The following is a 281,875-nucleotide window of genomic DNA, read 5'->3' as shown; positions in this document are numbered from 1 at the left end:
TTTCCAAAGAGTTTTAAGAGGAAATGAGAAGTTAGCTGGGCTCACCCATGTCTGTGGGAGACTTTGCAAACCTGAACAGTGGTGCTGGAGAAAGCAGGAATGTACATACTTCAAAAGTGTGTGAAAAATTCTGAGATCATGGCAGAACCAAAAGCACTGTTTGTCCTTTTGACCAGAGATAGGAGGGACCATAACTGTCATTTAAGATTAGCAAAGGTGAGGACTTGAGGGAGATTGGGGAGGTGGAACTGGGGGGGACAAAAGGTTTAGAGAAAAGGACAAAGTAGAAGACAGACTGCAGAGGGAAGAAAGGAAAGACTTGATGAGAGGAGGGCAGTGGGATGTTATATTGCACTTAGTTCAGTTTTGACAGAATTCTGTGTGGAAAATGCAAGTAAGCAATATTTTGGCTGATGTACTGAAAATCCAGTGTTCTTTCAGGGTTGTCTGGTAGGTGAATCGTCTCATTTTGGTTGGTTGTTTTTGCATGAAATGGTAAATGTAAGCAAGAGAGAAAACAGTGTAATTCTAGCAACTCAGCAGTGAAACAAACCCTGGAGTCACCACAGCATGTGACAAAGAAGATGTTTCTGGTTCTCAAAGCACAGTTAGTCCTGCCAGCCTGACCCTTCTCCTGCCACCCCATCCCAACTGCAGAGAGACCTGCTCCAGAAGGGACACGGCTCCTTGCAGGTCCCACTGCTTTTCCCACCTGAGATTATTTATAAACCCCATGCCATGAGAACACACAACCTTCCTGGTGAGGCTAGTGTCCCAAATAAAGGAGGTGCATCAAGAGCTTGTGCTTGTCCCTCATGGGTTTCAAGGGCTTGCTTTGCTTGGAGGGGGCAGAGACACATGCACCTCTGAGGAGAAAACAGTTGCCCAAATCACCTGGCCCAAACAATCACACCAGGGCTTGTTAATTTGCAGTGAGAAGCTTTTATTTTGAGTCAATACGTGCGTTTTTACATGACAATGGTTTACTGGCTTACAAAGATTGATGTCGTAAGGTGCGATAGCTTCAATTCTGGACAATTTAAAGCACAGACTGAAAGAGGTGTGTTGTACAACACACGAAGTTTACCAAAGGGTGATGTGTAACCACAACCAGGAGCTGTCGTCCCCCAGTGCTCTCCTGGAAATTTGTGCTCGGAGGCGAAATCCTGAAGCTGGGAACCATGACTTAAGGATGTTGGAGCTCTATGTGCTTATTTACTGTCAAGATACAGCATGTCAGACACAGCTCCTATCTACTTCCAGCACTCCGTCTAATTGCATGCGCTAATCACCCTTTTTCAGGAGAAAACGAGGATATTTGGCTTGTTGCAGGAGACGCGTGGAGGGGGAGCACCAGCTCCTTTTTTTTTTTTTTTTTTAATATTTTTGGTTTGAGATTCGTGGGCGTGTTATTAACCCCGACTAAAGGTTGCAGCTCTCCCTCTTTCGGCGGGAAGCGGCGTTGCTCTCCACAGAGCCGCGTTCCCCTCGGCCGCGGGTATCCCTCCGCCCATGGCGGCGGGCAGGGGGAGCTCCTGAGGCGTTTTCTGCCTTTGGGGGTGCCGAGGGCGGCCGTGGTTTGTCAGAGGGTTCGCCCCGGGTGTCCCTTCGGCCCCAGCTGGCCCCAAAGCGGTGTCAGTGCAGAGGAGGGGAGTTGGATCCCTCCTGCGTGCTTCCGTTTTGCAGCACTACACGCAACTATTCACTGTTGTCCTTCTCCAAAAGGTGTCACTGAGGACGGTAAGTAGGGATACCTTTATTAATAAAATACTTTGGAGACAAACAGAGCCCAATAAAGGACAAACAAGGCTGTGTTTATACTACGCCTCTTGCTGAGGCTTTGTCACAGATACGCCTTTGCCTTAGCCGTGGCTCCAGCCTAGCAAAACACCTCAATGCCTTGGTCTTGAGAAGAAGGGGTGGCCGCTGCTGCAGACCTGTGCTCTGATGTTCATGTGGGGGGCTCGTTGAGATCAACATCTATGTACCACTGCTCTCCTGGCAGCCCCTGCCACAGTCATACGGGAATTTGAGTTAGAAAGATGAGAGAGCCGAGCTCTCCTTAGCATGAGTAGGTGATGTTAGGGATGGTGGCCACCAGCTGTGGATGGGGAGCTTCAGACTGGACAGTGGGGAAAACATTTCCATCCGGAGGGGGATGCAGCACAGGAACCACTACTTCAGCGAGGGGAGCCTCATTGCCTGAGGTTTCCAAGACATGGCAAACATAACATGGTGCCAGCCATGCTCCTGCTTTAGCTGTTGGATGAGGTGATGTTGAGAGGTCCCGTGCAGCCAACGCTTCTTTGACAAGTTAACAGGGCAGCATAGCTCTATGGCAACTACCAACCCAGACAGGCTCCTTTAGGGTGTTCAGACCATTTATATCCTTATTTTGTTCCATACCAGCTCTTCCTTGCCCATTGCAATAGGCTCTCTGCAGGCTAGCAGTGAGGTTAGACCTGCTTTGAGGGGGGCTCAGATAGCCTTCTGAAAGGAGCTACTAGAGTCCTTTTCCCACCTGAATTATTTTAGGCATCCTTCTTAGTCAGCCTTCAGGATGCTACAGTTGCCCGTACCATTAAGTAAAACCATCTAAAACCATCATCATCCAAAAGCTCATTCGTGCGCATTTAAAAAATAAAGGGCTGCGCATGACTATTATTAACTTTCTAGCCACAAAGAAATGTTATTACCTTAAAGAATGATTTGCATTAATCAAAAGCATCCATTAATGAAACATCTTCAGGTTTACATTTCAGCAAAACAAAGCTGCTTTTTTTCCCCTCTTTCTGCACGTGTCTCTGTCCCTGCCAACCTCAAATAGGAGACCAGCTGTCCCAGGACCTGTGAAATCCCACTTGTGGTTTGTGGGGTTTTTTTATTGTAGTCCAGCAACTTCAGAAAAAAGCCGAGGAGGTCCTTTCTCCCCACGCCTTTGTCCTTGTCACACAGGCTCGGATGTCGACGGGGACCGATGTCTCAAGGCTCCTCCTCCCATTCTGGCAATAGTCACACATAACTCCTCAGGGCGTCAGGTTCAAGCAGAGGTCGGTCAGGGTCACATAGGGCCACCCCCAGACCTCATCCGCTTGTCTCCTTCGCTCCCTTCAGGTCACGGAGTGGTGGGAAGGTTTCCCCAGTGAGCACCCACGGGGCAGGTTTGCAGCCTTACAGCCAAGCCGGGAGCCAGGCCAGCCTCAGCATCCCCTTCCTGGCAGCGGGTCCTGGGGTGACCACAGCACGTGAGCTGCGAGGAAGGGCACCCTGAGGAAGGAGCAGCCGCCCAAGCGACAGACGAGGGCGGCAGCACTCCTGGAAGCTCTGCACATTCACAGCCTCGCCCCTCTCCTTTGAAGAAGGGTTTTTCCGGCAGCTCCCATGCACATCGTACTTACTGCTCGCCCCGTGCAACGCTGTGGTGCAAGAGTGGGATGCTGGGTGGGGAGAGAGCAGAGCTGCTGTTTGTCCATGCGGGGAAGGAGCTGTCAGAGACTTTCGGCATGGAAATAACATCCCAGCCTTTTCCTGAAATGCCCTGAGTTTGTGTGCTCTATGCCGGCTGCCCTGAACCTTGTGGGGAAGCTGCCCCAGCGCTCCAGGGGCAGTGCAGGGGAAGCGAGCGGAGAGGCAGGGACAGCCGTGGTAGTTACCAGCACCCTCCAGCCCCACAGGGGATGCAGGGCAGGCATGGGAGGGCAGCATGGTGTGGTGCTGGGAAACCTCCAACTGTGTTTGCCAGGCAGAAGGGTTGCACGAGCTGCCTCCACTGGGGTTGGGATGAAAGTGGGCATCTCTGTGCTCCAGGATGGCGAGTCCAGCAGTGCTGAGCACAGAGCCAGGTGTGTGGAGCCAGGCAGGGGTGTGTCCCAGCAGGGCTGGCTTTGTGGGAGCCCCCAGCTCCAGGCGGGGGAGTGATGAAGCCTGTCAGGGGCTGGTCCTGCTCTCCTGCTCTGCTGCCCGGCTCCAGCTCCTGCCAGCAGGGATGGTCCATAAGCTGCAGGCCAGAGCAAAAGGGAGAGGGTTTCACCACTAGACAGAGACAGAGCCGGGTGGCTGGCTGTTGCTGTTGCTCTCGGAGTGGGTCTTGGCAGTGGAGGAGGTGCCCATTGAGCCGCTGTTCCTGAAGATGCGGAGCAGCCTCCGCTTGTAGCCCCGGAAGGCAAAGAAGTAGATGATGGGGTCGATGCAGCAGTTGAGGTTCATGAATGCCACAGTGACTTGCAGGGACATCTTGAAGGCTTGCTGTTCGCGGCAGGATGGGTGGTAGAGGATCTTCCTGACCATGAACTGGACGATGTTGAGGTGGTAGGGACTGAAACAGAGCAGGACGGCCAGCAGCACCACCAGGATGACAGTGAAGGCTCGGCGGTGGTGCCCATTCTTCACTGTCAGCGGATTCTCCTTGGCCGTCTGGCAGAGCTTGAGGTTGATCCTCACATAGCACACCAAGATGATGCCCACAGGCAGGAAGAAGCCAAGCACGCAGGCCCCCAGGAGCAGGTAGGGCAGCTTGGGAATCTCCTCAAAGTTGAAATACTCCATGCAAGTCAGCTTGTCCCCCATCCTCCGAGTCATGGGCCGCAGAAGCAGCGGTGCCGTCTGCAGGAAAACCAAGGACCAGATGAGGACGCAGACGCCCCTGGCACGGCTCATCTTGCGGATCCTGCCAGGGTGCCTGGTGCGCACCACGGCGATGTAGCGGTCCACGCTCACGCAGGTCATGAAGTAGATGCCCACATAGGTGTTCATGTAGAAGATGAAGGCTGTGGCCCGGCAGAACCAGTCCCCGAAGGGCCAGTCGAACTCCAGGATGTAGTAGGCGATCCTGCCTGGCAGTGCCAGGGTGAAGAGGGCGTCAGAGAGGGCCAGGTTCACCAGGTAGAGGTCAGTGGAGTTGAGTTTCTTCTTCCTGCGCTGGAAGGTGATGCAGAGGGCCAGGGTGTTCCCACAGGCACCAAACACCAGCAGGACAGTGTAGAAAAGGGAGAAGATGACTTTGGTGGAGAAGTGGTGGTTGTGCACGTTGCAGCTGCTCTGGTTGCCAGAGGTGAGGTTGGCGGGTGGGAAGACAGCCTCTGCAACAGCCATTTCCGTGGTGCCTCGCGATCTCTCACTGTCTCCCTTGGAAGAAGAACAGACATGAAACTTGCAGCTTATCAATACTCGGAGCAGCACCAGTAGGGCCCTTGTCATGAAGCCAAAAGCCTGTCCCCTGCTCCCTGCCACCCCCCTGGCAGCACACAGCTCGAGTCATTTGGAAAAATGCATCTCTTGTGATTTCGGTACAAACATCTCAACAAAGGCTGTGACTCATTGTTGTCTTCTTGTCACCAGCTCCTCTTATTTTTCGTCTTTTTTGCAAGATCAATCAATACCAGGAAGGACAAGTGGCTGGGAGGAGGAATCACCTGTCACACAAACAAGGTCCCACACTCATCCGGTGGCAGTAATTTCATTTATTCATCACTGTAGAGGGACTGGGGAGCTTCATTGAGAAAATGCCCCGGGTCGGGGGGGTGGGCAGAGAGGTGACAAGGAGCACCTGTGCAACCCTCGGGCTGGGACCAGAGCAGAAACAAAACTGAAGAAATACAGAGAGGAAAACTCCCAGCCTTCCCCCAAAATCCCACTCCCCTCTGAAGCGGGGAGTACCCCGGCACTAAACCCCCACGTCTCGGACGCCCTCCCGCCGCTCACCCCGCTTTGGGCTACAGATCTGCGCCCCACGCCTGCCCGGGGACAGCGGGATCCCCCGCTTCCCCGGGGCTGCAGCAGCTCTCGGGTGTGCGTCCCGTCCCGCCCGTACCGCCCCGCTCCTCCCGTCCGGCCGGGGCTCCAGCCCGGGCGGCCGCTGCGCCCCCCAGCCCCGCCGCTCACCGCTCGCTGCCGCCCTCGGGGCCGCCTCCCGCCGCCGGGCTCCGCGCTGCGGGTCGACAGGACGGGACGTCCCGGCCACCGGCGCTGCCTCCCGCCTGATCGGCGGGGAGCTCCGAGGGGGTGAGATGCTCACACGCACACTGACACGCACGAAAGAGAAATCAGGGGCTCCTACCTGGGAGCGGCGGTGCCGCCTCCTCCTCTTCTTCCTCCTCCTCTCGCCCGATGCTGGGGGGGCGGCGGGCGCGGAGCCTCCCTGCCCGTCTCTCGGGCTTCTCGGCCGTGTGAGTGCCTCTCGGGATTTGCTCACGTTATAAAAGCACCGTGAGGTCTGGGTTTTTTTTTTTTTTTTCTCTTAGGGTTAGTAAAAATGCGTGTTCTTTCTTTTTTTTTTTTCTTTTTTTTTCGATGTGTGAGAGGCATTTGGTGCAGTGGGGGTTAATCTCAGTAGTGGCTGTGCTGGAGAAGATAAATGACTGTACCTGCGCAACAATCGCTCCTGACATCTGAGCCAACTTTGGGTTTTACTCTGAAAATTTCTAAAAGGATGCAAAATGCAACTGAACGATTAAAACAGCCTTAGCTCAGGTTCATGTGCGGTTTTGCCCCTGGGCACATATGTATGGCCATGGCAGCACTATCTGACCATGGCACCTTTTCTGATGAAGTCGGGATGAATCTCCCAGGAACTTAAGTGTGCCCATGGCCAGCAGAAGCTACACTTGTCCATGGCTTCCCAGGCTGTGTTGAAGCCCAAATTTGCACTTTGTATGCCTACGGGGAAACCATCAGGCACAGCTCCTTGAGGCAGAGTGGAATGAAACAATCTGCCCTGAGTGGAAAAAAATATTTTCATTATTGGGATGCTATATTGTGTGGTGAATGTAGGACAAAGCCCCTTGTCTCAGCTGGAGCTCTCAGGGCAGTGGAGGGCTCTGATTTACCCCACAGCCCCATGTGCGGGTGACTGGCAGGACCGTGGCATGACCAAGGTGCCACCACAAACACAGCAGCCCTGACCATGGCACGGTGCTGCCAGAGATGGGGCAAGGAGTGTGGGCAACCAGCATGTCTTGCAGCAAGGAGAGAGTACTTTCCCCCCCAGCACTTCCCAAAATGTTTGCAGAAGCACAAACTGCCCTGTGGCCAGTGGGATGGCCTTCCCCTCGACAGCTATTTACTGGAGACCACTGGGGCTTTCAAATCCCAAGAGGATTTTATGCTCTTTTTAGTGGTTTTAGGGTTTTTTTTTGTTGGTAGTGGTGACCATCTTGCTTGTTTTCCTTTTTTTTTCCCCTCCAAAAAACTCCTGATAAACTAGGAAATTCCCATCATGGGACATTCAGAGTGCTGCTGAAAAATACTGAGATCAAGAATTCTCCAGGTTAAGATTACAGTTAAGCTAAACTTAAATTTCTCTCCAAGCTAGTAAAGCTCAACCAATTCTTTAATTGCATAATTCTTTTAATGTTGTTACAATACAGTGGCATTAAACTCAGTACTAATCTGTGTACTCATGTACGATGAGTCACTTGTATAGAAATTACACACTGAGTGATATTGCCACGAATTACTACAAGTTGAAGGTATCTAGCAAGAATAATAGTGAAAATTTGCAAGGAACCATCTGTTAATGAAGGTACTTTTGTCACTTGGGGGTTTATATCACATGAAGGGGAAGGTCTGCTAATGAGAGAATGACTGCTGAGTAAATTATTAAAGATATCCCGTAGTAAGATGGGGGTTTTCTACATACACATTTGTCAAGAGTTAAGCTAATCAAACTTGCATGGGGCTCAAATGTTGCTGAACTGTTTCATTACAACAGTGAAAACACCCAATGGATATAACATTGTGTTATCCCAACAGAAATCCTGAGCCCACACCAGGGAGTGGATCCAGGACTATCCTTTCATCTATCTGATGGATTGCATGAAATACAGTGGTGGCTGGAATAAGTAGCAGTCACTCTGAAGTCAGGGGGTCACTGTAGCACTGATGCTGGAAAAGCTGATGCCTTGCCCTCATTATGCTCCCTTGCATGAGAGTTCTATCTCCACAAACTACACCATCAAGGAAATAAATCTCAGCTGAAGCCAAGCAAAATGCTATCGCCTCCCAGCTGTGCTGCAATGCCTTGGGCTGGTCATCATCACCAGCAGTTGGCAATGACGGATGGGGCATTTTGCGATGCAAATTCAAGCCTGGGACTTTCTCCGTGCAGTCAAACATCCCCCGGACAATCCCCCCCATCCCTCGTGCTCTGTGCTCACACAGGCACTAAAAATGGAGCTGCGGAGCCCAGAAAGGGAATTTCATGAGGATAGTTCAGCATTGTCAGACCCACCTCTAATACTAACCCCGGGGACAGGGGGCTTCTTGACGCAGCCCATGGGAGCAGCAAGGCATCGCTGTGCCAAAGGGGGGGCTGGATAAAGGGGAGTCTGGGGGCGCTCAGCCCCTGAGCGGACAGTGAGTTCCTTCCCAGGGAGCAGGCAGAGTGGGTGCTGGGGAGCTGGAGGAGGGAGGTGACCCAAATAGCATCACCAGCCTCAGAAACAGGCAGAGGAGCCCCAAGTTCCAAGTGACAAGTGCGTCCAGGGACTTGGGAAGAAGGAGGCGGGAAAACAGTGTGCTCTGTCTGATTTTATTTTTCTTTTTGCAATGCAGAAGAAAGGAAGTGGGTTCTTCTTTTCTGCAAAACATGCTCCTGCCCTGCGTGCAGCAGGTGCTGTGCTACAGGAGTGCAACCCAGCTCCACCCGCTTGCATGGACCCAGCGGCCCCACCAAGCCCAGCAGTGCTGCACCGCACCACACTGCAGGCAACGGCCTCTTTTGGATGGGGGCGTGGGGCTGGGGAGACTCCCTTCCCAACCAGTGGGAACCTTATCCCTGCCTCTGCAATGCAGGGTTAGGCAAAAAGGGACAGTGTGGAGAAGCCCTGTCCACCCCAGTTTGCAGCCATCTCATTTAAGAGCTATTGTCCTCTGTTGAACCCAGGGGTTGGATGAAAGATGGTGTGGGATTTGCATTGTGAGGTTCAAATTCAAAGCTGGGTCCAGGTTTTCTTCTGCTCTGTACCTCGTTTGCACAAAGCCCCTTTTCCTTGAGCCTGGCAGGGAGAAAGCAAAGGGTCCTGCAGCCCAGGTACCTGTCGAGCTGCTGTCCTGGGGTGTACCTTCTGCTGTGGACCTGGCCAGGGTGCAGTGGACACCTCCTGGGGGAGTCCTGTGCAAACACTCAGCGAGGAGGGGCTCCTTCCTGACATGTGCATCATGGCTGTTAACAGTAACACAGCCCCAGCCTGGTCCCTACTGCTTCTCCGAGGGTCCATGCAGCCCTTCCCCAAGGTTGGGTATTTTGGAGCAGACATCCCTTTGAGACACCATGGCGCTCTCTCACATCATCCTTACAGAGGACATCGCTCTCTGCCATTCCATGAAGGCTCCCTGCAGCTCCCTCTCCCTCCTAGAGGCCTTTGTATGGATGCTTCATCCCAACCAAGCCGAAGAGCCAGCCCATAGCTCCTCCAGTGTCAGGTCCTTCAGGCCCTCAGCCATGAGCCTGACCATGGCAGTGAGAGTGACAAGCGAGGAAAGCTTGCCAAGAGCTATCAGAGCTGCACAAGACAGGCATTTGGCCTCAAACGTGCTGGGGGAGTTGGTACCAGGCTTGCTCCAGAGCTTTGTCTTCGGACGAAAGCCACACTCAGGCTTGCTGAGGCTGTTGTTTACACCTGGTGGGGTTTCCCAGAGTTGAGAGATGATTTGGAGCTGGACTTTCTCCAGGCAGGGCAACATAACAAGTGAGGTAACAGCCCCTTCACGGAGAGACGGCAGGAAGTTTGAGCCTCCTCTTTCCATTGTATCATCACCTCTCCCTCTTTCCTTTCCCCGTCAACTTCAGTTGTCTTTCTTTTCTCTGTTCTAGTGCAAAACATTTTCAGGAAGCGTAGTGTTTAGATATAAAAATCTAAAATCCAAGTGCTTTCAGTTTCAATGTAAGAAGCAGGGGTTTTCCACAGCTCTGCCCCTTGATCTCAGGTCACCACTGGTCATCTGGTAGTGGAGCAGAACTTAAAGGAACACCTGATTTTAACATCCACCTCTCCATTCAATAATAGCAGCTGTGTGGGCAGGACAATGTTTGAGAGGCTTTAACTCAAGATGATGGGAATTGTAGAGCAAGCAAAATCTGTACTGAGATTCCTGCCTACTTGTGACAAAAATCTCAAGAAAATAGTTACTGGGGTTTTGGTACGCTTGAAACCTAATCTGGCCCTAAATCTGAAGTGGGAAAACGTGAATAACGAAGCAATTGAAATCTGCTTCTGCATGACATGACCTGATTTATTCTACATGTGCAGCACCAGCTCTGGAGATGATGTTGTAAAACCAAGTCATGACACGGTCAGAGGAGCAGCACAGCTCACTCCAGCGTCCTGAGCAGTGGGACACAACGTGGCCACTCCAGAGCTGCTTCCTTCAATGTCTCCTCACCTTCAGTCCCCAAATGTGGGCACAAAACCTCACGTGTCAGCCACCTAACTACCATGGTTTCCACGTGCCTCTGGTTTCACTGAGCCTGGCTGCAGAAAGAGGGTAAGTGTGCTAACAGGGGCAACTCTTAGTCATGTAGATCCAGACATCTTGGTAGGAGAAATAACAATGAAATTCACATTATGAAATAACTTCCTCCAGCAAGCATGAAAGGCACTTGTTCCCACGCTGCACTATGACTTAGAAGCTCCATTTTGATTTTGCAGGAATAAGATGAAAGTTTTCTTGGTATCTGATTTCTGTGGTTAAAAACACTGTTTAAACACTCGTTAAAAAAACCCAAAAAACAACAATCATAAGGCAGTTTGGAGAACTGAGGTCCTATTTTTATCTGTTTTTTTCTTATGCCAGAGCCACATAACACTGTACCTGCACACACATTTACAATGTGCAGCTACAATATGAACAAAAGCAGTTGGTGTAGAAGAGTGTTCTCAGAGTGCAGAAATGAGTGTTCGTGACAGAGAAAGTACCAATAACATATCTTGATTCAGTCTGGATCTTTATGATTCTATAAAACAAATTTTCTTGACAGGTCATCTTCTTATCTTGTGACTCGTTAGTCTTCAGGGTTTTTTCAAATTGGCATTTATTCTTCCCATCCAGAGTTTAGGCCATGATATGACCACGTTTGGACCATGTTTAATGCAGTGCAGGTGAATCCTATGATGAGTGGAAAAATTAGCATCCTCATGAGCATTCCTGTGGGGCACTCAGCACAGTGCACCGATGCCTCACAGATACACAGAATGGATGGGATCCAATGCCCCTGCTCAAGCAGGGCCACCCAGAGCCAGTCATCCAGTGTTGTGTCCAGACAGATTTTGAATATTTCTAAGGATGGAAACTCCACAACCTCCCTGAGCAACCTGTGCTGGTGCTGGTCAGCTCACAGTGAAAAAGTTTCCTGATGTTGAGAGGGAACCTCCTGTGTTTCAGTTTGTGTCCATTGCCTCTGGTCCTGTCACTGGGCACTACTGAGCAGAGCCTGGGTCCTTCCTCTTTGCACCCTCCCTTCAGGTATTTATATACATTGATGAGATCCCCATGAGCCTTCTCTGCTCCAGGTTGAACAGTCTGAGCTCTCTCAGCCTCTGCTCATAGGAGAGTTACTCCAGTTCCTTCATTATCTTTGTGGCATTTCACTGGACTTTCTCTGCTATGTCCATGCCTCTCTTGTACTTGGGGAGCCCAGAACTGGACACAGTACTCCAGGTGTAGCCTCACCAGTGCAGAGTAGGGGAGAAGGATCACGCCCCTTGATCTGCTGGCAATACTTTGTCTATTGCAGCCCAGGACACCTTTACAGCAAAGCTACCTTTGCTGTAAAGGCACATAGCTGGCTCATGTTCAACTTGGTGTCCACCAGGACCCCCAGGTCCTTTTCTGCCAAGCTGCTTTCCAGCTGGGCAGCCCTCAGCATGTACTGGTGCCTGGGGTTGTTCCTGCCCAGGTGCAGGATTTTTGCCTTTCACTTCATTGAACTGCACGAGATTCCTGTCATCCTATTTCTCTGGCTGTTTGAGGTCCCTCTGGACGGCAGCATGGCTGGCGTATAAGCTGCTTCTCCCAATTTGGTGTCATCTATGAACCTGCTGACGGTGCACTCTGCCCCATCATCCAGATCATTAATGGAGATGTTGAGCAGGATTTGACCCAGTATTGATCCCTGGCTACACTGGTGGTTACTGGTCTCTAGCTGAGCTTCGTGCTGGTGATCACCACTCTCTGGGCCCGGCCATTCATCCAGTTTTCAATTCACCTTAGCGCCTCAGCAGCCTCTGCTGATTTATTTACCCAGCACTTGCGTGCAAGTAAGTGGGGTGCTCTTTGCTTTATTGTGGGAAAGGAAACCTCAGAGAAGTCACGGTGAATAGCTGGAGACCTCGGCACCTGATTTTTTTCAGAGCATTTCATTGTTTCTTTCTCAAAGTGTGGCTGTAACCGGCTGTTAACACCAGCCCCAAGCGCTCAACAATTCACATTTCTACATCCCCAGCCCCAGATCCTGCAGAGTCCTGTGGCTTTTGGGAGAAGGTGGGTCCAGCTTGTGGAATAAAAACCTTCCTTAAAGAAAACCTTCCTTAATAGAAGTCTCCCATACCAGCGGTGGTCAGAGCGAGCTCTAGTTTTTGCGGCTGTCACCGCCTAGACTTGGTGTGGGCAGAGCAAAGAGAGCATCCCGTTCACACCACGACAGTGATTCATTCGCAGAGCATTGCCCACGCGGCGCTGAGCATGGCACGGTCTCAGGGTGAAAGCAGTCAGTGATCACCCAGCGAAAAGCTGTCGCGCACCCCTGCATGCGGTACGTGTCTGCACAGGACCTGGGCTGACTTCACATAGTTTTAATGTTGGCATCTCCTAATTTGTGAGACTAGGAATGCAAATTTAACCTGGCTTTTTGGTGTTGCTTCTGTTACTCTCCTTTTTACGCTGCTTAGGAGAACAGGCAGGAGAGGGATGACGTGACACCTCAGAGAGCCAGGATGCTCTCCAGTGCCAGCCACCAGCACGGCCATAGTGTAGATTTCTGTGCCCTGCTGTGACACTCTGTGGGGAGATGAGGAGCACCATGGGCCTGTTCCTTCACAACTGCTCCCAAGAGAACAAGTGAAAGCAGAGGTGTGGGTGCACATCAGGTCCTGCTGGGATACATGTTGGACTGATTGTAGGCTGCCCTCCTGGAGCTGCCAGCATCTCACTCCCTCCTCAGGTTGTGCCAGTGCCAGGTCCTTCCAGGGACCCCACTGGTCCTGCTTGCAAGAGCTGTGCAGAAAAATGAGACCCTCAGGGAACTGGGGACAAATGTTAATGTTTCTATGAAAGGCCACAAAGCTGGTGAAGGGTTTGGAGGGGAAGCTGTATGAGGAGCAGCTAAAGTCACTGGGTCTGTTCAGCCCAGAGGAGACTGAAGGGAAACCTCATAGTGGCTACAGCTTCCTCACAAGGGGAGGAAGAGGGACAGGTGCAAATCTTTCCTCTCTGGCAATCAATGATAGGACCTGAGGGAATGGCAGGAACATGTGCCAGGGGAGGTTTAGGTAGGACATTAGAAAAAGGTTCTTCCCCCAGTGGGTGGTGGAGCACTGGAACAGGCTCCCCAGGGAGGTGTCACGGCCCCAAGCCTGACGGTGTTCAAGAAGAGACTGGACAAGCCCTCAGACACATGGTGTGAACTGTGGGGTTGCCCTGTGCAGGGACAGGAGTTGGACTTAATGATCCTTGTGGGTCCCTTCCAACTCAGGACATTCTATGATTCTGTGATACTGAGCTGATATTTTGGGGGGACCTGCAGCTTGGCCAGAGGTTGAGGGAACTTCATGCAGTGAGCGAAAAACTAATGGCCATATTCTTGTAAGCACATCCATCTGTAGTGGTTGGCTCCCTTGGGAGGCTAGCACCTCTCTGCAAAACCACAGCATTATTTTTTCACATGTGAAATGGGATGCCTTCCTTGAATTTTACTTTCAGAAATCATTAATCCATTTTTAGGTGGAATTTTCCAACAGAGATTATCCCAAGGCAGTCAGCAAAACCAGCCCCAAACCAGAACCATACCTGTCTGGCCAAAGCCATACAGACCCAAAAGTTGTTGCACAATAGGAAGCACTGGGGATGTGTAACCACGGTGAGTGCTGCCCGCCCATCCTTCCACACTGCTCCCAAACGGTGCCTGCTCCCACCCCACAGCAGCCCAGTTGCAGTGTCTGCTTGTGGCACCCGGGGGATTCTCCCAGAGATCATGGAATCATAGAATAGTTTGGGTTGGAATGGACCTGCAAAGGTCATCTAGTCCAACCACCTGCAATGAGCAGGGATATCTGCAACTAGATCAGGTTGCTTGGAGCCCCATCCAGCCTGGATCTGAATGTCTCCAGGGATGGGGCATCTACCCCCTCTCTGGGCAACCTGTGCCAGTGTTTCACCACCCTCATTGTAAAAAATTTCTTCCTCCTGTCTAGCCTGAATCTCCCCTCCTTTAGTTTAAAGCCATTACCCCTTGTCCTATTACAACAGGCCCTGCTAAAAAGTCTGTCCCCATCTTTCTTACAGGCCCCTTTTAAGTACTGAAAGGCTGCAATAAGGTCTCCCTGGAACCTTCTCTGGGCTGAACAACCCCAACTCTCTCAGCCTGTCCTCACAGCAGAGTTGTTCCAGCCCTCTGGTCATTTCTGTGGCCTCTTCTGGCCCCTCTCCAACAGGTCCATGTCTCTCCTGTACTGAGGGCTCCAGAGCTGGACACAGGACTCCAGATGACGTCACAGCAGAGCAAAGAAGAGGGGCAGGGCATCCCACAGGATGGATGTAGGACATTCCTGTGTGTTTGAGACAAAAGGGACTTTGCTATTTTAAAACAGAATTGAGAGTCTGGGACACAAATACGAATGTATGACTCTGTGCAGCTATACATATCTCCACACACCAGAGGATTTCACCAGGAGCTGGGAAACTGGACATAGAAACCAGGCACTTCTGGGGCTGAACAATGAGCAGAGAGCAACATGTGGGGGTGAATCCTCCATTTTGCTTTGTGATTTTATCATGAAGGGACGTGTTCATGCGAGTAAGATTTTGTTCAAGGCTGCAAGAAAAATTGGCTGTTAGATAATACCCTTGAAAAGGTTGGAAATCAGTGGGGACAGGGAAGGGAGAGTTTCTTAGAATCATAGAATCATTTAAGTTGGAAAAGACCTTTAAGATCGAGTCCAACCGTAAACGTAACTTTGCCAAGTCCATCATCTTCCATCGTTCAGTCAAATGGTACAATTCCGGTGAGGGTCTCAGCATCCTCCCTCAGCAAAATGGGACCAAAAGCCTGTGCAGGTCCTGCATAGGGCCCAGCCCTGCATTTCTCTCTAACTCCCTTCCCTGATGGAGTTTCCCCTGAAGCCCACTTGCAGCAGGCAACGATTGCTTCGCCAAACTCTCTCCACGACTTCTGCCCCTTCCCTCAGGGAGGGCTGTGTTGCAGGTCTGTGTGTCTACATAAGAAAATGTGCTTCTTGAACCAGATTGACTTAAACTCCAAACATTTAATTGATTGCATTTTGGTGATGCTTTAAAAGTCCAGATTATATTGAAAGATTTATTTGGCAGTCAGCAAATTTTGCCTTTTAGGACTTACTTGGAAGACCAGATGGATGCGTCTCAAACCTCACCACCTTAAATGTCCATAGTTTTCAGGGTTTGTTGGCTAAATATTGTTCTAATGTGTTTTTTACATGCCTTTGCTTCTCCACTCTTGTCCCTTGAATCCAAGTCGCGGTTGGTCTCCTCCCTTACACGCCCGGGAATATAGTTACCAAATTATTTCCTCATAGCGGAAATTTTGCTTCCTGGGGTTTCACTCACTTTTAATGTGTTCATGGAGACTGCAACATTTTAGTTGTTAATGCTTATTGAAAACACTTGAGTCTTGGAGCTCTAATGTAGCTACATTTGGTGCTTAACGTTTTGCATGATTTGTGAGCATGAAGAGTTTGGTCTGACAGCATAATTGCAAGTGGAGGGACTTCTGAGCACTCCATAAAAACTAGGGGGAAAAAAATGGTACAAGCTTTTGCGTCTTCAGGGAAATGTTCTATGCACATGGCAGATACAGAAAATGGATCTCAAAAAGATGCTTATTTTTGAAAAAGCAAAATTGGATGTTAGCATAAGGGAAGGCCCTACCACAAAAAAACAAAACCCTTCCATATACATAAAAATAGCACATGCTCAGCATCATTGAGTCACTCCAAAAAGCCAGGAGCCACAGCTTGACCGGGCCAACAGATGCCCCTGCCTGACTTCAGCATGAGGGGGAAGAAAATCGACTTTTAGCACCCCAAATAAGAGCACTGGCCGTGACTTGTTCCGCACCTCTTCTTGCTGGGAAGGCTTTGCACAAGTGGGAGGCGCCAACACTTCCAAGGCGCTGGCTTGAGGGGGCAGGGATAATTCCCCTCCATCTGCCATGGAACCTGCCCACCACCTTGGCACCTGCACAGGTTTTACCTCTGAGACACAGAGGAATGATTTGCATCTCACAGGTAGGGACCAGAGGCAGGGAGTGGGGTGGTCTCGTTTACTTTCTTTACACATCGCAGTTGTGCAGTTTAGCATCACAGAGTCAGAAATCTTAAAGCAGGATGTTGCCTGTGATCCATGCTGGAAACTTTTAGAGGCTGTTAAAATAATGAATTTGTTATTCAGTGAGTATTTTGCGACAAAATACCACACAGCTTAGTGTGTTGTGGAAGCAAGTTTCTGATCTTTTTTTTTTTTTTCTTTGGTTTGACTCTCTGCCAGCGTTGATTGTCTGCAGCAAGCCGTACAGCTGGGTGCTGTTAAAATGTGTAATCTCGAAACACACAGATGGAGAGAAGCATTTTGTTCTTCACGCCCCCTAATCAAAGTCAAACCTCGAAGTTGTCTAAAATCCCGATTACTTTGAAATCATTTTCAAACGCAGGACCAGGTCCCCATCCTTACACAGCTGTGAACGCATGCTGCTGGTTCTTTAGTACCATCAATATAGTGCATGTGGGTACCACATCACCTGCCATGGACGTCCCTGAAGTGAGCAGGAATTTAGCTCTCTTGCTAAAAGTGTCTTTAATCCCTGGCTCCCTATAACCGTGTGAATGTCCCTGCTTAGGAAGGGATGTGACCACACCGGTTGCAAATGTCAGAATGAGTCAAAGCTTGGCTGATAGAAAATGGGAAAAATGAAGAATATTTCTAAAAGGACAAGAAACAGAGGGTGGTTTTTTTTCAAGAGCTGAGGGAAATTTGAGGGAAGCCAGTAATTTCCCGCCTCTGCAGTGTTGTAGTCATCTGATGATTTCAGTTTGCCTTGACCATTAGCTACTAAACACACAATTTCACATGAGATGACCTGTTTGCCATGGCCTTATTAGTGTTTTCCTAAAAAACAATGCATTCAAGTAGCCTGGGACAACAGTCATTGTCCTAATCTGATTTAAATGCCAGCTTCTAAGAAGGGTAGAATTAGTATTTACTAGAAATGAAGACAGGGCTGTTTTAATAGCTAGACTTTGATAACCCTCAGAAGGTGTAGATAAGAATATGCACCGTCTACCCACCCACACTTGGTTCATAAATTAATAGCCTGGCTAGAGCTGGCAGAACCAAAGCCTCTCACCATGAAAAAGCAATTTCTGCCTTCAGCTCTTTCTGGTAACAGGGAACAAAAGGCCCAGCCACTGCCACACCATCCCGGCCACCACAGCCAGCGAGATGCCCATGGGCAGCCAGTCCCATCACCCTCCCAAAAGCACCCGGGGCTCACAGCAGGAGGCTCCTGCCACTTCCCACCACCCAGCTTCAGCTGCATCGCTACGTGTCGCTGGTCAGAGCTGTGTTTTACTTCCAGGCTGCATGCACACGAGTGGCCAGACCCAAAGTCAGACCCACTGATGGGGTGGGCATTCACGTGCTGGATTCATGCTGCTGGGTCAGGCTCCAGCACCAAAATAATTATTCATTTAAATGATTGCATGGTTCTCATTTCACAGGCAGTTGTTCCAAATATTTGTTTGGTGCAACTGATCTGTCAGTTAAAAAATATAAATGCTTTTTCCGGTGTAGTGTGTTGATGGTGGGATTAATGTTTGTAATTGGGTGCAGACTAGGGTGAGGACAGGGATGCAGGTGGTTTCATACTCAGAAGCACGTTTTCTTCTTGAGATGCAAAATTCTTCATCCTGCTCCCTGAGGCAGTGGGTGGACTCCCCATGGCTGCCTGGCTCCAAGGGCTTGTGCACCCTCACACAGGGCTCATGTGAAGGGAGAAGGTCTTGTAAAATGTCCCAGGCTCAACAGGGAAAAGGTACTTACTGCTTGGATGACCCAGTTTTTCATCAGAAACCAGTCTGAGGTAAAATAAAGGTATCGCATTGGGACTCTTTGGTAAGGTCCATTGAGCAAATGCTAATTAGATTCAAATTCATGCATGGGGTGTGGGCTTTTGTGGGAAGAAATATCCCTGAGTGGAGAGACCACACTCTCCACAGGGCAAGCGGCAAGCAGGTCCACAGGGGAGGGGTTAAATGGCCAACCCCTGAGCCACCCAGCTCAGGAGGAGGCAAATGACATCCTTAGACCAGCCTGAAAGTTTGCTTAAAGATCAGTTCCTCCAAGGAACCATTTGTGAACGTGCCACCACTGTGCTGCCAGGTGTGATGTGATGCTGGTGAGGAGCAGGGCAACGCAGGGCAACGCTGCAGCAAGGTGGGACAGCCCCACAAGAGGAAGGGAGCATGGCAAGGTGCAAACCCACCCCTCACCAGCAGCATTGAACTTCTTCTGCCCTTCTGAGCACGCAGAGTGCCTGCGGGGCCTTGGCACTCAGCCCCAAGCAGGGCGATGCTGCAGACAAGCCCTGGCACAGTGGGAGCAGTGTGTTAACATCTCCAGGGCTTTTGAGAAGAGCAGGAAGAGGCTGTGGACCCACCAAAGCCACAGTGATGCTGGTACCATTATAAGATGCTCCAGTGTCTATGGGGGGAAAGCCACCTTGCTGTCACTCCTGTGTGTGCATCGTGCAGCAGGGAAGAAGCATTGAGTGACTTTTGCGTTTCCGATGGCAGGTATTTCTCCAGGCTTGAGCTGAGGAGGGTGGCACAGAGCTTTCAACAGGTCCTGGTGCAGATTCACAGAGGTGCTGAAGGGAGGAAGTGGTTGCTTTCATCTCCGGATGATCTGCTGCACACCAATTGCAAAGCCTTGTAGGAGGCCCGCGACAAGGCTTACCTTGCATAGGCAAGGAGGGATGAGAAGTTAGTGGAAAAAAACAAAACAAAACAAGAAAAACAAAACAAAACAACCCCCCCAAAAAAACCAAACCAAACAAAACAAACAAAAAACCCCAAAAACAAACAAACAAAAAAATTTAAGGGAAGAAAAGCGAATTTTGTAAGGGAGGAAAAAACCCATCCCACGTCACCCATGGGTTTAAGACAAGTTGGCATGGCCCTGCTCAGTATAGATCGAGCATGGTGAAGGCCAGCTCAGGCACTTCTCCGTGCAGCAGCCATTGGCCCTGGGACCACAGGGGCTGCCAAGGTGACAGGGAGCTGGCCTGGGTGGTGGGAGGCCTCTTTGCCGTGTGGGGAAAATGTTGATGGAACGGGGGCTCATGGGCTTGGTGCACACCAGGGCTGGCTCCACACACCAGGATGCCCAGGTGGGAGATGAGCTGATGAAACCAAGCACATCAGCCCGTGTTGGTCAAGGGACTTAGAATCATAGAATGTCCTGAGTTGGAAGGCACCCAGTGGGATCATCAAGTCCAGCTCCTGTCCCTGTATGTGACAACCCCACAGTTCACCCCATGTGTCTGAGGGCATTGCCTGGTCACTTCTTGAAGACTTGGCTTTTCCCAGGGGTCTGGTCTTGTGTGAGAGGGCCAGCAGGGTGGTAGAAGGAAGTAGGTAAGAAGTGCAGGAGAAGATGACCTCCTTCACTTTCTGAACCCATCCAGAGCAGGGAGGGGGCACAGAGGGGGACAGGGGTGCTGGGCCCCAACCCACATCCTCTCTGTAGTCAGTGATGCCAAAGGAATGTTGATTTACAGCAAGGAATTAGGAGAAGGGAGAGATAGCAAAAATAGATTTTAATCCTCAGATGCTATTTAAGGATACCTACAGGTGAAATCTTCTGCTCCCCACCATCCTGTCTTCCCATACACAAGAGATGTCATCTTGGGATTACACAATGGCACTGATTAAGTACTGTGTTAATTGCCACTTCCCGAAAGAATTTTTTTTAATAGGAAAGGTAGGGAAAAATGCCTGCACAAAATGCCTACCACAAATTACAGGTAACTTGCGTCTGCGCACCTGGATGCGAAAAGTCGAGACCCAGAGTCTATCTCACTCAAACACTCATTTTCATAGAATCACAGAACAGTTTGGGTTGGAACGGACCTTCAAAGGTCATCTAGTCCAACCCCTCTGCAATGAGCAGGGACATCTGCAACTAGATCAGGTTGCTCAGAGCCCCATCCAGCCTGGCCTGGAATGTCTCCGGGGATGGGGCATCTACCACCCCTCTGGGCAACCTGGGCCAGTGTTTCACTTTCACCACCCTCATAATAAAAAAGAATTCTCAACTCACAGAGGTGAAGGGCAGGTGCCTTCAGCAGCTTTTGGGGCTGGTGCCTGGAAACGGAGCGGACTGGCGGGGTTCGCCGCCTACCCGGTGCCACTAGAGGTCACCGTCTCAACGAGGTACCGGCCCCGAGGAAGCGGCACCGGCAGCGGGGACACGGGCGGGGGCTCCGGCAGCGGGGGGTCCTGCCAGGGCGGAGGTAAAGACAGCCCCTCAGGAACACGGGCTTGCTCTCTGGTTCGCACGCAGGCGGTTCGACGAGCAAGCACCGATGTCCAGCCTGTGCAAACGCGGCGGGAAAGGTTTGTCGCAGCAGGCAGAGTTAAAATAGGTTATTCATATAAAGGAGAGGGGGGGGCGCGGAAATCAAAGGTTTGTGCTTTGAGAGCGAGGGCTTCTTGAGTCACTTTGCTATACCTGATATACTACTATTAGTCATTAGTATAATAATTAAATATTCTAACAAAATATTTTTCTACTTATTTGGTTAGGGAATTTAAAAGCATTCAGATGGAAAATGTGGTGGGTTTGGGGTTTTTTTTGAGCTTCTGAAACTCAAGTCCTTTGAAGGACACCTTCCACAGCGTCCTTTGCAAAACCTTCCTTACCACAGCTGTTGGAAGGGGATTTTTTTTCAGGAAGCTTCAGTGCCAAGTATCTCCCACACTGACACTTCCATTAAATGCATCTTCATGTTTCCTTCCACCCAACAGCAAGAGTGAGGCAGAAATGAGGTCTGGCCACAGTGGGGCTTCACAGGAGCTGCCACATCTGTCTTTGCTTTTAAATCTTTGCTCCTTACTGTGTACAAATTAAAGATGCGTAAGTAGGAGAGTTGTTAAACTTGCCCAATGGAAATACCTACAATGAGGCCGGCTTTTATCTTTCTCCCAGAGCTTCCTCCATCTCCTTTGTTGGATGGTTTCATCATCCCTGAAGTTCAGGCCGCAGCCTCTTTGGGGTGGAGGACTCTCATTGACATGCCTCAAACATTTCTGGGTAGGGGAAAACTTAAAAGTAAGTAACCATCATGGTTTTAGCCAGGTTTCGTTTTGAATAGCTGGCTTACCTCAAAGCAAAACTGAGAAAAAGCCTTAGGCTAACTCTCATGATCTTAAACCTCGGACTATTGCACATATTCACTTCTTGTTAGAGGGAAATTATTCAGAGCCGATGTCGGCAGCTCTTGCTCCCGTTAGAAACCAGATGAAACACCCTCGATTTCAGCAATGAAACTGAGAGCAGGATTTGTTTTTGGTGGCTACCCCCATATTTAGCTGGCGGAAATGCCGGCAGCAATCACCACCAACATCGAGCAAACCCACTCTCACTTTCCATGCCAGCACCCTCTGTTGAACTGCTGCTCTCATGATGTCACTTTTTGGGGAAGACCTGGTCCTAAATCCCCATGTCAGACTGGGAAATGCCACAGAGTGAGGAGCAAAACCCAGTCAGCGTGGCATGGCACCCAAAATGCCTTTCCCCATGAAAGCTGCTGTGGGGCTGTGAGGGGGCTCGCTCTCAGGAGTCCTTCCCATGAAATTTCCTATAGAAAAACACATTTTTCTCATGCTGTAAATGCTTGGCAGCGCTGTTCCGCCTCCATGCTGTCACCCCATGTGGATACTGTAACGCTGGTGAGCAGGTTTGGGACAGGTAAATCCTTCCCCTTTGCTGCTCATAAAACAGCACCACTTCTTTTATCACACCTCAAAGGCCATGACTGTTTTATTTTACAGATGAATCTCACTTTCATTAGCGAACATTTAATTCACCTGCAGGACCAGGTAGTCATCAAGCTCCTGGTTTCCAGCCTCTCTCTCAGGAGGAGATGCAGGAGGAGGACCAGGGCCCTACAATGCAGGAAACTCATCCGGGAGGATGCTGCTGTACAGAGTATTTCTGGACCTTTATGTCCCCCCATTCTCCCAGGTTGAACCCCAGGGGACAGCAGGCGTTTCCATGTCCCCAAAGCATTATTTGTGTGTCCACGACTTTGGCAGGCATGTCGTAACAACCCATGTTTGTACAGGCAGCTCCCAGCACGTTCTGCAGCCATCCAGCTGCCTGGCACCTCCTGGGTCATGGCGGGACATGAGGGAGTGAATATTTCTTCCTGGTAAACAAAAAGGCACTGGTGTATGTGCTCCATTTTAATTTATTGCCAGAGATAGTCCTCATTACGCAAGGCCAGGTGTGGGGGCTGATAGAAGGAGGGAGAAAAGATGGCAATAGGAGGAAGCACAACACCCTGAGGGCAGCAGGACCCTGATTTCTGGAGGACATTTAAAAGTGTCATCTGGCATTATGGCCTGTGTGGTGTGGGAGAGCCCCAGACCTTTCAACCAAGATCGATGATGACGCCTTTCCCAAGAGCTGGAGGAGATCTTCTTGGAGATGGGGAACATCAAGCCAAGGGAGGTGAAGGTCCCACTAGTCTCAGCTGGAGTGGGCACTACGTCGTGTGCGGGACTGCTCTTCCTTCTCCTTGTAGGGAAATCTCCTACAGAGGCTGCAGAGAATCAATAAGAAAACCTCAATAATAATCACTGCGGTTCATCGGACTGGAATTATCCAAAGCCACAGCAGCTTTACTGTGGTTTATGTCCATTTAATAAAATCTGCTTTTCATCTCCCTCTGAAGGCACGTGACCCCAGTGATTGAAAGCAGGCCAGGAGAAGCCTGAATGAAAAACCCACTGTAGGTATGGGACAGACTCCAGTACAGGCAAGTTAGGTGCTGATTAGAGACCATAAACACTTGAATAGAAATAACAGGGCAAGCCAAGGTGCTGGAAAAGGCGTTGCTTGTAGGAGCCAGAGGAGAAGGTGAAATGCAAACTGATAGAAGGCTTCATCCAGCACCAAATGGCCATAGCAGGCTCCTTCACGTAGGAGCTCTGGGGACTAGTTCTTAAGGAATAAGCAAGGATCTTGATGTATTTCAGCTCCATATCATTCTGACTGCTCTGTTGACAACCGGGGTGGCAAAACCAAGGCAAGAAGAGAAGATGGCCCAGATCCTAAGTTTCGTTATTCAGGTGTTGAATGGAAATCTGGATGACTCATTCGTAGCCAGGAAGCAGGTACTTTTGAGAAACACAAATGAAAGCTAGTTAAAGTGTAGTAAGATGATTTTGAACATCCAAGGAAAAAATTGATTCTCACTAGTTTTGTCTTTATAGATTACGTACCAAATCCAAGAAATAAAAGCAATAGATCCATATGCTTTTTTAATTTGATGATCAAATGGCCAGACTTTACTAATATTATCAATGGATGCTTGGGAAAGGGCTGCTGGTAAGGTCTATTCCAGCCTTGTCTAACTTTTGATAAGAGTTAGCAAACAATGTTGATTGATAGAATTCAATTCACTAGAGACAAGCTTTCATCACAGATTTGCCTTTAGCAGGGAAGTTAATCTTAGTTAACGCTTTAATCGATTGCAAAAACAAACAGACAGAAAGAAACAAATGCCCTTCCCAGAAAGCTCCAAAACACCTACATTCTTCTCCTTGCAGTGATGTAAGCATCTAGGGGTTTTGAATATACCCAGGAAAATTAAATTTATTACATTTGGACAGATTTTGGGTATTCTGAAATACAAAAGTACAACACAAGTGTTTCTTGAATAAAACCACCGTATTTGTGGGAGCGAGATTCAGGATCTCTGGATTCACCCACCTACACTGAGTCGTTTGCAAAGCAGGTGTCTTCACATGAGAAAATAATTTCAACTCTAATATTGAGACCCAGCCAGTGGAGCTGAGGAAAGACAAACCTCTGGAATTTCAGGCGGAGAAAAGAGTAGGGAAAAGTTACAATCTGGTAGCCAGGACAGTGAATTTTAAAAGCACGCAGCTCCATTTTCTGCTGTTTCTCGGATTTGGGACATAATCCTGCTCTGATTTAAGTCAACAGGAGTTTTGGTATTGACTTCAGAGGGATCAGATTCAGGCACTTTGTCTGCTCCAGACCTGACTGTTTTATTTGGAAATATAACTTTTTAAAACACACACTTTTCTCTTAAAATGCTACAAAGTAGAGCAAGTAATTACATTAGGCTCTACTTGAAGCTCCAGAGAATTAATACAAAGGCTGCTTGGCTCTTGCCAACTTTCACTATTACAATTTTACTAGCACCATATGCAGCACTACCTTACCTGCTTGTTTCACTTAGTCAACTTATTGGGGGTTTTGGTCTTGTTTTTGTTTGTGTTTTTTTGCCTTAAAAAGAAAAAAAAAGGGGGGGAGGGGGGCGGGAAGCATGCAATATACATAAACAAAAGCTCCAGGGAGCGGGGACCAGCTCACTGGCCCATATGGTCTTAGTATCAAAGAAATCAGAGGTGGAGCAGGTCTGTTTGCTCAGCAACCGCATCCTTTTTGCAAACATGCAATAGTTGGCTCAGGAACATAATGTTCTTTTGAGTGTTTTTGTTGTTTACTGTCATGCAAGAAACTGTGAGGTGAGATATCCAGTGTTATTTTGAGCACCTCTGTGGCCAAAAAGGAAAGGAGTTGCGAGGCAGGGAGAGGACTGGCTGTATGAGCTTTGAGACCATGGAAGGGCTGGGGATGGTTTTCTGAGGACAACTGGGAAAGGGTTTCTGCAGAGGAGTGTTTTCACCAGAAACCCCAAATCCTGTGATTCTTCCGTGACTAATTCCAATGCAGTGGAAGAACCAAATGCAAATTATACATACAAGCCACATCATGCAGCCGCATGTAAACTGTCATGCTCATGACAGTCCTCTTTTTGTTTCATCCTAGTAAAAATGCCCTGCAGACAAGCCAATGAGGCATTTGGCTCTGCCAGTGTCCTTCAAGACTGTTGTACTTCACTGCACTGGATCTGCCTGATAGACCTTCTGTTGAGTTGGGTCCTTTTCTACATAGTAAATGGACAAGGACCTGGCATGTCACACTTGAGGGCAAATTGTGGAGGTTGTGCCAAGGGCAGTCTGTGATTTCTTTTTTTAATTATAGCCCTGAGGATTGTTAGGTATGAGGTAGGCAATGCGAGGGTCTGGGAGTCTAACAGGTGTCAGGAAGAAGCAGTGTCAGATAGAACAGGCAGGTGAAGAACAGAAAAGGGAAAAAGGGGCTGGTAAAGAAAGGGAAAAGTGGCAAACTCAAGGAAAGTTAAAGTTGTTTCTCAGACATGGGTTTGGTGATTGAGTACAGTGTATAGATAACTTCATTAAACAGAATATTTACCATGTCAGAGCTCCATCATTTAGCTCCAGCTTAGTTCAGGCTGTCACAAAACAAGGTTTTGCCTTCAGCAGACAGCTTGTATTGTCTGCCCCTGGAGTCAGAGAGAAAAACCAAAAGATTTGCATGGAAATGTTCAAAGGTTTAAATTGGAGATGCAGCTTTCAGCCTCATTTGAAGTCTCCTACAGCTTATTCCACAATGAGTATACAGTTGGGGTGGGATTATTGTCAGTACACCACCTTGCGATGCTGAAGTACATTGAGCCATGATTACCAAAAAGCACAGCCACGTGGAAGTCAGACATAGGTGGCTTTAAGATGTTGGCTAGCTAAGGCTGACAGGTTTTGTTGCAGGTTTGTTTCTGAACCCCAGCATCGCCTAATGCACACCTGTGAGCAAAAGCTAGACTGGGACCAGCCCTCAGGAGCCAGGACCCGGCAGAGCTGCCCTCTCTCTCTGACCGGGTGAACTGACTGGTGGTCTGGGACATGCTTCTCCCTTGCTCTGGGAAAAGGAACACAGAGTCACAGACATGTTGGTTGCATGGGACTGCTGGAGGTCACCTAGACCAATCCTCCATCGAAGCAGGATTATGACTGACATACTGTTAAGTCAGCGTTTATTTAGCCAAGTCATAAAAAGCATTCAAGGAAGGAGCCTCCACCCTCTCTCCGGGCCACCTGGTGGAGAAGGTTTTCCTAATGGCCAGCCTGAACCTTCCCATCTGCCGTGTGTTGCCCCTTTTTACATCCTCTGGCATCACCAAGAAGAGTTTGGCTCTCTCATCTTTGTACCTGCTCTTCAGGTAGCCACAGGCTGCTGTTCAATCACCCTTTGGATTCTTTTTCACTGGGTAAAACAACCCCAGCTCCCTCCACCTCCCTCACACCACACCTGTGCTCCAGACCCCTGACCGTGGTGGCAGCCCTCAGCTGGACCCGTCCCATTGCTCCATTGCCCCCCTGAAGCAGGGGTCCCAAAAGAGGGACTCCAGGTGCAGACCTACGAGTGCTGGGAAAGGGAAATTCCTGGTGCCAGATCTTTCAGCCACAGCCTCGTTTTGTGGGCCAATGCATGGGGTGGGCACCACCACGTCTCCGTCCGCATCCCCACCACTGGCTGTCAAAGGGGATCCAAAAAGGTTGATATAAACTGGGAGAAATGGGGCAGTTTCAGTTACAGCCAAAGCTTTGGTGTCAAAGCACCAGAGAGCCCTCTCCTCGGGACCTGCATGTAATTAGCCATGCTTATTCAGTAAATCAGAGCAGCACCCAACTTACATCCTCTTGCTCCTCAAGCTTGTGTTGCAGTCTAAGACTTACCAAAACATAGTTTTATATGCTAATTTCCTTATAGTAAACCCCTTACTGTATGTCATTCGCTGATACCAAGTGGTGTACATGTAAAAATAGGCTAATATTATGTATATACTACCAACTTTATGAGCTCAAGAATTACAATGTGCTTGCTTTATTTAGGTGATAAACTTTTTTAATGAGTCTGGAGAGTCCTTTACATAAAAGTAGTGACTCTAGCTTGGAATCTCTTTCCATGTTTATTAGAAATGTGTTTTACTTTACCGTGAAAAAAGCCAAGGAAACATGCAGCCTTAAAGTCTAATGAAGTAGTTACTCATGCAGTCAAAGTTCATAAATTTTAAATACATTTCATTTATAAATTGAAAACATAGCTTGCACTGGCTTTTTCAAGATTATTGCTTGCCACAGGGGTTTCAGGATAGTTGCTGGGCCATGCTTGTTACCTCTTTCCTTTCAAGGCCGAGATTGAATCTTTACGATTTGCTCACACGCATTCTGATGTTCTTAGGGGGAAAAAAAAAAAGTATTTTAAAAAAGGGGTGCTCTTTAAAATATTAAAAATTGAAACCCAGCCTGCAGCCTCTTTGTTCTCAATGCAGGTAAGATTAGCTTTCAAGCTGATACTTAATAGAGAGCTCTTTCTAGTGGTGAGAAACACTGTGTCCCTCCAGAGACCTCTTTTCCAAGCTAATTGCGGAGTGCAGCCCCTGTCAAGGCAGCCTGAGCTGGATTCCAGTCTCACACCAATAAAACCTCAGTGCCAGCCTGGGTTAGGAGCCTGGGAAAAGGGAGTTTAGGGAAGGGGGGAAATGAAGATGCCAGCTCCCCACTTTTGCCTTCTGCAGCCCTCAGGTTGCTCATCCATCTCTCATGAGCAACTCTGACTGCACAGGCTCTGCCGTAATTTGTCCTACGTGCAAAGCGGTCTCGGGTACCAGACGTGCCGCAGGGATGCCGGGCACTCGGCGGTGCTCTGCCTGCCTCAGGAGGAGGCGGGAGGAGGCACCAGCCTTGTGCCAGCTGGGATTTCCACCAGACAGCCTGCTGTGCACCCTGCCTCATGCTGGTGCCGCCATGAAGCGAGCCGGCAGGGAGCTGACGACAGCAGGATCGCTGCTTGTTGGTTCACAGCCACAAGAGCTTCAGTTAATTTTAGGTGGATGTTATAGAAATGGGAGTGTGCCTATGACAAGGGAAAGCTTCAAGCCCACAAGACCTACAGTAGTGGTGTTGGTATTCAACTGCTGCAGCTATAGATTTTATATGGACAATCCCCACAAGCTTCTTCTAGCAATGAATCAATACAGCTGAAGAAAAAAGGGTAGCAGGGCTCATCCTCCCAGTTGCCATGCCTCCAAACTGGTCAATTATACCTAGGCCAATCCAGAAAGATATTTTCCTCACTTGGCCTCCTGTGACAGACTTGCCACAGCATCCCTTGCCCAGTGAGTCCCTATCTTAACACTTAAAAATATTTTTTCTACATGTAACTCACATAAGAACCATTTCTGTGTGGCTCATCTGGACGACTCCATTCTTGGACATGCAGGGACCTCCAAGGACTTCTGCAAAAGGCAGTTGTGAGATGATGCCCCACAACTGACTGATGCATGCTCTGTCCCACAGCTTCTCCCCTCTTCTCCCTCCCTGAGCCCCACAGCCCCCGCGTTGCTGCTGAGTCGCTGGCACACGCCAGGCCCAACCAGCGCGGGAAGCAGGGCCGGTAATTGGAACAGGGAATTGCAAAGCACCAAAGCTTATCAACAGGCAGCAGGGGAGATTCAGGCTAGACATGAGGAAGAAATTTTTTACAATGAGGGTGAAACACTGTCCCAGGTTGCCCAGAGAGGTGGTAGATGCCCCATCCCTGGAGACATTCCAGGCCAGGCTGGACGGGGCTCTGAGCAACCTGATCTAGTTGAAGATGTCCCTGCTCATTGCAGGGGGTTGGACTAGATGACCTTTGAAGGTCCCTTCCAACCCAAACTATTCTATGATTCTGTGATTCCATGAAGAGCTCAGCTGCCATCCTTGGCGACCTGGCTTGAGGTCCAGAGCAGGCTGGCAGCCTTTTGTTGGGCAGCGCAGGGTGGACACACATGGCTGCTCCACTTGGAGCGGGCGCAACCATGGTTGGATTTGGGGGACAGCTCCTCAGCTGGTGCAGCCTCCTCCTTCTGCCAGGGTTGCCGAGGCCATGGAGAGCAGCACGGGAGCAGGCAACCGGCACAGAGCTGGGGTGCCCACACTCACCAGGGGTTTTTTGGGGTAGCCTTGGCCACCAAGCATCATCACTATGCACACAGACGTAGCACCTATTTTCTCATACGTCTTTTACTCATTAACCAAACAGTCTAAATATAGCCCTAATAGCACTAGCAAGAGATGGTGGGTGCCCTCTGCCTATCTGCAGCACTGGCTTTCCATACTGGATCCTTCACTTTGCCAGTGCCACGTCAGGTGCCCTCTGCTCTCAGCCCTGGAGCAAACAGGTAATTTACATGACGTGTTGTTATCACACCTGCAGGAAAGCCAGGCAGCCTCAGGAACAGAGCCAGCTCCATCCTCCTTGCTCCTGCCAGCCCACCGTGCCCTGTGCGATCCTTCCCTCCATCCCTGACCAGATGATGTTGCTCCTGTCCTGACGTGCAGATAAACCAGGCTCTTGGTGCAGCCGACATGGGTAAAATTCAGGAGTTCACAGCCTGGCTCCTTTTACGGGAGTTGTTCTCACTCATTACCCAGGATGGGTCTGTCGGGAGCTCTCCGGTCCCAGCAGGGGAAGATTTAATCTTAGCAGGGAGGTAAAATGGAAACTATTCTCTTTGCTGGGGACTGGGAAACATTCGGGACATATCAGGAATATCTGATATGTTCATAGTCTGTGTCCCTGAGTTCAGCCTCAGCTTGATGCCAGGTAGCAGTATCTCCACACCTACCAGCCACTGGCTGCCAGCCATCACTTTCCCCTTTGCTCAGCAATTTATTCAAAACAGCGGATAAGTGGAGAAGAGGGAAGGCACCTGGTTTCCATGTGTGGATTTTAGGCTACCTCTCAGACGTAGCTTATGCAGGAGTTACGTTTGTTCATCCCTTTTCTCAGTTCTGTAATAATTAAAAAAGATGGTCAGGGGAGAAAATTAAATGCATGTTTGCCCTTTGTCTGACAAAGAAAAAGGTTATGGATTTTTAAAGGTTTGTTGGTACATTCTGGGTAAAGGAATATGGTTGTGACCTCCTGCATGTTGAAATATTATTTCACTTGTCAGCTTATTATTGATTTAATTTTTTTTGTCCATTCCTAACAAAACAGGCTTTCCAATGCAGTAAAAATTCTAGGTAGTCTCCAAAACTCGTCGGAGGAGCAGCCCACCATGAGACTTCGTAATCTCTCTACAGGAATTTCTCAGCACATCTGACTCAGCGCAATTTCCTTGGAGTAAATGGAAGACCACACTTCCCTGTGCCTTGAATTCCTTCTATTACAATACTTGAGCCAGCATAGCATTTTATAGAGAAATAAAAGCTTGTAAGTGGCATGATATCCTCATCAGAAGTAATCTGCCTTTTAGTGAATGGTCTCACATTCATCCTCCCTTGCCCAGGGATGATTTTTCTTGGTAGCTGGAAATCTAAATCTCCCTTTCTTCTCTTGGGACAACAATATGAGAAAAAAATATGTCAGTGAGCAAATATTAGGTGGTGAAGCCAAAGGAATCATGTTCTTTTGAGACAAAACTCTCTTTACTTACAGCTGAGTAGACAGAGATTAAGTTATAAGGCACCCGGGCTCCTTGCCAGTTCATTCCCATCTGCTTGTCAGGAACAAACGCTTTGTTCCACCCAGATGAGCTGCCCTTGCCTGGGACCCCCAGCACTAATGCTCCATGTCAGTGACAGAGGGAGGGCCAGGGCTGGTTGGCCAGCAGAGGTGGGCACTGTTGAGAAAAAAACACCTGGATAGAAGAGAAACGGATGAAGGTGGCTCTGAGAGAGCTGGGTCTGCTCAGCCTGGACAAGAGAAGGCTGAGAGGGGATCTTATTTATGCTTATAAGTATCTCAAGGATGGGTGCCAAGAAGATGGGACCAGACTCCTTTCAGTGGTGCCCAGCAATAGGATGAGGGGAAATGGCACAGACTGAAGCACAGGAGGTTCCATCTAAACAGGAGAAACTTCTTTACTGTGAGGGTGCCAGAGCACTGGAACAGGCTGCCCAGAGAGGTTGTGGAGTCTCCTTCTCTGGAGACATTCACAACCCACCTGGACACATTCCTGTGCGATCTGCTCTGGGTGAACCTGCTTTAGCAGAGGGGTTGGACTGGATGATCTCCAGAGGTCCCTTCCAACCCCAACCATTCTGTGCATGGATATGTGAGGCTTATGAAAAATAAAGGCAGATGTGAGAAATCAAGAAAGTCAAGGAGAGATTTTTAGTGTACCTGTGAGATCAAGTCACTTCAGATTGCTTGTTTTTTAATTTGTTTGTTTGGCTTGCAAAACTCCTGGAGCACACAGCGTGCTCCAGTCATGAAGATAGCACTGGGAGGAACTACAGTCTATAGGAATGCATGGACTGCACTACTGTATGCATTGTCAGCCCACCAGACTGCCATCCTGCACCCACTCATCTATATGAAGGGAGAACAGTATATGAGCTAATCCATACTGAAAAAGTCTTTTCAAACATCCACATACCATAACCAGCCAGCGCATCCCATTTGAGTATCTGTGAATACAGCTGCAACACTGTGTAACATCAGAATAGTAATCACCCTTTCCACACTTAAATTTTCTATTATTTTAATTTAGGACTACAAGTGTTCTGCATGTTACAGAGTCATACTATTTAGGAGATCACCTAATTTGAAAAAAAAGCCAAACCAAAACCAGTAAAAACCAAAACCAAACAAAAAAACACCTGACCTGCAAAAGTCTTGGCCCTGTCAGGTTGTGGTTGGTGTTACCTTTCCTTTTCTCAGTGGCCCCGCACTGTATTCCTACTCATCCGAATCCAAGAGCAGCAAACAAACGCCTCTTTCTGAGCAGTAACCTTCTGCAACGTAACCTTCGCAGACCTACCCACCATGTAGGAGTGTTTGTAGATTATTTTCAGTGTAAATATCCTGAGATTTGCCTTGTTAACAAACTCACACGTCAGGTGAGATTCTTTTCACCACAGCCTCTCTTTCCTGCTCCTGCCTGTCTGCGCAGTGATCATGTACGGCACAGCGAGTGTCCCTCCCAGGGAGTGTACTGTAATTTCCAGAGAGAAAAGGTCACCGAGGGAGCCATCATCATTTCGACAGAACTTCCCAAGCTTTTCTGTCTCTTGTCTATGTAAATGACATGCATAATCTTTTTCATATCTGATCAACCTTCCTACCACCAATCATAAATCAAAGAGGAAATCTTGTGTTTCTCTGTAATCTGCATGATGTTTTTATCTTTGGTGGGATATGAAAGACATAAGTCAGAACATAATTTGAAATTTCCAGACTTCCTCTAGTTTGCAATGAATTTATAATACAGAATAACAGAGATAATAATTTGCATAGCTGATGTTTTATATGAATTTTTGACATCCTAACCCCATTGATTGTTATTCTAATCAAGTTTTAGAGCAACCTCTCTCCTGCTACTGATTGGGACATATGGACAAAAATTTTTAGAGCATGGGAAGTAATGGCTGGGACAGGTTGTCAAAGGAGATCTTACACAAAAAATCAATAGGAGGACCCCTCGCTCCTTCTGCACTCCTTCCCCTGAATTATCTAAGCACTCCTAGGAAATCACTTTGCAAAGGGCAACCTAAGAATGAAGTTTAGTTGGAAATTAGGGCAAATAATATTATTAAACAAGTTTGTGGGTGGCACCTATTGTAGTCTACCCATTAGAAAAAGGTATCTCTTGATTTTTTGTTACTCATTCAAATTTGGGTACTTAGAGACCCACCTTCTAGAATATAAAAAGGAGCTTAATTATGGGAGGAGCTGCTGTGGGTTTTCTCGCTTTTCTCCCTCATTTGAGAAAGCAAAGAACTTAATGCAAAGGATCGTAATATTTTTGTTGCCACAGGTCAGGTTTGTATTTACTGATCTGGCAAATCAGGTTCCATTTACAATCACACACCATTACTATGTCACACACAAAGGCATTTATGTGAAACTGCAGCAATAGGAAAAACATCACCCCATTTTGTGCCTTCTTCCCTCTCAACACCTCTTTCTTCTTCTTCCATCTTCCACATTCTTGCCCAACCCCTTGCCTCCATTTTACCCCACTTTAAAGTAGTTTAATGAAGATGTGTCCCTAGTTTGCCCATGAAAGTGTCATATGGGACAGCGTTAGGAGGTTTCCTTCTACTGCCTGCCTGCAAGCCACCTCCTTCCACCACCTTTTTGACTGTCAGGTCGTCCTCCTAGGTGGCCACCCCGGCCTCTCCCCATTCTCGCTGTGAGCGTCACGGCGGTTTTTCATCACATCTTCGGCACCTTTTTTAGGAGCTGACAGTCCTCCCAGGCTCCCTTTCCCATTAAAATTCCTTTCCACAAGACTGCATTTACTGATTCTTTGAGCGGGTTGAAGTCCTCTGATTTAAGTTCATTAGTCCATTGCTTTCACTCCCTCCTCTCCTGAAATCCAAAAGCGCTGCTGATTTGTGATCTTTTCCACCCAGATCGCCTTCGTCCAGCAGCAGTCTCTCAACAAGTTTTCCCATGTTAACCAGCAGAAAATTGCAAGCCACTGAGCACAGCTGCATACGCCTCACACCACTGAAACAAAAAGCCGCTTTTTATCCCCAAAACTTCAGGGATGGGTTACACAGTGCAATTGCCTCCCAAACACAACCCTAGGACAGAGTTTCTGCTGCTGTTGGAGGTATAAGCATCACTTTCCTGTGTCCCCTGCTGATGCAGGGACCTAATTCAAGGTACCAGCTCTGCAATGAGCCTCCTGGTCTCCAGGCAAGCAGTTCCCCCAGGAGCCAGGAACCAGCTCAAACATTTCGGCTCCGCGCTGTCCCCCACTCCTATAAACCCTAGGATGGGTCTTTGAACTTTAAAGCTGTGTCGATACCCCTGTCCCTGGATCAAGGGTCTTCTTCCCTTGGTAACAGGCAGTCAGGCGTTCAGATGCCATTACCAGTTTTGCAGGGTTCTCATCTTGGATGTTGAATTTCTCTCTGAAGGGAAGCAGCATCAGGCAGGCACCTGTCAACACTGAAAGTCACGTGCAAGTTGTCTTAAGAAAGGGCAACAACAACAACAATAAAATCAAGGCAAACAAATTCTGAACTGCAGACTTCAGAAAAACAGGAAAAATCATTTTTTGCCTGAATTTCTCCTAGAAACAGCCACTATAATTCTCTGTAAGACCGAAGATCGGGAAAATTATCTTTTACCTTTACCCACATCATCTTACGTGGCATTTTAAACATAAAATTATAAAAAATCACCATGATTTTAAACTTCTAATTGTAAAGTTCTTGGACTTCTAAGTGTAAAGCTGAAAGCAGCTAAGTAAAGCTCTTTTCAGTATTAAATTCCCCCAGAATTAGGGGGCTGGGTGCGCTGAATTACCATTACTGTTCGACACACATCCTGCTTCTCACTGCTCTCTGCCCTGCTTTTGCTTTTCTCCAGCCATTTATTACCTTCTTTCTTTTCCCCACTTCGTATTTCAGGCTGTCGAGGGGAAAGCAAAGTCCGACTCCCGCAATGAGAGATGCTTCACCTGCGGAGCCTGCTGGGAGCGAAATTGAGAAAGGACAGCGCCAGCCCAGGCAATTTCACTCACAGCGGGCACTTGCAGGTGAAGCATGGCCGTAAAATGCAGCAAGGTTACTTGCCTGATGCCTCCCAGCACAAGCCACCAGCTGATTGCTGCTTCTTTCACATCTTTCCACCCACCTCCTGCCAGAAACCACTTGCTCTGACCCCGGTGAGGAGGCAGGAACCAGCCACATAGAATCATAGAATCATAGAATGTCCTGAGTTGGAAGGGACCCACAAGGATCATCAAGTCCAACTCCTGTCCCTGCACAGGACAACCCCACAGTTCACACCATGTGTCTGAGGGCTTGTCCAGTCTCTTCTTGAACACTGTCAGGCTTGGGGCCATGACACCTCCCTGGGGAAGAACCTTTTCCTAATGTCCAACCTAAACATTCCCTGGCACATCTTCCTGCCATTCCCTCGGGTTCTGTCACTGGTCACCAGAGAGGAGAGATTGACGCCCCCTGCTTTCCCTCCCCTGTAAAGAAGCTGTGGCCGCCATAAGGTCTCCCCTCAGTCTCCTCAAGGCTGAAGACTAGGGCTTGCTAATGGGGGCTGAGCCCAGATCAGTGCTCCAAAGGTTGAAGGCTCAGCTTAAGTGTGGCCTGGCCGTAGCACCACTGGAGGCCAGGCCCACCCTTGCTTGGGCCACCTTCCCACCAGTGGCATCCTGGGGAGGATGCCCCATGGTCCCACCTGCCTCACCGGGTGCGACAACAGTCCTGTAGAGCTGTCACCTCTGCCACCGCCTGACAGGGCAAAGGTGACTTGCAGCTGTGGCCTCTGATAATGGTACCAGCCTGATGCTCAATGTAATTTAGGACAATCTAAGGCCAGGCTGGATGGGTCTCTGAGCATCCTGTTCTAGTAAAAGATGTCTCTGCTCATTGCAGGGGGGTTGGAATAGATGACTGTTGCAGGCCCCTTCCAACCCAAACCATTCTATGATTTTATGATCATTTTGGCTGGTGGCTCTCACGGACCAAATTTCAGCACAGGTTAGGTCCCAAGGGGTAGGGACACTATCGCTCCAGTTTCACGCTGCCCCAATCCTGCTTTCTCGGCAATTTGAAAGTCCTGTGTATTAGAGGACACCTCTTCAACAGCTCAGGATTTTTAAATGTTGATAGGAATATTCCTCAGAGCTTGATTGACACCGGGGTTAAGATGTTTCCCTCAGATGGATTAGAGTAAGGAGCAGTCGAGAAGCCCGCTGATGCAGTGTAGGGAAACTGGGCTCTGCCATCTACCCCTTTCTTCAGTACAGGGAGTAGGGGATGAAATTCAAAGCTCCAAATTTGAAACGAACAAGGAGACTTTTCTTACGTCATTTGTCAAGTGAAGATATACCATGTCATACCTGAGACCAAAATATTTTGCAATCTAAAAAGGCTTAAGCCTTTAAGGGGAACAGTCATAGTTGCAGTTAGATCATATTGATAAGGCAGGATATAAAGTTACGACATATAACCTTTCTCATACTTCAGGGCATAAAATTCCGGGAACTGAAGGGATTATTGAGAAACTCCGGTTCTAAACTGTGCTTCTTACGGAGTGCTCCGTAGTCCTTGTTAGAGACTTGAACACCAGGCAGTGCCAGAGCAATTCCTGCAGCACTGGTGCGTAGGGGAAATCATTACAATGAATACTCCTTCTCTGAGTCCAAAAATACCCATCAGACCATTCACAAAATTCAAGGACTGAAATTAAGACCTAAGAAGCACAGTGCAATGTACCTGAACACTCAGCTCCTAATTTGGCACATAATTCCCAATTGAAATTAGTGGAAAAATAGGAGTCTCAAAAGGATTTAACTGCCTCAATAGCTTCTTAGTTTTTGTCCAGATTTCCAGCAGCTGCATCCCAAATCAGCTCTGCAGCCTTTACTGCATTGCTCATGAAGGCTTCTCATAATCTGAATTTCAAAAACACTACTTGCTATATAATGGCGCAAAATTCACCACCAGGAAGTGGACTTGGGTAAAGATCTTTGTCAATGAACATGGCTGATTGCATGTGTTAATATGTCATACCACAGAAGGGTACAGGGCAAGGATAGAATATCTGAGAAATGTGATCACGGATTAAGTGCTCGTAAGCAGATGGGGTGTGTGTGTGCGCTCCCACTTACAAACTAGAATCAATTTATATAGATTATTATGCACATTTTTTGCCCCAAAATCTAGTTTAACTCTTGTCAAAGATCCTGAACAGTCTATGCTTGAAAGAAAAAAAAAAAAAAATAGGCGTTCTTCTTTTCCCATTTGAGACAAACTAGTGATAACCAAGAGTGGTATTTAAGTTTGGCAATTTGGATAAACTTGGATATTTAAGCCCCCAGTGAAGCTATTATTACTGACTGCACTGACTCCTGAAGAGGTAACCAGCTCAATTGATTTGCGGCCCATAGAGCTACAAAAAACATTCCCCTTTTACTTTATCCAGAAACATAGTCCTGTATAAAGGTTTGTTTCTTCCCAATGCCTAATTGGTACTAACGTGAAGAACAATTATATTACTACACACTGAGGACTGAACAAATTAGCGTAGCCCGAACCAGACCTGCTCCAAACACAGGAGACATGGGCCAGGCAGGCAGCGATCTTCCTGCACTTGCTTTTGTGCTGGTTTAAAGCTCACCAGGGACCTCACAGAACCCTTACCTATAGCAACTGCTGGAGAGAGACATAAATGCAGCTGCTCCCAGACCACACTGGCTGGTGCCGTGTGTCCCCTTCCCTCCTGGAGGAGCCTGGTTTGTGTCTGCTGCAAAGCATCGCTGTGTCCCTCTTGGCACACTCATTTCTCCAAAAGCTCTGCCCCACTGCCTAGATAAAGGAGTCAGCTGGGTTGAATTTAGCCTCAAATATAGACTAAAAGCTGCATAATCATCTCAGCATTTTCCTTTTAGAAGTAATTCAGCAGCAGTTTTTACCTGACAGAGCTTCTTGCCTATTTTACTCAGCGCTTTCTCTTTTTTAATTTGGTGAGTCAGGTACTGGACTGATTGCACATTTCCAGCCCCATATAAAATAGTGGGGAAAAGGACGTAGGCCTCTACAGTATACCAAAAGCCTAAAAAGACTTGTGTTAAATATTAATTTGAAGCTTGTCATAAAGTTACAGGAGGTGCTGGATCTAATGCCTGAAAAGAGATTAAAAAACCAAAAAGCCCCCAAACCAAACAGACTTGCAAGTTGCAAACCCAAATAAAGACAGCAAAGGCACAACCAGATGAGTTTCTATAACACATGCTGTGCAACTTGTTTGAATGCTGCACTGTTTAATCAGGTAGGGAACTGGCTGCTGCTCAAGCGAATATGCTTTTCCTGTAATGCTGCAGCTCTTCTTTGACCTGAAGGAGAAGCACACCTCATATGTCACCAAGCCCCGCAGAGTATTCCCAGATCGCAGCACCGCTGCTTCAATGGCCCTGAGCTGCAGGGGGCCGACACCTGCCCGAAGAAGGATTATGCCTTGGGGAAGGGGGATGAAAAACCAGCAGGATCTCTGGCCCGGTGCCTTGCAGACGATGCTGCGATCCATCTGCCTGGGCTGGGCGTGCTCCTGCCAGGCGCCCACTGCTGCCACTCCCACAGGTTATGTGGTAGATGGCAGGTTCCTCTTGCCAAGGCAGCTTTGGATCCACAAAAGGACTAAGGCACTCGATGTGCCTAACTTACAATGGAGGCACAGAGCTGTAACCATGCTCTGCTGCCACCTCACTGAGGACGCACACAGCCTCCCCCATTTTCAGGCTCAAACCCTAAATGTTGGCCTCTGATCACTCATAGAAGCACCTTATCCTTAGCAGGACTGCGCTGCTTAAATCTCCTCAGGCCAAAGTAGCATCAAGCTTCACAAACCGTAATCCTTCAGTTGTTTCATCTGCGAGTTCTCAGACTGCTGGAAGGGGCAGGTGTTACCAGTTATCATCATTAGTACAGCCATCTGGGACTTTAACTCAACCTTCACCTGATGAGGTCCTCGCACATACTTCTTGCTTCCTAGAAAAATGACCAAACTACCAGTCTAGGCCTCCTTGACAGCAGGGGATTTCTCCCAAATATTTAATTTGTCATTAAGTTATTAGTGCTGGTTGTCTCAGGAGAGAAATAGAGTGTGCTCATTTACAAAGCTCTCCATTTTCAGTGTTAGGGAAACTCATTTGCAAGAAGGGAGATTTGGGTTCCAGGTTGCAAACATATAGTTTATATTTTATGTATTATTTATATTTTTTAAAAATAATGTTGAAATAGCTATTAACAGTAAAGTGGATGTCAGTTGTATCCAATTAGCACCCTAAACATTATGCAGCAGAGTATTATTCTGCTCTTCTGGTACTAAAAACACACAGGCTGAATTGTAACCTGTGGCCGTAAAGCTTGTAGTGGGGCAAACTTAACTGTGTCCTTGCCCCCTCCACAGCAAGAAGTATTTATCTGTTCCACACAGCAAGTCGAACAGCCTGGCAACTTGGCTGCTAAGGCACTATAGTGAGAAAAGCGAGTTTCAGTGCCCCTGGGCAAAGGAGAGAATGTGCTGCAAGAAGGCACTAAGACACTGGCCACTGATGTGTAGGATATAAGAGACTTTGAGGAGTTTGTTTCTGAAATGAAGAACTACATTCTGAGAGCTGTGGATCCCCCAAAGAAGGAGGCACACCTCACAGCCCAGAAATTGGCAGCAAAAGCTGAGAACCACCACAATAATAGCAAGTCATTCACAACAGTTTCTGATAAAAAAAGAGCAGTAACATTTTTCAAGAAATGGCACTTATTCTCCCAGCAGTTTCTGAACACCCTATGGTCTTACATTTGTATTTTCTTATCACAAGAATTTCTTAGGGAAAACCCAGGCTATTCTTCTGCTTTGGCTTCTGTTGGTTCACTAATCTCTAAAACGGTAATTTTTCCTGTGTTTTATTTCCTAGTCTTGCATGACCTTGGAACTTCTCATGATAGAACCTGTGATACTTGTTCTTCTTGTACTAAAACCACACCCCCTGAATTGTAACCTATGATTGTAAAACCCGTAGCAGGGGAATCTGAGATGAGAAATTATCAAGTAAATTCCCACTGAAGTTCTCACTAAATTAGAATAGATGGGTTTTGCCCAGGCTGAAATGAGATCTCAAGGACCATGGCTATTCCTAGGGTTATAACCCATGGTTATAGCTACTCCAAAAGAGTTGCTATATTGAATTAATAGCACAGCCTACAAACTGTTTTTCCACATCACCTTTGTAGAGCAGAGAGCATAATAGCGTACGGCATCACTTCCACTGAAATGCTCTTTGGACCCACTGGCAGAGCACCCCTCAAAATTGCTCTGAGTCAGCAGGTTTTGCAGATTATGACAAGGGATTTAAACAAAAGCACACAAAGCACACCGCAGCTCATTCTCACTGCGCGGCTTTTGAAGCGTTCTCAAGGAAGACATGGATTAAATGGGCAAAGGCTTTTAAATATTCTCTCTTGCAAAGGAATGGAATTAGGCCCACAAAAGTAATTTGCTTGGAATATTAACCTGGGAAATGGGAGAGATGTTTGAAGTCCCCTGTGGCAGAAGAAAAACTCAGCTTGGGTCATTTACAACCTGATTACCCTAACAATGAGTAATTTTAAATAAAGAGAGGGAACTGGGATTTCTTCTCCAGCTGCGCTTGTCACAGGGCTTGATCTTATAATTGCGCTCTTAGGATATCTACAGGATGAGACAAGCAGGAATTAGACCTAGAAGTGAGAAAGGTAGATGAACAATTAAATATAGAGAGTTCAGAAATATCTAATGTATATAATATGTTATAAATCAACATATATTTATATAAAACTAAGAAAGGCTTATGTAATGTAGAAAATAAATTTAAAATATATTAAAATAACCTTACCTAAGGAGTACATTTTGTGGCCTAGGTGCTTAAATGCTCACCACTGTATCTGGCCAGGCGCTGTGTGAAGTAATCCACCCGCAGCTCCACCCTGCCACTGTGGCCGGGTGCCTCATGTATCGCTTGCTCAGGCACCTGTACGCTGCGTTATAGGACACAGACCCGACACCCCTTTGGACAGCCCTGCTCGTTCCCTGCTGGCTTCACCAGCTGCCTTAAGACCTTGGCGATATATAACATTGTGTGAGCAATGGGTCTATTCCCCGAACCCTGTGATAAACAGAAGGAAATCAAAGATTCTGTGAGACTGAGGGAATTGGTGGAAACGCTGCAACTTTTATAAATGCAGTTTTTCATTAAAGGCTGTTGTTTGGAGTTTCTAAAGCTGCACAAGCCCAAACGATGGAATAGGAAAAGTAAGGAGAAATTCCTTACATTATCAAAACAATAGACTCCTTATGCCTGCCCCTTCCATATGCTTTTTTCTTGGTGTTTTTTTTTTTTTGGTAGATCGTGCCACATGACAGCAGCCATCACTGACGTGGAGGAAACGCGGACACAGGTTGTTCTGGATGTTGAGCTGGAACAGACATCCACCACTGCCAACACCTGTCTGTCTGTCATTCCTTAACTCCACTTATCCACTGGCGGGACTAGTCCCCAGTTCAGTTCGTCCATAGTGGAACCCTTGAAAATGGAAAGGAAGAATAAAATAAAAAATAGCAAGGACCGCTCCTCAGTTCCAGAAGGACGGGGAACTGCTGAAGAGAGTCCAGCGCAGGGCAACAAAGATGATGGAGTGGAGCATCTCCCTTATGAGGAAAGGCTGAGGGAGCTGGGGCTCTTTAGCTTGGAGAAGAGGAGACTGAGGGGTGACCTCATTAATGTTTACAGATATATAAAGGGTGAGTGTCACGAGGATGGAGCCAGGCTCTTCTCGGTGACAACCAATGATAGGACAAGGGGCAATGGGTGCAAACTGGAACACAGGAGGTTCCACTTAAAAATGAGGAGAAACTTCTTCTCAGTGAGGATGCCAGGGCACTGGAACAGGCTGCCCAGGGAGGTTGTGGAGTCTCCTTCTCTGGAGACATTCAAAACCTGCCTGGACACATTCCTGTGTAACCTCATCTAGGTGTTCCTGCTCCGGCAGGGGGATTGGACTGGATGATCTTTCGAGGTCCCTTCCAATCCCTGACACTCTGTGATTCTGTGAGCAGCCGCGAAGGCAGCGCAGCCCCACCGGGACCAGGCCACGCTGGGAGCCCCGGGCGGGTGTCCCAAAGGGCCGCTGGGCGCCGCTCGCACTGCCCGCGGGCGTTCCCCGCGCCGCTCCCGGGCGGCCTGGTGGGGCCCGGGCCGGTGGGAGGGCGGGGCCGGTCCCGCCCCGCCGCGGGCGGAGAGCGCCGCGTTGCCATGACAACAGTAGCCAAGCGGGGGCGCTACCCCGGAAGGGAACGCGTGGAAGCCCGGCCCGGCTCGTCGCGTGCACCGGCCCCGCCCCCCCACACTCCCCCCGCGCTCGTCAGGAGGTCCGCGCGGGGTGACGTGTCGCGCGCGCGAGAAGCCGGAAGTGGCGGCCGTCGGGGCGGGGGGGGGAGGAAGAAGAAGAAGAAGCAGCCGGAGCCCCGATTGTTGCCGCTGCGGGCGCGAGGGGCGCTCAGGGACCCTCTACCCGCTCCCCGCAGGCCGCCGCGCGCCGCCGCCGTTCCTCCGCGCGCTCCCGCTGCCCCCCACCCCCGCCGTCCCGCCATGGCCCTGCGGCGGCTCCTCATCGCCGCTGCTCTGGCGGCAGCCGCGCCCCCCGCCGCCGCCTTCTACCTGCCGGGCCTGGCGCCCGTCAACTTCTGCGACAAGGACAAGGAGACGCCCGAGTGCAAGGTGAGCCCGTGGGGGACCGGGGCCGCCGCGCTGAGGGGAGGCCTGGGCGCCGCCCCCGCCCCGGGGGCTCGCGTTGCTGCGCGGCCTGACTTGTGTCTCCCTGCCGTGGGGGTTGTGTGAGGGCCCTTTATTTTGTTATTTTGTTTTATTTTATGGAGGATTTGTAGCTGCTTGGTTGTGACGTACCGAATGTCCCCGGGGGCTGCCGGGGACTTGGGGCGAGTTTCGGTTCCCCCAGTGATCGCCAGTGGTGAGGTGTCCGCGGTGCCTCGCCGGGAAGGGCCGGGCTGTCAGTTCACCCCGTGAGCGGCGGTCACGGTGCGCAAATGGGAAGCGCCGGCCGCTTATCTGTCGGGCGCTTTGAAATATTCGGTGGAAAGCTGGAAAAAAGTAAAGAATCGCAGTGGCAGGTCGTGCCGGGTTGTGTGCGATCCTCGTCAGGAGCGAACAGCTGGTGGCTGCGAGCAGATACAAAGCCAAGGCAAACACGCAGTGACACTTTCTTTGCTGTGTTCTCCTGGCTGCAGGAACCTGAAGCGTTGGGGCTTCCAGGCCCCAGGGTCTCAAGTGAAGTTTAAAGTTATTTTTATGCCTACAGAAGTGACAAACGAAGTTCATGTAACCAAATTACTTATTCGTAATGATGTTGGCTGGTAGGGGGTCTGTACTTGAAATAGTCTTTGAACCTTTGGGTGAGCTTTAGAAGTTGCTTGCTTCTGCTGTGATGGAGATTACGCTGGACCATGCTTTAGTACTTGAATGACCAATCACTTTTACAATCAAATTGCTCTTGGAAGTGACTGTCTCACACTCTCTGATCTCAGCTTCTGTATTACATGAAATACTAGTCTACGATTCTTCAGAATAAAAGTATTTAAACAGCGTGCTTTTGGTAAACATCTTGCACTGACTTTATTTGCTGTCATGAATCAGTAGAGCAGGTAATAAGACAAATGTGTAATGAAGGTGTAGTTGCTATAAATGTTTTTCTTCCCCTTCTTTAAGTGTATTGTTCCATTCAGACCAGGCAAATCTTGCACCTAACACATAGCTGTGGATTTTTTCACTCTTGTTTCCATGCCGCTTCTGTTGTAGTAGTAAAACATTCTATGGACGTTCTTTTATAGGTTGTCAGAAATGGTGTTCGGAAGTGGCCTTGGGAGGTCCCATAGTCCAACCTCCTGCTTGAAGCACAGCTGTTGCCAGCACTAGATCAGCTCAGCTCTACCTTTGTTTAAGCAAGCCTTGAAAACATCCAAGTAGTGTGCTGAAGTACCCACTTAAAACATTTTTCAGGCAATCGTGAAGAAACTTGAGTTACTTTTCTTCTACCTCAGTATCCAAGCAGACAGCTGCACTACCTTCTTAAGGCTTTTTTTTTTCTTCAAATACAGGCTAAGACTTTCAAGCTGCAGTTTGTAGTTTTACACATATCTGAAAAAAAACAATATGTTTGAATCATTCCTACTTTAAGCTAGGATTGTGGCAGAAAGATTATTTTTTTTTCAAGTCAGGTGAGCCAGGTTGCCTTCTGTCTTTTGTAACCAACCTGAGACACTTACGGACTGGGCTTTATCAGATGTCTCTGTATTTTTTTCCCTCATATAATGTATATGAAATGTTTGTCTCCTTATCCTGAGAATTTATCATTTTGTAAATGTGAAGCGAGTTGCGTAAACCTACCACCAGTGGCTAGCTGAACATTTTAGTATAACCTCAATGGGTGTATTATTGCAAAAATCTCTTTCTGAAATTGGCCATCCCTTATATTCCTTTACCTCGTGCTAGCCAATTCACGTACTGAGACACAGGCACATGGAGAAGTAGAAATCGCTCTTCCTGTATATTTCTCTCAATGTAGTCTGCAACTGAATGTAGCCTGGTCCCTGGTGAGACAAAACGATAATTGTTATAATTGCTATATCATCATATTTACGTAAGTGGGTAAAACTAAGCTTCACTGGACTACCTTATTTTTTTACGTGTTCTTGCTGAGTTCTTACAATCTTTACTATTGATTATGATATTAGTAATAATAGTGAGTGTTCCCCTGACTTGCAGATTTAGGTCCACAGACTGGATCTCTAAATGGTGCTACTTATCTGTTATAATCTCTGTGGATCTCCTGTCTTCTCTGTTGGTGAGATGGGATATGAACTTGTTAGTGGGACACGTAGCTACCAGCACAAGAATGGTGAGACTCATTTCTTTCTCCCTTCCTCCAAGCTGTCTACTGGTCCGCTTGGGCAAACTCAGTTTGCCTACTTTTCCTGTTCCTGGTTGGAATATCGTCAGAAACAGAATGTGATCTGCAGACTGAAATAGTAACTCCTGCTTGAATATTAAGAATCCTTACTCAGTTTTTAAAAAAAATACAATGGCAAATACCTTTTGGATTCATACATATGGGAAATTGTTTATCAAATATGCCGATCTGCAGTAATGTGTATACTTCTTATAGAAATCAAAGCATTCAAGTAAATCTTCTGCTTCAATGAAAAACAGCTAATCTAAGGCTGTGATTCTGTGACCAGCTAAGGCAGTCTAATTCCTTGCTGCTGAAAGTGAGAGATTTCATTCCTGTCTTCCTCGAGGCAATATGTTCCTGTCCTCTGTATTGTTCTGCCTGTGTTATTTGTTAAATCCTTTTTTTCAGCTTATTAATGGCAGAAAACGATCCAGCTTTTTCTTTTGTTTTTGTTTTTTTTTTTTTGTTTTTGTTTGTTTGTTTTTGTTTTTGTTTTTTTTGGGTTTTTTTGTCAGGGTAGTTTTCTGCAATGTTAGTGAGTTGAAATGGCTTACAGAATTATGACAAGCATATACTACCCAGAGGTAAGCAGCAGGTCTGCATGGTTTAGGGCAGAGGAGAGAAGCGCAGTTAGGTGTCTTCACTTAATAAGTCAGTTTAACAGCTCACAGCTGCCCGTGTCTCATGGAACTGCATCCTAACTTGCACGTGGACAAGTACAGTGTATCGATAAAGCATAGCACCAGGCTGAAGTATCTGAGCTACAGGTATATGTGAACAATTCCATCTTTTTTAATTTTTTTTCTCCCCTCTCCAGAATTTCTTTCTTTGGCTAAACTTGAGTGACTTTTCATAGGGAGGAAAAGCTCTCCTGTTGATTTCATGGTGAGAAAATAGATGGCTTGCTGTTGAAAGGGGGGGGTCTTGTTCTTGAAAGCAATCATGTTCCTTTTGCTGCTTGGTTGCACAGTAAGGCAGTTCAGTTGCTCTACTGCTAAAAACTCCTCGTATCAATTTTTTTGGGTCTTTTGCTATTTTAGCCAGATTAATTGGTTTACTGTGCAAGCAGATAACTGCAAAAACTGGCATAAGGTAAACAGTTGAAATGTATTGGGACTGTGGGACTAAAATAAGGGATTTTGAGACTAAAAGGGAAAACTGTGAGACCTCTCCCTTTCCCTAGCAGCAGACTATTCCAACTGTAATTAATATGTATAGGCCAAACTAGTCTGAAACCACAGCAGATTGAATTTCAGGTTCTTGCTCAAGAGTTGCTAGAGTTATTGATAAACTTTTATAAGAAAGTAAATGTGGATATCCTTGCCTTCTCCTTGGAAAGAGCTTCTGTTCAAACTTAAAATAGTGTATCAGTTTGAATACATTGTTTAAATCCTCATAGTTCAGTTTTCAGTTGCTACATAGATAAAATTGTGGAAGCAGCTTAATTATAGGGAGTAGTACTGATCTCATCCGTAGTTTTATTCATGTTCTTTTAAGACTTTTATTACACAAAAGTTGTGGTGATGACTAACATGGCTCTAACTTGGGACATTAAACTAAAACACAGGCAACCGTGATAATTATATTATTCTTGTGTGTGATTCCTTGCTATCTTGTAGTTTAAGTGGTTATGTTAGCCTTAAAGTGGCTTTGTGATGTAGTCGCTGCTTTTGTGATGGTTATATAGTATTTTACTTATGTTCTCAGCAGATACAGTTCATTATACAAGACGTATAATTACACAGATACTACATTTTCAGCATTCCTTTATCTTATTCACAGAAATCTTTTTATATATCTGTCAGAATTGAAGAAGTGCTTTAAAGTAACTGCTGATTATCTCCACTCTTTCAGTCTGGAATCGAGCTGTTTGTGAACAGACTTGACTCTGTAGAGTCTGTCCTTCCCTACGAATATACTGCGTAAGTATATTATACTGTTTTTGTCATTTTAGTTGATGTTTCTTCCAAAAAGATTAATTTATCTTAAAGTATCATCTACGTCTTGCTACAGCAGTTGCCCAGTGAGGAGTGCCTATTTGTTTTGATAACAAAAGATTATAAATATAGAATTTTTACTGGATGATTGCTTCTTTCTTCTTGGTTGTCTTGGCACATACTTTAGCAGGAGTGCGTGGATTCATAGGCCCTCATGTAGGTTGAAGCACTGCTTTAGAGTAACTAAAGGTTAAAAAAAGTGTGTGTGTGTGTATATATATGTATATTTACTCTTCTATGTTAGTTGTCATTTTATAGATCGAAGAATTACTGCTGTCTTAAGTAGCTTATAGGCAGATGAGTTAAAGTGGCAATGAGGTGTGAACTTCACATCAATTATCTTAATGAGGTGTTGAATGTTTTCTTGGTACACATCATAGGAGTGCACAAAACATATCAGTGCCTGGTACAACTCTGTAAAGTTGTTGCTTAAAAAAATATTTTGACTGTTAGTATTCAAGAGCTTAAGCACTAGTTATATCTGCATGTAAATGGACATAAATGTGATGTACTTGAAATTTGATTGCAAACACTTGGAAGATGTGTTTTTAAACATGTTCGTGAATAAAACTGCAGTAAGCTGTTTGTTTAATAGTGCTTGTTGTAAAGGAGCTGTGTGGATGTGTGTGTAGATACTTTTTTTTTCTTTTATTATATTATCCCCCCCACCCCGCAAAGGATCTGGTGTGTATGTTTTTTCTCTCAGAGCTGTCATAGAACTCTAGGAGTAGATTTAGTTTCTGGCTAAAATTCCTATGCAAATAGGAAACTTCTAATTACCTAAGGAAACTTTTATGTTACCATGTTTAATACAAACTGAGTTCTGAAATGCCCGATGAAGAGATTTAATTGTTGGGGATTCTTTTTGTGGCATTTGTTTTGTTTTTATTCCAAAGCGAGACTGTGACTTTCACACTTTGCAGGTTCAAGGAAGAAACTGTTGTCTAGAAGGAAAGCTGTATAGTTGCTTTTCTTGTGATGAAGGTGTTGGTTTGGGAGCACTGTTTGAGGTCTAATATTTGCAGCTGAGAATATTCTGTTAACTTATGTCTTTTCTCTAATTCAGGTTTGATTTTTGTCAAGCAGAAGGAAAGAAGCGTCCATCTGAAAACCTTGGCCAGGTTTTGTTTGGAGAGAGGATAGAACCGTCTCCTTACAGGGTTAGTTCTCTGACAAGGGGGTGTTCGGTAATATGTGCATTCAGATGTAATCAAAGGAGAACAGAATCTTGAAGATCATTTTCACAAGGGCTTTATCTCAAAAGGCTTCAAAATCTGAAATTCTACACAATATAAATCTGTGAATTTAACCTAGTAGTAACTATGGACTTTGCATCATGAAGCTGTAGAGGTTGTCTTCTCTCCTTGAAACCTGCCAAAACAAGCGTCTTGCACCTCAGCTGTCCTATTTTTAGAGGGAATTGAGTATCTTATTTCTTGGAACCAGATCTGAAAATATTACAGTTGTAAATAGAAGAATTAGAAATGGTCTTAGCCAGTTTGTCTTTTCTGATGTCTGAAGCTCTCGCCTTCTCCATCACGTATAGTAGGAGAGAAAGTTAGCAATAGAATCTACCTGGGACAGCATTGCTGCTATGAGGTCAAATGACTCATCTGGTAAATCATTGCAGAAAACAGGTTTCAGTTGGTAACAAGAAGCTATTAGTGTAGGGCTCCTACAGTGATCACAGGCAGATTTTATAGCACACACCTATATAAAAATCTTCTCTGGAGGGTTAATATACATAGTCTTGGTAATTTGTTAGGTGTTTTTATTGTATCGGTGTAGGCATTTATAAATGTATAGGGGAAAGTTGTTAAATATTGAAATTACACAATGTTTGTAACAACCTTTTTGCTCATGTCTTTCATTTTCCTTAGTTCACATTTAACAACAGGGAGACATGTACATCTGTTTGTACAAAAACGTATGATACCACAAAGCCAGAAGATAAACAGAAATTAGACTTTTTGAAAAAAAGTATGCTACTGAATTATCAACATCATTGGTAAGTTGATATCAAAATTCATAGATTGGCTAGTCTAGTGTGTTGCTGATAATTTAGTTTATCATTTTGTATTTGCAACTTAATACAGATTGAACACTAAGTATTTCCACTGAATCTATTCCCCTTCTGTTCTTGGAAAGATGTTATATTGTTTGACTTCATAAAACATTTCATTCACTTGAAGATAAGCACCAGGTATAATGGAAACAAGTCTGTTTCCAAACATAAAGCTTTGTGCAGTTTTTGTGCTGTCTCTGTGCTTACTGTAAACTATTGCTATTTCTTTGCACCTGTAAGTGTATAAGTTAGTCCTGCCCTAGTTTGAGAAAATTCTTAAAGGACCTTCATTCTATTGCTGCGTTGTCTTTGTTTTCCTCGGGAGGCTTTGCACTCCCCTTCAAGTGTTGTGTCAAGGAGAGACGGTTCTGAGAGAGTTTGTTTCTCTGACAGAATATGCAAGTGAAAGGTGGCCAGTGAAAATTAATTACTAAAGTAATTTTGGGGAACATCTAAACGCTTGGTCTTTTTATCTTCTGTCAGTCCCTCTGTAACCATCTGAGTCACCTTGGAGCATTCTGGGGCTCTGTTTCTACTTGGACATTGAGGTTTTCTTCTGATGGGCATTAAGGGTGGGGCAAGGCCGAACGCATATGAATCTCATGCTGACTTTCAGTTAGGATGTAGCCATGCTCTGCACCAACCTTCAAGAGCTGGGAAATGTTTAACAGGCTCCGCATTGACACTTGGGAATACCCAGCCATGCTATCTGTATTTGTATAGCAGTTCACATATTGGTGTGCTGTGCTAACAGCAGCCATTGGGTTCAAGTGTAGAGAAGAAACAACTTGGGCGTGAAGTTGTCAGAGCTCCTATGGCATGTTTTTGCACGTAATATGTGAGTATAATTAACCAATGTTGCCCATATGATTTGAAATATGTGCTTCCTGCTTCACAGAAACAAAGTTTTCAGTCTTCATCTAATTAGATTAAACTTTCTGGATATATGTGTAAAAATGCAGGTGAAATGTTGAATGTTGCCTCTGCCATTAAATGTTTTTCTTTAATGTCACATTCTGTTTCTTCAGTTTTCAAACAGCCACTGGTGCTGGAAGGGCACTGAGTGAGTTTTCTACTGCTCTTGGGAACTGATATGGGCTATCCCTTCTCAGGGATAAACTGTGGCTCACTGATGTAAATCTTCCTGGGAACCTCTTTAAAATTAGTATAGTTTAAAGTTGATGGGTTAGGTCAGAAGGATTCTCAGGCAATAGCCATATGTTTATGTAGGTGAACCAGGAAGTAATAAAGAAACCATTAAAGGCCCCGCTACTTTTGGAGGGATTTGAAGTGTATATGTCTAATACTGAAATAAGTAGAGCTTCAGACATGCTGGATTTGGCTTTATACCTATTAGATACTGCAAATATTTATAATATTTGCACCACTTTGAATTTCACTGATGCATGTTGGTGTGTCATAAAGCTTCAGCTTCCAAAGTTTGTGTATGCTTTGGTGTGTAAATGAAAAATAGTTTCCCAAGATTATGATCCTGTCATTCTTTTAAAAAGATGAAGTTTTGGGCTTTCCTAAAAAAAATTAAGCTGACTATTGAAACAGAAACTGGAACAGAAGTGTGTAAAACTAATCACACAGAAAAGTACTTTACACTGTTTTTTTTTTTACCCCACTTAGATTAAATTATATTACAAATATACTTTGTGTATTTAAGTATATTTTTTTAGCCTATCCAACTAACTTGATAGGACTGTTCAGATTTTAGCAAGATGTAGTTCTAGTTTTCAATGTGAACATTTCCCTTTAAATTTATGATACTCTGTACATTTTCTTTACATATTATTCTTACATTCTTAGTTCTTTAAATAATACTTCTACGTGTTTTGTTGGTGTTTTTTTGTTGTTTTGTTTTGTTTTTTTGGGGGGGTTTGCTTGTGTTTGTTTTGGGTTTTTGGTTGGTTGGTTGGGTTTTGTTTTTGTTTGTTTGTTTTTGTTTTTCTGTTTGTGTTTGGTTTTTTTGCTAGGTCCACTGCTCAAACACTTTAGAATTCCTCTTTATGCCTGTTACGGTAATGACTGTTCTCAGCCACAGCTTCACGAAGTGCAAGTGGCTGGATTTTGTTATGAGTGATGCATAGCCCAAGAATATGATACAGGGGTATGTTGTACAGGGATCAGCAAGGTAGCATAAGTGAGGATTTAATAAGGGTTTATTATCCAGCTTCAATTTATCATAAAATTCCTGGGGAACACAGATAGTGCAAAGTACTTTCAACATTTTAAAAGCCACTTAATAAGCTTAGGAATTGACATACTCAATTGGACTCGACTGCTATACTGTTATCTTGGTTGACAGTGTTCATCACCAGATGTTCTTGAAAGGCATGTAAGAAGACTGTTGTATAGCTTATTTACCCCACATGTGTAATAACTTCAAGTCATTTTAAATTTGAAGATTAAATGTGAAAAATGGTTTATGCTTAAACTATCAATTAGTTCCAGCATTGCTGCTTGAGGGCAGCTCAGTATGTCTTTACTGTAAAAGATGCAAGGCAAGCCCTTTATCCCACCCAAACTTGTAAGCAATAGGTTAGTTCTTTACCTGCTTTTGTTTATGAAATTAAAATACTAACAAAAGTGAGAGCATATATTATGGAGGTAAAATTCCAAATATGGCCCAAGTGTAATGAATCTGCACCTGGAATAGCTACATATCAGCAACTAAATTGTGCCACATAGTAGCGTGGTGAAATGGGTAGGATTTGGCTGGTGCTTGTGCTGTTTGCAAATCTGTGGTAGTCTTTGGAATCTCCCAAAAACCTGGAAACTGTTTTTGGATGGTCTGTCTTTCACCTTTTCCACTGTGTCAGTGTGAGCCATGAACATGGCTATTATTTCTGTCTAGGAGTGGATGGTAGGGGTGATGCTAATCTCCTTATATTTTGTGTACAAAGGCACCATGTACTGCCCTTTTTACCCCCATCTATTGATGTGCTTTAAAAAAGAGTGCTACATCAGAGATTGTTACAATACACAACAAACAGAATAATGCTTTGTTGTTGTCTGAAGTCGTAATTCCCATGTTTTATTAGGTATTTAAAAGTACCTAATGAGGTATTATCAGGTATCTGTTCACATTAATGAGATAGTGGTTATAATGATTAGACGGATATTCAGTAGCTTGGTGTTACAAAAAATGTGTTAACTTTCAGTGAGATGTCCTTTTCTGGTCTAGTGATGCACAAAAAGTGGCAGTTGTGTCATATTGTGCGTGAAGTTTATTAATAGACTGTTAAAAACATTCCCTGGAACAATTAAGGTTGCTCTAAGGACAGCTACTGAATTTTTAGTCTTCTTTGAATGATTTTCTTTTGGGATTTATCTTTCAGCTAGTTAAAACGTGAAGATATAGGTTTATTTCTTTTACAAAGGGATAGGTGGCTGTGTTGGGTATCTTTCTCCATGTTTAAATGTAATTTTTGTTTTGTCATTTGTACTGTTTGTAGCATGTTGGATACTGTTTCTAACCTAACCGTCTTATAACTTTCTGTAACGTCTCATGGAGGTGTGGAATTACTTGACAAATTTTTCATTGAAATTTAACCATAAACCTACTAGGCTCGGGACTTTTAGGTAATATGAATATAAACCTTGTGAGGTGGTGATATAAAGGCAGAAGATAGACAATGGAGGGAGGTTTGAAAGTGATTACTTTCCCAAATGTGTGGTGGCTTACAATTTTTTGCTCATGTAAACCATCTAATTAAAGTATTCCATGCTCTCAGGGAACTGCAACTGAGATTAGTGGTCAGGAATTCACTTCAATAGAAAAAATAAAAAATAATATTGTACCTTAGCTTTAATGCAAAGTAAAAGTTTAAAGACTGTCATGAAAAATGTATTTTTAAGTGGAAGACCAAGGAGAAAGCTGGAGAATTAATAATACCTATATGTGTGTAGGCACATTTCTTTATTTTGTGTTTTGTCTTAAACTTCTAATTATCAAGTTAATTTTAGTTGGTTTAGTGGATTATTTTGGCCATTTTTAAAGACAAAATAATTAAATGTTAATTTTTTAGGACTTTGGAGTGAGAGAGTTTTATGTAAGGGGACTTCAGAAACCAGTCCAGTGAACAAAATGTTTTAGTGGTCACAGAGCAAGCCTCCTATTTCCAAGCAATCTTCTGAATAAATTTATTTATTTCAAAAAAGATAAAGTTTCACTTGAAGAGCTACATGCTTTTATCTGGGGTTGGCAATCAGTGTAATTCCATAGGTTAAGATCTGAAAGAAGTTAATCATTCCAATAATGAATATAGCAAAGTTAGAGGAATATTAATCTGGTTTTCTTTCCATTACACTGTTTATTTTGAAAGATTGTGAAATGTCACTGTGCCATTTACAGGATTGTAGACAACATGCCTGTGACCTGGTGTTATGATGTTGAAGATGGCCAGAGGTTCTGCAATCCTGGTTTTCCTATTGGCTGTTATATTACAGAAGATGGCCATCCAAAAGATGCCTGCGTTATTAATGTATGTTTATGCAGTTATGTTTTTTTAAATGTCCCCTCTTTACTGATTTAAAGACTGGCATTTCTCCTGTGTCCTGTTTCTATGATGAGTCCTTGATATCTTAAGAAGCCTTGCTGCCTACAACTAGGTAAATGTTTTGATATCTCTGCAAGTACCACAATTTGTACGCATCATCTAAGTGCAAAAACTTTGTCACTTCTGTTGCATAATACAAAGGGCTCTAAAAGATAAGGGCAAGAGATGAACGTGAATAGCATTTAGTGCATGTAAAGAGTAAAGGAGAATAAGAACATGTCATCCCTCATTGCCTAAGAAGTCTAAACAGGTGAAGGCTTGGTCTTTACATTTTTGTGGGATAGAAGTGCTTTCATGGACGTGGGTTTGTGTAGATGTGTTTGTACATTTGCATGGAAATTAATACTTACTGAAGGATTGCTTTCCCTGAAACTGTGTGGGTTAATGAAGGAAGGCAGAATATAAGATTTCTGAGTGAACAAATCTCCTCCTGTGAGAGACAGATCTATTGGATTAACTGGTGGAGGTCCAGATAAATGCACTGTGAGCATTATGGAGATAAGAATGCAATAGAAAATCCCGGTTGCCTTTAGATTACTGCAGAGCTCTTCCATGGAGAGGTCCCCTGGAATAGGTTGTTGGTTTTACCAGAATGGTTGGTTTTACTTAATAAGTCTTACCAAAGACAACTGTTTCTGCAGTTTTGAATTTTGTTTCCTTTCCTCTGTAATGCTTCAGATACTCAGTATGAATGGATGCTGGAAACAAGTTTATGATCAAATATGTCACCTGGCAGTATTTTTTTCATCTTGCTTAAATACTTGTTTTTAGTAAAAGGAAAATAGCCTTTGAAAGAATAACTGAAAGACTGCAGATGAACACATTGTTTATATAACCATTCTTACAATGAGGGTGCTTTGTAGAAAGGGGTAGGAATAGGACACTGAGGAAGTACTATAATAATAGACCTTCAGTAGACATAATGCTTGTGGTTTAACAGCCTCTTTAACTGACTGAATTCCAAGCTGATCTTTCCCTTCACCTGAGATTTGTATTCAGCATTCTTGGCTGCTGCTTGCAGTTCATCCTTGTGCATCTTTGGTTTCAAATGTCAAGGTGGTTCTGTCACAGACAGCAATTACTTGCATTGTTTATCTTGGAAGGTTCTGTTTAATCTATGAAAAATATACATGTTGTTTTAAAGTAGCTGATGCTTATGAAATGTTTCTGATATAAAAGTTGTCACATAGTTATCTATCCAGTTTCGTACTTAAATAAAATGAGACATCTTCACTTATTTAATTTTTTAATTAATATATTTATAAAAATATTTTAAATTTAAATACATTTTTCTACACTTCAACTGTAGTAGACTGTTGTTAGCATTAACTTTTCTAGTTTGTCTTTTTAATGCAAGGCTTTAATTCAAGGCTTTACTGTCTTTGTATTCGCTGAATCCCACCTTAATCTAGTAGGATAACTTCTTGATAGAAAAACTACACAGTCTAAAAACATCATACATAAGCTTCTGCCTAAAGCTTTTGGATGTCTTTATCTTTTTGATTGTTTAACACATATTTTTATCATTGCAGTCAGAATTTCATGAAAAAGATACTTTTTATATCTTCAACCATGTTGACATAAAAATATTTTACCATGTTGTGGAAAACGAAGCTCGGACAGCAAGACTAGTTGCTGCTAAACTTGAACCAAAAAGGTTAGTACTTGGAAATAACTTGTCACCAAACAGCGGACTATCCCAAGGTACTTGCTTTGATTTGGGGACCTGTTGCTAGTCAAAAACATTTTCAGATATGTGACCTGTAGATTAGCTTTCCTGTTGATTTATGTAGTGTTATGTAGGACAGTCTAACATGAGTTCGTTCCGAATTTGATAGATCTTCATGCACTATTTTCTATCTGAGAAAAACAAACAAACAAACTACAAACAACCCCACAAACAAAAAACAACCAAACAAAAAAACAATTTGGTGAAATAACCATCATTTCCCTACTGGAGAACGTTTTGTCTTGTGACGGAGTAGGCCACCAGTGCCTGGGGCAGGGGTAATGAGAGTGCAACACTTGATGTCTTGAGCAATCAAAATTTGGATGAAATTATTTCAAAAATATACTTGTCAGTTGTTCTGGTGTCTATATGCCTTATGCATGACTGATGTCTAGTTTATTATTTCTTAGAATGTTGTCTTTCTATTGTATTCTTGGTATAACTGAGCTTATTGCATTGTTAGTCCACCATCATGATTAAAGTATTTTTTTCTGACAGAAGTTAGTAATTCTGTTGTAACTATGTGAGTGTTTTGGAGGTTCTTAGCAGTACTCGGGCTTCTTTAATTTTTGGTGTTCTGCTTTAGATACTGTGTTCTCTCTAGTTCTGTCTTTAGAAGAGACAACTTTTGTTTCGAAAGTTCAGTTATCAAAAAGTCTTGTGCTTATGATACATTCCTTATGAGTTCTGAAATTTATGAGGCATTAAGAACAACTTTCATATCTAAGGGAAGAATCCTAGGTGAAACTGGTGGTTGTGTAAGGTGAATGAATTATTTCTTAAGAGTGTTGTAAGTGAAGTAACTTTCATTCTGTGGTCTTTCTTCCCGCAGTTACAAGCATACTCATCCAGACAAGCCTGACTGCTCAGGAGTACCTATGGATATAAGTAATAAGGCCAATGGCGAAGTCAAAATTGCTTACACGTATTCAGTTTCTTTTCACGTGAGTACTAAGCTTTCAGTGGTAATTGCCTCTTAAAATCATGCGTTAGTACTCTGAATTACAAAGATGGACAACTAAAATTATCACAGAATACTTAATTTGCGATTTAAAAACTTTATTCGAACTGAAAGATCAGAGGTGGCTTGGGATTTAACATCATGGTTTAAAATTTTGCATACACTCCCCCACACACACACTGCACGTGAAATGCATATGTGTTTTTTAAAAGGATCACACTTTCCATGTTTACCTATGTTGTCTGGTAGATTACTTTTCAATCCAAGCTCCAAGTCTGAGAAATAACCTGATGAAATTTAACAAGGACAAGTGTAGAGTCCTGCATCTGGGCAGGAACAACCCCAGGTTCCAGTATAGGTTGGGAGATTACATATTAGAGAGCAGTGTAGGGGAAAGGGACCTGGGGGTCCTGGTGGACAACAGGATGACCATGAGCCAGCACTGTGCCCTTGTGGCCAGGAAGGCCAATGGCATCCTGGGGTGTATTAGAAGGGGGGTGGTTAGTAGATCGAGAGAGGTCCTCCTTCCCCTCTACTCTGCCCTGGTGAGACCACATCTGGAATATTGTGTCCAGTTCTGGGCCCCTCAGTTCAAGAAGGACAGGGAACTGCTGGAGAGGGTCCAGCGCAGGGCAACCAAGATGATTAAGGGAGTGGAGCACCTCCCTTATGAAGAAAGGCTGAGGGAGCTGGGTCTCTTTAGTTTGGAGAAGAGGAGACTAAGGGGGGACCTTATTAATGTTTATAAATATATAAAGGGTGAGTGCCATGAGGATGGAGCCAGACTCTTCTCAGTGGCAAACAATGATAGGACAAGGGGTAATGGGATCAAGCTGGAACACAAGAGGTTCCACTTAAATTTGAGAAGAAACTTCTTCTCAGTGAGGGTGACAGAGCACTGGAACAGGCTGCCCAGGGAAGTTGTGGAGTCTCCTTCTCTGGAGACATTCAAAACCCGCCTGGACATGTTCCTGTGCGACCTCACCTAGGTGTTCCTGCTCCAGCAGGGGGATTGGACTAGATGATCTTTTGAGGTCCCTTCCAATCCCAAACATACTGTGATACTGTGATACTGTGATAAATTGCGCGTTCCAGCAAATTAGTGGTTTTGGTAGATTGAAGCTGAGGGAAATTTCCCATGGAAATTTGCAGAAGAGTAGGAAGCTGGTATTCTTTTTCTGATACTCTCTATTTAAAGGCAGAGGAGCAGTAACTGTAGGGAGCAGTGATACTTGAATTCATGTGTCATTCTGGTGACAACCAAGCTTTTTTTTTTTTTTTTAATGGAGTTTGCTAGACAATTTTTTTTGAGTTTCCCACTGTTTCCCTATTATTCTGAGACCTCAAAATGCAAGTGACTCACTAAAGAGTACAGATTATAACTGACTGGACTTCTTGACTCCCTGCATGTGTATTGAAGGGATACTGCACACACAACAGTTCAAATTGTTAACCTCAATAATTCTGTGATTCTTCTGAATATAAAGTTTATACCTTCCTTTTTTTTTTGTCATGGATTTTAATCACAATCTTAGCCATTAATAGATTAAAAATAGCAATAGGAGAACTTTTAATTTTGTTTAACTTTTTTTGTTCTGATGGCAAGATCAGCGATGTCTTCAAAATGATAGGCCATTGTCATATCAAAGCTATTCAGATGCGGAAGGCAGTTATGATGCTGAAATTTGTATACTGAAAAGCAAGTACTTCTGGAAACCTGTCAGAAGTTAGTATTTAAGAATGACCTCAGCTTCATGCTATTACATTTGCCCAGTTCTATGTGTGTTACTGTCTTGTGCACAATGTTACATCGCTTGGAGGTCATCTTCTGAAATTCTACTGGGTTAGCACATCAGGCCATCTCTGGAAAACAGAAAAAAGGCAGTGTACGTATGGAGAAAAATGCACTTCTGTCCTAGAATCTTTGATGCTAGTTTAGAAACTTGTTGCTTGCACTGCAACCTAGTTTTATTACTTCAGTGAGCTCGATATTTAATCTTGGCTAAACTTTTTAACCTTCTGGGTTTTATATTTTCAAAAACTGGCTTCACTGGAAAGTGCTCTTGCTCTTGTACGTTATAAATTACTGAAATAACATCCTCTCAGAAAAGTGTCGATTTTTATTAATTGATACTAGTGTTTATGGCTTGTTTATTAGCAATCTTCAGGTAGATCAGCACTGTTTATTCCTTTTTTCATGTTTACTCTGCAAAATAAAACGAAATGCTCTTTTCGAAGTGTTTCTGATCAATGAATGTTCAGTCTGAATAAGTATAATCAGTTTAAATGCATGAAGGAATAATTTGTTTTGCTCTGCTAACAATGTAAATTTTGTAGTATTGTCTCCTTACCTGTCTTTCAGTATAAGCTTAATGTAACTGGATTGGTAGTTGGTACTGAAACAAAGTTGTATCCAAGCAAAGGATAATTTGGAAAAAGCAGTGTCTAAAAAGTGGAACGTGATGCTGGAGACTATGTAGCAGAGCTTAGTGTCTCAATGTCTGTTATGTTGGCTCATATATGCTAAAAGATGCTTATTTTTTGTTATTCTGCTTGTCATTTGTATTTCAGATGAGTTAATGTAACTCTTGAAGGGAGGAAGCACAATTAAATGAATTTTATATACCTTTGTGTCCTAAGAAGAAATAGGTGCTCAATACTGTTCAGAAAATATTTTGAGTTAGATTCTGTGGTCAAATATTAGGTTTGCTTTAGGTAGTTATTAAACTATTCCCTATTTACCTATTCAGTTTGTCATGACATTCAAGATTGCTTTGCATGAGCATCAGCTTGTAAATTTAATTTGGATACTGACTGTATCTGAAACTAACGTGATTACTCTTTCAGGAAGAAAAAGATATAAGGTGGGCATCAAGATGGGATTATATTTTGGAATCCATGCCACACACTCACATCCAATGGTTTAGGTGAGAAGAAAGTTTGTCTTCAAGTGTACTTGCACTGAAATGTTCACATTGCAATTTAAACGATTTTTTTTTTTTTTTTTTTTAATTTAGTATTATGAATTCCTTGGTGATTGTCCTCTTTCTGTCTGGAATGGTAGCTATGATTATGTTGAGGACACTGCATAAAGACATTGCAAGATACAATCAGATGGATTCCACTGTAAGTCTGAAATATAGCTCCTAAAATGTATTAGGAACATATATTTTTTTCAGCTTGATGTATTTCCGTAACGGGCTATGTAAATGACAATCTACTGTATTAAAATAGGTGTCTTTTCCGTTACAGGAAGATGCTCAAGAAGAATTTGGCTGGAAACTGGTTCATGGTGATATTTTCAGGCCCCCAAGAAAAGGAATGCTGTTGTCTGTTTTTCTAGGCTCTGGCACACAGATCTTAATAATGACTTTCGTTACCCTGTGTAAGTAATAAAGTGGGGAGGAGTTAGTTGAGTACAAATGATCTTTCACTGCTAATCTCATGGCACCAGTAAAAATATCAGTGTAGTTTTTGTCTGGAAGTCTCTTTGAAGTCTAATATTAGAAACAACTGAGCTGATATAGTAGGTATGCAACTTAGTAGACACAGATTTTAAGGTAACTGATGTATTGGCTTTAAGTCAAATGTGTAATTACTTTCTAAAATTGTGCATCTCTGCTTCATAGTTTTTGCTTGCCTGGGATTTTTGTCACCTGCTAACCGGGGAGCTCTAATGACCTGTGCTGTAGTTTTGTGGGTACTGCTTGGAACTCCAGCTGGTTATGTTGCTGCCAGATTCTACAAATGTGAGTAAAAGTTATTTAAAATGACAGGGCTTAAGTTCATTAAAGTAAATTATTATCACAGAACCGAATTTTATTTTCCAGGACTGTTTGTTGTTTGCCTTAGGGCAAGATGGGAGAAATGTACATACCTCAATAACAGAAAAGATGAATAAAATACTGACATGGTTACATTGTTTTTGATGCAATCACGCCTAAAGACCCTGATTTGCTCTTGCTATTATGTGTTTATGTAATTGGGAAGCAATTTCCATTTTACTAGTACTAAGCTTATTACGTCAGACAGTTTTGTACTTCTGTTTCCTACAGTGTGTGTGGAGGTGTTAACTTGCATTTAGTTTTAGCCATCAATTTTGCTTGGTAACTCCCCCCCCCACCCCCCCACCCTGCATCATGAACTTCTACTCTTGCATGCCTGAGATTTGTCACCTCTTCTTAGCTAGTTCCTAGGTTTTTGGGAGAATGGTGATTATCAGACTGTGGCAGGGGCATAGGGGGGAAGGATTATTAGGTGTTCTGTAATTGTAGAAATCAAGCTAGTGGTGTTTGGGCACCTGACAGTAGTTAGTTGAAACTGTTTTCCTTAACTGATCCCAACTAGCTGTTCTTTCAAGGCCTGTCTACCAACCGTAAATGATTTGGCCCTGTATCTTCTGGTTTATTTTAAGGTGAAGCGTGCCATTCTGCACACAGCTTATTTTAACTACCTTACTCAAGGTACAAGTCTGTTTATGACCGAGCTGGGTCTTTTGGACTATTGTAGTTCTGAACATACAGGGCTAAATGGGTTTATTCCTGAACTTCAACCTGGCAGTAGGCATTGGTGTTCTTTCTTCTGACAGTTCTGTCCTTTGCATGTGAGGAAAACCTCTGAGGTTGTATTTTGTAGGGAGTTTTTCCACAATGGTAGTGATGTGATATTCCTTGTCCTTCTCTTCAAGCCAGTTAGATTTAAAAGGAAGGAGACTTTAGGACTAAGACCATAATTGAGGACAGAATTAGTGTTTCTATCATGCTGTATAATATAAGTTTTGAAGGATATTTTGAAGTGTATTGAAAGTAAATTGAATCCAGTATCTTTGGTGAAGATATAACTAGTAATAATTACATTTCATATTATACTTATTGGGAATATAGCTGATACTTGAATGTTGTGTTTAAGTACTGAGACAGTGAGTGACTGATCCAGAGATATTGTTTTAACATGAAGTGGTACATAGCCTGTATACAGCATGTAAACATGAATGTTTTTCCTTATATTGTACAAGTAATGTGAGACATAAACCAAAATGCAACTGAAATGGATATCCAGTTCTAAAAGTGGGGTTTTTTCAACATTGCATTTAAAGAGTGAAACCTGAGTTGAATTAAATGGTTAAACTTAAGCAGTGTCACTTTCTACCAAGACTTTATGAAAAAATAGAAATTTAATTAAAATCAGTCTAGCCATAGTCACTTCTGATTCTTGAAGTAAAGAAGCATGTCATTATGGCAGTGCTCAGATGAAATTGTCAGCTTCGCTGAATTCCAGCAGGATATTTTCATTTGAAAGTGTGCTGACTAGAATTTTTATCAGTGTAGTGCAAATTCATAGAGATTTTCTTAATAAAGCTATATTTGGTCTTTTGGTATCACCACTGCTTAATGCTGCTAAGATTCAAGAGAACATCACTGCTTCCTGTAAGCGTCTTAGTCCTGACTTTCTTGTAGGATTCTTAGCCAAGAATTATTTCAAGAAAACTGTTAAGCTTGCTTTTCACATATTTAGATTTGTTTTTTCTACTAAAACCTGCAGACAAATGCTAGAAAGCTTAAACTTCTTAATCACTCCAGGTTTAAACTGTTTTTTAAAGACTTGAATATGCTGCAAATCTACTTCCTTCTTTTAACAGATAATCCAGGTCTCTGACCACTTTATTTAGTTGAATACTTTCCCTGACCTTGGTCTGAGACTTTTCTTTGAAGCTCCATGATTAAGCAATATGTTGAGGGAATTCAGTTTTATTACTGAAGATTTAGTTTACTGGTTTAAACTTGAGCATGGTAGGACATTATTTGAGTATTTAGGAGCTAAGTATAACAGGTAAATGGAGTGGAAAATTAATAGTTGTAAGCTTAATGCATGTTTTGATGACTGTCAAATGTTTTAATGCAGCATTCGGAGGTGAGAAGTGGAAAACAAATGTCCTGCTGACATCGTTCCTTTGTCCCGGGTAAGTTGAGAATATAGCTATGATTAAAGAATTAAATTGCTTCTCTGACATGCATAGCTAATTTTTAAGTTTCAGCTATCTGAGTAAATTTTATTACATCATACCTTTATTCCAGAAGCTACAAGAATATCATGGCATTTTTGACAAAGATGAATGTGTTGTTGGCATATCATCCTTAGATTTCCTTTTTACTAAACGTTTTTTTTACTCTCACCACGATGAAAGGTTGATTAAGAGCATTATGATAGTAGTAAGTTTTAGACAGACACACTTTTTCCTTGCTTTCTTTTACTCTCTAGGCTGTTTCCCTGACCACACTGTAGTTGGTCCTATATAGTGTCATATACTGTATAAACACTAGGATAAATTCTTCTACTTAATCACAGCAAGCAGTCTTACCCTGAAGTGTAGTTAAGACAAGCATATATTTGAAATTGTTTCATTGAAACGTCAGCCCCTGCTGGAGTTCAATCCCACTAGATTAACAAAGAATTGCTTGTTTGACCTCTTCATTTTGATATTTTGTGTGTGTCATTTGGTTTTAACAGAGATTTACGCTAAAATCTTCATACAGTGCTACTGTTACGTTAACATTATTAAACGTTAAGGAGTATTTCTATGCTTTAAGTGTGTTATGTATTTTTCAGAATTGTATTTGCAGATTTTTTTATCATGAACCTCATTCTCTGGGGCGAAGGCTCTTCAGCAGCTATTCCGTTTGGTACTTTGGTTGCTATTTTGGCACTCTGGTTTTGCATATCTGTACCGCTGACGTTTATTGGTGCCTATTTTGGTTTTAAGAAAAACGTAAGTGTTCGAGAAATTGTTTTGTGAGTATGTGCATACACATGTATACCCACATATATATTTTTCACTATATAGCCTATGACAGAGGTAGCGCCTAAGCCAGTTGCATTGTCAGCTCCAGTTCTGCTCAGTTACTTTAGCACTGCATTGATATCCAATCTTGATATTCCAAGACTTTGATATTGAGGGGTTGGTGGTGGTGATATGTCTCTGCAACAATTAGGGTTATCATTTAATTTCCTATATAGGTAGCCGGAGTTCCAGCTCTCTGTAGGTCTTATGGAATAACCTTCAGAGAACATTTAAATATCTTAGAAGGCACTTTTGAAGTTGATTGTAGTTATCCTGTTGTTCTTAACTACAATTCAGTGGGGTTTTTTCTGATAAACAGGTTGAAATTCCAGTAAACGCTCCTGCACTATACAGAGGCATTTCCTTTAAGAAAGGAGAATTTGATAAACTATAAGGCAAAGTGACAGGTGTCATAAATACGTTCAAAACAGAAAGCAAGTACCTACCAAGTATCTGTTGATGCTTTTGATGTGATCTTTACAGAAGGGGAAAGATGGCAAAGTATGCACTTATCTGCCTTAATTTTTTTTCTCTCACCATGCTGATCTGTGCATGCATCTAAATTAGGATTTAATTGCCAGATTGAATCCCCTTAGTTTGTACATTTAGCCTCATGTGATTCCTGGGCAAATCCTGAAAAGAAAAACATAGAGAGACTTTTAGAAGGAGAAAGCAAGTGTCTGCACCACCTCTATCCCCCAGCTGAAAAGTGAGAGATCAGCTCAGGCTCTGTTACAGGGTAATCATAAAAAGGGAAGTCCAAAATACCTGTGGCTATGTTTTTAGTAAGAGCTGTCTTTTAGCTTGTTTGCCTAGCAAATTTTGGTAGCTGGGTTGGTAGCAAAATCAGATGTAGGGGTGGCTGGGTATGTACATGGTCAAAACCAATACTAGACATTTGCAACCACTCGTTTCAAAAGCAAAGCAAAAAGGTGGTGCCATATATTGACATGTTATTTATTTAGAAATTTCTTTCTTTCATTTAAAGGCTATTGAACATCCTGTTCGCACAAATCAAATTCCTCGTCAGATTCCTGAGCAATCATTCTATACAAAACCATTACCTGGCATTGTTATGGGCGGGATTCTGCCTTTTGGATGTATCTTTATACAGTTGTTCTTTATTCTCAATAGTATTTGGTAAGTTAACTACTATCTATTTTAATATTCCCTGTGTAAAAGGTGGTAATTTCTTTGTGTAAGTGTTTCTTCAAGATGGTTTGACTGATTTTTGGTTGTGCAGGGTTACCAGAATACTGATTCAATAAAAAATTAAATGTTACTATCTTTTTAGCACTTTGTGGTTTAGAAGATATTCAGTGCCTGTTTTGCATGCTGAGGTGTGTAGAGAAGTGGCTGTGATATGCTTAGCGATTTATAGCTGAACTACAATATTCAAATAGCTACTTTTCTCATGCAACTTCTCTCACTTCACACGTAAGTGGCTCTGAAGCTGACATATGGTATATAACTTGAGAGCAATAAGTGTATTTAAATTGATTTGAGTTTTTTTTATAGTTGTTGTTGAGCTAGAAAAGTATTACTATTATACTCTTGGGAGAAAAAATAAGAAGAAAGTTTGTGAAATCTTTGTAAAGGCACCAGAGAGTAATTATTTTAAAAGATAAAGCACCAAAGACTAGTCCAGTGTGAGTGAATTCTGATGTGAGCTCATAGCACACTGACAAACTAATCTACTGTGAGGGATTTGTCTTCCTTCTGGCACAATTTAGTTATTGGATCTTGTTAAACTGTTTCTGAACCTTGAATAGGTGCCTCTACTCTATGTAGACAGCTACAGCATTTGACATTTCTTGTTATTTTACAGCTCTGCCCCTTTGATTGAAATGTGAGGTGAAATCCAAGTTCTGCTGAAGTCAGTGGAAGAGGTCACGCTGACTTCACTGGAACTATAACTTCACTCATTATGTCTAGGCAGTTCTTTCCCTAAATGCCCAATCAGGAGCATACTTTGGCCTTGCTTTCTCATGGTTTTCAGACTGAGCTGCCAAGGCTCCTGTTCTTCAGTTAGAAAACAAATTAGCCAATTGTATGGCCACACAACTGATAGTACTTCAGTAGGAAGGAGAGTACTTCAGGTGAAGGTGATATTACTGCATCTGAAGAAATAGTATTGGCACAGTGTCCATTTTAATTACTTTTTTAACTCCTTTTTCTAGGTCTCACCAGATGTATTACATGTTTGGCTTCCTGTTTCTGGTATTCATTATTTTGGTTATTACATGTTCTGAGGCCACAATATTGCTCTGCTACTTCCATCTATGTGCAGAGGTAAGAGCGATTCTTCAGTATTCACACTTGATACGGTTTTAAGAACGTTTCTAAAATTTTTAAGGCTTTTGTAACTGGAAATAAGTATTCCAGAATTCAACATAAACACCAATACTGGATGTCCTTAAACCATGTCTTTAAAAAGTGAAGCAGAAGTGAAGCAGGCTGCTTCTGGCAAAACTTGTAACAAATATTAAAACCATACACTGAGTACTGCTTAGTCAGATATTGTGTCTTTAGTCTAACTCTAAAGAGTCTAACTCTAACTTGTGCATTTTTGCACATGGCCAACCTTGGCAGAAAAAAATCTCTCTAGCTGGTAATAGTAGGTCTGGTTTATTTGGGGGTTTAGATTTTTGCCTAATTGATACTGATCTTTAGATTTCTTATCTCTTATTGGGAATGGTGTAGTTAACGCAGTATTGATTATATGTAGGTTGTTTCCTGGAGATAAAAATTGTAAAAACTCACTTTTGGATAAAGCCATAATAGAAAGTGACTCTGCATTCAGCGATAGGGTCAGTGCATTAGAGATGTATGCAATGTTACTCATATGTTGTATTTTTTTTTCCCCACGCCTTCTAGGACTATCACTGGCAGTGGCGCTCATTCCTGACTAGTGGTTTCACTGCAGTTTATTTCCTAATATATGCAATACATTATTTCTTTTCTAAACTGCAAATCACAGGAACAGCTAGCACCATTTTATATTTTGGTTATACCATGATTATGGTTTTGATCTTCTTCCTTTTCACAGGTAAGCATATTGAACCTTAATTTCAAATTTTGAGTCTAGCTTTCACAGTAGAGTACTTGACAAAACTTATCTGCATACAGGATCATAAATGTATATATAAATCTTTGATTATTTTTTTTTTTCCAGGTAGTTGTGTAGCATTTTTTAACTCTGTGATCCCAAATTTTAGTGAGAGAGATTAAGTGAAGATGGGGCAAAACTACTAGTAATGTGAGATGTGACCTGTAGTTAGATCTTCAAATATGATGCCATCAGATGTGATAAATATTTCTCTAGATTTCATTCCTATGCTAGTCATGAGACAAACTCTTCTTTTCATTAGCTGCCTTTGGAGAAATACATTTCAAATCGCACACAATTAAGTCTGAAGTTACAGTGTCAATTAAGGAGAAGAAATGCAGCTTTTGTGGAATAGGAGAAAGGAAGAAATAGGAGTAAAAGTTGAAAGAGAATACTTTTTTCCTTTGCATTGATGTCTTCCAGAATTTCTTTACCTTCTTTCCCAATTGCACTGAAATAGCAGAGGCAGGGGACAGAACTTCTTAACTCTTTTTTGATGTGGTCTTGTCACAACCTTGTCATCTTTATTGTGAGCTTTTGGAAAACCACCTGACTTAAGTGCCTGCACTTCAATCTCCTCTTCAGTAACCGAAGATGACAAAAGATTTTGTCACCTCATTTCAGTACTACGAAGGAATCTTCAGTCAGACACACACATCTCTTGTTTGGGGTGGAGGAATAGCTGTGAAAGATGCAAGAAGGCAGCAACCACCAGCTCCCCAAAAATCTTAAAGACTAAGCAGAATGTAATCAGTCTTTGTGGACTTTCACCCTACAGAGCAATATGTTGTGAAAGCACTTTGGACTCATCAATGGTTTAAATTATTTCAAGCTTCATCTTTATGATGAAGTTTAATGATTCCTAAGGCTTTGAGATGGATTTATGTACACAGCTATAGAGGTTATATTTTGAGACCTTCTAGAACACAAATGACTTGTCATCAGAGCTTTTAATACAGGTCTCACTATAACCAGAAGTTTCATTTCCACTTAATGTAGGAGAAGAAAAAAATCTAGCGGGAAAAGAACTGACATTTGAGAATGGTGTTCATTTTAAGCGTAACCGAATTAGTAATTTCAAAGACCACCACTTCAGCTTAGGAAATACTGAAGCTGTTTGTGCACCATGACTGAATGCAGATGATGATGAACAGGAGCAAGAGCCTGCAAGGAGTTTCTTGGGTCATTGCCTGTTAAAAGGAGGGAATGAGACTTCAGCATGTTATATAATCTCTTTGAAAAGCAGTCAAGCTGTGTTCTAAAAGTGGTTAGTTTTATCTTCCATCCTTTTTAAGTCAGTCTAATGTGTTTTGGCATTGCTTGCGGATGTTTTGTAAGTTACACATCATCTCTACTTTTATGTATCTTTTGTTTACCAGTTAGCAAGTTGTTCTGAATATGTAGATCAGAGGTTTTGCCTCCCTTTCTTTCTCCGTCTTATTTGTCACCCTGCCTTTCTCGTAACCTTTATTTCTGATCTGGATTTACTAATAGTTTCATTGAACCGAAGACTTTAAGGATGCATGGTTGTTCAACTACAAACAGATGTGTACTGCTCTATGTAGATCAATTTTAAATGCAGTACAAACTTACAAAGTAGCATGAAAAAATAATTAGGCCTTACATAAGTGTAAAGTCAATTAATTTAGTTTCATTAGTTCTTCCAATAGATATTCAGCATGTCTGCCTTCAATACTAAACAGTTTAGGCCAAAACCAGAATTGGCTTTACCCGGACTCTTTGTTCAGTGTGTTTACTTTGGATGCATACAGTAATTTTGGAGGGCACATATTCAAGGCAAAGGGGATTGACAGTACTCTTTCTATGCTGAGACTTGGCTTAGCTGCCTTTCTGCACCTAAGGTACCCATATATTATTAATTTCCCTCTTTTGCCTTTGTTGTCTAGAGGCATTAAGCTGTGTCCAGTGCATCTCCCTTTTCCTTTGCTTACACTTTCAATTGATGAGTTGGCTGTCTGGTGCCTGCCAGCAAATTTGGGGAGCCCTTTTTAGGGCAGGTTCAAAAGCCAGCAGAGAAGAGGTAGTTTTACTCTCAGTCCCCTTCAGATGCTTTCTGTGGTAGCCATTGCGTAATTGGGACAATGGAGGAGCGAGTTATGCTGTGCAACTTGAACTAAGCTTTCAGAGTTTGCATACTTTTTTTTTTTTCAAATTTAATTTTCATTTTCTGTATTGAAATTAGAGGAGAATACATGTGAAGTTAACCAAATGGTTAGAACTTCAAAGCATCATATGCTTAATGATTGTGTTAATCTACTTCCCACAAGGTTAAGTGTAAATTATGCTTTACTCTTGAATCTTAAGAAATAGGACTACTCCCTCAAATGTTGTCCATTTAGGTTGGTACACATTCAAAGGCAGATATGTTCAGTTCTCTGAGATTTACTGAAGTGCTTTGAGAGAAGGTTTTACAGAAAAAGTTAGAAGCTGGGTAAAGGGACAGGAATTTCTCCAGTATCTTAAATGAAAAAGCATATTAGCAATTTAGCAAAAACTAATTCTAAGGGCATCTGACTTCCTATGTCAGGATGATAAAGAAGCTAAAAGGAGAAAATGATAATTGTTGTATCAAAACTATTCTGCTGCTGCTTACTCATCTGTTAAAAATTGTCAGGATCAGGAACGGTTTTGACAGTGCCCTGCTGCTCTGTCAGGGTAACACATGCTTCAGGCGCTTGCATCCGTGCTGCATTCCAGGTCATTGATCAGACTCAGCAGGCAAAATACCAGGAGCTACATGACAAATCTTTGATTCACAGCTGGGACCACAACTACGTATCATAGTAAATGAGTCAGTTAAACATCAGTAGTTTAGCAAGCGTGAAGGAAAAAAAAAGAAGTTATATCATTCATGGTTCCTTCTATGTTTGTAGGGTGAATGAGTTAGCACACAACTTCTGTTGTGCCTCTTATTAGATCTAAAATAAAGGTGAGGGGTTTTTTTCCCTTTAAAGAACTTACTTGGCTCTTGCATAAGCTAAGGCTATGGTTTTAGAAGAGGTACTCAGGCAAAAATCAGATAATCCTCAGGGCTTTTTTCTTGTCCTAGTTTTTGTGGGAAATGAAGGTTCCCATAACAGGTGTTCTGAGTTGCTGTTGAGTCCATTATCGTTCTCATTGATGCTGCATTTTGAAGTAATGCAGTTAGATCAACAAAGCCCAGCTCTATTGACTACTTTGCATTCAAAATAATATTTTTGTTAAAAACTTCTGTTGGAGTTTCACAAACAGAAGGGGTGGAGCTATTTTTCTTCAGCTAAAAGACTTATAAACTATCAGTGAAATGGTCTTTGTCCTTGAATTTCAGTTCATGTTTGTTTATACTTTTTGACTGCCTTAAGTATTTCAGAAGCATTTATTTTTAACATATGTAACACGTTTGTAACAGGAAGTGCAAGTTGCATAGTAACTATACTGTGGTTTGAAATTTTTATTTACTTGAGTTATGCAGACATAAAGATAGTGCTTTAATTTTCCAAGACCTTAAAGTATAACTAAGAAATGTGAATGCTTTTTGATGCTGTCAGTTTAATTAGTTTAATAAATATAATAACGATATTCTGACCAGCTGAGCAGATCGGGTAAAGTATACGTGGCCAGTCACTGAAGAAGGGTGAAATAGAGCGATGTGAAGGAGTTGAACTGGGTATAATGAATCAACAAAGAACAAATATGTACACAGAGAAATAACACAGGTCTTAAGAGTCTTCCATGTGATCAGCTTGATGATGGTGAAAATGAGATACTTTACATAGTAGTTGGTGCCTAGATAGACCAAGTACTTTGTGTCACTTACCATTATCTGATGGATGTAGTGAAGACTAAAGACAGCAGATTGCATAAATGTATGTCCTGATTTATGAACAACAGATAGAAATGGATGTCTCCTGTGTCAGTTTTCCTAATGTGCAACTTTTTTTTTTTTTTAGGGACAATTGGATTCTTTGCATGCTTTTGGTTTGTAACCAAAATATACAGTGTGGTGAAAGTTGACTGAAGAAACCAATGTAAAGAATTAACACAGAAGAGGTTTAATCTTCATTAACGTAATTAAAGACCTGGTCTAGTTGATGAACTTGAGCTTTATCAGAAGTATTGGCTTCCTATTCTTTGAGAATGATACTGAATATGCAGCTGCCCCAAACACTTTTTCCACTAACACGTTTGTATTGTGACTTAACAACCTGTATTCAGATCTTAATGAAGATCAGAGTTATCATATTTATGCATTTGTAAATACAACTGTACTTTAAAAGAAATGTTACATTCTAATGGCAGAATAGAAGTGGCTGTACTACACAACTTAATGATACTTCTGATCAAAGTACAACTGTAAATAGGTTTTTCTAGCTTGGTAGGTGGGATGAATTATTTTTCTTTGAGGGAAATGAGAACTTTTTATTATGCTAACTTTGAAGGATGACTCTTAAGAAGTCTTGCTTTTAGTTTGGATGTGATTTTTATTTTTTACTGGTGTTACGTCCATAAATATTCTGATTTGTGACTTCATTAGTTTCGGTGTCTTGGCCTTTTAAACTATGTGCCTCTGAGTCCTTGAATTTATAAATTCATAATCTAATAAATATTGTAAAAATGTCTTCAGTGGCTTATTACATAAGTTCATAAAAATATGTAAATACAATTATATTGAAGATGGATGCTTAAAGATTGCATAGAGTATTTTATGGCATTTTTCTATGGTTTCATGTATATTGACCCACCCTTAGATCTGCAAGAAATGTCATTTGTGCTACATGGCTATAACACTGAAATGTGATTGTGGCGCATGAGAATTAAATTATACACACATTTAACAAAACCACTCTGCAGCATTAATCCAGTCCTTAACCCGGATGTGTTTTCAGAGGTTTCTATGGAATTGTCAGTATGTTGAGAAGATCTTATAATGCATGAGTCGGCATTCTCTGCTGACCTTGCTTTTAAAAGATCTCGATGATACATGTTCGATAAGGCAACTGTTGCTGATTGTACTTAATGTAGGTTAAAAATTAAAAGAAAATTACTATTTTTGCCTTATATTAAGAGACTACTGTCAATTTTGGATGACTAGCATTAAAGCTATATTTGCTTTTTTTCGAAAACGGAGTATTTTGTTCCTATCTTGTTCAGTGATTTTAGACTCGTAACACAATTTGTCTTTCAGCATGTTTTCACAGGCCTGATAACATTTTATTTAAATTAAACTTCATGTACCAACTGCCATTCATAAGGTTGGGGTTTTGGTTTTTTTCATTCTTACCAGTTTCCTTTTCTAAAAGACCTTAACCTAGTGATGCTTGAATGTTGAACCCAATAAAAAAATCTTTGGTTAAGGTCACTAGTCATTACTAACCTCCTAAAAGCTGGCATGTAAAAAGGCTTCAGGTGATGTTTCCTCGCCGGCCGTGCTCCACCACCCGTCCCTGATGAACCACACCGTTGTTGTGCTCCTCTGCCTGTCCCCAACCGCAGCTCTCTTCACATGTCGTGGACAGGTTTGTTCTCCTGCCCTTCCCCACACGCAGTCACTAGGAAGTGCTGATTTCAGATAAATCTTCCATCTTTTATGCTCGAAATGGGGAAAAGGGTGAGTGTGGTAAGCATTTGTTCTTTACTCATGCAGTGAGCTGTAGTGTAACTCTTGGTTTAGATTTTAAAAAGTATAAAATTGACTGTTCTTAATGTCTCTGGTTTTGTGATTGCCTACCGCGTGGATAGTCTCTGCTCAAAGTCATCAGGAGTTATTACACAAATGGGAATGCTTACTTTGAGAAACATGAAGCAGTTGTCTGTTACTGAAATATAAATGTAATAGGTGCTCAAGAATTTCAGTGTAGTGATATGAAAACAGATTTTTGTGCGGTATTTACAACTGCTGTTTAAAAATCAGATTAATAGAAGTGAGAGGTAGCCACTGTGGTATATATGTGGGTTTGAAACCGATGGGTATATTTCCCTCATTTTTTTCTGCAGACTAGTTGACAAGTCATGGCAGCTTCTTAAGTATCTTATTTTCACCTTTAAAAGCAGTTTGTGAAGCGTGTCATTATCTTCTGGAATCTAAACCTGCTGCATACATGATTTTTCAAGCAGCCTTGCCTTGTATTAACTGGAGCTGGTTTGGACTTGAGAATGATTTGGTTTCAGTGTGCATTTCTTGAGACAAACAGACAGTTTAATACGTCACAGGTTTTACAGAAGAACTATTCTAAAGTTACTCCCTCCCATTATTGCCTCAGATAATTTTAAAAGTTTTTCTAGCATTTAAGCTTCTGGTGTGTGTTAGGGCATGGAAATGACCTACTGCGTAACGTATCTGTTTCTCAGATCTCTTGAAGCCCTGGGTTTTTGTCTAAACTTTCAAAATACTGGCCTCTTCCAAAATTGATCTATGCTACCAGGTATTTTCTTAAAATGCACTAATTACACAGTTATCTGAGAAAATGTAAATTACTAGGAAGGTTAAGAGGTATGAGTAAATTGCTGAGTTGCATGAAGACAGAGCAAATTTAACAAAATGCAACACTTCAGACCAGTGTTGGTTTTTTTGGTGGCGGGTAAGTAACTTAAAAACTGGTTCTTCAGAGTCTGAAAGAAGTGACGATGATTGTTAAATTTAGTCTGAAAGTAATCCTCAGTCCAAATTGTGTTTTGAAAACATGATGTGGGAGTTAGTGGTTTGGTTTGGTTTTCTTTATGAAAGAAGAAATTTAAAAGCAGCTTTACAGTGACCTGTATCTCATAGTGAGCTACCTGCTCCATCCTTAGCCTGGTCACTTCCTCTTCTTACTGAAATGCTTTGTGTTTGAACAGCCCTAAGAGATCTTGCATTTTTTTTTCCATCATACAGAGAGCGTGTGTCCTCAGCTGCTTTGCTGGAGTTTCGGAACCGTATCACAAATACTAGTTGACTGTGAGCTAGTCATGAGCGTTATCTTCATGGGATTTGCGCCATTTTCAGGTAAAAGGCAGTGAGGGATGACTGGGAAAGGCTGAGGTCATTAGTGCAATCTCCTGCTCGCTGCTTACCTTTCTCCTGTTTGGCTGTTCTGCCTTAGGATTGCTTGAAAACAGATTTCCTCACAGAATCATAGAATAGTTTGAGTTGGAAGGGACCTTCAAAGCTCATCATGTCCAACCCCCTGCAATGAGCAGGGACATCTGCAACTAGATCAGGTTGCTCAGAGCCACATCCAGCCTGGCCTTGAAAAATCATCTCCAGGGATGGGGCATCTACCAGCTCTCTGGGCAACCTGGGACAGTGTTTCACGACCCACATTGTAAAAAATTTCTTCCTCATGTCTAGCCTGAATCTTCCCTCCTTTAGTTTAAAACCATTAGCACTTGTCCTGTCACAACAGGCCCTGCTAAAAAGTCTGTCCCCATCTTTCTCACAGGCCCCTTTTAAGCACTGAAAGGCCGCAATAAGGTCTCCCTGGAGCCTTCTCTTCTCCAGCCTGAACAACCCCAACTCTCTCAGCCTGTCCTAACAGCAGAGCTGTTCCACCCTCTGATCATCTTGGTGGCATCATGTTTAAACCCTCTGTCTTTTCCATGAGCGCGAAGAGCAGTGATGACCCTGCCCACCTCTTGCAAATAGCACAATCCTTTGGTATTTGAAAACTCAGCTACCCAGAACTCATGTGGTTATGGGTATGATGCAGATGTAGCACTGAACACAAAGGTGTAAGCAGCATTGTGGAAGCTGTAGGTGTATTCCTATGTTTCCTAATGCCACATAACATCCTTTGGGGCTAAAGAACAATGGGAGCGATGGTACCACACAGAGCTCCATCAATATTTGTAGATGGAGAAGAAAACCTGTCGTGTGTGGGTTGGTGAGAAGAGGTAGGTGAGCTGTCTGGTGGTTGGATACTGAGGTGGAAGAAAAGTAACTCAAGTTTCTTTACAATTGCCTGAAAATTGCTTTAAGTGGGTACTTTAGTCCTGTCATGGGCAGTACCTGTATTTTCTTCAGAAGAAGTAAGTCTGGAAGAGAAGTGAGGAAGAGAGGGCAGAACAGGGTGGAATTCCGGCAGGCATGAGAGGCGCTCATTGTTAAACTGATCTGAATAACTGGTTTGAAGGGACAGGAAACACAAATCAAGTCCTGTTTAAACTGATGGACGAATCAAAAATATGAAATGCTGTGGGTGAGAAACATGGTTTTACCAATACTAGTAAAGGCAAAAATACCAATCTCTATAAATGAAGAAAAGTAGGCTGGACAACATCTGTACTTCAGGCCAGGTAAGGGAAGAGTGAGGGACCTTGAAAGGGAATAGCAGGGGTTTGGTGCGTCTGACTTTGTTCAGTAGAGTGTGACACTGTGGCCAAGGATTTCTGCCAGGTTTTGTGGGATTGCCGGGGACGGGCTGCTGCAGCCAGTCCTGACTGCATTAGCAATGGACAATACATAAAAACTGAGGTTGCTTGGTGAATTATTGTCTCTCAGCTGACAAATCTTGACTAAGATCATGACCAAGGAATAAGTCACATGAAAGTATGATAAATCCTTAACAGCTGGTAGAAGTTTTTGTATTTGATTGTTGATAAATGCTATCTGTTGTTGTTGTTATAATTGAATATTACTGCAGTGTTGGATTTAGTTTTCATGATCAAGCTGTCCCAAATGTCAGATTGTATGATCTAGAACTTTGGTAAGTTTAGCTGACGTGGGATATACATAACTATGCCATGAAGTTACATGCCAGTGTCCTTCCGTGTCTTAACAGTTTGGGCAACACCTTCATTTCTGGGGGAGCTGTATTTCCTTTTCATAATTTCTCTTAGAAGTTCTTGCTTCTGTAATGATCTGTTCATCCAAGTTGGTTCTCTCTCAAACCACTGCTCGCTCCCTTGGGGTAATTACTAATCATAGTTTAGAGAATTATGCATATTCTGAAAGAACAATTTCATCTCTGCGTTTACGTCCCCTTTTCCTTTCAGTTACTCCTCCTCCAAAAGCTCCTCTCACTTCTGATGGTACTCCCAATTCCTGCTCTTGGCGCTCATCACAGCTAAGTATTTTCTTAGAGGAAAGAAGATTACTTGTGAAGAGACGGTCTAGTTTTCTCCCAGATATCGTTTTCTACGGTTCATCTCTAATTTCACTGGTTTTTATTCTCAGTATTCCACTGTTTCTCCTTACGCCAGACAGTTAATAGCGATCTACTTATTCATCTATCTCCATAGAGCTGACTCCTGAAATATTTCTGCTATTGCCTCATATATTGACTTTAAGTCCACAAGTCCACACTTCAGACTAAAGCATAAATCTTCAGGGACTACTGAGAAACTTAATTTATCAGTTGGTTATTGTATAGCTGTCGTCATGCATTTTCTTTCTTCTTATTTGAAACATCTGGAACTCACTGTTGATGAGAGTAGCTTGTAAATCAGGTGTGCCAGAAGATAACAAATCAAACCTGGCATGTTTGGGTAATGGCACCTTCTCATTGCTTCTCAGGGTTCCAGCACTTTCAGTGAGAATGCAGTTTGGCTTCTTGCTTCCCTGGGAGTTATTTTAGCATCGCCTGCTGGCTGCGGCACGTTGGAACTTCTGAAGTGCAGGAGCAGAGTTAAGGGTATAGCAGGAATTTACCAAGATACACTACAGGGTAGGGCTGAACACCGGATCTTAAAATATATATGGTAATTGCAAAGTTTCTAGAAGCAGGCAGCCAAAAATCAAGGTGAAGGGCAATAACAGTAATCATGCAAATAATTGATAATTAAAAATGTGTCTCTTGCCATCTAGTATTGGCACATGGCACGCACTCTGATACCTTCAAACCGTTTTTCTAAGCTCACTGAAAAGGAATGTTTGAGTGTCCTGACAGGTGGGCCAGCCCTGCTGGTGAGACGAGCCATGTGCTTCCCAGCTTCACACTTTCAATAGTGTCAAGTTCTCATTTTTGAACAGCTCTGCATGGACCCTTGTTTTGCTACTGCTGGTGCAAGATTTACTTTAGCTTGGAGTTTTTTATTTGGTTTACGGGGGTTATTTGTTGTTTGGTTGATTTTTCATTTTCTTTGATCACAGTAGATTTATTTTTAATTTTCTTCCCTGCTTTGGGGAAATTATTAAGGTAGATAAAACATCCTTCCTGATATTTTTCCCTACTTTCCATGACTATCTTTTAATTTGTTTGCAATTACCTATTCAGCTGAGGTATGTAAAATCATAGAACAAACTGACTTGGCTACGACTATGCGAAGATGAAGTGCACATGGTGTGACCTCCCAGCAGGGCAGGCACAGGCACATACACAGTCTCCAGCTTCTGCTCCCCTCAATGTTGCTGAAGATGATCAAGCTTCTCATTGACTGGAGGACGGTGATGCCAGGTGGGCCACACTCTGCTCCTGCCTGTTGCCTGCACCTGGAATGAGGCGCTCTGGGATGCTACTGAGAAAGTCGGTGAGCTGGTTGTTCTCTCCCTTCGTGGCCCAAGGATACAAGAAAGCAGTAGCATTGTGACCTCTCTTCTCCAGCCTTGCTTAGGAGCTACGAAATGGAGCAAGCAGAGGGTCAGTCCTGGTTTCTGCTTGTTTCTGCCGGTTCTCACAAGTCCTCCTAACCCATCTTCCCCTGGAAGCTGCTCATCCCTGCCCATTGCAGTAGGGCTAGTGAGACAGCTGAGAAGAAATGAATGTTTTGTTCTGTCACCCTTTTCCTGCTGTCTCCAGGCTGTAGTGACAGGAACAGAGCTGAATCGTAGAATCATTTTAGTTGGAAAAGACCTTTAAGATCATCAAGTCCAACCATTGACCTAACACTGCCAAGTCTGCTGCTAAACCATGGCCCTAAGAACCTCATCTACACGTCTTCTAAACACTCCAGGGATGGTGATTCCACCACTTTCCTGGGCAGCCTGTTCCAGACAACCCTTTCCATCAAGTAGTTTTCCCTAAAATCCCATCTAAACCTTCCCTGGCACAACTTGAGGCCATTCCCTCTTGCCCTATCGCTTGTTACTTGGGAGAAGAGACAATTCTGCACGTCCTCCTGTTGCATGATGTCAGATGAATGCAGCCCCGAGGCAGGTGGAGGGCAAGGCAAAGGGAAGCGGTGGGTGGCCTTAAATTTACTGTTTGTCCCAAAAAGCAGGGTGACTCTAGTAACTCTGGAACAAAAATTGCAGAGGGGAAGAGAGAGGCTTCCTTCCCTTCAAGAACGATGATATCCAGACCCGGGGGGCAAAGCCCAAAACCAAATAATAAGTTAATGCACCAGGAAAATGGTGGTTTATTAAACCCCAGTCTTTTCTGTCAGTCTGTTACCAGTTTCAAGTGGAATTTTTTGCTGGAAGTGACATCTTAGATCCAGAATAGAATTTCTGAAAGGGGTAAAACAGGCAGACAAATTTAGGCAGATTAGGAACATGACTAAATCCCCAGAGATTTCTTTGACCAGTGGATTATTTTAGGGTTAATATGTCTATCTTTCTGTCTTTTGAAACAGCTTTACCGACAGAGGTTTGTGAAGAACGTTGATGCACAGAATGGGACAGAACTTGCAGTCTTGGTGTTTTGTTGGACAGGACACTGTCTCCTTGCTCCATTCATCCCTAACACTTCAGAGAATTGCTGGTAAAATAACCTGAGCAAGCCATCTCCCATGGCATTTGATGCAGAAATACACTTCTGCCTGCTGTAACAGGAGTTTGCGGCAGTAGCAACATCCACAGCAGGGGTAAAAGATTGGATAAGGCTAGCAAATTAGAGAGTATCGTAGAATCATAGAGTGGTTTGGGTTGGAAGGGACCATAAAGATCACCTAGTTCAACCAAGCCCCCTGCTATGGGCAGGGACACCTTCCACTAGACCAGGTGGTTTGGAAGGGACCTTCAAAGGTCATCTAGTCCAACGCCCCTGCAATGAGCAGGAACATCTTCAACGAGATCAGGTTGCTCAGAGCCACATCCAGCCTGGCCTGGAATGTCTCCAGGGATGGGACATCTACCACCTCTCTGGGCAACCTGGGCCAGTGTTTCACCACCCTCATTGTAAAAAAATTTCTTCCTTCCTTTCTGGTTTAAATCTACCTCTTTTAGTTTAAAACCATTACCCCATGTCCTACTGCAACAGGCCCTGCTAAAAAGTCTGTCCCCATCTTTCTTACAGGCCCCTTTTAAGTACTGAAAGGCCGCAATAAGGTCTCTGCTGAGCCTTCTCTTCTCCAGGCTGAACAACCCCAACTCCCTCAGCCTGTCCTCATAAGAGAGGTGCTCCAGCCCTCTGAGTAACAATTAAAACCCACCCCTTTTCATTATAACTTTGGACAGTTTGTTCCATCATCTCACTGCTTGCCTTGAGAACAGTTTTTGGGATTTGTTGTTGTTGTTATTTCTTTTTCCCTACCTGTTAGCTGTTGCTCCTTGCCACAGAAACTCCCAGAGCTGCCTGCCAAAATTTTGGTTAGAACGTGCAAGTCAGTGTTAATAATTAACACCTAGTGGTCTTTGGGAAGCAGTGTGGAGGTCTCGGAAGTCTATAGTGAAGTATCACAGATTTGTGTCATACCATTGGTAATATTACCAATTAAATTTCAAAAATTTGGCATTTTTGAAGGGCCAGGCTCATTCCTGTAGATGAATGCTGACAAGATTTTTACATGTGGAAGAGATTGAATTCATACTATGGCCACCAAGTGTAGCAGTCTCATTTTTAATGATTCTGTTAAAAAACCTGAGCAACTAGAGGCTACTCTTAAATATCCCAATGCCACAATGGTTAATCAATCATTGTCTGGGAGATATACAGGTGGCTGTCATAGTAGCTGTCACTCCCAGCAGCACTAAGTATAAATCACAGCATTAAAATAACAAGAGGAAAGCTGGGCTGCAGAAGGATTATCCTGGGTCCTGTCCATCCTGAAAATAGCACATGACCTTCTTCACAAAATGGTCGTAAAAAAACCCCACAAACCAAAACACTTGTTTGTGTAGCAGCGTGTGTTCCCCTGGCGAAACTCTGGAAGGCAGCCTCCTCTCAAAAATACTCCTGCTGGAGATTTTTCTTGCACACTCAGGGCACGGATTTCTCTTGGAAGTTTATTTCGGTATTTCTGAAGATGAAGATATTTTTCTGAAGACGAAGATCTTTTTCTGAAGACTGTGTGCTTCCACTAGGGATGGTGATGCCTTTCTATGTGGTATATGGTATACATCTACTGGCCCAAATTGTTTGTAATTTTTACTTTCAGTTTAACTTAGGTTTAATTGTCTCAATTTAAGCCTCTTGAGCTAACACTAAGCTGCTTTTGTTTTTACTTTGGATCCAATAATTTTAATGTTTCCCCCATATGGCAGTGGGTTTTTGAAGGAAAAAAACAAGGTTTGAGACAGAGTTATTTGAATGGATTGAAATTAGGAAAGTGAAACTAAAAATATAAATAGGAAATACCACATGAAAGTGACATATATGTAGGGAACCTCTGCGTGATATCAAGACATTCAGAAACCTGACAAAATCTTTCATGTTTTCTGTTCAGCCCTTCTGTATCTACAGTGGCTTCGCTTCACCGTCGGGAGCAGCTGGATCACCAGCACAGCTGCTCTGCTGGGGTGAATGCCAGAGAATAACAGTTATAAAATACATTTCAGTGATAATAAACAACTAATTACACCTCCTTGTCACAAGTATTTCTGTCAAGTGTAACTGGGCTGTGGGCTTATTCTGTGAGTGGGGTGTGCTTTGTTAGCCAAGTTTCCTTTATTTTCACTTGGATATTAGCACAGGGGGAAATACAGGGCTGCCGATCCAGTTTTTTAGCCCAATAAGCATATTGACGAATATTCTCCTTTTGAGAATACTTAACCATTTGTTCAGTTGGTAAAATGGATGTGGCTTTAGCTTGTGTCTGAAATCTGGGTCCTCTCCCAGTTGTGGCTGTGTCCTGTGAGGCCAGGCTGGGGGGTGGCACTCCCAAAGGTGGGACCTCGGAGTATATATTCCTGCTAGATCTGCAGGCTGAAATGTCCATAAGACCACCTCAAACTCATTTCATTTCCAATACAGTAGGTTAGCCAAGATCCCCTAATTAAGCCAGCTGATTTCAACTCAAGACTTTTGGGAGCAATCATGTCATCCTTTCTCCCAAGTCACCGCGCATTGCAGGTGGTCCAGCAGGTAGCAGTGGGTCATTTATAACCACAACTGATGCGAACCTACCTGAAACAGTCTCTACATCGCTTTAGTTAAAGCACAGCTCTCTTTTCCCTGTAAAGAAGATAGGAGCTAGGGGAGGCAGGTAGCTGGCAGGTTTCTGCATCTGCTGGCATTCCTCTACTTGCATTTAAGTTGTAGGTTGCCCTCCATGGCTGCACTCTAAGGTGGGAAGTTTTTCAGTCCTCAGCTGATCTAAAAGTAGCCCAAATTGTTAGTGACTGAACTTCCTGCCACGTGATAGCCACATGGCAACCTCTGTGAAACTATTGATGATTCCAGTCAAGTTGGTGGCAGAAAATACTTCCATGGCATTAAAATCATTGTGGTAACTACCACTTCTCGTGCCATGTCAGTCACAAAACTGAAGGTTAAATGTTATTTCCAGTATACTCCTCTAACATTGGTTGCTGAGATGTGGGGGCTGTACCTGTTGGGTGTGATAAACGTGGATGACAAAGTCAGCAGCTCCTTCAATTTGGGACCTGGGACCAGCACTACAGTTACATTTGCCTTGTCCATGCAAAGGTCTCCAGAGAGCTCCTGGCTTGATTCTGCTGTGGCACTGAGCAGAGATGACTCAGTGAGGGGCTACCTGGCATTTTTACATCTCCAGCCCAAGGAAATGAACACAAAAAAACCACTTCTAATTCATGCAAAGAGGGGAAGGAAAAGTTATTCTTGCAAAGCACTTCCATGTATTTGCAAGGGATTCCACTCAAGCACCTGTGTGGAGCTGGAGGGAGTTTTGGAAAGCTATTTTATTGTAAGATAGGTTGCTTTCTAACATGACAGGAAGCGCTAGCAACTAAATGATGTTTCAGAGATTATAAAGAGAATAATATATTCAGAGTATGCACTCTATTCAGAACATGTATTCTTACCTTCTTGATCTTGGCAAATGTATGGGTTGAGACAAACTGACTAGAAATCTGTCATGGCTCTATTTTCTGTTTTTCTATTTTTTTTTCTTTTGGCATTAAAGGATAATGTACTATGTACAGTCTTTAATATAGAGACCTCAGAAATGTAAAAAATGATAGGCAGTCTGTTAGAGTGGTAAGTAGGCAGGCTAGATTGAACTTCTCCAAGACTTTTAATGATGTTTCTTCATTTATTTTTATGTTTAAGCAGAGTGTAACGTCTGAAACTAGTAGCAACCTAAGCCAAGCTGCTAGTACCACTGAGTCAAGTTATAAAAGACACTTTAACTAATGAGCGGCAAAAGTTAAGTGGTACAAACCTTTAGTTAAGGATTTGATAAAAACTGGACACCCCTTAATGCTGCCTCACAGGCAGCTGTGCAGGGAAATGGATTCATCAAAGCTCACCAACTTTTTTCTAGCTATTTTCCCCTCCAGTTTCTCGCTGCCGATTCCCCGGTTCTTTGGACACAACTGCAGTAGCTCTTTGGGAGCTGCACTGAAGGGCTGCCAAAGGCTGGTCTTTTCTTTCACATTTATTCAGGTGATGCTTCTGAGAATATGAAGGTTTCCCCTGTCCCTGCTGCACCAGCATGGGCACGACCATCATTGCCCACAATAGTCTTCCCGACATGTGACTCACGCTGATTCCCAAAGTGATGCCTTTGTGAGTGCCTACTGACGATTCCATTTGTCGTGTCCTTCTGCGCGGGGCTTCACGAGCTTCTCACAAACCACAGCATCCCCTGTCCAGGGGCTGTACAGGTATAGGAAGTGGACCTGAAATCTAACAGATATGATCAGCTGCCGACAAGTCCATGGAAGAGAAATCTCCAGCATAGGCACGCTTGCAGGAGGAGTTTGATTGATATGGAGGTGTCTGCACCTCCTTTCGGAAATATTCAGACTCTTCCATAAAGCACAATATGGACTGGGACTAGCAACAGCAGGATTAAAAACAAAAAACAACAACAACAAAACTGAGATTAGAAAAAAAAAAATTAAATATGACTTGCAGTATAACTGAAATTTGGTACAAACATGTTCCACCTTGGAAAAAAAAATACCCTATTCTACTTAACTTCTAGTAAATAAAATACAATTTCTATACACCATTTTTGTTCTTTTCATGTTGGCGCTCTGCTACTGAAATTTCAGTTTGCCTACTAGCTCGCTTGATAACGTGTCAACCAGAGTTCAGCTCTGCCTTACACAGAGCGACTTTTAAAGCCAGCGATCTGTGGCAGGCACACAAACAAACCCAAGGGTCTCTGCCTTTTAAACAAACCCATCTCCCTCCTCCTTCCAGCCAGTAAACAGCTTCTGGCTGCAGATTTGGTCCTTTATAGAAGAGATTTTTAAGATCCCAGCTGACCTGCCCAGCAGCCTGGTAATCCTCAAATCATCTGCTCGCCATGCTCGTGTGGAGATGTCACCGAAAAGGCTTGTTGACAGCCTTCTGTTGTGTTAAAGATAAGTCTGTAAAACTGCCACTATCTTAGTTCAACTTTACCACACGGTTGAATAAAACTTCCCCTTCTGACAAATTCAGAAAGACTGTTGATGGAAGAAAATTGTATGGAAAAAATACTTCTGGTTTCCAGTGCTCTTTGGGTTACATTAAATTGACGCTGATCTATATAACGGCTTGCACACTCTTAAAAAAAAAAAAAAAAAACTAAAAATTGACAAATTATTTTGGAAATCTGAACGTCCTTTCCATACACATTCTCATACAATACATTTTAAACTATCTAAATACCATATTTCATATTAGTATGAAGTTAAAATATTTTAGTTGCTAACAGATCTATGTCAGTTATTCAGTTTTTATTTTTCACACAAAGTGATTAGTTCATTCTCAGGTCTTAACAAGAACTCATGTGGCAAAAAGGCAGTAATTTAGTGATAAATCCAAACTGCGATATTGTAGGCATCTATGACTCCTTCAATCAATTTTTGCATGGAGTAACAAATACTAATCTCAGCTAAACTGTTTTGTTACATATACAGCATGCTCTGATCCCAAACAACTCTTTAATCCACTATTTTAATAACAGTCTATGGATTAAGGGATCTATACAGTGTGCTGACACAATGTATTGAGTGCAGGTTCTATAGATGAACATTTCTGTGATCCATTTTAATGGCACACAAGCCATCACAGTATTATGGTGTCAACAGCCTGCAGATTATCTTCTGGCTTTTAAAGCATCCTGCAGCAAAAACAGTTTAATGAACCTCCATGAAGGTGAAAACACTATCAAATGTACGGGGAGAGAGGACTTTTAAATAAAAGCAAAATGTATATAAATACCAACAAGTATTTATATATATAATCAGCTGTAAGATATACAGAATGCTTCCTGTTTTGAAATCTGTCAAAACAACAATAAGTTGACAAGGGCAGTCTGCTTTCTTGGTCCCTTCCTCATCTACACGTGCATCCCATTTTTCTCCTAACATCCTCATTTTCCTCTCACAGCCTGACAGTATTTCATGTAGGAAAGCCATCATCACAATTTTACTTTTTTAAAACTAAATTTGTTCCAAATTGCTCCATGGCTGTTATATTCATGCTTCTGAATATGAATGAAAATGTTCAGTGAAAACATCTGCACAATATATGGCACCAAATGAAATGCTGGGATGTATGAGGAATGAAGGAGAAAACTGGTACTGAAACCACACAACCTTTTGTAATACATCACCTGCTCCCACCTGCAGGACATGCAAGCACATCTCTCCCCTTCAAACCCTCTTACAAACTCTGTTTTCCACTTGTTTCCCCTTTTTTTTCCCCCTCTAATTTCCCTCAGCCAGCGTATAGAGCACAGCAGTGCGTGTTGCTTCCCAGCGTGAAAATACTTTGACTTTTCTGAATTCCAATGATTCCGCGCAGCCACTTTTCAGTAACCTCCCAAAGTTGCACTGTACAGAACAGTGTCCAAACTGGATGGCAACAAATTCACTGTAATGTCCTCCTGCTGTCTGAAAACAGGCCTCTCTTTCTTGATATCCCTTATGGAGCATTTTCTTAGATTTATGGCTGGATCTGTTCTCATAGTTTTTACTTCCTGCAGCTTCACCTCAGCTACTGACTCCTTTTTTTCTGATGTTTCTCCCTTTTTTGACTTTCTTGTTCCATCTGTTGGTGATGCTTGCCAACAGCTTGCTTGGGGAAGAGAAGGGTTTGATTTCAAAGGTGGAGAACGGGACTTGGACAAGCAGCCTCCAAAGAGCATCTCTGGTGAGGAGGCTGGGATGGGCGAGGGTATTTACTCTTCCTGAGGAGCTTCCTGGGATCTGGGGAGGATCTACGTGTGTAAGGCTGCACCTTTTCCCTGGTTCAATAAGATGGAGGAGGGAGGGGCTGCTCAAGTTGTGCTTTTGAGGTGGTTGGGCAAGGGAAGCTGGGGTGCTGCAGGCCCTTCAAGACTGCAAAGGGAGCTTTTCTTGACAAAATCATCCTGTCTGGATATACCAGGACTATTCAATCCATCTTCACCAAAATCCACTGTCCATCATGCTAAATGCATAGGCTCCAGACAATGTGCTCTACATGGATTTATAGTGGATTAAACCACTACGCACTGCTGAGCTATGACATACACCGCAATTCTGTTAAACATAACAGTGCGATGAATAGACATTGGAAAATTCATTTTTCACCCATGAAAGCTATTCAGTGTGTGCTGGCTTATTTCTAGTCTTACACCAATACAGTTTTGGGGGATGTTCCTCAAGATTTTCTTGTTCCTGGAAAGCAGGTTTTTCCTTGGGCTCTCCTTCTCCTACAGGAGGAGCCAAATTGTCCCAGGCCCAGCTGCGTCCCTGCACATGGGCACGCTGTTGGTTCTGTGTGGAGCAGCGGGCCATGGCAGTTCTCCCAGGAGATGGGCACACGTGTGACAGACTGGAACTGTGGGCAATGTTATGCTGAGCACACATGGCCCTGGCACCTGCTCCACCAGGGATCCAGGTGCTACCACACACCTCGCAGCCTCAGTGGCAGTGGAGGACAGGGGTACTGCCTGGTGTGGGGACACAAAGTCTAGATCAGCTTTCCAGACTGCCAGTAGAAACACAAAGTCTCAGCCAATGAGGCTGGCAGTACCATGGGCTCCATTTGGTGGCCTGTAGATGTTCAGTGCCACCTGAGATGCTCTTTGTGCATCTTGAACGGACACTGGGGCTCAAGAAGGGTTTGAGTCCTGTGACGTACCTGCTGCTTGGTGCAGATGTCTCACTTAAGACTTAAGGGCTCATATTTAAATGTCTGGATTGAGCTCTCCATGGATGTCACACCTTATGTGAGGTCCAGGCAGCATTTATGGTACCCTGGACCTAAGGAAGAGTTTGTTGTCTTGGGCTGTGTTTACACTACCAGTAGGTCTGAAGCAGTAGTGTGGTTTCAAAGTGAAATCCCATCACTGCTCTTACTGTGCCCTGGGTTGCTTCTCAAAGCATCTGTAAAGTTCAGGACCTGGATGCCTTTTGAAGGAAACTGAAGCAGACACTGTGCTTCAGTGCCTGTTGGGGACACCAGGGTCCAGTGTCTAGGGCAGGGTTGAGCTGCACCATCATGATGTCTCCTAACACAGATGTGCCAACAGGAGAAGGCTCTTGCACTGTCAGGAACTTCCAGAGCACAATGAAATAGTTCTTGCACTATACACGGAGCAAGTGCGCTGCCATATTAGCTTTAGACTGCACAAAGTCCTCAGCACTTTATGACTCACATCCACCTTTCTTCTGGCTCAAAAATCCTTTCTCTTCCTTTCCTTGCCCTTGCTTAGCCACCTACATTTTTACTGCCTTTTCTATTATCTACTGTCCAGGCCACGTCAATTCCATCACTCCTCCAGAAAAGCCAGTGAGGCCCAACCAAGGTCTCTTAGGAAATGTCATTGCTGATCATTGTGCTGTGAGGCTGAAGGCAGTTTCTTGATGGCCAGATGATCCATGGTGGTGCTGTGGAGGTGCTAACTTCTCCTGCAAAGATAGGCTGAGAGAGTCGAGGTTGTTCAGCCAGGTGAAGAGATGGCTCCAGGGAGACCTCAGAGAAGCCTTCCAGTACCTAAAGGGAACCTACACAAAAGCTGAAGAGGGACTTTTGACAAGGGCATGTAGTGATAGGACAAGGGATAATTGCTTTAAACTGAAAGACAGTAGATGTAAATTACAAAAAAGGAAAAAATTCTCCACCATGAGGGTGGTAAGGTACTGGAACAGGCTGCCCAGGGCAACTGTGGATGCCCCATCCCTGGGAGTGTCCAAGGCCACAATGGATGGGGCTTTGAGCAACCTTGTCTAGTGGAAGCTGTCCCTGCCCACGGAAAGGGGCTTGGAACTAGATGATCTTTAAGGTGCCTTCCAAATCAAATAATTCTATGATTCTGTGAACCTCCTGGCTGCTGCTGGGTCTGAGAGCCACATAAAACCAAAGGTGCTAAAGGCAGTGTTCTTCAAGAGTCAGGACAGCAGCTGGGTTAGAGGCTGAGAGGTGGCCTGGCAGGTATGCTCCTGTTGCAGGAGCTTGAAGAGATCTTCTGACACGAGTGTCCCACCAGGCCCACAGATGGCCACATGGCAGCATCTGGAGGGGAACACACCTTCCGACTCTGTTCTTGCAGGAGACCCAGGGAGGGATGACTGGCACTGCAGCCTGCGAAAAGGGCCTCGGTGTGCTGTGCAGAAGGGGCTAGGGGTGCAGTAGTGTGCTCTGTGCTCGCAGGGCTGGCACCAGCAGGAGGCAGAAGGACTGAGAGACCTTGCGTGGTCTGTGTCAGCATGGGCAGAGCTCCACTGGCACCTGTGGCACAAGGCCGGCAAGAGGCCAGCATGGGCTTCCTGGGGTGCGCACAGCGGTGAGCAGAGGTTTAGCTCCTTCCCTGAGTGCCTTCATTCTGCAAACCTGGAAACACACAGTGTGTAGGGGAGACCAAACACCACCCAGTGCCAGCAGCCAGAGTCTGCATAAAACCCTGCAATGCTCCTTTGTTTTTTCTGTGCTGCTAAGATAGAGCTGGAAAGGATGGAATAAAGATGTGTAACTTCAGCAGAAAGTTGAACATGAGCCAGCAGTGTGCCCTGGCAGCCAAGAGGGCCACCCGTGTCCTGGGGTCCATCAAGCACAGCATTGCCAGCCGGGCAGGGAGGTGATTGTCCTGCTCTGCTCTGCACTGGTGCGGCCTCACCTGGAGCACTGTGTGCAGTTCTGGGTGCCACAGGATAAAAAGGATATAAAGCTACTGGAGAGTGTCCAGATGAGGGCTATGAAGTTGGTGAAGGGTTTGGAGGGGAAGCCATATGAGGAGCAGCTAAAATCACTTGGTTTGTTCAGCCTGGAGAAGACTGAGGGAAGACCTCACCACAATCACAGCCCCAAGCCTGACAGTGTTCAAGAAGAGACTGGACAACGCCCTCAGACATATGGTGTGAACTATGGGGTTGTCCTGTGCAGGGACAGGAGTTGGACTCAGTGATCCTTGTGGGTCCCTTCCAACTCAGGACATTCTGTGATTCTAACTTGAGGGGACACTGTCAGCAGTTTGGTGGCACAGGAGACACTGCAGGAGAAAGTTCCCACCAGGTAATGAGTGCTCTCTCAGACAGGAGTCAGTTGAGGACTCTGCAACTCCTGCAAACACTTGGCGAGGTAAGAGACCAGGCCCAAAGTGGCATGTTCACCACAGGGGCACTTTAACACAGCTGGCCAGCAGAAATGAGAGTCTGTCAGAAAGAGACACAGGAATCTCAGCAAGATTGGTGCCAACAGTTATTTATTTCCCATTTTTGCACAACGAGCTGGAGAGGACATCCCTTGTGTTCACAGCACCAAGGGGAAGGCACATCGCTCCTTGGCTGCTACTATGCTCATTTCTCTCTCGAAAATCAAAGCAAATGAGTGTCAAGAGGACACTGAAGTGCAATAGCTTCAGGCAGCAACACAGGTCTTTACTCATACTCCACACAGACTCCAATAACAGATTATTTATTTTTATCACCATGGCTCATTAATAGTCCTACAGTACTTCTGCTCTACACTGCTTCTTTTTCCCATTCTTGTGCAAAAACACCTGCTTTAGTCACCAATAATACCATTAAGAGATCATTAAAGAGTTAGAAAATGAGTGTAGAATGACAACCATATCTTCTACCAGCGTATTTGTTCGCTCTTTCATAGCAACCTTACACTTTCAACATCTCAGAAGATACTACACCACCTTTACAAAAAAAGGTGTTTGAAATGCAACAGCTGAAAAAATTAGTGTACATGAAATGTACATTGTAGCACCGTGGTTGCTGTGATGCTTTATTGATATAAGAGAAGGAAAGACGGTAGGCAGTTATCTTTTTTTTAGACTATTTTGCCTAGTCCATTACAATTGCGAAATTATTTTCAACAGTGCAGTCTATGAGTCATTTGATCTTCATAATTTGTTTTCTATTTGAGAAGCTGTAGGATCGCTCTCTCTGACTAATTTCTGTGTGTAGTTGTCACACATTCAGCTGAAACATTTGTGCAGAAGAGGTTTTGCAAGGAGACAATAAAAATTATTGTAATACTGACCAGCCCCAGCTGAGCTCAGAGACCCATTTCTCCTTGTACTCTTCATGCACATATGGCTCCAAGGATCTTAGCCCCAAAGATGCTGCTGCGAGAAGACTCACATGCTCACAAGCACCTGGGTGCCTAACTCTTGAGGATGTCTGTGGGAGTTAGGCTCATAAATACCTTCTGAGCATCCTGGAAAATGTTACATTGGCTTAATCTGATTAATGGAAAACACAGCATCTTTAAAAGGCTTCCAATTTTAAAAGGGCAAGACAGATCAACAGTATTTTTCCCAGAATACAGAAGGGAAAAGACAGCAATGAGATTTAATTGACCTCCCTGTGTTCCTATGACCATTTAAAAGTCAAAGGGGCATGTGTCATTTGGAAATGAGCGGTCCAGGCTACCCCAGGCTTTCCAATACCGGTTTATGCAAAACCTGCGCTCTGGTATTAATGCTGAAAAAGGGTGTTTGGACTTCTGACAAAACCTGAAAGCTGCTCTGCATGCAGTGGCAACATGTGATCTGCTGTCACCGTGGTGTCCTGCCTCCACCTGACATTGCAGCACCAAATGCCATTGCTGCAAGAGAGATCCACATTTGGGGGGAAGGGGTCTGTCACTGGCCAGCTGTACCCCCTGCTCTCATCCTCTCCAAGCTGGCATGGGAAGCCACAGAGAAACAATGGCCAAGAGGGTCTGGCAGGAGCTACACATCTCTGTTTTTCCCCACTGCTGGCTGGCATCATCAAAGTGGGGGCGGGGAGCATTTTGTGCACCTAGGAGTCTTGGAGTCAGAAAGGGAAAAGAGAGGTGCCAGGAATGAAATGCCCTGTCCCTACGGAGATCAGAAGGGAGCAGGAGACAAGTCACAGGTTCTCCTCCCTCACCTTGTGCCATATCATCCCTCATGAAGAAAAGTTCCCCACAGAGATAAGATTGGCAGGAGGAGAGGGCAAAGGGAGGGAGGCAGTAGTGCTGGGAAGGAGAAGAGTCTCTGCCACACGCAGTTCACTGGACCGACACTGAAAAGGGTTAACACTATCATGCTACCGGTGATTCCAGGAAATGGTTTTTTGTTATCACGTTATGTCAGATTCAAGTGGTATTACCCATGACTAGCACGCAAGATTACAGAGGCAAGTTGAGCGCAGGTCACTTTCATGCTTCAGCACAGCTCTTCAAAACAGCATATTTCATTGTGCTAGGAGGGGAAACACACCTGCTGACGCTGTTTTCCCAGTAAAGTGATGCTGAGCCAGACGGGAAAATTTCAACACAGCTCTCTGACAAATAAAAGCAAATTGTGTGTCAGAGAAAGAACAAACTTAGAGGGCAAAACTCAATGACACTAGAAAATAAAAAAGCTCTTTCATAAGGTGTGAGCCCGGGCCTTCCGAGGAGTGGGGGCACTGGTTTGGGCGGGGGGAGGTTCATTATCTTTCTGTTTTTATAAAAGCTGTTGAAAGAGAGTGTCTTATTGCCAGACTTGGTCCAAGATGGGGCAGCGTGTGCAGCAGTTGTGGGAGGGCAGGGATGGGAGCACCGGACAGCTGGTCAGCACGATCCAAGCTCCTGTCCTTAGGAAAGCTGGCTGAAATATCCACAGTGTTGGAGAAACTTGCTGGGATTGTGCTTTGTGGTCACTCCAGCACATCTGAGCAGCATGGCAAGGAAAAATATATTCTCAGTCTAACTTTGGACTGATGGAAAACAGCATTAGCAGAATCCCGCTCTGTTTTCAGTAGCCTTTCCTTCTCAATTTTGTTTCCTTCCTGTCCCCTCCCCTGCTACTTCATACAGAATAGAATCATGGAATCATTTTGGTGAGAAGAGAACCTCAAGATCGAGTCCAGCCATATGTTACCTTTGGTCTCGGTTCTTTATCCCCTGACAAGAAATGAACCATTTCCACTTGTGGCAGTTATTTCCACACTGAGGTGTGCAGAACAGAAGCCACTCAGCCAGAACTGACCTCTGAAGTTGAAGGGTCCTGAGCCAAAAGCCTTTGCTGCAGCAGTGGCCCAGGCCAGCACCAAGGTTCAGTCAGCACTTCTTGAAGTACTTGCTGACTCTAACAGCCTCACCACAAACACAGCCCAGCTGTGTAAGTTTTGCTATGCCCATGTGTATACCAAGGTGTGCACCAGCACCTCTCAGCAATGTTTTTAAATATCTCAAGCATGGGTGTCAAGAGGATGGGACCAGACTCCTTTCAGTGGTGCCCAATGATAGGATGAGGCACAACGGGCACAGACTGAAGCACAGGAGGCTCCATCTAAACACGAGGAGAAACTTCTTTACTGTGAGGGTGCCAGAGCACTGGAACAGGCTGCCCAGAGAGGTTGTGGAGTCTCCTTCTCTGGAGACATTCCAAACCCACCTGGACACATTCCTGTGCGATCTGCTCTGGGTGAACCTGCTATAGCAGGTGGGTTGGTCTAGATCATCTCCAGAGGTCCCTTCCAACCCCAACCATTCTGTTGTTCTGTGACCTGCCTGTGTTAAGTTCCACTGTCACCATGCCTCTACCATTACAGCTACCGCTGCCTAAGGAGCGGAAGAGATGACACCAGGCATTCTGATTTCGGCCGAGGAGCTGCTGACCCCCTTATACACGCCACCCCTGCCGGGTTTCGGGCAGGCTGCGGCAGGTGCAAGCCCAACACCCCTTCAGGCTCGCTGGCTCGGAGGGGCCTGGCCAGCTGGCGGGGAAGCTGCGCCCTCACCGCGGGCAGCGGCCTGCCTTGGAGCAGCACCGAGGCGAAGGGAACCGCCACCCGGAGCCACCTAGCCGTCCCCGCCCCGGGGTGCGCAGGCCCAGGGCTGACTCCTGGCACGGCCGAGCCCCAGCACCCGGACCGCTGACCGCACGCGCCCAACGGCCGGTAACGGCCGCGGGTCACGCCCCGCCCCGTGAGCACCCAACGCTCCGCCCCCGCCCCGCGGCGCCCGGCTGGCTCGGGCACGTGGGGGGCGTGGCGCAGGGCACGCCTCCTCTTCCCTCCCGACCAATCAGAGCCGCGGAGAGGAGAGGCGCGGCGGCGGGGAACGCCACCGTCCCAGCCAATGGGCCGCGGGGGGGCGGGGCCTAGACGGCGGCGATGGCGGCTGTGGCGGCGGCAGCGTGGGGCTGCTGGCGGGCCGGGCTGCGCCGGGGGAGGTGGAGACTGTGAGTGACGCGAGGACTGCGAGTGACGCGAGTGCGGTGGGCGGGACCGACGGACCCCCGGCGCCGCCCCTCCCCGCTGGAAGCCGCGCTCCAGGGGGGTCTCCCCCGCCCCACCGAGCGGGTGGTGTCGGTCCGCAGGCCGGGCTGGGGCTGCCACAGGTGGTGGGGGGCCTGGGCTGCCTGCGGGAGAGGCTGCGGGGGCCGGGCCGGGCCGGGGCGCCTCCGCCGTGCGCCAGCGGGGGGGAAACTGCGGGTCCGCCGGTTCTTTGGGTACGCCGTCGGGAAGCCTCTCACGGGCGAGCCCCGGCTTTTCCTTCCCGCCTGCCCCCGCCCCGTGCCCCGCCGTGGGGGCGCTGGTAGCTCGGGCACAAGGAACGTGAGCGCAGAAATTAGTTTCTTGCAGTTACCGCAAAATTACCCTTGGCCGGTTGTCCACTTCGGTGCGGCTGCGCGGGGAGTGACCGGGGTCTTCCCCATTCCTGCACTGAGCCTCCGACCTACGGGGCCGCTGTGCCCCATCTCCTGCAGGGGAAAAGTGCAGAGTCCTGCATCTGGGCAGGAACAACCCCAGGTTCCAGTATAAGTTGGGGAACGACCTGTTAGAGAGCAGTGTAGGGGAAAGGGACCTGGGGGTCCTGGTGGACAGCAGGATGACCATGAGCCAGCACTGTGCCCTTGTGGCCAGGAAGGCCAATGGCATCCTGGGGTGTATTAGAAGCAGGATGGTTAGTAGGTCCAGAGAGGTTCTCCTTCCGCTCTACTCTGCCCTGGTGAGACCACATCTGGAATATTGTGTCCAGTTCTGGGCCCCTCAGTTCAAGAAGGACAGGGAACTGCTGGAGAGGGTCCAGCGCAGGGCAACAAAGATGATGGAGTGGAGCACCTCCCTTATGAAGAAAGGCTGAGGGAGCTGGGTCTCTTTAGCTTGGAGAAGAGGAGACTGAGGGGTGACCTCGTTAATGTTTATAAATATGGAGGTTCAACTTAAATATGAGAGGAATCTTCTTCATGGTGAGGGTAACAGAGCACTGGAACAGGCTGACCAGGGAGTTGTGGAGTCTCTTTCTCTGGAGACATTCAAAACCCACCTGAACACATTCCTGTGTAACCTCATCTAGGTGTTCCTGCTCCGGCAGGAGAATTGGACTAGATGATCTTTCAAGGTCCCTTCCAATCCCTAACAATCTGTGATTCTGTGAAAACCAGCAGGGGCTGGGTCCGCACTGTGGGCTTGCTGCTTTTTAAGAGAATACTGTGTTGCCTCCTCCATGGATAATCCACCCTGGATGGAGCTGAGCACAAGTCATGATGTGGACCAAAGTGGGTCTGTTGGCAGCCCTGTCAGCACCTGTCATCCTGGGCCTGGGGAGGCCCGTGTGAGTCTGGAGGGGTGGCATGTCCCCCTGCTCCTGCCGCGAAGGTTTTTGGACAAGAGGTTGTTACGTAGACAATGTATGTTCACTTGCAAAGAGACCAAGATAACCAGGTGCTTTGCCACAGGCGGCCAAATAGCTGTCAGGGCATGGACATGAGGAAGACATTTTCTACAAAGAGGGTGGTGAAACTTGCACAAGTGGTAGATGCCCCATGCCTGGAGACATTCCAGGCCAGGCTGGATGGGGCTCTGAGCAACCTGATCTAGTTGAAGATGTCCCTGCTCATTGCAGGAGGGTTGGACGAGATAATTTTTGAAGGTCCATACCAACCCAAACTATCCTATGTTACCTGCAGGCAGGCAATGACTTCTGCCTGTGTGATTGATTGTTGGGTCTGCGTTGATTTAAGGGAGGTTTTCAACAGCACTCCTAGAGGGAGAGCAGATTTTTTTAGAACTGATATTAGGCAGGAAATCAAGTGTTAATTCATTTTAATATTTCAAGCTTTAAATTCTTGCAATCTCTGCTGAGACCACAATACTGTAAATATTTTATAGTTAACTGACTAAAGAGCATGCAGTCTATAATAACTGTAATATAGATGTTACTGCAAACACGCAATATTGATGCTGGTGTTCTTGGAGAACCTCAGGGACAGCTGGACTGCTTTGTGCTGTGCTAGAGGCAGTGTGAAGAACTCACAAAATCCACATTAATCTTTCTTGCCCACAGTAACACTGTCCTGCAGAGCACCCAGGATCACTTTTCCAGCCTACCTCCTTCAGCTTACTTTCAGAGCCTGTTTCTGGAGAAGATGCATGCATGGATGTGCCTTTTTTTTTTTTTTTCCTCCTACCCCATATTGGTGCAGAATCATAAGTGCTGTGCTTTTCTGTTTCTGGTCATGAGAAATTTTGAATATTTATAATGTAGGGAGAAGTCTATCCAGTGTGAGGGCAATCAGATGATTATGTTTATATGTTCATAGCACCCATTCAGGGCTGGGAGAGGAGGCTGACCACTTGCCTGTGGTGAGGCTGCTCTCTTCCAGCTGTGGTCAGAAGGAGCTTCCTTGGCCGGTGGTGCCACAGGATGGGACGTGGCTGCTGAGCACCACAGCCCCCTCACTTGACTCCCAGGGGACATGATGGCCTCCCTGCAGTGGGAACTGCCTGCCCCTTGTCATCAGTGCTGCTGTGCAGCCTGAGAGGCCACCACGCAGGTGGAGACCACAGAATTTGAGGCATCCAAGCAGTCAGAGGCCAGAGCAGGATGAGGCACGAGGAGTCATTGCTCGACTTTGATCTGGGCAGCCATGTAGCCATGTGCAGCAGGGAGAGAAAATCCAGGGATGACTTAAAATGTTGGCAATCGATGCACATGTTGCTTGGACTTAATTAGCAGCTCCCTGGTCTTTAGCAGGAGTTGGCAGGTGCCTCTGGGTCCGGACCCTGGTGCTTGCATCCCACAGCACTCATTGCTGCGCTGTCGGGCCGGTACCCAGATTATAGCAGGTATCTCTGATGCCATGCGCCTAATTTCCAGCTGGTGCCATCCTCTCCTCCTGTGGGTGTTGCTGCCCCTGAAAAGCCACTCTGCAGTGCTGCTATGAGAATGGGGACAGAGTATCTGTGTCATTAGCAGACAGGTTAAGCCTATGGTACCCAAAACTGGTTTTGCTTACTTGCAATGTTCCAGAGCCTTTTTGACTTTTCCTGTCTGCAGAAGAATTTTGCCTTGTTGGAAAAAGATCAAAAAAACTTCTTCCAGCTGTTTTTTTCATAACAAATGTAGCTGTTCTTCCTGTCATTGTTGTCAAGAACTTCAAATGTGCTTTTAAAGACAATGATGGAGTAAAGCATTGACTATGAAAACTTTCTCGCTGACAGACCTTTGTGAAGGGTTCTCTCTTAGCTTGGTGATTATGCTGTGAGAGAAGAACATTGCACATGTAAGCCTGATCACCTGTTTGCCCTTGGCTAGCCAAGTGCACATCTGCTTTGCCTGTGTTTGAGAAGTTTTTTTACGTGTATTTATTTAAATGTCGTATTCCAGGCAGATCTATGCCCACATGCCCATACTGAATCAATCTAAAGTGGTATCGTTAAGCTCACATCTCGGTGGAGCGCTGCAGCCTATTGAATATAACATGTGGGTATGTAGAGTGTGTTGTTCCAAAGGTACCAACACACTTGCTTTGCTAGGAGCAAAGGAGCCTGAGAAGACTAATTAACCCCCTGTCAGATCTTGTTCAGGGACTGCACCTACGTCATCTAAAACTTCTAGAATTGGGAGTTTCTTCTGTCATCTCCAATTGCCGTCTTCTCTCCCAGGAATCCACCTCTGCTCTGTCTTGTGTTTCACACTCCAATTTTGCAGCTACTTGGCAAATTAGTGATGATGTTGTTTTTCTTGGATTGGACACTGGAGGGTGCTAATGCAATGAGAGCTGAAATCGTTCTAGCAAATTAAAAGGTTTCCCCTTTGTTAGTTCTGAAATACTTTTATTCTTTGTTGCAACGTTTAAATGGAAAGGCATGAATCGTGGTCCTTACCAGTAGCTGATCCTGCTCGGCATGTGTAGAGCTATAACCAAGAATATCAATAGTGTGTTAAGTCTGTCAGGGATTTACTTCCTGAAGCTTTATCCAAGAAAATCACTCATTTTATGTTCTACACGTTTTAAAGTGTATCTTTCAAGATTATGGCCTCGGGGTGAAATTTATTTGAAAGTGTGACTTTCTGGTGATAAAACCACTTTATCCGGCAGAACTGTTGAGCTGTATCTGCAGAATCTGCTTTTCTGCAAGGTCACTTTTTTTCACCTAAAATAATGTTGCTGGCAAGGTGAGAACCTGATAGTGGCACTCATGAGGGAGGAGACACCTTGAACACTGCTAATCGAGTCCCCAGTGTTGCGATCCTCTGGGGACAGACCTGATGGAGCCTCAGCTTACCTTGCAACCACCGTCACTGGACCATGTGTCTGGGAGGATGTGGGATGGGGCCTTTCATCAGCCATCGCCGCTAGGTCAGGCGAAGCACATTACAAAGCTGAGCCTTAGTTCTGGTGTTTCAAATGCACTCAGGCGTTTTTGCCAGGTTAAAGTTGTGTTGGGAGGTCTTACACCAAAGGAGGTGTCACCTGTCCACGCTGCTCCAGCTTTCTGCTGAACCACGTCTCTGCTTGCCTCTGCCCTTGGTAGAAAGACACATCAGCTCTGCGTTGTGCATTCTGGCAACTCTATACTCGGCATTAAGGGCTGCGAAACTACTGCCTGAGCCAGTTCTCATCCTGGCAGCAGCAGAGGTATGATGCTGGCTAATTAATGCTAATGAGAAGCAGGCCGCAAAGCTGAGTGTGTGCAGCTAATCACCACTGGCACTCCAACCAGTCTGCTTAAAGCTAACACGGTTCTGGACAGTCCTGCCTGGTCCTGTACTTGCCTTTTCAGACTTGTTAGCTGAATGAAAGCCAGTCTTCATAAAATGTGTGAGCAAACCAGAATTGAGTACAAATACGCTTTTCTTAGAAATCTTTCTCATTGGGTATGAGCATTCTCTGTTTCATGCACATTTACAAATTAATTAGGCTATCCCTCCCTGGAAAATGTTGTCACCTTGCTGTATTATATTGGTCAGGTTTTGTTCTCTCTCAGGTGTTGCAGTTTGCTTACATATGGCTGGTTTAATTTTTCTTCCTTTTAAAAATACACATAATTTTTCTCCAGATTTCTCCTTGAACTGAAGATGTGTATGAGTCCATGGATATGGAAACCAGAATCCTCTGCCATCCTCTTCTGGTACCAGTTGAGACCTGCTGTTCGCCTTGCAAACAGATGCACAACCAGTGTCACACCAAAGTTGCTTGGCTGTTTATCAGAAGCAGCAGAAGTGTACCCAGCTGAAAGTTTACACTTCTTTTGCAAAATGAGTTTTAGTAGCTTACTAGAATAGGGTTATAAGGAGATGTGAGTAGAAGAACTTTTAAAAATCATTGTAATAAGTAGTTGTACTGAAGAAAGTGTGCTTAAGAGGAGATAACGTAGTCTAAGCACACAAAAAAGATCTGGTTGACAGTGTATTTGTCTTGTATACCAGCTTTTAGAACAAGACTGCTTCTTCCATTGCACCTCCACGCTTACAATTTATCCCAGGGGACCTTTCTCTGGGAGAGAGGGTTAATGGACCTGCCACTAAACCTTCTTGATTGTCTTGAGTTTCAGTGCAGCCAACTGCAGGATGCTGTCTGGAGGCCCAATGCCACCCCTGCTCCATGGCCATGCATGGGGAAGGAGGATGCTTGTTCCCTTGGGCAGTGCTCAATGCCTTCCAATGTTGAGCCTTCACATGCTTGTGCAGTATTTCTTGGCTAATTGTAAAGGCTGGGTGAGTGGGTTCTCTGGGGTTTTAATGCCTTTTGGGGAGATGGGGCTGCTGGACTTGAAGTCTCTTATGAGTCATTCTACCAAGCTCCTTGATGCTAAGAGCTTTGTAGGGTTTCTGCTCATGAACCCCAGTGTGGTATTTGCTTCTGTCCTCTGCACATCAGGTGGGCTCCTGGTGATGGTCTCTCCCAGACCCCTTTCTCATGCTTCTCTGAGCCTCCTCATTTGGAAAGGGGAAATACTCAATTCACCCTTATTTTGTTGACCAGCCTGTGCATGGAGGTGTTTCTCCAGCTACTGCCTTTTTCATGCTTCTCTCTCCCACCTCACAAGGCCACATGGAGCACAGCAGGTCTGCAGAACTTTGGCTGCAAGTGGGTCTGGAGGTCAGCTGCCTGGTTACTGAGCCCCTGGGTCTTGAATTAGTCCCCTTTGTAATTCTTCCCCTTATTTTCTCATCAGTGCTATATTTGCCTCTCAAGTATCCCTGTGCCCTTTAAATCTTCTGGCATCACTGGTGTAAATAGGATTTGCGTGTCCCTGTGAAATGGGCATCACTGGGGCTCCCTGCCTGGTCTTCTCCTGCCCTTTGTGGGCCAGGGTTGACCAGTCATCATGGGCTGAGCAGTCAAACCCTCTTTCTTCTCTGCTATTTTAATTAAAAATGATTGGCATCAGCGGCTCTGCAGCGATGAAAGGGAAATGATGAAACACTGAAGAATTCAGGGCATAAAGTCGATCTCTAAATTTTAATGTACTCATTGCACTTAAACAGTTGATACATTTTATTATTGAGCTTTCAGGTGACCTAATTTCCCTTAGTACTGTACATTTAGCTTTATACATCTGCACCTAATTTGTAAAAAAGGACTTAATGAGAAACTTCAAACAGTTTAAATGTCAATTACAAAGAAAGCGAGGTTTTAAAGTTCTAGTAATCTGTCCATATTGGTCATCGAAACATGATCCCAGGTGGACGTTAATTCAAGACAGATGGCATTCCAAAGGCACAATTACAAAGAGCTTATATATTTTCAACACTAACAAGCTGTCACGCTATGTTGTAGCTACACTTCCAATACTGTATAACCACAATTGCCACTTTATCTGCTGCGGGCTCAGTAATAAAAGGGTTTGATTCCCCACTCGTGATACTGTCAGTGGGATTCTGGGGGGGTAAACTGGAGAGTGGGGTTGGTCAGTGTGAATATCTTTCATTCCCTCATTCTGTTGGGTAGGGGGTTTGTGGTTTATGAGTTGGGGTTTTGTTTGTGTGTTGTTTTGTTTTGTTGATGTGTTTGGTTTTTGGGGAGTTGGTGGTTTTTATTTTTTGAGTTGTTGAAATGCATTTCAAAGAAAGTAGGGAAAATATTGAATATGGGCATAACAAGGCTAGCTCATTGCAGACATATTTCTATTTCCTGGCAACATTATCAGCTGCTAGGCAATAGCTATAATAATTTATTTAAACCTGCAACATCCTGTATGTTTGTATGTTTTCAGTTTAAAAGTTTTCTGAAAGCCATTGGAATAACATGTGTTACTTGGAAGACTGAAGCCCAAGGGACTGATATTGTCCTTACTTGTGCTGGTCGAAGTGGGCACTGGCTTGGCTGCAGCTTGGCAGGATCCCTACACTCTCTGCAAAAGGCAGTTTGAATTATTTCTTTTAGGTGTCTGAAAGTCCTCTTAGGCCCAGAGGCAGAGGTGAAGGGGCTGGAGAAAGCAGGGTCAAGGTAGGACTTCCATTAGACTGTGATCAACATGTGGTCTAGGTGATCTAGTTGAAGATGTCTGTGCTCCTTGCAGGGGGGTTGGACTAGATGACCTTTGAAGGTCCCTTCCATCCAAACCATTCTATGATTCTATGTGGTAGATGGCAAGGTTTGTTGTAGAAGGACTGTTATTGGTATCTAGTTACTAGTTGAGTTAGGCAGTGATCAGCATAACTGAATGACGAAAGAAAATTGGGCATAATTTCCACTGGTTTTTGTTTGTTTCTTGAAACCAGGTCATCAAAAAGGAAGACTTGCACGGCTATGACTAGACAGTGTTTTTGTAGGCTTTAAAACTTGTTCACTGCTAGCAACAATATTAATAATGCTCCCTACAAAGGTTTTTAAGGGCACATATCCTCCAAAGAGGTACTGAGAATGAAGAGCCTGTATTTCTGCTAATTTATCTACCTTTCACTGGAAAGTGGAGAAGAAAGCAGAAAGACTAAGATGCTTCATCCTTGGAAGGTGGGAATTAAATGGTGAGGTCATGTTCTTTAATTTTTCATTACTGTGTGTTGTAAACATGTTTTTTGAAAGCATCTTACCTGGCTTCCTTTTTGGAGGAGATGCAAGTGCTATTTGAAATATGCAGCTCACCAACAAGTGAATTGGACTCCTGAGCCACACTTGAAACAAAATGCCAATTTCACCTACAGTTTTACTAGGTTTCCTGGTTTATGCAGTGGCATTTGTATGGCCTGTAGTAATTGTTTTTAGCAGAAAAAAAAATACAAACAAAAATTAAAAACACAACCCAAAGCTCATTAGCACTGTATTGGGCATGCCATGAATCGTTAAATCTTTATATAAAAGCAGAAGTAATTTGTAACAAACAAAATCCTTTATTTTTTTAGAAACACTTCCTTTTGAATTTTTGTTTGGACTACTGAGGTACAGTATGTTTTCCAAATGTCAGATGTTATTACCAGAATAGGGGAGGGACCAATTAGTGTTTTAATTAAATATCATGTATAATTCTTTGAGTGTCAGATATACTTAGTGGTGACAAGTGAATAAAATTAGGTGGAAAACAAAACACAATAACTAAATGCTTAGGTAGGGTTTTTTAACCTGTTGTGGTTTTTTTTAACCTAAATCTGATACTAGTGTGTGGTGCTCTCAAGTGGTTTCTCCTTGGATTTTCCCAGTGCTTATCGGGGTAACACACTGCAGTCTTTTTATTTAGATCAGGCCTTGCTTTGAGAGTTAACTAATTGTTCAAGCCCAAGTGGGAAACTTTCTTGCACCTGGAAAATTAGGAGAGCAAAAGCAAGAGACACGTCCCCATCCTTTCCCTGGTGGTTCTTCACCTGCGAATTTGAACTGCAAGCGGTAATAAAAGTTTTGTAGACCTCATTTTATGTGAGATCATTAAGCGACAGGAGAATTCGGGACTAGCTGCCCTTCATAATTCAGGACACTGAAAGGTGCCATTTATAAGCTCAGAGTGCCTGCAGGAAGGCAAAACAGGCTTGTAAAACCCGCGCTCCAAACGCAGGAGGGGAACTGGCTTGTGCTGCTGGCTGCAGCCGTGGAGCAGCAACATTGCAAAGGTGGTGGGAATGGGCTTGAAAAAAATGGAGAAACACCTGCCTCTGAAAGTTGATGTAGCAGCCTGGGTTTTCACGCTCCTTGTGTTGATATCTCTTTTCCCCAAAAAAAACCTCAAAACATCCCGGGCAATGATCCCAGTAAAAACCTTATCAGCTGTAGTTCTTGCGTTATTATCTTTCCTGCCATAGCCCACTGTTTTGCTGAGCTGCTAATTTGGCTATAAAATCAGCTTCTCCTGACTTCTTAATAGTATTTTGCAAGCGGTGACCTTTGCCCATGATGTGGGCCAGGCATTTTGTAGGGAGAGCTCTCATCTCCTTATTGCTTGAGAAGGAAGAGAGTAGCAGCATGCACGGCACTTCAACAAAGTGGGTGATACGCCAGCATGCCTGGTCTTCATAAAACTTATTAGTATGGCTCTAAATAGGCAATACAGTCTGCTAAATACAGAATATGCTGCAACTTTATGGCCCTAGAAAACCTGAAAGGCACTAGAGCTGCAACCCAAGGAAATGTTGAGGCCAGTGTTTATTCTCAGAGCAGGTACTGCTTTCCCTACGCGCTTCTCTCTTACTTCCCCTCAGTACAAGACAGACATTGAGGTGCTGGGGAGAGTGCAGAGAAGGGCAACAAGCTGGTGAGGGGTCTGGAGCACAAGTCTGATGAGGAGCAGCTGAGGGAACTGGGGCTGTTCAGCCTGGAGAAAAAGAAGGCTGAGGGGAGACCTTATCACTGTCTACAACTACCTGAAAGGAGGTTGTAGCATGGAGGGTGTTGGTCTCTTCTCCCAGGTAACAAGTGATAGGACAAGAGGAAATGGCCTCAAATTGCACCAGGGAGATTCAGATTGGATATTAGGAAAAAATTCTTCACGGAAGGGGTTGTCAGGCATTGGAACAGGCTGCCCAGGGAAGTGGTGGAGTCACCATCCCTGGAGGTGTTTAAAAGACGTGTAGATGAGGTTCTTAGGGACATGGTTTAGTGCTACAGTTAGGTTAATGGTTGGACTCAATGATCTTGAGGGACTCTTCCAGCCAAAATGATTCTATGATTCTCTTTCTTACATGAGAGTTGGAGCAATCATTTGTAAGTTTCTGACCAAAATACAGCGATTGCTGCCCTGAAATGAAGCATCCGTACCTGTAATCTTGAATGTCCGCAGCTGAACTCTTCTGGTCCAGCCAGCGTAAGCCAGCATTCACGGCTTCATTAACGCGCCGTGTCTGAAGATATTTGGGTACCAGATTGCACCATCTGAGCCTAAATTCCAGTGAAGACAAGAGCTGACTGCATGTCAAGTCTCTTTGCAGTGTCTTTGCTTTATTAATCTGTATCAATTCAGTACCTGTATGTTTACACACGTTGTTTTCAGCAGCAGCTGGCTATGTGGCGCAGTATCCAAACTGTTGTCCTTCCCTGCGTTGAGAGAAGCAGCTGCACTTCAGAAGTGTATTGGTATTATTCCATTTTTTGACACTGCTTTTGTTGCCTCAATTGACATGCTCGGGGCCCCAAACACTGCACTGAGTTTAGTGTGACCCCAGGGCCTTTGCAGAGCAGGACTCAAACCTTTATATCCACTATTAAAAGACAGTTATGTGGCTGTTTATGTTAGAGCCAGCTGCTTTGTTGCCTATGGACATGCTGGTACTAGACAATTTTTTTTTAATGGTTAAAATGTGATAAACATAGCTGAGTACCTTTGCTCTTTCTAAATGGTCTGGCTGCCTTCAGCAACCACTCGGCTTTCTGTGGTAGGATGCGAGTCGGGGTTTCCCAGCTCTCTCTGTAGGGATGTGTCCAAGGCAGCATTCCTGCTACTCCTGTATTTTCTTTGTGAAGGACATACAGTTTCTAGATGGCATGTCATCAGTGTATTTTTAATGACATTTTTTTGTGGTATTTTTCATTTAAGTTCTCTAATTTGTAATGCATTTCTAGATTTTTGCGGGCTCATTCATTTAGGCTTTATATACAAATGCATGCTTTGCAGGCTTGTTGGGATAAACATTCACTTATTTTTTGTCAAATCTGTAGCAGTACCAAAGCACTGAAGGTGCTTTGGGTTGGGTCAGTACCAAATAGTGATTTTAACATACTGGAAGTATAAAACCTATTTTCTTACTAACTGTTTCTTTGAGAAGTTGATAGATGTGAAAACCATTTCACAGTTAGTTCAACAGGAAAGGAAAACACAAAACAAAACAAAAACCCACAAGCTATTGAGGAAATCTTCCTACCGCTACATGCTGCAATATGTCAGAAACACCATTATGTTATAGTTGCATCATTATCTAAAGGAAAAATTGAGTGTGGGTTTGAAGTCGACAAGTGATGAAAGTAGCCCTGAGGTTGTCAATTAGAAAGCCAAGGCCTGGAATTGATAAGTTAATAGCCAGTTCCCTTCTCACCCCCTCACTTTGCTGCCTGCTCCTGCCTCACTTTAATGCTCCAAACATAAAGAAAAGCCTCCCGTTGGTTTGTGTCCCAAAATTTGTCTCACTAACTTGATTCACTTCAATTCTTGGCTGGTTGCAATATTCTTAGCACAGACAGATAGTTAATCAGGGAGAAATGAGATGTGGCAGGTCGAAAATTCAGTCTCAGAATGATGCCCCCTTTTTGTCTGTTTTTTTAAGTTATTATTATTTGTTTTGCTTAAATGTTGAACTGTTGTTTCAGACCGTCCTCCTGCAGTACACACGGCAAATTGAGCAGTAGTGCGTAATTTAACTTCTACCGTATGTTTGCAGGTTTTAAACCCTGAAATTTAATGGCAGACAGTTGGAACCCATGTGTTCCTGTTAAGGCAGAGGGCAACACGTGCGGTTTGTCCTGAAGGGAGATACTGGTTGCCAAAGTTTATGATATAATGTAATATAATACATCGTGTTTCTGTTTTGCTTAGGCAGGAGGGAACTAACGTGTTGCCATTTCTCCTAGGGAATACAAGGGTTTAGATAAATAGGTAAATTTTGGAAAATATTATTTTAAAAACAGGATTTATTCAGATTTTAATAATTCTTTGTGTTCTGTGTTGTGACAACAGTAAGCATGTGAAAAGAGCTTTAAAGTAGGATCAGAAGTATAATTCAAACAGGCATTGTGCAAAGCAAAACATGCAATTCATCTTCAGTTTTTGAAAACTTCATGTACAGTGTGAGCTTTTAGGGCTTGTAAAAGGTTGCACCCCCTCTGCAGCCTGAGGTTTTCTGCTCATGGCACAGCTGCTTCAGTGACAATGGAAATTCAATATATTTTTCACATAGCCCTGTCTCAACCTAGAGCAGATGAGTAATAATTATGAGGATGAGAAGGCAGTTTAATTTGTAAGAACATATCGGTTTTTGACCTTTCTGGTGGTTTCATTGTAACCAGCAAACATCTGTTGAATAGTAAAAAAATATATATATGTGTGTGTGTGTGTATATATACATATATATATATAAATAAATAAAGCAGTTGCTACTTACCTGCCAAAATCAAATGAAATGGGGAGCTCTGAGCATACACTGCTGCTCTGGAGCCTCTCTCCCCTCCAGCCAGATTTCAAAACATGAAATAAATCTTATTCTAGCTTAATTCACACGAAAAGAGAGGTGACATTGTATTAAATGATTCAGAATTGGATGGTGCTTCCTCCTCTGATGTGCTGGCTTTGTCTGAGACCCCTGTGGCAGAGCTTTTGCAGTGCTTCACTGGAGGTTCAGTGCAGAAAAGGTAGCACGTGACTTTCCAAAAGCCCACCTTCCTTCTGTACCATATTTTGACATACTCTGGAGACAGATGTCTCATAGTGCCCATAAATAATGAAAATATACAATGACATTGAAAATGTACAATGACTTTTTTAATGAGAGGTTTTGTTTTCTTACGCGTTGTGACTCTGGTGTTTCTGGTGCTGCAGGAAGGAGCTCCTGTGGTGGCCTGTTTCAAGAGAGGTTGTCTCAAGATATATTAAAAACACTCTATCTAGTTTAGCCTGATCTACTCAGGTATCATACCTACCAGAAAGCATAATTCCAGGGTTTTCTCCTAAGTTGCAGTTTTGCCTTTTCAGGAATCTTCTGTGGGTATTTTCTGAATGAGGTTCTGAAAGTTGATGGTGTTGGGTCAGCAAAACCCGTCTTCCAGGGGGATAGTCATCTCTTTTTGAATTTTTCTTCCCTTAACCTCTTTCATACGCTTTTATATAGCTGTCAGCCCAGCAGGGTTGTCATGCAGATACAATCATATGCCATATGGAGGCCAGTCACCCAAATTTTGGTGGAGCCAGTCACTGCTATACAAAAGGCAGACCGATGCCAAAAATCTCCATCTCTTTCAGTGGGTTGCTGCAGGATGTTGGTTTCAGCTCTTGTGGGTTTTTTTCCATTCCCCTTTTGTTTTTGGGGCTGGTTAACTGCGTTTTACTCTTTCAGTCTGAGAGTCCCTCTCTTGCCACGTGTTTCTTTACTTTTGTCATGCCTGAAGCACAGCAACCTCTTTCAGCTTAGATGAAAATTTGACTCGGGTGCTGCCTGAACACCAGTTTACATGAGTTACTTTGTCGTACTTGTACTTGGTATAGCATGTGAAGCACAGGGGTGCTAAACAGTGCTTATCTTTGGGTGAAGGCTATGACACTCTACAGAGAGGTTACAGGTAGAACTGGTGATTTCCCCACCCCCCCCCCTCCCCGGCTTTCCCTACATAAGGAGGAAGAGTCTTATTTTAGGAGGAAAAGTTTCTTACTTCTCAGTAAGGCTGAGTCCACATAAACCCTTCAGCTCTTTAGAAGTTTGATTGCATTGGATCACTTCTGTCTGAAAGTACCAAATCCTAGTGCCAGAGATTTTGATGCTGTAGAGCTTTATAGGGCTAAAAATCAAAGGCTTTTCTCTCCACCCATATACTCTACCTCTTCTGACAAATACAGCCTGAGCAGTGCTCCTTCCTCCCCATGTGAACATTCTCAAGCCTGGAGCTCCTGCCCAGCTTCACGTTCATCTACTCTCAGAGAAATGCTGAAATGGCATTTCCTAAGTTTTTTTTCATTCTGATATGGAATCTTAAAATATGGAAAAGTTTGTCTAGATTCAATAATTTGAAACACTTGGAACAGATAAAACCCCCTGTCCTCTACACTAGAAGAAAAACAAAACAAACCAACCAACCAAAACAAAACCATCACAACCACAGTCCTTGCCCAGAGGCACATTAAGACCAAGGAAGGTGGCTTGGCACTTCCAGATTTTTGCATTCCCAAAGTAAAATTGAAGTCCACTGTTGAATTTATGCAGGCAAGAAAGATTTCCTTTGAGTACATTTGAAACAATGCAGACTTCAGTTAAGTCAGCTTTGTCTTTAAGGTCAGTATCATGATCCAAGACACATGCTATTAGCAGGTTGTTGTCCTGCAAGAACTCAGCACGGATGTTCCTGAACAATACAAACCAGCAAATGAATATGCTATCAAAGGGCTCATTTTTTTGGCAGCAATAGAGTATTCTTAACAGCTTCTTTGACCATTTTTGCCTGAAAAAAAATGATCTACTAACCTTGAAACACAAACAACAAATGGGAGAATCTAAAAAAGAAAAATGAAGACATGATGGTTTAGATTTGTTTTTATAGTGTGTGACTATATAAAATCGCCCATTCATTATGCGATGCTAATGGCAAAATTAAATGGTTTCAAACCAAACGTAAACTTCTGGGGCGAAACCAGCAGTAGTTTGGGCTTTTCCCATAGTGCAAAGATGTTTGGAGGCTTTGACTTCAGAGACTAAGATATTCACGCGCGCCCTGATTCATCTGTTGCCATCAGGGTCTGCTGTGTAGAGAGAGACAGCTGCAGGGTGTCTCTGCTCCACAACCACGAAGGGAGTTAGTTTAGAAGATAAAGGCACTGAAGATTTTTAATACATTAGACATTTCCAGTTTCTTTTTTAGAGCACTTTCAGCCTGTTCTACAACCAATACAAATATTTATTTTCTGGCATTTTTATAATATGAAACATTTGACATGTAGGTCTTGCTGCTTCCTGCCACTTGTAATGGTAATGTTGGCACCTTGCTTCATTAAAAAAAATAATTCTGGAACTAAATGACAGGCAAAGAGCTGAACCCTGAGTCAGTGAGATTGCTAAAGACTAAGTCTGATCAAGAAATAAATAACAAAAACAGTTTTCAAAATTTATGCTAAGTGTATTTCTTCTTAAATACATTAAAATGATGTCAAGGCCTAAGCTTACTGTAATCCACTTAAATAATTATATATATATATATGTATAAGAAACAAAATAGAAACAATGTGTTCATGCTTCCAGGTGGTGGGTCAGACCATTGAACTGATGAAAATCACTGCCTGAACTCTGGAAGCTTCAGGTGTTTGAAGTACTGAGTTGGCTTTTGAGATCAGTCTTTTCTGCAAGTACCAAGAGAATATTTTCTTCAATATATTCAATTAGCTCAATTAAATGACTAATTCATTCAAACTTGACCAATTGGGAGTTGATGTAAGCAGAAAAGCCTGTTCTTCCATACCAATCTGTGAATAAAAGCTAATTATGAGGGCATTAGATTTGCTAATACTGCAATATTGAAGGATTTTATGACCAAATACTAGATTGGTGCTAATTCTGTCTAATACAGAGTTATTTTAATAGATCGATTTTTAAAACAAATCACAATTTTCTTTAGTAGTCTAACCTCTTTAAGACAGTGCTATGCAACTGATAAGCCATGTTGCTGCATTTTACATTGCATTTCAGTTTCCATCCAAAGAAACATAAATCATAAGCGCAAAGGGATCAGCTAGTAAAGAAGAATTGTGCCATACATGATTTTCTAACAAAAACAGTGAATTAATCTGAAAAAATATATAATGAGGTATAGAAAAGCTTAAATATATATCAGTGGAGCTAATCTGTCCTTCTGGCTAGCAATAAGAAGTGCCAAATTTAGTGTAAAAGCTATATTTAGTTACAAAGCAACATACTTCAGTGGTTACAAACTGAGAATTAACCTTTCTCCCAGAAAATAACTAAAATGTTTAAATGGGAAAACAAGATTGCAACTAATTATTTAACTCAAGGCTTCCCGCTTAGTAGTTTAACTCATCATTTTAAAATAAGTGGCTTAAAATATTTCATCCTGCTGAAAATCATAAATCACCGAGGTACCTACAAGATAAATATAAATGCAAATTTAACATAAGGGTCCAGAAGTTCAGCCAAGAATGTGATGTCAAGAAAATGGGAGGGTAAAATTTTCAGTCCTTTCCATAAACATTTAGTATATGGGACACCCCACAATGAAATTTAACTACTTCTTCTGCTCATAGGATCACAAGAAAGATGTTGCTTCAGGCACCAGCAGGATGAGATGTGGAGGACAGGATGGAGTGCGTCTCAGTCATCACTCCTTCGCAACAAAGACGATGAGTCCTGCTGCGGTTGGCCCTTGGTCCTCAGACTTTGAGACAGACACCATTGTGGTTCCTTTCCATCTGCTGCTCATGTCAGAAGCTGTTCCTGTCAATGCTAATTCATAACCTTTCATCAAATTGCTTTGAAAAAACACCACTTTCTCTTGCTGGCTATTTAAAAGATCTACTTGGCAACGGGTAGGCTGTGGGTTTTTAATATCCATTCCCCCACAAGCAGAGCCTGTGAGTGGTGCTGAGTTTCCAAAAGGTGATCCTTCTCCAGCAGCTTACTTGACAGGATGGTTGTCCGGCTCTTCCTCACCTCCCAGCCGGGATGAATGACCAGGGACAACAGAGACACATGCTTGGTGCAGTGCTGCCAGACCAAAGCAAATCTCGGGGTGCTCCAGCGCTGGGCTGTTTGTGTTCCCACTGCTGTGGGCTTGGCTCAGCCTTGCTGGATAGGAGGCTGTAGCATGGAGGGTGTTGGTCTCTTCTCCCCAGTAACAAGTGATAGGATGAGAGGAAATGGCCTAAAGGTGCACTAGGGGAGGTTCAGATTGGATATGAGGAACAATTTCTTCACGGAAGGGGTTGTCAGGCATTGGAACAGGCTGCCCAGGGAAGTGGTGGAGTCACCATCTCTGGAGGTGTTTGAAAGACACGTAGATGAGGCTCTCAGGGACATGGTTTAGTGCTAGATTTAGGTTATGGTTGGACCTGATGACCTTAAGGGTCTCTTCCAACCAAAATTATTCTATGATTCTGTAACCTCTCATGAACATGGGTTCCTAATCTTCAGCAGGTCCATAAGCCAGCTGTATAACTTACAAGTATCCCACTAGTAAGTAGAAAAGGAATTTATGGCTGGAAATTTTGCTGGGGCTCATTTCCCCAGCTTCCCCTTCTCCTTGTGGTTATTTCCCAAGGTAACCCTGTATGTTTTATCTGTATGTCCTGAGCCTTCTGCTAATCACTTCTGTCCTTGACAAGCCCAGAAGAGGATTTTCTCAACCAGCCGCCCAGCCCCCTGCTCGCTGCCAGAGCCACGGGGATGTAGCAATGACGGGTGCGTCACACGTGGAAAACCTACATGATGGCGTCCACCTCCGCAAAACGATTAACACGAACAGGCCACGGGTGCACCCCGGCCTCCATTCCTCTCCGCATGATCTGCTGTCTCCCTCGTGGGGCTCCAGGGCCTGTGGCCCTGCCTGGGCCTTCGCCGCCAGAGCGACAGGGCTTTGTGTGTTCATGGAACAATAGCAGCCACTGTAAAGGATGCTGAGGTAAAGGCTACATGTTACCTGCCCTGCATGTCTGCCTGGGGCCCAGATTTTTAGATACGCTATTTCTTTGTCGTCCTTTTCAAGTAAAAAATACGGGTTTTGCCATCTCCCCCTTATGTGCATCCACTGTGAAAGATTAGCGCAGTATATAGTTTTTTCCAGACCGATTTTCAGGACAACTTGTACGTTTTTTTTCTGCCATGTTTCTAAAACTGGCAGAAGAATAACTTTTTTTTTTAAGCCTGCATAAACTGCAAGGAGTATTTTAAAATAAAGATTTTTTTTTTTTTTTTAATCTTTAAGCATGTTTAATGCTTGTATAAGGTGCCAGATTTTAATTACAGTTGGCATTTATAAGCGTGGTGCTGGCAATGGCAACCATATTGCTGAAAAAAGGCATAAATTTTGACACTGGCAATATGGGAACCCAGCATACAAGACTGTAAACCTCATTGCTTTCTGTTTTAATATACTAGTTTAAGGGAAGAACTTGGTTAATATTTAACTAGAACATTTAGGGTTCGATATAAAGTTGTTCTAATTTCAAACTATTTACTAATTTAGGTACTATCAAAGATCGGCTTAGGTAATAACTTTCTATTAAACAGCCTTTAAATAAGCGTGCTTAAAGTAGGGAAAATAAGATGCTTCATTACAAGAAATGAGGTTGGCATCTACCAGGTTTTCCATTAAGTTCCAGGTCACAGACAAATAAAGGAAGTATGTTAGGAAAAAAAACCTTTTTAAAAATAATTAGGGAGATGTCTGTTTTGTTCACCAGATGGAAAATCAGTAGTTGTGGGTGGTCTGTGCTGGATGGGGCATCTCACAATTGGCAGAACTATGCCTTTAACTTTTAAAGTCCTGGGACAAAATGTGAAAGTAATTGACTGTTCAGAATGCTCTCTCTCTGGATACGTAGCATGCTTTTAAAACCAAGATTTGGTGAGTTTCTGACTTTTTTTTTTCCTAAGAATGCTCAAGCTGTTGTGTCTAGTATTAGGCCAATTGGGTATATTTTTGGTAGCTGTTTAGTGGGGCTGTTGTCTTTTGTGCGTACGCCTGTGTGTGCCTGGACTTGTGTGCACACAACTGAAATGCCACAGCTTTACAATTCTCCGTTAGCACGTTGTGCACATGGTTTTCATAATATTGTCAGTGTTTGCCGTGTTCAGGATATACGTAAACTTTGGTTAACATAATTTTGTTTCTTTCCTCTAGTTCATTCAATTTTAATGAATTTAAATCTACCCATTTGACAACATACTGAAGAAAACAAAGTTGCAACCTTAATTTCACAAACAAGAAGAAAATTCCTGGTTTAAAGTAATTTAGGCATTTGCAAACCTGTTCAAAATCTGTAGCATTTTTTTTTAAATCCAAATAAATCAATCTAAATGTGCGTGTGTGAAAAGTATGTGTTCACATATGCATATTAAACACAGTCATTTATGAATGTGTTTGAATCTTCTTGGTGCAGTTTGCAAATTTGCTCACAATTTCAGAACTAATAGTTTCTAGTTGGCAGATTAATTTAAGCAAACGGTATTTCAAATGTGAAAGATGGGTTAGAAATCTTTGTATTCATGTTAAGAATAACAGATTTTATTATCTGAACTGCGATATGAATGTGCGCTGTTCAGCGGTGACCTCTCAAAGAATGAGGCAGAACCCATTTATGGCATAGGAGGCAATTGCTTTATATTTACCTTACTTTACAGACAATTTCTTTGCAGTTACCTATACAAATGGTCACAGAGAATTGTATGTGTGTGTTTTATCTATATTGTAGCTCGTGTTAAACCGATCCCCACCCTTACTATGTAGAAGCATTCTTGAAGATAAGTGAAGCACTCAACTTAGTGCCTTCTTTGTAAAATCTCTTTTGCTATGCATGACATGTACTCTGTATTTTTTTTCCTTGCAGTAAATTATAAAGCTTTTTTCTTTCCATGAATCTCCTTCTAAGAAAACACATAGAGCCTAATAACACTCGCCTTGAGAACCGTGCATTGCCTCCACTACAAAGCCGTGTTTTCATTGAAGAGATAATTATAATATTGTTTAATGTTCTTGTCAACCCTGAAACACTGTCCCTAAGGAATGCTATTCTGGAGGATGTCTTTTTGAAAAGAGTTGAATGTAGCTAAGAAAACATACCCATAGCCACACACTTTTCTGATAAACCAAGACAGATTTTTTTGATACAATACGTGCTCTCTGAAAAGAATTACATGTTTTCAAAGGTGTTTATTTAGAGCTGCATCTTCCTCCACCTTTCACTGTTTAAGGAAAATTTGCTTGGATTTACTTATTTTGCCTTCTTCTCTCCCTCCCGCCCCCCGCCAATTATATTTATAGACTTTAAATCTATACAAGGACATAAACTCATAATAATAATTAAAATGCTTTTAGTGTGCTTTGAAGCCCAGACTTCAAATGAGTAAAAAAGCCCAAACTGGAACACAAATGGTTCTTCCCAGGCAACAAACACACTTGGCTGTTGATATGCTGTAATTTTCTGCTTTACTTAGTAAAAACAGCAATTACTTATATTTGTTCCATAACCCCCCCCCAGCACAGATGCTCCTCAGTCTGTCCATATTCCGAGCGCCGAGCAGGCTGCGTGCGCACACATTTTAATGCCGCATGAGTCGAGTTTTCCCCTTGCCCGCTGTCCCATTAACAGCATTTATTAATATTTGCCACTGCTGCTGGTTTAGCACCAGCCCAGGACCACGGTGTGCTGGAAGCGGCTGTGAAAGTCTGGCTTAAGCCGATGGCAAACATTTCCAGGTGCAGCTTTGCAAAGCATCGAGCTGACCTTACACACCAGCGCCAGGACAGAATAAAAGCTGGATGGCCACACCGGTTCAGATTGCAACCCGGTCAAACAAATCTTTAAGATATTTTCCACTGCATTGTCTTTTCATGGCGGTCCAGTGGTTGTGAACAGTGTCTGGTGCTCCTAAACGCTGTGTAGTCTGGAGCAAAAAAGGCTTTTAGGGAAATGAAATCGCCGGCCAGCTGAAGGCGACGCAAAATTCCCTTTGGCTTCAGGCTGCCTGGGATTTCCCCCTTGGGTTTCAAAGCCCAGTTAAAGGCTGCTAAGTAAGAAAAATGTGGTTATCTGCTGCACCACAAAAAGTACATAGGACCCCCCCCAAAAAAACCCTGAAAAGCTAAGGGCAACACAACTTTCCCTGCTCGTATGGCAAGCGCTCGGCTGTTGGAGGATACAAGGAATTCCGTGGCTCAGCACAATGCAACCCAATTGCTGAATCAGGTGCTTGGGGTCTTGAATTTAATACCTAATTATTTTTAAGAGCTACCATTAAATGAGGAATTTGAGCAAATCTGTTAATTATTCAAAAGGCATTTTATTAAGTATTTAATTAAAAAGAAGCACAATACCTGGCAAAAGTGTGTTATTTGAATCTTCATTACACGCATCTCATCGCTAGCGATCTATTTGCTTGCTCTGAAGTCAATGGTTTGTTTTTTTTTCTTCTTAGAGGTGGAATTACAAAGTAAGGCCTTAAATTAGTGTTGTAAATAATCTCTCTAGAGAAAGTTTTCACTGCAAAAACTTCCTCAACAGGCAAGTGTTAAAACGTTTCTGGTGCTGCACAGTTTATAAATATCCTTGAGATTTTTCCCCTCAGGTTTACATATTCAAGCTAGATAACCGCTGTTCAAAGAATAAGCAAGTGTTTCTGGCAGAATTAACATTTTATAGTCATGTCAAATATGTTTTGGTTACCTCACCATTTTACTTTTGTTTTGTAGTGGAAGGAAAAAAACCAAAATCTTAAAGAATGTAGATGCTAAGTGACATGAAAAGAAATGAGAAATGCCAGTTTCCCATTGCCCTTTCTTTTAATATGTTTGAATTTGTTACTACAAACATAATTTTTAGTTTGTTTTCTTTTAACAAGATATGCTGCGTTCCTACCTAAGCTTTTTATGCAACTCAGCACCGAACATTTTGATGGATATTTCTTAATGTAAACCTTGGCTTTGGGGTTGTTTGGGTTTTGGTGGTGGTGGTGGTTGGTTGGTTGGTTGGTTTTTTGTTTGTTTGGTTTAGTTTGTTTTTCTCCTGAGCAACCCATTTTTGGTTTTGAACAAACAACTCATAGTGGGATTAAATATTTGACAAAAACATGTAGGACTTTCCCAATATGCCAATATACATTAGTTTTGTAATTACATTTCCTCATTTTTTTTCAGGCTATATATTCAATTTCTTAAAAAATATAATATTTTTCTTTTTGTTTTAGCTATGGTGATGCCACATATAAATCCATTGCCACATTAGATGCTGCTATGATCACAGCTAAGGCTCAGTGATCTATCTGTCAGACAGGTATCTCTGCTGTTACATGTCTTAACGAATTTCCCTCTCCGAGAAAGACCGTGTGGAGAGAGACACATTTCGTGCCATCCTCCTCCCACTGCCCAGAGGAACCCTTGCCAAGGCAAATGTTTCTGCTCCGTTCTTAACACATCCTTAATATTCCACTCAACTTTTCCGTGTAATTTTGCAGGTAACAAATTGTTAAACTCTAAATACTCTTGGTGTGTGTTTAAAACCACCTTGATGTTTAACGCCAAGTGTTTTTGAAGGCACTTATATTTCCAGCTTTCATACCCAGATGTTGAGGTAGAAAGGGTGTCCTGGTTTCGGCTGGTATTGAGTTGATTTTCTTCCTGGTACCTTGGTATAGTGCTGTATTTTGTGTTTGGTATGAGGATGATGTTGATGGCACACTGATGTTTTAGTTGTTGATAAACAGTCAAGGACTTTCCAGCTTCTCATCCTGGCCTGCCAATGAGAAGGTGGGGAGGCTGGGGGGGCCACAGCTGGGATAGCTGACCCCAACTGACCAGGGGCATATTCCGCACCATATGGTGTCATGCTTAGTATATAAAGCCAGGGAAGAAGAAGGAAGGGAGGACATTTGGAGTGATGGTGTTTGTCTTCCCCAAGTAATTGTTACATGTGATGGAGACCGGCTTTCCTGGAGATGGCACCTGCCTGGAGGTGCGAGGAGGAGCACCTGCCTGCCCATGGGAAGCAGTGAATGAAGCCCTTGTTTTGCTTTGCTTGCATGCACGGCTTCTGCTTTATCTCTTAAATTGGCTCTGTCTTACCCACAAGTTTTCTCACTTTTACTCTTCTGAGTCTCTCCCCCATCCCGCCAGTGGGGAGTGAGTGAGCGAGTGGCTGCGTGGTGCTGAGTTGTCGACTGGTGTTAAACCACGGCAGAGAGCAACTGCATGGAAGGCTGTATTGTTGCGTGTTGATGACTAAATCTTGTTCAAGTGGGTAAAGACACTCTTTGACCTCATTTCCTCTGGAAATTCCCATTGATTGTATATTATTGCCATGGGATAGAAATTGATTCACTAGTATTTTCTTGCCTTTTAAAAGACTGGAGAAAATTTTTGCTGCAGTTCTCTTTTGATAATTTTATTATTATTAATAACTTTGTTTTCTTTTATGATACTGGCATTCATTCAGCCTCTGTATCTCCCTGCACACTGCATTCTTATGAGTCTTTTCTCATACGGGGATACTGCAAAGACAGCTCAAGACAGCCTAATTAAGGCTGGAAAATAAAATATTCAGGAGTTAGGAAATGTCAGAATTAAGAAAGCTGATGCAATCCTAGTTCAGCCTCCTTATATGTTTGCATGATAGCATAGTCTTTTAATTTCAGGACCATACACAATTTTTTCCTCAGGACCCCTGCCTCAGTTAGTGAACAGGATGGACGATGCTGAGTTAATGAGCAGTTATTCAATATTTTGTTTCCTCCTAATTTTTCAATGTGTAGCCCTAGGCCTTATTTACTGCACACTATTGAAACCCTGCTGTGAAGACAGAATTGTTAATTTCCTCATGAGCTTTTCTATGGCACTTATTGCTATAAATATCTGAATGCTTAACAAACATTAACTAATTTATCTTCAGAAAACCCTCACGATGGAAAGGGCTGGTATTACCACTGTTTTACAAATAGGGAGCTGAGGCATAGGGAGATGAGTGTCATGACTGTCCCATAAATCTGGGCACTCAGTTACCAGCTTATAGTTAAGCAGGTAGAGATCTGTATTTCAGCATTCAGTTTTGAGGCACCTTGCCATCAGAGCAGAAAAGTAGTGCTACATTAGATAAATAGGCTTTCTCTACTCTTATTAGAAGAGATAGATGAAATGTGCAGGGAACACATTTATTGCACTAATGGCTTTTATAGGGGTGGCGGGGGGAAGAACAACAGAAGCTCTTCATCTGCACTCTTTTACTTTCGAATGTCCAAATGAGTTTAATCCTGTGCCAAGTAGAAACTTCTGAAGAGACTCACAGAGCATCATGTCTGCAACCTCACTACACTTGAGAAAAGCTGGAAATACTTGGAAGATACAGTGAGCAGGGAATCACTTAAACCTAGACAAGGGGAAATACTGCAGAATACCATTCCTTAAATCACAGCCTTTTCATCAATTTAGTATCCCTACTGTGGGTTTCAGGAAAGTGCTTTCTTCCACTCAAGATTCAGAGTTCTTAGCTGTTAGAGTCACTTACCTAAGCTCCTGCTTCCCAAAGTGTTTTGGGATTTGATTTAATTAGGTAGGACCCTTCCAGAAGAGTACAGAAACAAAAACGTTGACAGGAGTGTCCTTTTAGCTTAGAAATTGCTCTGTGATGAGTAGCAACGGTATCACTTAGTCCTTATTTTTGAGATGATTCAAGCTTATATTTCCAAAATGCTGCTTTAACTAGTAATGGGTTAAACTATGACTTTCTAGATGAATAGGTAGAGGCATTCACTTGGTAGAAGGCAGACACTGTTCCTGTCCTTTCTCCAGTTAGTTATCCAAGCAATTGGCATTAATCAAGTATTAGTTAAAGTAAGAAAGTAGTTTTCAGATGAGTCTTCATAGACTGGCATCAAAGGTCATGGCTGGGGCTTGTTTGTATCATGTCCTTCAGATCCAGTGGATATGTGACTGTGCCAACTATCACCGCTTCTGCAGTGTGTCCCCATGTAAGGGCAAGACCTTAAAAAACTTAAAATGAACACACACATACACACAAATAAACAGAAAACCTCCCAAGTTCCTGCAGACAGTAATCTTCCTTATCCAGTCATGATTCAGGTCTGTCCCGTAAAGCATCTCTGTGGGAATATATTATTGAAGACAGTTTCACAAGCTGTGTGCCCCAAGGGCTGAATTTGGATTCCACAGAAATGTCAACTTGGCTCTTTGCTAACTTTCTGTTAGTTTACCTCGCAGTCTTACCAGGAGGATTTTAATGTGGTTTTCGCTGATTGCTAAGAGGACTTTCTTAGCCTGAAATGACGCTGGACCCCATGTGGTTTGTCAGCGTGGCTTGTGATCAGGAGAGCACCGAGCTGTGATGGGCATCGTGCAGGTAGGACAGTAATAGCGCACTTATCTATATGCATATGGCACCGAGGTATTAGGCACTGATATGGTGTCGGTGTCCTCTGCACAGGCATTTTATGCCTGCTCAGTGCAGCCTTCGCCACCTTTGTCCCCAGAGCACGGTCACCGCCTGGTGCATCCGTGGGGAGGGAGAGGGCCACGCTGCTTCCTCAGCACAGAGCTGGGGCAGATGGATGGGAGCCTTGTGCTCACAGGACAGGGGATCAGAAAACAGGACTGCAGGCAGTGGAAGGAAGATGGGGATTGTTGTACCCTCAGGGCCTTTCGTCACAACATGAGTGAGTATGAGCCCCCAGTACAGGTGGATCACAGGAGCTGCAGCCTGCCGAAGTCCCACTGACTTATTGTCTAAACATCGAATTATAGTTGGTGGTACTATGATACTTTTTCTGTTTTTTGGGAGGAATATTTGCAACTAAAGACGCTCAGGTGCACAGGGGGCTATTGCAAGTGATGTGATGCTTTCTGCTGCAGCTCTGCCTCATCCTCTCTTCTCCTCAGTGCATTGTTTCAGTCCCATTCTCCTTCAGGGGTTTCCCATTTGTTGTACTTCAGCCCTCTTGCCTGGCCAGGACCAGCTTTCCTTTTACAACTCAGCGTTTTAGGGGAAGGTTTGGGGAATGCATAAGAGAAAATCCCTCTTTCCACACTTTCCTAGAACTGCTGGGAGCCACGGTCACAGGGCAAGAGGTTTGGGGTCTGTACCTGAGACATGCCATGGAGCTCCCTCAAGGGGACAGGGTACTGCACGGTCTGGTCTGTCCAAGGGCTGCATGTGGAAGGAGCACAGCAAAACATTTAGATTATTACTATCTTAAATGAAACAAACCTTCCCTGCTTATGTTGAATTGCAGTTCTTTTCAGAAGTTTTTAACTTGGCTACATTTGAGTGGCTTCTAAGGAGCATGACAGAGACATGTATAAAATACAAGACTCCCAGTCCTCCTTGCCAAGTTGCAAGTAATTTTAAAAGGAACATTTTTCAGGGTCTTGGTAATTTCAATATGCAGAACCTCACTCTTTAACTTCAGCCTGGAGTGGATGTGTAACACAGACAATTTGTGTCCCTGCTGTTGGCAGAATTGTGTGTGACTGAAAATGAGGAATGTCTGGCAACTTAGTAATAGACCACAACATGATCCTTACTGTAGATAGTCTACTTCCATGAGGGAACCTCAATGTGGAGAGTAATGTTGCTATGTTAACAGAGAAACAAAACTTTCTGCAGAATTCATGGAGGAAAAAATGGATACTTTTCCAGTCTGCTTAGGCTGCAAATTCCAGAAACTTAGAAGAAAAGAAGGAATCCAAGCTGTAGGCAAGCAGACATCCCTCTCCAGTGATCAGTGCAGATCTAACTAAATGTGGAGGTTTGAGTTTTTTGTTAAAAAAAAAAAAAGACCAATGTTGCTAATGCAGACCCCCTGCTATTGGAACACCAGAAGTGTTGGGCTAACAAATTAGCACACAGGAAAACTGCAATTGCAGAAAAAATGGGGTCTTGTCATTGTAGCAATTGTTTACATCTTTCCACAGCAAAGAGGCTGTTTAATTGAGCTACATTACAACCTTGTGTTCAGATAGTGGGTGCTCACGTTATTGTCTTTGTGAAGATGAATTGTCACTTCTCTGATCTAGGTTGCTCTCCCAACAAAGAGGCAGCAAAGCTTTCTGTTTGAAATAGAAGAAATTGGTGCTAGGCTGTGCAACAGTTTCCCTTGTACGAGCTCTGAAGTTTAGCCTTTACTAATTGGTACTGAAATGAAAATTAATCAGCGTGAGGGAAGGGAATTCACAGCCGAGTTTTAATTATTGCAAAATACGTAAGCAAAACTGCAGCTGGGCTGTGCAAAAGCATGGAATAGGGGTGAAACACTTAGCTAGAGCTTGTTAACTGGGACTGATGTCCCGAAACAGCCCTGTGTGTTTGCTCCTAGCAGCAGCTGGTAGCCAGAGGAAGGTGGTAGCTGTGCATTTTGGAGCTGGCCGTGCTGGTTGAGAAAGGCAGTGCTCCCCATCTTACTGCCGCTCTGGGAGAGGCGACTGCTCCCGTAGGGCTGCCTTGGAGAAGTTCGATCCCTGCTAAATGGGCTCATTATGCCTGAAGCGGGGTCAGGGGCATTTATTGAACCCCTTCCCAACAGTGTGGTCACAGAGGCAATCGCATCCGGCCTGGCAGTAATCCCAAGCACCCCGGGCTGATGCCATCTCAGGTTAGGTTCAGAAGAGGACATGTCCTGCAGCCTTCAATCACCAAAAGCAGTAGGTGTCCTGCTGGCAGAGGTTTCATGGCTGCCGCTGAGCACAGTGCTCCCTGGAAAGCATTTTGTGTTCCTCTTTTCCCTCTCCCTAGCTGAACTGCACAGGCTTTCTTCCCACATGGCTACTCGCTCAATGGCAACAGATACCTAAGCGATTTAATAAAAGTGGGATTTTTCCATATTCTCCGTAAAGAGCAAATTCATCCACTGGCCGATGTGTTATGTCTCTACTAAACTCCTGTTCAGATAACATTAGAGCTGATAGAAAAATGCAAAGCAAAATATCCAGAGTTTTGGAAGAAGACACTTTTTCCTCTTAATATTTGTTGTTTAAAGAAAAATTATCAATGTTTCATTTTCTTTTTTTGTGTGGTTGGTTGGTTTGGGGATTTTGTTTGTGGTTCCTTCCTTCCTTCCTTCCTTCCTTCCTTCCTTCCTTCCTTCCTTCCTTCCTTCCTTCCTTCCTTCCTTCCTTCCTTCCTTCCTTCCTTCCTTCCTTCCTTCCTTCCTTCCTTCCTTCCTTCCTTCCTTCCTCTTTCTCTCTTTCTTTCTCTTCTTTCTCTTCTTTCTTTTTCTTCTTTCCTCATTCTTCTTCTTAGCCTTCTCTTCCTTTTTCTAGTTGCTTTTGTGAAAATAGAGGACCAGTACAATGCAAACCGTAGACCAGGCTGTGCCCATATTCTTCACCTTCCAATCTTGACTGGGTTAGTGAAATGTCAAAGCTTTGACAGTGGTTTGTTGTTTGTTTTATTTTATTTTTTTTAATTAAGTCTTTCTTATTATGAAAAAAAAAAAAATCAACTATCTCTAGTGCGTGCCATCTTCACAGTACTCTTGGTGGTTGTTCCTAAGCAGCAGTAAGTGGCGATGAAATTCTACAGCAGCAGTACATAGGCTTGTGTTCTTCTGGTTTGCACAGAGGTCATGGGGAAACATGGTGCTGAACTCGTACTTCTGCACAATGTGGAATTACTGTTATTACCAGCTTTGGCTGTTCTATAAGGAGCAAAAGTCCATTTGGAACCCCTTTTCTGGTGGACTTGTAAGGGTTTTATTTGAATCAGCAAATGGTGACAAATGCTGATTTTCACCAAAAATTAAAGGACTTTAAAAACTTGAAAATCTGATGACAGAAATAGAGGTGTCCATCTGATTCTTCAGCATTCACTCATTTCCTCTTCCATTCTGCTCTGGAACCACGGCACTGCCTTTGCCCTGTATATTTAGAGGGACTTAGGCAGGACAAAACAAGAAAGGCTGAACTTGACAAAAGCTATACTTGTTGATTTATCTTTGGCAAACGTAAAGTCTATTAGCAGGTGATTTTGTTTGTTTGTTTGTTTTTTCTATTAAAAGTAGAAATTAAATCCGACTGTGCCCATTGAAGACTTTTTCCAAAGGAAGAGTTACTGATGAGCTATTCTTCCATGATTGTGCTAGTATCTACAAATAACAATATCACTGTGTGCTTTTTCTCAAAGTGATTGTAATTTGCATAGCATGCTTTTGGGGGTTTCTGCCAAAGCTAATTTAATACTCATTAAAGTACTGAGCAAGTCTTATCCAAAGCCTTACAGACTTTCAGTGCAGACCCATTAAGTGTGCAGATTTGCACTTACTGGGCAGCTCTAGGTGAAGCACGCTGTGGAAAGAGGAGTTTGGTGAGCATCCTGCTATCACAGAGTTGCCACTGTGTCAGGGGGAGTTAGGAGAAGATTCCTGTCACTGTGGGCAGAGGCAATATATCCTCTGGTAGCAATCCTACCTGCCAGAGCCACGAATGGGGCTAGGGGCCAGCACTGATGATCACAGAATCACCAAATGGTTAGGGTTGGAAGTGACCTCTGGAGATGATCTAGTCCAATCCACCTGCTAAAGCAGGTTCACCCAGAGCAGATCGCACAGGAATGTGTCCAGGTGGGTTTTGAATGTCTCCAGAGAAGGAGACTCCACAACCTCTCTGGGCAGCCTGTTCCAGTGCTCTGGCACCCTCACAGTAAAGAAGTTTCTCCTCATGTTTAGATGGAACCTCCTGTGCTTCAGTCTGTGCCCGTTGCCCCTCATCCTGTCGTTGGGCACCACTGAAAAGAGTCTGGTCCCATCCTCTTGGCACCCACACTTGAGATATTTATAGCAAAAATAAGATCCCCTCTTAGCCTTCTCTTCTCCAGGCTGAATAGCTCCAGCTGTCTCAGTCTCTCCTCATAAGCAAGGTGCTCCAGACCCCCTCATCATCTTTGTAGCCTTTCACTGGACTCTCCCCAGTAATTCCTTGTCCTTCTTAAACTGAGGGGTCCAGAATGATGATGATCATCCTATCCCAGCAAGCTGCCCAAGCTGTGTTACTGGTCCTGGAATCCCATGGGGGACAGCTGGCGTGGGCTGGTGTGACATCATGGCTGCCCTTCACGTTGTGCCCACAGAGGCACTGGGCTGTGGAGCTGTGCTGCCCACCAGTCCTGCTTCTCAGGAGAGGGGCCCAATGCTCGCTCGCCCCCCAGCCTTTCCATCTCATGTGGAGTCTCCCTGCAACAGGTGAAGTCGTGGTGTTCTTCATGCCTGGAGAAGTGTGAAATAGGACATGGCAGGGCTGTAAGCGCCAATGTGGGGGCGGAAGGTGGCTGCCCCTCCTGGCTCCTGCTGCTCTAGCTCTTCAGCAGCGCCTCGCTCACTCCCGGTGGGGTGCGTACCCTGCACCTTCAGGGTTGTCTTCTTGCAGCTCACATCCTGCTGGTTGTTTTCTGGGCTGAGAAACTGGGGTGGCCACAGTGGTCTGCTAAAAGGTGTGCGGGGTGGACTTGGCCCTTCGCCTTGTGGGTGATGGTGCCTGGTCTGGCCACCCCATCCATCTCTCCAGCCCTGGCAGCCAGCCCTGGCGCTGCTTTGCTCTGTTTCTTCCTAAAGTGGCTCTATCAAGCAGCTGTTTTTGCCAGCAAGAATGTGTTGTCAATCAGTCCATCCATCCATATATATAGACAACTGGTGAGCGGGGCGACTGTGCAGCAAGATTTCTGATCCGGATCCATCCCGTTCCCCCAGTGAGCACGGGTGCGGTCAGAGCAGCTGTGGAGGCTGAGGACCCCATGACACTGTGGGGTGCAGGTTGGTGGCAGGAGAACAAGGAGAGATGGGGGTCTCTGTGGGGGGGGCAGGCATGGCCCAGTCCCCCTCTGGCTGGGCCCAAGCAGTCCTGTGGTGTATGTGGGGGAGGTAAAACCATGCTGCCCTGGCGCTCCCATGGACGTCCCTTGTGGACCTCTTACAGAATGATAGGATGTGCTGAGTTGGAAGGGACCCACAAGGATCATCGAGTCCAAGTCCTGTCCCTGCACAGGACAACCCCACAGTTCACACCATGTGGCTCAGGGCGTTGTCCGGTCTCTGCTCGAACACTGTCAGGCTTGGGGCCGTGACACCTCCCTGGGGAGCCTGTTCCAGTGCTGCACCACCCTCTGGGGGAAGAACCTTTTCCTCATGTCCAACCTAAACCTCCCCTGGCACATCTTCCTGCCATTCCCTTGGCTTCTGTCATTGGTCACTAAAGAGAAGAGATCAGTGCCTGCCCCTCCTCCTCCCCTTGTGAGTAAGCTGCAGACCCCAAGAGCCCCACGAAGGCAGAGGGCGCTGTGCCGGCCCCACGCACGGAAGGCCGATCGCGTCCTTCTCCAAACCCGACGTGCCCCCGCCGGCTCCCGCTAGCCCGGAGGCGGCACCTGGCCAGCGGCGGGACCGCGAACCGCCAAACCCCCGCTAGATGGCAGTGCTGCCCCGGCGGAGCGGCCTCGGGGGGCGGGGCTGGCGGGGGCGGGGCGGGGGTGCCGGCTGGGTGGCCGGGGAGGTGCGAACGCCCGCCTTACGCCCCCCCCCAGCCCCCCTGCTCCGGGCCAGCGCCGCGCACCTGCAGCCGCGGCGGGCGGGGTGCCCGGACCCCAGGGACACCCGAACCCCGGGGACACCGGGCTGTGCTCGCCTCTTCGTCCGCAGAGCACGCCGGTACTCCCCGGCTCTCTGCTCGCCCCGCGGGAGCTGCCCCCAGCCCCAGGTGCAGCCCTGCGCTGGGTGTCCTACTGCCATTATAGCAAACAGAATATGTAAATACATACAAAATATACCCTCGTGTATATGTATATATATATATAGGTATATATTTATATTGTATTACCATTTATAACTACACAATTAATTTCTTCTTTGATCACAGAAGCTTCCTTCCATCACTTTAACGCTATTTTCTAAGGCATAACTGCCCCAAATAACTTTACTTTCAATAGAGCTTTTATGGTAAAACACAGATAAATTTTTCACAGCTAGTCATACAAATAGCAACAATTCAGTACCTCCATTGAGATAGCCACGCTTTTACAAACAGCTAGGAAAACGTTAAAAGCGAGACTGATCCCAGGCTGCTTGATGAAGAAGCAAAGACAAAATGTCAAGTGACATTGTCTAAAAGCCACAGGCCTAAATCTCTCGTGCTGTAAATTGAAACACTGCCATTTAATCCAAAGGAATCACACCAGTTTATTACAACGGAGAGTTGGGCTGGAGAATTTTAAATGCCACCATAGTCACTGAGTATTCGAGGATTTCCTAATTTTCTGTTGCAAAGAAAGAAAGGGAGGAATGAGTCCGTTTCAGCTGTCATCTCTGTGAAATGACGGCTGGTTGTCTGAGGCAGCCCCTGCTTCTGCTGCTGGGTGCGATGCTCAGAGCCTACGTGCAAGAGTGATTCATCTCTGCCCTTCTTAGTTGAGATAACAGCATCGCAAACCCGGCTGTTAAGGTTAACCTGTACACTGCATAAGGACAACAGATGGAAATTCTGGTTTAGAGCCCCTGAAAAAAAAAAAAAAAAAAATAAAAACATGTTCCAAAGGGAAAAGGAGCTTGTATTTCTGTGTTTGAACCTTTGATCTTCCTTCACATCTGAAGGGAAGAGTAGACCTTTTGCTGAAGACACATGGGTTTTGCATCTGTGAAAACACAGCTGTATAGAGCAAAACAAAACTGGTGCAAAACACAATGGTTTTGCTGTGTCAGTTTAGCTGTTGGCATTAAAAAGCTTTAGAAAAAGTGGTTATTTTGAAGAACCTTTCTGAAAGTCTGTGTCTTTACACTATTGTTTGTTGGGATTTTGTGGATTCTAAAGTTGGTCGGTAATCAAGAGACAGCTGCTACCTAAATATTTAAAGAGAACTCACGGGAAAGTTTGGCATTCCCTCAATAATAGTATTTTAACAGTTTTCTAAAAAAAATACAAATGAAAGCATCAAAATTGACAGGAGAATTCATGCTGGCAAAATAACCTTGATTCAGAGAAAAAGCAATCCATGTATCATTAATGCTGTAATTCTTAACAGTGTACGTGAGATATGCAGCTATTTCGTGATAACATGCTGTCTTTCTGGAGTTGCCCCAACACACCCCCTGAAAGTCCAGGGATGTCGCCGGTGTCCTCAGTCACATTTGAGCGTGATGGCAAAGCTGCTCTCTGACGCCTGCCTGTTGTCTCCTGCCTCCCTGCATTTGTAGCGACACATTGCTGTCCCAGCAGTGTCCCCAGCAGCCATGCTGCCTCACTGTGTAGCCCAGCATCTACCTGTCCCCTCCAGTGTGTACCTGTCCCCCCAGCACCTACCTGTCCCCCCACCACCAGCACTGCCCCTGGCTCCCTGTGTCAGGAACCTGGCAGTGGTATTAATTTTCTGCCTTAAATTCCTACTCACTCCAGTTGGTTTATTACAAAAGACAAGAGAGGAGCTAGAAATGAGGAAGGCTAAATTTGCAAATGCCAAATGATTTCTTTAAATAGAAAGAAATGTTCTCTTATTCCTTAACAACCTGGTTCCTTTTTAGGGAGAGAGGGAATCTGTCTCTGGTTTTTAATTCTTGACATCGGAACAACAGTGCTTTGCTCTTATAATTTATCTGTCCTGGAGCCTTACAATAAATTTTCAAATGTGTTTGGGTTCCTAAACATGCAGCTGGCACTTAATGGGATTTTCAAAAGAGCATAAGCAGGTTAGACATCCTCCCATCCATTGAAATCAGTGGGATTTAGGTACCTATATTGCTCAGTTGCTTTTGAAAACCCTGCCAGGTGCCTGTCTGCATCTTCAGTTCCCCTGGAAAATCTGGTCCCCATCTCTCCCTGTGGCCCCCCCGCTCCCACCAGTGTTTGTCTCCCGTCTCTGTCTCCCGCACTCCTGCCTGTATTGATGCCCGAGTCTCATCCTTTGTAGTGCCCAACACCAGGGACATCCCTCTCCTTTCTCTCTACCCAACTGGTTAAAGGCTCAGTTGAGCAGCTATGAGCGTGCCTGTATTTTTCACATTGGTTTCCCCTCTCCTCCTAATGATATTTAATTCTTTCCTGGTACTGGTTTGCCTGTGTAAAGCACTTGGGGATAAAAGTCTTGGCGCAAGTGGGTGTGCGTGTGAGGGGACCATCCCTGTTTTGTTTCTCCATTACATTTTGTGTGTCTGTAGGCTGAATGTAAGGAGATGGGGAATTAATTTCCCGATCAGCCTGTCTCTCCCAGTCTCCTGGGAAGGCAAAGTGGTCAATGGATTTTGTATTTAAAGTCAGGAAATTTGATATTTTGGTTTCTGGCTCAACCACGGATAGGGGTGACTCGCTGGGTTCCCCATCTGTAAGATGGATCCCTGGGTCTCTGTTTGCACGGGTATGGAGCACGGGTAATTAATTAGTGTTTGTGCGGCCCTTTGAAAATCCTCGGACAGAAGGTGCTAGAAGGTGCCGTGGGTAGGCCTGAGGCTGAAGAGGCTCACCATGGAGCCTGGCCACCCTCGGAGCCCCACGGGGCGAGAGTGGGAGCAGAGGCCTGCTGGCCAGTTCCGCTGCCAGAGACATTTTCCATTTTCTTCAGTGGATAAACAAATTGGAAGGGGAGTTATCAGCGCGCACACCTCCTTTCCCGGGAATAACAACAGCTTCATTAGCAAGCTGACCAAAAAAAAAAAAAAAAAAGAGTATTGAAATGTTATTAATAATAATAGTCTGGTTAGCGGAGAGACAACAGCTCTGGTCTCTGCCTCATGCAGAAAGTTTCCTCTTTGAAGTGGTCACTTCCCTCCTCGCCCCGCCGGGAGAGAAGGGGGAACAATTGCCGAGATCTAAAGCCAGCCAGGAATGCTGAGCTGATGGCTTTCCTGCCTGCCCCCTGCCCGCACCCCTGCCTGCCCATACCCCTACCTGCCCCCCACCCCCCTGCCCGCGGGGCTGGGGGTGCTGGGGGCGGCCGGCCCGGGGCTGCATTTCGCGGCGGGGTCGGTGGGTGTCACCACAGCCCCTGGTTTGCCCGCCTGGAGGCGGCGCGGGGGGTGCGGGGCGGGGGGGGAATAACCCCGGGGGGTGAAGACCCGCACCCCACGTAGTGTCCAAAAAAGAGACGTTTGCATACAGACACCTCAAGCGTGGGAGAGGGTTTTAAAGGACTGATGTTTTGTTTGTTTGTTTGTTTGTTTCCTTTTTTTTTTTTTCTTTTAAAGCGAGGGGGCTGTGGAGTTTTTTCCCCGCGTGGGGAGGATGCTTTCCTTCTTCCTCAGCGTGGCAGGCGGCCTCCGACTTGGGCTGCAAAACCGGCTGTTTGGAAAGGGCGCGATTCCCATCACGCTCCCGTAGCAGCTATGAAAATGCCACCGGTAACAGCGAAAAGGGGCTTCGGTAACAGCGAAAAGGGGCTTCTTTTTTTTTTTAACCCCTTAACTGTCCTTATGTAGGTGCGTAGGTGTCTGCCTGCCATCTGCAGCGAGGAATATTTACATTCGGCCGAAGATCATCAACGAGCATGAGCGAGAGAACTCCTTGTCTGGCTTTGACCAAGCGAATGAGGGGGATGTAAATGGATATTTGATCTTTTAAAAAATAAGAGCTTGAACCATTTTTTCCTGTGACGTTTGTTGCATATTTCACGGGTACAGTTTCTTCCCCATACAGGATTATTTTCCCGGAGGGTTATAATTTCTACCTCATCTTTTTCTCAAAAGAAAAAAAAAAAAAGGAAAAAAGATAAATACTTTTAAACATCTTCCACTGTTATGGGCTGTCCACATTTTGAAATGTATTCCCAGTAATTTGCAACTTTTGAAAGCCGGGCATTGTTTCTCTCAACTTATTGAAATGCACAGATATGTTAAACAAGGGAGGGGGAACAACCCCAATCCCAATGACTTCTGTTTCGCTGCATATGCAAAGAGAGGGCAGCTTGACTCTTCCCTCGGCGTTTGTTAGTCACATCCTCTTGGCCATTGTTTTGCTGTTTGTGCTGGGAATCCAATTTATTTAATGGTAAAAAGCCAGGGGTGGGTTTGGTTGTTTTTTTTTTTTTCTTCTACTCATTCTGAGCTGATCTGAGGAAGCAGAAAAAATATGAGCCATGCCAAGGGGCAGCTCCTGAAGAGAGCTCCCGTCGCCTGGTGACGGGGGGTGAGGATCTCCCAAGTGACCAGATGCAAAATACAGTGTTATTACCCTTTCTAAGTAATTTTTGTTTGTGTATATATATTTTTTATAAGCTCTTAAAACCTGTGGCTAGGTGGAGAAAGCTTGCCCGTTATTTCAGGTGCTGGCCTGCATGTACAATAGTTGTTTCCTTTTTGTAAGCCTTAGGACGTGGTTCCTCGGCTGTTCTGTGTTGCCTTATTTCTTCCAAATCTTATCCCAGGTCCCCAGAAAAGCTGTTCATAGCAACAGGCCTATTTCCAATGTCAAGAAGGAGTGTTGGGGGGAACATAATTTTCAAATTAGGATTTATTTTTTTTTTTAGAGAAACAGAAACAAATAGGCTCCTTATGAGAAAGGTGTGAGCTGCCTAAATTGAGAAACTGTCCAACCTTCGAAAGCTCCCAAATCCCAAAATTATTTTGTTAAAAGGGATATTGAGGACCAAATTTCTGATGTTGTTATGGCAACAGAAATAGTTGGGTGGCAATGTGTGTATCCAGAACGTCAAGATTGTAAGAAAACGAGCAAAATAAGCACCGTGTTTGTATTTGGAAAAACAAATTGAACGGTGGTGGCCAAGTCTTGTACTTCTTTTATTCAGCACAATAATACCCATTTTCATCTGTCCAGCCATCCTGACGGTGCCTTAACGAAGGTGCCAGCAAGGCATTGCAATATTTATTGCCCTTAAATGCGACCTGAGATTTCAGTTTGTTGTTTTTTGCCGTTGACATACTGGAAGAAGGATGTTTCCTTATGTTTTATATTTACTCCTTATTCAGTGCCTCCAACTTTTTTTTCTTTGCTGCCCGTCTCCAGCGACACGTGCTCTAATCCCTTTTTGTCCTTACGCTCCCCACCTCGCCTGATGCAGGACCATCGGCAATCCCGTAAAAACAGCCAAACGTGCTCCTCTTGAACCTCTCCGATATTAAAATTGCACCACTGCTTTCATTTCGCTCTAGTTGAGGGAGCCCTGAAACCGCAGCCTCATCCCCCCCCTTCCCCAGTTTAGAAACAGCCAAAGTATTTGGGAAGCGTGCGGGTCCCTACTGTAACACGCTTCAGGGACCTTTTGTACAGCAGCCGAACGGGATGGATTTGCCAAGTTTCAAATTTCAGGGGCAGGCAAGACATTTGTAAGTCGGTGTTTTTGTTATTCTGGAAAAGTTCTTTGATTTGCAGGCGCTTTTTTTGTTTGTTTTTTACCTTTTAATAAAAAGGAGATAGAGTGTGACATTAAGCAATTTTACAGCATTAGCAGCTCTGGGCTGTAAACAAAGACAAACGAATCCCGCTTACTTTCAGTCTCAGAAGTTTGTTGTCAGTTGTTCCTAAACTGGGGACTCAATCCTACGGGATGTTATTCAAGCAAAACATGGCTTGAAGTCTCGGAGAGTTGTGCCTGAGTAAGTAGCCTGGGATCAGCCCCTCTGCCCGCTGAAAAGGAAAAAGTGCTGGTTATCTCCTTTTAAAGATCTTTCTGCGGTCGCACACTTCATCCTAATGCTTTTTATTTGCTTTGAGACTGCCTTGCTAAGATAGCGTTCATGATGCAAAAGCTGGAGAGCAAAAGGAAAATGAATGCTTTTTGAGTAAGGCTGGTTTTTTTTCTTTGTTAGGTTTTTTTTTTACTTAAAAAAAAGTCTGCTCCTCCAAATAAAACAAAGCAAAAAGTCTTTTATCGAAGCATCTGATTTTAATTTGATGTGATTTTTGTTTCGAGGTTCCTGAAGAAATTAAAACATATTTCCCCAGCGTTGCAAGCTTCAATTTTCAGCATTTTACAATGTAAGATTACTTGACGTTATTTAATTGGACATGAGGGTGTAATACAGGAATTTCCGTTATGTGATGGATTAATTGTTTTCCTAATACTTTAAAGGCTGAGATCCAAACATTTTTCCATTCTATTGCAAAATTAACTGCAATAAATCTGTCAGACCCAATTATTCATTTAAAACATTCCACACTGATTAAATCTGCACATTTGCCTGCGTGCGAATGCGGGCGAGGGAGAGGAGGTGTGTGCGGAGCGGGGGGAGTCCAGGTTCACTCCCTCTCCTTCTCGAAACAGCGGCGGTGTTAGAAACAAGTCCCTTAAATTTAACCTGGAAAATGTGATTAGCTAAATAGTCTAACGAGAGGATGGAGTGTCCGTGGATGGACATCCCTGAGCCTCCCTTCTCCTCCCTGCCAGGTTCGGACAGGCGGAAGCGTCACGTTTGGATATTTGATGCTATTTGAAAAGTTCATATTTTACTTCTGACGAGAGGGGGGGTTGAGTTGTGTTTTGTTTGTTTGTTTTTTTCTTTAGTTTGTTGGCGTTTTCAAAGTCTCTAAACAAAGTCAGATGTGTTAACAGTCTTATTAACAATGTTAAAATGGAATTAACAGCTTGTGGATACCTCTGGAGTACAATAGCATGTCAGCCTACCCTGCCCCCTTATAAATCGCGTCCCGCTGTCTTTCTTTTGTTTCGTGCCCAATCACCAAACTAAAGTTTTGTTGAGGCAGAAGGGCAGTTCAAGTGTTCCTGCTCCGGCGCTGGGGTTTCTCCTCAGCCCCGGCGAGGCCCCGCACGAACGGGGAGAGGGAGCGACCCCCAAACCTGCAGGCAGGGGCTTTGCTGACCCGCCTGCCTCCCTGACCTCTGCCGTGCTGTTTTGTCAGTTTAAAAGGCTTTGCCGAGGTTGTAGTTTACTTTTATGGGCCTTTCAGCGCGGCTACAAAAGCTTTTGTTTATTTAAGATGTAGCGCGGTTCAGATTTCTATTAATCTTCATAGACCTTCGGTGGCTTCGCCACTTCTGTAAAGGTTCATCACCGAAATGGTGCCGTGCCTGGTCTTAGGCAGCCAACATCAGCCGGGTAACTGCCGCAAGTTTGGGGTATTTCAGAAATTATTTGCCTCTGAGAGTGGAAATTTGCACCAACACACGCTGCTGTTTAACTGAATTTCACCGTACTTTGGGTTCTATGCTAAGGAAAGACTTTTACCTTTTACTCCCCTAAGTTTACTTCTTGCAGCTGAACTCTTTAGAAACATCAGCCAGGCAGTTTTAGTGCTAAATGTATAACGAACGTTTAATGAGATCTAATCTTTTTTCATGTGGCTAGAATCTCCCCTGGTTAATTTGCATAGACAATTTATGGAAAACGAGAGACATTCCCCATAAGGAAAAAGCTTACATGTTTTGCTTTATGGTAATTCTATTTTCATTCCTTTCATCCAACAGTCTCCAAGAATTTGCCATTCCTCCCCGAAGCGCATAGCACTACCAAGCAAACACACATTCCAAGCCCTTTTATCGGTTGAAAACCTGCAAGACACAGGCAGGTTGCAGTTTGCCCAAAACAGTTGCAAGCCCCAAATAGACAAACCCTGTCCCTTCTGTTGCTGGGTGCAGGCCCTGCGTGCTCCCAGCTGGCCCCACATGTTGCCCCCCATCCCACCCCGCTCCGGCTCCCTGGCCCCACAGCCACCATCCAGACAGGGAAAGTGCCACCAGAGATGTGCCTGCCCACGGGGATGCTCAAAAATGGGCAGTCTCCTCATCCGAAGGCTGCCATCCAGAGCAAATGTTTTATCTCTGGCAGCCCCACGTGCTGTGCCCTCTCTGACATAATTTGGCCGAGCTGGGCTACGCTCTTCGCCCATTTTCCTCGTGCTCTCCCATCCCTTCAGTTTACACAGCTGTTGTGTGAGTAGAGAAGGTGATATCAAATGCGATGCAAAGTGATGGGTAGCCCATCGGCTGTCTGACTCAGCTGCAGCACACCGAGCACAGCTTGCCCTTGCCACAGCATGGAAATGTTTCTCCTTTCTGAGGATCGTGTCCCCAAGAAGGTGTGTGGTGATGAGGATTAAGCTCAGTTTATTATTTTCTTACCCAACTGGTGCCAAAACTTGTGCCCGTGTTACACATCTAAGAATCAGTGTCTAGTCTTAATGAAAGAACCAGGTTGATAAAGATTAAATTATAGAGGGATCAAAAATATGTTATTTATAGTATAGCTCACTTTACTGTGTTGTGAGTATATTATATCTAGTAGGCTAGCCAGACATTTTCTAGCAAGTCAGCTTATTTTAAATGCTCTGTGCCTGTTTTTACACTACAAAGGTTTTATATCAATTAGAAATTCCACAGACAAAAATATATATTTTAATCTTATTTTAAACCTCATGAAACTGATGAACAAAGAAAAATTTGTAAGCAGGTGCTAATTTATTTACAGAGAAAAAAAGCCCATTTTGGGGAAGGGTGTTCATTTTTGTGCAACATCTGCTGAGGCAACAAACACATCTTTTGTCTGACTCCTAGGAAATTCTGAAACAGATGTAGTGTTTGCTGAGAAATTTTTGTTGTTATTGTTGGTGGCAAATGTGGATTACAACAGTTATGTCCATACTTTGCATTTGTTGTCATCTCCCAGAAACAGGGCATCTCAAAGTGCCCCAGATAAGCAGTCTTCCCAGGAAGGGTGTGCAGGGATGCCAGGGTGAGTTCTGCTGGTCACCCTCCAAACTTCAGTGCTGCGCTTGCCGTCAGCAATCCGCATCACCTGGGATATAGCCCACCCATCAATTAGATACACAGTGCTTCTGTTATTATTCCTTTAAATCTTGTTTATACAAGCCTTATGAGGAGCAGCTGAGAGAACTGGGGCTGTTTAGCCTGGAGAAAAGGAGGCTGAGGGGAGACCTTGTCACTCTCCACAACTACCTGAAAGGAGGTTGTAGCATGGAGGGGGTTAGTCTCTTCTCTCAATGAACAAGTGATAGGACAAGAGGAAATGGCCTCAAGTTGCACCAGGGGAGGTTCAGATTGGATATTAGGAAAAATTTCTTCACAGAAAGGGTTGTCAGGCATTGGAACAGGCTGCCCAGGGAAGTGGCAGAGTCACCATCCCTGGAGGTGTTTAAAAGGTGTTTAGACGAGGTTCTTAGGGACATGGTTTAGTGCCAGAGTTAGGTTATGGTTGGACTCTATGATCTTGAGGGTCTCCTCCAACTGAAATGATTCGATGATTCTATTATTTTAGTAGCAGATCAATGGCAATGGAGGAGCCTGTGTGTGGTGTCTAAGGAGCACAGAGTAGCTGGGCAGTAGTCGATGGCTTATGTTTACGGGACCCCAGAGCCAAACCATCGGATGTGCTGAGACCTTCCTGTGGAGCAATTTTGGTGGAGCGACGGCTGCTTTCTGCTTGCCGGCTTTGGGCCCTGACATGATTTTGTTTTACAGAGGCTTGCTCTTTTGTGCTGTTTTTTCAGACCCCTTGACCTGCACTTTCATTTCTGTGATTATGCAGAGTTCATGTTCCTGCAATACATCTACCAAAAGAAGATTTAAGAATAATTGCATTTTGCCCTTTTTTATTTCTAAGCTTTATAATTTGTAGCAAGTTCCTATAAAATATTTATATTTGGTGGAGAATAGTGTTGTCTGTTTACTTTTAACATCTCTAGTTTTGTATGTGGAGCTATGGGGAAGTTCATTGTATGTTTCATCTTCTTGGTGAGATCTCAGTAATGCCCACAGGAGCTGCATGAGTTTTCTGAAAGGAGAGCTCCACAAACTACACAACAATTTTTTTTTTTAAAGTAAAGAATAAGCAAGCTTAGTGCCACTGATTTAAAAGCAGTTTTAAGGGAGAAAATATATTACCTATTTGCTCATCCATTCGGGTCCAAACAATCCTACAAAAATGTACATTGGACCATCAGCAGAAATTGAAGCATAGAAGCAGAGCAGAGCCAAAGGAGTGTTACATTATGAATCCAGAAAAAGGTACCCACATATTTCATATTACAAACGCAAAAAAAGTCTATTGAAGGTGAAATCAAGATACTGCAAACAATCTTTCCAGGATTAGGCCTTGAGACAAACATCTCTATTTGAATGAAGCTATGATATTACACAGTGTTATGCTATATTTTATTTAAGCCTAACACTAGTAACTTGTACTTTTTGGACATATTTCCTGCTGACATGTCTGCGGAGCTTCTTCCAGCTGTTGGAGGTAGGCAGGATGGGAAGGAAGACTCAGTTTTAATGAAGAGTGGCTATGCGAGAGAGGTGGTGGTCACTCGTTGGCTGGATCAGAGGATGGGGCAGATTCAAACCCCTTGGAGAAGTCCGTTCCTCAAGATCTTGGAGGAGGCCCACAGATGTCCATGGCAATCTTTCCATTGCCCTCATCTGCAGTAAAAGTGACTTTGTGGCTTTTCGGGCAGGAGGAGAGAGTGTGTGACTTTGAAAGGTGCTAGTTTTGGGGTTTCTGTTCCTTCAGGTGAGCTGCGTACAGGCTGGGCAGGGGATGCGCCAAGGGTAGAATTTGCTGAGGATGGCAAGTCCCACCTTTCCTGCAGAGCAAAAAGAAGTGCTTTGACCCAGAAAGCACCATCCTGAGTGGTGGGGCACAAAGATGTTTGAGAACCAGACGTTGTCTGTGCATGTGGGGTGCTGCCCACCTGATGTTTAGCCAGGTGGAGGGAGATACTTGGACCACGCTTAAAAACCCCTAGGCACCTCACCTGGGTATTCCTGTGGTCCACCCCTAAACTTAAAACCCACCTGGCTAAGTTATTCTGAGGCAAATATTCTGTGTTCATCTGTTTTGGACGATTTATTTATTTACCTTTGCCATGCCAGGCAAGTTTTATTGAAGACATCCTGCAGGTTAACTAGTTACAGGTGACTTTAGTTTGAGTGGCTTCTGCCCTCGGAGGGAGGTGCAGCGAGGTGGCCCGAGGGAGGTGTGTTGGGAGATGAGGAGGAAGCATTTCATCCCCAGGTAGAGCTGCCGCAGGGCAGGTGCCAGTGATCGGTGGCTTGGGGAACAAGCCAAGGGAGGCTGTGGGTTCCAGAAAGGGACTCTGGCTTCCCCAAATCAACTGAAGAGTCATATCGCATCGATTCTTTACTAGCACTGAATTTTTATGAACACATACTCAGACTAGGAAATGCCATCTCAAAGTGTTTGATCTATATAGGTATACCTATAAAGATATTTTTCTATGAAGGTATATATAATACAGTAATTACTTATGTATCAGGAAGAAGATGCACTTCGAAGAGATAGTGCCTTTAATTCTATATGCTTTCCTATCGCAAGCTGATTTTTAAATTGGGAAACTTGGGAAAACCTTGTAAATGAGGCTGCCGGTTTATTTATTTATTTGTTTCGTTTCAGCTGAGACAGATGGGATTCTCGGATCATGCACTGTTAAGCCTTCCTTTGGAATTCGCGCCACTGCGGCCACAGAGCCCAGATGGCGCTTAAATCTGTCATTTTTTAACAACCTGACTTTCTTAATTTTATATCCAAACACATTGAGCATTCAAAGTGATTAATTACTGTCCAGATATGTCTGTGCTGCAGCAATTTACTCGTGTGTGCCAAAGATCATTTTGTTTCGGAGTAGGTAGTTTGGTGAGGGCTGAGTGTGTGGCAAGACTCACCAGCAGATACCTTGTGCTGGAGGTACCCCGTTTCCCAACAAATAAGAAAGGGGCTTATATTAATTTTTGCTCCAAAACCTCTTATTTTTTTACATGTGTAGCTGCCTGGACACTATTTAAATTGACTTTTAAAATGAACTGTAACCAAGGCTGATTTTTGGAATAGGGCTTATATTTCAAGCATCCTCAAAAATCCCGAAAAGTCATGCTAGAGCTTATTTTCAGGGTAGCTCTTATTTTCAGGGAAACAGGGTAGCAGTGTGGAACTGCCAACACTCCCACAGCAGTGGCTTAACAAAATGTTTCCATAAGTAAAACACACAGTTTTGGTGCACAGTGATACATTACAGCTTCCATGCAGGATTTTTTACTACTGCCATATAAGCTTCACTTTCACCAAATCTTCCATTTGCCATCAAAAGGGATTTTTTTCTTTATGCCTGACAAATACCAACGTTATCTTTTCAGGATTTTGCATCCAGACACTAGTGACGTGGCCAAGATTATAATGGCCAAGTATTTAGTAAAAGACAGCTGAAGGATTTTCTTCAAGAAGCAAAGCTTGTTCCAGAGATTTCAGGAATGAAATTATCAAATTACCATAATTCTTCATAGTCAGATGTTTCTCCGGTGGCCTCTCCTCAATTTTTATTTTACAGTGGTCATTCTTCTGAGTTTATATATTATCTTCAAGTCCAACACTGGCATTAATTAATGTATTTGTGGCAGGCTGCTACCAACTCCTCGATTTTTGGAAATGAGGGAAGAAGTGATGCTGCTTGGTCCGTGCAGCGCTAGCTCCAGCTTTGCTGCAGATATCAATATAACCCGTCAAAATCCTTGAACTGCTGCTGCTGTTCCCTTTGACCAAACACTGTTAGACAACCATATGAAGGTTATTGTTGGATGCTACTGCGTATTGTTTATTGGGTCACATAGGTTTGGTGCAAGTGGAACTGTGGCTCTCGACAAACCCAGAGAAGTGGGGGCTTCCTCTGTTGTGCTGGGAGCCATCTGGAGTTTCTAGGGCTTCCTTCCCCTTTGCTGAGGAATTGTAGTGCTTGTGCTAAGTTAAACACCAGCAAAGCAAATGTCTAACTCTTTCCATTACTGGGGGACACTGCATAGTCTTACTTGTTGGCACCGCTGTTTCATCTCACCCACCATGCACACTGCTGCATGAGGACAAGTTCATGGGAAATGAAAAACCCAAGACCCATTTGCACTTATCCAAGGAGCAGAAGTTCAGCGGTGGTGAATTTTGGTTCTTCTTAAAAACCTCAAGGAAGAGTTATTCCTCACCATATTAACATAATCTAAAGGAAAATTTACTCCTAGAAAAGCAAAATGAGATTTTTTTTTTTTCCTTCTGCTTTCCTGGAATCTGCATGGAATCAGATAAGTAAGAAGTAATCAGATAATTAGACACCCCTGGCCAAATGTATGCTATAAGGTTTTCAGGAGTACCTTCTACTAAAGTGAAAATGAGTTATTCATCGACTTGATTAGCCAAAGTGTAATGCTGGAAGGAGTGATTTATACAGTGGTGACTTTTAGCTACATTTTATTGTTGGCCTGAAAATAAGTGTCCCACTAGCTGCACCACAGCACAAGCTTAGAAATTGTGCTTTTATATATATATATTTGTAAACTGAGTTTAGACAAACACAGGTATAAAGTGAATTTGCATCTATAATAAAATGATTGTGTTATATCCATATTGATAAATGTATATGTGTGAGTGTATAATCAGTCTGAATGAAATTTTGGAATATACTATAGTTTCAATTCTTTAACGTACCGCTGTAGAAGTCTTTTACTCTGAGAATACTACATCTCGGTACACACATTTCCCTTGTTAAATTTCAATTGAATTTAGTTGCTGTTAGTAATTACTGACTGGTGATCACTGTTGCAAAATTAATAATTAGTATGAGACAGCTAATATACAGGACTGAAAAAAACAAATGCTCTTCTGAGGAGGGAGTTGGATCAGCAGCAATGCCCAGTGCTGCGTCCCAGTGAACATCAGCTCCTTCACATCCAAATTGTCCTCTCAGCTTACAACACAGTCTAGGCAGTCTTACAGTAATTCTGTGAAGTTGTGGCAGTGCTTCAACGTTTGTGTTTGGTTTGTGATTTAATAAGGCAGGAGAAGGCTGAGCGGCCTCTGTTTTTTAGGAGGAGGGATTTATTTGCTCTCTGGGGCATGAAGTTCTGGTTACTGTGTGCTTCATCACTCCCTGACTGCTGATATTTGTATCTAGCATGACATTTTTCAGACAGGATAAGAGTGCTATAGTTGGGAAGGGTTTTTTCTGTCTTTTCTGGTTTGTACTCTGCTTGAGAGGTGGGTACGATGACGCTTTGTGTAGCGTTGCAGTGTTCAGTTAATTTTTATGTAAGTTATAAATCTGAAGTTTATATAAAAAGAACGGATAAGCCCTTAGCCTGAGCCCCACTATAAAAAAAGCAGGCACTGTACATTGTTAGTATTAAATTAGAATAATCCTAGCTAGTATTTCTTTGATAAATAATTCAGCCTTGTAGCAACTCTATAAGCTGTTAATAACGAGCATCATAACTTTCCATTAAAGTGAATCTCGGTGGTGTGGTGGGAGTTGATTTCTTCACTATGGAGGTCGTGGTCTTTCCTCAGCATGCTCCTGCATATAATAATACCTATGTTTTGGTAGCCCATTAATGACTGTACTAAGCATCTGCACCTCCTAGGTGCCCCTAAAATGTAATAATCAGAGTCTCTTAGACAACAAAAGTCCAAGTTTGGTGGGGTTTTTTGTTCTTCTTTCATAAATAAATATACAGGGAAATTTACATCTGTAGCTTCAACTCTGTTGTATCTTTCCTATATAAAGCAGAATACCTTAGATTCCACAGGAAGGTCCTGGTTCCAACTTTCTCTATTTCCAGGTAGAGATAGAAAGTGACGCTACCAGGTTTGCACTTTTCACAATACTTCAGGGCAGTTTCAACCAGGAGGAAATTACTGCTGTTGACACTTTATCATTGTATGCTTGGTTTTGGCACAGAAATTACTTGGACTATCTTTGCCCCATCTTCCTTAAATCTTGTTAGCCAGGGAATGACCTGGCACTGCTCCCCACCTTTTGATACTTCAAATGCCTGAGGGTGTCTTCTCTTTGGAGTCTACCCCTTGGGAAATCCAGGCGTCTGATATGACTACTCAGAATATAGAAATCCTTTTGATAAGTAAAAGTTAAACCAGGTTATCTAATGAAAAACTCGAAACACAATCAAAAGGATGCAACTCCCAAGATTCCAGTTCCTATCCCCCTTTAAAAAGGAGCACACTTCGTCTGATTGCAAATCTATCAGCTTTCATCTAAATTGTTTCCAGTGCTGAAGGTCTTTCTTCCAAGCAAAATCTGAGGTGTTAGTTCCCGTCTTCACCTGTCCTCTGTCACGCAGGATATAGAACTTTAATACGAAAGACTGTAAAACAAGTTGCTATTTTTCTGCAGCGTACCTTTATCGTGAGGTCAAAACGTGGTGAGGAGAAAAGGGTAACCACCCTCACCAGGGCCTTTCTCTCCCTTTGGGAGCACTTCTTCCTGACACCCCAAGTGCTGGACTCTTTGGGATGCTGCTCAAATCACAAAAAAGCTGTCTTTCACAAGTCAGTCTTTTTAACCTCTTCCTAATGAGTTCCCAAGTGTTTTTTGGCCATAGATATTAAAGCTGGTGTGTTTGCGATTTCCCTGGCAAGCTGCCGTTCGTAAAGGGGATATAGTGTTTTCTTGGTCCTTTGCCCAAAGTAATTTTGCAAGGAACTGTAACTGCAGTTAGTACATGTCATTCATTGGAGAGAGGTCATTGTAATTGCATTTGATCACAATCAGTTTATGGCTTTTTTATCATGTTTTCATGCTGCATATCTACTCCAACATCATAGCAAAACTTAATGGCTACTGTTTTACTTCTGCGTAAAAACATTTTATGGCCTTTTTGTGCAGCAGACATCAGGTTTCAATCACTGTTGCCCCATAGAGAGAGAAAAAAGTTGGACAAAGAACTATCAAAAGTCTTTTAACTACATAAAATTTTATTTCAGGTCAACTTCCCATAAAAGATATTAAATGTATTTTGTGGTTTATTCTGCACGTTAACAATTTTAGAGGAGCTGCAATATTTTGGGGGAAGCAGTATGAAAGCAGGAGGTTAATTTGCAGAAGATGTTTTACATTTGGGGTAGTTTTCCTTTGTAAAAGATGGATTTGGATATGGAAGCGGTGGCTGGAGAGTGCTGCTGTCACATTCTCGGAGCAGCTTTAGAAACTCACCGTTCCCCCCACACAATTCAGATTACTGACCTTCAACAGAGCCTTTTTAATTATTGCTTTAAATTTTTGATGTTCCATTCATAAAACCCAGCACAATTCATGTGCCTTAAATTACATCTTTTGCTGCCTGAGCGCTGCTGAAGTTCCCAGCTGAAAAGTTTAATTAAAAGGGAAACTTTGACATGCTGCTGAGAAGATTAGTTCGCATTAGAATGGTGAGATAAAAGAAAATTTACTTCTAATCTAATTAACACCAATTAAAAGATGTAAAAGAATTTGCATTGGCCAATTGTTAATTATGCATCAATTTGCCTTTCCTGCCACAAAAAAAAGCAAACCATGACCTGCTTTGTTTTAGGATACCTATAGTGTGATGATATTGCCACAGTCATTTTTCATACAAATTGGCTAAGATGGTAACACTTGCTTCGCATCATCCCCATGCTTTGGTTTGTGCTCAAGATTTTAGTGGAAGGTTCTTTCCACTTAATTGGCCTGTAACTTGACAACTGTATGTAGGAGTGATGGAAATGCAAGTAAAAATTCCAGTTTTACAGAAACCTTTTGTCTGTATGAATATACTTATTTTCCTTAAATGTATGTATGTAATAGTTTGGAGGTGTTAGAGGGGTATGGCTGACCACTTTTAAGTGTGTCTGTATTTACACATGCTCATATTTTTTTTTAATTCACGCTTCTTTTGGAGATTATATCTGGGATTATCTGGTAACAGATATATTTTGTTCCATGTGCCTTGACAGTGCTTTTATGCAGGATGTCATATTTTGGTAGAACTGGTGTGGCTAGTGAGCTTCTCAGTTTGCTTCCAGGTAGAAGACTGAAGGTATTTCATCACTGTATGGTAGGTGCTTGCTGCAAGCTTAAAATGTTCTGTATATTTTTAAGGTGCATTTGTGTTCTTTTCTAATTTTGCTTTTGCAGATTTAACATTTAAACATGAGATGTCTAGTTCAGTATAAAGAAAGGACCCAGGCAAGGCTAAGCTGTTCACATTCTGTTAAGCACTGTATTTTTTGAGATTATCATATTACTAGATTATTTTATATATAAATACCTTTTTTTTTTTTTTGTAACACCACCAAATTAACAATATTTATGACATTGGTTGCTGCTTGAGCCCTCAATAACCTGAAGAGAAATCTAATACAAATTTCCTGAATTTGTGTTTACTCTATGATATTTTTTAACTCTTCTACTCGCTGCCTGTCTGTACAGCAGATAGTGTAGAAATGATTTGCCTTCAGTGTGGCAAGGCTGATGGGGTTATGAAGATGTCAGAGCCCTGAACAGCAAGAAGGTTGCTGGTTTCTCGTAACCAACTACAGAGGAAAAGGCGTGCGTGCTTGAGTCTGAAAGAAAGGTTATGTCAACCCGCTTTAGGGAAGTAATATGAAAACGGAATTTTATGGCCAAGTTGTACATTATGGGGACAAAAGAGGACAGGGAACAGGTCAAAGGGAATAGAAATATTTGTGTTACAGTATTGTTTGCAATCAAATGGTTGTGACAATGTCTTAATTAAGAATTGTCCTGAATTTGCTCATAATATTAAAAAATCTAAGTAATTCTTTACCACTATAAAAATGTATCCAGTAAGTCTTCTATATGTCTTCTTGTTCCTGTTATGCCTTGCTGTACGGTTCTTTATGCTTTACATTGCCTTTTGTGAAAAGCATCACAAAGGTTCTTTCTAAAGAAAACAAACCAGGAGCTAGAACATAAAGAGTACATTATATATTTGACCAATCACTTTTATAAAGTCTGATGCAAGTCTTTAATCTGAGATCCTTGGAGAATGCTTTAGTTTTTAATATTTGTATGACCTTCTCCAGGGGACTGAAAAATTACTTTGAAGTATCAAAGTGGTGCATGGAGTTTTAGCTGTGTGATTCCCATTAAAGTCAGTAGGAGCCAGGTAGCTAAAACTCAACACAACTATGAAAACATGCTCCTTGTGCAGTGTTAAGTAGTAAAGCAATTCTGTGATATGGCAGTGACATTTTACTGCATTTTCCAGCTTTATAGATCCACTCAAAGCTTGAATTTTTACTGGCGTTTTACTGTTCAGTGAAAATAATGAAGGAATATTCAAAAGCAGGTGTGGGCTATTCTAGTAAGAGGCACAGCTGTTGGGAAAAGCTGACGGCTTACATATATATTTTTAATGTAAAATGGCAAAAATCTGTTTTGCAAACTCCGAGCTGGTCACCTGTGTGCTAGTTGTACTGGAAGCAGTTGTTTGAGGTGTCTGAAAATACCTCTGCGTACCCTCAGCCCAGGGCCAAAACCAGCCCCTGGTGCCCCACAGTGCTGGCAAGCGATGGGGGTTTCTCAGCTCTGCCGTGTTCCCATCCATGGAGGAAGAGGAGCGGTGCTTCCCAGAGGCACTGACTGGCAAAGCAGCCTTCCAGAAGAGAAGCCCGATCTAATTCATACAGTTTCTTTCCATTTGAAGTACCTCTACATTTGGCAAATGTAGCTACCGAATGGGCATTCGGTCTTTGAACCTCAGCAAAGCCGGAGGGATTGGGGTTTTGGGTTTTTTTTTTGTGCTTTCTTAATTTTTTAATACCAGGTTTGTGGGAACCTCCAAGGGGGCAAAATGTTTTGATTTGATGGTGTCTCCCGTATGGACCAGGAAGGCAAGACTTTCAGTGGGAACTCCAGTCATTTGTATTTAGGGTTTGTGCTGGATAGGTCTTAAAAGGAATCTGTCACCACATCTAAATCAAGCATCAACACCAGCTTCCAGCAGCATGCTTTTACTTTCAGCTCATGGCAGTAAGATTTTTTGGTTTGTCTGTCAAAGATCTCCATATATAGTATTTTATATGAGCTTCTGATTATACTCCCAATGAGTTTTACCCCGTACAAAACCTATATATATTATTTTGTGTTGACCATGATAATCCGTCCTACATCTTCTGTAGCGAAGGCAACCCATAAAATCAGAGGTGTTGGTCATCCTCATTAACTGCCTTTCATCTCTTCCGGATTTGTTGCTCTTGGTACTTTCTAGCTATAGTGTCTGTCTGACTGAGAGCAGCTGGTTTTTACAGAAAAGCTCTGGTCCAGCCAAATTTACACCAAATAAGTAGCCTGGAATGTGAAAAGACAGTGTCTTCTGCAGACAGCTAATGAATTTCTTTTTGAATGACAGATTAGTTTCTGTATCAGGTTTTCTGAAAGAGTGTGGGAAGCCTGCTTTGTGATATGGAGGAAGGAGAAAATGCAATGCTATCTGTGTTCAATCATGTTCTGAGATAGAATTACATAGAGGCTTGGTCCTAAATTATAAAACCTAATTGCCCTTTTCCAAGTAAAAAAAGACCATGCTTATGTCTTTTTGGCTCTGGAGCTGTGTGCAGAAATCTGTAGGGTTGTCATACACCAGGGACCTGTTAGAAGTAATTAACAATACACTAATGATGCTTGAGAAATGAGACCATCACAATCTTTAAACAAAACTCAATTCTGAATCATCTTTGTCCACTACTTCACAAGAAGAGCAAGCATTGAGAGAAGCTGGCAATCAGAGCTCCATTTATTTCCTCAAACTTGGCCTTTGCCCACGCTGGCCTTTGTCAAGTTTGAAGCACCTTTGGAACATCTCTCATGCATCCTTCTGCCCTAAGCCAAAACATCGTCTGAAAAAGTCACAACACAATCAAGTTGCTAAGCGTCTATGAAGTTTAATTTACACCAATGTAGGATGAGAAGTCAGCTGTTATATTCATCTTGTCTAAAATCAGAAAGGACGATTTAAAGCTTCCAAATGTTGCATTTCCCAATGATGTCTAGTAGCCATCTGACAATCTGGACAGTCTTCTAATGGCAAACCTACCTGGGCTTGCTGTTCCCTCCCGAGCAAGGGTCAGAGCTGTCTACGGGGCTGCTGGCTGGGACCTGCTCCTCCATGCAGTATTAGCTCACAGATGGGGCTTCTGACAGTGGTCCTCCAAGTTGCAAGAGATGGGTAGGATACCTGAAGAAGAGTCTTGTCACACAAGGTTGTCGAGGAAATAAACTTACAGCTATTCTATCTGTCTCAAAGGCAGCACTGAAGAATCAAAATCAATTACTCCAGAATTTGGGGGCCTGAGTTCATCTCTAACTGATGTGATGTGTTAAGAAGCCTACAATACTCAAAAGACAAATCCAGCCATTAATATCTGACTATAGTTTCTTGATATGGGCGATGATACGCTGACATTTACATTTTCAACCAAAAATTGTGAAATGAGCATAATGCATCACATTACCTCAATAATGCTGCAACTTCTGTGTAGCTAGGAAAGTGTTTTTACAGTGTTCATGTTACAGCGCATCACACTATATAGCATCGAGTGTTTCATCATTAACACGATCATTTCAGTTTTTCTCAAGCTGACTGAGCAATTTCCAGAATTAAATAACATGGAAAGACAGCAGGTAGTGTCCATGGTCTAATCTATCCTAATCCCCAAATTTTTATTGTGTGCATCTCAGCGCAGTTTGCCAGGAGCTCAAGCACTACGCAGGGTTTTCAGAGAAGAGTAATGGTAATTCATCTTTAATATGGGCAGATAGCTCCCAGAAGCTACAGGCTTCAGCTTATAAAATGACCCAACACAGAGACTGCAGAGATTAAAAATCCTTATCAAAGAGTTTTGCTGCACTTCTGTTTTGAAACAGTACGCTGCACTTGAAAGTCATAGTGCTGACTTCCTTGGGTCCAAAATTTATATTAATTAGATTTCCTGAGCTGCATTGATTTTTTTTTAATATATAATATATATAACTTTATATTTATATATATATAAGTACCATTTTCAAACCTTTTGAGAAGGCCATATTTATGAAATATTGACGTGTACTATAGGATCCAGTCCCACTTGCTCAGTTTTCCTTCTCTGTTACCCCATGCATGTTTATACTGACCTGGTGGGAAGTGTATAGTGGTATTTATTGCTATATGACAATAGAGAGTAACTTTTCTCATGTGGTTAATCCAAAAGTACGTTTCTGTAATTTTTAACAGCACAGCGTATGCGTGTGCATCTGTATTTGTGTATTTAATTCAATTACTAGAAAATTCTTGCCCTTGATTTGCATAGCAAACATATCTGAATAACAGAAGAAATAATAGTATCATGACATTAGTTTTATTAGACTTTTTGGATTTACAGATGTAAATAGGTTATGATTTCATTTATTTGATTACGTTTTCATTATTTATTTCTCTTTAATTGAGAAATATTTTGAAGTGTGCAGAGACTGAATCAAATTTTCATTACATACCTGGTCAGGGACCGATTTAAATGATTCTTTAAACAGTTTGTAAAAAAATGCTCATTGAAGACTTGTTAAGTCGTGTGAGAATATGCATTAAATGCTTATCTCTCCTGTGGGTATGTAGGTATCAGCTACTTGGTTTACTATGAGAGGTTTAATGCTTTTCTTCTAATTTCTAATGAACTTTACCACCAGACTACTTGATCATGACTAAGCCTATGAACAATGCAAATGGAATTGCCCCCTGATGGTGAGGAATGGGGCCCAGATGGCCCTTAAAAGGTGATAATTAGGAAATATAGCATATCTGAGTAGCTAGAAAGAGAGAAATTTGTTGAAGACAGTCAATCTGTTTGAAGCAATGGTCTTTTCCTTAATTATATAGATTTTCATTTAGGGCCGCTTTAAAGTAAATTTTCCCAGAAAATTTTATTTGCAGCTGGAAACTAGAAACCACCGATTCTGCTTCTCCCTGTTTTAAATTCTCTGTGGGACCTTTTTGACTCATGTTGTCTTCAAAATTTGAGTGACAGGCTGGCTGTGTGTGCTGTGGCAGTATTTTGGGTTGTAGGGAATCTTCTGCTGCAAAATGGCACCAAAATGAGAAGCACCAGGTATAGATATTGGTATGTTGTAAAACATATGTATTACCAGAAGTCAACTGTAAACTCTACTGGATGAGGATTTGCTTGCTTCTAGAAAGATTCGTCACTGTTTTGAGAGTTTCATTGCCTTTTGGGGGTTTCATAAAGCTCAGACTTTTATTTCTCTATTTAACTTTATAACTTTATTAAAAACACTGTGATTTGGAAATATATTGTTGCTTTATATTATAGCTCAGATGCTAATGAAACAGTACCATAGGTCGTTTAAGGCTTTCCATTGTAGCTCTCCTTTTACAGCTGCCTTATGAAACGAGGTTTTATGTTGATTGTATTGGCTGTGTTGTGAGCAAAATGCCAGTGGGGAAGGGACATCCATATTGCTAGCTTCTAGGAGAGTATTATGGAGAAAAGAGACGACTTGCTGGTAATTAATTAATTTTTAATGGTATTAATTTTGTAAACTCTGTACCTGGCAGAGATATGACTTAAGTACATATCGTAATTTCAGAGGACAGGTAGATAGGTGTAATGGTAGAGACGTATAATAGGTAGGTGCGTATCAAGCATTAATGTTTTGAACATGAAATCGTGACTTGAATTCAAGAGTTGAATGCAAGCCTGTGACAAGTATTTAGCAGTAAAATCTGTTGGGATGGCCTGCTTGCCTCACGCTTACATCTGATTCACTGTGTCAGAAATAATTATCCAAAACGGAGGCATATCTTGCAGACTATGTTTTGTTGTTGTGGGAGAGGACAGACTTGCTGACAAAATAGGGAAGGCCCTCCAGGAGGATTCTTTTGTCCCCTAAAATATTTGATTCTGTCTCATATTCTCTCCCATACGAAATGGTACCATGTTCTGACCCTGTCACGGTGAAGTGAAATACAGGGCTCAGCAGTCACTGTATTGCCACAGCCCAAAAGGGCTCATATCATCATCGCCTATATTAACCTCTGCCTTATGTTATGTATTGTTCCTGGTTTATAAATGCATTTTCCTTGGCTTCTTGTTGGCTGAATTTGGATCATCAAAAGGTCAGGCTTCTCTGCCTTTAAATATCAGATCATTGCTGGTCTCTCTTCTGCTGGGACATCTCTTCTTACGAGGAACCAAAAACCAGTGCTAAAGGACCTACTGAGAGGGAAGCTACAGGAAAAAAATATTCTTTACAAGATTTCTTTTTATTTTCTTTCTTCCAAGTGTAAGGTACTCCGACGCATAGAATGATACCTATATTCAGTTATTGCTTCCATGTCTAGAAGGCTTATTGCAGTAAATAAAAGTATTTCCAAGACTTTGAATAGGCTTGTAACACCTTGTTTGGTATTACATAGTAGTACTGATATGAAGTGTAATTAAAAAATAGCCCTTGTCAGTTTGCTATAGGTTAATCTGACGTTATTATAATACATCCATAAATTGCTCCTCAGACTGATAGCAGTTTGAGCTCCCACATATATATATTTTTTTTAATTAGGAGTTTTGAACCATGAAAACCAAGTTTGTTGAACTATTTCACATTTTTTTAGGAGAGTTTTATTAGCAATTACGTAGAAAATAATGTGAGTTTTTAAGAATAGCTCTGGCTGGCAGTATTTAAATTCAAATTAATATAGTTTTAGGAGAGATGACTGCTGAAGCAGCAAAAAAGTACCAGCTGTAAGCGGGGGAGGGGGTAATAGTAAATAAACACAGATTTCCTCCTCCCTGCCTCCCACACCACAGCATACTGTAAATAAAAGTATAACTTGAACAAGGCCTGTGGGATTCACCGCATGCCTGGCCCAGGAGTGCTGCGGACACAGACCCACCGACCGGCATCCACGTCAACAGCCAGATCCGGCCTGCGAGCAAGACCCGTCACAGTGAGAACATCCCATGGCCCTCACGTAGTTTAGATGATGCCGAGACTGCTGCGATAGCGCTGCACGTTCGGATAAAAGCAGTTTAACAAACACATTAAAGAGGCTGTGCTGCTTTAGTTTCCCACACGTTCAGCTTTATGCCCATCTGAAGCAACCAGTACGGCCAAGTGGATGGAGTTGGAGGTGCGTAAATGGAAAGCATGGAAAGCAAAGGAGACAGCTGGTTGATGCTCACTTGTAGGAAGCTGATTGCCTGTTTGTCAGGTCCAGAAGCAACTTTCCATTTGGCAAGTTTTGTGTGTGTCTTCCAGGAGGCTCCCACTTTTCCTTCCTTCTGCGTGCCCGTGCTCCTTCTCTGGGCAGCCGTGCCCCCTTCTCTGCCATAAGGGAAAGTTTGCTGCCACCCCCTTACATCTCCCAAGTCTCCCAACTGCTGCATTTCTTTTTGTTCTGGCTGTTGTAAGCCAAATAAGCAAATATCATCTGCTAGGCATGATTGCACTGCTTCCCAGCATCTCCGTAGGGTCAGCATTTTGGGTTCCCTTCTGCTTTGACTGGAATATTTGGGTTTCTTCCACTGCTCTTCTACAGTTTGTTAAAAAAATTAAAAAAGAGAGACTCTTACTGTCATTAATGTTGTTTGCTATTCAAAAAGAGTGTTTTTCATCTCTCTGTCCATCCCAGCCTACAAAAACCGTCCAGAATGTTCCATATTATATAATTTTACAAGTAATTTATTGCAAGTTTAATTTTACATGGCTGGAAGGAGAAGACAAGAAGTGGAGGGTTACTGCAGGCGCTCTGATGTGATTCAGTGTGCTTGTTCTGTTTATTATAATTGATTGGGAATGGTTAAAGTACCTAACAGCTGCCTGCTATATTGTGCTGATATTTATATGGTACTTTTATATTCTGTCTGAAACCATAAGCACAAAGGGTTTCTAAAGAATTAATATAAAACTTGCTTGTAAAATTCCAAGGTTTATAGCACGATCCCTTCAGTGCAGACCTGTTTGTTTTATGTGGGTGGATGCTACTTAACTCTGTGCAATCCTTTTCTGTGCTTCTCTCACACAGGAAAACTCCAGGTTTTGAAAAGTTTAAAACCTTTTATCTTACTGAGACAAGCCTACCCTCTTTTTGTAAAGAAGTTATTTTGAAAGTAGGTGACAGGTATAGATGCAAGATTAACATGGGGTAGATATCCTTAAGTACTTAAATCACTTGGGTAACAAGTGGTCACTTTTCCCTGACACTTGAAACCTCTTGTTTAGGATTAACTCTTTAGTAGCTTGTTTCTTTTCCCTTTCAAACAGGCAGCCTAAGCTTGATCCAGGAGATGGTGCTGGTGCAAACTGCCTCAGGACCATCTTTCCCCCTTCATCCAGCGACCATACTTGCCATGAGATGTGCCTCTTTGGATATTTTCTCCAAAGATGAATTTATGGTTTAATATGTTTTATACCTCACCCTGGGCCCATGGCTCACAGTTCCTTATGGCGCTAATACAACCCCATCTCTGCTTGGAGTGAACCACAAGCCCTTTATTAATATTTCCTTGTGACCTGTGACTGTTGCAAGGCTTCATACGACCTCCATCCAAGCGCGTTGGCTGGTCCTCAAAGGGGCACAATAAGTGGGGGAAAACCTGCCGCTCTTCCTAGGTGTTGGCAAACCTGAGTGTCCCAAACACGTCCTCTGGAGCCTCTCCCACTGCTGCTGTGGTTGCTTCTCCAATTTCAGTGACTTCCTGGGAGTCACTGTATTTCAGTCTCATAAATAACATTATACTCGTGCCACCTTCTGCTCTGCATGTATTGATCATTAACTCAACTGGGAGCACGCAAAAGCTGAGAATGGTTGGAATAAACTGAAGGGGCTGAGCCAAAGAGAGCAAGCATTATAGTCTTGAGCGGGTGGCTTTGCTAAGGGCAAAGGAAGTGAGGTGTGATGTGATGTGAATTTTTTCTGATTCCTTTCTGGCTGCAGGAGGTGGTGGGGCTGCCCTGGTCATCTTCACCTTTAGGGAGGCTGGTCTTTCCCCAACCCGCAGACTCCTGGGACTTGCCAAGCCTTCAGGCTTGGTGTTGGACTTGGAAGAAGACCTTGCAATGAGTGGGCTGGACTTGCCCCATGACAAACCGAGCCTTGCTGGGGAGCAAGTCTGCTTGGAGCCACGTTAGCTGAGCGTGGCACTGACCATTAGTCCCACCTGGTGCTGTAGAACGTAGGGAATGTAGAGAAAGAAGGATCTATACAGTCTTAAAGAAAAAAAAGTTGTTCATATAGGTGGATGGAGAAGCATCTTAAGTATGAGATTACAGTAAAATACAATGGGATTTCAAGTGTAGCTGTCAGCTGGAGTTAAACAATCCATCAGTTGCTCTAAGGAAGGAAGATATTTCAGGGATAGTTGAAGGAAAGCAGAAATTGAGAAGCCTGATTTATCTAGGTGTCAGTATGTTTACTCCACTGCCCTAGCCTGTTTAAAATGCTGCATGAAACATGGTGCACACAGAAGGAGATACTGTGGCCTGTGAGAGGACCAGAACTTCGTGTTCTTTTACATCCCAACCTTTCTCTGGAGTCTGTCAAGATGCTTGGTGCTTTCGGTATGTCTTTTTATTAAATCATCTTTAGCTTGCATCTTGACAGACTCCATTTTCTCTTATGAAAGTGATAAAAATAATTCAGTTGCTTAGTTGTCCTGCCTTGGTGTTGTGCCTGCACCTGAGTCTCTCTGATCTTCTTGAATGAGGTTTTAATGAATCCCCACCTAAAACGTTAAAACCCACAAGGTTTTAGTGTGTGTAATAATAATGTAAAGAGTATTCTGGTTTTGAACTGTGGGGTTCCCACATTTGCAAGCTTTTCTCTGCAATCAGCCAGTCTTGAGGTTTACCCTCTTTTAGAAATGGCCGTGTAGGTCTATGACTCTCAGAAAGGAAGCGTGAACAAAAGACAGCATACCATGTTTTATAATGCTGATAAATCCCCAGGGCACAGTTAGCATACTGAATGTTGACAAAATGAGAAGAGGCAAATACCCCTATGTGTATGTTTATTTGTGCCCATTTTCTTTTCATGGGCTGAATTTAGCTTTAATGAACGCATCAGCGTGCCAGGAGCATCAGAAGCGCTCTCTGCCTCTATCCCACCCCTCACACCCCTGGTCTGGATGTTATTACACAATGTTAAGGATATTCTTTCCCAGACATTTGCAAAAGAATAGGAAGCTTACCTTATTTTCATGTCTATAGCCTGCATCACAGATAACTTGTGCCCTGTTAGAAGGACTTATACTTGAAAATAAGGCTGTGGTTAATCTGCACCCACAGAAAACCTGTATTAAATAAAGAGGCAGAAGCAGGGTGGGATTAGAGAGAGGAAGAACTAATTGGTAACACAGAAGGAGCTCTTGGGCAGGTGGAAGAAGAGTAAGCTCCTCATCACATGCATTCTGCTTATTTTATTTTGGTTTGTATTCGAACAGCTAACCTGTGGATTGCATGCATGAAAATAGGAGACTAGGAATTCACACTTCAGGAAAGGAGCAAAGCTGCCTGCTTTAACACTGTGCTCCGTACTGGGATATAAGGATTGTCTTCACTTTGCAAAGCAGTTTTGAGTTCAGGTAGCTAATATACATCTGCTGCGCTCAGGTAAAAACACAGTGAAGACGAGGCACTTGGGTTTTGTTCTGAGGTCATACCCTGACTCCGCGTGGAGTTAACCTCCTGATAAGAATGGAGTACCTAGTTTCCACTCTCTTTCTACCTGCCAATATCTGCCACGCACAAGTTATTCCAGTAGTGAGGAAAAAAAAAAAAAAGGCAGCTGCTTTTTTATCAGGGAGAAGCCTGAGGCGGTGGAATCCTCAGCCTTACAAAAATATAAATGACGAGGCTTTGATTCCTGCAGAAGGTTTAAGGCTGATTATTTTAAGAACCGTTGAAACCTGAAGCCGCAGCCCTCTGATTACAGTCCTAGTCTGTATTTGACATAGTGCAGTAATGATTTCTAACATCTATTTTAGTTTGGATTTAGAGAGAGAGAGGCAACCTACATTGAAGTATATTACCATGCTCTGACTTGTGAGCATTGTGTAGGAGGTTTAAGTCAGATTATTTTAAGAACTCAACAAGCCTGAAACAGCATTTTTATGATTATAGCTTTTTTCCCCCCATCCTTTCCACCCAGAGCAGTAGTGAATTCTAACATCTCTTTTAGCTGGCTTTAGAGCCGGAGCCAGCCTACACTGAATTGGTCTCTTTTGATGCTACAGTATTGACTGAGGGGAGGGACAGATGGAACAAAAATCCTAATTGCCCAAACTTACAATAGGTTCCCAGCAGCAGCCATCACAAAAGAAATGTTAATGCAGTAAAAGGTAAATGGAAGGAAGCTAAACCCAACTTGTGGACAATTCAAAACCTACATCAATTTATTTTAAACTGCTTCCTGCAGTTTGTGAACACCTTCCTTGTCATAGTAGAATTATATTTGTTTTAACATTAGTCACTGCCCTGCAGAAGCCTTACCATGCTTCTGCAATTTGTAAAGTAAACTGGAGAATGTCGTCTGGCATGAGCAACAAATGACTTCCTATGGTCCAGGGCCAATGCTCTCAAAGTTATTTGTTGCAAATGGTCAACTTCCCCTGCATAGTCTTCACAGCTGCAGCTCAACACTATCCTTTCTAGCAGTGAGAGTTGAGGGTATCTGCAAGCACAACAGATGGCAGTAGTATTTTGATGCTTCAGCCATGAAATAAGGGGGCAAAATGTCCTTCTCCATCCATCCATCCATCTCACAAGAATTCTGTTTGTGTGTCATTCATCACATATATATTTATCATGTTTTCTGTTCCGTTTCCATTTTCTGATGCCTTTTAAAATACAGCTCCCATGGATGATGTGGCAATTAAGAGGATGCTATAAACTGGGAAGTGCTTTGCAAGAAGTCTGTGTTCCTGTTCCATGCCATGAAAATCTCCCACTCATTAAACAGGTTTTAAGAGTTAGTTTCTTTGGCTGACCATCATTACCTATTCTAGTAAAGGGTACAGCTGAGGATTGTTAGCCAGTTCTTAGACATCCACACTAGGGATTAATTCAAGATACAACTTTAACATGCTTTTTGCCAAAGTGTAAAGAATCTCTAATCACAGAGCAAGCTCCTTTGTCTTAGACCAAATATTTACTCTTCGGGAAGATGGTTCATTCTATAAAGAGACATCAGACATAAGTAATTAATATGTAATTTTTCTTAAGTTTTGTTTGGGATGGTTTTCATAGGCTGTTTGGAGTCCACTGTTCTGTCGTTGATGGATACCTTCAATTACACTCTTAGGAGAAGCAAATAAAATTGTCATTTAAAATTAAAGTAAGGTGGGAACTGGTTCATATTTAACACAGAAGATTGTCATTTTTTCTGCCCTTTTAATCAAAATAATTAAAGAAAGTTTATAAGGGCCATTCTTGGGAACTAAATCCCGCCATGCCTGGCTCAGTACCTGATTGAATTTGGCAGTCAGGTTTGTCCCCTTGCCTTCTTGTGACTGCACAGGTCACACCAGCAAAGTGTCTCACATGGACAAGTGCTGCAGAGGACAAAGCCCTCGGCCAGTGGGCAAGGAAGAAGAAAGGGATTTATGCAATTACGTATTTTGATTGGAAACTTTCTTAGTTGCTGTACATACAGCATAAAGGACTACGCCATCGTGGTAGATTTATAAAGAAAAATGCACCTCTCAGATGCAATTTTGTTTGTCCAGCTGTGGGGTCATGTTGAGTGAGATGGTTCATGTCTCTTCGCTCCTCTGCACCCAGGAGGAGGCCACAGGGTCTCAGAGATGAAGCAAGAGATGCCTTCCCCTTTGCTGGTTATTCATGTGATTGTGCTTACATGGACATGCATGTATGACAACCTGTGATGCTTTTATTGGACAAAAAAGCACCAAGGTTATCCATATGGCTTGACAGCATTCCATGCAACTATATTGTCCTGCGTTTTTTGGAAAGTAAGATGGAAATTCTGAGTGTGAAAGTCTGATGCAAGGTTGTTCTCCAGGGCTTACCTATGGGTGCCTTCTCAACAGTAAAAGTGCTAAGTAATGAAGCTTCTAGAAATTCCTGCAGAAAACTGTGCTGCAGCTCACTGCAGGGCTCTCTCCCTCCATGCTGAGGCACAATGTGTTTGCCCTCTCGGGTTCACCTCGTTACTTCTAAAGCTGTTCCCCAAAAAGCCCCTCTCTGCCCACGTGACAAAACTGCTGCCTATTTTCACCCAGAAAGCTTTGACAGGGCTGCAGTCAGTCACAGCATCCGATGCTTTGTCTCCATCGCTTTTGTTCTCAAGAACCTTTGGGTTTCCCTCTCCGTCCATGGCATGGCCTCGCGCGGGGTGGATGGAGGGGTGCAGCCGCCAGCTCCCCCCGTGCAGCTCCGGCTGGGTTCAGTGGCATTTCGCTTTTAATTATAAGGTGCTTTTTCCCACCTCTGCCTGATTATTAATCCCTTCTTGGCCTGGCACGTGCACCACCGGTGGGAACGCTACGAAAACCCCTACCTGGGATCCCCGGGGAGACACAGCTGGTGCTGTATAGCAGAGGGATTGTTGACAGAAACGAGGCCCCCGTCACCCTCCCCCTGCCTCCCTCCCGCCTCCTTTTCCAGTTTTGTACAGAAATTTGGGTTCTCATGAGCCCAATTCTTTCCACCCCGTAGCCATCCACTACCGCGAAGTGCTTGGTTTCGGTGCCTGGCAGCGGTGTCGCTCGCTGGTCCCCTCCACGGTAACAATTCAAGGTCTGTATGTTTAGTTATAAAAGTCAAAGGTTAAGTGAGTTGGGAATAAAATGTCACTTAATGCGACAGAAACGCGACAGAACTGAAGCCGCTGATGCTTGTGTTACTCCTGGGGTTTTCTTTTCGCTTGCAGGCTTGGTGTTAAGTAATTTTATTAACTGAGGAGGGGGAAACATATTATTCGCTAACATTTTTAGCCTCGTTGCAAAATTTATTGCGTGTTGCTTCATAAGTATTTGAAAGCGGCACAAATGGAAAGGCAATGAAAGTAAAAATTGAACTTTTTTTTTTTTTCTTCAGTTGGAGGTGTTATTTAAAACATTGTACGATTAGTCAAAAAGATTAATTGTTGCTTGTGGCTAAACAGATGATAAATTTAAAAATTATATTACTACAGTGTGTCAGCATAAAAGCTCCATGTCCCAAGTGTGTCGCCTTTTTATGTTTCTGTTGACAAGGTTCAGGTTTTATAGCACACTACCAGAAAGTGTTGACACATATTCAGATCACTGATTAAATGTTTTAAAAACGTGCCACTCAGAAACTAACCCTGATGGTCTTGGAGACAGGCATTTTAGGAGTCTGAATGCATTTCCCTTCATCAGTTAGGCTGTAGCACAGTGAGCAGTATTAATTAACTTTTTTTTTTCTTTTTTTTTGTACGTTACTATTTTAAGAACAGAGCTATTTATAATATATTTTTCTGGCACGTATTTTTATGGTTGTTTTCAATATGGTGTAAAAATTGGATGTTAAATATATTGGAAAGATACTTAGGCACTGAAATGGGGGGGGGAGGATTATCTTTCTCACATGAAGGTGTTTTTTGGTTTGGAGATTTTTTTGCTTTTGCTCATTGTTAACACTTTGAATTGTCTGTCTTGAGACAATTGGATGTTGTTAAAAAGCACAAGCCAACGTGTCTGTAATTTCAAGCTGGAGATCGTCTCATTATTTTGGAGATTTCACTCATGAGTTTGTTCCAAGTCCTTCAATCTGATGTGCCACCTCAGACATTTCCTCCTGCATGGAGTTACCTGGAGGTGGGCAGGCTCCACTCTGGCCTACCCTTCAAGTTTGCTCCACGGCATTACAGAAGAGTCATAGGATAAAAACCAAACCCAGTTCTGAAAGTACAGGTTGGGACCCAGGTCTTTTCCCTCCCAGCGCTGCTCACTTCGGCAAATTCAGGTTTCTGTGTATTATAGTGCCTGCCCTCATGTATTCTCTGCCCTCATTAGAAATGCTTTGCTTTTCATTGGAGTTATGCTGTGCAGCTCAACTTACTGTTTTCCACTGGGTTTTTGTTTGGGTTGGTGATTTTGTTGTTGGTTTTTTAGAGAGAAGGTGTTACTGAAATATGAAACATGCAATCTATTAGTGCATTTTCTCAGTGTTCACCACTCCGGCCTGCTCTGAATGGAACCGTAGTATTTCTGGAGTGAAGAGTTTAGTCAAAGGAAGAATATCTGGTTGACAAATTAACTTGCTATTTTATGAGATAGGAATGTTTAAAACACAGTGAGCATATCTTTAATTATCTCTTGGTTTACTGGTAGGTTTTATTGTGCCTATTATTGTCCATCAAACCTATGCATAATATGAGTGCCATATGTATTCTGTTTCCTTCTCTTGCAGTACAGCTATTCAGAGATATTTTTATTCTGGAAAACAGTACTAAAATTTTATGCAAATGAGGAAGCTGACTAGCTGAGCGGAGAAGGAATTTTTAATTGCACTATTTGAAGCCTTTTGCATGCTTCATTTCCAAAAGATTATTCATTAAAAAAAAAAAAAGGGTAGGGCTTCAACTTCAGTTTCTAGTGAAAACTCCCTGTAAACATTTTAAATAAAAAAATGTTGAAAGGAGACTTTCTCCCATCTTTAGGAAAGAAAAGAATGTGTTGTGGGGGAGATAAGATCTATTTCCACATCTATAAGACCTGGAAAGCATTGAATGTATGCTCAAGTAGAGCATATGAAAGATTCCTCTCATCTCCCTTCTGCTCTTGTGGTGATGTTGTTTAGTCTTGTTTTCCTTCCCCATTACGCCACTGAGGAGCACTTTTTTAGGGGATGGACTGTGAAACAAACCATGGCTGTGGTTCAGTCAAATGTGGAACAAGACCCTCTGGTCACCACTTCACCCAGGAGCCACCCATCTTGTTTTGCTCTTGCCCTCTTGGGGCTGCCACGCTTCTGCTTGTCCTCTCTGCCAGCAGGAAAGGTGATACAGCTCATTCAACACAGGGTGGTAGGCATGTATTAAAGAGAGATAAATTATTATTTTCCTCAAGAAGGTTGTTCAGCCCATCCTTGAGACAGTGGTGAGAAACCGTCCTGGGGGGGAGCTGCCTCTTTCTCCACAGACTGCCTAAAAGAACAGATAACTCACGCAGGCTCGAAGTCTGTTTAGTTGACTGAAGAATTTTGAAAGGCAGACAAGCAAAATCCTGGTTCCATTAAGTCAGTGATATTTTTTTAATTTCTCTGAATTTAGTAGTGCCGAGGTAATTCACGCAGAGTGTGCTGGAAAATCACGCTCTGGCAATCGGATAAATGGCTGAGTGCAGGGCACCTGGAGCTGAACCTCCCATTCGGTGAAGCGTCACGACAAAATGCTGGGTCGGTGGCCTCAGCTTGGGGTTTTCCAAGATAAACAAGAAAGCATTACCTCAGTATTTGCTTAATTTCTATTTTGAAAACTGAAATACCTTCCAAGCACTAACAAATGGAGCCATCACAGCTCTAACAGACATGAAAATGCATCCATCGCTCCACTTACACTACAAAAAAAGCCTGCACCCAAACTCCCAGTTGGGTATTATTTCCTGGATTTACTACAAAAAGAACAATGCATGTTTATTAAAAACAGAGTGGCTTTTAGCAGCAGCAGTAGCGCCGCGCACAATACACCAAAGCACAACGGGGGCCTTCTCCCAGCAATTGATGTGGAGAAGACCTTTGGCAGAGCAATATGGAAATGCGCATTCAGTGGCTTGATTAATTTGGAGTTTGGAAGCCACCTTCCCGAGATGGATGACAGTGGCTTATTAAATAAATAAATAAGGAGCAAGCTGAAGTCCGCGCCGGCGTTACAGCATCAGATTTATGTCATCTGCGCTGGCAGAAAAGGCCTTTGTGGCCGCTATTGTTCGGGCTGTCAGCGGCGGCCTTGGCAGCGGCCTTTTGTCAGGGCTTGTGTCGGGGGGTAATAACGGGGAGATGACGGCGGTTGGTCCGTTTGATGTAACCCGGTTTTATGGACGATGGGCTTGGCATCCGCACACGCGGGCGGAAGAAAATAAGTGTGCCGGGGCGCCGGGCCCGTCTGCCCTCGGCTCCCCTCTCTGGCAGCCGGACGGACGGGGGACATGGCGGCCAGGGTGCCTGGGGGTCCGACCTGTGGCCTTGGGCTGTGACCAGGCTAGCACAGCTCCCTCCGTGCCCCGAGTATGGGGTACGTGTGCCTAAAACTATTTGGAAGTAATTAAGAACCGTCTGGTACAAATCGGAATAATGTGGTATATAATAGTAATCTGGCACACGCGGGGTAGAAGCCGGTTGGAACATCAGAAAAAAAATTCCTAACTGCTGCAAGACAAGTTATTACATGACATTTTTAGAGGGGCGGAGGGACCCTGATTTCACATGTTTTTAGGGGAAAAAATCTGAAGTCCTTGAGTTTTTTACTAAAATCTTTGTGCTTCTTTTCAACTTGATATTTTTATGTCTTATCCTAAAAAGTAGGAAACTTACTTTAAAAAAGCAAAATTTTATTTGGAGTGCTATATGTGATTCATTTTCTTCTACAGAAACATAAAAAAAGTTTATGTTGCTCATGTGGAAGTCACTTAGTTCTTCCACATTAAATATGAAAAGTAGATAGATCACCACAAATCATCAAAAAATGCAAGCACGCTGGTCTGAAGATGGGAGATAAAAAAGACCATCAGTTTGTGACCAGCTCTTAAGACCAACCCACTTTATTATGCTACAAAGCCACTATCCTTGGGTAAAAGTTAAAGAGTATTTGGCACCCATTGAAAATACCCATCCAGTCATAACTGTGGCTGCAGAAGAGTTTGCATGAGGACTGAACGGTTGCCATTCACACTGGAGGCCTCAATTTCCAATTTACAAGCAGAATGTGAAAGTCATTTAAACTCCACTAATGCAAAATTGAATAACAGGGAACTTATTATAAAAGACTTTTTGAACTGTTTTTCCTACTTTGGCTTTTCTTCAGAGGCAAGTAATTAAAAGTGAACTGAGTTTGACACCAGCGAACTAAGGAACCCAATAGACAGACTCTTCATCTAGAAGCCTTTCTTGGGGGCAGGGGGGGAAGGGGCAGGGGGTTGTGGTTAGAACAAAGTGATCAAATTTCTGACATACTTATTCTGGGAGTAGATTTTATACACATAAATATCTTAAGATATATAAAGACCCACAGTGTTTAAAAACAAACAAACAAAAAAAACCCCATCACAAACAAAACCACAAACCGAACAGAAAATAATCCTGGACAACCTCTTATCTCAGTGCATCTCATGTCACTGCTAACTACAGGCTAAAGAGATTTGCCAGAGTAGAATTACAGCAGAGGAGTTTGCCATGAACTTCAGTGGGCAGAATTTAATCTCCTTTGTATAATACAAAATCTGTAAATATACTGGTTGTTATTTCAGTGGTTTTGGAAACAGGGGTGTTAATTCTTTATGTGTACATGTAATGGAGAAAAGTATTTTCTTGAACCAGCTTACTCATTCTGAAATTGGAGGGGGAGCTGAATGTAGAAAAGGAATACATTTTACTGATTTCAAAAAGGTTAGTATGGTCTCCTTAGCTAGATGTATGGAATCTTTAGCTAGATGTATACTCCAGCTGGGCCACTTTGCATGGCAATGCCAGAACAATGTTTTATAAGGTCAGTGATGTTATTAAGATCACATGATATTGATACGGCAAGAACTGAGATCTGTGATAAAGTAATTTCATTTAAGAAAATGCACATTCTGTTCACTTTGATGTGACTGACTGAGTTCAGTGCAAGCAATGCCAATTTGCTTTGAAAAACGTGTGGATTGGTAAGACAGAACTGCTGTGATAAGCTAAGAAGGTCCATACAACATGAAGCATTTAGAATGTACAGGCTAAACACTATAGGTAGCCGTGCACATCAATTTAGCCTAAGTCTTGTAACTTCCTGTTACGTATTTATAACTTTGGAAAGTATTTTATTAGTATTACATAGAAAATATTCTTGCATGACTTTCTATTAACTCCTGCACACACACCATTGGCTTCTTAAACTGGTTGATGGTTGCCTTGATGCAGTGAGAAATTTGTTGGCACCTTCAGTGGGGATAACTTTTCATCTGCAGTAACATTCTAGAAACAGAAAGTCCTGTTTCCAAAATGTTGTCTTTACTTCTGCTTGACTTCAGTTGGTGAATTGAGAATTTTGGATATTTCAAAAGAAGCAGACCTAATTTTTCAGGATTTATCTACCTCTAATTTATCCATATGAAAAACAACAACAACGACAAAACAACCAACCCTGAAATTATTTGTGAAGCATCCTTGTGCTCTACATGATGTGATTACTTGTGATCTCTGGAGCTATTCTTTCATGTCCTCAGTTGTGAAGGTAAATGAATGTTAGACAACATCTTTAAGCACTATTCAAAGTATTTTAAAGAAATTATGGCAAATATCAAATGTAAGGCAACCTATTATGGTTTGGACTGACAAAAAATAATACACTAAAAGGCTGGAATGCTTCTTGGGGTGAAACAAAGCACATATTTTCACCTTGCCAAAGTATCGAGAAAACTTTCTAACCCACTCAAATATCAGTCATCCAACATTGCTGTAAACATTAATATAGGCCAGCCAACCCCTCTGCTTACCAATATAACTGCTCAACACCTGCACACATTAGAGATTTTACTTGGTTTTGGCAGGCATTGAATATACCATTGTCTGAAAGCCTTGTGATTATCATTGGTTTTGCCATGCATTCCCACAGGTAAAAAACGTATTTAAGCAAGATACTTCTCTTCAAAAATGTACCAGACGTTAGCTAATGGCATTTATTTTTTTCCTATTCAGTGATGGAAATCAATGGGGTTTTTATCAGAGCGGGGTTTTTATCAGAGCAGTGTTTTATCAGGAACAGGGGGGATGTGGGTTTCTAAAATGTTCTCCTTTCATAAAATGTTATTTTTTGGTTTCTGCCCTGATATTAGTTATGTGGGTCTGGTGTCCTTCCATCAGGCTTTTCAACTCTCCTTTTTTTCCTTCTATTTGACTGCATTTCCTGTTATACTGTTACATTCTGTAGGATTTACTCCTTTCTTGTTTGCGTGTTCAGAGTTAATAGTTCCAGTTGCATTTGCTGGGGAGGGCAAGTATTTTTAGGTGAGGATCTGGCCCCACAGGTACCAAGATCACCATTTTAGTTAAAGCCTCCATACTCAAGCAGCCCTTAGAGTGCAGTCAGACATATTATATATTCCAGGAAACTGAGTTTGCCCCACTAGTAGGATGCAAAAATATAGCAAGGCTGTTACCTTGGCATTTCCTTTGTAGTTCCTTGCACCCCTCTCATTTGGCCATTTTGACTGAATTTTATTAGGAAGAAAAATTTAGCACCTACTAATTGGTATTAAAATGTTTGGGGTAAAACTGTGTCACAGGTCTGTGATGTTAAGGGACTGGAAGCAAAATTAGATTCCAAAACTCCTATTTGACCCATACATTGAGATATCTGAAGATGCAAATAACTAAAAATTCATGGATAACCGTGTCTGAGGAAGTAATGACTGCCGTAGGTGTGTATGCCAGCTCGTAAAATATAACTCCGAATCAAAAAAACTGTGGTTACAACAATAATCTTAGAAGTCCTTCTACCACTGTTTTGTAATGTGCTGAAGTTTTTTTTTTTTTCTTATTTTTGAGCTACGTTTCTGGATCCTAACCAGATCTTCCAAAAGATAGTGAAAAAGAGAGAAAATCTTTACGGACTTTGCCCTGACCTATAAAAGCATCGCTCTGCAGGAGTTACAAATGGCTTTTTGGCTAAGTTCAGCAGCTGAAAGGGCCTCTACTTGTTTTGTCTCCAGCTCTGACAATAGCCGTGGAGAAGAATGTCTTCTTTAAAAGTTCTGGGAATCAAGCTGAACCTTCAGCTGCCAGAGCTTCGGCTCTGCTCTTCCCTGTCCAAAAAAAAAAAAGTATGTTAAAGGGCCTAATCCTGCTTCCATTGAAATCGATATAACTTTGTCTCTTTTCAGGTGTTTTTTTTTGGTAGGCTCCTCTTTTGGGCTGCTGGAAGGATGTTTTATGCTTTTAGGTTAAAAACAGTACAATATAAAAAACATATTAGAAAAGGAGAGAAGATTTCATTTCTGAAAAAAAAAAATGTTCAAGTGTGATAATAAGCCGTAGGAAGTTGATGTTTTCTACACAGTTGCAGATGGTGTGAGCTTTCCCTGTTTGCAGCTTCTGTGTCAGGGCTGTGGGCAGCACTCAGGATCAGGTACCTGCAGGCTCTCTGGAGTCAGGTAAGTAAAGCATGTATTCCAAGGAATAGCTGAGCTGTTAGCAGGGCTCCTTGTTTTTTTTGGTTTGGTTTGGTTTTGTATTGTAGGATTGCTTTGGTGCCCACTGTCTTTCTGATATTCCAGTACTACCCCACCTGCCTGGGCAGCGAGAGGTGGGCTCAGTCCCACCATAACCCTCCGCAGGTTCAAACACACCACTCAAAAAATGGCCATCCAGCCATTTGCTGTTTTGGTACAGGATCCCCTGTTCTTCCTGTTGAAGCTGAGCAAGAAAGTAGTGCCAATGGCTTTTTATATGCCCAAAATGTACCTACACCTCAGCCTTCCCCACAAGAGCTGTTATCCTGGAGAACAGGACCTCTCAGGCAGCGTGGGCAACAGAGGTGACCCAGGCTCCCCCTCCCTGAGACACACTCATATACACACTGACCTGTTCCTCCTTTTGTCCAGCTGTGTTTTAGGACAGAGATGTGCCTGTGAGGGGTCTCATCCTGGACTGGAGATGTTCTGCACTAGAGTGGGAGCCCATCAGAGCACATTTTGTACTTTAATCCCTGGTCCTCACAAAGAGCTGCTGAGGATAGAGGACACTGCGATACATTAAGAAGGGTTAAAAGCCTCCTTAATTGCAATTATCTTAAATTGGTGAGACAGAATCCTTGTGATGTAGCTGTAGCTACAAGTGCAAGTCGTTTGGGTAACTTAGACAGTCAGTAAAGAGGGAGAGGCACATCTGGAGGGCAAGTCTTCCAATCCAAAGATACCGAGCTTGCTTGCTAGATGGCTTGTTCTTTGCAAATATCTGATTCTCTTGGTTGATAACAGGAATCACCTGCACAAGTAATGTTTTAGGTAACTAATGGGCGGTGGGATTAAATCTGCTCCTGATCTGGGAAATGATTTAAACGGAAAAAGTCGTGATTCCACTCAAAAGGTAGCAGTCCTGAAGCAGCTGGGGAAGCAGAAAATTTATTCTGTGGCCAAAATAAGTCTTGTGGTTAGCTGATGGAAAAAAGAAAGGATGGTCCCAAAAGATGTGAATTTCCAGAGGACTATATCTCTGAATACATATCTGTGAACTTGTAGAATGGTTACAAAAATACATTATGTTTTGCAGAGGGATGGAAAATGGGCATCGAATTGACAAAATTGAATTAGAGACAATTTGGAGAGAATTATTACAAGATAGTAATGCCATTCTTGCTTTTCGTTTTTTGTACTTTCCATATGGAAAGGACAAGCAGGTATCTTCAGTTTAACAGCTTCTGGTTTTTAGCTTAAAGGGGGAAAAGGACACATAGATACTTCCACGAGAATTCCCCTGTAGCAACAACCATTTTGAGCAGGGGTTCTGTTTGCTGGATACAATGCAATGTCACATAGAAATGCTTAAATTACTTCCGAGTGAGCTGGCTCAGGAAGTCGGAGCAACGTAATTGCATTAAGTGCTCTACTCAGGCTAATGTTTTCTCCTGCTTGTACCAGAACAGCTTTGATATGTCTGATGGCATTACATGAGGTGTGTCAACTTGCCTAATGCACAGAGTAATGCGCCGCGCCTGAACAACAGGAAGACCAACACAGGTGCTGGGAAAAGAAGCAACTCGGTGCTTCTGACGCTGGCTTATTAAACTCGCTTTCCTACAGCAGAGAAACATCGTGGGTGTGTTTGCAGGTGCTATATAAAATCTACATAATCTATTTCATATAACGTCAGGCATAATGTAGGGCCTTAGAGTGGGATTAAATCAGAAAGAAAAAGGAACAAAAGTGGGATCATTTGGCTTCTTAAGGCCCTTTAGGGAACAGAAAACAAGTTTAATAATGTGATGATTGCAGCTCCAAGTTGTCTCCTCAGTGTGACACCGTTGTGGGGCTCCCTCATGTACCTATGAACTGGGGGATTTGCCTGTGCTCCCCAGTGAAGGCAGCCTTGGGTGCGCCCGGCGCTGCTCCGAAATCACAACTCACCGGGATAAAATGGAGAGCAGCGCAATTCTTTAAGGGCAGAGAAGCCTGGAGGATAATGGAGTCATTTAACTGCCTTGCCTGGCTTGATGTATGAAGGTGGATTCACGAGTAGTTTCCCATAACATTTTGCTGGTGGTTTAATCATTACCAAGAGAAAAGCCTTAAAGAATGCAGAGAACAGGACACTGGGCTTGTGGGGTTTTTTTCGGGGGTGGCGTTTTCTTCTGTTTTTAAGAAATGCATGTCTTTGATGAGATATGGCTGCAGGCTACCGTTTTACATTTTATGTCGGCTACCTTTTGTCGGCGGCTCATTATTGATGCTGTATTCTGTTTTAATTCACACTTCTCTGCTAATCAATTACAGCGTTTATCCATTAATCAGGTATTCTGACAGGGTCAATAACTGCTTTGCAGTTTTGTGGGATGTTGCGCGTTATCAAGCAAGTAGCAACAGTCGGTGGATTAGTTTAGCGCGGCATTGTTTTCGCAGGCTGGTGGACGTTCAGGGGAGTAAACACCTAGTGAGGCTTCTGGCAGTTACTCGGGTTTTTTGGATTCCTTGTCAAAAACCTCATCTGTTTGCAAAATTCATCCTCGCCGGTGGGTGCGCAGGAGCATGAATGCGTGCGCTCAGGCATGCGAGCCTGCGTGCACCCGTGTGTGCCTGCCTTCCCCCATCTGTGTCTGCACAAACAGGCGTAGGTACCCCACAGTCTAAAATATCCACCTTAGAACACATGCCAGTTCAGCTCTACGGCTTGTAACGGTTATGCTGGTGGTAAATCATCACAAGCATTAAAGTGTTGTTTGTTTGCTTCTTTTTTTTTTTTTCATTTTAGCAAGTGGTGTAGATAACAGAGGGGGCAACATTTAATTGGACAGTTACAGTTTTGGTAGTTAAGTTACCGTCTATAATGATGGTAACAGGTTTCAATTATCTTTTTATGACAGATGTACCAACATTTAATTGTTTCTCGTCAAGTGTGGAAAGAAAAGACACTTCTGTAGATTTTTCAATTCTTCTACATGTCACTTAGCTGTCTGCACCATTGTTTGAGCTCCTTTCTCTCATCCTTTTTGCAGCAATGAGTTGTGTCATTCCCTCATGATCAGCACTTTTGTTGTCTTTGTTTTTTGCTGTACCTCAGAAGTCCATCTTTTCTTTCATCTCCTTCCCATTCATGCATGAGGGAACAGTTGTGCTCTGTTGTGGGGATGTTCCGCTGGATTTCAAACAGTAGGGTTTCTTTTTATTCTCTTCTAAGTAGTACAATGGGGCTGAATGTCTGTTGCAGAATGCACACACTAATATGCCAGGTTATTTGGTTTCTAAGAAGTCAATAAAAATGCTACATTTAGGTTCAGTACTTGGCTTGCTTTTTTTTGCTGTTTGCTTTTCGGTCTTCAGTTATAAATCTGTTTGTTTGTTTCTGGTTATAAAATATAATCCTCGATATTAAATCCAAGCGTGGAATCAACAAACACTTAGGAAAAAATGTTACTGGCGATGGTGTATTTTCACACTAGCAGATTTGGCAGACTCTGTCTTCCCTGATAAGGAAGGGAAAACTGCCGCCAGATCTAATTAATGGGGTCTATAACAGGGAAGGAGAGAGAGGGAGAACAGGGCGGGGGGAGATGCGATCATGAGTTTGTCTTGGCAAAACTTTCTCATTTTCTTGGAGACTTAGTTGGTCTTTGCATTTAGGAAAAGATAGCTTTTGTTGATTTGATTTTTAAGGACGTTTTTTCTTTGCTTGTGCACATACTTGGTTTATAAACACATTCAAAAGCCATTTCAATGGCAAAAGGCTAAAGACATAAAAAACTAGAGATATCTTCAGACACTTTGTTCTCATATTCAGGGACAATCTTCAAAATCCTTCTTAATGAGGTCATAAAAGAAAAAAAATCGAACAAGTGGTACTTGTGTACCTCTCTAGGATGTGTCATCGGGGTCACTTGCCACTAGGTTATCCTATTTAAAAAGGGATTGGGATAGTTCAATCAAGCATTGCATTAAGAGAGAGACTTTGATTAATTCCTTCTCTTCTCTATTGTGCTATAGATAATTTCAGTAAATTTGTGATACTTTCTTCTTAGTCAGTGTTGGGGCTTAACGTTCTCAATGCGTCATGCTGAGTATTAGCATTTATTGGGCCTATTTGGCTCTAGTAAAGAGGAGTGTAGGCTGCAGACAGCCCTCTAATCTTTGACAAGTGAGGCCATTCTTTCAACATTACCGTTATCTCAGGTCATAGAGAGAAAGTGTTCTCTTACAGGTTTGCTGCAGGAGCAAATATGGCATGTAAAAGAAGGGGAAGAAGAAAAAGTAAGTAGGCTGATGATTTATTGCAGATTTGTTTTTCGGAAAATAGAGGTGGCTTTTATGAAGAAAATCACTGTCTCGAATAACTTGTTCGTTTTGTGACACAATGGGAGAGAAGTGAAGAAAGGCAAAGCTGAGCGGTGTTACTAACTTGTTCCGTGGCTGGAGCCTTGAAGTGCAGCAGGACTGCAACTCAGAGCCCAGCTGTGATTGCATTATTTTTATACCTCGTGAAACATAACTTTTATTTTTTAAAAAGTTATTGGTTTTGGTGGGAAATTTCCTTTTTCATCTAGTTCTCATAAAAAAAAAAAAAAAGCTAGAAGTACGTGTTTTGAGAATGAAGAAATCATGTGCATCCTATTTCTCAACTAAACATGCACTTTTTTCCCCATTAAATGTAAGGTTTTAGAATTTGCATGGTATGTCTTTTATTCATTGTAAAAAAATTATCTCTTTACGTTGTTTGGTGTAATCTCCCTTCTCTTCCCTGGCTCATTTTGAAAACGATTGTGATAGTCGCTCTGGAGACTCAAGGCCCTGTTGGGTATACACATATTTAGGTGCTCTTTAAAAAGTGGATTTTTGACCTGATAGACCGTAACGGCTCCCAGGGAGCCACTATGGTCATTGTGTAAATCCTTCTTAGTTTTCGGTTTACTCACTTGATATACCGTAACGGCTCTTAGGGCCGTTATGGTCTATTGTGGTAATCCAGCTGCTGCACATGCGCGTCAAGCTTTTGTGCCTAAAAATCCTCGGGAAGTTTTGTTGGGAGCGCAGCGGGCACATCCAGAATTGCTTCCTTTCTGGTGTGGGGGGGGATGAAATGGCTGAAGGAAAAAGCAATGGCTATTCTTCCTTTCCCTCTCACAGCAGCCAAAAACACTAGGGCACCTGAAGGGCTATCAGCCTGCCAAAAAGTGTATTTAAAAAAAAAAAAAAATACTACTGTCATATGCTCAAAATATCATCTGGAAAGCCTGTTGTGAATCAAAATGTTCACAAGTGTGAAACAGCCGATTTTTATTTATGCATTTGTTTAATGTATGTCTAAGATGTGTGTCAGGCTTCTGCCCAGTGGGATTTTTGACAACTGAGTTATTGACCCTTGAAAACGGGGAGTTGTAACTGAAAGGCTGATATAGTCGTAACTATAGCAACCCTGTCAGTGTTCCTGTAATTATAAACTTTTTTTAAAATAAAAAAAAATTAAGAAATCGTTTCTTTTCTTAAAGAAACCTTTATTGCAAACTGATGGTGCCATCACAGAGACAAAATACATTGATGTAATGCATGTCAGTTAGTTACTAAAATAATTAAAGTACTCTGAAAGTATGGAAAAAGAATTAAACATCCCTTGCTTGTTTGAATAAGGCCCACTGGCTTGAACTGTCCCTACGAGCCAGTGACAGCAGACAGCTCCAGCCATCATTTTGTGCTGTGTAAAGCTGATGGAAAGCTCCGTTTGCATCACTTGTGAAACTTTTCACGCCGTGCTGCCTCAAGAGAGCAATGCTTTTGCTGCGGCCGGAGGCAGGGATTCAGACATTTATTTGGAATTAATTCTCCAGTATACGAGGCAGAGCAATTTAGCCGTGCCGCACGCGTGCCTGCTCTCGGCACAGAAAGCGGCGGCGGTGGCTCCTGCAGCTGCAGTTTCACGTGGGCTTCGTGGCAGAGAGCGCTGCAGGACGGCTGGCGCTCAGCTCGATGCCACCGGGGTGTCAGAGCCACCGCTACCCTGTGCTACGGCCTCTGTCTGCTAAGAGGTTGCCAGAGGTTGCAGGTCTTTCCCCTGGCACAAGGCACGTGTCTCCCTTGTGCCACCTTGGCCGCTTCCCATGCTTCTGGTCCAAGTCTTGCTCCGCAGTGGCCATCAGCCGGGGCGGTGCAGGTGGGGCACATCCAGAAAATGCTGCTACCCTTCACCCCTGTGGGGCCACCGGGCTTCCTGTCCAAGTGTGGTTTTCCAGGACTATGTGTGTGCTGGTGTTGGCTGGGGGAGTCAAGAAGGGAGGGAAAGACTGTTGTACTTCCATAGGCTCTTCTGAGCAGCAGCCCGCTCACAGAGCCCAAGACTTGACAAGTCACCGAAGCCTTTATTATTGGTTTACATTTTGTTTGCATTTTTTAATCCACCTTCCAACAGGGATAAGAAAGGCTCATTATGTATAAAATGTCTGCACCTTAATGTTGAACATGAGCACAGCAAGTATTTAATACTGCCACAAATGACGGCAAGTCCTCAGTTGCCTTATTCCTTAGAATCCAAACTATTGGTAGTACTATATTTAATCGAGTTCTTTAATTGCTTCTGTTAAACAATCAGTTGCTAAGCTTTCCTTAGCCAGGTTTTAGATAATGGATTTTGTTTTCGCATAGCCATCTGTCCCTGTATTAATTGTCCTTTTCCCCTAGCATCCACCCATAATTTTGGCAAACTGGTTCCCGAGGTTGGTCTAAATTCCTTTTGCCTCATTGTCTATTGTTGGACACGGTTACCTTTAGCATTTCACACATTTAATGGATGCTGTTCTGGCTACTGAAGGGAAGTTCAGCCACTTGCACTGCATTGCAGGAAGCTGAAGTTACTTTATTTTTATGCAAAGTTAAGTGCTAGGAAAACATAGAGGCCTAAATTAAAATTATCACTTGTGTGCAGGAAATCAGTGTGCAGGGCAAGTGAAAATATTTTTCTGCTTTCTCTGTGAAGTAACAGGTCACAAGTTAGAGGGTTTCAGAAGAACTACTTCTGGGATCAGCATCAAAGTTGCCATTTCTTTTCCCTTCTACGTGCTGAACTGCCGTTTGCTCAGTGTGGTTTACACAGCTTCTTTCCCAGTCTTTGACTGGAAGGTTCCTGAACCAGGCCCTGATTCAGGAAGGTGCTTAGTCAAGTGATATCATTAGAATGCTCAAACTCTTCACATTATGCTCAGCTATAATCAAGATCCCACTGTCTCCTTTTTGCTTCCTCCTCCTCCCCTGTACTCCCCACCCTTCACTCCCCCTTCCCCTGCTTCATCCTCAAAGACTTGTGCCAGGCTACCCCTGCCTTCCTTAAGTGATGCAGATGGCTGCCCTGAGATAATGCATTTTCTCTGTCTCTGATGCTGCATCAAGAGATTCCTCTCAGTCCCTGGTTTTCATTGATGCTTCCCTCACCACAATCTCCACTGACCTTGTCCGCCTTTTTTTTTTTTTTTTAATTACATCTTCACCTTACTCTTTTAATCTTGCTGTTGATTTTTTTTCTTCTGGGTCTCTAAGCAAATACCTACTATAGCTCTCTTTTTGCATCCCTGGTTGATGGTTTGGTTTCTGTTTCACAGTCTCACCTCCCATCCTCGTGCATCTCTCCTGCAGCCCTTCCCAGTCCTCCCTGGTCTTCTCCCATGATGGCTTGGTTAGGGTCATGCCCTGGCACTGTCTGCCACTTGCACAAAACCCATTCCTCCCTTTGGTGCCCAGGGACCATCTCACCAAGACTCTGTGCATTTGTTGCCCCTCTTCATGTGACTCACCTCTAGAGCTGCCCGTTGCAGGTCACCAGCTTCAGATTTTGTGTCGATGCTGCCCAAGTCTTGGGTTTTCCTCACTTCATCCCTCTGCCAGACCTGGCTTCTTGCAGCCTACAGTCACCCTTTAGTTCTCCTGTAGATGCTTTTTGATCTTCTTCCTTACCAGCCCTCAAACGTGAGCAGTCTTACCAAAGTCTTCACTGTATTCAAAGCCACCCTAATACTCCATGTTCTGGGTTAAACATTGGTTTGTTGGTTGCTGGATTCCAGGCAAGGAAAAGGTGTAGAGAGTAATAAAAGTGCATTTTTCATCAAGATGTACACATCTAGTTCAGTAACGGAGTAATCAACATAGTGCAGCCTCCTGAAGCTTTATTTGTCTCTCCAGGCTCTTTTATCTTCACTTTTCCATAATTCAGTCCATACTGGTCTAGAATCTGTCTTCTGTTTGATTTCTTCATAATAGGGAGCATTTTTGCAGATGTTAGAAAATAATAAAATAGAATATTTTTAGACTAGTATATCTAAAATCACATAAAACTTACTTACTGGTTATTTATTTTTCACGCTAGTGTAAGTTCCTGAGGCATGAATATATGTACCTACTAATATTTATAACATCCTTTTTGTGGACCAAAATCTATCAACATCCTTGAGATGTTCAAGTTAGCAGGCATTACTGTTACGGTGAGAAAACAATTTACATTAAATCTACTTAGGACAGGAACAGAGGCAATGTATCTTTAAAACACCCAAAACCATAACTGTATTTGTTAAAAGGAAAAGCGGGATTTCAGGCCAGATTGCACCAGGTTGTTTTGTTGTTTTGTTTTGTTTTTCCTTTTTCTTTGAGTGTGCTGAATGCTGGAGTTTATCTTGTAGAGCATCAGGAATGTCCAGCAATCAAACAACATTTCCTCTGAAGGCGTAGTTGAGTAGTTGTTGTATATACAGTGAAATAAATTATTTAAACACAGAGTTAGCACTGGCAGTGGTGGGTAATTACCTTCCAGCTATTCCAAAGCTATTCAAAACAGCCAAAATACATCCCCATTCAGGTTCAAGTATCTAAGATGGGCATAGAAGTCTTCCCAGGGGCATGCCTCTCTCTTTACTGTTTCCACAGGGGACTTGAGTCTGTTTTGCAAAGGGTTCAGCGGCGGTTTCCACAGCCCACCCTGGGCATAGGAACTGTGTGGTTTTGGAAATGGCGTGGAAAACACCTCATAGAATCATTTAGATTGGAAAAGATCCTTAAGGTCATCATGGCGAGGGAATGTCCACCCTTGTCCTGCTGCTCCTCAAAAGAAAAGAAAGAAAGAAGTTATTCCCCCCTCTTTTGCAGTGCAGTTTAGTGCCTCTGCCTACCACTATAAATGTCTGGTTTAGCCAAAAAGTCATCTTTCGTCCCACCTAATTAACACAGTGCTAGAGTATTGATGAAACAGCCCCTAAATTCCCTCCTTGCCCTCCAAACTAATCTGGGCAGGCACAAGGAAAAGAGCATATGAGATTGTTCTCTTACTTTTTTATAGCTAAAAATGTTGAGCTCCAAGAGAAGAAAAGGAAGGAGTGTCACTTGTGTGAAATACCTCGTTGCTTGCTTTGTTCTTGGCAGGGACTTGGCAAAGATAGAAAGCAGTGATGTTCAGGGCAGAGCTGCTTTGGCTCCCTGAGACACGTTTTCAGTCTCCAGCAGCTGTCAGTCTGCAGGGTCACACCTGTACGTGCAAGATACGTAGGATGCTCACAGCATGTGGATGCAAAGTGTGTGATGCAAAGACCACAGGCGTTGCAAAGGCAAGGCACCGGCATCGGTAACTAATGGTGGGACAACCTTCAGTGCAAGTAGGTGGGGTCCTGGGGAAACTTCGCATTTCATTTCCACTCTAATAACATTGCTGAAGATGCAAGAAAAGACAGTTTATTCCAGGAAAGTATGAGGAATATTTAAGACTAAATGTTCTAAATAATAATAATAATAAAATTTTAAAACACCCACAAAACCAAACAAAAAACAAAACAACAACCAAAAACCCCAAACAAACAAACAAACCAAAAACAAAAACAGTTTTATTATTTATTGGATTTATGGAAGATAATTATTTTTGCCACTTTCCATCATTACATGCTACCGTTGTGCTATGGCACATTGGGTCTTCTTATATGCCTGTATGTGGGCATATTTGCATATTTATGTGTGCACACTTATATGTACATAAATAAATAAATAGAAGTTGTAGATATCTATGCAGGTACATAAATATATATAAATATATATACATAAACATAAGCATGCACATATAGAAATATGAAGTCACCTGACTGTTGTGGTTGCAAGCCAAAATCAAACCTTATCTTAAAACATTATCTTTAAGAGTGGGGATATTCTGCTGTCTGTCCAGTGTCTCGCATTTTGTTCTTGCTTGCACTAACACATTTTCTCCTTTAAATTCAAATGACCCAAGAAAGGAGGAAAGACTTTGCTGCTGTCTGTGTTCTGGAGAAGAGAGTGGATATGCCACAGTTTTTTTCCCAGCATATCTGATGCTAGTCTCTGACAACAAATCTTGCCGTTAACGAGATATTAGCTCAACAAAACTGTTATTCAGGAAGTTAAAAATGGAAACTTCTTGACATCCTTCCTATCAGGAAGGAAACAGATGATGATGAACAAGGGATAATGTGAAACCAAAACCAATGCTTTAAACCATCTAAACTCCATATATGTAATCTCAACTTTGAGAGAGGTACTTTGTTCTTAATATTAGCATGGAATGCTACAAGCTCTGCAGAATCAAAATGTATCTTAATTATACTATTTCACCTTTGTACTGAAGTATATCTAAAATTATACCCAGACAAAAAAAGTAGGCAGATACAGTAGTGGAATATTTTTTTTCTTTATCCAGTGCAGGATAAAAGATGTATGTCATCTAATTATCTTGTTCCCTTAAGTCAGAACCTGTATTCATGACAGAGGTTGTTAGAGAAGACTTTTAAAGGAAAACCAAGTGGTGCCTTTGCGTATTTTCACAGGCGGTATTTTTACACAAGGTTTTATATCAGTGAGTTCGAAGAGTCTGTATCTTGTTCGGGTTTTGTGTCGATGTTCAGTGCTGTACTACTTAGAGAAACAGATGCTCATTTAAATGTTATAAAAACTGTAAAATGGAAATAGACCTAATCCCATTTCCCCTTATAGATTTTATTGTCATGTAATCCAGGACTTTCACTCGTCTGTTATGTATCAATGTTTCCTTTATTTGTGCAGGTTGCAAGGGGGGCAGGGTATTTTTTCTTCGTCATTATTGAACAGTCTGTGTCAAGAATTTAGAGAAAAAAAAGTCCTCACACTTAATCTGGGGCAGTTTGGACAAATTTATTCTCCGCTGCACTCCTGAGTGAGGTGTGTGCTTGGTGATCCCTTCTCCTGTCTTTCTCTTCCCTTCCCTCTCAGCCACGTCCAACTCTTCCCTCCCCACCAGGCAGCCATCAGGGACAGGACTGTCTTCTGAAACTGGATTTTAAGGGAGAGGGGGCCAAAGCTGTCAATGTGTATTGTGATGTAGTGAGGTAGGAAATCCACACTTTACGAAACTGAGGTGTTTTTGGGGAAAGGGTCATCCTGTGAAACAAGGCTGTCAGGCAGGGCGGCAACTCTTGAGCTTTGCCTTTTCCTTGTGGTCACTGGCCATGGTAAATATACACTGTAGCAACTGTAACCACACAAATAATCTCACCTGGGAAATACAGATAAGAAACTCCCACAGAGTGTGTAATAAGAGTTCTTGCACTTGCACAGAGCAAGGTGCTCTCAGTGCCCCAAAAAGGGCTTCTAGCTGATAATTCGAGGGATTTTTTTTTAGTGAAAATAAAATCATCTTGTTTTGCAGATAACTTGATTTTCAGCCTGTCTCTCTTCCAGTCCTGATGATGATTTTTTAAACTCAGGTCTGTGTAAGGTACCCATGTCAGTGACTGACTGACCGTCAAATGGGATGGGTCTTACTAGGTGGGGGATCTGTGGTGGGTTGCTGGGAGTCATGGTTTTACAACCCATTTCTGAGTCTCTTGAGATGTGGTAAATCCAATCTGATCAGTTCTGCGGATTTTTTTAGAGATAATTAAATGATAAAAGTAGCTTAGAAATGGGTTTTTCTATAGCAGGCTTCTGCATTTAGTATTAAAATATGTCCCTTGGCCAATGTCTTTTCCTCCATCACACATTTGTACTGTCTGCCCTGCTAGGTCAGACATCTTTATGGTCTTTGAGTTTACCTATACAGGAAAGTTCATCCTTGGTAAGACAGGCTGTGATGATGTGACCAATGTGTTTCTCTACATCAGCTCCCCACCATGGGCACCACCAGATGAGGTTTGTCTTCTCCAAATGTGCTCACCTCATCAAGGTGCTTAGTGAACCACCTGAGTCAGGAGGAAGGTGATGGCTGTGAAACTGTGGCTACAGGGGTGCTGAGCCTGAAAAGGCTGGTGGGTGCTAAAATTGCCATTTTAAATGTACTGACCTTGCCAAGGAGATGATTTTGGAGGCCTGCTGCTGAGTTAGGGATTGGCATGCCTGTTTCCATGTAGTAAAGATATCCTTCAGCTGCCTATGTGGAAGATCAAAATAAATTGACATCTGTCACCTTTTTATCATTAGTTACACAATATTTGGAATTTGCTTTTAGCCTGGCTTCCTAAAATTTCACCTTTTTTTTTTTTTTTTTTTTTTTTTTTTACTTTTGAAGTAAATATCTGGCTTTGGCTGTTGCATGGAAAAGCTTGAAAATACGAAGCCAGGGACACAAGAACCATAAAATAATATTTAATTGTGCACTTTCAAAATGTTGCAATTTTTATGCAGTCATGATTTGATGTAACGTTTTTCTTAATTTTTTGAGTTCTTGATGTTGTTAGCAAACAAAAAATAACTAGTTTTTTTCGAGAGGCATATGGAATAATGGGCAGATGCAGGATAAATACTGAAGAAAATGTACGTGTTCCAGCATCATCTGTACAAAAGCGGTAATAATACTAATTCTTGTGACGTACCAAAAAAGGCACAAGAAAAAGAAAATGTGTTGAATAATAAATATTTGCCAGGTGTTTATTTTTTAAGAGATCAAGAAAGTTCAGTAGTCTTCATAAGGCTGTTTAATCACACCTCTGCTACTAGCCTTGTACATTTTAACTTTGGATAATGGAACAGGGACAGAGATAAAGGCATGAAAATGTAGAAATCAGAATTTTGCAGCATTCCCTGATATCTTTTGAAACTAATAAATTAGGATCTGTTTTTCAGCTAACTTAATCCTCAAAGGAAATAGGGCTGGGCTTATTATTGTTATTACCACAGCTGTCATAGAAAGATTCCCACATTTTGTTAACATTGAATAATGATAGCGGCATAGAAAATTCGTTTGATCTTATATAATGTTTTCATGGGTAACAAGATTTACATATGAGATTTCTGTATGATTAAAAGTACTGGAATTTCATTGCAGCAGGCATTAACTTCTGTGATTGAAGTTAAGGGAGTTGGGATTTTTTTAATAGCTAATCAAGAGTTTAACTGCCTCTGGGGCATTTTAAGAAAATGTTATACTGTACTTAACGAACATTATACTACAAATAAGAGTGATATTCCTGTAATTAAAGCAGTCTGGATATTGCTTAATGAATGTTTTTCTTATCTTAATGTATAGGCAGTAAGGATTCATGTAGTTGCCTTTATTAACCTGTGGAGTTAGTTAAAAAGCTGGTTAAAACAGTAAGTCCATATCAGGTCAATATAAAATGCTTATGTAGGGATTTCATTGCTCTTATAAATCTGACTAGTGAAAAAGTAAACACAGATGCTTGTTTGTGCCATCCTGAGCCTTATTGCAGGGTAGTATTTCTGCCTGTAGACATTGCTGAAGTTAAGTGCTGCCTGGAGCACTATGGGGTTTGCAAGTCTTCTTCTTTATCATCTGTTTAGGAAATATTTTAAAATTTCCACCAGACTGGTATTCAAAAGCGAAGAGCGGTTGTTTTTCAAGCAGTGTAGCTACACTTGCTGTTGAACTAATAGCATTGCGCATTCGTTCTTTCTTCTGTCATGTTACATCAGCTTTGATGTAATTACAACTTTTTTTTTTTTTTAATATAATTGTGGTACATTTTAGTTTTATAGTTCTGGTCTTCAGCATTTTCACATTTACTAATTGCTTGCTAAATTGTTCTTCACTGCTCAGTTATTTGTCACAGAAGCCATTCTGAATAAGTTCTGTTTAATATAAAATAATTCTTCTACAAGATAATTCTACAAAATAATGCTTGGCTAAACATAAATCATATTTTTGCTTTTCATCTTATTCTGAAAATATGCAGCTGTGGGGTTTTTTCCCCACATCTGAGATAGAAGGTCTTTATATTGTTTAAAAGATACTCACCAGCTGGATTGCATCTGCATGCATCTAAGTCTCAATTTTGCACAAGTGTGTGTGCCAAAACCTGGAAATAGCAGGTTGGCCCATATATAGCCTAAGAACACATGGCAATGGAACAGTTTCATAATACAAAATTAATCCCCAGTCCCGCAGGCACTTACGCACACGGTTAATTTTAAGAGTTTGACTAGTCCTTTTGATTTCTCTGGGCTAAGCACATGCTTGAGTGAGTTTACAGGAGCAATCTCAAAGTGCAGAGAAGGCTGCAATATTGTTTTGTTTTTCCTAAGCAGTAAAAATGTCTGTGCTTTATTTAGTAGCATAATTTACATACATTTCTAAGTACAGGAATCGTCGAGCTGTTTGTGCTTTTGCTAAGTGTAGACTGCCGTAAATTGCAAATCAAGATGAAATATTGCCTATTTAGTGAAAAATTCTCAGAACTACAAAGGGAACCTCAGTTTGTAAAATATCCCCACCACAACTGAAAGTACAAAGAAGACAATTTGTCAAAAAAAAAGAGAAATTCTGAATGACCCAAAGTGGGTGACAAATTTCTTCTTCCTTATGACTTCTGCAGCACCAGTATATTGGCGCCCAATTCATTTCCTTCTGCTAAATATTCTCAGACACATCTTTAGTGTAATTTTATTTTAACTTAGCTGCAAATCAGAACTAATTTCCAGGACTGTACCATGTTCCTTTTCTCTCACGCTGCGCCGATATGGATATCTAACCTGCGCAGGCTCTGCTGAACGTGGTGACGCTGTGTTACAGCAAGGTCATTAACAGGCAGGAATGGCACTTTATTGATCCTGACTTTATCAAGTGCCTGTTTTTCATTTTACGTATAACTCCTTGGCAGCCCGCTCCTAAAGGGCTCGGGAGGCTTTGACTGTTTGGGACTTGAGCTGTAATCACAGTAATTAGCGCTGAATTTTCAAATCCTGGTCTCAAGCTTGACCTTGCAGCGTTTAGCCAAGGCGCACACAGCTGGACCAGTGGCGGGAGCTTGTGAGAGCTCCACGCTGGGGATGCTCCCCATGTCCTGGTGTGGGCAGAAAGGAGGGGAACAGCATGTTCAGTGAGAAAAGAAATTCTGCCCAAACGTTTTTGTCAGGTTTTGTTTATGTGTACATAGAGACATGGGTGGCTGCGCAGTTGGTGTGTATGAAGACACTGAGGCACAATTAGTAGGATGGAAGTACCTGGTGGTGAGCCGGAGGGGAGAACTGGGAGAGGCAAAAGTGGGTTTGCAGTGACAGAAAGAATCTCCAACTTCTCTGCAGAGGCCACCAGCATGGGTCTGACTCTATAAAAGTGCAACCATTACAGATTTGTGGGGTTTATATATTCACTTCCTAAGACACAGTTTGGCGTGGGATGCTCCAGGATGGCTTGTTGATGATACGTGCCTGATCCTCCTCCTGAACTGGAAGATGCTTGACCCCAGAAGCCATGGTTTTTCCTTTGTTTCGCACAGTTCCGAGCACACTTGGTGCATATTGGTTTGTACACGACAGTGATAAACCAAAACAAGTCATACATCAATGTCATACATTTGAAGTAATCTCTTCTTACTTCTCAATGCACATCTTAAGTTTTTTGGCTCATTTTATGTGTAGTCCTTTCTAAACCTCTCGATACCCTATTGAATTTTCATCTTTATTGTGGGATGTTTTGGTTATTTAAAATGTGTTGTGATTTTCTGTTGTACCTGTGATTTGCAATCCTGTAAAAATATGTAAGGCAAGACCTTCTGTTCAGAAAATGTATAGCTAAACAAAATTTTCTAAAATCCCTTTAGAGTTTTGTAGATTTAAAAAATGAAACAACATCCGTTAAATGCATGAGAGCACTTAAAATTCACTTTTAGAAATGAAAACTTCAAAACTGCTCAGTGTTTATGTTTAGTTATATATCTTTATATTTAGAAAAACACAAAAATGAATTGTTATCTTAACTACACCTTCCTTTGGTTAATGTGGCAGAGCAAATGTGTCACAGACAAACAGAGTGCTTTTCCACTGCCCTGCAGTGATGTGGGTTTGTTTAAGCAGCAGAAAGCATCCCAAGGAGCCAGAAACTTTGCTGATGGTAAAAGCAAAGCGAGGCGCAGCTCAGCTCGGCAATATTTCATGGGCATGACGAGTTATTCAGAGTTATCCACTCCGTAAGGAAGGAAGCAAACCCTCGACTGGATGTCACGTATGTTAAAGCTCCGCAAGACAGGACACCAATTAACCTTGGATGATGGCAAACACACACACAGGGGCTGCCTGAGAGAAGCAGCCTGTTGCCATTAGTAGGAAGCAGCAGCCCTTGTCACCCTGAGCCATTATTTAAATCTCTTTAAAAATTCCCTGATTAAATCGAAGGATGGTAGCACTCTTCTCTTCCTTAAAATCAGACTATTTTTGCTGCTGTGAAAAGAGGAGACGTTAGTAATATGAGAGACTGGCGGTCCTTTTTTTTATCCTCACTGTCTAATTTGGCCATTTTGAACCAAGAAGAAAAAAACCCTGATCTTCAGTCAAAGCAATTCAAGGCATGGTGGAGCTCAGAGTGAACCAAAACAACAGGGTCAAATGTAGTTGAAAGAACATGGTGGGGTAAATAAAAGGTCTTTTTTTTTTTTTTCCACATTTAGTGCTGGTGGGAGGAGGAAGTTTGGTTAACTATTTAACCTATGATAGCTTTTTATCATTTTATGGCTTCAGAGTCTGTAATTTTAAGCTTTTGACAGTACATTCCTGGTTTGTATTCAATCTTTTCCTCAGAAAGGTTCTGGTGTCCAGTTCTATGACTTATATCAATTTACTGGAGGTAGGAAGAAATTATAAATAGCAGCCAAAGATACATATTTTCCTGAAATGACTTGCCAGCAACTTTGGATTTTGTACTCAGTTTCCATTTAAACCCTAAAATGCTTTCTTCCACTCACACTTCTCTGCATCCCGATTTTAATTTTTTTTTTTTTTAATCAGCGGGGCTCTCCTCCCCCATTTGGTTCACCTCTCTCTTTTTTGGCTGTAATATGATGTGTCCTGATCAGTCGGAGCAAGTGCTTGCTAAAGGTCACTGAGAAGCCCCCACTTCATTTCTCGCTGCTACAGTTTTTTCCAGCAGGCAACCGCTCTCGGGAGCGGCTGCCTCCAAGCTGTCCCTTTTGATATCCAAAGCTGGTTGTTACGGGGGTTAAATTTCTTAATTCGCCAAGTTTTCTTTTGTGAGCGCTTCTTCAGTCCAGCGCGCTCGGTGCCCGCAGCTGGGTGCAGACTGCCTGTCTCCCCACGGATGCCGTGGAAAGCGTTTGGGTTTATTCCATCACCTCCTTCAAACCTGAGGGACATGGGGGCCGATTTTGTACCTGTATATCTCTCATCAGCTTCGGGGAAATTAATCTCGGCGTTACATCGGTGCAAGATCATGTCAGCCTTACGGGGGGAAGTTTGAAGTCAGACAAAGCCTCTTCCAGGGTGCTTTGACTCGGGAAGGAAAGCTACTTGTCAAGAGATCTCGAACCAGGAGAGCTGGTGGCTTCTGCCTGCCCTGGCGAGGGGTTAGGTTTCGGGGGGGTTCTTAATTAGTTTTTGGAGGGTCAGGGAACTGACCATAGTGGGTCTGGAACAAAGGAAGAAATCAAAACATAAAGCTGAGTGTTTGATATGTTGGTACCCCCTCCCCCCCCCCAGTTTTAATTTTAGCATAATTGGATAAAGGTTAGTGGCAGTTGTTAGGTAAAGTACCTTCCCGAAAGTTCTGGCTTTATTCTGAAGTAAATATCATAGCTCTTCTCTCAACCTAAGTATTTTTCTTTTTTTCCTCTTTTTTTTTCCTTTTTCCCTCCTTTTTATTTTTTCCCCCAAACAACAGCCGCTCAGTTTACCTTGTGTTTATCCTTGGATTTATTTCCACTAGGAAAGCGCTAAGATTTTGAGGACCTGTATTCTGATGGTAAAGCTTGTGACATGAGCTTTTGTCTTCCAGGCGAGGAAACGTTAGCATTTTTTCACATGTTAACTTTTTAACAATTGCAGGGAATTTCTTTTCCCTGAAAACTGCCATCCTTTTCTTTTTACTCCCCTTTTCTCTCTTCTTGATATTTTTATTTCCCTTTTATATGGAGACTTGTAGATTTTGTCACTTCAAACGTTAGCTGTTCCTCCTCTTTTCTTTCGCTTTACAATACACACTAGGAGATTTTTTTTTTTTTGCATATTCCTCCCCTTTCTCTGTGAGATATTGTAGTTGACCAAATTTAAAACACTACAGTATTTAGCATCCCCGCAGTGCCATTTTAAGTATTTGGACCTGGAAAATGCCCCAAGCAATAACTACCTGAATTGCTTTTAATTACACAATATAGCTGCATCATTTTACTTCAGATTCTTTTTGATTGATGCTGTAAGGCAATTGTAACCATGGATGATGGGATTAAGTGCCTCTTGAAGTGACTTTAGCTTCTTGTGGGAACAAAGGGAAAGAAGAGAACACTTAGTCCCTTTTTGAGTGAACAGCCTTTTTTCACTTGCTATATAAAGAAATACAATTAACAAACATTATCCCCAGAGGTGAATTGAAATGTACATGCGGACAATAACCGCTCTTGACTGCAATTAGACATATATGATCCGAGGTATTTTGGCCATTCATTAGTGCTAATTGTTTGAGAAACAAGCCCACAGAACAAATGATTAAAATGTTAGTGCCATAACCAGGATTATTAGCATGTGTGATAAAATGCATGCGCCGCAGCTGTACCAATAAAACTCTCCGGCGAGTCGCTTTGATTCGACAAATACTCAGCTCGGCTGCGAGCCCTTCGTATTTGCACAGGGCCTGCTGATGTTTATAACAAACAACTTCTATCTTCTTTCTTAATTAGAAAGAATTACTATGCAAATTGCGGGGCTTTGTAATTTCGCAGAACTTTCCTTTGTCTTTGGCAGATTATCTGTGTGTGGCTGTCAGCTACTCCCTAGAAAATTCTACATAGGAAAACCATTCTGTTTACTCGGAGGGTTTCTTTGCTCACATCAGATAAGTATTTTGTAGGAAATTTTGCTGCATTAGCTGGGTTGTGTTCAGTGGGGTCTTAGGTCTGGGGTCACTTCTGTCCTGGTGCCACAGCACCACAGATACTCAGGATCGTGGTCAGTACATTGTTAGTACATGTATACAGCCCAGAAATATACCCTGTGGAAATGATCCAGCTTCTTAAATAGTTTTAATCAAATACCTAAACATGTTCTTTGGAAATACCTGCCAGCATTGTGCCAAAGGTAGTAGAAGGAGAGATTTGGCTTATTGAGCAACTGATATTTTTTCATGTATCAGGCAGCCCACAGTGCAGCATCTCTTCCCTGTTTAAATGAAAATAAACAGAGAACAGAAATGCAGGTTAATGTGCTGATCCTGAAAATCACTTGTGGGAGTGCTTTACTTTGTGAGCTATATGTTGTTGGCTCCGATGGAACTGTACAGGTGTGTGCAGTTAAGTATATGTGTGAGCATGAGCAATGCTGGAACGTGAAAATGCACTTTACAGCAGGGTAATCTGTGTAATTCGGAGTAATTTCTCTGTTTTGCAGTCACACTGTATGGCTGCCTTTGCAAAGTGCAATGCCTCTTAGTAATAAAAAAGGTTTTGTTTTCTCCTTCCTGAGGATGAACTATTTGCTGTTGGGTGAAACAGTTCTCAGAGGATCGCAAGTAACTTTAACTCGCCAGCTACTTTCATCTATTAAATGAAGACTTTAATAGAGAGTTATGTTTGCTGAAGAAATGTAGTTTCATTTCCAAGACCCAGGAGCATTCAGTGTGCAGCTAGATGCTATGAATGAAAATAGGCTGCTGTAAAACAATTTAATGAGCTTTACCCAACAGCCTAGTCCTTGTTTTAACTTAGAGTGCTTAAAGGAAGAAACATTGTCTTAGCAAATTCACTTGGCTTATGTCCATGTTTAGTTTAAAGCACAGTCAAGATCAGTCTGAATCATTAAAATACTTGCAGTCACAAAACATATGTAAGATTTTCTTCCTCTTTATGGCGTGGGGTTAACAATATAATTGAGATTGCAGTGCTGTGTGGGTTTTTTGTCCTAAAAAAAGTAACTGCTGGGGATGTTTTCGTTCTATCAAAATAACAGAAGTCAAGATAATCAGGATAGCGTTTCCTACCAGAGTAGCTAACTGCTAACATGTATAGCACCCTGGGACTTGCCACTGCCCATTTTCAAAAGGTCTATAGGCAAATGGATTTCTTAATAAATCTGCTTCTTCCTCCGCGTTTCCTTTTATTGTAGAACATAAAATATGACTATGCAAGGAAAATGCATGGTGAGAACAGAAGATCTTTTTAAGAATATATGTCAAAATAATAGCATACAAAAACATTTACTGCAGTCACACCTAAGCATACTTGTTGAAAAATCTTATTTACATTTCTGGATGCCTTTCTTTTTAAAGGAGAAAAATGCTGTGTTGTTCCACTGACTGTACTTTTCTATTTTTCTGGCCATACCTCTTGAAAAAATTATTATTTTCTCAACTTGCTAAAACGTTCTGTAAGACTAATGTTTTGACAAATCGCCAGTATATTTGTATGATAATCTGTGTCCTGAGAAACTTACGGTTTTGGCCCATGTGGCCACCAAGTTGGTTAGCTGAAGAGGAGTTACCAGTAGTCACCAACTGATAGTATTTCTAATATTAAGCCTATTAGGTGATGGTGTTTTTAATGGATTACATCTACTGCTTCTTCAGAGTCAGCTGCTCCTCCATCTGAACAAAAGTTCATAGACCACAGCGGTTACACCTGACTAAATCAGGTCTGCAGGTAGCAACAGTTTTACCTACACACTGCTACACACCGATGTGCACGGAATTGCGAGCAGAGTTGCCTTCGCAGGGCTTGCAGCAATGAGAGGGAAACCAGCTGGTCAAGCAGCCCATGGTTCAATGACAGCCTGGGAGAAATCCTGGGAAATGCATGATGGGAGATACATCTCATCTCAGCATGCTCTGAGATTATGGTATTAGCCACATCCATGGAGTTTCGAGAGTTTTGGGTGGGTTGGAGGGTTGGTGAGAGGTGGTCAAGAAGGGTGCTTCAGGGGCTGCTTGCTTGTAGGCTGAAGTTAACTATTGATGGGCTGAGCTCTTTGACTCCTTTGTGCCTTTGGGAACTACAGGGTTGAAGCCATCAGAGAAAGAGAATAGACTCTAATCACTTTTGTCCCCTCATATATGTTTAGTGAAGGACTGCAGACTTCTTTACTGACCTCTGTGTCACACTGAAAAAAGACCCTTCTTTTCCCGTTTGAGATAAACCACTCTTCCACCTCCTCCTTACTCTCCCAAAGTGTACTACTGCAAGAAAAAGGGATTAAGTGGATTTACTAGCAGCCACTTGAGTTGCCACAAGTTGTGTTACCATCCCCACTTCAACATGAGGCGGGGGACATGAAGTGGTTTGTAGGAGAGGGGCAAAGAGTGTACTTAGGAGAAACTCAGTGAATCTCAGTTGCAAGTCTCTGGGTTTCTCCAGGACCTCTACTACCAAAGTCTTCAAGCTTTTGCTGTTAGAGATGAAGAAGACTGATTAACAAAGGTAGCACTGGCACTTGTCTTAAAATAATGCATTGTTTATGCTTAACAACAAAGCTGCCCCATCGTTTAGGCTGAATTAAGCGTTACCAGGCATATTACAATGAAGAGATTGGCAGTTTTTGTGGGCTTCTAAAGTGAGTCCACTGAGGACATACAGAGACCCAGCAGAGGAGGTGGTGAAATAGTTGTCCTTTTCAATTTATTTTCCTGAGATAAAATGTAATAAGACCTTTCTTTGTATTTTTAACTCAAGACATATTCAGCTTTTAAAGTGCACACTCTAGGGGAAGAGAGGGGCTTAGAGCACCTTTCTTATGAGACTGAGAGGGTTGGGTCTGTTCAGCCTGGAGAAGAGAAGGCTGAGAGGGGATCTTACCAATGCTTACAAATATCTCAAGGGTGGGTGTCAAGGGGATGGGATCAGACTCCTTTCAGTGGTGTCCAACGATAGGATGAGGGCACAGACTGAAGCACAGGAGGTTCCATCAGAATATGAAGAGAAACTTCTTTGCTGTGAGGGTGCCAGAGCACTGGAACAGGCTGCCCAGAGAGCTTGTGGAGTCTCCTTCTCTGGAGACATTCAAAACCCACCTGGACACATTCCTGTGTGATCTGCTCTGGGTGAACCTGCTTTAGCAGATGGGTTGGACTGGATGATCTCCAGAGGTCCCTTCCAACCCCAACCATTCTGTGATTCTGTGACTCTTTGATGGGGTTAGCTTAGAAAGGCAAGTGTTGTGCTGATCTGTCAATGACACCTCGCGTTGGCTCTGATTTAGATTAACTGAACTAATTTCCAAGCATTTGAGGGGGTTAGTCATGTTCACTTGGAACATAACCCACTTGAGCCTGCAGCCATGTGCAGCAACTTGGGAAGTGTTATTAAGAGGGGCATAGGAAAATGCATGGGTCCCTGACATGATGTGATAATGACATGTTCAGCATGGTGCTAGAAAAGCTTTGCATTATTCAAAGTGCTGAATAATATGCATGATAACGCTTAATGGTGTTATATGTTAGGATTATTTTGTGGCATAAATGAGTTGTGCTCTGAGTAAGAAGGCAAAATGTATTATTTTGTCCCCATTTTTGACGTAGCCGAATAGGCCTGGAGGGTACAGAGTGAAATGGGGAGAAAAAAGAGCAGGCAAGGGTTGTTTGGGGTTTTTTTTTGGAAGGCCATGAAACACAGTGGCACCCTCTGCAATTTATTTCTCTGTGCTTGTAATTTATGGAGCAAAGCAAGCTCTCTACCGCACTGGAGGGCAGCCTCCCCCAGCAGTTCCACTGCCTCCACATACCTCCACTGCCTCCACAACCAGGCTGGTGCCTGGGGCGGGTTAGCTGGTCCCTCACTGGGAATACTGGGATGGGGTGGAGACCACCACGGAGCTGATGCCTGCGGACCATGCACAGCACAGACTCACACCTGCACGGAAGTGTGGTGCACAAAGCATTTATAAATTTTAAAAGGTGCCACAGCTGACAACCTGATGATGATTCTGGTGGATTTATGAGCTCTGTCGACGGACAGCTGTGCTATGAATTTGAAAGCTTCTGGGAGGACATGTTGGGATTAGTGCGATTCCACATTACGTGGAGTTTTCATTCCTGCTTTCCTCGTTTTCCCATCACCATCCATTTTGCTTATTTAAAATTTGCATGCAAATACATTTGTTGATATAACGCTAAAGTCACAAAATCAACATCGCAAACCCATGTTTGTTTTAACCAACACCCCTGCTTCATTCACAGCATGTCGTCCAGCTCCTGGAGCAAACGTGGCAGATTGCAGCCTCCTCCCTAAAGTAGTCCCGGTCCATTCTCAGCAATGACTCCATCCTTTGGGGGCGGCCGGGGGAAAAACCCACCACCTTTCTGTATTTAATACTTGCCATAGCACACAGAATGGGCAGCATAATTAAGTCTGCACAGATAACCTCAGCCTTGGTAGCTCTTCAGTCCTGAGCGTTTAAGTTTGCAACTTCTGTTGAAATAGTAGTTTTAGAGTTTTATGCTGCAATTGACTGTTATACCTCTCTACCTTGGCTCTTCCTAAGGGAAAAAAACCCCAACATATAAATAACCCCAAACCAGCCACTATCTAGGTAGGAATGTTTCACTTTTGAAATGTTGTCAAGTGTTCTTTACAGCATCGTAGCCAAGAGTCTAATTTCAGCAATATCCTTTACAGGGTGGATTCTTCTCTGCCAGCTGGTGTTCCTAAGCTTAGTTACCACTTTGCATCATCTCACAAGTATGTTCCCAGGCGAGCTGTGCTGTATGTACCTGCGGATGATGAAAAGAAGATACGAAAAATCCCGTCACTAAATGTAGATTGTGCGGTGCTGGACTGTGAAGACGGCGTGGCTCTGAACAGAAAGGTAATTAAAAATTATCAGTGTGATACAATCAGCGCTAAAGAGAACATGTGGAAAAACATTGTCTTTGCCTTGGGGAAGTGAGAACCAGAGAGACAAAGATAAATCTTAAGATATACAAAGTAATGTAACATTGATAGGCTTTCTGAAGATGTTAGGAAAATCTGCTCACCCAGAACTGAAAGTGATCCTGTGTGAGTGAGTTGGGAGGGAGTTTTAAAAGAATACAGAGCTGGGTATAAGCTCTCATCAAAGAAGAGTGGGAAATACTGTTATTATTGTTGTATATTTTTAAGGGAAGAGGAGAAAATGGTCTGTGAGAAGAGAAGCAGGAAAGGAAGAGTTAGTTCAGAATCACCAGATGGGGTGTTTGTTCTTGAAACAAAAGCATCTTCAAATTGTGAGCAACACAGTGTGGGTTTGGGTTCGAGCCTTGTGGTGTTTAGAAAGAATTCCTTGCTGAGCTTTTTGGAAGAAGTGCTGTTCGAGGTGTTTCTTAAGGAAGGAGAAGTTACAACCAGAGTGCACCAGGGTTTGGAGGGTGGTTTAGATTGAAGGAGCTGCAAGAAAGCCGGCGTGGAGAGCAGCATGGGAAAGAGGTGTGGATGTGTTAAGTACCAGTGCCAAGTTTTTTGTGACATTGAATTGTGAAAGAAGAGAGAATGATCATACATTCAGGTTTTGTTGCAAGCAGATTTTTTAAGTATCTGAAAATAACCATTTAAAAATCTTTCATGTCTTAAACGATGTATATGAAAAACTCATGTAAAAGTTTCCCAGTGAAAGGTATTTGTGAACAGGAACATAAGTTTGACATCATTTTTACATAATTTTTGCTTCGTTTTTGCATCACTTTTATATTTGTCAGTTGTTCTGTCCATTTTACAGTGCTTCAGACTACAGCAAACATTGTTTAGCATTTGACTATGAATGTCTTGTCCAGAAAGTTTTGAAAATAGGCTTGAAAATGTTCCCGTGTCATCTCAAAAACATGGATGAAATTTTAGTCTTTTCTGTTTCTTGGGAGCTGATGCTTTCCAGAAGGACTGTCTTGGGTAATGCGCTCTTTAACTTTCAGGTCTTTACAGGTATGTTGGAAAGAAAAAGGTTTACAGAGTTGGCATATATCTGTTTTAGTTCTGAAAAGTGAAAATAGTGTTGCTGAATGTGCATGTGTACTGCTGAAGACAGTTGGAAAACATTTTCTAGTTGCTGAAATTCTGTGTGGAAGAGTAAGATTATATCTGCTGCCACCATGACTTAGTATTGTTTAGGTCATATTTGGGAGGCTGCTGCTGTAAGATGACAGAAGACACAATTGTGTGTTAAACTGTAGTATTTTTAGATGCATCTTAATTATTTAAACCAAATCATTTATAGCAGAAGCATCTATTTGTAATAGAGGATGACAACAAGTGCAAATTTTCCAATCGAGGTGACAAAGTTGCTAGTAGTAATTTCTAAAGGGTGGTAGAATTCTAGCTCTGTTGAAGTGAAGGGCAGTTATGCCACTGGGTATAAGATTTCAAAGAAATTAGGGGGAAAATCTGTAATGGGAATCTGAGATGACAGATGAGCCCCTGACTGAGTGTAAATGTAAAAAGGAAGCAGACATGAGGTAGAAGTGGGGACAGGCAACCAAGGAGCAACACAGAAGTGTTGTCCAGACCATGTAGAGACAGAATGAAGAAGGTCAGAGCTGGGGTGGAACCAAATCTGGTGAGGGATGAGCAGGACAAGAATGGCTACTATGAGTGCATCAGCAGCAAAAATAAAAAGGAGGGGTGGTAGTCACTACAGTAGGGAAGGATGGAGCTAGGGTCTATTTAAACAAATTGGTCCATGGTGTCAGACAGGACACGCTGGGGGTCGCTGAGGGAGCTGACTAGAATCATCCTGAAGCTACTGCCTGTCATCACTGAAAGATCATGGTCACTGGAGAAGGTTCCTGATGCCTGGAGAAAGGCAAACGTAACAATTGTAATCAAAAAGGGTAAGAGTGGGTAGCTGCGGGCCCATCAACCCCATGGTAGTCTCCAGGAAAGTGATGCTGCTGTTTTTCATGGAAGATATTTCAAGGGCATGAGGACCTAGCCAGAATAGGCTGATCAGAAGCAAATCACACCTGACATACCTGTTCACCTTCTCTGAACAAATAATTGTCTTGAAGTATTACTATGAGAATTGAATTGATGTTGTCTACCTTGACTTTAGCAGGGCATTTGACATGGTCTGTCGTAATATCCTGGCCATTAACCTGAGTAAAAATGGACTGGATGGATAGACTACAGGGCGAGGGCCAGTTTAGCAGGGATTGGCTGGTCCATGCTGAGTGCTGTTTTACACTTATCTCTGCTGGGGCCAATACTGTTTTAACTTCTTCACTAGCAACCTAGTTGATGGGATGTAGTGGACTTTCAGCAGATTCATGATGAAACCGAACTGGGGTGCAGTTCATACCTTGGAGGGCACAGCTGCTCTTCTAATGGGGCTTTACAGCTGGAAGAACAAGATGAGAGAAAGGTAATGAAATCCAACAAAAGTAAAAGCAAAGTCCCAGTGCTAGGCTGGGTTAACCCCATACACCGAGGCAGGCTGGGGTTGTGACTCCCTGGGGGTAGTTCTGCCGAAAAAGGCCCTGGGTGCTGTTTTACAAGAAGCTGAAGGGGGTCAGCAGTGAGCGGGTCCTTGCAGCAAAGGTAGCCAACCACCTCCAGAGCTGTGCTGGTGCGAGTGCAGCCAGCGGGTCCAGGCAAGGGATCCCCACCCTCCACTTGGCTTTGAGGATCTCCTGGGGAAGGGCTGACTGTGCTGAGCTGTGGGCCCTGGGACAAGAGAGGGACTGACCCACAGGAGGGAGCCCAGGAATGGTCACCAAGGTGGTCATGGCACGGGAGAAGAGGCTGAGGAGCTGGGTTTGTTCGTCCTGGAGATGTCTGAGCTGGGCCTTGATGGAGGTTTTGCAGCCTAAGGGGAGCTGGATGGATGGCAGAGCCAGACTCTTCTCAGAGGAGCTCAGCAACAGGGCGAGGGCAATGACCACAATGCTGACTGGAGACACACAAAAAAAAATCTTCTCTGTGCAGGTGGTGAAACACTGGAAGAAGTTGTCCAGAGCAATGGTGCATCCTCCCTCTATGGGTTATTCAGGCCTTGGCTGGATGAAGCCATGAGCAACCTGGCGTAGAGCAGTAGTTAGTCCTGCTTTGGGGAGACAGATGGACGAGGTGGTCCCCTGAGGTCCCTTCCAACCTGAATTAGACTGTGTGGTTGCATGACCTAGTAGCAAAGCGTAATTAAAAGTGATTGGAAAACTGAATTTCATTTTTGGATCTGCCACAGATACTCAGTAAGACTTTGAGACTTAGGTTCTGTGAATGTGAAGCTGAACTTATTAGTGCTCTTGCAGCTTAATTTATTAATGTTTCTGAGGTGTTTGGAGACTGTGTGAAAGATATGTCAAGAACATGCACTAAAGCACAGTATTCAGTGGCCTGTTGAAAATGGGTCATCAGAAACAGAAGAAAAAAAATCTGTGGGAAATACAGCAACACTGAGTCTGTCCCTTAATCATTATTCTTAAAACAAATAGTACTTATTATTTTAGCTATTTATTGTTGTGGTGTATATCAACAAAAATGCTACCTATGGATTTTCTTGAAACTGCTGCCAAAATGTTGGGTTTGAGGAAAATCGGGACCTGGTTGAAGCTTCACAGTGCCTTGGGCCAAACTCACGTATCTACAGAAGGCTTTCACTTGCATCAAGTCCAAGCAGCAAGTTTGAATCACATCTTTACAAGTCTATTTTAACAAGATGCTGTGTGGTTTGTGTTAGGAGTAAATTAGATTTGGAGAGATTGAGAATCTGGAATGTCAGCACTCAATTGCTCACACAGAGGGAAACAAGGAAGCTGAGCTTCCTATAACCAAAGCTGGTAACATTTGCAAAACTGCATCTTGTTGCAATAGCTGCTTTTGAAGCAGCAGTTGTAAATTTAAAATCTTTAACTATTTTCTATACAGTATTTTATCTCAAATCAGTTTTGGAGGATTTTCTCCCCTGTGCCGTCCCCTCACAATTATGTTTTGTAATGGCTCACAGAGAGCAGCAGCAGAAGGGAGCCCCTCCCCTAATCTGCATACCATTTTGCTGCCTGCATTTCTTACCTTCAAGAGCTACAACACTGACCATGTTTTCTGCTATCATCTGTTGACTTCTCCATCTTTTCAATCTTTTTTTCTAGTTGATAGTTTGACTAAATCAGAAAAAAAAAAACAACAAACCAAAAACTTTCAGCAAGAACTTCACAAGGACAAAATTTCTAACCTATAAGGGGAACCAGTGGGAAGAAATGGCTAAAAAGCAAAGTTATAATATGCTGAATATGGAGCCTACAAGTAGGGTGAGCGCTGATGCTGGTGTGAGTAGGACACCTGAGGCTTTTGCAACCTCTTTGGGACTGGGTAGAGCTGTAGGAGCTCTTCAAAAATTCAGAATAGATAAAATGGTAGGAAGATATCCCAGTGTTGTTGAAAATTTCAGCCTTCTTTTACGGAGTTAGCTTTAGTCTTGCTGAACATAGCCTACTAGTCATGCTGACCTCAAATCCTGTTTGGGTCTCCACATGCTGTTTTTAGAGGTTCAAATGCATAATGTCACACAATGTGGACTGTCAGCTGCCTCTCCAGGTGTCTGACTCTGTAAGACATTGGTAATTTCTACAACAGAAATTTAGTTTTTGGTTGGGGAGAGAATTGAATACTGCTAAAGGGAAATTACTTTCCCTGAGCCACTATTTAGATGAAGACAGGAGTTCTTTCCCACTGATGTAAAGTTTCTCTGGTGTTGAGAAAAATGTCTCCATTTTAAAGAAATGACTCAGAATTGCTCGCTTGGTGATATTATTAAGAGAATAGTTCAAATAGAAATTATAAAACTATAAAATTAGAAATAATACAGATTGCAATGTTGATAGGTTGCAAATGCATCATATTGTAGAGACATTTTGTGAAATGGTACAAAAATAGCCTATATCTATTTCAGGTCTTTGCAGGAGAGGGCCTGACTATTTTTTTTCATTTTAATTGTAAAAAAGAAAAAGATAAAAAAGATGGCTGCATCGACGTGCTTGACCAAGTCATATAAGCCAGCAGCCTGAACTGTATGTTATGCCATTGAGAAGTCTCTGTGGGAGCTGAGCTGTCTGAAGATGGCTCGAAGCCTCTCAGCCAAGCCAGCATGTTCTGGTGTAGCTTTCTCTGTAGATCTGCACAACTCGCTGTGCTTCCATGCCAGGTGAACCTATTATCAGGTGGCAAAGTTCCCTCCTTCTGTTGGAGGAAGGAAGGTTTCTGCGACAGTGTTTCCATTTTTCAAGGGCAAGAGTGGGCTGAGATTTCATTGTTAGTTCCCATGGGTCTTGTAAGGTTACCACACCTACAAGAGAGTTTTCTAAACAGCACTTTTTTTCAGCAAGATCCTGTCTTCAGAGCTCTTATTCTTCAGAGCATCCAGGAGGTGTTAGCTGCCAGGTCAGCCTGGCCAGAGACCAGTTGGATCTGCTAACGTAGTGTTCTGCCTCTTTCCAAGTCCTTGAGAAGAGTTTCAAAACATTTTGATGACCCCAAGCCAGTGCTATTAGTGGCTTTCTCTTCACCGGTGTCAGTAGGATGATTTTGAGTAACTGGAAGATACAACACCTTACTATGACTCTCTTTAGTGTGCCACCAGGCCAGCCAGGGCACAGTCCCTTCTGCCAAAGACGACCTTTGGAAGTTACCTCCAGCAAATTTTGAAGGGGCTAGGGTTTGGCCTTTTATTTCCACATGGAATGCCAGTGTTGTAATTAGAAATCAAAACAAAACTCCATCTTCCTTCCTCCTAGCCCCAGCATTTTTGTATCAGAGGTGTAAAAGCAATCCCTCAGAGTGTACATATGGCTGGGGAACATCTGGGGGGTCCTCTGGCATGAAACTGTTGAAAATATGGAATTTTATTGTTGTTCCTCTGGAACTAAATAGATCTCATTCATCCAATAAAGTTTATTATTATTCAGGGCTGCACTGTAAAAAAAAATGTTTAAGTTCTAACCCCTTTTTGCTGTGAATCGTGATTGTGCCACTTTATCTCTTTTAGAAAGAAGTTACTCTTCCCTCCAGCACTTGGGCAACAGAAGCTGAGGAAAAAGAAGCTTCAGCTCTGTCCTTTCCTCACATCCCTTCCTCAAGAGGGGAGGTGTCAGCCCCTTAGCCTCTTTGGTTCTCCCTGCTCTCCTCTCCAGCAAGGGCAAGTTTGGTTTGGCTGGTTGGATAGGAGGATGGATAGGGAAGGACATATTTTGCTTATCTGCAGCATGGCCTCTTAGGGTCATAGCATTAATTTGTTCCCACTTAATATCTCATAGCAGCCACTTAAAAGATCGTTGCTGTGCTGTGCCACGGAATTAAAAAAAAAGATTCAATTAATTCTTTTGAATCGTCTGGTTTTAAAAATAGGATTAAAGCCTGACCACTTTTCAAACTGTTCCATTATGAATAACGCATACGTAAGAGATGACTCTGGGTTCATTGCAGTTAAGAGCAGATCATCCGCATACATGCTGATTTTATGGAGATTTCGCCTCATGAGAATGCCTCCTCCATCTCTCTAGTGATCTGATCCTGGGGTCAGAACAAACAGCACGCTGGCAAGAGAGCATCCTTGCCTACCATTTTTCTCCTAATCTGAGGCCTTTTGACCTTTTTATTCCTTATCACTGATGAGAAGAGGCTCTTGCATATGAAATAACACTTCAAGTAAATTTTGGGGTGGAGATAAATACATAAATCGGTCAGCATGGCATACAAAAAAAAAAATCCTGGGCTTTCCTTATTGAAATTTCCTTATTGGTCTTATTGAAGGCTTTACAGTATCAGTGGAGAAAAGCTGCAGTTGGTTTCCATAAATCTCTAGCTACCTCAATTAAAATCAACAGTTTTCCTGTATGATGTGATTTTTTTTTTTTAATAAAGCCAAGTTGGTTAGGATTTATCAATGCTGCAGGTATTTCTCTAGGCTCCTAGTGAGAATGTTAGCTAGTACTTTGTAGGCACAGTTGCATGAAACATTGATAACTAGGTTATTTTACCAGGTCTTTGCTTTATTTATAATAAATTAGTACTGTACCTAATTGTATTCCTCCTACAGGGAGAAGCCTTGCTGATAAAGTGTGTAGAGAATGATTAAATGTACACAGGCACATAGTAGGGTGACTTCTCTTCAAAAGAGGCACAAAATTAAAATGGGAATGCTGCTTTCTCCAGTGGCCTGCCATTATTAGAAGTCTCAGTAGCATGGGAAATTTCTTCTGTAGGAATTGGGGAGTCCGAAAGTCTCTCTGGTTTATTGTAGGGAAGCTGAACTGTACAGTGAAACTCTGCAAGGCCTTTTTGATCCTTGAAGAGTTCTGATGAATATACATTTTTATGAAAGTTGTAAAGTGTTTTCATTTCCTTATTAATCCCACCATGGTCCTGGAAGAACTGCCACTCCTGAGTGGTAACTGTGACAATAAAAGTTTTTGTTCCTATTGTTTTACTCTACAAGCCAATCTTCTTGCTTAAATAAAGATTTGAGGATTCATAAGGGCAATCTCAATATTCAGCAATTTTCTTCTTAATGAGCTCGGTAATGCCCGTGTCTCTTTGAGCAGAGCCTTTGAATTGCCAGTTATTCCTTTTCCACTGATTCAGATGTATCCAATTAATTTTGACTTGGACATGTTCTGATATAACTATTACTGCTGACAGAATGGTGCCTAGAAACTTAGGGAAAATGTCTTCTCTCACTATTAACAGGGATTTTAGGCAGAAATACACTAATAGACCTAGAAGAATATTTTAAAACATACACCTAATGTTTGTGTAGATTTGGAATTCACAGTATTTCAACTCTTCAGGTGTAGTCCACTGTCTGCAGGCACGTGAGCACACCTGGGTACTGAAGGCTAATTGCAGGACTAGAATTCATGTATTACTACACATTTCTGGACCCGTTTTCAGTATTTCATCTGTTTTTATAGCAGGAAGGAGCTGGCTGCACAGCCACTGAGCATCTAGCACTTAGTTTGAAGGGAGCCATTGAGTTCCAAGTGTGCTGCAGAAAGTCAAGCCAATACAAGTTCAGTATACATATGTAGCTTAGAAGCAATCTGTTGGATCAAATTTGGGCAGACTTTTGTTTGTATGCAGAGCCATATGTTGTGTTGTGTTGTGTTGTGTTGTCAGGGCTGTAATGGTACTGAGGGTGAGGAAATCAGAAAGGTACTGCCCAGATTGCAGTCACAGAGGTTTTCAGCACTCAACACCATTCACTCCAGGTGTCTTTTGCTTTTTTGTTGGCTGCAAGTAGACAGAGGAATATGTTTGTATGTCCAAGTTTCTATTGCAATTATCCTTGAATCTTAGTCTTGAATCTAAGACTCTGTTGTGCTCGAAACAGTAGTCCACCCTGCTTATTCTTTCATGTTGCAAGACCACATTTTGTAGATCAAGAGACAGGCCAATCATGAGGAAACCCACAGACCTCATTAACAGGGACATGGATAGGAAAGTGGTAGGACACACAAAGAATACAGAGCTTGCCCTCTTTGATAAACTTTTTTATAAGGCATCTCTACACTCACAGTCAAGGTAGTGGTCTAGTGAACCTTTGGTCTGATTTAGTTGATAGGTAGGTAAGAGAAGGTGGAAATCCATGGTACTTTTCCCAGTGCATTGGTACCATCAAAGCTAGACTTGTCCCGGGATGGTGAGGAGTAGGGGGAACCTTAGAGGTACTCAGAAGATTGTGGGCTTATTTTACCAAACTGTTTAAACGTTCCCTGTTTACATGGAGTTTAGTTGTATTATTAGGTAGCAAGACAAGGAAGTGTGGCACGATGCTGGATAAGAGAAAATAATTTTTGATGTCAGATAGAGGAACAGCGTAGCCGTACACATGAAAGTTGCAGGGTGAGGATGTGTGTGTTCATGGCTAGGCTTGGGAACCCTGGCAGGTATCAGCTAAAAGCATTATATTTAACCTCTGTTGCCTTTTGTTTCATCTGTTATTCTTCTGGAGACCAGAGAAAAGGATCCTAGCACTCAGTGGTGGGAACTAAACCACCAGTGCCTGTGTGGAAGCCTCATTTCCTTTCACTGAAGATGTCCAGGTAGCAAGAGTCTACGGTACTTACAGTACTGCAGACTCTGCAGTCCATATTCAGATAACATTTCATAATGAATTAAAGGCATTTGTGTCTAAATGAGTAATTCAGGATTAAGTCCTTCAGGAGTCTGAACTTCTTCCTTCTACACTCCACTGGATATTGAATTGAAGGCATGTGTGCTGTGCTACTTGCAGGACACACCATTTCCAAAATAAGCATAGAACCATCTAAAACCAGCCTTTTATTTCCACCACAAACTAAGCCAATGCCATGACATCCCGTCAACTTAGAGTGGAGTAATTTATCTCTGCTCAACAGAAGACAAAACACACGGATTATGATTGCCTAAAACCCTGATTTTTACATATTCTGTGAATGACTTTCTTCTCTGAATTGTGAAAAGACTGTATGTTAAACAGTGTGCTTTATACACCAAGAGAATACACTTCCATGGAACAGGCTGATACCCTTTTTAGCTACAAAAACATATCTCTGACTTACTGAAACTGGAGAGCATCCAGAGCCATGAATTCATTGCGCACTCACACACCAGAATAGAACACAATCTTGTGACTTTTCTAGTCACTGTTGTGAAAGCCATAATAAACAGGGACAGAGCATTAGGAAGTACATGCATTTGTTTGCTCACATCTAAACCTGCATAATTCTGCTGGCTACGCAGTGCACAGCAGGCTCCAGGGGCACAAAAACTCTTAATGTGTCCCCAGGTTGCACATCACCATGCCCAGTTTGGGCTTCCACACAAGGAATTATTTTGCAAAGCAGCAAAAAGCATGCCTTTTTTTTTTTGTTCTTCATTTCAGGCAAGTCAAAACACCTGCATTTGAAAGTTGCTGGTTTGGCAGTGCTTTTTATTTATGTATGGAGCGTGTGCCCTTGTTAGCATGTCTAAATGCATCAACCAAAGTATATTGTATATCTGTCTCCAAAAACAAATGCATGCATCTCCAAATTCAGCATACTACAGATTTGGGTGTTAATGTAAGCTACTTTGCTGAGGTTGCCCATCTTTCCTCTTGGCTACAAATATCACAAGGGAGATTATGATCTGTGTTCTTGTTTATCAGTAAGGAAAGTGATAAGCTGACTGTGGAGTCTGATCAGCACTTTGCATCTTTTCTGAAAGGATAAATAAAATCTTAGTGTTTTCTGAGTTTGAATACAATTTCTGTCTTTAGAGCAGCTTGGTTGCTCTGAGATGGCTGTTTCAACTCCTGAATGGCTGTGTAACGTGTCTACAGCAGATCACAGTAATAGCACTTTTTGCCATCCTTCTTTCACGGCAGTGCATTACAGCTACCCTCTCCAGAACAATGTGCTTGCCAGTTATTTCAAGATTGGGAGAAAATAATTGTAAATGTTTTCCTTCATTTCTGATCACAGAGCTCCAGAAGACCATAAATCCTTGTGTTGTTCCTCATTTGGGAGCAAAGAGTTGTTAAGATCCTGGCTGTTCATTTTAGGATCATTATAAACCATGGCTTGCTCATTCTTTCCTCCTTACTTGTTACATTCTTTTACTAGATTGCCTCAAAATAGCTCCTTCCATGCCAGGCTTGAGATAACTTCCTCTTCTGAGGTTTCACAGTACGATTGTGCATTAAAAGGGGATATGTTGAACAAATTGGTATTTTCTTCAAGCTTAGTCAGGTTATTTGGTTACATTTTAAACTTTGATTCCGCACAGACCCAATCTTCCACTCGTTAACCAATTATTTTTAAAGAGAACAATTTTAGATCATAATTTAGTATGCATTTTCTTGAGAAAAAGGGCAAATTATTGCATATAAACATGGGTGAATCTATTTAAATAAACTGTCCACAAAATCCTTACAATATGTAAACAACATTTGTTATGCCTTGGAGATAGCATATGATTGGACTTGTGAGACCCTGTTTATCCTACTGAACAGTTTATTTTATAACTTCAAAGGGAATTTTATATAGTAATGGCGATAGCAGGGTGTTAAGTGTAGCTAGACATAAATTATACCTCAGCTATTTAGTTAATGCCAATAGGGATTAAATTAGATTTTATAGCTGTTAGTAGAAGTCTGTTTTGTAGCTAACAAGTGGGATTTTTAAATCCTGGAAAGCATAATCCTATTATAAAACTGGCAGCTGAATTAACATTATCTAGGAAGCAAGTCTTCACGGATTAACATTTTTTTGACATTAACAAAGAAAAACTAATGCTACAGGGATATTAGATGCTTTTCCCAAAAGTGGGAAAAAAAAGGAAAGTGAATATAGGACAAGATAAATGGCACAAATACTGCAGGAAGGAAAAATGGAGTGAAATATGCATGAGGAATGAAATCTGCCTCAAGTACAAAAGAAATACACTGGGTAGCAAAAGGCTCCACAATTGGTAATTTATATGTTAGCCCACTCACTGATTTACACGTGCCTTGTGACTAATTCACAGTTATCCGACACGAGCGTGGGATAGCCACGAAGACCTTCTCCTGTGCTGAGGGCTGAGGTCTTTGCATTCCAGCTAGATGCTACAGAAACCAAGGGCTGGCAGCACTGCAGAAGAAACACTAGTCCCCTTTGTGAACAGGCCCATAAATCTGTTCCACAAAGACCCTGTTGAAGTTCTCCTTACATACCCTGAAGGACAGTTATGGAACAACTATGGTAAACACTGGAACAGGAGATGAGAGTGTCTCTGAACTTGCTTGTCTTGCAATGTCTTATTCTGGGCATTGGTGGCTAAATAGCTGTAAGAGAATATGCCATATCATATTTCAATTTAAAAAATCTTTGTCCCCATCACAGTTGCAGAGCAAACCTTTTATTGCTTAAAATTGTGAGGTATATACATCTCCTGTAAATTATTTTAAAAGCTCTGCAGTTAGAACTTGAGCCCATTTTCACAGCTGCAGCATTTAAATAATGAAAGTAGTATTTTGTTATGTGGAGGGTTAAGAGAAATCCACTTGATAAACTTACCAGTCACAAAAACATGCTGAACAATTTCTTCCAGAGTTTGCAACATCATATTCAATGTTGTTGACCCAGTACAGATTTTACTGTATCTGTTGGCTGCTGTCTTGTCTCACAAATTTCTTCTTATCAGATAGATAATTTCATCAGTTACTTATGAGACCTAAACTGAAACAATTCATTCAAACTTTGCCTTCCAACCTCACAGTTTCTTGGTTCAGGTAAAGCAGAACTAGATCTGAATCACTGTCAGACTGGAGTTTTGTTATGAGAGATTTAACTGTGGCTTTGCAAACTTAACACATGGCTTGACAGGTTGATTCTTGGTTTGGTGCTTTTGAAATGCTTGATTTTTCCTCCTTATGGGTTCCCACTTTAACTATTTTTACTTGCTGGCTTACATTTTTAGCAAGCATCTTTTCTGCCAGAGCATGTGTGTATAGCAATCATTGCTGTGGTTAAATCTGTTCCCAGAGGTGCAGCTGTGACTGCCTTAAGGACTTTCTTAAATCATGGTTGTGTAGCATAGACTTTACTTTGCAAAGCATATAGCAACATCTAAGCTGTGGAAATAGCGTGAAATTTCTAAGTTGCCAAACTGTCCTCCTCTGAAGTTAGAGGCATGAGGAAGAACCTTGGCACCATTATATCAGTGAGAAAACTCACACCATTTGGCATCAATAGGACCAAGATTTATCCCCTGTTGTGTGCATGTTGCATCAATGATGATGAACCATAGTGTGAATTGGAAATAGTTGCTTACCCTCTGTTGTGGCTCTTTTTCAAAAATGTGTCCCCCAAATGCCTTTTTTTTTTTTTTTACTCATTATTTTTCCGTACATAGCAGTATGCACCAGTCCATAAGCCTGGTGCTTTAAAGCACACAGGTATCTTTTAGCCATTGCCACAGCCCACTGAGGTGCTGGGTACCTTTGGAAAAATAGGCGTAGAATGTACCTGTGATTTCTCACATCAGGAAGAAGATAATTTTGATGTCTCTCAGAAATGCATAGTCCTTAAATAAAGGGCCTATATCTTTCCTTGCCCCTTAAGTAGTGAGCAATTCTATAGCATTTTAGAGTTTGTTTCCAATTCAGCCATCTGGGCCAATAAGACTTGGGTTGTTTTGAAAACATTTGACTAGCTCTTCAGCTTGGATAAATAGGTTTAGCTCTTCATTTCTGATATGGTGACACAGCAGGTGAAGCAACTCTCAAATGAGAATTAAGGAAAGATTATGTGGAAAGAGAGTGTTACATGATGAGGGAGCTGCATCCACATCACCTGGCTGGACATTCATCGTCTTCCTCCAGTCTCTGGAAGAGAGAGGTGGAGATTGGAGGGAGTGATGTGGTTACTGAGCAGAGCACCTTTCATTCTCCTGATGACCCTGTTCCTGCCAGGACTATGGAAGAGCTGACCGAATGGGGAGGAAGGGATGAGGGATGCTTGGCTCTGCCACCCAGCGCTCTTGTATCTGAGCATGTGTTTTTCTAGAGTAGATGCTTTGTGGAAGCTCGCTCACGGCCAGCACAAGGAAAACAGCAGCAGCAGCGCCTGAGCATTGCCAGTCAGGGCACCTGATTTCAGAATATGGCTTAGTGTTGCCAAATTTGCTTGTCATCAGTGAGGTACAATGGAAGCGCCGAGAAGAAAAATAAATGCCCAGAAATGTGACGGTGGGTAGCACAAGTAGCCCTGCACAGACAGGCTCGATTTTGTAGCTGGGGTGGAATTCACACACAGAGCAACCTCTGAGTAGTGCTTGATGTGACTTGGCAGAAACTACCAGAAAGAGCAACTGACTCTTAGCCTGTGTGGAGCAATCCCGATCCCCAGTCAGCAGGCGTCACCTCATCGTATGTCCATCTCTTCACAGAGGTGTACTTGGTGCTAAATAACTCATGCCCTCCCGGGGGTGACAGACATTCCCTGCAGGAAGAGTGACAATGCTTTGCCGTAAGAGCAGCCAGCGGGCCGAAAGGTCTGAGAGACCTTCCCTTCCTTTTGTTGTTGAAGCTCTGAACTTTCTCTGTGCTGCTAAGGGAGAGCTAACTCACAAGCACCACCTTTCCAGGCCAGAGAATCTTGGCAAACAGCTTCCTAACTGGGATAAAAAAAAAAAAAAATAATGCCTATTGTGCATATTTAACATGTACCTCTGAGCACTAAAGACCAGGTAATAGCAGAGAGGGTATCTCTGTGAGCTGGTTGTGACATACTGCAGCTGAAGCTGGAGATAAGCAGGCTCTTTTCCAGTCTGGTCCAGGAGTTGATAAGTGAGTTGGTAAGATGATAATTTGGACAGGGTGTGAGGAAACTCCAGTGAAGCAAATGGAGCCCCTCTGAGGGACAGAGCACAAAGGAGCAGCTTCTCAGCTCGAAGTCTTGCCTGGGGTTTCACACAGGGCTGCCTATAAGCCCTTTTTGACTCTCACTGTTCTAGAAAAGAGGATTTGTGGTACCTTGTAAATGGGCAAGTTACATACAGGCAGCTCCCGAATTGTCAGTCGCTGGCTTATTCACACCCAGAAGTCCGCAAGTGCTTAGTAAAGTTGGTATGTATAGTAAGTCTGCCATGGCTATCAAGCGTGATTCCTTGAGTGAAACAGAGCATTTATTGAATTGTATCTTTTTTTGTTCTACTGTTTAATGTATCTGGCAAGGGAAACTAGGACCTCGATTTGAGATAAATTGTTGGAGGGTTTTATGGGATAACAGAAGTATTGAACTGGAGGAGCTGTGGTCATCTAGATCCATCCTCTGACCTGAAATAGCTTGAAGCCATTCCAAAGTACCTGATGGATGTCGCTGTAACCAGTTGTAGAGAGTACCCACAGATGTCTCTTGGTCCCCCTAATGTCTATTCACAATTTGCTAAAAATTTAACTTAAATGTTATTTTCAACAAATGAGATGGATTTTGTTGTCCATGGCCACTTACAGAAAGAAAAGTAGAAAACTGTAACCCTCTCCTGTAAAATATTATTATGTTTATTGAATTGTTTTAAATGTCTCCTATAGATTTTCTCTTTTTAGCGAAAGTGACTGCATATCCTTCAGTCTTTCTAATAGGAGGTGCCTGAACATCTTGCCAGTTTTCTTGTAAGCTTGTGGACTCTCTCCAATCTTTTATTTCATTTTCTGATCCCCTAAACTAGATATTGCAACTGAGCTATTGTAAATGCAACAAACAGTGCAATTACTTCCTGTTTTATTATATATGGTGGGTTTGTTAATATATTTCCAGAATTGGCTTTGTCTTTTTTGTAGTAACACTGCATTGCTGGCACTCATTCACTTCAACCTACTACTCATAGTGCGTTTTCTTCTTTGTTTGTGCATCTATGTTGCTGTCTCATATGTGGTCCCACTCTATCTTTTTCACTTGTTACTGTCTATCGAATCTGAGAACGTCTCTGCATCTCCCTCCAAATTACATGTCTCTGAAGATACTGAAAATCTATTCTCTCTTGCACTACCCAAGTTGCTAATGAAAATATTGAAATTATGCTACTTCACCCTCCAGGAGAGGTGCTCAGTTGAATCCTGGTTGCTACATTAGAGTGTTTCCTTTGAGGTTGTTACGTGCAGCAGCATCTCCAGCTTGCTCACATCTCGACTACCCTCCACAGTTTCTCAACATCTCTCTTGAAGTAAGTGGCCAAAGCTGAACATCGTACTGCAGGTGCAGGTTCACCAGTGCTGAGTAAAAGGGAACAGTAAGTTCTTAGTCTTCTGGCCACACTCCTCCTAATGTAGTCAAGTGTGCAGTTTGCCTTGTTTGCAATGAGAACACACCGTTCACTTGCTGGTCCTCATTCAGGTTGCTGAACTTCCTGTGGCTCCTGTTGACTCAGTCCTCAAGTTTCTCATGGTGCCTCTGGACTGAAGCTCATGTCCCTCTAGTTTTGCGTCCTCGGAAAATTTGCTGAGGGTTCATTCTAAGTCGTCACTGAGGTTCATGTGGAAGATGCACAACAGAACTGGCCCCAGTATCAAAGCCTGGGATTCTCTGCTTGTTACCAGCTGCCAACTAGGAATCATGGATAACTATCCTTCAAACTCATCTGTCCAGCCAATTTTCAACCTATCTGATAGTCCATTCTTCTAGCCCATATTTTTTCAGCTTCCAGGTGAAAATGCCATGCTCTCTAAAGTTAGGGTGTATTGCATCTGCTGCTCTCTCTTTGTCCATGTAGCCGGTCATTTTGTCATAAAGGCCATCAGATTGGTCAGGCAGAGATGTCCTCCTGTCTCCAACCCAGATGGACTTACCGATTTTCTTCCCTCATTTGGTTGTCTGTGGTCATTGTGATATCATGATTGCGACCCGTTCTGTCCTTTTTCTTCTTTATCCTGCTAGAATCAGTAGACTTAAGGAACAAGAGACTTTATTCTTATTTCATTATATAGCTTCACAGTGCCAGGTATTTTGAAGTGTCCTTAGCACTGGAGTATAGTATACTTTCTGATCATTAAAATTTTAGGTGCCTTGAGTTGAATTTAGGCACCTGCATCTGTGAATGCAATTCCCAGCCACACTGCTAATCCCTGCATATTCTCTGAGTGCTCAAAAGTCTGCTTTTGTGCATCCCTAGAAATGCTTCTGTCCTCTTCTCGCAGCTTGTTGCCTCTCCTATGCCAAGGCTATAAGAAAGATGTCTTCTGTCTAAGGCCCTTGAGCAGATGGAATGAAAGCTTGCCTAGCGAGCACTGACAGGAGACACATGCAAAGCACAGTAACCGTGGCTGTTTTATTTTAAAATGGCTAGAACAGGAAAGAAGAAATAATGGTCATGCCCATGGTGGCACAGGTAAGAAGCTCACTGGGAGCTGATGGATCAGGGTCAGAGGAGAAGCCAGAACAGGGTAATGTCATGGTGGTGCTTGATCAAGGAGAGGCTGTGGACAAAGTTTTCTTTAGACAACTGAAACAAGTCACTCAAATTCTTTCTGACTCTCAAGGAGGACTTTAACCATGCCAGTATCTACTGAGAGGGCAGTGTGATGGGAGACAAGAAATCCAGATTTATGGAGTGCATGCAAAACAATTTATTGGTGCAGGTGCTGATCAAACTGAATAGAGGAGGTGCTTTGCTGCACTCTTGAATGAGAATGAACTGTCAGTCAACGGCAGCCTTGACTGCAGGAGCTGTGAGATGCTGGAATTTAAGATCCTGAAAGCAGTGAGGAAGGCAAGGACGTAAGACTTCAACCAGTAGGCAGGACTGATCCTGGAGGAAGGGGTTGGCAAGAACAGAAGTCCCAGCGCTGGGCTGGGTTAACCCCATACACCAAAGCAGGCTGGGGTTGTGACTCCCTGGGGGTAGCTCTGCCGAAAAAGGCCCTGGGTGCTGTTTTACAAGAAGCTGAAGGGGGTCAGCAGTGAGCGGGCCCTTGCAGCAAAGGTGGCCGACCACCTCCAGAGCTGTGCTGGTGCAAGTGCAGCCAGCGGGTCCAGGGAAGGGATCCCCACCCTCCACTTGGCTTTGAGGATCTCCTGGGGAAGGGCTGACTGTGCTGAGCTGTGGGCCCTGGGACAAGAGAAGGACTGACCCACAGGAGGGAGCCCAGGAATGGTCACCAAGGTGGTCGTGGCGCAGGAGAAGAGGCTGAGGAGCTGGGTTTGTTCGTCCTGGAGATGTCTGAGCTGGGCCTTGATGGAGGTTTTGCAGCCTAAGGGGAGCTGGATGGATGGCAGAGCCAGACTCTTCTCAGAGGAGCTCAGCAACAGGGCGAGAGCAATGACCACAAGCTGTATGAGGGGAAATGCTGACTGGAGAGATGCAAAAAAAATCTTCTCTGTGCAAGTGATCAAACACTGGAAGAAGTTGTCCAGAGCAATGGTGCATCCTCCCTCTGTGGGAGTATTCAGGCCTTGGCTGGATGAAGCCATGAGCAACCTGGCGTAGAGCAGTAGTTAGTCCTGCTTTGGGGAGACAGATGGACAAGGCACTCTCCTGAGGTCCCTTCCAACCTGAATTAGACTGTGTGGTTGCAAGATTTTCCTAGTGGTTAGAAAATCTGTCCAGGAAGCAGGGAGCAGATGTCTGTTTGTCCCTAGCTGGAGTGACAACAGCACCCTGCTTGCTAAATGAAACTCTGATACACCATCTGTATGCTCACACCTCTGTGGCATAGACATCCTTTGCCTTGTTTTAAACAAATAGGTATTAACTGGGCCAGGGAGTGAATCTAGGCCTGTAGCTGACTTTCTAGCTCAGTGATTAGGGCATGATACTAAGAGCAGAGAGACCTGGATTTCTGTCTCTGCTCCGGGGAGAGCTTATGTATTTTAGCCTATGGCTTTTTTTTTTTTTTTCAAACGTCACAGTGCATATATCCCTATGTGCTTCTAGTCCTAGTTTACTAATCTAATAAAGAAATCAGATCCTCAACAGGCATGAAACTGATACCAACAAAGGTACCACTATACTACTAGGGAAATTTTCATTTATGCTTTGTCTTAACAGCTTGCCACCTCAATGGCCAACTCTTTCTGTTTAAAAACCTTGAAACAATTCACATAGTTTTTACTGCTTTTCTAGTTGTAAGTGGAAAATTATATATTTTATTTCCAACTGATGACAGCTATTTTCCCTCCCTCTATACTCTTTCCTCATCTGTTCCAGTTTGAAAACCAAATCAAGAAAGTACCTCCTCTTGTTAGAAGTGCCTGGATAGAAACTGCAAAGGTCAGGACAAGAAAAAACCTATATGTTAGAGGTGGCTGAATCCAGTAACCCATCAAAGCCAGTTCTGCCATTGGTGAGGCTAAGGAACTGTTCCCTATAGGCAAATGCGTCCACATATTTCCACATGTATGTGTGTGTGGATATATAGTTTCTGACTGCACTAAATAAACTGAGTGGATGGCCACTCAGCTCAGCACAGTCAGAAAGTAGTGACTTTACCAGCATTCACATAAACACAGCGCTCATACCCACATGGACAGTATGATTGTTCGCAGTCCTGCATACGCTCCCTCTATATAGTAGTATACATATACACACAATGTCTGTATAATATATATCTATATACACATAATACAGACCTCCCATATCTGGCCTTAGACGGTCAGCGTATTGTGTAATTGGCCTCAGATCCCCTGATCTCTTCAGTCTGTGTCACGTGGACTTATGAAGCATGGAAGCTCATGGCCCCACTGTGGTTGCTATTAGACTTCTTTTCATTAAATATGCACACGCAGATGCAGATGGACGTGCACACACTGGAGCACTCCAGGAGCTGGCCTGACACAATCCATCCCATTGCTAGACCCAGATCCTATTAACAGTTCAACTTACCATTAGCCTGAGAATTACCACTTCTTATTGCCCATAGCCATATATATTGTTAGTAAGTTAAAGGTGAGGTTTCTCCAAGACAGAGATTAATGATAAGAAACTTGCTGTCACTGTTTTTTTCAATAGGAACTGGGTGTTAAAGTGTTATCCAAACCCTATTTATCTACAGATGCTTGAGCATCCTATAGAATTAGGAAGGAGACTTCACAGAACTGATACACATTTTATTTGCAATTAAAAATGCAAAGCACTGTATCACTTAGCTGCGCTGACCCACATGTGAGAGTCTGTACATGCAGCATGTTTTACCGATCCTTTCGTAGAAAGTGAAGGAGGAGGAGCAGCTCAACTGGGTTAAGCGCAGTAGATGGTATAGATAGGAGCTTTTGGCTACCCTGCTGCTCTTGCAGTTGATTAGTTCTTTTCAGTAATTATGCATTTCCATCAGGGGTGCAATGGTTATCACCTCTGGTAATGAGATTACTCCCATTTCATACAAGTGTAATGTTCTGCTTGTTCCCTTTTGGCACTTTACACGTTTCCTTGGCTCGTGCTTTCAAGGCTTACCAAGGTTGCTCACCATATTCTCTCCTATGGACTCACCGAACCGTGCAAACGGGTTCCATAGCATTTGTCAGTCTTGTGATAGCAACTTATAGGCCTGCCAAGGTGGCCTCACAGCACGTACAGTAAAGAGCTTGCTTTGCAGTAAACGCAGTGAACTAGTTCAGTATTTTTCTTGCTTTTTTCTTCCAATTGGCTGAAGTAGGCTGTCACAGAATGGGAATTATGTGTTTTCACTTATGTGAGGCATCTCTGTAACCCATAATGTAGCATCCACAAACCCCGCAAACATGGTTTTGCATCCCATTCACCACAGAAGGAAAACTGGATAAGGCACTGTCCTGTCATTAAAATATTGAAAAACTTGCAAACTTTGCTGAGACTCCCTAAGTGTAAGGTACTTATTCCCCAAAGCAGTGTTAAAAATCATTATTGCCCATTATAGGACAAGCCAGAGAAGTGGATGCTGGTGTTACATTTGACTTATACAGGTAAATTGTCCATTCTTCTGGTGCTGAGTAATTACCCTGAAAATTTCTTGAATGGGAAGAAAGAGAGAGAGCCCAGTAAAGGACTAATAAATTATTGAAGAAGATACAAAATTGCAATGCATGCTTCTGGAGCTTAGCAAAGAGGAAAGAGTAGGCAGTGAAACATTACACTGCACGGACCTGCAGATTCCAGGCATTCCTTTTGATGGAGCCTCTGAAGGGAGGATAGAGGCTATGTACCCCTCTTGAGACAGCTTTACAGACCTGACCTAAACAAAAGTATTTTTTTCTAAACTACTCCTTTCATTTTCCTCCTCCTCATGTCAGGACTCCAGCAGAGTTTTGTAAGCAGTCCAAGGGCCGTCTTGGCAGCATCTACCTCCCTGCCTTTGGGGACTGACTCCAGGTCATAGATCAGAGGGAAGGTATACTTCATAGAGTGCCTTGGCACTAGCACACCTCCTTTCATAGTTTTTTTTTTTTCCTTCCAGAGTATGGCAGGAAAAGGGCAACACTGTAGGCTACCAATCAACCACTTCCTTAAAATAAAACCCATCATCACAGTATCTTTCATGTAGACATCCCAGGGAGTAAGCTGTGTGGTGCAAAGAAGGGCATCTGGTTTTCACCCTGTTCTGGAAATTGAGTGAGTATGTAAATACATTCTTTTTGCCAAGAAATATAAATATAAGTGCTTGAGCAGCAGCCTTGGAGTGCAGAGACATCCTTGACTCTCCATGTGGTTCCAGGAGCCGTGTGACAAGTGTCTTTAATGCGTTTTCCCTTAAAATTTGTCATGGTTTAGCCCCAGCCAGCAACTAGGACCACGCAGCCACTCACTCATCACCACCTCCCCCACCCCCAGTGGAATGGGGGGGAGAATCAGGGAATAAAAGGTAAAACTCGTGAGTTGGGATAAAAACAGTTCAACAGAACAGCAAAGGAAGAGATAAACAGTAATAACAATAAAAGAACACACAAAGTGAGGGATACACAATACAATCGCTCACCAACCTGGAAAAACAATGCCCAACCCACTCCCGAGCAGTGATCCCCTGTGCAGTCCCCGGTCCCATACAGCCAATCCCAGAAGAGCAGAGACCCAGGCATCAGTTCACGCTTGAACACAATCACATTGAACAGCTGGTCCCAGTCTTAAACAGCTGATCCTGGCAGAAAAGATCATCCCGGTCTTGAACAAGCAATCCTGTGAAAAGAGCAAACCAGAAAAACCTGCTTCAACTACGGACCATGAACTAATGGTAGGGAATATCTCATTGACCAACCTGGATGTCAATCTAAGTGCTGTCCTGTTCAATCCCAGCAAGACCAGCACAAATTGATCCAAGATCTCAAAAGATAAACTGTGAAATTTGCCTGATGTGTGAAGCTGCCAGGTTTACGAAAGGAAATGCCCTGGTCAGGAGAGCAGAAAGCAATGCTACCTCTGTGGAAAACCTCTCCTCTCACTTTGGAAGAAGGTCTTCATCCTGAAGGTGCTGCTAAAACCAAGCACTTCCGAGCAATTGTGTTTAAGGGGAAAGAGATTAGAGGTGCCTTCTTTAGGAACGGGAGGGCCCGAGCTTCCCACGCCAAGAGCAGGCACAAAGGAGCTGTCAGACGAAGCCTGCTGCTCAAGGGAACCGTCTCCTCCCTTCCTGCTTTTCCATATATCCTTTCTTGCCCACAGCCCTTGCTTTCAATGTGCTAAAATGAAACAGGGTGGTGCTCAATCCAGTTGCTTTCTTTGGGCTTTAGAGAGTCAGGCTTTTGGAGGCCGGGCACCAGCTGTGAAGTTAAATTGATAAGATCTACATTTCAACAGAATAAGACATATAATTCACCCTTGAAAAGTCAGAAGCCTTATTTCTGAGAAACTACTACTTAAGAGAAGATTTGACTATACTCTTTAATTCAATCTAATCTGCCCAGGCTAATTATAAGCTCATATCTACTCTAGTTTAGAAGAACAGTAATATAAAAAAATCATACAAAATTTGGGATCTTTTTCAGCATTGCATGAGGTCACTAAGCTTGGGTCAGGTAAGTGCTATGAAGGCAACACCATGGAGTTTTCACTGAAAGGGTTTGATAAGTGACTTATATTGTTGCAGAGGGAAACGCTCTTGGAAAATCTCTCTATTGAACCTGTGACTTGATGTAAAGTGGTAGCTGCAATAATAAGAAAAAAAATCACATCTAATTTCCTGGAAAAGTGGGAAGTGGAGGGACTATATTTTAATAGTAGTCATATTATTAACTCTTTCAGATTCCAATCTATTTCAGTGGTCTCTAAACACAGCTGTACAGTACAAGTGCCAGTGCTGGCACAAGGAGCATCTGAGAAAGTTCCCCGTTGTGCCAAGACTGTGACATTGCGTTCTGCTGGAGATCTCTTTGGCTCCGTTTCATGCATACCTAGCAGATTTAGCAGATTGTGAAAATGAATGTTTTCCATTCTCATGGCTGATTTTTGCATGCATCTGTTCACTCATCTAAACCTTAGTTACATGCTGCTATGAGAATGAAAGGCTATAATTTTTTCCTTGGAAATTGGGATTGTTTCATGCACCACAATTTCTGCCTAAGGATCCTGCACAGAAATTGTGAAACACTTGTCTTACTAATGTCTTAGAAAAATCGTAGCTACAGGGATGTATTTTTTTCTCCTCCTACATGCATATCTGGGCTGCACATTATAGGAATTATGTGCATAAATCAAGAGAAAAGCAGTCCCCCTAGAATGGAAAATACCTGTTGGCAGGTACCAAAAGATAAATATTTAAACACGGCATTTGCATATGGCATTAATAAACCCACACTGATTATGTCACAAATGCTGTATTGTAATTTGTGGTGCTTACTTCATATACCAGGTTGCAAGTTACTGTGAGTGCTCAGAGTTTGCCAAATTGTTTGGATATTGTGGCTGTGCTATATTACAGGGCTTACACAAGCATTTATATGCTGAATATTCCTCTTTTTATTTTTTGGAAAAAAAATGGCCTGGCAATTAGCTCAATACAATGAGCCTGAATAGGATCAGGAAAGAAAGCCGATGTATGTGACACTCCAGAATTAACAATGTTTACACTCTCACTTTTTAAAAATTCCATTTCTGGCATGTTAGCTTTTTATACTGTAATTTCGCTGTAGGTGTTTACCATTCTAAATATCCTTTAAGGTTATTTTTTTTCCACAGAGGAGGGTTTTAAATGGCTTAACCACATTCTCCTAAGAGATCTAGGTGAAAACAAAGGCTGAGATTCAGATGACTCAGCCCACCCAACCCCTGCAATGTTTTTAGTAAATAGCACAAGTCTCTTGTTTTTTTTCAAAATTATTTGTGCTCTGCAAATTTGTATTCTCTTTGTTGCAACAATGTACTTTTCTGAGCCTTGTCCCTGTGCCACCAAAATTAACACGCACCATCTAAAAGGTAAAGACAAGGATACAAAGGCAAAAAAGCCATCAGGAGGAGAATTGTGCCCCACAGTACTCTTAAAACACTTGCTTCTTGTGCATCCAAAGCACCCATTAAACCTTTATATCACTCTTCAGAGACTGTCATTTCTTTTTCCACAGCATAAAGTTTACTGGTTCTTTTTTCTAAGGCACCCTCTTTGCTGAGTCGTTACACAAAAGGAACAGAGCTAAAAAGTGAGTCACATTAGTCATGCTGCGTAAGGTCCCACAAAGTGTATTTCCAATTATTGCTAATTTATTCAAGGGTAAATTGTTGCACGGTGAGGGGGCGAGCAGTAGGGGTGGGTGCAGAGCCACGCCGGCCCAGCGGGCGCCCGGTGGGGCACATCATGCAAAGGCTGTCATGGTTGCTGCATCTCCCTGGGGCTGGCTTCAAAATGCACCACGCACATGCAGGGACACTCTTGCCTTCTCACAGAAGGAAGGAAGAAGGGTTGGGTTTTGCTGTCCCCCTGCTCCTCCGTGCACTTTCCGGTGACCCTGGTTGCATGCAAGAGCTGAACTAGACCTGAACATTCCTGGTCAGAGGAATGTCACGTCTGCCCATATAGCTGGGTCCTACCCAGGGGCTGGAGCCTGGTGCTTCTCCTGTGAGGCCAAGGTGCTTCCTGCTCATCTGTTCCACCTCAACTGCACGTCCCTTGTGGTTTGGGGGTATTTTGTGGAGGGGAAAGAGAACACCATGACACAAGGCTACCACGTGGCAACGCTGCAGGTAGCCTCCAGAGTCCCAAAAGGTCTCTGGGGGACCACAGACGACCAAGAAAGCTTTGCCATCTGCAGCTGTAGGCTCTAACAGGCACTCTGTAGTCCAGGGAGCTCGTAGTAGAGCACTTCCCTCCTGCCTTGTGCTTATACACACTGTTGCTTCTTTAGCTTTGTCATCAGCATGAAATTCAAACTGTCGCATATCTGGCACTGCTCATCTCTCCATTATCTTCTCTCCAACGTCCATGGCTCCAGTAAGGACACGTAGAGGAATTTGTATTTCATTTTCAAGATGCTGTCCTGTGCAAACTGGTACATACGTGAGCCATATTCTGGCAAGCCAGGGTATGAAATGTCCCCACTCGTGGTGATGGAGCAACTGATCTATGCTCTTTTAATCCAACTGAAAAGCTCACGTGTGGTCTTCTTAGCTAGCATGACCAGAGCACTGGATAGAGACAACCTTTGCAATTGATAGCTATACAGCCTTGTGGTTGAGAGCAGCTGGTTTGGTTTTAGTGACAAGCAGTGTGTTTCTGGCTGGGGGATGTAGCTGACCATGGGAGCCAAGTCCATCTGGGCCCTTCCCCAAAGGCTGCTCTCCCTGCTATGACTAAAGGGTATTTCCCCATCGAGCTTGCCAGCCTTTCTCTTCAAAGGAGCAAGCTACTAATTTTTACATGCTGTGTCTTAGTGAACCTTAGGGGATCCTCTCAAAGGCTGAGGATATTTTCAATGGAGTTTAGCCATACTGCTTTAGAAGTCTCATTTAGCCCATCCAAACCTCTAAGTCAGAGACACTTAAACTATTGTTCCGTTGCAATTTCCTCTGCTCAGTGATCACGGTGGTACTCGCAGAGCCAGAAAGACTGTGTTTTCCTTCTGGGATAGGAAGAAATACAGCAAAACAGGTGGGGTTTGGTGCTTTACGGGTTAGAACTAATCCTGCTCTCTCTTTTGCCACTCATTTAAAAATTACATTCTGTTGAATTCAAAGGAAAATCAGGGCACAACATGTTTCTTCAAGGAAATGAAGTGTTCGTAGTCTTTTAAGACCCTGCACGCTAGGTAATAAGTATCTTCAGTAAGAATAACCAGTCTTATTTTTACCAATTCCTATTTAACTTACGATGCTTTGCAAAATTTTCCTGCACATTTCTAATATGTGTGTGCAAGCCTGTTGTGAAATTACAGGTACTGGGTTTGGGCAGAAGGCTGTAAAGTGTTCACATTTGTGAAGATTTTTTTTAAACTGAAATGCTACGGTATTCTCCGCTTATCTAATATTTTGCATAATGGAGTTGTAAGTTTGCTTGCCTTCCTCTTTTTTTTCCATTATAAAATGTAAGGGCTGAGAAGCAATTAGAAATGGTGATTTTCTTTTGGCAACTAAAAACTGTTAATAGTCGGAAAGTTATGTTTGTGGCATAAACCGCTAATAAAATTTGCCTCTTCCTGCCAAAATCAGAGAGTCCAATTTTCAACATCTCCCCGGTCTCTTTCTCTGCACCAGCCGTTCGCACTGAACTGGCTGCACTTCTGGATGTTTTGCTCATGCACTCTGTCAAAAAATATTTTCTGCATCTCTAATTTCATCGAGATACGCTTGACTGTGAGTGTCAGCATCGCTGAGCACTAGTGTTTAATTCGAAATTCGCTGCGTCTGTGGCTGCAGCAGCCAAACACCTGAAATATCAGTGAGGAACCAGACCACCAAGGTGCTGCAGTTTGTTGGCATGTTTGTGTGATTAAATGGGAAACGCCACTCTTGTGTGACTGCCTGTGCTCAAGCCGTGCTCCATGGATGGCATAGCATCCATTTCTAATGTTTGTAGGGGCAAAAGGCTATATGTAAAAACCCTGCGTTTGCCTGTTGTTTTGTACAGGCGTGTGCCATATTTTGAGAAATAAAAAAATACCCTTTTTTTGCTCTTTTTTCTTCCCCCTTTAGTCATAGTAACACATTTTCAAATAGCAGTCTGCAGTGATAATTATCTTGTTTGTACAATTTCTAAGGTAATTCTTACACTGAGATGCAGTCAACAGTGTAAAGGCTTCAGTAGTCCTAAAGTCAGATGTGGGTAGGATGACAAAGGTTGTAAAGAGCTAACACTTGAAGAAAATAGATGGAAAAAAATTGGGATGTCTGCCTGCCTCTTAAATATGGATTGGTTTTAGGAACATCAGTCAGTTTTTAAATGAAGCCGTATTGTTCATGTTTGATGTTCCCTCACTTTCGTTGTTAATTGTGATACACCTTGGACATAATGATGGTACTGTGATTATCTTCTGCCCTGGCTGTTTTATTTTCCTGCACAGATAGTTTTTCTTGGGCAGTGGTACAGCAGGAGAGGTAGATGCCTGGGATATTGAGTAAGTGACATTAAGGCATCACACTTCTAACCCAGGTGGCTTTTGGATGTGCTGTTTTACAGTGAAGGGACACAGGTTGGGAGCGGGCAGCTGCCCGGACCCTCAGAGATGGGGGGTGCAGCTGGGCTGATGTGGCCCAGCGTACAAAACACACCAGTGAGCTCGATTCACATCAAATCCAACCATCGCTGATCTTCCCCTGAATATATTTAGCAAGGGAATTGGGTTTAGTGGGTGATTGTTTTGGATGATGAGCTGTTCATTACATCTGTTTTCCTTGACTGCTGATGTGAAATAATTGACAGATGAAATGTGAGAGGATAATTTTGTGTTTCACACCAGTGACTCCGTTTTATTTGGTACCCTTATCACATGATGGGCAAAGACTAGTGTCACATGAATCCTTTGCGCAACTGAATGGTGAATCAGCAGGTCAATGATGAGGTCATACCAACACCTCCTGAAAAGCTCTTTGTTGTTGTTTTGGTTGGGTTTTGTGTGGACTTCTGAATAGAGTTCATGATGCAGTATGCAGTTAAGTACTTGTCCTTCGGTTCAGATTTTTTCCTGGTTAGCACTGTCAAAGATTTTAAGTCTCTGACAGCAACAGTACTTGGTGACAGTCCCTCTTCTGGCAGGTTCAGCAGAATCACCAGTGGTTGACTGGAGATGGACACTGGCCTGTGCTTTCAACCCAGGGATAATATCTTTGTCTTGGTGCTGAACAGTGCTTATGTGAGCTTGTGTGACACCTTGTTAGGGTAAACAGGGTGCCTGGGCTCTGCCTGCATCAGGCAAACCTAATAAATAATGGGGTTTAATCAGAAGGGAAGGGCTAGACACAGGCAAAACAAAACCTGTGGTAGGTTTCATCCTGGTATACAGGCCTGAAACATCCTTAACTGCTTGTTTTGTTTCTCTGGTAGCTTCAGATGCCCCTGGCTCATAGCAGAGCGCAGTCCTGTGTGCTATGAAATCAAATGACTGATCCAAACCACAGCAGGTACTCACGGTGGAAATGAGACCTTAGTCACTGGGAAGGGCTCCCTGGTGCAGCCACCAGCGCTCATGCACTGGCACCCAGGAGAGGAGTTGCAAAGCAAAGGTGCAGAAATACTTCCCTTTCCCTGTTATAAATTGTAGATTTATAGATTACAATGTCTGCATTGTAATCCTACAGCTGCCCAGATCTATAAAATAGAGTCTGTCCCATGTTTGTCTAGTTACACTTGACACCAAAAGGACAGCAGCATTTCCTTCTGCCGCCCCCATGATGGGAGAGGGTGGGGGGCTTGGAGCACAGCTGCTAACGTGAGCACAACCTTGGTGACAGCATCCTGGCATTCAAAGTGCTAATCCTTCCCGTATTTCTGAGGTGCCTGTCAGTAGGGTCTTCTGATGGACTGATGCTCTGGGTATAGAGCTGATTTCTAGCTTACAGAGGGCTCCACGTGATACCCCCTGGCAAACTCCTAGCACAAGATAAATAATTGTTTTGCACTTCTGCCTCCTCTCAATGGTACTATTCTTGTGACCATTCTCAGCCCCGATGCTCGGTCTCCCGGCCAGCAGGTGCGGGCAGCTCGGCGAGGGTGGTCCAGGCTCGGTGTGCACTGTGAGACTGTATCCTCTGTTTCTCAATAACAGCCTCTCCAGCCGGCGGATGAGCCCCAGAGGGAGTCCTAGACAGTCCCGCGTTGGGCAGAAGAAGTTGGCAGCGACACAGAGGCTCAAGGATGGAGCTTATAAAGCGGGGAAAAAGTCCCCTCCTGTGGCGCGATGCTCTGTGCCAAGGCCATCATCCTTCCAGCCAAAGCGGGCTGGATGGGTCTCCTGTAAGAGCCTGTCAGGCCCTTTCATTAGGCAGCTGGAGGGGCTGCCGCTGAGTGATGCACGGCGCCTCCTTCCACCCCATGCTTGCTCCCCGCCAGCCAGGGAAACAAGAGGCCGGGATTAGAAATCAAACTCTACGGTTTCTGCTTGACTGTGCAGGGCATATTAGCATTAGACACCCCCCCCCCTTTTTTTTTTTTTTATAAATATTATCTATTTGGAGTTTTTTTCCCAGCATCGGTGGTTTTGTTCTCAGCCCCTCATCTCCTCCTCCCTTCCCGCCAGAGGCATGGGTACATGGGGGATTGTTCTGCACCGAGCAGAGGCCTGGATGTGGGTTTCGGGGTTTTGTCCATCTCATTACAGCAAATGCATCACCTGCATGACTCAGTCATTCTTCGGCTGCCTGGGGAGAGAGGCCTTCAAGAGCAGTTGCAACAATAATCCTGTCTCATTACAGCACATGGCACTGCCGCTGTGAAAGTAGGCAAGCTAGCAGATCTCCTTCTTAGAAAATACCAGTCTAGCCGTGCGGAAAAACTACCTTCTATTACTGGGTAGTCAACGCTATATTGTGGACTTCCGACGATGGGGTGATTTAAATCACAGTAATTAAAATGAAAAAGTGATGGCAGGACAGTGCAATACCAGATTCCTTCATCTAATATCTAGCATGGAAAAAGAAATTGAAAAAATATCCGTTGATAAAAAAAAATCTAAATAGATTCTGCAGCTCAAGGGAATTCTAAATATTTGTAAAAAGCAAATGTACAAAGCCCTCATATTTCTCTGATTATATTTTCCCCTGCATTTGGGGAAAGATGCTCAGATTGGGCACATTCAGTGGGCCCTACTTCAAGTCACTAGCTCGGTTTGCCACTGTCATGGTCTTCTGTGCTTCTCCAAACCACAGCCCGTTCTCTGGAGTTTCCTACATACCCACACTTCTTCTAGTGGATGTCCACCCTTCAAGTACAAGGGCTAGAATAGGTTTAAGTAAAGGTTTAGTAAATCCCTTCTGTAAGTAAGAGCTGTGAGCTGTCGCTGGAGATTCTTCCTCTCAATCCATCTCTTTCTATAAATCCATTTAGGACCACTGGGAGCTGTACCCCTCTATTACATCCTTTGTCCTGCTGTAACCACCATCATGGGGCAGCGTGAAGCTGCTCCCCCCTGCCCACCCTGTGGCCCTGAGTTCCCCAGTGCCTTTCCCCTTTGCCGGCTCCCAGGGGTATGTGGGATCCTCCATCCAGGGTCCTCCCAGAGCCGGAGTTCGGCTCAGCTCCTGCTCCCGCATAGGGGCCAGAACGGCACCGCCATATTTTAGAGGATTCTCTGCAGGAACCTCCTCCTGAACAGCAGATGTCCTTGCCAAAGAAGGGTAGTCAAGCTTATGCTTTCTGTAAGAAAGATGTTTCCTGAATTATTAGATTTTTTTTCTCTCCGACTCTCTATTTAAAATATTTTTGTTAAAAAAAAAAGGAGAATGTATTACTTCGCACATGTGGCTGTGTAGTTTAAATATAATTAAAGGGAAACTAGTCTTTTTTCCTCCTACTAAAGAGTTGCATTTATACATTTTAATACGAAGATATGCTCGGTAGGGAGCAGGAGCCTATCATTGGCTCCTACTGCAGGCAACACAAACTGCAAATCTAAAAGAAAGGACTACGGCACAGAAAGGAGGAAGCGAATTTTAGATGCAGAGAGAGAATACAAGTATTTAGACCATATCTGTAGCTATAAAGCTAGAGATAAAAGGCTTTTTCCTTTATATTTTCTTTTTATTGTTTTTTATAGTGCAGTACAATACAAACATTACAACCTGGCTGACTCCTGCAGAGATGCCAGGCACTAGCATCGTGTCCAAAAATTAGCTTTATACATATGCTAAATTAAAGATTGGCAGCCGCAGCAGCACAAATCCCATATTGGCAGCAGTTTGCAAATCCCACGTTGGCAGTCTTCTCCACATGAAAGAAGAGAGGAAATACAAAGGGCAAAAAGCCCAAGAGACTTTCTCTAGCGAATAGCAGCGAGTGGAACATAGAGACTATCTGCATGGAAAAAAATATCCAGATTACTGACAATAAAAGAATAAAGCTGGATCTGTGATGAGCTCAAACAAGGGACTATTTACACCTTTTGGAGAAAGAGCCATTAGTAAGCAAACATTATTTGGTAGGAAGGGTGGGAGTTCGATGCAGGCAGGGGACGGCACTAGCCCCTGTGAGGGCTGGAACCAAGAGGGCTGGGTTCTTCTCCATTTAAATCTCTTAATTTAGGCTATTGATAAACATATTGGACCTAAAGCATGTAGGATTATTTGAGTTCTTCTTTATAGAATGTATATTTTGATCTATCTGAAGAAAATAGGTTTTTAATTGGATTTTTAATGAACCAACCAAATTGTCTTTGCTTTTAATTCATTAATCTGAACATCCATGTTTTCATATTACTTCTGTTTATAACTGCATTCGAGGTGCGTTTTACACCAACTAGTAGTTTCTCTTACATGTATGGTTGGCAGCTGTTCCTTCTAGGTCTGCCCAGTTGGGATGCATTACTTAGCTCCTTCAGCCTCCCTGCCTGTGTTATTTTGGCTGGCGTTACTTCCTTCTTGAGATGTTAGTGCATCTGGTAATTTACCATGAGCAATAAATCCTTCCAGTGCTTTGGCTTTTGCCTGGATTTTAGAAGTCATGCGTCCTGTTTTCAGGATAGATACCTGGGCTTGAACCAAGATAGGCAGCAGCAAGTGGCTGTGTGAAAGTAAAAGAAAAGGAAGAGCCACAAGTTAAGAGAAATCAACTAATTTTTAGTTCTAATGCTTGGCTGTATTAAAAGGTGGGTCCCAATACAGATGTGCAGAGAAGTATAGTTTGAATTTTCCCCGAGCTTTTGGGTTTGTTTAAAGTCCCTATAAGCACTGAAGTACTTCATGATCTTCCAAATCTTTGGTCTAGCACAAGACATGATTCTTTTTTCCCCTTCCCCAGAAAAGAATTTGCAGTGAATCAAAGAGCAGTGAAAAATAAAAGTTTAATTCCTTTCCATCTGTGTGCTGCCTGTCAGATCTCACCACTCCTGTAGCCAACTCCTTCCCAAGCCAGTCAGCCCCAGGCTGGCGCTGCAGGATCTGGTGCTCTGCTGAGTTGGTGGATGCGGCTCCGGATCAGGCACCTCCGCTGAGCATGATAGGCCATGTTGGACACTGGTTTCACCAGTGTGAGACACAGGTCTGGTGCGTGGCATCCCTTGCCCCATTGCATTTGGCTTGCCCACCCCCTGCAGTGTCAGGCACTGGCCACCACACCAGATGACTTGCCAGATGAACTCTGTACCATTTTCAGGATGCCGCTGGCTTTTCAGTGGCTCCCAAGCTGCAGAAGCACATGCCAGGGGACAGCAAAGACCATGCAAGTAGGAGCAGGGCTGTGCTCAGAGTCCCCAGCCTCAAGTACCATCTCCTGTGCCATCCGGACCGGGTATAGGGAGAGGCTGCAGGTGGAGCTGGGCTTACAGAGCCCTCCAGTGTCTGTCGTGCGGGATGGGGCAAGGACAGGACATCCAGCAGCAGCACAGAGAGGGCTCAGTAGTGGAGCAAGAGATTCAGGTTGAGAAGGATCACGTTCATAGCTGATGAACCCCCTTGCAAATGGGGAACAAAAGCTCTTTGAGTGTCATGGCACCCTGCAAGCTGGTGATTTCTCAGCTTTCTCTGCTGTGTTACCAAATGTTCAGGGCTGCAGAGTGAAAGCTAGAAAAGCTCTGGGATCTCACTACCTGCAGGTGGTGGACACGTGTTGTTAAAGCAGTCTTTGCTTGCATTGGGCTTTCCACCTGCATCAGGAGGTGAGATCTAAAGGCTGGACATGGGATTTTGAGGAGGAGAAAGTGTTGTTCTGTATTATTCATTAGCTGACCTCTGCTAATCATGTCCTGGACAAAGGCCCTTAACATTTTCCACTGAGGCACCCACTGAAACCTGGCTGTGCTCCACGCTCATGGTGGCTTTCTCTGCCAAGTCTGATTTTGCACATTCACTCTGTTGAGTCTTCTCACACCACTGCAGCCCTGGTTTTGTTCCCAGGCTTTCTCTAGAGCCTGTAGGACCAGCTGTGTCCTTGACTTGTCTGGCTTTGGCTGCAGATGCCAAGATGCTTCAAACAAGAAAAATTATCAAGTGGCACGTTCCAGGCAAATCAAAAAGCAGCTCTGTTTCACACAATGTATAGATAGGCTCTTTTCCCTCTTGATAGTGTGGAAATAAACATCAGTCCGAAAAGCAATAGAGCATGTTCATGAAATAATCCAATCGAGGACTATTAAACACAAAGATACTGCCTCTCATTCCAGGGATCCCTGATCCAGAGTAGGTAGGTTAGAAGGGGACAGTTTCTTCATACTCCTGTGAGCAGACAAATTTTGACAAATTTAGTAGAAGAGGAATGGATCAAGACCAGGTTTCAAAGTACAAGAGAGTGAGGAGAGGGAGCTTAGATTGACTTTTTGGTGATCACTCTGACCATTTGAAGGCACCACACAAATCGGAGGATGTGACTTGGGGTCATGCTTTTCTAAGCTGACGCTTGCGAGTCTTTGCTCATGCCAAGCATACCCTTATTCTGTGATTACATACTGTGCCTGTAATGCATTAAACCATAAGAGCAAAGATCTGCACAGGTTTCTCTGGAAAACCTTGCTGTGCTGGGAATCCCTTTTATTATTTAAAGTTTATGTTTGATTTTTATAAATCCTGATGCATTAGATGAAATTCAGAGGATGATCTGTACTCTGCATTGGTGAGGCCACACCTGGAGTATTGTGCTCAGTTCTGGGCCCCTCAGTTCAGGAAAGACATTGAAGTGCTGGAGCGAGTCCAGAGAAGAGCAACAAGACTGGTGAAGGGACTTGAGCATAAGACTTATGGGGAGAGGCTGAGGGAGCTGGGGTTGTTTAGTCTGGAGAAGAGGAGGCTTAGAGGTGACCTCATCACTCTCTATAACTACCTGAAGGGAAGTTATAGCCAGGTGGGGATTGGTCTCTTCTCCCAGGCAGTCAGCAATAGGACAAGGGGGCATGGGCTTAAACTCTGCCAGGGGAAATTTAGGCTGGATATTAGAAAGAAATTCTTTACAGAGAGAGTGGTCAGGCATTGGAATGGCTGCCCAGGGAGGTGGTGGACTCGCCGTCCCTGGAGGTTTTTAAACGGAGATTGGACATGGCACTTAGTGCCATGATCTAATAAACGGACTAGAGTTGGACCAAGGGTTGGACTCGATGATCTCTGAGGTCTTTTCCAACCCAGTCGATTCTGTGATTCTGTGATTCTGTGATCTGTAATTATGTATGGGCTTTGCTCTATGAAATTCTTGACTCTCACAATATCGATACCATGTGATTCGTGACCATTAATCCTAGGGGGGACAAACCAGTAAGGAGAAAGGTATTAGACCCTGGAAAGTTTAGGCCCTGTGCCAGGGCCAGGACTGTTTGGGAGTCTGCAAGGCTGAGATAGCCATGTAGTTTATGTGTATGTGTATGTGTATGTGTATGTGTATGTGTATGTGTATGTGTATGTGTATGTGTATGTGTATGTGAGAGAACAGAGCTGCAAAAGATACCTTTTCACCCAGTTCTTCTTAGTGTGCCAAGAAAAAGTGTGAAACTAAAGGGCCTCCAAATATGGCTTTCACACTTAGAGACATGGAATCAAGACAACTTCTAGACTTCTTGGGAAACGAATGCTTCAAAGAGGTTCCCTCCAGTCATCTCTTTTCCATCTATGGTGTGGTCATTAACCTCTTCTGAAAGACCTGAGTTGCCCTCAGTCAAAGGATGACTGCTTCTCCAGGGAACCTCCTCTTGCACTTGCAGTTGTGTCTGTGTCCTTGGCTGGATGCAGGCAAGCTCCTTGCAGTGCTGACCTTGAACACCTGTCATTACCCTAGACCACTACATAGGCTTAGCTCAGAGCTTTCTCTTGACAGTCTGCTGCTCCAGTGTCCTAAAGTACCCACATAGCATGTGCATGGAGATGTCCTGAGCTCTCCCTGCCCCCCCTACTGCCCCTGCTGCTGCCTTCACAGCCCAAGCACATTCAATGCTCTGACCAAATGCCGGTGTTCCCAGGGAATACCACTGTTTGCATGCAGTATCCATTGTGTTTGGCTGGGACCACCAGCTCAGCCCAGACACTGGTGATCGGCAGCCCTGTACTACTGTTTGGTGTGGTTGACTTGGGCTGTGGTGTCTCAGGAGCAATTGAGTCAGTTCAGGTGTTTTGCAGTGGGCAACAAAGTCATGCCAGCTTCCTCATGAGTCTTCATGGACCTACCCATAAAGGAGAGCAACCACATCCAAGGGACAACCAGGCATAGTTTTGGAGCACTAGGTGTGCAAAGGGGATGAGAAGGGACATATGAAAAGTTCATGTTTAGCTGAGGGAAGTCCATTCATTTTTATGTCCATGGCCTCCGATCCGGCCTAAAGTTACCCTTCCAGAAAGTATGAATAACCTTCACCTGCCAGAGAGAGAGTACGCTGTGTCGGTGTTTTGTATTGTGTGGTCAAAATTATTGTAAAATCTGGGATTAGGTGCTTTAACTATGAGACACACTTTCCCACTGACAACGGCTTTATTTCTTTTAACTTCTTCATGGTACTTATGCCAAATGCTAGTGATACTTCTCTTTTACTGCGTTCAAGAGCTTACCACTTTCAGTGGAGTGTTAACATGCTTAAATTATTTGTAGGTGGCTCGTGTCGGATTTAGAGTTAAGCCAAACAATACGTATTTGTATATTTTCATTTATTTTTTACTTTTCTTCTGCTTGCTTCCGCACAAACTTATTTCTATTTATTATGGTCTTTCTGATGACAAAGTGCCCCGAATTAGAAATACAGACTGGTGATACTGTTGCTGCCAAGCTGCACAGAGATGGAGGTGACCCGATACAGCTCCGTTGGCTGTTTTTTCACGACTGCGCTGTCACACGGCACATCCCTCTCTCGTTTGCCGTCCCCTGGTTAGCCACACTACTGCTTCAGCTTTGTCTTTCTCACTGACGGTCCGTGGCTTTGTATATGGTTTTTATCCTTAGCTCTTTTGTATTTAGTTTTCATCCTCTCACACTGCATTTGATGTTTTCCCTGTTAGGGTCACCAGCAAGTTTTTGTTGGGGTGATGTTCGCATTTTCTTCTAGACCATCAGCATAGATGCAAATTAGAACAACAAAAAAATTCTAACATGAGTACCCTGGGCACTTTTTTCTTAGCTTGACCTGAGTATTTTACTGTTTATTTCAGCTTATGATCTGCTTAACAATCTTTTCAACAGTGCATCTTTTTCCCCTTGAACATTAATTTTGAGCAGTTCGGTCTCAGAGATAAAATATATAAATTGCACTGAAATTATGATGAAGTCTTGAACAAGAAAATGCTGCTGTAATGCATAATCATTTCAATTGTCCTCCTGACTCCACTTTTTATTCAATTATATCACAATGGCATGAGCACATACATCAAAAAGCTGAAATGAGTTGGAATCATGACCGTCTACTCCTCCCCCATGTCCTGTCAGTTTCTTCATCCCAGATTAGTGTCTGTTGGCTTGGGAAGCAAAGAGGGAGCAGATGGACCACAAAATGAGATTCTGTAACCTTCTTACCCAATAGATCTGCTTTCTGCGTGTATTCAGACATATTTACTTACTGTAGTGACAATTATCAGTTTTATTTCTTTTAAGAAAACCAAACAACTTCAGCTCAGTATGAAAGAGAGCAAACTAAATTGTCTTCTGGCACCGTTACCATCCATATAATTTAAAAGCTATTAGGAGATATGTGGCTGGATTCCGATCTGTGTTATACCTGAATATGCCCATTAAATCTGTAGATATGCTTAGGTATAAGGGGACAGACACAGTGTGTACAGTCTGTGGAATCTAGATAACTTTTTCTTGTTCATAAAGGTCAGAAGAGCAGAGTTGTTTATTTCCCAGGATATTTTGTTTGAATATACTATTTGGATGGCCAGATGAAGCATCTTTTTACTTGCAAATGAAGGGAGTTGGATGCAAAATTAACCAAATAATAATAACTACAAAGCTTCAAAATGCATTAAATAAAGAATTCAGTTTACTCAGAAACTTGCATGTTTCCTATGCCTCATTTGAGATGCACTGGGTGTATTTTTAGTCAGAGGAGATAAATGTAGTTGGCTGTCATTTGGTTAAGGTATAGCTGTGAACGAAAGCTTCTCCCAGCTCTCAGCCATGCAACGTGTCAGTGTAACCCTACATGCAGCTCGTCCTGAAGATCCTCCGTTGTCATTGTGATATCCTTATGGCAGCAAAAGTCTAGAGTTTGACCTTCTGTATTTGCAAAATGTTGCATGTTGTGGCTAGCAGCCACAGTCCCCAAAAAGACTGAGGTGGGACTGATCTTGCCTGTTGCTGCTCTCTGGGAAGAAGGTGCTTCGTCTCAGCTAGCTGCTGAGATTGCCTGCACGTTCAGCCGAGGGAGCTGGCTGCCTCCAAAGAACAAATCATCTCTATGCCTTAGACAGCTAGTCTAGGAGAAGATAAATCTACTTCCAGATATACCAACCTCTCAGCTATTGACTGTGAAAAAAAGCTCTAGGAAACAACTTAAAGCAGACACCTAACTTTTAGATTACTCAGGCTGAATGTGAAGAATCCAAATACATTATGACAAAATATTTGGCCAAATATATTGTGACAGGCTCCTGTACTAAAATAAGTGCCTTCACTCTCATGCTGAGCAAATGGGACTTGTCCAACGAGTACGTGGCACACGTACGGCCACACACTGGAAACACTGGGTATCTTCCTTAGGAGGAGAAAGGAGCGTGTCAAACCTAGCGATTAGGACCTGGAGTTTTAGGAGTTTTAGGTAATGGGGAAAATAAAACCAAGATGTAGAGAAGTGTGTACAAGAATTGCCTGGCTGCCATACATGTGCGAGTGCATTGCCAAGAGCTGCAGGTGTTCAGTCAGACTGCTTTTATTTGAGGTGCCTGACGTGGATTTTGAAACTACCAGATAGGCAACCCGGCTTGAAAATTGACCTTAATTTCTTCTAATTGCATGTCTTATTCTTCATTATTTTTCTTGTTAGAGACAGAATTTTGAAAGGCGATTCACTAGTGCAGCTATTTTTGACTCATCGCTGACTTCGTCTTACTTCTTGTTATTTAATGGGTTCCAGTGGCCATATGCCGCAGAGAATCCTGGAACAAAGTGAGTAAACTGGGAGGCATTGCTCAGAAGGATAAATTTCACAGTTGGAAACACTCTTAATACTGAGCCTTCTAACCAGTTTTTCCAGAAATCTCCAGCTTGATTGCCATGATATCTGAACATGGCATTAGCTACTCTAATGAGGAAAATAATTGATATGCTATGGAAATTAGTTCTAATTAGATCTTGTTAAGATAAATATCTCCGTTCAGCTGAAAACTTGAAGAGATACGTTTTGCAGCATTCTGGATTATAAATATGACCCTTGTTCTTTACCCCCCTCTGCATCTTTGGTTACTACTGGTAGAAGCGAATGTGAAAAGCCTTCTTATCAGAATTGCTGAAGTCTTTACTCACTTGACATGGAATAAGTGACAAAAATGCTAAATAGTTTAAATCTTACATAACTTAAAACCCATTTATTTTTTACATTGACCTTAGACAAAGATCCTAATTTCAGAACTGTGCAACAAAATGCTTTCTGTCTATTCATTTTCTTCAGTTAAAGAAATACATTAATGCTTATATAGTTTCAGATCCACAGCAAATAATGCTCTTCAATGCTCTTTGACACTGTTTTCATTGACTTTAGAACATCATGTGTGCTGTCCTATCAATAACATTTCAATGGAGGGCAAATATTGAATGCAAGCTATAACAAAATCAAAGTTTCTTTGAAATTTTAAAGGAAAAAGAAGAAAAAGAGCCCAAAATATGTATGGTGGGCCAGTATTTAGGCCAGAAAGATGACTTATACTCAGATGTATACTTTATAAGGTGCTGCCAAGCAGTGGGCTGAACTAACCTTCCCCCTTCAGTAGTGGATGTACCATTGGGACTCAAAGGAGGATGAACCCTTATTGGCAGCTGCCTCCTTTTCTTCCAGGTTGCACAAAACACAGATCCAAAATCTTTGCTATCTTGATGGGCTTGAATTTCCAGCTTGCACACTGACACTCCTTTCTCGGTGCAAAAGAGAGGAGAATCAATATTCTCTCCTAATTGTAGTTTGATATTTTCTCATTTTCACAGAATAAGCTGTTTAAAATGAACCCTCTAAAAGTCTGCCTTTGGATATTAATTTTTAGCCCCAGAGCTAATGACCTACAAGCCCTAAAACCACTGCATGAATCCTGTAACATCACAGACCATTAAAAAGAAAAAAATAACACGTTAAGGAGCCAATTTCCATTATTTGCTGCAATTCCTTTGCCTTCAGCCTGGCAGAGCTGGCAGCTTTAGCCAGCTGCTCCTGTTCCCTGCAGCCACCGGTTTGTCTTCCAGGGATCTGGGGAGTACTGGGGGGGGTGACTCTGCAAAGTGATGGGGACAACTCCTTGGTGCATCAGTGCTGCTGGGAACCCAAAGGCCTGAGGATACCACAGGGAACCAGCCTGGGCCAGGGGGATTTGTCCATGAGGACCACCGCTCCAGGAGGCGCGTTTACCAAGTGTTCCACAAGGACGAGGGCAGAAAGGACAAAAGCTTCTTCTAAGCAAATCCAGTCCCTCTGCAAAAATAAGTAATAATCCACCTCTGTGTCTGATTCTTGGCAAGGAAGGGGAAAGGTGAATGATCCAATGTTTGCAGTCATGGTTCCTGGCAGCTTTGCAATGTCTCTGTCTCAAGACTCTGTCCACTGACATTTTTTTGTACGAAATAAGTGCGGGGGAAACCGTGGCAAGCTAGTATATAATTTTCCTGGATGAAGGTGAATAATAAGTGAGTAAAACAAGATGACTCTTCTTATGACCTTTAAGTATTAATAAATTAAATACCCATTTGCATTACTCATTTTTTATTATTAATGTATTTCTTTTATTCTTGGTGTGTCAGGTCATTAGCACTTTCTGCTTCTTCCCATTTCAGAAAGTGCTTACAAGCATTGTAAAGATTCCCAAACGCTCCATGTATAGATACATACACAGTCACTGGATGAAGCACCATGCAAACCAGCAGCAGATGTAAGCAGATTTCAGTGGGAGTCTATTGCAATGATTTCACTATTTAAGTCACAGAGCACCAAGGCAGCAGTTTTGGTTTTTTGGTTTTGTTGGTTTGTTGTTGGTTTTTTTTTAATGTGTTTACTCTTTTTGTGAGAAACCTAATGATTACAGAAATGAGAAATCAGCCTGCAAACAGTCCAAATTTAAATAAAATCACCCCCACACTAGACTATAACAGTGGCAGATGGACAGAGGAAGAAAGTGTATATAGTCATATTTTTTGCCATTATAGTATAGACCCTTTCAGATTGCAGCAAGCAACTTGCCATCTGCAAATCTGAGTCTTTCCTTTTCTGCTGAGGCACTGATTCAAGAATCATGATTTCTGAAGTTTGAGTTAAAGTGTTAAGCCGTTTATCTCTTGTTTTAAAGGCATACTGATCGCATCGTTTTACTTCAAACACATGGGAAAGGCATCCTGAAAATTTCCCCCCTGAATTTCTCCTTAAGACAAAACCCGAAGCTGCTGGCTCACTCTTAGGTATGCGGTGAGGTAATGGGTGGCACACATGAATAGCTTTTTTGTTAAATAGTCTCTTATTGCTGTTGTTCTCCCAGCTTTTGTTTGATTTACTCTATGGGCAAATGATTTGCTCTGTGTCTATATGATATGTAGGTCACACTGAGCAACTTCCTGACTGCAGTACCCATACTCAACAGCAGCAATGGGGGTTTGGTTTTAATGTTGCCCCTCTGAAGAGATGAAAATCTGATCACTACATAATGTCTTTGATTTTTAAGGGCCAGGTCTCACGTGAATGGCTGCTGATTTAATAGGAGTGTCAATTTAATACAGATTTGCAAACAAAATCTGGGTACATTTTTAAAATCCCTCACTGTGTCAACCCACTGTTGTTTTCCATAGTTCTATCTGAGTGTGAGTTTCCAAAGTGATGCTGAGGATGTGACCATCGCAGAGGTCAGACAAACATATGCAAGTTGCAGCCTACCAGGTTTCACATTATGGGCAGGGAGTTACTTAATCTAAGGGTCAGGACTCCCATAAAGGTTTAACAGTTTTTTTCTCTCTGTGTAGCCAGCAGTAACCAAAAAAATGTCTTTTAGGGATGAAAGCCTATTTTGAAATTGTCTAAGAAGAAGAGGATGCAATTTGATTCTGGCAATTCCCTTTCAAGAGGTGCTGCAGTATGCTTTGCATTGCAGTGTTTCTAATTTTCAGCAAATCAGGGTCCCTCTCTATGAGGCAAAAAGAGGAAAGGTTTCTTTTGTTAATCATACATGCAAGAGCCATGTACAAAATAAAGTATTAAATACAGTAATTACAGTAATTTTTGTTAAAATATTTCTACACAATAAACCTGTGGCTTTGAAACCTCCACCAGAAGCAGAAGAAAAACAATCCGTAATGAAAAAATTGAAATCAGAAGCTGCTAATAACACTAAAGGGAGCCCAGAAGCCAAATTAATGTTTCTACAAAGAAATACTTTCCTACACCAGGCAAATTCCTAGTAAGACTCTTACCTGGGTCTTTGTATATAGGATTCAGATTTCATTTTGAAGCATGCTTTTTACAAACTGTTTAGTGTTCATATGTCATTACCACTGTTGGGCCAGATTGCACCTGGCATCGATATAAACAAAGCTTTGGCAAGATTTCTTTCCTTTGGGATGGAGACATCTGATTTTCAAGCTGAAAACATGTCAGTGTTGCAAGACACTCCAAATAGCCTGTTTTACCAGTGCAGTAAATTAACCCGCCTGGTGTAGTGTTAAATGCTTTACAAACATCGACTGAAGGCAAGGGAGAGAAACAGCAAAAAACAAACAAAAACATTTCAATAACTTGTTTGACTAGGAGCAGTGAAAAAAAGTACAAGCAAAGCTTAAAGAGAGGAGGTGATCCTTGGGAGACAGGACCGCAGAAGAACAAATCTTCTGAATTTTGTCCTGTATTCAATCCAGAGAGTGTGCCACGGTGTGAAAAGACACAGAAGGTAGAGAACAAGTTATGCTGATGACAGAAGAGGCATCTGTATTTGAAAACCAGATTAGGATAACAGCAAACAGTGACTCTAACTCATCATCTCCTTGTCTACAGGAGGAAGGCTTTTTGAAAGCTCTTCCATGCAAGAGGTTTGCCTTTAATGCCGCAAACCACTGGTGGACAAAGACTACGTAGGCAAAACAGAGGATAAAATATTAGGCTATCCTCTTTGCTTCCCCATTGTTCAGGATGAAAAAGCTGAGCTGAACTTCTGGGCACGCAGAATGGGCTGAATGAAAGCTCTCGTCGCTAGATCCTGCATTTGTGCTAAGCCTGAATGGTCTAGAGGACAATGGGGTTCAACCTGCCTGTGGCTCTACAGCGATTCTGCAATATAGATGTGAAACTAGAATAGCTGGAAAGTAGGTCCACATGCATATGGTGATGAACAGCGACCTGTCCTGAGAAACACAGACAGAAGCAGTGTTCTTGAGTATATGTATTTATATAGCTGTAACACTGAAGCCATTTTGCTACTCGTCTTGCTATTTTAATTATCTGGATAGCTGTCTATTTACAAACATGCATGTAAGTGGGCTAGAATAATTAATTAATATTCTTAAGCATTCATAAAATGTGACGAAGTTTAGGTTAGGGTGGATGATAATTCCCGAGAGGATTATATTTCTGTTAAGTGTAGGTTTATATTAGTAAGATCAGCATGATTGATTCTTGCTTGGCCAGCATTAGAGGACTCAGCTTCCATACTGGCAGAGATTATATCTGGTCAACAGGAAAGGAAAACTGTCCAAGAAACTGCCAACACAGAATGTGAAGCTGTGAAACCTGGTCAAGAAGAAATAAAGCCAAATAAGCAACAGATGAAAAATTATCTTAAAGCAAAGATCAAATCACTCAGTTGGAAATGAGAATTGTATTGGAAAAGGTAATGCCAAGAGCATGGAGGGACATAGGAATTAAAAATAAATAAATAAATAAATGAACTAGAGTGATTAACACCAGTAATTTTTTTTTAATGGACCTTAACATTTTTCAAGAAAATGTAAAACAAGTAGTCAATTTTAATATGCACAAAGACTTCTGACAAACAGCAGAGAGGACTTTTAAACCTTGTGAATCTTTTGGAAGAGAATGCCACAGGTCCCAGTACAAGAGAGTTGTGGGCATACTGGAGAGGGTCCAGCAAGGAGTCACAAAGATGATGAAGGGCTTGGAGCTTGTGTCCTATGAGCAGATACTGAGAGAGCTGGGACAGTTCAGCCTGGAGCAGAGAAGGCTCAGGGGGATCTCATCAATGTATATAAATACCTGAAGGGAGGGTGCAAAGAGGAGGGACCCAGGCTCTGCTCAGTGCCCAGGGACAGGACCAGAGGCAATGGACACAAACTGAAACATGGGAGGTTCCCTCTCAACATCAGGAAACACTTTTTCTCTGTGAGGGTGACCGAGCGCTGGCACAGGTTGCCCAGGGAGGTTGTGGAGTCTCCATCCTTGGAAATATTCAAAAGCTGCCTGGAGATGGTCTTGGGCAACCAGCTCTACCAAGGGTTTAGAGTAGATGGCCTCCAGGGGCCTCTTCCAACCTCAGCCATTCTGTGATTCTGCAGTTCTGTCTAAATCTCACTGGGGAAAGTGAATGAGGAACCGAAAAAGAAAGACACTTTGGTAAGATTCACACTTTACAATGCTTTTCTGGTACTGCACCCTTAGATGTTGGAGTAGTCTGGTGGTCTCAAGAGGGACAACAGATTTATTCCTGCACCCATGCTGCAGGAACCTACTGCCTCCGAAGAGAAGACTTCCTAGGAAGTTTATTGACCATTGCATGCCACATGAAAGAGTAGGAAGAGAAACGGGTAGGGAACTCACCAACAAATAAAGCAGAACAGCACTAATGTTGTTTATTTTACCCTCAGAAAATAAGTGAGGTTCTCTAGATGTAGAGCAAACCCTGGACAAGTGGTATAAGGACCACCTTGGACTGTACTGACCACAGCCCCATCCCAAGCAAAACCAATGACACTTTAACCAGCAGAGGACATGAATGATCTGCTGTGTCCAGCAGCATAACCACACACCAACACAAGCACCACAAACACACTGGTGGGGATGGTTCCTCAGTGCCCAGCTGAAATGAGCAAATGGAGCTTCTGGAGGTTGCAGGGACGGCTGCCGAATGGACACGATGCTCAGTGACAGGCTGGCAGCAAAGGGAGCAACCACTGCTGAGTCCCAGCAGGGTCAGCCTGCACCTGATGCAGGTGATGGGACTGGGGACTCTGGCTGGAGGAAATGTCTCTGGGCACTGCGGAGGGAAAACCACCTTCTGGTCTCAATATAAAATACATTATTACTGAGGTAATCAAAAAGCGTAAACAGGTTTAGCAAGTAAAGCAGAACAGCTTCCCTTAAAAATAGTTTGTTTTGTAAGTAGGACATGTTTTCATGAATCCCTATTGGCAGTCCATCCAGATCAAGAAGGAGATTCATATGAAGTCAAAGGGACAAAGAAATACTGAATACATATTTAATCGACACAGTTACCCAACAATAAAGCGAGTCGGGATATTGTAAGCAAAAATGCTATTTTAATAGCTGTCAAACTTGTGAATACTGAATTCCATTTTAAACTATTGGTTTCAAATTAGTATAATAACACCAAAGCAGCAGTACTATATGAATGCAATTATGCTGCTATAAAATCCTGATTGTCCATGTAGCTCATTCACACAAGAAAATAAACTATAATGCTATCAGCACTTTGGCAAACAAATGTATTCCGAAGCCTCACATCAACTTAATGGTATTTGTGTTAACTAAATTCCAAGTAATTAAAATGGTACAAAAGGCAGGGTCCAGACTGGCCCCAGCATTTATTACGTGTGTTAAGAAATCGTCTAAAGCTGAACTCATCCTATTACTCTTTTACTGACATTGCACTTTCCAGAGTCATTGTTCAAAAAGTGAAAGAAAATAACTGATAAGGCAGACATGAAGAATTTGAGCTTAAAGCCTGTCAGACTGCTTCAAGTGGATGAAATCCGTGTTGGATTTGGACTTGGACAAATCTAACAGTAGGTGATGGAAACACAGGTGAAGGAGCCCATACTTTCAGGCCTGGAAAAATGTTATGAAGGGAGCAACCTAAGTGAAGGCAAAAGCTGTATTAGTTGAGTAATCAATGATTTAATGTGGTGCTCTGCTTCCAGATGGCCTGGTCAGCTATGCTGAGGTAACGCTATGGGCAAGTACATACAGATGTAAGAATTTGGGCTCATAGTGATGGCTGGTTTGGGATGCAAGCACTTGCTTAAATCCTACCTGCTACTCTCCTCATTAGCACAAAATGAGTGAAATTATGGGTGCTTAGCTGCTCGGCTCTGGTGGAAAAAAAAACCCCAAACCATCTCAGGAAGTTCCTCTTTCCATGTGGCCCTTCCTGGCTGCTTGTTGTCATCCGTAGCAACCCCCTTGCTTGCACTGATGCGATTGTTTGTATGGCCATGCTGTAAACAGGACTGCTGAAATGGTCTGAGTAAAAAAAATTCTACTCTTCCACTCAGAAATAAAATAAACCTGAGTTTTCAAATGTCATTGATTCAGTGATCCAGTTTGCATCTTGGCTGGAGAAACAGCTGCACTGGAAATGCTTGCATGGACTAAAAAATGGGGCATGGAGTGGGAATAAGCAGAAGAGGGTAGGAACTGCTTGTATCTTGCAGAAATAAGCATATGTTGATTTATCTTATCCTTTTTTTGGAGAATATGCACCAATCTTACTTTAAACTTTACAGATATTCCAGAAGCCCCACTGAGGAGCACCTTCTCAGTCAGTCTAGCATTAAAAATAGTTTATTTCATCCAGAAAAAAATACAGTTGAAGAAAAACTTAGGGAAAGAAATGCCACAAGGTCCAGTAATTTGTTCCACTGCAATCAGCAATATCTAACTGAGGAACTTGAAAAGGTTCTGAAGAACACCAATAAACAATTAAGTTTTCTTCTCTATGTGTCTATAAAGACGTGTATGGTATTTACCAGTATGATACATCTGTCAGTGATGTACAAATACCATACTACAACCATGGGATTGACATAGGGAAGATTTGCCCTAGAAAATAACCACGTCTTCAGGTCCCACTTTCAAACTAGAGAAAAATCTCAGTTCCTTTAACACTGATCATAGGTCTAGGCAGGGAAAAATTCACATTGTCAGATTTGGTTTAGACAACAGAAAACAAGTGAAGTAATTCCTAAAAAGTCCTCGCTCCTTGCCATGAGTACGTGAGTCATAGAGTTGATGTTATTTTATATGAGATCTCAGTCTCTCCCTCAGCGAGTCACAGCCGATGCGGGGACAGGGGGGATGTGGCATTCTGGTGCTGTTTCCCCTCTCCCACCTCGAGGGTGTGGGGGTGGATAAAAGGGGGTGCAGTTGCTTTTGTACTGCTGCCCATCCTTTGGGGGCTCTGCCAAGAGGGAAAAGGTAGCTGTGATGGGCTTTGGCTCGTCATTAGCAGCATCTGAGAAAATGTTGCCCACAGGAGGTGCTAAAACCTGCATTGGAGTGGTGTGGGATATTTGGGATCCTTGACTCACCTGAGGCACCAATCCAAGTGGGATCTCTTATCACAAGGTAGCCTTTCTGTTAGAGAAAGAAGAAGGATTTCTAGCAAAATCTAGCGCAGTGAGGTGGGTCTGTGTTAACGTAAGCACTGGCGGAGAAATACATGTGTAAAACAAGTTTGCTTTGCAGGAAGGCAAGAGTTGTGTCAATTTAGTGCAAAGGTTGTTAGATCAAACATTCCTGTATCGCCTGTCCCGGTGGAGAGCTATCTATTCAGTGCTCCTGGCATCTACTTCTTTCAAGCATATAAACTGAAGAAGATCTAAAATTATTTTCATACTCTCCTAACATTATTCTCCTATGGAAGTAATTACTGCAGTTATAGGCTACTCCTACAGTGCTAAATGCATCTGACCCAAGGAGAGATCCCTGGTGCCCTCGCCTAGTGCGGCAGAGGGGCTTATGTCCACATTGCATAGGGACAAACCTCTAGAGCAAGCTGGAGTGATGGATACGTAGCACGTGGGTCTGGGTCTCCCCATGACACACAGTGGGGCTTTGATGGAGGTACAGCGCAATTGTTTTTCTGGGTGGTTTTTCTCCAATAATACTAGGTAGGACCAGATGGTCCTTGTGGTCCCTTCCAACCTAGTATTCTATGATTCTGTGATTCTATGGGTCTATGAATACGAGGAGTGTGCCATATCAATGTGGGGGTTTTTAACCCTCAGCTATGTGTTGCACACCCTGGGGCATTTCAAAATGTCACATTTGAGTGTTTGAGGGTACACAAGCCTTGCTGGATCAGCATCACAGGACTGAGCATTGGGGAGGCAGCTGAATGTGGTGCTGTTCTGCCCATACTTCACTTCGGGTGCAACACGTGCAGAGACCTATCTCTAAAACCACACTGTTGTTTTGGTTTGGAGGAAATAGTGATTCACTCCCTCAAAGGAGAGTCTGGATGTAAATGAGCCATTGTGCCTTGTGGGCAGGTGAGGTCCAAGAACATCAGGTGAAGTTGGGAGCTAAGTTATCTGATGGTGTAGATTTTCTCAGAGGGTCCATAAACAGAAACTGAGACAAATGACTTGATCTCACAAGGGACCATGGGACTGGCTGAGAAAATCTCTGCTTTAAAAAGCTGCCCATGAGATGAGAAGGTTTAAGTCTCTCTAGACAACACAAGAACCCACCTGGTGGGAGGACTTCCTGGGGATGTCTTGCTCAGCATATGACATCTGAGTGACCAGCGGGTGTCATAAATCCTGAGCCAAACCCATTGCATGGAAACATATGCATCTACAAGGTGACACCACTTAACTTTAAAATATAAGTTGAAAAGGATGCGATGAGAACTTGTTAGCACAAGCACAATTTTACTGTGGGCATAACCTGTAAGCACTTGGACTTGGGGAATTTTGTGGGATTTTGATCACATTACAAAATATTAATTTGCTAATTAACTAATGCAGATAAAGGACTTTATGAAAAACGAGATAAGAGCTGTTAATCGGTATATGCGCAATACAAAAGGACATGCACAGTTGTTCCAAGTTTTCTCTTTCAAACCTCTAGTTTTGCTGAGACTGTGGGCAGACTGGGAAAAGTTCTTCCAGGAGAGAGGAAGGATGAAGGAAACCATGGCACAGCTGACCTGATTTTTCTTACTGCCTTCTGCATTCCTGGGGGCTTCTGAGCAGCTTTGGGGGGCAAATGTTGGCTCCTTCAGTACAAGCAGGCACAAGCATCTGGCCAGTTGCATTCCTTCTGATAAACTTCTATTTGCCTCCTTTAGCTTGCCTTTAAGTTTCCACGCTGTTTAACTTTTACCTTGTTTGGCTTTAATGATTTTTTTCAAATAATTTATTAAATAATTGAGGCAGTAACTAAACAATGCTTCTGATGCTAGTCATTTGCCACTCTTCAAAATGTACAAGACATGTCTCACTTAGAATCACCACACCTGAAATCAGCTGCTGAACTGATAATTCACTAAAGCAGATGTACTTTTGACCAACAGCAATGTATTTCATTATCAGCATTAATAAAAAGATACATTTTAAAAAATAAAACTGGATGCCTAGATGTACACATTTTCCATAAAAATTTATTACATTTTGCCAAGAAAATACACCTTAAACTAGAAGATTTTTAAATAAAAAATGTCCATAACATACAGTTAAGTTCATGTGTTGGATGAAAGAAATGTACAGCCTTTTTGGTTTTTTTTAATTGATACATCAGATTTAATGTTTTGTGGTCTCACTCCATCGTGCAGCAGCTCACTCGGACTGTCCAGGAAAACTAATTAACACTAATGCTTCTAAAGAATTTTCATTTGTGATGCTAATCTGTCACAAAACCAAAAGCATCCTCAGAAAGCCAGGGAAAGTAAAGAGACTACATCTTGCAGCCAGCTTAAATTAGTGTTAGCTTGATTTGTCTTAATTGAAAGGTTGTTTATATCTCTTTTGTAAGTGTTTATAAAAGTTGGCAGACAGAAGAATAGCTGCCTACGTACATGAACAAAATTTTCTTTTATTGAAGCTGTTGTATATAGTACTGTCATTAAAAAAAACATTTTGAAATGTTTCTGTACACAGTTTTAAGGTATAAGCCTGTCTCTGTGTTTATGTATACCCACACAGCCCCCCCATGCTGTATTATTTTTGCTACAGAGATATTTTTGCTAAGTCCTCATATTACATGTGCCAATTCATTCTAGAAGCCTACTGGCCTCTATTTAAATTTCTCTGAGATACATGCAAGTCAGAAAAATATCTTAAACACAACTTGTGAAAATGTCTTACTCCTGCACTAATATACACATCCTCGGCTACCTCGTCTCAGCAGAAACGTCGTGCTTACATAGCTGAGCACCTATGAAGCTTTGTGGGGATTCATGAGCCCTGGGTCCTGGACTGCCAGCTGAGTGGACCTCAGGTTCTTCTTCTCTGGTTAACCACATTCACAGCATATCAAGCCAGACCATCACCCAATCATCATATGTGGAAATTGTCCAACTCTGATGAGACTGGATAAACCCCACCTAATATCTTCAGGATCCATGTTGGTAGAAGGAGGGAGAGGCTTGCTAAGCTTACATGGCAGCAAGCAGCTCCCAGCTATTCATAAACAGCTTTAAGAGACCTTGTCCTTTAAAAATACAGGGTAAATATTGTTGATAGGTGTACTAACGCATTCCTAGACATTAAATAAAACTTCTAGGAAAATGGGCAAAGAAATTAAGGTTCCTCAGGAGAGCATAATTAAATTGTAGCTTAGTTCGTAATGCTGGCCACCAATGTTTGTTTCATTTAAGTGTTGCTAGACCATGTACTGCATGTAAAGACAATTAGCAGAGCAGGGAGAAAAGCAGCAGATGCTAGAGATGCACAGAGTTGGATGACTCATTATGGCATGAAGAATCTCTCTCAGAAAAGTGGAAAGGTTGGTATAAAAAAAGAAAAGGCTTGGATAGACCAAATAATTATTAGTGGAAGAATCCAACAATTTCATGAGAGAGTAGCGGGAAAATCAGAATCTTGCAGTGCTCTAAAATGTGTGTTTGCCTGAACTGCAGAGGAGAAACACCGACATGCACGATGGGGACCTTATTGTCCCTCCTTCTCCTCCCCGCTCCTGTCCCTCCTTTCCTTTAGGATTACATGGTGGGTTTGGTGTGTTCCCTGTTGAAGCAAAAGAAAGCATGTTTTAAAACTTCCTAAGTCTTCGAAACTACTCAACTGATTATCTACTCCAAGGTAACTAAAATAAATTATTTAATAACAGTTTCCTGGAGGTTTTGTGATGTATGCATATTTTACAGCAGTTTTTCAGCCTAACAAGATGAACTAGAAATAAGTATTTGCCATTCAAAGATTTATTCTCACAAGTACCTGATGCATGTAAGGTAGAAGGCAAGTCTCATGAACCAGGCACCTCCTGTTCTCAGAAACACTCTGCTCTGCTGTTACAGTTCTCTTTGTTTCCTTAAATGTAATTCGTCTTTTCTCTTGCCAATCCCATTTGTGAATTTGAAACTAAATGAGGTATCATTTGTATGATATCACTTCACTGGCAGAGACAAAGCATGTAAAAAATGTCAGGCTTTCCCTCTGCAGAAATTCAGTTTTACCCCAAAAATGCTGGGGGTATATAATATATGTGCGCTTTTGTAGAATCTTATCTGAGAGATGCATTCATAGGCTATGCACTAATATAAGTGACAAAAGATTCAGGAATGTCAAGTCCTGTAAACAAATTGCTCCAGGGAAGTAACATTAACACGTAATTGTATGTTTTTACCATGTCAGACCTGTCACAAAAAATAACTTGAATTGTGATTATAGTAATTAATTTTTCCTCTGCCATTTGAAACATGCAAACTGATTATGGCAATGAGGATGGTAGATTCTGGCCTGCCATTTTAGCGCATCATATATTTACATTTCCATATGAAGTATTATTAACAAAAGATGTTAACAGGATGAGATGCATACATAAACATACCTTTAAGTATATGCACTGTATTTACACTAAGACCCAAAGGTCTTGAGGAAAAAAAATGGGCGGGGGGGCACGGGGTCAGACTAGGCGGTAAAGATAAAGCAAAACAGATTTTGTCCCCAAAGTCAGGAAGGTCTAGAAATCACAGCACTGGAAAGCTGGTTTGTAGGATATTGTACCACTTTGAAAAGAAAGAAGAAAATGTCATTTTTCCATCTGCTGTTGCATTCCCCAAAATTCTTTTAATCTGACCATCTTTCCTTCATTATTGCTGTATTATCACTGTGTCCAGGGTGAGTGGGTGGCTGAGCTTCCAGCTTTATGGCATTCCTTCTGTTTTGAAGCAGAAATTTCTCTGTCTTGACAAGAAAAAAAAAATAAAAGAAAGAAGGATAGTGATTCAGCTGGCAGGAGGCTATGATAATACAGTTACCAGAGGCACCTATTTAGGTGCAGTTGTACTGTGTAGTTTTTATAAATAAGCCCGAGGGGCTCCTTCTTCGCTGCCACCCCCTTCCCCGAGTCTCGCGCTCTGCCTGCCTGATCCCATCCGACAGTAGAGCTGATACCACACTAATCCCCGCAAGTTTGGGACTAATGAACTAACTGCTGGGCTGCCGCCACGGAGCTTGGTCCCAAACTATACTGTACTTCACACTCGATTTATTCTCCAGATGGCGAGACTGCGCAGCCCTGCCGCGAGGGACCACCTCTTCCACTGGAGTGTAAAAGTGGACGGATGTTGTTTTCTTTACAGATTTGATAATTCAGAGCTCGGAACTCGTGAGGATGGTTAGTTATTAGGTTTAATGGGTGCCAATTGAGCCGGCAACTTGCATATTCCCGTCTTTAATTTCCATGTCTGGGTGGCGGTGGATTTGTCAGCGATGCTGCGTCACTGAAACCTTTATCTTCTCCAGTTGGCGTAGCTGCGCGTGGTAATGAACATCTTCCCGTGTCCTCCTCTGAGTCAAACAGAAGGGATGCAAAAGTAGCCACCCTAGCCAATGTTTTTTTTCCCCAGTGGGTTTTCCAGCATGCATTGCAAATTCAGCATATTTTAATAATATCACTGTTTACCACTGTTGTCTTTCTCTGTTGTTCAGTTTGATAAAGAACCCAGCCCATGTGGGACCCAATGGGGATACCACCATCCCAAGCTACCTGGGGATAGAATTGTTTACTTACCAATCAGATTTATTTCTTTATTAGCTATTCGTTCATGACGGAGTGTTACCCAATGTTGTAGTTCTTATGTGAAGAACAGGGTAAATAATTTCTTTCACCATTCTTTAAAAATTCTAGTTGGACCATTCTTGGTAGGGACTTCGCATAGTGGTTGGAAAACATGTTTATTCTTGCATCTACTGCTATAAAGAAATTATTGTATCAAGGACTACTCTTTTCTTTGCTATTATGGTGTTGAAGTAGTTTACCTGGCTTAAAATTTTAGCTTTTGTGTGGATCCCACTCTAGGAATAGTACCTACATTTCACTGCATAATGAGTCAGAAAGGGCTCTCCCTTTTCTCCATGTTTTTAGAACATTTAGTCAGAGATTTTAGTACATTTTTTATTTACCCATGAAATGTTTTATTGGAAGCTGTGTAGGGAACTTGATATACCCCACTAACATCACTGGGAATTTCTCTGTTGTAGGAAGGGTGGGCACTGAGTCAAACCCCTCACAAGCCCTGACTTTGACTACCAGGTCCTCTCAGTTTGTCCTGCAATTAAAAATGTAAATTAAATCCTGATGTAGAAACTATAGTGAGTAGAAGTATTTTATCATGGAAAGGAAACATTTCCATTCCTGGGGTATCTAGGCAGACAGATATAAACGTAGTGGTTCTAAGAAAATGCATCAATTCTCAACCCAACAGATGGCATGGGTGTGTTAACTAACATAGCAACATATTTTCTATTAAAATATGGGAAAAAACAACAACCCCCTCCCCATGTTTGTTGGTTGGTATGAATTCAGTGAAGTTGTTGGTTATTTTTGGGATACGTACCAGAGGGCTGCACATTTAGTTTATGTAAATTGATAACAGCAACAGCCTGTTAATAAGTGTTTTGTATGGAAATATACCTAGAAAGACACGATCTGTCTTTTTTGGGAAGGGAGTTTGCAGCCTGAGCAGAAAAATCGCTAATGAGACTGTCTACTGCTCATTATTGCAATCTGAAAAAAATCGTAACAAATTTAGCTGTAAATTTGCTAGATATGTGCCTTCAGTTGGAACTGGATGGTGCCTTAGTGGATAATTTGGGGAGATCTTTCTTTTGCAAATTGGATCACTATATACTGAAACGGTGATAATCTGACTTTAAGTAAAAGCATAAATTGTTTCGGAGCATGCTTTTAAGCTACCCTTCTGCATCATATCCAGAAGCTTTCGGCCCAGCCCTAGAAACCCATTACCCCCCAGCTGGAGAAGGGATTTGTATCACCCAGTAATGGCATCATATGGTTCGGTTTACCTAGTTCGGAAGGACTATTTCAGACGGCTGTGCGCCGGAGCTGTCTTCCAGCTGGACGTGTTTGTAGTAAACTGCATGCATCTTTGTGTGGCTTTCCTAATGGCCCCAGTCAGAGCCCATTCACAGCAGTTCGAACATTTTCAGCTCGTATTTTCCAGAGATTACCTCCAAACGTGCCCCTCGATGGCGGTGCAGGGGTGCAGACACATGCGCCGCGTTCCCGTCTGGCCGATTACGGGGCATATGCTCCCAGCCTCCGGAGGAGCACGGCTCGTAGCCCCAAGCCCAAGGCTGCTTGCTTCAGGTTTCATTAACTTTCTGCTTCATTATTCCTTTCCTTTTAACCGGTTAGAGCCATCAGTTGCTTTTTTACTCCAAACTTAGCCTAATTATCGGGGGGTCCCAGCCCTGTAAATCAGTACGCTGCAGGGCTGTCGCAAGCTGGCCTGGGAGCCCCTGTTCTGATGGGAGCTGACAACTGTAAGCTACTGTTCCCTCGCACTGTTTAACTCAGACCACATTGGGAAACCGCCTTTGCCCCTCTCGCCAGCAGAGATTTGCATCCGTCTGGTTTAAATCTACTGTCATGTGCCGTCTCCCTGATTGGTATTACCCTCGATATTAACTTTGATGATTCCTTTTTTTTTTTTTCCCCCTTGAGTTTGCCTGTTTTCTTGAAAAGCATCTCTATTCAGCGACTGCGTATTGTTAAAAGTTGTTCCTGAACCTCCCCATGAGTCAGGAGCTTTAAAGTTTTATTAGCCCCATAAAAACTCTTCACAAATGAAATTACTTTTGATAAGTGTGCATTTTGACAATGCAAATTTGTTAGGGGCTGTTGGCGAGTGGTAGGAATGTGGGGTTGAAACTGCAGTTGGCAGGAACGGGGAGCCCAGCACCCTCATTGCCCCTCCCCTCTTCTTCTCCAGGCCAAGAAAAGTGTTTCATTTCAGAAAAGCATGGAAGTATTCTTCATACAAATCAAATAGTAAACAGATTTGTAAATTTACATTCACAAAAATTAGCGAACAGCCGTTGGAAGAATGTGTCCTTGGAGATTTATTTTGTGCTGGCCCTATAGCTTTTACTTGGCTCATGAAAAATCTACAAGTTGCTTTGGCATTGTTTTCTTATGTGAGTTGTGAACTGTACTATGGGCTTTAATACACTTTGGATACATGGAGAAAAGGAAAACTGATATAGCAAAACCAGAGAAGTAGACGTACATCTGTGCTAGTGACATTGATGCTGTTTTATTATAACACGGGCAATATAGAGATGAATTACAAAAATTAATTGTTTTATGCAAATGTATTAACATCCCATTTCTGTGAGTGCAGCTGTTTAGTGCAACATGTGATTAGTATAAATAATTGTGTTTGTTAGACATGTTCAGTAATAGTGGACACAAAAGTAATGTTTTCTACAAGTGCTGATGTGGAAATACTTGGACATACAACCTGAGCATTTTATTTCCCTGTTATAAAGAAATTAAGAAGGTAAAATTGCGAGGTGCTGGTGATGACTGCTTCAATAAATGTCTAAGGATGACAGACATTTTGGGGACACCAGTATACTGGCTGTCTAGCTTTTTCCCCACATCATTTCAACAAGTTTTCTGCTCGGCGCACTTTTCTGTCAATAGAAAATAAGCTTTCTTTTCCTTTTCTTGTGCCTTTATACACATATACATCGCAGAGAGAAGCAAGACTGACAGTTGTGAAAACCCTTGAAGAGGTTGACCTTGGCCATGCCGAAAAGTGTGTGAGGATAAACTCTGTGTCCAGTGGTCTTGCAGAAGAAGATCTAGAGGTGCTTCTGCAGTCCAAGACCCTTCCTTCAAGCATGATGCTGCCAAAGGTTGAAAATGTTGAAGAAATAAGATGGGTGAGTACCAAGAGCACAGTAGCTTTTGACTGAAGCTGTTGGGCCAAGTTCACACAAGCATAGAGATGAATGACTCTGAGTTATGAGGAGGGCTGCAAATACCATATTGTGTTGTTGCTTGGCTAAGGTAATTGTGAAATGCATCCATTTAAGTGTGTGTAAGATGTGCTATACAAAAACCATACATGGAACACCTCGCATTTATAAAGAAGACAGATTTATTTCTCCCACAGTCAGCAAAGAACCAATATTGATGTCAGAATATTTTATAAAAAATAGAATATCTGACTCTTCTCTAACTATCCTAACAAACAAAACTAGTGTTTCTGTCCATAACCCTTAGTTACATGTATTGTAAGCAGGAGTTGTGGAAACCATGTTAGCGACATATGAAAAAATGAGTTGGGGGGAAGGTCACTCCTTGGGGCAACTGGAGGAACAAACAGGAAGCTTTTAACTAGTGTTTTTAATTAGCACAGATATTATTTCCTGAACAGTTCTCTATTTCTTCCTTTTTAATTGCTGACAGGTGTGTTTGTGTTTCACGACTGACTTTTCAGCCAATAAAAACCTGAAATGTAAATGGTTGGCATGTCAAATTACTTAAGAAAACTTTGAAATAGGCCTAATGATGCTATAATTGTTTTAATCGTCAAGAAAAGAGGGATGTTTGTTTAGATATACCATTATTTGTGTAACGTAGCAGTAAGGGAATAATACATAATTATTCACTTCTATATTTTTGCAAACCGCTAGCCGAGCAACTAGCACGCATGCAAGCTGTGATGAAAGGCAGGCAGACGCATTAGGATCTATTTTAATCTCAGCATCTAACCTTGATCAAACCCTCAAGATCGGGCGTGAGCACACAACTGAGCAAACACGTTGGGAACGTGACGAGCCCCGTCCGTTCCGTGGCTCTGCCCCTTCGGCCTCAACCGCTCGCAATGCAAAGGACACCGTCCCCTTCCACCAACATTTAATTAAATTAACCAGAATATACCTCTCAGGGTTTACAGCCGTGTAAGTGTTAGACGTAACTTGTCAGTAATGAATATTCATGCTTCCAAAATGGCAGGGCCCTGGCTGCCATCACGCAGGTTTTGCGGGGAGGTGGGATGCGGGGGGCTCTTTGTCCCCTCGTCCCCTTCCACCTTCCCTCTCGCCAACTTTGATTTCCTTTGCGGGAAACAAGCCAGCCCCAAAAACTTCTGCCTCGCCGCCCACCTTGTACTCCCCTCTCACTTTGCCCAACCTTTGCACACAAAGAGAGCGCTCTGCTTAACGCGGCTGCCTTCTTTACCCCAATCCTCCCAAAATTCACCCCGGCGTGATTTTTCAGCCTCCCAGAAGCTGTTTATTTCCCCCCACCCCACCCCGCAATCCCCCCCCTTCATTTTTATTTATGTGCAGCAAAAAACCTGGAGGCTGATGCACAACTAAAAGATGGGCTTACTTGTTTTCTTTTGTGTGAGAATCTCTTGCTTTCCTTTTGTCCCTGGTGTGGGTACTTGTTTGACTGGCATGGCTTATTGGACTATAACAAGCGTAACTCTCCCTCCTTTGTGGCGGGACAATTCTCCCACAAATCCCGACCAGTGTGCATTCTTCCCGACACACTATTGGGTGTGCACTGGAATTGAAAGAATTGCTGAGGCCTTGCTACTTCATCCCCTCCCCAAGCTTTGTGGGTTTTTTTTCCCTCCGCCTTCTTTTTTTTTGGTTGTTTTTTTTTTTTTTTCCCTTTTCTCCCTGAAATGAACACTTTAGCGGGCCGGAAACATTTAATCGTCTCCTTTGAAAAAAAAATAAATTAATTGAAACTTCTCCACTCGTTACCTTTTGTATTGGTGCTCATTGCATTTTTTTTTAAAGGGAGAGGAAGGGAGACAATATTTAATTAAATGTGCTTTTTTGTTGTTTGTTTACCTTCAAAACAAAAGATAGAAAAAAATCCCAGGAGTGTGACTTTTAGAATATTTTAAATTAAAAGAAGAGCTTTAACTTGCATCTCAAATACAAACACAGTAGCACTTCTTACTTTTTTTTTCACTTAAAAAATAAAAAACAGATAGGAGTCTCAAGAATATATGCTGATGCCATTTTATTAGCCCATCGTCTGCATGAAGTTTACTGTTTTCTGTCACTGTAGTAGCTGCCATACTGTATCCTCACAAATGTGAAATGCATTGATTTTTTTTTTCCCTCCTTGCGCATTTTTGGGTGGAATTCTCTTCTCCAAAGAAAAGTTACAGAGAGGGCCATGGTGACGATGCATAGCGGGGTTGGGAAGGGCAGAAGGAAGCTGTGATTTATTTTGGCCTAATTGTAAAGTTACTGCAAATTGCTGGAAAGCTTTTTTTCAAGATCTGGGTGATTAGATTTTCCTTCTTTTGGGGAGGGGCGGTGGGGGGAAGCTAAAAGGGGAAATAACACCTCTAATCCAGCTTCTGGTAAATAGGCTGCCAGCTTTTAAAATGAGTTTCCTTTCTATTAGTCAGAATATTATGCTAAGCCTTAAGCATTAGTTTTTTATGTTGCCATAGCAGCCTTATTCCTGCAGGGTTGTGACCTGCGATGATTACAGTACAAAGCTTATAGGGTCTTGAAACCCCCTTTGAAGATGAAAAGTCTTTGATGGTTTATATTTATGCAAATCTCTTAGATATGATTTACCCAACTGAGACTGAATGGAGAGATGATTAAAATTCCCTTTCCTTTGATATCCATTAATAGTAGAATATTCCTTAAATTTAAAATATATGCATATGTTATTTTTGTCTTTATTTACTAACATATTTTTGCCACACCTGCGTTATGTTTATCTCTGCACAAATTGCGCGATCTGGACAGACATAATAGATTTACAATATAGGGCTGAGGGTTTTTTCCCCCCCTTTTTTTTTTCCTTTTTTTTTTTTTTTCCCTTTTGAAAGGGGAAAAATCTGTGCAAGAGCTTTTGTATGTTTCCAGATGATAGATTTTGGAATTTGGGCTACCCCACTGGCAGCTCAGAGCTAGCTGTGAACTGGTCTCATGGAAAAAATTGGCAAGCTTTGGTCTTCAAAGAATTAAACTTCCTTTTTAAGGCCTTCCTAGGTAAGCTAAAAAATTATGAAGAAAAGCCTATTGAACAAAAGGGTAACGGTGCCGTAATGAATAATACGGATGCCACTTAGAAGGCTGGGGAGCACTTCCAGTGATGGCAGTGCTGGACCTGAAACAAAACCGGACCTCAGGTACAGCAGCACTTCATTGTTTTCCAGGGCCCGCAGATTTGCATTTCACTAAGCCAGGGTGAGAGGTGCTAAGCCTGGATTTTTTTTTTGCAAACCAGCCTCCGAACTTAGAAATGTATGGGAATGCTGCACTTTCAAATTGCAGGCCTTGTTAAAAACCGGTTTCATTTTTTTTAATTACAAGATTTTAAGGTGGGGAGGGTTGTTGTTACAGGCAGGTGAAAATTTAATGTGTTATATATACATGTAGGCTGTTCTTGTGGGTTTTTTTTTCCTCTCTCTTTTCTCTCTGATAGCTCATTCTGTCAAGTTTTAGTTTTCAGACAAATTCTCACATCACCTAAAAGGCCGAACACTTGTAGAACCAATGAATTTTATCCCTTTTGTGGAAACTGCAGTGGGCTTGCTCAATTTTAAGGTAAGCAGGTCTTGAAGTGTTCATGTTTTGCCATCTCAGCAAACTAGGATGAGCAGAATACTCCCCAGTCTCCTCCTAATTGCAGCAAGGAAGAGAGATTAAAAAACACGAAACATATTTTTCAGTCCCCTGAAACATCTGTATATTTAACTCTCATGTTTGCATACTAAAGACCTTCATAAATTCAAAATATTTCAGTGACAGAACAGTTCCAGTTAGCCCATGCCAAATAACAAAATCTCTCTGCATTGCTATTATCACTTTTAATACACTTGGAGTAGAAACGTGCTTCTCCAAATATTTGAAATACCCACAGTGTTGCAATACACTTGGCTGTTTAGTAGCTGTCAAACTGGACTTTTGTATAATGTTTAATTAGAAAAAAGAATCATCATTACTTCCTTATTGCTAAACTGGTATGTTTATAATGGTTTCTACTGATAACATTCCAACCAGATTTCATGTTATAGTATTTTTTGTGTATATGATGGAGTGTTTAATGCTAAGATTAGAAGTATAATTAACTTGGAAAATAGGCAATTTCTGAAGAACGTGCTCCTTTCTCAGGGTCATTTTAGATCATTTCTAAGTGCATTTTAGTATAAATCGCTCCCCAACCTTTACTGTCAGGTCCAGGTTTGTCAGAAAGGTGAGGCAGGGTGGTAACGAAAATGGAAGATCTCGTGCCTGCATCAGGAATTCAGTGTTCCCCGCCCAAGCTCTAAGGGAAAAGTTTGGGACCAGCTGAGGACACACACATCAGAAGTACCTCCAGAAATACCGGCGGCCCTCGCAGGCAGCCTGCTCGTTTGATACAGCCATTTATCTTACAACGCACACTAACGTATCTAGGAACGTAATAAAGCAGTAACCGAACAGACACGCTCCTCTTCTGTGTGCATACACAGAATTAAATCGTATTTGAAACCGGCTGAGGTTTTTTTATTCACCTACACTATTTTATAGTGCAATTTTTAATAGTGCAGCTCCTGATGTTGGCAGGAGAGTTGCCTTTTAAAGAACTCTGGTTAAGAATAATTTCTTGTCGCACCAGCTACCATAGAACACCCACCAGTATAGCCTGTAATTACATCTCTCTCTCTCTGTGTACCTTAGCCTTAGAAATATTAATATTTTCCAAACATCGATATAAAATAGTAATATTTTGGAAATGTGCTTCATCATAGAATAGCTACGGCAGCAAATTTTTCCTTGCTTTTATTGTAATACTTTTCTTCAGCACTTGTTGCATTTTTAACTTCCTTACCTACTTCTTAGTTATACGTAGCAGAAGGCTTTAAATTAGCAATCCTGTAAGGAATCCTTATATCCTATAAGGAATTCACAACCATTTTAAACCGTTCAAATTATTTCTTTAATAAAAGATATTCTGATTTTTTTTTTCTCATGCAGATATATTACATGGCAAAATAATAAAATTTAATACTTCTCATTTGGTTTTAAGCAATATTTGACAAATGTTTTGTTTCATATTATTACATAAGTACCTGAAGTACCGATCACAGTAATAACCCAATGTCAATCAAATGGTGGGAAATCTGCTACGATGTCCTGTATTTACACAGCCTAGGCATAGAGGTGCTTAGGGAAAGATAATGTTTTCTCTTTTGCTGAGTCATTTTAAAGCACTGTGCACAGTCAAACACCTGCAATGGCTTTGCTTAATAGGAGCAATTTTAGCTGAAGGGTTTTGGTAACACAGAGTTGCTGTAATATCCTCTTAGTCTCTGTGCATCCTGCATTTCTGTAGAAATTAACGCTCTGTTCTCATTTGAAGGCTGTCTGTGAGGAAGCACTGAGAACAGGATCCCAGGTTGGCTTTCATTTGGACGCAGTCGTCTTTGGAGGAGAGGATTTCCGTGCCAGCATAGGTTGTTACCTGTCTGTTTACTATAAATGTTAATGTCTGGCTTTTGCATTGGGGGAGCCCGATGTGACTTATGGCCGTGGCTTTCCCGACAGCGATTATGAAAGTAATGTCAACGCTGGATTCTGAATTCTACGCTTCCACTTTCCTCCTTAATTTTTTTCAATGCAGAATGTGTCACTGGGAAATCAAAACGTGGTCCCTGTGTGTTACAGTGCGCTGACACCTTCTTGTGCTTCTTGCCATGCAGTACCAAAAATTAATGAAAAACAAAACCAAAATAAAACAAAAAGACTGTTGAGTCACTGAAATTGTATAAAAATATGATATCCATAAGAAACATGCACATGCTTCTAAGAACTGCGTTTAAAGTGCTAAAATTCCAGTGTTTGCTTTGTCATGGTTTTGCAGACAATTGTCTGTCAGGCTTTTGACATCATGCACAAATACTCTTCTGATACATTTTGCTTTCATAAATTTACTTTAAATATGTTCCATGTCAAGAGAGCCACATATTCGTGTGAAAGCACTATTAGTCTTCCTCAAAAATAAAAAGTATTTCAAAATAGCTTTTATGAGGGGCCGCTTACCACCTTATTAATGTGATTCAGTTTATACATAATAGTGCAGACCTATCAACATTTACATTAAAAATAAGTACGTTAATGTAAAAAATAGCATTGCTTTAGTAAAATAATACAAACCGGAAAACTGTGTGTAAATAGTGACCCTAAGTAAAGGGAACATACTATTATTATTATTATTGTTTTATTTTTTCACATCAGCCTTCACATGAGCACATTGCCCTGTGAGCGCATGAAGTCTCATGAATACTTTTGCTTCTTCTCAGAAGTCATCTACCGTCATTTTTCATCCAAATACTAAAGCTTAAATATTCAGCTTAGGACATCAGTTGTGACAAGAATCACAACCAGGGCAAGTGCAATTCTATTCTCAGTGTGAATTTTTTAACCATTTAGTTGTACCCAGTATATCAATTTGTATAAAGCCTCTTTTGCAGTAATGCTTCTCACTGTACGTACAGTAAATACTGTAATCAAATAATTACTTCATGTTAGTCCCAACTTCACAGTCCTTAGCAGCCAAAACTCCCACTGACTTTAGCCTTACAACTTCTGATTTGAACTGAATCAAAATCTGAATTTTACAATCTAGTGCTTAAAGAGATATTTTTTTGTTTTGCTAAAACAACTTTTCGGTTATCCTCATAAGAGTATTATTTTGACAATATAGCCTTGCAACCCCTCTTTTGTTTTCTAAATTGGTTAAATGAAATCTCAAAAGTTTCGGGTTTTTTTACATAGGAAATATTTAAATAGAAAGGTTTTAAACACTCTTGTCAGCTTTTCTTTGTTTTCATTGTTTTCATAGGTGCAACAAGCAGTAAGGAAACTCACGATATTCTATATGCCAGGCAAAAAATAATAGTCACAGCAAAGGCATTTGGCCTTCAAGCAATAGACCTTGTTTACATCGATTTCCGAGATGAAGAGGGGCTCCGCAAGCAATCAAGAGAAGGTGCCTTAATGGGATTCACTGGTATGGCTTTCTGCCGGTGTCTCAAAATAATGCATAGCTTCTTCAGTTTAAATATATTGCTACATTTACTGCCACTCAGACTAATAACTTGGTTTTTATTTCAGGTCATTCATTGAAAAACTCAGTAACACCAAGCTCTTCTATGTTTATTAGGACCTTTAAAATCAGGGCTGGACATTTTGCCTGAAAAGTCACAGCCTGTTTTTTAAAACCACATCCCAATAAGCGTGTGACTATTTTTGAAGAGAAGTTGGGGCAGAGGCCATGCAGTGATTCCTCCCGTCACAGAGCAGGGGAAAGGCGACATTGTGCTCTGCCACGGCCACTCTACAGTTGCTTTGTAAAATATTTGGATCACAAATACTTTTTTTATGCAAAGGAGTTGCAAAGCAAATCTCATATGGTAATTGCTAGGGGAAAGGGTTTTTTTTTTTAATTATTTTCTTTGATTTGTTTTTCAACTCCTGGCTCCCCTCCCAGTAAGCGCTGGTGACACCCACAGGTACTGGCAGACACCGAGAGCAGCACCCTCCTTGCCCCAGCCCCTTGCCTCCTGTCCGGCAGCCTGTTACCCTCTGATGGCTGGACCAGGTCACTCGGACACCCTGGTGGGACAGTTCAGCCACCAAAGACTGGGGTTTTGCAACAGAAATCAGCCATTTCGCACATGCATTAGAGAGTTCTAGCATACAGGACCAACATTTTACGTTGTCTCTGACCATCATTCAGGATATACATATAACAAAATACATACATGTAACAAAAACCCCATCTCTTGGATTTTTGTCACCAATGGTTCTAGCTGATGCCATCTAGCAAACTACATTTTTTAAGTTAGTGGTATTTGATCTTAAAGCACCAAGCAAAATAATCTAATAGACCAAGTGTTCTTTTAAGTCATCTCGACGTGCCAGTAAAGGAATAGAGATCGATGCTCTTCAGCACAAACTGCCTTACTGTCTGCTGAGCTTCAACATTTGCAAAACCGAATCTTGTTTTGGAGGCAAAACAGTTAGCTCCTCACAGCTACATTATCCATGTCCATGTGGACTTCCACCCTTCAGTCATCTGTGATTGAAGTTGGGAAGATAATAGAGCTCCTGAATGGTAGCACCTGCTGATGACCACCTAATCTCGACCAATATTTCCTAGCTTAAGGAAAGGCTTGATTTTTGAAAAAGCGTAAGCATCTGAACCTCCTGTTGACAGAAGATGGAGCTGCAGATGCTTAGCACCTTTGAGAGCACTCTTTTTGAACGCTTAATGTGTATTTAAATACTTAACTCAGGCTACCAATTTAGGAAATTTAGAAATGCTCAGCATAAACCACGTTGATGGTGGTTTGGACTCCACTGACTTTATGGTAGAAGTTGTCTGACATCAGGACAGCGAGACAAATTAAAAGGTCATGTGTGGCAATTTACAGAGTAAAGTGAATCACTGACTTGGCCATAGAGATGTCTTGCCTTATCGCATGAGGAGTAAAGATCTTTAAAAGGTACAGACCTCCCTAAGATGAACTCACAGCTCCCGCTCTTTGCCTCCTGCCTTTCTGCAACTACCATCAACACATTTCCAAAATCCAGCAAACAGTCTGACAACCAGTCCAACCATAATTAGAGACGGGGCAATATTGACTTTCCTGATTTGGTGGGGGAAAAAAACAAAACAAAAAACACAACAAAAAAAACACAACAAAAATAAACAAAAAACCCCAAAAAACAAAACAAACAAACAACAAACAACCCCAAAAAAACCCAACAATAAAAAACCACACACAACCTGTTTAAGTCAAAATAGCATTTTTGGTAAAAAAGAAAAAAATATGAGGTTGATCAAAAATGTTTCACTTTTTGTTGCTTGTTTTGATTAAAATAAAATGTCATTTCAAAACTAAAAACAAAACCATTTTGTTCCAAAACTATAGAAATGAAACATTTTAACATTTGCAATTTAGTATTCATCATGGAAAATTACAAACAGGTCTTAGCTTAATCCATGACCTTGTATAAAGCAGAAGTCTGCAGATCGTATTTGCCGCTGACAGTCTCTGGTAATGTGAGAGTAGAATACTGAAATGTCGCCTTAATAACAAGTTAGAAACATTCAATTCTTGTTATTTTTAAATATTTGCAATCCCTTCCTGCTACTTTTACACAAAGAATCAAAATCATTGAAATCAACAGGACTAAAACAAACTGAGATTTCTAAGTTGCTCTCTTAACTGGAGAACACACGTTTAGTTGCATGAATAGGACCAAATCTACCACCCTCAAAACTAATGCAAATCTAGAATATTCAGCAAAGTTATATGTCCATAGATTTTCCCATATTCAGATTTAGACCAACAGAATTTGCCTTAATCTAATCAAATATGTTCACTCAAGATTAAACAAGTGAAATAATATAACGAAGAATTTACCAGCTGTTTACTTACTATTGTGACCCTCATTGGTTATTGTAGCAAATTTTTCTTTTCCAGTTATCTTATAAGCAGCTTGTTTTTCCTTCAGTGAATGTTTTTATATAAAATCAAATGTTTTTAAAAGTAATTTAGACAAGTAATAGCTCTTTTATATGTATATTTTAATATATTTATGGTTTTTATTTTTATATACATATTTTTTTAATATGGGGGGAGTGGGTATTTATATAACCACACACACACGCATACACACCTGGCAATATGTTTTACAATACCGCAATGTGCGGACTCAAAGTCAGTGTGTTGCCTATATAAATGATTATCAGGTTTAGGAATATTTATGTAAAAAATTAAGTAAACTTTGCCATAAGCTTTAACAGCTGACTTAGTCATTATAGAAAGTCCTGTGCTACATGCTGAGAAGCCAGATATAAATACGAAACACTATAGGTTTCCTCTCTTTTGTAGAGAACTAAAATGACACCATCATACAGTTACCTAAAAGACTTGACAGGTATTGATTTAAAGCACGATATATCAAGTGGTACTGTAAAAAGGATTTCATGGTCATAAATTTTAATGTCTTCCAATTTTGCACTCTCTCAGTAACTTGTCAATAACAACAATTCCGTTTAAAATATTTGCTTCATTCCTGCATGGCATTAAGTCTGTTATACAGTTATTTGGATACATAATCTGTGACAAAAATCAACGGAGTGCAATAAATCAAAAGTTAGATCCTGTTCTCTGTAAAATGTTCAGCAGTGTTTTAATGATTAAAAGCATAGCTTACTGCTATAGATGTCTTTATCAAAAGCAAATCTTTTTTATGAAAATGTTTTACACTTTAAAAAAATCACATATAAATATTTGTATTTTTGTTATAATTATAGCCTGAGTTCAAGTGTAGATTAAAATATATTCTACACTTTTCCCAGAAAGTTAAGCTCCTTAGGATTTTGCAGGAGTTATTTGTACACCCTTCAATTTTAGAATTAGTACTTTATCCAAGGAGAATTTGTTGTATTACAAATAAGGAACATCATAATCTTAGTAATGGTGACATTTGATTAAATCGACTAAAAAACATTTTATTACACCTCATGTAAAACACATTAGTTAAGGAAATTCTCTCGGTGTAATTTATTTCAAAAAATGCACTTCTGACTGAGTTTAAAACTTTTAAGCTATTTAATTATTTTAAGCTATTTTTTACATAGTTGCCGTATTGAAATTTCAAACTGAAAATTTGGATGCCCTGAAGTTCATAAACCAAAAGTTGTTTGATGGAAAATAAAATAAAATTGAGTTACTTATGGCTTTTGAGTAAAGAAATGTAGCAACACTAAAAAGCTACTGTTTCTTTGCTCATTAAATTAAGCAGATTGTGCTGCTGCATCGCCCGATTTTGTTCATACTCTGGGTTATCCCTCAGACCCACTGCAGTCTGATCAAAGTAATCCCAGGCTTTGTCGTTTGGTTGGTTTGCCGTTGGTTTTGGTTTTGTTTTCAGAGGTGATTTAATTTCAAATAGGTGTATCTTCTTACAGCCCTTCTTACGCCAAGCGAGGGGCTGATTCCTAACGTACGGCTGGCTTCATGTCAGTGGGAGCATTGGAGCAGACCCCCCTGGTGCGCAGGAAACCTCCTTAGGTCCTGATGCTTTAAACTTTCTTTCCCTTGCGTGCAAAAGATCTGTCTGCAGCGTGGGGCGGGATGGGGTGGCCGTGGGACCCACCGTGGGCAGGAGGGGGCTGGCTTTGTGGCAGGTTTGCAAGCTCGGGCTCATCCCCAAACCCCTTTTTGTTATCCGGCAGGGAGGAGAGTCGTTTATTCTACGGGAAACTGGGAATTACGGTGGCCTCTCTTTATTAAAACACTTTGAAACGCAAGAAATCACACTGGCCTCTGGAATTCCCTTAGAAATGAACTCATAACGTCAGATGTTACATTTTTAAAACTGTCAAACAAATTAGATGTGTATTTGTTTTAAGGTAGCTAAATACAATAACAGATTGAAGCGGATTATGTGGTTGTCTATTCACATTTGAAAATCTCTAGTAAAAAAAGGCAACATCTACTTTTATTTTCTTAACATAAGCTTATACAATAAAGGATTAAAAAAAAAAAAGTGCTTCATAAAACTTCAGGGCACTGCTGGTAGTTGTTTAATATACTGGTGACTAAATAAATACTGCAACCTACCTGCAACTGCTAACTATGGCAACAACAGTTTAAACAACATTGAGGATTTTATGATGCTAAACCAATACTGAGAATTTAGGGCACGATTCTTAGGTGCCTGGTAACTTTTCAGTCCTACAAATCGCTTGCTACCTCCTTCAGATCTCATTTTCTGGATACATTTTAATATAACTTATTTTATATGCGGCTGGAGCTGTTATTTATATAGTAAAATTCAGTGATGCATTATACTTAAGTGTTATTGACTTCCCGAGACAAACGATTGCACCTGAAAAGACCGAGAGAAGATCTATGGGTTGAAATGGGGAGGGAGGAGAAAGAATTGTGGCTTCTTTCAAACAATATTGAATGCAAGCATAGCTCGAGATATTTTTATTCTTAAAAAAAAAAAAATGGCAAAAGGCTATCTGCCTGTTGTCCAGTTTAAAAAATAGAAGAAACCAAAATAATTAGTTAAAGAGCACGAAAGTCTGCAAGGCATATGAGAGCCTCAAGTGGTTGGAACATTTTGCTTGAACATCTGTTTGTCGATGCATGATTCTGGTGTTATTAATCTTCTTTGTAGGTAAGCAGGTGATTCACCCCAACCAAATTGCTGTTGTCCAGGAACAGTTCTCTCCGAGCCCTGAAAAAATAAAGTGGGCACAAGAACTGATTTCTGCTTTTGAAGAGCATCAGCGATTAGGCAAGGTAAATACTTTGTTAATATGCCATAGTACAACCCAAATTTAAATTATTTTTGAGATTTTGAAAGCTTGGTGGTGGCTCTTTGAATTTATCTTGTGAAGTGTGCTGTAACTGAGAGTAGTGCTGGTGAAATCTGTGTCTGGATAGACTATAGAGTTTATATTTATTAGAAATGTGTCACTTCCCAATATTTTTACAAATAGACCAGCTATCTTTTTCTCCCCCTCCCGTTTTAACTTTAATTCTTGGAGTACGCAGCCTTTTGAGTACCTACATATATCTACAAGATAGGTGAATTAAAACTGCTTCTCCATTATAGCACAGAATCATGATGCTACTGTCATAGGAAAATATTTGCAATCAAAAGGCAGGTAGCCTGACAGGCGACTCCAACTACTTGTGCAGATATCACTTATGGAAAGAAATAAACAGATTAGGAAGTCTTGGGTTTCTAAAATATCTCTGTGGTGGTAAACCTGTTTCATTTTTGTGGGGTTTGATCCCACAAAATTCGCTCACTGGTAGTGAGTGAATTTACTTTTGAGCAGGACTACTTGCAGATTGTGGCTCTTAATCATTAAAAATGGGAATGTTTTATGTGCATTTGTACCAATTGCTGGAACTGAAATTTGGATAGAGGAGAAAGCAAATTAACACTAGAATATGATTGTTCCTAATTTAGTGCATCATTGAGTCTCACGTTTCCTGCTCTGTGGGTTTCTGCTATGTAAATATTGCGGTGGTGATGCACAATCTGTCTCCACTTTGTGCCAGTAATACTTAAATTAGGGGTCGCCTGAAGGAAGATTTTATGCTAGTTGCGGCATTGTCAGTTAATTATCTTAAAGGTTATTTGCTATAATCCAGTTTGCCTCTTTTTGAAAGAAAAAAAAAAAAAAGTTGCAGCTAAATATGTTTATCTTAGTTGCAGCCAAGCCTGGGCTAGTTAAAAAGCAAAATCCCAATGTCAGAACAGGGAGTGCAGATGAGCGGGAATGGTTCGTGTGTGCTTGTGTGACATTCGAGTGGGAGACAAATCTCTGCAGTAGCGAAGTTGATATAAAAGACTGTGCATAGGGTCTCACTTTCTCCAGTGTCATATAAAGGTTTTTCTGTACATTTCTTCATTTTCTGGCAGGTAGAAATAGATGAGAGTGTGTCCCTTCCCCGTTCCCCTGTATTTCTGATACTGCAGGTGTTGTGCACTAGAAATGCTGGAAAGGTGAAAGCAGAAATGCTGCTTTTGTCTCAGGGCAAAAGTATGACAAGGGATTTGCTATTGCTCTGCCCTTCTCTTTGCTGGGCTAGCACATCTCCTCTGGGGTACCTGGGTGTTTCAATTACACCCATTACTAAGATATTTGGGTGCTGTCCTGAGCAGTTATTTGAGGCTCACTATGAGGATGCTATATGCCTGTATCCCTTTGTTCTGTTCCCTTGATTTTGAAATGCAGCTGTCTTCATGCAAATGATTTAGAAACAGAAAACGTATCACTGGTTTTGCCCATTATTCCAATTTTCAAAGCTTGGCTCTCTTACAGAAGGCATCGTTATAAACATACTGCTGCTGCAGATCTGTAGGCAGGTAGATGCCAAAAGAAAAAAGTCAAACCACAACCCAAATATTGTTTATGTTTTCGATGTATATAATACTGTTCATTCGGCTGAATTTAGTGTCAGAAACTCATCTACAGAACATCCCTGTCATATGAACAATAGATGGGGAGACTGGACTAAATTTAACTCTAGTCCCAGTATCACACAATCATGAAGCCAAATGTTTAATATTGAAGAATTCTGTGTTAGGCAAGCATTAGTCTTTGAATTGGTTTTGAAGCTGTTATTTTACTGATATAATGCTGGTTTCTAGCTTATATCAGCCATTCAAGTGGGTTTTGTTTAGGTTTTAGAGATATTATTCTTTTTAAAGAAATGCTTTTAAAATAGGTTATAAGCTTCTGTAATCAGCTGCAATAACAGATTTGCTGAAGGTTTGTGGTTTGAGCTATTTATTTAACCAACCAGGTTGCATTCGTCTTATATTTTTGCATGTAGCCGTCTATGAATAAAAAGGGACTGACATGTTAATATGTGAACTTATGCATCTTATATCACTGCCATATTGCCGGGATTCATAGGAAAATCGGAAAAACAGTTTTCCATGTAGTGTTGCAAACTTCTTAATTTGAGTTTGCAATCTGGTATTATAAATGTGTCAGTAAGAAGAGCTTGGACAGTCTCATTACTTAATTTTTTTTCCAAAGCAAACACGTCTCACTGAGGGAGCCTCTTGCTCTGCATCCTAGCGACATGCTAAAATGTAATAACTCTTCCCCTACCACCTCCTGACAAATACTCCACACAGCGGTTTTAGTAATCCTCGTGTCCTAATGAAACACCTCTTCTGTTTTCCTTCTCCTTTTATTATATTAAAGTGTTCATGTCAGTAAGACTAAAAATATAGCTGTGGTTAATATGGTTGAGACTTGCATGGTTTTGCCATGTTATTAATCAAAGTTGAAAGCCTGGAAAAAATAAATGTGAGAGATTTGTGTGGCTGTTTGTGTGGTAGGTAAGTTCCTGGTCTGCAGTCTCTGGGATCATAGTTTGCTGTTAATTGGGCTGAAAGTTTGGTGCCTTTAGTCCACGATATTTTATATTAAAATACAGCAATAAGCTTTTATCATCTATTCCAGTCTGAAAGCTACAATTGCTAATAATCTTTCTTTGAGAGAAAGCTGAACCAGACTACTTCATCCTGGAGGCTGAAATGCTTTGACATAGTAGCCCCCAAATGTGAGTACTGAGGTCAGGAAAAATTAGGATCTCAGATGAGCACCATGGAGATGCTGTGGCAGTGTCCAAACAGACGGAAAATAGACAGCTAACCAGCTAGCCAAAAGTATTTGAGCTTGCCTTACGGTGATAGTCCTGCTTGAGGGGTTGTTTTGGTTGGGCTTCTAGGTTGTTTTGGTTGTGGGGTTGGTTTTTTTTACATATCTTATCTGACTGAAAAATAGCCTGTCTAGGAAATAAACGGTAGCGTAGCGTTTTGGACAATTAGAAGATAAATGTTGAAAAAGTACATTTTGTATTTTATACAGCTATTTATTAAGTGCTCTATTTTGTCTAGAACTTTTGAGATCTAAAACTGAAAAGTGCTTAAAAAGTAAAGTATTCTTTCTGCATCATTTCAATATTTTTCCAGTAGAATCGCATTACTAAGGGATGTGATTTCCAAAATTCAAGAATTCATCCTGAAGAAAGCAGGGGTGGCTGTTGGGCAAACCTACATACAAGATAAATGTCAGAGCATGGTCAAAAATTAAAAAGAAGAGTAATAAATACTGTTCTGGTAGTCTAAAGGACAGATTCTGTTCTAAATTTCTGAAGTATTTGTACTACATTATACAGGGAAATGATCTTATAAATCCAGATTGAGTCCAAAGGGGAGAGTTATTGGGAGAAGCTGGTAGCCTATTTCAAGAAAAAGATCCGACTTCTATTAATGAAGGTGTAATAGTTTTTGCTATGTAAGTAACTCCTGTGTTTACGTTACAGGAGTATAATCTCTTCTATATGTAGTTAGTATTTATACATTACAAGGAAGCAAGACATTGAAAACATGGTTTTGAGCCATTTGACTTGCAAATACATCAGGTACAATATCATTATCTAACAGGATCTTCCTGAATCATCTGTTTATTAAATAAAAATCAGACAGAAAGAAAAACAGAAAAGAGGTTGCTTATGCAATTATCTCATGCACTAATTTATAAATGCTTTCAAAGCATCTCCACATTAAACCAGGGAATAGGGAGCTACATGCAGTCACCAAAGTCACCTGTCAGGTAAGGATAATTTAGAATTAAGGTAAGTTATTCACAAACCCAAGCTGTAATAAGGGTTGGATATTTTAGATCCCACGGGGCAAAACAGAAGAAATACCTGTACATGCCACATACGAATGCACAGAGTGCTTGTTAGAAGATCTGTAGCATATGTTTCTTGCATTATATTCTGTGCCATTGTATATCACGTACCCGGCAGCTGAGGAATAATATATATGAACTCCAGCAATTTGACAAACTGTACGGCTTCTTTTACGGACCTTTCCAGGATTATGAAAAATCTTAGGAATGCATTTATTTACACAGCATCTACTCAACAAAGGAATGGAAATTTCCAGCAGTGGCTCCCTTATAATGCTCTTTGTTTAGGAAAAGCTACCCCACGCCACTGTATCTTGGAGACGATGCACCCTCCGTGCTTGGGCCAGATCCAGCTCCCGCCGCCGCCCGGGGAGGTCTCTCCCCTCTGCCCTCCCTCTCCCGGCCGTGCCAGGGAAGGCTCCCCATACACAGCCCCAGCCAAGAGGGATCCATCCCAGCCCCATCAGTCCCACGGGTGCTGGAGGAGCAGGACTGTGCCCTGGGGGCAGCAGGCTCCCCTCAGGCTGCATACTGGGAGGGATGCGCTGGAGCATCCCTCTGTCACAAGGCAGTGTGGGACTCATCAACCCGCAGGGATTACATCGCACTTTATAGGGCGTTATAACTCAGGGTTTTACGCAGAGCTGGGGGTGAAGGAGCAGCCCGGCTCCTTGCTCCACTCACCCAGGTCAGACTGCAAGCAGAGCTTCGAGGTGCCACCAGCGAAGCCAGATCCCATCCCGGGGTGATGCCGACAGCACAGGGTATCCCTGCATACACTGGGCTGCAGCACTGTCAGCCCTCGCTCCGAGGACGCAGGGCATTTGCTATCATTTATGTTAATCAGGCAATGTATATTCCTCACGCAGCAGAGTGCGGGACTCCGGGATTTGTCATAAATTGCCACCTTTTATGAGCTTTGGCCTTAAGAAGTATAGTCTCAGGTGCGTCCCTATGCAAAGATGGAGGGCGCTGGTGGGATTTAAGTGTGGGCCACTGTTACGTGGTTCATTTTTTTAAAAAAGTGGCCATGTGAAATTCTAATGTGTAAATTGATGTATAAGTAGAGATCAAGAGAGCTCATGTTAGTACTTCAAGTTTCTCTATACAATTGTATTATTTGAAAAAGACTGTAGAAATATGTTTTGTGTCACAGTCGCAGGCTTTTCTCTTAGAATGATCCATCTGGGGGCAAATTTCAAACCTTTACAATAGAGCAGAAGGGGCTGTATTAGCTAATTGCTTGTGCTATACTGGTTCCTAGACTGGCGCAATGAGTCCTGAGGGAGTTATGCCAGGTGGGGAGAGAAGGAGACAGATTTTACTATGCGGGGCTGCAAAAGCTCCTAAGCAGGGCAGAAACTCATACAAAACATTTTCTTGCCAGCTACACACACACACACAATCCCTGGCAGGCAATCGGTCGCTCTTAATCTGTTTTCCTCCACTCATTAAATCCCTGTGCCCAAAACACGGGGGAAGAGGGACTCTAATGGAGGTTTGACATTTCCCACAGGGAAATGTCCATCACCTTTCCACCTGGAGGTAGCTCCAGAAGGAGGTGGCTCGTGTCCTGGGGGACATGAACCCTGCAGAGGGCAGGGTATGTCACCCCTCTGGGTTCCTCCTCAGCCAGGCATGACCCCTCTGTCCTTGCCTGTTCAAGGAGGTGCCTGCGGTGTCTTGGTGAGACAGGGCGAGTGCCTTTGCTTTTGGAAGAGCTGTGCCACACCACCATGTTCCCGACGCGCGGGATGCTTTTTGTGGGGGCGGAGCAGGGGGACACCCATGGCTGCAGACACCTGCCCACCGTCGCGCCAAAACCTGCTCTGCACCAAGCAACCCACCCAGGCAACTACACACCTTCCAAATCCCTTTTTAAAAAAGCATTAACAAGTGCTCGTGGGCCTCATTTAATTTCCAAAGCAGGATCTAACCAGAGATATAGTGTCCTGACCAGATGGCTCTTTTTAAGGCTTACTGAGGGAATTCAGAAGCCTGTACAGCCAAAATATTGTTTCAGTTAATTTAGGTAGCAGCAATCTTGCTGCCTCTTCACTCCGTTCTGTGCTAGCCAGCTTTTTCAGAGACCTGGAGAAGCTCTCTGCAAAACCTCCATCAGCTGAAACAGAGAATGGCAGTAAAAAATGGCTGTTCAATCCTATTCAGAAAATGAGTCTGAAATTAGAAAAAATATAGACTACAAAAATAACGGTGATTCCATTCTTGCTGGCAGAACAAGCTTCACTGTTATTACTTTTCTTGCCTGCGTTGTATTTTATAGCTACCTTCCCTTTCAGTATCAAATGCCTTTTGTGTGTCCTAAAGTCATTTACTTACAGATTAAATTTTCTAATCTATATTTAACAAATTGCTTTCATGACTATAAACCTCAAGTTAATTCTAAATGACTTAATTAAGAGCATCCGAGGATACTGAAGTCTTAATATTAGTTACTTTTCATTTTTCCATATAATAACCGTGATGCTCACTGGGGGAAAAAAATGCCTGGTTGGGTAGGATGTTTGTCCAGGAAGCTGCTTTTGTGCTATAAAATAAAGATTTGCTTGGCAGCAGCAAGTGCACTCTCTAGGATTCTTCTGTTCCCAATACATTATGAGATGGAGGATGGAAACCAGTGGAGAATATTCCTGATATTCCTGATTTCTAGGACCCTCTTCTCTTTCTTTCATTTTATTCTTTCCTACTCTAGAGGAACACATAGGAAGGCAACAGCCACACTGAGACGGAAACAAAAGAAAACCTAAAGACAGCAACAATAAAAACAAAACAAAACAAAAAAGACACCACCTTGTGTCTGCCTTTCATAAACAGGGTGTTTGCCCGGTGAGAGGTAGAGACTTTGGTGGCTTAGAGTTTCTGGATCTGGACCAAGCAGGATCCCCTGGCCCATCCCAGCCTAAATGACTGTCCCCAGTGGTTCAGGCAACTTGGTGGGGCTGTAAGTGGGAAAAATGGCTTTTCTGGCTCATACAGCAGGGCAAGACCCTTATCCATAGGCTGGGAACAAAAATACCAAGTGGAGGAGAAGTAAGGGACCTTGTAAGTCCCTGTTCTTTGTATTTCCAGCCTCACTGTGGACTCGAGGGATAACAAAGTCCTTCCTACCTGTTAAGCTTTTAGAAAGGGCTGTCAGAGTTCTGTCAGAGTTCTTGTACTGTTGCTAGGGAGTTATTTGAGGTAAAAAGTTAATCTCTGCTTCATGTTGTTGATCTTTCTTTCTTGACCTTTTGTGTCCTTCCATCCACTCCTGGAGGTAGAAGCCTGTCTCATACAAACAGGCCTGCTTCTGGCATTACAAACTGGTTTATCCTGTGAACTAGCTACTCTGGTGGAAGTTTAGACTGCTGAAAAGAAAAAAAAAAAAAAAAAAAAAAAAAAAAAAAAAAAAAATAGTAGTGGCATTTGAAATTTTCTTTGTATCAACAATATGGCTACAGAAACTTGCTGGTGCAGATACTCTTGCAGAATTCCCTCCCCATCCATTCCTTTCTTCAGCAGATCACAGAGACCCACTGAGCATCTCCTATTGCCAAAAAGTCACTTTGATAAACCTTTTCAGGGATCATTTGCTTTCCCCAAAGATTTTGTGTATATGTGCCTATCCTCCCTATCCTCCCATAATGTTGCTACAAAAGAAGGTGCGAATGCCAAAGGGTTCAAAGGAGAGGGTATAGAAATGCGTAACCTGAAAAGCTGTTTGTATAGCTTGCTGTGCATGGAGGCTTCAGTTTGTCATACGTGACTATATGAGTTATTTGGGCATTTCCTACTTACTGCAAAGATGCTAAAGGAAGGCCATAGTTGTGTGTCAGCCTGATTTGGAGGCAGGACAGGTCTGATCAGAAAGGAATGCTAGACGTCATCTTGCTATAGCCTGAAGAATGTGCTCAGTTGACCCAGATATCATCAAACACCTCCTAGCAGCTCACTAACCTTTGGAAGTTCATCACTAAAAGGTGAAATAATGACCCAGCTCTTTATGATGGTTCTTTGGCTACAACTTGCAGAAGAAAAAAATTAATTAAACCTGCAATCAGCACCATCACAGCTGTTAGCTTATTTCTTACTCTTGACTTCCCCAAAAATATGGTTTCAACCTTCTGTTTCAAGGGAAAGTCATTCTTTTGTAGTCAGGATAATCACTCCTCCCTCAGGCACAGACCCAACACCATTTGCTGCGACCAGGACTCTTTTGTTCATTACCTGTAAGCAAATCCCAGCGTTCTTTTTAAGCCCCAAAGCAAAGATTTCCAAATTTCCTCTGCAGGGGGTCACTTAAACAATGTGTGTTTTCATTTAATCCCAAGGCAATTATCTTCCTGAATGCCGTGCTTTTTAGGGGGACCCTTTGCAATCCACCTGCTTCCTTCCCTCCTCAGAAGAGCAAAGCTGCCCTTCTTCCAGAGCACAAAACTCTTGTTTCCTTCAAACAGTTGATATTGTGCAGGATTAGAGATAATGTTCTCAGACCCAAGCATATTTTAGTGGGTTTATTTCATGTATTTTTATGGTCTCCAGAAAGTCATAACTAGACCTTTGGGATTTAGAAGTGGGCAAGCCACTGAATTACCATGGAAAGAACTGATGTTTCTTAGATAACCGAGATGTTTCTTGCATCTGTGGACTTGAGGATGTTTGTCTATACCTGTTCTCCATTTCCCCTCTGGGAGGTACACAAGGTTTGCACTGGCCAGCTGGCACTGCCCCTTCTGCTCGTTTCCATTTACCCTGGCATCTGCCTGCCAGTGCTGGTGCAGGTCACGGGGGTTGGAAGGGGACTCTCATAATTACTCATTTGGACAATGGCTGTATTCACACACAGCCTCTGGCCCAAGTTACCAGAGCTGCGTGGAAGCTCTGTTTGATTCACAACATCTCCTAATGATGAAAGGGGTGGAGGAGAGAAGGGTGGCTGGCTCACTGGTCCCCCTACGCCCAGTTTCCCTGGGTCCTAGATTGACATCTTCTCAGAACACAGACAACTAGGGCGAGGAGATAACTTGACTGCCACACACTCGTTGCAGGGGTTTGGTCTGCAAAGGAAAGTATTGCTAGCTAAACCATTTAGAAAAGTAACTGAAGAAAAACAAGACAATATTTCTAGCCTTGTGATGGCAGAGTGCCATCAGAGGATCTCCCCTCACTTATGAGTTTCCTTGTCTTCTGAGAAACAGTCACCTAACTAGTGGCAGAGATTTTTTGGCAGTTCCATAAGCATTAGAAAACCCCTATCTTAGACCTATACTTAATTCACTATTCAGCAGCGGGTGCTTTCTTGTCGGTATTGCAATTTGATGGAATGTGACCTGGACTTGCTTTTTCTTTTCTTCCGATGGCCTGGGTACCCAGAGTCCTCCCCACGCCAAAGCCAGGATCCCTTAGCACTTCTAACCCTGTCATCCAAATCACCTGACTAGATTCTCAAAGTAAACTGCTTCTGAAAAAGTTGGCTGTCTCTACATAATGGCCCAGGGCAGCCCATACATTGACACACATGACAAATGAATATAGCACTATTTGCTATATTCTTTCATGCGGTGCAAAACAAATTATTTTTTTTCTACAATAGACAAGCCACTGGTTTAATTTAGTCTTTATAACTTATTTAAGAAAGGCCTGGCCACTGTCACATGGAACTTAAAGTTGTTGGCTACATGTATGATGAGATCTGGTAGAACAGGGCATCAAATCAAAGGCTTATTAGTGAAGGCTTGCTGATTATCAAGGTATTTAATAACAGCAGTGGCTCCCAAAACAGGGCGCAGAGCTCTCACAAGCAATGCTTATGTTTGAAATCCCATCTTCAGTAGGTCAGGAAGCCGGTAGACTTTTTGGAACTTATAGGACTTATTTGGTACTTTGAACTGTACATACTTGCTATGCCTTAGGAAAGCAAATCCTCACATTCAATACCAATACAGGTGATTAATAAATTCCAGTGGCAGTAACTGAGCTCACTGCAGTCATCGGGATGGATGTGGATAGAGGCACAGATAACCACAGATGGTGCAAATGCTGAGGAAAAAGCCTCAAGCATTCCCAGGTGCATGAGTACATGTAGTTCTTCCATCCTGTCAGCCGAAGGGGACTAGCTTGTCTGATCACTGTCCCACATGTCCCGAAACAATTATTATTTTACTTTAATTAAGTCATGTACATTAATCCACAGCTCAGAGAGAATTGTGTCACATAACTATGAGGTGCCTTAAATGTTCTGTATCATAATAGTTTTAGCCAGCTTCTCTTGTTAACCTGGTGGTACATAAGGAAACAGAACCCCACATAACATTGTATATTTCATAAAAAGGTTTCAGGACAGATGATGAAGTATGGAACTTTACTTTCCCTGATCTTCTGGAAAAAACATGAAGGGTACCTCACTTGCAGTCCTATCCATCCCCTGTCAAAGTCAACCCAATTCTATCATCCAGGACAAAAGCTAGCAAGAGAATTGGCTGTATCATTTCTTCCCCTTTCCTGGTTCCACCAGAACATATTGATCCCCAGACAACACAGAAATCGTGGCCTCTGAATCCCATCCATTTAACTTCTAGAAAGGTAAAATGTCTCTTGCGATAAAAAAATTATACTCTGTTTATGAGATGGTCGTATAGATTTACCAGAGCAAATGTTCCTGGATGCTGCCACACATAGACACACACAAAAAGAGGAGGTCTTCATGTTCCAGGAAGCACTGCATTGGTGTGTTCACCTTTTGGCCATAGCAAATAACACACCAACACTGTGAACTGATACATGTCATTTCTTATAGGCAAAGGACATTTTTAAGGGTGATATATAGATATGACAAGAGCCATGTCCAGCATCCATGGCTACACATGGCCAGAGTTGTCTTCTAAGCTGTCAAGAAGAACCCTCAACTACATGTTGAACTTGGCTAGATCTGAGGTGGTTTTGGTAGTGCCTGCATTATCCAAAGGGAGTTTCATAAGGTACAAGCATAAGCTCTGCCAAACTGAAATGTTACCAGGTTCAGTTCTGCATCTCTTCAATCTCTCCACAGCCACCTAGAAATTTATTGCATTAGGTATTCCTACTGTCCACCTTGATTTGTTCCCCCTTTTTCATAAGCCTAAATCTTCAGCTCTTGATCTGTGGAAATGACTGTTCTCTGTCAACTCTGCCCTATCACTTCTCTTGTCTGTAGGCTGGATCTTTGTATCACTTGGGGCTGACCATGCTCAATTCTCATTTTTCCAATACTATATTTTTTGCTCTTCCTTTCTGGAAAAAAAATAAATTAAAACACCAAACAAACAAAACAAAACAAACAAACAAAAAACGACAGCTTTCTATAATTGTTAAGTCCCTTCCAGCTGTTTTCTGTGTTTTCAAAAAGCCTTCTCTGTTCCATTCTCAAAGGACTTTAGGACATACTGAAATTCAAAGTAGAGCTGTTAAGACCTTACTCAGCATGGCCCACATCTTGCATAAATAGCTGTTACATTTTTTAAAATGTTTCTATTTTTTTAACAGAGCATTAAGTGTCATTTATTGCCTTCAAATGCTACATGGTTCCTGCAGGATGCAGCAAATTACACAGTACTGGTCCTGCGTCATTCAGCCCGGAGAAGGTGGTTCGATACGAGAGATGGAGATGGGGAAATTATGACTTGGGAGGCTTTGGGGGCAGCTGCAATAACCAGGTGCAGACAAGAGGACCTGGATGGGTCTGCAGCCCTCTTGGTGCTCTGCTCTCACTGAGCTATCCAGAAGAAAACACCTTTGAGTATTTCCTCGCTTGTCAGTCAACTGGGAAGGGCTCTTAGCTAGTCTACATGATGACCCACATGGGAAGCACTGCCTGTTAGCTTTCTTCCTTGATTTCTCCAGATAGTCGACCCCAACACAGGCATACAGCGATCAGGCCGAGGGCAGCCAAAGGTTGTGCAAACACAACACCCTCTGCCATGTTGTGCTGCCTTCACAGCTCTATGGAGCAGGCCAGCCCAAGTGCCCTTACAGCTCACATACCTACAGGCTGCTGAGAGCCCAAGTCACCCTGTTTCTCACAGGGCTTCACCCTTAGCACGTTCACCATGTTGCTGCATGAAGGATGGCACTGCATAAGGACAGCAGAATGTGTATTGAAGATGTCCCTGTTCATTGCAGGGGAGTTGGACTAGATGACCTTTGAAGGTCCCTTCCAACCCAAACTATTCTATGGTTCTGTGTGCTGCCTCACATAAAACGAGAGCAATGTCTTTGGCCTGCAGAGCCCCCAATTCCTCAGAAGGGCTGCACTTCCAGCCTGCTGCCTGGTGAGTCCCACAGTCGTCCTTCATTCCCTGACTTCTCATCCCACACGAGTTACTTACACTCATGCATCATCACCCGAAGGCTAGAATAGAATCATAGAATGTCCTGCGTTGGAAGGGACCCACAAGGATTATCGAGTCCAACTCCTGTCCCTGCACAGGACAACCCCACAGTTCACACCATGTGTCTGAGGGCTTGTCCAGTCTCTTCTTGAACACTGTCAGGCTTGGGGCCGTGACACCTCCCTGGGGAGCCTGTTCCAGTGCTGCACCACCCTCTGGGGGAAGAACCTTTTCCTCATGTCCAACCTAAACCTCCTTTCGCACATCTCCCTGCCATTCCCTCGGGTCCAATCAATGGTCACCACAGAGATCAGCACCTGCCCCTCCCCCTCCCCTGGTGAAGAAGCTGTAGCCGCCATGAGGTCTCCTCTCAGTCTCCTCCAGGCTGAACAGACCAAGTGACTTCACCCACTCCCACCAGCTGCTGCTTCTCCCAGCATCTCTTGTCAGCCTTTACCTGGAGGGCCTGTCTCTTCCCAGGGCAGGCCTGACTCGTTTGACTTGCCTGATGGCAGGGCCCTTCTGCAGGTTTCTGAAAAGGCTCCCACTGAATGATTGATATGGTTACATCAATGGTTACATGGTGAGTGAGAACCACAGCCACTGAATGCGATGGATGCAAACCCCAGCCTGGCACCACGCACCCACCATCGCTCCCATTGATGCTGCAGACTTCCTAAAGAACAGAACTTTGGGCCCACCATTGACCTACTGGAAGACTAAGTAAAGGCTGGAAGTGTGAGATCATTGAGAAAATTAGCCAAGAAGAAAATTTAGATCTGTGACTAAATTAATCTCCAGATTAACGCTATCAAAGCAAATGGTGTTTATAGAAAGTCTTGTTTTCTTTATATTAATGTGAGAAAAAATCAAAAGAATGCTAAAGGCAAATTTCATCTAGCAGAATTGGAAAAGAGAACATGGGGACAAAGCTATAATTACTGGTATTTCCTATCTGTTGAAACCTGTGGGTGGAAAGAGAGGCAGTGAATAGAGTATATTCAATGGCATTAAAATCGGTTTCTTTTTCTGGACTTTAGCTCAACCCTGCAAATTAGCAGGGAGAAAATAAGCCTCAGAGTGAACAGGCAGAGAAGCCAATTTCTTCATGTTACTCTTTGCTGTTAGGAAAAAAAAAAAACCAAGCTTTTTTTTCCTTCAAGAGTTCAAATTCCTAGCAACCCAAACTACAGCTGCACGCTGACAAGAAGAGAACCTACTGCAGATCTCAAGTGGTTCAGTGTTCTTGTGTGCACACACACAGTTATCCTGGTTTCCTTTCTAAACATGTTATTTTAATGAAGAGAGGACAGGCGTGTTGTTTCATTAACTCCTGCTTTCTGAAGATACATCCTGACCATGCTCCAGCTTAGGTATCTGCAGAGGTACCTGACTTCAGAGCATCCTTTGTCCAGTCAGTGGAAGGGATAAGACCTTCCCCATCATGATTCGGACCACCAGAGATCGGAATTGCCATTTCTAGACACCCATCTCTTTCTGCAAACTACTGCAGGTACTCAATATAACCGTGCTCCTAAATCAGCCATTTCACAAAATTAGAAAGGATGATTCCAGACTTTAACATACCTCTACTTATCACTGTCATCCCACACGCAAATTTATCTTAAGAGAGAAAAAAAAAAGCTGTTATTTGACTGAATGCTTATAGAAAAACAGGCACAATTAAAACACGTTTTTCTTACAGTGAAAAAAAATGTATCTTGCAGTTTTAGATCACTGTGTAACCTGAGTTATTCTGAAGAAATCCTATGTCATAAAATGTTTACTTAGTTCCCAATTTATTTGCATAATCGTTAATAAATGGAATGGTTTGAGGCTGCATTTTCTGTATAGCTTTAAAAGTATAAGTGAAAATAGCTGAGTTTTTAAGATAAAAATTGGTGTGGTATTATTAATTATAACAGTAATAATAATGTTGTTGGGATAATATAGATTTGTTGCTCTGTAAACAAGAAATTCAATGTGAAGCATATGTCCTTGAGTATCTATCAGTCCCGTTATTCTCCAAAGCCATCTAAAATACTGCAAGCTATAGTAGAAAATCCCACTTAGAATAAAATAATAGTTTTAACTATTAGGTTTTTAATGGTTTTAATACAGCCTGTTCTTACATGCAGCAATATTGATTTGTATTAGATTACTGTTTAAGGTGGATTTTTGTCTTAGTTGTTCTAGAATGTGATTTAGTATTTAATTAATACTGTTTCTGTCACGCTAGATGGGGAGCAACACATTTCCTAAACAGCTTTGTAAATGGGTTATATTTTCACTTTACTTACTGGAGTCGTCCGTTTAATGGTTATCAACCCTTAAATGAAAACCAGAAAACAATAAACAGCTTGTTCTCCTCTGCATTTCTCTGGCTATGCATGCACAGCCACACATGCCACTATCGTCCATACGTTCTTCTTGGTGAGCCTCGCTCGCTGTCAAATCCAAGGCCAGCCTGTGATCCCGTATTGATTGCAGCAGGACATTAAAAGGGTGTGCAGCACTTCACAGAGACACCCAACGCAACGCTGGGGCCAGGCCCTCAGTTCTGAATTCTTCAGGGAAGGGATTGCATCTTTGTCTGTGGGGTTTTTTTTTGAGAATGTGTCAAAGTACTGTCAGAATGACAAATAAGATCTACTGAACTTTGGCATATTTTATCTTCAAAATCCTATCTCAGGAACATGTGTGGATTAAAGCATTCAAAGGAACAAGTCAGGTTTGGCCCTACTTAGAACATGTATCTTCTGTTTAAGATTTAACTGTGATTTATAGTTAATTTTTTTAAACTTATCACCATGGTACCAACCTCTGAATCCTGCCTTGGCTCCCAGTGTATCCGCTGAGGCACACTGGCTACTTCTGCATCTGCTTGGGGAAATTCCCTGTATGCAGCAGTCAGGTGGCCTTTACCTTGGCTCCAGAGCAGATTTGGGCAATATAACCATGCCAGCCACTTGTTTTTTCCAGCTTTCACTGCAGCCCCTGGCTCTAAGCACAGAACCAGACCAACTTTTAGCACCAGAGACCTGATGGAGAGGTCCAGCAGCACAGCCTCAACACACTCCCAAGTCAGGAAAACTTCCCTCCACTACCTCCAAATGCCTATTGCTGTTTCCTTCTGGCTTTGCCCTCCACTCACAGACAGTTTCATCCCAGCCCTGGCACTGGAGGGTGATGCTGGACATGGGGAGCAGAGCTGCCCCCCCCAGCACGGTGTCCGCCAGCCTCCCCGGCTGGCACACACAGCTCCGCTGCTCTTGGTCCCCGATGTTTGCCAGCCAGAGAAGCTGAAACAGGCAGGCTGCATGCTGGGCTTCTCCTTTCTCTGTTTTGCCTCCTCTTTTCTCTCTCTTTTTACCTCCTCTTTGGAGCACTCAGCACCCACCACATTTCTTTAAATGCATTTGCCCCGTCTCGGTTAGTTTGTCTCCTAAAACTCATTCAGGATTCCTGTGGGAGATGATGTTTCTTGGCAAATGGGTGTGTTTTTAAAGTGGAAGACATGCCAACTATGATTTCTAGAGGTCTTCTCAGTAAGTTTATATTCTCTCTTTTCCAGGGAGCGTTTACTTTCCATGGGAGCATGATCGACATGCCATTACTGAAGCAGGCACAGAACATTGTTACGCTTGCCACAGCCATCAAGAAAAAATGAGCTGGTAAATGAAGCTCTCGCCATGGGGCCCCAGTAGCTGTTTTAAAAGATGACTATAATACTTGGGGGGAAAAAAATTAAAGATGTCAAGCTTAAGCAGAAATTCATTTCCATTTTGCAGATCTGTCATAATTTGCTTGCCAGAATTGCTAATTACTAAAACTATTCCCTACTCAAACCACTGCTCCCTCCTGCACGGCCCATGTACTACTCATAGCCTGCGATGAAGTTACATCACTGACTGTGTGACATCATGATAATTACTATGAATGCAGGATTATGACTTCACTGAAGGAGAAAGGCAAAATGTAAGATGTGAGCTCTGTTAAAAGAGCAGATGAAAACTGGGTCAATCACTTCTATTTGTACCTACGCTTCTTCCCTCTCTGGTACAGAAAGGGCAAAGCCTTGAATAATTACACATCGGTTGAAATAATTGCGATGAAAATCATTACCCCGTGCGGGCTTTGCATCCCACTCCCTTTCCGTAAGTGTGCAACAGCCATTAAAAATATTGCTCTGACAATGCGGGACTCTTGACTTTCCTTTTTTTTTCGTGGTCGCTATTCAGAGCGTTTCCTCCTGGAAGCGTCCAGCCTGGGAAGGGTTGGACGGCAATAAACTTGTAGTTTTCGGGGACACAATGCAGCAGAACTTGTGCATATGGTCTCGAGTCAGATTTACATCACATTAGGGATACGGCTACAGGTCATGTGGGCCGTGTGGTTAACGGGCTTAGTAAAGCTGTTTTGAAGAGGTTAACCCAGCTTGTAGTAAGGGTAAATAAACATAACAACCAGGCATTGTCCTCTATTCAGCATGTACTCTTATATGGAGGGCTAAAGGGTATTGAAGCTGCAGAGGATCAACTTGTGGTTGCCAGAGGACTCCAATGAAGTTTGAAACACCAACAATCAGAGATTTTGTTTCTGTTCCTCATTAAATCATGAGCTTTTGTGCTCAGACTATGAACGACTGTTCTTTAAGAAATTAACAGAATGGGAAGTTTTAAACCATGCACCAACCTTTTCATGACCTACACAGCAGCAACGCTGCTGCACTTAGACAAACACCGCGGGGAAGGCTGTTCTGTTTATTTAAATTTGTAACTAGAAAACAGTTGTTTTTTAGTTTCATTTTTCACCGCCTCCATGGCCATTTTACGTATGGAGTCACAGTGGCTTATTCCTCCCATCTGCTCACTTAGCATGTTTTCCCTCCGTCTCCGAGCAGCGATTTTAAACATTTTGGGTTATTTTTGGTTTAATTAAGGGGAGAGGAAGGGATGCGGGGAGAGGAAGGGATGCGGCGCGGGGGGGTGAGTGGAAACTGCCGACAAACCCGCGTGGAAGCAGCGGGGAAAGGCAGCGCGGGGGTGGCGGGAGCGCTTCGCCCCGGCCCCCCCACCCCGGGAGCGGCGGGGACACGGCGGAGCTCGGCCCGGGCAGCGGGACAGGGGGTGCCCCCCACCCCGGGAACGGCGGGGACACGGCGGAGCTCGGCCCGGGGAGCGTTCCCCCCACCGTCGCAGCGGTGCCGGGCCTGGCCGGGGGGCGGGCGGGGGGCGGCGGCAGAGCCCCCCTCCGCTGCTCCTCCACGGAGTTTGGGGATAAGCAGCGGGGCCCGACCCCCACCCCCTCCACCCGGGTCCCTTCCGAGGGCTCTGCGCTGGGTGATCTCTTACAGCGCAGGGACCTCCGGGCTAATCTGATTAATTAAAGACTACCTGCTTATATTGCGCCTCGCAGCTCCCCCTACTCCTCCGCACCCCCCCCCCTCGCATTTCAGGGCACCCTCCGTTATTAATTCTTGGCTGACTAAATTATGGGTAACACTATTAAAACATTATCAGAACTAATGAGAAACAATTACTTAGAAGATGAGCTGGGACAAGCCGGAGCTGGGCACATGTGTAGTTATCCCCGCAGATTACGTTAATAAATCATCAGGTGCAAGGCAAGACGGAGGCGAGGCCTGGCGCAGGGAACGGAAAATGAGATTTATGAGATATAGTCTTTTTTTTCCTTCTTTTTTGCATAATTTTTTCATTAATCTCAATAGGACCCGTGTGGCGTAGATTGTTTTATTCCCTTAATACCGCGCTGGGGGGGGGGGGGCGAGGGGGAAGGGGGGGCAGGGAGAGAAGAGGATTTCAAAAAATAATGTCTTCATTGTTTTACTGAAGTCTTAATGACAACGTGTGACAAGCCCGCGGGAGCTGCGCGGCCGCGGAGGCAGCGCGGGGGGCGGCGGAGGCGCATCCGCACCCCACCCGCCGCCTTCGCTCCCGCCTTCAAACCAAGCAATGATGATAATAATAATGATAATGTCTCTTGAGGTGTTTTCCGCAGCTGACTGCTTAAGTAACTTCACTTCGTGACTCGTACGCGGAGAAATCAAATATGCCAATAAAATGTTGGATATATTCAGATTTCTCCTTAAATTTCCCTGACACTCCCCCCCCCCCGCAACGGAAAATCCCGCTTCCATTTAACAGTCTTAACGATTTTCGCTTTATAAAAAATAAAATCCGATTTATTTGCCTTTTCGTTTACTTTAGGAAGCTTTCCGTGTTTTCCGGCTTTATTCTTCTCCTCTTTCTTTTTTCTTTTTCTCTTTTTCTTTCCCGCCTGGTGCTAGGCAAGCAATTGATGAAACAAAACAGATTATAAGATTAGCGGCAGGATTTTGTGCATATTAATGATAGGGAAGGGCACCGAATGGGTTTGTAATTGCAGATCTTGCGCTTGGGATTGGGAACTGTAGCCCTGCTACAGCAAAGACCCCCCTGTGAGGTTTTCACATTGGAACTTAGGGGAAAAGTGAAAAAGTAATTACCAGAGCACAACATTGAAATGTTAAAGCACTTATTCTTTCTTTCAGCGTTCTGTTTTAAAGGGGGAAAACGGGCAAAATGGAAAATAAATTACTTTCAAATAAGTAGGTTAGCACCTGAATGCTGGTGCGCATTTTCTCCTCTTTTTTTCCTCCTTTTTTTTTTTATTTTTTTTTTTCAAATTCTAGCAATTATTTAGCAGGGCATTTTCTTCTGAACCTGCCATCCAAGCAGCAGAAACGGGGGAAGGGAGGGCAGGGAGACCTCGGCAACACAGGGGCACTCCGCCTGTGAGATTGGAAGCAAATACCGCCAGGAAAGCCGTTCAAAGCTGCAGTTTGAAATATAGAGAGATTTTTTTGTTGCCTTTTTTTTTTTTCCTTTCTTTTGGTTTTGTTTTGAAATCGGGACTTAAAAGGCAAAGATTGTTTTGGTTTCCTCTTCCACAAAAACATCAAACGGTATTTTAGCAAAGGGTGCATTTCACAACCACAAATCCCTTCCAGGAACGGCGTGTTCCCTGCAACATCGCGAAGTAACCTGACACTGAATTTTAACTCTTATTAAAGGTCTCTCCTTGTTTCTTGGGCTGGTTTAGTCCTCCTCTGAGCTTACTCTTCCTAAAATCTGAATTTGTGTGTTTAAAACGCAGTGCTCCTTTCCTGGCTTTTCTAGCCATTCTCTCCTGTGATTAACAGCAAAAGATGGTTTAGGTTTAATGGTACCTACTCGCGCGTATTGTTTTAATTCTGCTTTCAACGGAAAATAAATGTATCTGGTGGAAATTGGGCTTTGAAAACTTTTTTTTTTACGAGCCAATAAAACGGAGTATCTGCTCCTCAGGCAGTAATTTCTGATTTCGAAAGGAGTTGGGAGGGGGGTGGGGTGGGCAAAAACGAAAACAAAAAATCAAACCCAACTTTGTATTTCGTGCGTCCCATCGCTCCAAGCCTCTTTTTTCCCACCTTCACCTCCCTTAGGTTCAGAGCATGACAAAGCCCCGAGACGGGGATATTTTTAACTACTACTTCAAAGATTAAAAAGAGGGGGAGAGGGGAATAAACACCCGTGAGGGCTGCATATTCTTTTCTATTTTTGCCACGGGGCTTGGGAGCTGCGCGCCCCCCACTCCGGGGAAGCCGGGGCAGAGAGGAGCCCCGGCGGGGCGGGCAGGACTCCGAGTCGTTTTGGGGTGCTGGTATTTGGGCTTAATGGAAGAGAGGGGGTTCCCCGTGGGGTCGAGAGGCGCCCGGCACGGTGGGAGGGGAGACCGCAGCGACCCCGGCGAATGAATGGGTGGGTGAGTGGATGGATGGAAAGACAGAGGGGTGGCCCCTGGCCCCGCGGGGACCGGGACAGCCCCGCGCAGTCCTGTGCTGCTACCGGGAGCCCGGGACATGGCAGGAAGGAGAAAGGGAAAGGGAAAGAGAAAGGGAAGGGGAAGGGGAAGAGAAGGGAAGGGAAGGGAAAAGGGAAGGGATGCCTTAATCACACCCCTTACACCACTACCAGAACGCTTTATTCTGGCCACCCCCATGCCCCCCAGCACCCCTTCAGCCAGGACCCGCTGTCACCTGTGGCAAGGCCACCTACAGGGATGTACACACAGACACCAGCCCAGCACCAGTGGTGCCTGCAAGGGCCAGCAAAGAAATTAATGCCCTCCATATCCTTTACCCCTTCCTTCCCCCCCACAGCCCCCACTGGGTCTCCTTGTCCCCTCAGTGCACCCCAGGCCTCCCTTCACCACCCAGCAGTGGGTGTCCCTCACTGGGAACAGGAGGGTGCTTTCCTCTGCTTTCCTCTGCATAACCAGGGGTAGAGGGAATAGGATGCAGAACAGAAATGTCCTGTATATGCCCATACAGCAAGTAGGGGAGAGATCAGGTATCCTGACTACGTTTGGGGCTATTGCTTCCCAGATAAGGTCTGGAGCTCCCAAATTTATGATAACAAAGCCAATACTGTGAGGTGTTGCTGAGACTGATGTCTTTAGAAATGTAAGAGATTCAATCCCTAGAGCTGTGGTAGGTGCCCACTGCCTCCTGGCATCATTTTGAGCTGATAATCCTGGTGAGAATAAGAAGCTCTAAATGCCTACGCTACATTTTGGGGCCTCTGAAATTTAAAGTGTGACTCCACATATCTTTGGGTTTTATGCTAATGTTATTGAAGTTGTGATATCAAACACACATACAACAGTTAGGAGTTTGTCAAAATGAAGCTTGCTGAATGTAAAAACCTTGTCCCCGTGTGAGACATATGTGCAGTAGCCTAAAAATCTATGGGAGATACGTTCACGCGGCTGGAAAGACCTGGTCTAGTCTTCCTGATACCTGACTTCATTCCTGGCTCACTGTTGGAGTAGTCCCTAATGTATAGCAGTGTTTGTGCAGGTCTGGTACACTATAGGATGCCACTGGAAACAATTCATGTCCAGTTCTATGTAAAAACACAGCTTAGATGCAGTCAATAATGCAGGTGTCACTGCAAATCTGACCATCACTGACAGCCCTGCCTCCAGTTTTGTCACCAAGAGCCCCACGGTTGGATAATGTGGAATTAAATACTTGCAAGTGAAGGGAAACAGGTTGCGAAGGATGTGCAAGGGCTGTCCAGTTATATCGCTGGTGTTGCTGTGTGAGAGCACAGGTGGGAGAACAAAATCACTTCCACTCTCTTCAAGCACAAATGCTTGAGCCATCAGTAAAGGGTTTGTGTTTTAAAATACCGAAAACAGGTCCCCCAGGTCGTGATACTTGCTCAGAGTACAGGAAAGAGCTGTGGTCTCTGCCCACAAAATGCTTCAGAAGGAGCTCACCTGGCAGAGATTGCCCATCCCTGCCTGCACAGCAGCAGTGCCGTCATCCTACCTCAGCACTGGGGTGACTGCTGGGGTACAAGCAAAAGCGTGCCTGCTCATTTGAAAGCATTCAGGCACTTTCAGCTCCACACCATGATGCTGTACTCAGAGACTGCTTAAAATACACAGCGGGAAGAGAGATCTATTCCTTCCTTTACAATCAAATCTTAGGGGGAAAAAAAACAACCAAACAAAAAAACATCCCCACACACAAAACAGTCCCTCCTGAAAGAAACAGCCAGTCCTGTATTAATGTCAAAATCTCTATTGGTGCAGTTCTAAGATTTTGCAATGACTTAAAAAAATCCAGAGTGGAACTGTATTAACTGACTCCACCATACAGATGAACAGGTGTCTAAGTTTTTGTTGACTCTTAAGGATATGTCCGATTTACAGAAAAAGTCACACAGTCAGTTCAGTATAAATGTAAATATGTCTCTACATTGTAGCCATATTAGCAATTCTTTCTTTAGTGTTTATTCATAGCATTTGTTAAATTATATGATACATGAAGGTGATATGTACAGTGCAAGTTTGCTGTCAAAGCCTAGGGAAAGGAGTGTGTCTTTGTGCCTAGGTTTTCCTGAAGCACACACGTTCCCAAGTATAGGGAGACGGAGAAAACTGGAAGACTGTCCCATTTCACGTGGAGGGGAGATGTAAAGCGCTCTGCTCGGCTCCTGGCCTTGCTCCCCCCTTACTGACATCAGCTTGTGTCAGATTTACCAGAAAACCCTGCTGCTGTAAGACCCCGTATGGGGGGGAAGGATAATAAACTTTTTTTTAATTGCTTGCCTGGCTATAAATTAGCATGCATTGGGCTATTTTTTTTTTTCTGTGAACAAAAGCACAATTGACGGTGAGGCTTAGAGAAAGCAGGGAGGGAGCTCTGAGCCCCAAGGATCCCCTGCGTATTGAACCTGAGCAGGGGGAGGCCTTGTCTGTGCCCAGAAGTGGAAGGGCACTGAGAAATACAACAATAGGGATTTTTATGTTTCACTGACTGTTTTTGCAGCTGCATCTTCCACCCACTCCTCCTCTCTCTCCCCCCGCCCCCATTATTTCATGTGAGAACTGAGTATGAATATAGAAGCTATGGCTTTCCCTCCTGCCACAGCCAACATGCATAAAACCGGGCCAGAGATCATCATAGGTCTGAGGTTAGTTTGTTATAGCTCGGTGTTACGGGCAAAAGCAGAAATTGTTTTGTGCTTCTACACCATATTTTGTTACTGTTGTCACAGATGTAAGGACAGGGCCGAAGCCCACTGACTGACTTGTGGGTTCAACACAATTGTCTTTGCATCCCCCAGTGGTGTTTGAGGAGGAGCTGGCGGAACCCACTGAATTCTTCCTTCGTGGCTCCCCCTCCGTGCACACCTCACCTCCAGCCCTGGAATATCTGATACACCATCTCTTCCCATAGTAAAAGCTTTGTGCAAGGTGATTTTTCTCCAGAGCTGTCTGTGCAAGCCCGTATGCTACTGGTCCTCTGGTGCATCTAGTTACTGACCTGAACAAAGAGCCAACTGCAAGTAAGAAGTAAATGGGCAGAGAACCACAGGTTGGAGAGGAAATGTTAACAGAGACATGGCCTAAGAGGTGGGGAAATACTGGTGGAGAGTGACTGAGAAATGGCTGATGGATGCAGACAGAGATGCATGCCTGTCCTCTCATATGCTGCAGCGGAATCCTCGCTTGTTCTTGGTATCCATAGGCAGAAGGATAGCCAGAAATCAGTTTAATTCACAGCAAAGAAAGTGTGAACATCTTCACTATTTGTAAACCAAAAAAACATATCGAATTGAAGACTAGTTGCACAAGGAGATAAGTCACTAAAGGAAAGGGATGAGGTTTCTTTAGAGCAGGCTAGGTTAACATCTGCCATCAGACCTTCATGAAGGGGGTGGACTAGGTGAACCCTTTCTAGTAAATTTTATGTTATAGTATTTTTTTTTTAATGCTAGGAAATGCACAGAGATGCAACCAAAAAAAAGGGAGAAAGTGGAACCTTAGAAAATGAACAAGGGACGAATAGTCCTGCAACTACACTTTGTCAAGCTGTGCTTGCACCTTAGTCTCCTGCCTAAACATGTATGGCAATGGACAGTTTCCACCTTTGAAAAATACTTTCCTTCCTTCTTTCCTTCATTCCTTCTTTTCTTCCTTCAAGGAAGGCCTACAACACTGCTATTTAGAGAGATGAAGTCTCTGTATTTTCATGTAGAGTCTTCCTGAGTTCTTCAATGTTCTTCTCATGTCAAGGCACCTTTGCCTCAGACTGCGGTGGGCTGGAAAACCCAGGTTAGGGTCTTGGAACAGGCAGGTACCCCACCTCACCCACCACACATTCACTTGTGGAGGTGGTCTGTCTCCTGAGGTACTTTACACTTACAAGGAGCCATGTGTGAAGGACCCTCTCCCATGAGCGTGTCCAACCCAGTAAACCCAGGAAATCCCAGCAGATGCTGAAGCTGTGACTGGGCAAGATGTGTTTCCTAACAGGTACTGAATTAATTTCATTTATCAGCAAAGCAGCAATGAATCCAGAGTGCCAACTCTTTCATGTTAAGGCACACTCCTCCTACTGCCATTTGGTTTCTGACAATGTTTGTACCCTTTTATACTTTTTTCTTTTTTTTTTTTTTCCTAGTTTGCATCTTACTTTAAAATAAATTTACCCCAGATGCAATAACATTTCCAAGAAGCAAATAATTCATTTCTCATTGTATTATAGAATGTATAGAATGGAGCATTTGCAAAAATCATTAGAAGTCTCGCATTTGAACAAATTTCAGGCTAGTGTCCTGTTATCCAAGGCTGTCAGGTATTATTTTGGGTGAGTTTTAAATTGGTGTGTTCTCTGCTGCTAGTATTAGAATTGTACAAAACCTCTTGTTTGCAGAGCTGTGAAATGCTTTAAAGGCACCAATCGAAATGACAAGGCGTTGTCCAAATTGAAATTTATTTCCTCCAAAGCAGTGTCCTGAACATCCAGGTGGTAATAAATATTTTTCAACCATGTACAAACTGTGAATTGTATTTTAAATTAAATCTCCGCATTAAAATCTGCATTGCTGAACCTCCCGCTGGCAGCCACTGTTGTCCTGAAAAGTGACATCTTCCCTGGCACTGATGGGATGAGAGTTCTCACATGGACATTACCAAATTATTTCCTATCACTCTTTGGACATTGGAACTTTATAGCAACGTATATCTAAAAAATACAAAGGATGTGAGGTGTGTGAGGAACACAGGAAGAAGCTGCCTCAGGTTTTGTGGGGATAGGTGTTTTTGTCCTGACACACGAGGGTGGAAACTGTTTTACAAACCTCTATTAAAGCAGCATATTGCTGATGTCACAAATTATGTCATTTTTCAGCAAGCTGTTAGGTAGCAGCAGGATACTTAGAGGTCCCAATCTGAGTTCACAGCTTGAGGCCTCATCATCCATTGAAGTCAAGGAAATACTTCAGTCCCCTGGCCCTCTGTTTACAAATAATATATCAAGAATCAGGATGCCTACAAATGAACTTTCAGGCACTGAGCTAAAGGAGAAAGGTTTGTGCATATATATTCTATATGTATATATACCTACATGCTATATATATGTGTATATGTGCATGCATGCATTTGTGTGTAGTACAACTGAAGTCTGCAGTTTGCCATCAGATTTTCTGTAAAGAAGCATTTATCATTCTTTCTTGCTATATAGAACTGATCCTTCATAACCTATTCTGCAGCCATTTCACACACAGAACCCCTACCACAGTTAGAGATATCTGCACAGAAAAGGGTGCAAAGTACTCCCATTCATTCCTCCTTTTTAAAAGAGTGGAGCTCTTTTAATATCTCATGCTTATATAATATAAAAGAGCTCTGATTTTAAAAGATATACGTAAGAAGATATTTATCTACAATGGAGTCAAGAGGATTGTGAAAAATAAAATAACAGGGTTGTCTAAACATATACCAATTAGTGCAGCAAAACAGCTAACTGGAGGTTCTCCTCATCTCCCAGATGAACCATAGTTACACGTATATGTGTATTTCCTCCCAACCAGAGTGGAATATACCATCATGTTCTCCTGACAATGGATGTATGTCTGGGATACAACAGCCTATGTTAGAAGACATAAAATACATAGTATGTGACCTGAGGTTGTGAAACAACACAAGAGAAGGAATTAAATTCAAAGCTAATGGCGCCAGACTCATCAGTGGATGCTTTTACCTCCCCACATATTAGAGCGAGCCAAAGACGTAGTGTCAAGGCACAGCTTTGAATTTCCTGACTTTTGCGAGTCTATTAACATCACTTCTCTAACAGAATGAGGGTAGTGGCAGGGAGATGGATTAGATGGCCAAACAAGACATTTTTATCCCCACAGTCTCTCCCGAAAATTATTCCAATATTTTGCTACCTATTTACTGACACCGTTGGCTGTAACTTTCTCTACTGGAAATGAAATCACAGGGCTGTGGATTAGCTTCTCCTCTATAGTGTATCCCTGATTTAATTACCGCTGAAGCTATCCCCCACTATCTGCACAATAAATGCTGTTGCTTACAGAAACATGATTACAGGATTAGAGTTATTGGGCCCTCGCCCAGACAAACACGGTGACACAGCATAGCACTGGCACCTCTGAAAGCTACACTGACCTCAGGCATCTCTACATCAAAGGCCACGGCCACAATCTGAGCTTCATTAGCTTTCAAGGCTGAAGTTACAGGAGCACCACTTCCTCAGCCACTAATGGGAAACACTCTCCTCCATTTGCTGTTGAGGTGTTAAAAGTTCCTCTTAACATCGGTTACCGAGCTACAGCTTCACTGGTATCCCAGTAAAATAAAAATGACTTGTGGAGTGGGAGCTGAGTTCAAACTGGAAGGCTGGGTCGGACATCCCGTACTCACGCAAAGGGCGTTCCCCAGTTCAGGGATGCTTCGGGGGTGAGGACTGCAGGGTGGGGCACACCCCAAATCGCAGGCTGGGAGCTATAAGGAAATTCCCGCGGCTCCTGAAGGGTTTCATATGGCTGTAACCAACTGTTTGAGGTAGCTGAAGGACGCTCTGGTTTTCATTTGTAGGATGTGATGCAGATGGTTATGCAGACAGGGAGAGTGTGGCAGCTAGCTGCGGCTTGGAGCACATGCATTGTCAGGTCTGCACTCACAGTGAGAAAGACGTGAATTGTGGTAAAAACTCCTCTACCTCACCTGGTTGATCTGCACCTACAAGGAGGAGACTTGGGAGGTAACATTTAATCCCACAGAGGGAAAAGATAGAGAGAACTACGAGGTGCCAAAGCACTAGGTAGGATCAATTTTGGCTTCTAGGATACGCTACCTATGTGGAAATCTCTCTCAAACTCAGTGCACCTCAGTTCCTCTTTATACAGCTGGAACATTAGAATTTCCTCTGTCTTGTATATTTGGACGATGCACTCTGCAACACAGCTCACCTCACTGTGTTTGCACAGTCCATCAAAGTCCTTAGGGGCTTACAGTCATTACCCTTCTTGAATAGTAATATACAAAGGATGAGGCTACATTATCGACTTCCACAAACAAAAACAAGCTAAGTGGCTAGGTGGTGTGGAAGAAGGCCCAAAGTTTCATGGCTCTCTATCCAGAAGGGAGAGAAGAAATACTTGTTTTATGAAAATACCTGAGAACAGTAGGACATAGTCCACCACAGTAAGCATAGAGAACCAGGAACTGGCTTTACATGGGAACGAAATAACTGAAATACATCACTTGTATTAAAAGACCTCAATAAGACTGGAAAAAAAAAGGGGGGGGAAATGGAAAAGAGGTAGAGGGTTTGCACTGGAAGGCTTGCTTTTCTTTCTTCAGTACAACTGACCTGCTCTGGTGCTTTGCCTGTGGGATTGTTGTTTCTGTTTTCTAAGCTGGTGCTGAATAAAGTGGCTTTGCCCATGAGCCTGCAGGCTGGGC

General features: G+C 42.9%; 3 protein-coding genes across 6 annotated transcripts; 2 read left to right on the top strand and 1 right to left on the bottom strand.

Moving 5' to 3' along the window:
- Positions 1-4,032: 4,032 nt before the first annotated feature.
- LOC309449984 (G-protein coupled receptor 183-like) lies at positions 4,033-5,091 on the bottom strand (the record flags this gene model as incomplete). Its single annotated transcript, XM_082072571.1, has 1 exon — positions 4,033-5,091. One exon carries the CDS (start codon positions 5,089-5,091, stop codon positions 4,033-4,035), a length of 1,059 nt encoding a protein of 352 aa, XP_081928697.1.
- Positions 5,092-42,307: 37,216 nt separating this feature from the next.
- Positions 42,308-70,780, top strand: TM9SF2 (transmembrane 9 superfamily member 2). Its single transcript, XM_082043719.1, has 17 exons — positions 42,308-42,646; positions 46,749-46,816; positions 47,958-48,051; positions 48,772-48,899; positions 53,320-53,449; positions 55,057-55,181; positions 56,086-56,197; positions 59,062-59,141; positions 59,232-59,340; positions 59,467-59,599; positions 59,844-59,963; positions 62,116-62,173; positions 62,821-62,980; positions 64,041-64,192; positions 65,233-65,344; positions 65,930-66,101; positions 70,112-70,780. The coding sequence occupies exons 1-17, from the start codon at positions 42,518-42,520 to the stop codon at positions 70,177-70,179; spliced, it is 1,950 nt and encodes a 649-aa protein (XP_081899845.1). The 5' UTR covers positions 42,308-42,517; the 3' UTR covers positions 70,180-70,780.
- A 21,158-nt stretch (positions 70,781-91,938) lies between these two features.
- On the top strand, positions 91,939-273,281 carry CLYBL (citramalyl-CoA lyase). 4 transcript variants are annotated; one of them, XM_082052018.1, is made up of 9 exons: positions 91,939-92,009; positions 186,022-186,211; positions 241,634-241,822; positions 245,378-245,479; positions 247,278-247,371; positions 248,760-248,927; positions 254,123-254,247; positions 270,117-270,216; positions 273,237-273,281. In XM_082052018.1, the coding sequence occupies exons 1-8, from the start codon at positions 91,942-91,944 to the stop codon at positions 270,210-270,212; spliced, it is 1,032 nt and encodes a 343-aa protein (XP_081908144.1). In that variant the 5' UTR covers positions 91,939-91,941; the 3' UTR covers positions 270,213-270,216; positions 273,237-273,281. The 4 variants fall into 4 exon arrangements, with proteins under 4 accessions (XP_081908144.1, XP_081908143.1, XP_081908145.1 ...); XM_082052017.1 differs by lacking the exon at positions 273,237-273,281 and adding an exon at positions 270,334-270,740; XM_082052019.1 differs by lacking the exon at positions 273,237-273,281 and having other exon boundaries at positions 248,760-248,906; positions 270,117-270,740.
- Positions 273,282-281,875: the final 8,594 nt, after the last annotated feature.

Source organism: Streptopelia decaocto (assembly GCF_964273445.1).
Source record: "Streptopelia decaocto genome assembly, chromosome: 1".
In the NCBI taxonomy this organism is placed as follows: Eukaryota; Metazoa; Chordata; class Aves; order Columbiformes; family Columbidae; genus Streptopelia; species Streptopelia decaocto.
This window is presented reverse-complemented; position numbering and strand designations above follow the sequence as displayed.

Coding starts and splice junctions, on each gene's coding strand:
- TM9SF2 (XM_082043719.1), top strand. CDS start 42,518: ATGGCCCTGCGGCGGCTCCTCATCGCCGCTGCTCTGGCGGCAGCCGCG. Junction 48,900..53,319: donor CTGAATTATCAACATCATTG/GTAAGTTGATAT, acceptor TGCCATTTACAG/GATTGTAGACAACATGCCTG. Junction 62,981..64,040: donor ATTTTGGTTTTAAGAAAAAC/GTAAGTGTTCGA, acceptor TTTCATTTAAAG/GCTATTGAACATCCTGTTCG.
- CLYBL (XM_082052018.1), top strand. CDS start 91,942: ATGGCGGCTGTGGCGGCGGCAGCGTGGGGCTGCTGGCGGGCCGGGCTG. Junction 247,372..248,759: donor GGATTTCCGTGCCAGCATAG/GTTGTTACCTGT, acceptor TTGTTTTCATAG/GTGCAACAAGCAGTAAGGAA. Junction 254,248..270,116: donor AGCATCAGCGATTAGGCAAG/GTAAATACTTTG, acceptor TCTCTTTTCCAG/GGAGCGTTTACTTTCCATGG.